The 288,358-nt window shown below is 37.0% G+C and overlaps 3 protein-coding genes across 5 annotated transcripts in view; 2 read left to right on the top strand and 1 right to left on the bottom strand.

Annotated features, from left to right (window-relative positions):
• The window catches only part of DNAH8 (dynein axonemal heavy chain 8), a 138,729-nt gene extending 30,198 nt beyond the window's left edge, over positions 1 to 108,531 (bottom strand). The window contains exons 1-73 of the mRNA XM_064448596.1: positions 108,347 to 108,531; positions 106,787 to 106,976; positions 105,754 to 105,917; positions 104,595 to 104,771; positions 104,146 to 104,259; positions 101,574 to 101,681; positions 99,780 to 99,881; positions 97,454 to 97,600; positions 96,282 to 96,479; positions 95,662 to 95,738; positions 95,098 to 95,197; positions 92,811 to 92,930; positions 91,657 to 91,792; positions 90,475 to 90,662; positions 89,488 to 89,568; positions 87,235 to 87,351; positions 85,909 to 86,028; positions 84,978 to 85,119; positions 83,765 to 83,874; positions 82,731 to 82,837; positions 81,227 to 81,287; positions 78,475 to 78,670; positions 76,267 to 76,463; positions 74,573 to 74,699; positions 72,682 to 72,917; positions 69,149 to 69,253; positions 68,007 to 68,120; positions 67,333 to 67,395; positions 66,078 to 66,178; positions 65,084 to 65,221; positions 61,285 to 61,525; positions 60,055 to 60,254; positions 58,401 to 58,554; positions 58,133 to 58,296; positions 57,891 to 57,993; positions 57,199 to 57,303; positions 56,839 to 57,000; positions 54,724 to 54,948; positions 53,458 to 53,630; positions 51,443 to 51,621; positions 49,327 to 49,514; positions 47,363 to 47,449; positions 47,158 to 47,265; positions 46,262 to 46,396; positions 45,471 to 45,632; positions 42,098 to 42,344; positions 40,525 to 40,766; positions 40,305 to 40,445; positions 36,007 to 36,244; positions 34,891 to 35,033; positions 30,214 to 30,348; positions 29,444 to 29,566; positions 27,461 to 27,674; positions 26,780 to 26,889; positions 26,066 to 26,229; positions 21,943 to 22,135; positions 21,406 to 21,528; positions 19,578 to 19,708; positions 19,131 to 19,284; positions 18,498 to 18,662; positions 17,710 to 17,936; positions 17,214 to 17,332; positions 13,383 to 13,486; positions 11,602 to 11,778; positions 10,073 to 10,240; positions 8,641 to 8,853; positions 7,475 to 7,612; positions 7,012 to 7,139; positions 5,745 to 5,916; positions 4,786 to 4,941; positions 2,502 to 2,657; positions 968 to 1,150; positions 530 to 635 (exon numbers count right to left, since the gene is read on the bottom strand). Coding sequence (XP_064304666.1) covers positions 530 to 635; positions 968 to 1,150; positions 2,502 to 2,657; positions 4,786 to 4,941; positions 5,745 to 5,916; positions 7,012 to 7,139; positions 7,475 to 7,612; positions 8,641 to 8,853; positions 10,073 to 10,240; positions 11,602 to 11,778; positions 13,383 to 13,486; positions 17,214 to 17,332; positions 17,710 to 17,936; positions 18,498 to 18,662; positions 19,131 to 19,284; positions 19,578 to 19,708; positions 21,406 to 21,528; positions 21,943 to 22,135; positions 26,066 to 26,229; positions 26,780 to 26,889; positions 27,461 to 27,674; positions 29,444 to 29,566; positions 30,214 to 30,348; positions 34,891 to 35,033; positions 36,007 to 36,244; positions 40,305 to 40,445; positions 40,525 to 40,766; positions 42,098 to 42,344; positions 45,471 to 45,632; positions 46,262 to 46,396; positions 47,158 to 47,265; positions 47,363 to 47,449; positions 49,327 to 49,514; positions 51,443 to 51,621; positions 53,458 to 53,630; positions 54,724 to 54,948; positions 56,839 to 57,000; positions 57,199 to 57,303; positions 57,891 to 57,993; positions 58,133 to 58,296; positions 58,401 to 58,554; positions 60,055 to 60,254; positions 61,285 to 61,525; positions 65,084 to 65,221; positions 66,078 to 66,178; positions 67,333 to 67,395; positions 68,007 to 68,120; positions 69,149 to 69,253; positions 72,682 to 72,917; positions 74,573 to 74,699; positions 76,267 to 76,463; positions 78,475 to 78,670; positions 81,227 to 81,287; positions 82,731 to 82,837; positions 83,765 to 83,874; positions 84,978 to 85,119; positions 85,909 to 86,028; positions 87,235 to 87,351; positions 89,488 to 89,568; positions 90,475 to 90,662; positions 91,657 to 91,792; positions 92,811 to 92,930; positions 95,098 to 95,197; positions 95,662 to 95,738; positions 96,282 to 96,479; positions 97,454 to 97,600; positions 99,780 to 99,881; positions 101,574 to 101,681; positions 104,146 to 104,259; positions 104,595 to 104,771; positions 105,754 to 105,917; positions 106,787 to 106,976; positions 108,347 to 108,511 — 10,957 coding nt within the window. The 5' untranslated portion in view covers positions 108,512 to 108,531. The remainder of the gene's footprint in view (positions 1 to 529; positions 636 to 967; positions 1,151 to 2,501; positions 2,658 to 4,785; positions 4,942 to 5,744; positions 5,917 to 7,011; positions 7,140 to 7,474; positions 7,613 to 8,640; positions 8,854 to 10,072; positions 10,241 to 11,601; positions 11,779 to 13,382; positions 13,487 to 17,213; positions 17,333 to 17,709; positions 17,937 to 18,497; positions 18,663 to 19,130; positions 19,285 to 19,577; positions 19,709 to 21,405; positions 21,529 to 21,942; positions 22,136 to 26,065; positions 26,230 to 26,779; positions 26,890 to 27,460; positions 27,675 to 29,443; positions 29,567 to 30,213; positions 30,349 to 34,890; positions 35,034 to 36,006; positions 36,245 to 40,304; positions 40,446 to 40,524; positions 40,767 to 42,097; positions 42,345 to 45,470; positions 45,633 to 46,261; positions 46,397 to 47,157; positions 47,266 to 47,362; positions 47,450 to 49,326; positions 49,515 to 51,442; positions 51,622 to 53,457; positions 53,631 to 54,723; positions 54,949 to 56,838; positions 57,001 to 57,198; positions 57,304 to 57,890; positions 57,994 to 58,132; positions 58,297 to 58,400; positions 58,555 to 60,054; positions 60,255 to 61,284; positions 61,526 to 65,083; positions 65,222 to 66,077; positions 66,179 to 67,332; positions 67,396 to 68,006; positions 68,121 to 69,148; positions 69,254 to 72,681; positions 72,918 to 74,572; positions 74,700 to 76,266; positions 76,464 to 78,474; positions 78,671 to 81,226; positions 81,288 to 82,730; positions 82,838 to 83,764; positions 83,875 to 84,977; positions 85,120 to 85,908; positions 86,029 to 87,234; positions 87,352 to 89,487; positions 89,569 to 90,474; positions 90,663 to 91,656; positions 91,793 to 92,810; positions 92,931 to 95,097; positions 95,198 to 95,661; positions 95,739 to 96,281; positions 96,480 to 97,453; positions 97,601 to 99,779; positions 99,882 to 101,573; positions 101,682 to 104,145; positions 104,260 to 104,594; positions 104,772 to 105,753; positions 105,918 to 106,786; positions 106,977 to 108,346) is intronic.
• A 7,956-nt stretch (positions 108,532 to 116,487) lies between these two features.
• On the top strand, positions 116,488 to 126,358 carry GLO1 (glyoxalase I). The gene is made up of 6 exons (XM_064446018.1): positions 116,488 to 116,645; positions 117,657 to 117,739; positions 119,119 to 119,259; positions 120,099 to 120,166; positions 121,280 to 121,369; positions 123,426 to 126,358. The coding sequence occupies exons 1-6, from the start codon at positions 116,565 to 116,567 to the stop codon at positions 123,512 to 123,514; spliced, it is 552 nt and encodes a 183-aa protein (XP_064302088.1). The 5' UTR covers positions 116,488 to 116,564; the 3' UTR covers positions 123,515 to 126,358.
• Positions 126,359 to 126,971: 613 nt separating this feature from the next.
• On the top strand, positions 126,972 to 269,852 carry BTBD9 (BTB domain containing 9). Of its 3 annotated transcripts, none has more exons than XM_064446015.1 (12): positions 126,974 to 127,440; positions 130,376 to 130,542; positions 137,068 to 137,278; positions 138,366 to 138,729; positions 140,362 to 140,626; positions 142,861 to 143,080; positions 146,923 to 147,042; positions 213,126 to 213,235; positions 224,028 to 224,217; positions 233,641 to 233,748; positions 255,835 to 255,913; positions 260,672 to 269,852. In XM_064446015.1, the coding sequence occupies exons 2-12, from the start codon at positions 130,461 to 130,463 to the stop codon at positions 260,864 to 260,866; spliced, it is 1,944 nt and encodes a 647-aa protein (XP_064302085.1). In that variant the 5' UTR covers positions 126,974 to 127,440; positions 130,376 to 130,460; the 3' UTR covers positions 260,867 to 269,852. The 3 variants fall into 3 exon arrangements, with proteins under 3 accessions (XP_064302087.1, XP_064302085.1, XP_064302086.1); XM_064446016.1 differs by lacking the exon at positions 126,974 to 127,440 and adding an exon at positions 128,827 to 128,969; XM_064446017.1 differs by lacking the exon at positions 130,376 to 130,542 and having other exon boundaries at positions 126,972 to 127,440.
• Positions 269,853 to 288,358: the final 18,506 nt, after the last annotated feature.

Here is a 288,358-nt window from a genome sequence, read left to right as displayed (position 1 = left end):
CAGAGTACTTCAATTATTTTAAAGCCTGTTGATTGGTACACTCAAAGTCCAAAAGACTTAGGGTCCTAAACGCAATGGTCACACAACAGTATTAATGCATCTCAAGTATTTACTAATCAATTTCCTGGAAGTTACCAGCTTCTTTTTCCACCAAAGAGACAGTAATTGATCATACACAGGCAAAAGACTTTCAACACCATTTAAGCTAAACCCATTGAAAATGCAAAGTACAATGGGGAAGCATTTGCTTATGATCAGATATCTCATTTGAGGGGCAGAAGAAATTGATTTGTTTCACAAAAATTGTCTAGGTGTCACAATACTTAGTGCCTAGGGTTGCATATAGTGGCATGCTATAGTACCAAATCCCTCATGTGCTGGTAAATCACCGTACTTCAAATTTCTACTGTTGGATGTTCTCTTATTGTATCTTGGATGGATAAAATTCTGTATGGAAAGGTTCTAATGTGAATCAGCTTAATCTGCCTAATCTGCTTAATCCTGGTTCTTTTACACTTCGATACAGAACCTCTGGTTGTACTTAGTTTGTACAAAAGATTGTCTTCCAGTTCTTTCATCTTCCTCTTATTAAAAGTTACATCTTCCATGAGTTTAACTCGTTCTGCCTCTAGTTCCTATTATTAAAAAACAAGAAAATGGCATGACACTTTATGGACTGTAGCCATGAATCATACTTAAAATTCAGTTGCTGTTTTTTCAAGTTCATGAAATGTGCATTTTACTTTTTCAGGTATCTAAAACGTGTTTTTATAACATTTTTTTTTAAGCAGAATTTTTTCAGTATCTTATGAAGTATTGTTATTTAGAAATTTCTATACTGCATCTGGACCACATTTTAGAAAATGGTTGATCTTGTTTTTCCATTTGTACATTTATTTTTCCTACACACTAAAAACAGTTAAAACAAATTAAGCATCACTATGGCTTGTAGGTACTGTCAGTTTACCTGTTTTTCAGTAAGAATTACTCTTCTCAGTAACTGATTCTCAAGTCCTTTCATTGTAACAGTAAAATCAATAATTGATGTTTTTGCATTAATTTCAGGGGTGAAAGCAGGATTGGGTAGCTTTGTAGTAATGTACAGTCTAAATGAACTCATGACATCTACTTCCTTATCACCAACTTTCACCTGTGGGGTACGTTAGAATAGTATTAAGCAGAGGAAAATGAGCTTTATTCGACTCAATAATATTGATCAGAAAAAAAATTACATTATTTAAAATGTCAAAGAGAGGAAGTTAATTTCACAATTCAAATTTGTCATGAAAATAACAATTGATGACCAAACATAGCAGTTGTGGTACATTATAAACGTAGCATTCCCCTCCAGGTAAGTAGCAGGATTACTTCCACCATACGTTCTAATTAATGGCTTCAGAATCATTTGGCTTAGGTTTTGTGCTTCTAATAACACCTCAGATGAGGATGGTAGAAACTACTGACTTTGGAAAAATCATTGTTCTTTTGTGTTCAAGGAAAAATATAAATTATTTGATCCAACAATGGAACACAAATTATTGGAAATTAATTCTATATTTATTAAGACTAAGTGGATCTTAAAGAACTTTCTAAAGGAACTATAAATTTATTCAGATTTCTTCATAGAAATCTTTGTAGAAGTTAAGATATGCCAAATCTGCAGTCAAACTTGAAAGTTGAATGTGCACAAGGAAATCTGAACACTCTGTATGACCCTCTAAGGCCACTTCAAATACCTGGCTGAAGAAGGACTAGGACCAAAAAACTCCCTTATTGTTTCCTCTGACATGCAAAATAAAATTACTACACAAAAATAGTAATAATTTTATTTTCATTATCGTCAACAATATGGTCTACCACCTCTCATATACCCCAGCCAGTTAATTAAGACTATTTGAAAAAAATACATATGGAAATACACAGCGTGTGCAGTCATTTTATTGCAGGGTGTTTGAAGGGGCATTGTTTTTAAAATTTGGAAGCAATTTTTTTTTATCTAATGAAGGTCAGAAAAACTCATGATTTTTCAAGGTTGGGAATATACTTAATATTATTAATAAAACTTCCTGCTTTTTGGATTGTTCCATCAGAAAGCAGATCTATTCCAGATTAAAGATTTTGCAGTTGCTACAATCGGTGGTCCACACTAGGAAAAGATAGACCTTTTCAATTCTGTTAATTCTTTTAAAGGGTGTAAAATGAAATTGCTTGAGAAATCAATAGAAACTATTGTAAGCATGCAACAGGATAAACATAACTGGTTCCGGTCAGTTTGGAATCTTCAGTAGTAACTTCAGTAGTTAAACTCAAATTTTAGACTCATGAACTTACTACTCAGCTGAGGCTCTGCCTCCTGTGTTTTATTAGTTCAGTTTGATTCTTCACACTACCCAGCTGAATACAAAGTTTACCTGATTCAGCAGCTGTTTGGAATAAAAGAGTAAAATATAGTTCATCACAAAGCTAACTACTTATTCCAGGTCTTTTGTTTTACTACTAACCTTAAAAGAAGTTCCAGATTTAATGAAATTCTTTTCTAATATATTATCAAGGACTGGATCCAGCTCTTCACCTATATCTTCAATCAGGAGTGATCGTCCCAGTGAAAGACTATCTTCTAGGTGTGTACGGAAATACTTGTCATTCAAAGTTGTTACCTCAAAAAGTAAATTATAAAATGATATAAGGACAAAAACATTTATTCAAAGTCATACATGAAAACTGCAGATCTAACTATGAAAGTTTTTCATTGGTTTTGCTAGTTGCATTTTACAGAAAGTAATAAATGTTGACCGTGCAGCAATTTATGCAGAAATACTTCTTGTGTCTACAATGAATAGTACCATAAAAAGATGAATGAAAAGATTGGCTGTAATGGAATCTGCAAAACTTCATTATGAGAGTAATAATGTACCAAGTAAAACTGGTATACCTTATTGAAGATGTTACACATATTTTTGAAACCACAGATGCCTAATTTCTAATTTTCTATTCTATGTCCTGAGGACTAGGTTTTCTAATCTTAGCTTTTCTTTCTGGAAACCTGAATTCAGTCTAACAGATGAATTGCTGTTACAATATTATGAAATCAGATTTTTGAATTATTATGAAATGGCATTCATAATATATGAAATCATTAAAAGACATGAATAAATAAATAAAACACTACTTTTGCATTGCTTTGTTGATTTTGACTCTCAGAAAGTTCTCATATTATTTTCAAGATTTTCTCTACAGGTATGAAATAGGACCATTCTTCTAGAAAACAGCTTTGTAGAAAAGAACCTTAGGGTCCTGGTGGACAGCAACTCAAACATAAGCCAGCAATCTGCCTTTGCAGCAAAGGCCAAAAGTGTTGAGGAAGGTGATCCTTCCTCTCTGCTCAATACTGGAGACACATATCTGGAGTCCTCTGTCTAGTTCTGGGCTCCCCAGTATAAGAGAGACACTGAAGTAAATCCAGCAAAAGACTGCTAAGGTTATTAAGGGATTGGAGCATTTGACATATAAGGAAAGCTGAGAGAGCTGGGATTATCTAGCCTCAATAATGTTCACAAGGGTATTTACCTATGTATATAAATATTTTGTGGGTGAGAATGAAGAATAGGGAGACAGACTCCCCTTAGTGGCACACAGTAACAGGATAAGATGCAATGGGCACAAGTTGAAGTATAGGTAATTCCATTTAAACGCAAGGAAAAAAAAACCCAAATCTAAATCTTTGTTGTGAGGGTAATTGAACACTAAAACAGGTTGCCCAGAGACGTGGTGAACTTTCCATCCTTGGAGGTATTCCAAACCTGACTGGGGACAGTCCTGGACAACCTGCTTTAGTAGACCCTGCTCTGAGCAAGGAGGCTGGATTAGAATATCTTCGGAGATCACTTCCAGCATCAACTCTTCTGTGGTTCTGACAACTTGCTTTATTAATGATAAAATGATATGCAAGAACTTCACATTCACTTCACTTCAAAACTTAAAACCTTCAAAATCTAGAGATCCTCAAATCCTGAAAATTTACTGAGATTCAAGAGGACATGTGAGGTTTTGCAACATTCAGGTTAAGGGTTTTAAAATGCAGGTTCATCTTCCTATGCTACTTCACTTGTGAAAAATTCATTTGTGATGCAAACTACAGGTGACATATGAATGTTTTTGTATTATATTTCATGTGCAGACATTTAACCCTATGGCTTAAGCTATAAAAGAGCTATTAAAACTGCAGTAGCATTAGGATACACAGATTTGTCTTGGGTTTGGTTTCAACTGGTTGTCCTCAATTTATTTTTGTAGCAGTAACTTCATGTACGAATTCCATCTCGGGTTGTAAAAAAATTCTGGACTGCATCAGTTTAAGTGCTTTGCTTATGTTTTCAAAGCTGTAAGTTAGCCTGCCTTTGACTGTAATCTTACTAAAATTGCCCAATTTACTCTCATTTAATAATTTCATATTATACTCTTTTGCTATACTTTTCACCACTTTCTCTGTATAGGGAACATACTCACCAATTTTGAATACAAGGCTACCTCCTTCTCTTTCATACTTCTTGCTAAATTTCATACCAGTATTTACTTACTATATAATCTTTTCCAATTCCTTGAATGGGATTTACAGCTCTTGCCAAGTTCCCTGCTGATGCATCTATATCATTGTCAGTCTCCATCAAGTTAAAGTTATCTCAGATATGTGTGTATGAGAGTTACGCTGATTCAAATGCAGACAATAATGCAAAAATGCTTGATGGAATATAATGCAGCACATTTTTCCTTTAAAACACTGTTCACCTGTAACTCATTATCCTGTTCTTTCTTTTTAATCCATGACTTTCCTTGAGTTTGTGGATCTACCAAAAGGGGGTATCTAGTTGCCTTAGCAACAATAATACCATTCTGAATTGAGAAATCATCTCCAGGCAGTCCTTGAAGATTCCACTCACTAATCTGGAGAATTAAAAAAAAAAACAAAACGTAGTAGTAGTTTGGAATAAAATCCCTCTGGAATCATCCTTCAACTGCAATTGTTCTAAGAAATAATGGGGACGTCAAGCCCAAGGGGACACATATCTGAACTGCTAAAAAGTGATTAATGCAGATGGAAAATATATTTCTAGGATTTTATTTTTATGGATGCTTTTAACTATATAGGTTGATAAAAAATGTATTTTTAAAGTGTAAGAAAGTCAAAAGGCAACTTGGCAGCAAAAGTAAACCTTGGGATCAATTAAGAGAAAACCAGGCTAAGAGAGCTTTTGGGGCTTAATATTTACTGAAGGAAACTTGAAGATTCTGGCATTGTCCTCTGTTTGGTTTCTCATACATTCACATTGAATGAAAAGACTTTATGCATTATTTTTTAAATGTTCTCTTTGATATAAAATTTATTTTTAAAACCAGACCCACATAATATTGACAGAACCAAAAGCAAACAACCAAACCCACTGTTTTAGTAGATGTGTGATCCATAGCTGTGTTGATGGGTTCTCAAAATAAGTGCACTGTCTTACTGGCAATTGCCTAATTATATACTATAAACAGGTGACATACAACTTGCTAATCTATCTAAACACTGCTCAGTACTCAGATGTTTAGTGGAATTTGCCAAGAACATTTGGAAACCACAGAACTATACTGCACAGCAATATTGGGGATTATTGTTCTGTTCTAAGCAAGGATAATGCTGGCTAACAGTCAAAGAGTATGTCAAATGAGATTAAAATGAAACCCACCAACCACCAAGAACTTACTGTTGGCGGATCCACCAACATAGAAATTAGGTTCAAGTTTTCAGAAAAGGGGATTTTATGGGCTGTCATCTCTGCTTCCCATAAATCTTTAAGCAAAAGCTTCCTGAATTTTTGATTAAAAGGTCCACAGTATGAAAGAAAACCTGTGCAGAGCAGCACATCTCCCACAAGTCTAGAAAAGGAAAAAAATCATAATTAAAAGGTGATGTATAATTTCAACTTCGATTTCTATTGTTTTAGACAACCAGGTTTTGAAACATAAGAAGATTTCTGTTTCAATTAAAGGAGAGAACTGTTGCTCTTTGAGAAAAACAAATAGTTTCTTTGTGTTTCCAAAATATTTTTGTGGCAAAACTTAAGGGTAGTATCGTATGACAACACTATCTTCACCCCTATAAAGTAATAAAGCCCTGATGACAACTATTCCTTCTTTTATAATGGAAGCAAGAAATCAGTTTATTTCTTAAAAATATGTCTGCAATACATTATTTATCAAAAGATACAAACTTAATTCTCTAAGAACGAGCAGACCTCTCCAGAAATGCCCAATTTCGCCATAGGAAATTTATGGAAACAGAAACATTCCACAGAAGCTGAGCCTAAACTTTCAGGCTTTTTACATTTAGCAACTATTTTGACAGGTTTCCCATTTTCTAGACAGCTAGGATCTCTGGCTCCTAGGCTGCTCAACGTTTTATCATTTGGTCAGAAACACAATGGGGACTCCCAAGTTTCCAGGTGTCTCAGAATAAGGCCTACTGTCCCACGTGTTTCAACACACAGACTATAGGAAAAGGTTTTACTGGCCAGTGTCTAGGCCTTCTTTTACTGAAATATGCCATAATTAATATCAAAAGGGATGCTTCTTTTCCTCTCCAGTATTAGGCTAGGAATCCTTCAATTTTCCTTCTCAGTGTCAGCCTTAGATCATCCTTACCTACTGCCAATTGCAGATATTGGACTGAGGTGCAGCGTTAGGGGGGCAGGAGAGGCAGCTGTAATACAGACACATAACTGCACTAGAAATAATCCCTTTGGAAACAAATTCCAAAATCAGAGGCATTGTTCTAAAGTGAAATGTGAGTACGCAGCACTCAGGTATTCACTTATGGGAGAAAAATTCAAATTTCAGGATAGTTCACTTCATTGTGTAACTATACTAAGATTTCCAGGAGGAAAATGAAGTACAACTTTTAAAGCTACTAAATTGCTTACTAGCTCTTCAGTTTTTATGCATTAATTTTTTTCCCTATGATGAATTTGATACCTGTTAATCTGAGATTTAAATTCTTTTCTTTGCTGAGTCCACCTAAGTTTCTCTCCACTCAGTCCATCTATAAGTGCAGAGGCTGCTTGCATCTTTCTTCTGCATGTTTCTGCATCGTTCAGTAACTCCTAAAATTGAAAAAATGTCCTACTTAATTTAATCATAAAATGCAAATACCGAAAGAGTTATTTTATGTATTTTTTCATGCTCTTATACTCATTATTACTATTTTATTTCATTAAAACTCATTCTTGAGAGCTCTAAGTGCATCTATTGTCTAATATTTTCCTACTTACAGAAGGAAGGAAATATGAGAGAACAGAGATTTAAATTTCTTTCTTTTACACCTGAACCTCACCCATGTCGTTTAAGGGAGCAGACCGTACAGGCGTGTTTGTATCAATTCCTGATTATATTACTGTATGCAAGCATTTTTCATAATACTAAAATACTTCTATCTCACCATTTTCTCCTTCATTGCTGCATCAAAGTTTGCCCGCACTTTATCCAGTTCAGCTTGCTTTTCATCTAATGCCTCCTGAGCCGTTGCTAATTCTGCATTAGCTATTTTCAGGTGGCCTTCCTGTTTTGCCAAGTTAGCCTGCAAAGAGAAGAAATATTAAGACAATAATCATACATTCATAATACGTATAACTTGAATGAATGTATGAATATGTACATTAAAATATTTTAATATACTTTGCTGAATTATTTTAAGTCTGCTTAGTTGGTAATCATGAGACAATAATACATCAAAATAACTTTTATATTAATAAAAATATAAATATTAAAATTAAATCTGAAAACTATGTCACATATATGCTGCAGATATTATTTTTCTGTTAAATAACAGTGGTTGTATCTCAAGGTCCTTACTATATCTTTTAAACTTTATTTCTTTTACAAAATTTACATTTAAAGAAGATGGTTACAGAAGTAAGGTTTCTGATCTGTACATATTGATTAGCGTAGAGGAAAAAAAAAATCACTCGATCTTCTTGTCTGATTATACGCTTTATTATTTCTTTTTCATTTGTATATTCTGCAACGATCAACAATCACAACAGCAGGAGATTGGTCCTTTATCAGCTAACAACATAGCTTTATACCCACTCGAAAACCATGGTCCTAAAGCAGTGAATCTTCCCATTATGCCAAACACAGGAAATTCATTAGAGAATTTTTTTGAATCATCCACCTGCATCACTGTTGCTTTTGTAAATAACACTTCTACCAGTGATAAAAAAAAGTGGAAAAAATTTAGCTGAAAATCTCTGTTTGCAAGACTCTTTAGAGATGGAATTAAGATCCTCTCCTGGTACAACTTTTTGAAAACAATTATAAAGTAATTATAACATAATAAAAACAAAGACTGAAAACAGCTTTCACTGTATGCAGTAAACCAGAGCACATTAATTTAATATAGGCTAATTTTTTGTTCTTTGTTCTGTCTAGAATCAAGACTAGCATATGGGGGTTTTCTGCTCTTATAATCCTTAGCCACTAAAGTCTACAGGCAATTATGTCTGAATAAAGTTATCTAAATATATTTTAAAACCCTATGACCATTAAAGTAAATGAAATTAAATTACATGAAAAGCAAACACAAAACAAGAGATGATATATTACCTTGAGAGGTAAGACGTCTCTGTTAACACCATAAAATACCGCCATGGCTTGTGTCCAAGAGAGGAGTCCTGCCACGTTACCGCACACCTTTTTACCATGCTCCATTGTATAGTCTTCCATGTCAAAGTAAGGCTGGAGTAATTCTACTGTCTCTTCATTGATTGAATCCTTAGGAAACTGCTGTAGACTCTGCAAGAACGGGCCACTCATAAGCTGCAAAAAAAAAACACCGGATATTTACAAACTATTTACACATTTTACATTCAAAAGCTTGTTCATAGATGAGCATGTTTAAAAAAAGTTCCTAAAATTCTTCTGCAAAAAGAGGTCATTTATAGTTAATATTATAAGTGTGCTATTCAGTTGTAACTCCTCCCACATGCCTTCAATTAAAGTTTTAAGCAGTTACACTCTAATAACTAGGCTTGAAAGTTATTGATACACCTTCCATCTTCCATGTTCCTGTGTTGCCATTTAAAAGGCATTTCAGAAGCAGCATTTCATAAAAAAATTGAACCAAAACAAAGCTTCAGAGATACATTTGTAACTTACCTAAAGGATGCCAAAAAGCTGCTTATGCATTTGTGAAATGTGATCTAAATTATTCTGGAAAGGGAAATCATTAGTCTTAACTCTTTTCTAACAAATGTTAAACATGTTAACACTGCATGCAATAACTGCTTGCCCCATTTCATTATGTCAGTGGGAAATAAGAAGTTTTGATGACTTCTTAATTCCTGGAAAAGCTTAAATAAAAAGCAAAAGCTCAAATAAAAAGCAAAAGCTCTATTGATATCCAAAATACATAAGTTTTCTTCATTTGAATGACAAAAAAAAAATGAGGCAGTGATATTGGCAAATTAATACACTAATAGGTGTAGAACAGAATTTAAAGAATGGCAGGGGAAGGCATGGAAATAAAACAGTATCCTGAGAGAAGGTCAAAGTCCAGAAGCAAGAAATGGCTGTCTGACCAAGGAATTTGGGCCAGGAGTATTGAAATGCAGTATGGGAAAACCTACTATCTCATAGTCTGTCAAATAATGTTTCAAAAAATCAAGGAACCTGGGAGGATCAGAAAAGACTGTTTAAATGTGAACCAACAATTCCCAAAGAGGGGTTTTCCAGAATGTCCTTAATCTCATGTATGGTTAACATTATAGGCATGATTTATTTATTTGCCATTAGGTCATATACCAGGAACAGGACAAGGAAAATCTAAAGCTCCTTCTGCAAAAGTATCTAAGCAATTCACCTACTACTTGCTACCAATTAAACTTTATCTATATACTATGCCTAAGTTAAATCCATATGTTTGCATTTTTGCTAAATTCTGTCCTGTTTTCAGTAAAGAGCATCATGTGATAAATTCTCTGACATGCAAATTGCTATTTCTGACATTTAAGAGACATTATTTGGAAACTCTACTTACTTTTAATGATTCTCCCCATGATGGCTTGCAGCAGGGCTTTTCTGGATCCAAGGTAACTGGATCTACTCGCTTTTGGAATAGTAGCAGACAACAGTCCATGACCCTCATAATTAGGTGGGGAGGTTTTGCAAGTTTTCTAACAGTAGCAATATCAACTGGTTTGATGGTCTATTTGAAGAAAAATGTAACAGAATCATGCATCAATACCATAATTCTGTTTTCCCAGTCAATATATTGATTTTAATGTTTATCATACTTTTCTCTGAGGCAAGTTTGCACTAAATACATATAAAAATAGTGAGAAACTGGGCTTACTTTAATAAATTTCACAGTTTCATGAAACTTTAATCATTTTAATAATATATATTAGACAAGAATATTTTCCAATGCTAAAGACATCACTCAAGAATCAAATTTAAATACATGGAACAGCAGTATTAATTTGTCAGTCTAAGTCACTGAAGAAAAGTGTATTGTAAAATTGCATAGGACTTAATTAAAAACAGTTTCCTTGGTAAAACAGTATTTTGGATTTTTAAGAGTTAAGTGTCATCACTTCTTCTGAGATGGATTTGGTTATTTTTTTTTCATATCTAAGTTATTATAGGTATGAGATGTTGCTTTTTTACTTCATTTTCTAGTAGCATTACTGACACTTTGCTTAGTTCAATAACTAATACAAAAATAATAAATGATTGCAAGCTTCAAAAGTCATATCAATTTGAGTCTACAAAATACATGCATGCCACTACCTGTCTAGGAGGAGTAGTTACAGACATATTATAGAAACCACAGGACAATGTATAAGCCCACATATTTTACAAGTGAATTTTGGGACCACTTTCGGAAGTTTCATTTATCTCATTATCTGAATGTCAGCGTAGAGCACGGAATGCTCTTTTTCTGTTTTTTTTTTTTTCCCACTCAGTATTTTTTGTAATGTAAATTCTGGTAACTGGAATGGACGACCTTAAAAATATGATGTATCATTTCTGATTCCAGAAAGTTCTTTAATTTTTAATTGTTCTGAGCAGAATAATGAAATTATGTTGCGCAGCAATGCCTACAGTTTCTCAACTGTGACTCTGATCGCCCTGAATCCCCTTTGCTTCCTCTTTCTCTCCAAATTAAAGGGGCTTTTTTTATGAAGGAAAAGTCAGCCTTTTATTCCTCTTAAAAGAAAGACACAGATAGTTAAGTATGAAGAAAAACCATTCTTTTAGCACAAGAAGTATTCTCCTGAATTCAGAATAACAGATATTCTAAAGGCATCTGTAACTTTCTGAAAGATTTACACCTCCATAATGGTCAAGTATTAGGGTGGAAGCATAACAAATGTTATAAAATAATCTCTATGTGTTTAAAGCAAAATGTGAGCTCCATAAATATTCATGAGAGACATGACCACCAACTGTGAAGAGCTGGTGACAGCAGTCAAAACTAAGTGACAACTGTATGTTGGTGGCTCTAGCCTTTCTTTCACAGGTGACTCAGTACTAAACTAATAAAAATGTAATAATTTTATTCACATTCAGTGCAGCTTCTGCTTCTTCTAATGCTGGTTTAGCTGCCTCCAGTTTACTCTCTGCTTTCACTTTTTCTAAGTCAATCTCATCTACAATTTTTTGTGCTTTATCTTTGACACCTTGGACTTCATTTTTTACTTTAGCTGCAGCTTCAGCACTTTCTGTGACTTCTGCTAGTACCTGGAATTGATAATAAACACATAAAATGTATAAATCAAAATGGTGGAACAAGTGATTAAGTTACCAGACACAAGAAAAAAGAGATATGTAAACGCTATTATACAGAAAAATATAAAGCTAACCCTAACTATATATGCCATTATATAATAATGGAATAAAAATAAATACAATTTACAGAATCCCCACAAAGAAATATCGTATGAGTCTCTCAGAAGGAGCTGGATAGTACAAAAGGAATTATTTTTATAATGGATAGAAGACCTTTCAGTGGCTTTTAAAGCCAGTTTTTTATCCTATGATGGATTTTTATCCTATCTGAACCTACATTTTTTCAATACAATAAGTATTTGCTTTTTTCACTATGATTCTACAGATAAAAACAAAAATAATATACGTAATAAAACTAATGGAAGATGGCAAACCATCTGCACCAATGGTCAGCCTCTTTCATTCTTTCAGTCTAAAAAGACTCACTTTTAATTAGTCTATTCAAAGAACTGCCCCATGTGAATTCACAGAATGAAGTTACCCATTTGTGTCAGGTTCTTCAGTACATATGTTTTTAATTCTCTTCTGCATGTGTGACATACAGTTAGTGTCAGAATGGTTTTTGACCAGTGTCAGCTATAGGGTCAAGGCTATTCTCTTTTCTATAGGTCTCAGTACTAAAGGAAAGAAAGAAATACATAGAACATGAACAATACTACACGTAGTTTAAATAAAAGTCTGGTCTTTTATTATTTGTCCATGTCCATATGCCTTCTACTTATGATGACTCATAAGTAGTGCTCTGTTGAAAAAGTTGACAATTAAGAGGCTATGTGAATGATTGCCAGAGAGCTATTTCAAAATGTATATCAGATGTAAATATCAAAGTGAACTCTACCAGCATATCTGTTGACTCCTGAAATGTGAGAACTGTAATTTCATCCCTTTCCGCCATAATTTTCTCTCTTATGAGATAAAAGGCCTTGAAGAATGCTGGCAGTCCTTTAACCATCATTGGCCAAAAGTTTGCTCTGCAGTGCATATTAAATATGCACCATCATAGCATTATGGTATCTTTCAGAAAACGTATTAATACATTCCCTAACATCCTTCCCAGAGAGTCATTCTGGAAACTAGATTTCTATGATTCTACCAGACCACCAATCACATGAACACACAGACATGTTGCTAATGTAAAAGACAAAATATGAAAATGAATGGTGATTAACTTTTTTCAAAGCAGTTTTGAAATAGTAAAGCCCCATTATCATCTGTTAACTTCTTATCTGCAAATAAGTACACATAAAACCTCAGACTTAATAAACATCAATCACACACTAAAAAAACCATGAAACAAAAAATGAAACCTGATGCTTATAGGAGTGGGTAAGAAATGGGAGGAGAACAAGAAAGGCACTCAACCTCTGTTGCAGTCACTTTCAGAAGCAAATGCTGAATCAACATGCTACAGAGAGAGGAGTGAAACCTCATTTTAAACCATAATGCACATTTTTTGGCACGTACAAATTATAAGAAAATTCTGCAATAGCACTTTACCCCACTATATATCCTGGTGCTATCTGCTACCTTTTGCTATTTAACACTCAAGTACTTACTTTATCTGCCTTAACAGATGCCAAAGCCAGTTCCTTCTCTTTAACAGCCAGCTCCTGAGAGAGTTTAGCAACAGATTCACTGGCCTCCATCAGCTTAGAGAGACCTATTAAGGAAAAGAAAAAATTCAGAAAAATGAGAACTATTTTTTTTGCTGTTAGATAATACAATCTAGCTCTAGATCCCAAATGCCATGTACCTTCTGCTCTCATTTACATTTGTGTAAATGAAAGAAAGTGGGTGTAAGCAGTCATACTGTCACAATTGCCCTTACTATTCACTTTTCATGGATAATTTCACAAGGTGCAAAATGATTATAAACAAGCTTGATTCTTCAAAAGAGGAATCCATACTTCTAGTTCGTTATAGCTGTAAACAGTACCTAAAAGTGTATAGCTGGGATATTACCTGCAATAAAATCTATCCTTACTCTCATTATATAGAGTATTATATATTATATAGATTGAAAAAAAAAAAGGGGGGGTGTGTGTATGTCAAGGATACGGTTTGTCATAAAGATCACAGGATAAACAGAAAATCAGACTGATACTGCATTTGTAGCACTGCATGAGGAAACTACATAAATATTGGGATCCATAACTGCCTTCCAATAGGGAGTTCTTTCTAAAAAGAAGTGGGAAGAAGTGGAGTCACCAAAAATGGACCCAAAGGCCACACCAAGATCACAATCTCCAGCTCCTGCACATCAACACTACTCTCTCTTGTCCTTGGTGACAGAGTGCAGAAAAGCACATAAAACATCTGCACCCACCTAACTTAGGGCCATTCTCATCATAGCTCTTACATGTGCCAAAGCAGCCATCCATAGAGGCCATTCAGCCTTACACTAACAGTTGCCCAGAAAGAGGTGAGTTTGCTCCTTCTGTAATTATTATACATTTAGTGTTTCCTGTGCATTCATGCACTCTTTTTTTCTCTCCTCTCTTGCTCATAGTTTTGAGCACAGAGTTTTGGCTATTCCTGAGCTCGACATTACATGCTGAAAGTTCAAAGGTATATTCACTGAAAGACACTGACTGGGAGACAAGAGAGATGTTTTAGAATGTTTCCTTTTCCCAGACTTACGCTACTTCCTAAAATATTCTGACAGATAGAGGTACATACACACCAACTTTCTACCCCCACCTCTGACAGTAATTTCCAAAATGGCTGTTACTTCACATCTCTTTAAATAAAAAAAGTTCTGAAAGAGAAGCTATGAAAGGGAAAGTGATATCGTTTGCTGCATTAGCTTTCCCTGCCACAATCCTAGAGTGAGAAGAAAGGAAGATGGACAAAGAATGGGAATACGCAGAGGAAGAATAATTGAAGAATTTCTGTTATAAACAAGAAAACTTTAAAGCTTCTTCAGGTCCCCTGCCTACTTCCAAACAAAAGAAACATTATAATAGTACCACACAATCAGAATGCTATTTTTCATGCTTGTAATCATAAATGAATGCCTGATTTAGGCATTAGAAACAGGAATAGTATTTTTCAGAGGGATCTGTAGAACTCCATGTAAGAACCTTACTGATATCAGCTACAAATTATCTAACCAAGTTAAGAAGTCTGCATATATCTTGAACCTATAGAGAGAATCAAAGTAATTTTTATCTCTTGTCAATGTATTTTGTAACTTGTCTGAATAATGACTGCAGAAAAGCAGCAAATATAGAAAAATTACAAAAATTATTAAAATCTTTGTTAAGATACCGAACCACAGTACTCTTAGCACCTCAAGAATGTATTATCTGTCACTTTTAATTAGCAGGAGATCTACGAACAAGTTGCTCAGATGGATGACATGCCCACTTTGTCAAAGCAAAACTGAGGTGGTCTTGTAGAACCACAGTACTATATCAAAAGGCATCATCTACACATGTGGTGCTCTACCAAGGATTCCCCAGATGGAGTCTGAGAGAAGACACAAGATATTAAGCATTCAGAAATAATTGTAATTGTCACTGGATCTCAGTTTTTTCCTCATCTTACAAGTCTTACAAGACTTTTTGTGCAAAGTGATAAAGCAGAAAAGAGACTTTCTAGCTTTCAAAATATGTTGCTTGTATAGATACTACAGTACTGACAAGCACACTTTCAGTGTGCCCATGCCAGGCACTTTTCTAGAAATCAGTATTGATCAAGGTATTTCTTGCAATTTTGCAGCTTTACAAGCATCTTGAATTGGCCCAGACATGATTACATATAGGAAAAATATTTCAACAAGGAGATGAAAAGAGCAACATCATCTCAGCTGAGTTTAATAACATAAAATTTAAATCCCACATCAGGATAACGTCCTAACAAACTGCAACAACTTTCAAGGCTATTCTTTTTAACCTTCTAAATCTTTTTTACATTAAGTGATGAAAGACTAGGGATGAAAGGATGGCTGTGTGAGATAGTAGCTAAATAATTCGTAACAAACTTTTTGAGAAAGTTCCTCAGGATGCAGTAAACAGTGGAGCATATCTGGAATCAGGGATGACCAACATTTTTGTTGTTTTGTAATACATCTTTTCTATGCAAGTGAAACTATTTAGAATATTTTCTAACTGGCATGAGTATTCACACAGAATCACAGGTGGGAAGGGTATTGCCCATACTCAGACATGATTTTCTGGTCATCAATGATACAAAGATGCTGCAGTAGAATATGCACATGTATATGGTCATTTTGTTTTGAAGACCATGTAAGGAAATAGTGATCATGTGAGAGGCTAGGAAAATGAATACGTGAAATTTTCTTGACAGTGCTGGAGCTACTTAGGTTATTTCTTTCAAATTATTTTTGAAAATAGAAGAACCAGGGAAAGAATAAAAAAGAAAAACCACCCCACCCCACCCTCAGAAACCTTCAAGGTTCTCAGAGATTGTCCGCATCTCAAGCAGGATTAATAATAAATTCTGATTTCTATAACTGGCAATGGATCTAAACAGGGAAATTTGCATAATGTGAAAATATTGAGGGTCACTTACCCCTTTACGGTCCACTCTAATTCAGCACATAGTTTGTAAATAAAATAAATATCTATATGTTATTTTATTCTTTTCTTTATGTGAAGTGTACCAGTTGCATTGTTAATCATTGTCTAAATGCTACATCCTTTTACCTTTGTATAGAAAATCTTGTCATGTAGAATTCTCTATTCTGTTAGACTGATATACAGTATCTTCTCCCATAAAGACCAATCAGTTGCCTTTGCAGTTTTACAAAAGCATGTCTAGATGCAAACTGGAGAAAACTGGAAATGTATTCTGAACCCATTAAATACTAATCTAATGCCAAATATTAGGTAATTGCAAACCGATATCCAAAATTAGAAGGACATTTAAATCATACTTCTCTGCATATCAGATGCCTAACTATAAATGACCACAAGTAACTGCTACTTATTCTACAGCAGAAATCTGAAATAAACTGTGAAGCACTCAGTCTACATAGCAAGAATTTCCATAGATAAGTCCAGAAGTAAATTAATAACTGTGTTTAGAGCTACCTCTCTATACACCAGTAAATCAGATGCTTTCTTTGGCCATTTTCATGTTCTACTTTCTATTACAAAAGCTAAATTGAAAATATTAAAGTTTATTATGATGCTGAGATGAATGATTAAGCTGGCAGCTTCTTTGAGGCATTTTTGTAAGAGAATAATTGTGAATTGGTGATAGCTGGAGTGCTTGGAAATGGTCCTCATACACTACCTGTTTTGAAATGTGATCCAACAGAACTGATTTTAAGTGATCACTGAATAAGTAGTCTAATATTAAAAAACACAGATCACTTGAGACCATACATGGAAATATATGTTTACCCCTATTTTGCTTACCAATTTGCATACGTTCAGCTTGTTCGTTAATACTCTCTAACTTTTCAGTATAAACTTCTTTGTAGCCATTGATGAAAGAGAGATAGGATTTAGGTGTTACATGAGTTCTTCTTCGATACCTAAAATATAGTATATTGTTACTGTCAACTTAGTACATATTTATGATATATACAGCCATTTGATTACTTCCAACAAAACAGATAATCTCTAACCCAGTCAAAATCAAATTTCTTCATAATGTAAACCCTTATTTCCAATTACATTGTTTTTATCCACATAACAATGTTAATGATTGTTAAATAGTGGGAATGAAGATAATGAATCTGCAGCGTAACAGTAATTACTTTTCATGGCCTTTGCATATACTGATACAGCAGATTTATTTTTGTATTAGCCTTAAAAGACACTTACTGATTCATATAACACAATGACTTCAAAAACCACTATCAGTAGCAGCAATTTTGAGATTAGTTATTGCATCTGGATAAAATATTACCTTTGGAAATAGTTCTCACAGCTGTCTGAAACTGTATCATGAAAGAGACCCATGGTTTCCACTACTTGTGTTTTAACTGAGGCAGAGCAGACCATATTAAATTCTGAAAGAAAGTAACTGGCTACAGCTACAAGAGCTTCCTTGGGCCATGGACTGAACCAATCCATGGTGCACCCTGATATGAGACCGGGAAATTTCAAAGAACGTGCACGGAACTTCTCACCCACCTAAAGAGAGTAACACTGTTAATTTACGGTATGATACTTAATCAGGTCAATCAAAATGCTTAATTCATAAACAGCTAGAGAGTCTTGCTAATTTTCTGCTTAGAACACCATACACAGATTTTTCTTCTATTTAAGTGTTTTCCTAAATTTCCAACTTTCAATATTTTATTAAATTTGAAGAAAGAACTTAATGAAAAATATGTATCTTAATATTTTAAAATTTCAATTAGCTTATTTTAATTTCCTTTGAATTATTGTTTTCAATTAACAAGCAAGAATTTCACAAAGATACATTCACTGATTTGTAGTAGGAAAGAATATGCCAGGGAGAAAAAAAAAACAACTACTTTAACATGTAAAGAGTGATTTAAGTATTTTGTTTTTAAGTTCTGACAACTGTACTATTACTTTTATTATCTCAGCAATTATAACCAGATTTCAGTAATCCTTTTACATGTCTTCAAATCTCCTTAAAAATATAAAGCTTGAATAATCCTGTTACACCTTATAGGATAGTTTTCTAGTGGAAGGAAGGAAGACACATATGAAGAAAAAACTTACCGGAGAAAAGCAGAGGACAACATGCAAGTTCTTCCTTGCCCGAGTTATAAAATATTCATAAAGATTATCAAAGGTTGGAGGACACCGAGGTATCTCTATTTTCATCACAGATACTAATCCTTGGGTGATTTCATCCAATTCATCCCGAGCAAATAAATTAGGAATCTTTTTATAAAATTAAAATTGATAAGAAAATAAATTGCATTAATGTAATTATTATAGAGTTTACAAATATTTGTCTGATTACACCTGTATCTCTCTCTCTCTGCATATATACAGTTTAGACAGATCAAAACCCAAATTTGTCCCTGACTTAGACTTCATGTAACTCCATTAAAAACTAGGAAGTTTAATGCAGGAAGAGTACAGATGTTGACTGGTCAGTGAATACTTATTTAATAAAGGCTACTGAAAATCCCATCACACCTCCTTATCTTTTGCTGGCTTACATTAAAATAGAGTATAGGAATTCCACACCAAGGTAACTCCTTACTTTAAAAGTTAGGATATTTTAGAGTTAATCATTATTGATTCTACAATATATTAGCAAAATAAACAGAAATAAACTAAAAGGAACAAATTCTGCAGTTTCCTGCTTCTGAAGTACATTGCCTGTCATGCTGAGACCCTTACCTCGCCTGAAGACAGCATATTATTAACATATTCCAAAAATGACTCCTCTTTTATTTCATTATCAGTGAAAATAAAAGTGATGCCTTGTCCTTCTACTCCAGCCATTCTATACAACAATTTTAAATCATCTGACAGGTTGCTTATATTATAGGATCTAGGAGGAATAAAAACCATTACCTGCTAATTCAAAACAACTCAGAATACTGCTATTTTCAGAATACAATGTTTTAGAAATGACAGAGCAAACATCCTTTGTCAACACACGTATGTTGGCTCAGGAATAGCTAACACATGGTCCAGCTCAAACTTAATGCAATGTTGTATACAAAGCATATTTTTAAATAGTGACAAAATGAAGAAAAAAAGGCTATTAAAACATAAGGTTATGACTGTGTAAAGAGAAGGCAATAGTGTAAATTGAATTTATATATTCCTTGCATTTCTTACCTGGTTAAAGTGATCTGAAACATTTTATAGCCAGCAATAAAGGAGGCCAACCTTGAAAGACTCTGTTTCCCAGAACCACCAACTCCCACAAGTAAAGCATTTCCATATGCTGTCCGAATTATCCGGGAAATCTATATAGGAAAAATGCAAGAAAAACTCATTTACAAATTTAAGTTAAAAGGTAACTTAGCAAAACTGAAAATCTGTTATACTCTACACTTTTTTCACTAGAGCACAGTGTAAAGATTATTAAAAGGATGCTTGCAGAAAATTTTTCCATTTAAAAAGAACACTTGTACATTCTTCAGGAATATTGTATAGCTAATGAAAAAGCTGCATGTAATACACAGGGTAGTTATAACTAGTTACATATAGATTTTAAATACATAAAGGGAGGCATTTTGAGCTCCATTTTATGTTTAAAGAATCATCCTGAATGTGTTTAAAAATATCAGCGAAAAAACTGCAGCTAGAAGAATAAACATACTACATTCTTAATTTTAAGAGTCTGAAAGAATTCGTCACCTTTAAACTACCATTTAGTGTTATCTTCTATTTTATTTACCTTCAACATTTCCTTTGAGATCGTTTTCTTAACAAGTCTCCAGATACAATGGCTGGATTACAAATTTACTGTTGCTTTTTCACACACCTTCTGTATATATATCACATCTTCCATGGTTTTATTATATGTTAATGCACTTTTACTTTTAAAATGCTACAGTTTGCTTTGCTCCTCATGAAAATTATGTACAAAATGCAAAAGATTGGCATCTACATCAAGCCTTCGAATTCTATTAATTTTTTCCTTCAAAGAAATTTTGGTTTTATGCACAGTTCCCTCTGAGCCTATCCAGACAACTATATTAAGACAGAAGTCTAAATGTGAAATTATGAGGGCGGCTAAATTTTTTGCCACCACAGTGACAGCAGGGCCCCTTTCTACTACCTAACTCTATATCCCAGATATTCTGGTTAAAACTTGCCAATGGAAATGGAGTATCAGAGATTTCCAAGGTCTTCTGGACTTCACCTAGCATCACATTAGCTGTATTTAAACATAAAATTATTTTCTTCTGTTTAAATGCAAAGCAAACAAAATTATTTACTGAACTTGAGGCCAGCTAGAGAAGAACCAAGCACCTCCTCCTGTTTTGGTTTCACTGTGGCTTCAGTAAACATGTCAAGTTAAAGTAATTCCTCAGATAACTAACACAACAACTTAAACCTGAGGCACAGTGCTTCAAACAAATCTCATGCTTAGCCTTGTTTTCCCCCACCGCCCTGTGAATCAGATTCTGACATCAGATTAATTCTTTCCTTATATCTTCCTTTCTGAATAGGGGTTCAACTGCGTGTAAACTGAGACTTTCCTCTACCCTAACACACTGATTCTACTGCATCCCTGATTTATATTTATTTTCATGTCTCTCATCCAATCAGATTCTACCGCATGTCGTTTAGGTCACCTGACAGGTACAGATACCTCTTCAGTGTTCTCTGAATTCTTAATGATTAAAAATCATTCTATATACAAAATAAAAATGTGCCTCTTTATGACCTCACTTTTTCTGTCAAGGAAAGTCTACGCACCTCTGAATACACAGAAGCTTAAACAAATATATAAAATAAGGTATTTATTACAAAACATGCAAACAGGTAAAATAATTGTAGCTCTCTCCTAGTTCTAGAAAATGACTAGGCAAAGATGGCAAGCAAGTTTGGCGATAAGAGCAGCTTTTCAGAATGTGCTCTCTAAGCATAACTGTAGCAAATCAGGAACACTGTTGCAATAGTTAAACTAAGAAAAAAGTAACAAACCCCAAACCTTAATAAGATGTGTCATTGCATCCTTAAAAAACACCAGATCAAGAAATGATCCTCTAATACATTCATTGTATTGTCTCTGATACATTTGCAATTTTTCACAAAGAAATTCAAAGCTTGGAATCTGAAAAAAAATAAAATATCAGTAACAATACTAGCACAGCCCTACAGAATTTAAAACTGCACTGACATTTTCACACAAAGTTGAGTTCACGTATTGGCCACACACAATGAGATTATCCTGTTAATTCCCTGTGTGATTGTAACTGTGTTTAAGCAGAAATTTTCTGCTAACAGTGGGGGAAAAAAGGACCAAGGAGAATAGGAATGAATAAACTACATTTATATGGCATTATTAACGTTAACATCACTAAAATGATTTATTGCATGCTAACCAGAAAAATCTAGGTATATCTTCACAAAAAATATGGTAGATGTTCAACAAAACTTTCTGCATTATATGAGTTCAGCAATATAACCTATTTAATAATTACAGGAAAACTTCAGTGCCTAGTATTTTAGGTGTAAAATGAAATACCTCCTCATAAATTTTTGGTGGTTCAAACACAAAATCTTCTGGTTCATCACCAGTTGGTTCAGGCATCTCCCGTAAAAAATCTGCAAAATATGGTTCAGCTTGGAGAACTTCTGTTAAGCTTGTATCCACATATTCCTCAATTGCTTTAGTAATAGTTTTATCAAACCAGGCTGTATCTTCATGAGTAATAAACCTAAAAATCATAGATGAGTACAATTTAACAAAAAAACCAACTGATTTCTAGTTATATAGGAAAAAAAACCAGATAATTAAATACATTTCAAAGAAAAATACATTTTAGGCAACGCATATTAGACAATAGTCACAGAAACAGATTAGGGAATATTCACAGAAATGAAATGCTTCCGTACTCTAAAGTATAATAGTCAATCACATAAAACATAAAACCAGAAACAACTTGACTTTCCAACTTTCACCTAGAACTAGGAAATGACAGACCATTTAATTTCTTGGATGAAAAAGGTTGAATTGTTTCCCAAATAACCAGGGCTAAGTGACCCTTATCATCTTTCAACCTGCAGCAGAATAGCATAATTTATGTTATTACAGTATGGCTTATGAAACTGGAGTGAGATGAGGAATAGTGAAAGGAAGATAGTATATGTCACTACAACCTGACTTGATGTTTAAACCCTCTTACACCAAAATGCATAATTAACAGATTGGGATATACACTCCGGGAATGGGGAGTAATGCAGGCTGAAATAAAACAAAGTCTGCAAACAAACACTAATGACTGCAATTCATTGTTAAACAACTGTACCTGATTCCATTGATAGGTTCAAGATGGTTTTAATACAGATCAAGATCTTTGACTACTGTGATTATCTGTGGCTGTGATAATCTAAGAAGCAATCAAGAATGATACTTAGTAGTAACTGGTAAACAGTTACCCCAGAAAAAGGGAATACCAACTGTGAATGTCAAACTACAGAAAAAAAAAAAATTCATCTTTACTTCTTTTCCTTTTTAGTGATACAACTGAGAAGAAAATAGGACAAATATGAAAAGGCTGTACACACTGCTCTGAGTTTTCAAATAAAAGAAAGAGTACTAAAGAACTGTGGTATACAGACAGCCTAAATATACATTATATACTTCATTATTATTAAAGATTCTTAGCGATGGCATTGTAATACTAACCACTGTGGAATTTAAAAGCGGCATGGAAGAATATGTTGTATGACTGCACCCTCTCCCTCTCTCTAATATATCACACATGTGCACAAATACATATCTACCATGTATTTTTAAATTCCCCACAAAAAGTTAGAAAAATTAATAACATTTCAGTAAATGTCAGTGATATTGCTCCTAACTTTAAAGCAGAAAATAATAACTCAAAGCTGCACAACACTTCTGCATCAGTGGGTATGATCCTATTTTCAATTTGAAATTAAACATTTTCCCCCTTTTTATATCAACAGCATTTTATTGCACATATAAATACATATACATAACTTTCAGGTAATTTGTATACTTGTATAATATTTGGTAGTGCAGGCACTTAGAAATATCAGCAATGTTATAGACTTCATACTGGATTTACACTGAGTAGGCTGTCTCAGATTACAGAGAAATAACTATTAAAGTCAGCAGAAAACTCTGGCCTTCATTTTTATATTCTTGACAATTGATAGATATGATTTCCTTTTACATTTCCTGCATGCATTTTCTGAACTCAGAATATGTATTTAAGGAGAGAGGAGAAAGTGAGCAGGATCTTCAAATGAGAGTTCTCCTCAGGTACTGGAACTGGTCATAATAGGAATCTTACTTCATTGGTTCTCAAATCAAGTTTGTTAATGCACCTTCCTGGGGAAATGAGAAGGCACCTGCCAGCTGATTCAGAGCTCCCATGGAAGAAATGAGGGATTCTAAAAGATACAGTTAGAGATGGTAAACAAATCTGGTTGACAATGCTCTGTGTTTTGTTTGGAACTGTTTCTAACATTAACTTGGAGGACAGTTGTTTCATCCACCAGTTTTGGCAACGTGTACTTCATCTCTAAGTTTTATATATATATCTTGTTTTGTTTCTGTTTCAACATGCTAAATTCCACATACCAATGTATACTTAGGAGGATTTCACTTTGTCGCTTCTATCTTCCACAGAGGTGGAATGCCTAATAATTCTTTTATAGCTTTGCTCTTTGCTTTCTTTTGACAAGTTACTAGAATAATAATATCAATTAAGCCTGATTGTGCTTGAATACAATGCAATAATTAGAAATACTAATTCAGTTTGTTGACGACACAAAACTGGGAGATGCTGCTGACACTCTCAAGGGCAGAGAGGCCCTGCAAAGAGATCTAGACAAACTAGACAGCTGGGCAATCACCAACCATATGAAGTTTAACAAGGGCAAGTGCTGGATTTTACACCTGGGGCACAATAACCCAGGATGTACATACGCACCGGGGAACGAGAGGCTGGAGAGCAGCTCTGCAGAGAGGGATCTGGGCGTTCTGGTTGACACCAAGTTGAACATGAGCCAACAGTGTGCCTTGGCAGCCAAGACGGCCAGCTGAGTCCTGGGGTGCATCAAGCACTGCATTGCAGCCCATCGAGGGAGGTGATTGTCCCATTTTACTCTGCACTGGTGCGGCCTCACCTCGAGTGCTGTGTGCAGTTTTGGGCACCACAGTCCATTAAGGATATGAAGCTACTGGAGAGTGTCCAGAGGAGGGCCACGAAGTTGGTGAAAGGTTTAGAGGAGAAACCGTAGGAGGAGCAGCTAAAGTCACTTGGTTTGTTCAGCCTAGAGAAGAGGAGACTGAGGGCAGACCTCATCGTGGTCTGCAGCTTCCTCAGAAGGGGAGGAAGAGGGGCAGGTGCTGATCCCTTCTCTCTGGAGACCAATGACAGGACCCGAGGGAATGGCAGAGAGATGTGCCAGGGGAGGTTTAGGTTGGCTATTAGGAGAAGGTTCTTCACCCAGAGGGTGGTGGAGCACTGGAACAGGCTCGCAAGGGAGGTAGTCACGGCACCAAACCTGACAATGTTCAAGAAGCATTTGGACAACACCCTCAGAGATACGGTGTGAGTTGTCCTGTGCAGGGAGAGGAGTTGGACTTGATGATCCTTGCAGGTCGCTTTCAATGGAGGACATTCTATGATTCAATTAATTACGTATACATCTTGCCTCATACCATACCAAATCATCTGTACCAACCCGCATCTTAAAATAGATAAATTCCATTTTAGACTTCTGCAACTACATTGAATATTGAAGAAATTCTGGTCAAGGTAGGTAACTCCTAAGCACTCGCCAGTTCAAGGCCTTTAGGTCTAATTAAAAGCAAAAGCAATATAATATGCCCTTTTGTGTCCATGGCAAAACAGTTTTCATTCCTTTCACTTTGTGATAGCTTCATTAAGTAAATGAAGTTTAATAAAATACACATACATATTTTAAGAGTCAATGTTTAACTTCAGTGCTTTAACTATAAAGCATTAATTTTATAAAAATTATGAAGACCCTTCCTTAGGCCATCAGAACAAGAAATAACTTTATGCACTAAAATCCACAGTAGTGGTGGGTACATGACAAGTTTTTACCAGCAGCTACAGTACTACACCTGGAATTTCACAAGAAATTGAAATAATGTAAACACAAAAATATTACTGGATCTTTAACACATATAGCTCATAACTGTATCTGTTTCATGAATATTTTAAAGGAGATTTAGAGGAGATAGGCCATATTTTAATCATAGGCATGTGAGACTTTTTCCTGTGATATCAAAGCAATTTTAAATTATTCTCTGTGTATAAATTTAGGAGACCATACAATTCTCATTTTTAGAGAGGAACTGGGTGAGTGTAGCCAAAGATAAGTCCAAAAAAAATGTAGGTTAGAACACAGAATATGTATATATTTTGGAGTTTTCCATCCAATTACTGGTCTGACCTATCAGTATGTAGCATGACATCTTTTTGGGAAAATACCCCAATGCAGACTGCATATAAAAAAAAAGGCAAAGTTTTTCATATTGTCCTAATAAGGTTTATCATATTAAGAAATTTTACAGATGTATGAGGATAAATTAAGTAAATGGCTAAACCTACAGTAAATATAAAATGCTATAGTTATTCTACCTGTCAGCAATTACTCTGGTACATTCATGTTTAAAAAGTGTTAGAAGAACAGTGCTGTTGTTGCATTCTTCTGCCTTTATAGTTAACATTCCTTGCCAAATTCTAGAAAGGTCTCGAAGGTTGAAGATATAGTGGAATTTAGATGGTGTAGGCAGCATCTTTGTCTAAAGAAAAATATTGTTAATATTCAAAATCAGTAACAATTAGAAGGAATCAAGAATAATATAAATTACACATTTATAATTAATAACACAAAATATAAAATAAAAAACCTACTACATTTCACAGATAATACTGTGGGCAAACTCTTTCTAAGAAGTCATGAAAAATATCTCATCTGTTTGGAAGCAGGATCTATGACTAAATGTAAAAACCCAACTCTGATAACATGTAATTATTTCATATGTTGCTCTGAACTTTATTAATTAAAAACTAAAATTTATGAGTTTCACTCCCTGTTGCTTAGCTATAGAGATTAAAGCTTTGGGTAACACGAATAAAACTATAGGAATTAATGGACTGATATTTCCATTCATCTGTCTTGTGTACTGCAATCTCATATTTTCCAGATTGTATCTCCAAAACTTTTTTTAGCCCATCTTTCTACTGTTTTTTTCTTGTTATGGATATGTTTTTAGGGAATATGTACCTAAATTACACTAATAGGCACTCTGTTCAGACTGATTGTGATAAAACTTTCCCTGTAATTTATACCTTTGTCCACTGCCACAATATTCTGCCCGTTGAGACCAATTTTTTCACCATATCACATACTTCAGGGCTGAATTGCCTACATGAATGAAAGTATCCGCAGCCAATAATACCTGAAAAGATAAAATGAAATATACAATTAATTTCAAGTTGTAGGATATAATAAGGTAGGTTGTGAGCAAGACATATGCATACTTATTTAAAAAAATTAACTTGCTCTTAGATTACAGATAAAATAATTTTGTTTTTCTTGCCCATGGCTTTGCTGAACAGGTGTAGAAACAACTGGCAGTAACTGCTGGCTTTTAACAATATAGCATACTGACAAAGTTAACAGCATTGAGAACTTTAGCAAGAGAGGGCATTTCAGACAGTGCAGAGGTAGAATGGTAACCTACATAGCGATAGGAGAATGGTAACCTACATAGTGATAGGAGAGCTCATATTCTTGCAGGAAATGCCATTACTTTCTCATTAATTATTTCGCTTGTCCAAAATTAGAAAGACAAGCATTTAAAGGGGCTAATTTCTCTTCCACGGCACAATTTTTGCTGTAATATGGCTTCAGTTGTTTCACTGGAAGTACTCTGAATTTGCATGATGAAAGTGGGAAAGAGAACATACTTCCATACATTTTAAGTAAATTATGAAAAAAAATTATACTAAAACAAGAGAAAGAACTACCAAAAATTTTGTCTATGGATGCATTGGATGGCAATGTACAATTGAATACACAAAACTGTCTTTTCAAACGCTGGGGAATATCATTACGGCCTCCTCCAGGATGTATCATTGCTGCTATGAATTGTACATCCACAATTGTAGTGAAGTCTCCAGGTTTATCCAAGCTGTACATTCCTTTCATTTCCATCATCTGACGAACAATTTCATTTGTTACCTGTAAGTTTATATAACTTGTACAAATTAGAAATTCAAACAAGAAAAAAAGAAAATATACCCTGATAATTTAATTTCTTCTTGTAACTCTACCACTAATCCCTAGAGAGAGGTTTTCACTTGCATCTCAACTCAGATTAAACTATCTTCCTTAGTCATATGGGAGATCTTGGTTTACGTTATTTTAAACTGCAGGAAAATTCTTTCAGAGCTGTACTACCATATAGTATCAACAAAATGTACTTGCATTCTTTTTGACTCAATAAAGTTAAGGCAAAGAACTGGAAGAAAAAAATCCATATTTTGCTTCTGGACATTCAGCTGCAGATGTTCAAACTATGTTTTTCCATTCTCCCTTTGGCCTCCTTTGAAGCAAAACAACTAATTCTTTTCTGAAACAGGAAACTGTTCATTCTGAAAAGGTTATTCACTCCACATCCCATTCTACAGCACCTGTATGGACCAAGGGGCACCATGGTTTGCCCCCATAGCAACTACTCCAAAGATATTCAGCAAGCCTTATGTGGTCACATACCCTAACAAAGCCACATGATATGCAGCAGGGCACCAATCACAAACCATCATGCTACTAAAATATTCCAGCAATGTCTTGGGACCGTAACGGAAGACCTAGTGGAGGTTCTTCCATAATGGAGATCTTTCCTATTACTGAACACTGCCTGGGATTGTGAGGGCTTTTCCTCAAACACAACCATCCATGTTCTAGACTATGGTCTCAAGGAGTTCAGTGTTGTAGGTTATTTAAGGCTATTTTCAACTTTTTTAAAAAAGTAAAGTTCTTTTAAATGAAAGCAAATGATGCAAACCAAAGAACTGATATATATCAGCATTTAGGTAGAAGGCCAGTTCCACTTCAGAGATACTAAAAACACATGCTTGGCTTGCTTTTTAAAAAAAAAAAAAACAACAAAACTTTCTGAAGTGAAGAACTATTTAGTCTACATAGACCCACTTATATCCATACTGCCATTTAAATATGCACCCAAGCCCACTCTCATGATCAGACCTACTACCCACACTAACAAACCAGCTCAATGCTATGAGCTGCCTTAACCCAAACTGTGAGCCTCACAGAAACCAGAGCGCCTGAGCATTCAAAAGTGCACAGAGACCCCAAGTTTCTAATTTGTTATTTACTCTGAGCAAACTGAAAAAAAGTAATGGTAAGAATACTTGGTCTTTATGTTAGAAGAGACATTCCAGAAGATCTAGCATGCTGGGCTGGAAATACTTCAGACCTACTATGGGAAGGAACTGTGAGTCACTTGTGCCTGATTTTGGGTCTGTATGGGCATATCAATGTTACATACCCAAGTTGTAGATGGGCTGATCAAAAGGCAAAAATCTTTAATGGTGTTTGCAAGCCAATCTGCTACCCTTGGATTTGGACACAGCCTTTATTACTTTATCCAAGGTATCACAGTTCTGTTTTGCAGAAAATTATTGGTGCTCTCAAATGATCATCAATCTTGAACATAATGATATGGTACTTTAGTACAGTGATGCTTTTTATTTAGTCTTACAAAAATACAATAAAGTAGAGATAATGTAAGATATGACACCGTTATCTGACATGTCTTGTCAGAAAATCTAATTTTCTCTCTCTTTTTCTTCATTACTGTACCATAATCAGAAACATTTCCAATAATTAACAGTTAATTAAAATACTGAGGGTCCACTGATTCCTATGTACATTAAAAAATTTGCAATAATCTAAGAATAAGTCGCCTTTGTTAAAAAACACTTTACCTGATCTCCCCATTCATTGATAGATGGCATATTGATATCATCAATAAATACAGTCATTTTTCTGCCTCCAAGTGGTCCATAAGTACTTCCAATGCGTTTGTCCACGTAACTCTCGATTGTCCTCTAAAAATTAAACAAAGTTCTTGTTTTGCATCTAAAGCAACAATATTTAAAATGTGAAAAAATTGTGTTACGTATTGCTTTCTGCTACAGCACTTATCCAGTGGTTTCTTCTTTTTGTTAGTAGTTTCACCTCTGATTCGTCATTCAGGAACCCTATTCTCCTGTTCATCACACTCATTCCTATGCAACTCCCCAGCCTTAGGACTATGTCCTGCAACACCCCTCTGGCTACCAGAGACGTGTTTAGAAAGTTTTCAAACTTGGAAATCGTTATTTCATTATCAGCAGTGAAGCCAATTACATAAATTAAAGAATAAGGAAAAAACTGAAGAAGTATAAGCAAAAATCTTCATTAATCTAAAATGAAAGGGAAAGGTCTTCAGCAAAAAATGGATTCTTAGAATTCTATAATGAAAAAGCACACAGCGATCATGAATATATATCTCTCTATGTGAGTAACTATATTTTATTCTGATCTGCAAAAGCTATTTTTTATGGAATTTTCTGAAGTGTTTAAGTGACTTAGAAATAAAGCCTAAAAGATCTTCTTCCTCTGAATCCCTTCTTTTATCATCAGAATTAAGTACACTTTAAATACTTAGCAAGGAAATGATACGCAAGAATTGCTTAAAAATCTGTATTTTTACCTGAAACATAAATGGTTCTGTGGCAGATGAAAAGTTTAAACATTTTGACAAATGCTCTTCTGGGTCATATTTCTTAACATATGCCTTAATCATGACAGTCTTTGCAGTCCCCTGTTCTCCTGTGAGCAAAACTGCCTGTAACAGATATTTAAATCACGTAAGTAGTAACAAAACTTATCATTAAATATGTGTAACAGACCTATTTTAGAGAAAGGGATACTGTCTGTGACTACTTCTGATATGATATATTATTCTGGTAGGTTCTTCCTGTGTCTCCATACGTGATGACACAGTATGTGTTTTTCATCCCACCCAGATTCTTTAAGACAAGTTATTGACAGAGCCAAAAGAGAAAGGATGAAGCGAGAATGTACTACAGGTTTTTCTTCCAGTTGCCTAACTTCTTCCACTTTCTAACGCATTCACTGCAGCAGTCTGTAGTAGTGGATGACCCTAAGAAGGCTTTCTTTATAATGGAAAGTAGTCTCTGACATCTAATTTGAATATAAAATTTCTACTATTTGCCTTTGCTATAGGTATTCTTTGTGACACATGCTTTTAATAGAAGGATAGTTCCCTCTTACTAGTATAGATTAGATTTAGCTATATCCCCTCTCTCAAGCTAAAAGAGATACTCTAAAGGTCTGTAGAGTCACAACATAATAATTACAAGTAAGAATAACAGATACTGAACTGTGTACAGAAGTCTTAGCTGACCCAGAAATACTTATGGCTTTGTGCTAACTGTCAGTTAAGGTAGGAAACAATAAGATGTGTAGAAGACTGTTGCTTTCCACCTCTGGAAATGTAGTCCTTTTGTAGCTCCTTTTGTATTTCCGTATATTGTCTAAAATACCTGATCCAATCTTTTTCTCTAAACTGAATGTGTGAGGAGACACATAAAATTGATTTGCAGTGAGTATTGTACTGCTCATGCCACCTGTTATACAGGCCAGTGAAACTGGTAGGAGAGGAAGGAATTTAACAGTGAGACTCTGAAATGTGTTTTATGTTCCACTCACAAAAGGAGCTGAGAACTACTCCTAATTAACAGCAACAAAGGAAAATTATGTGTTTTCAAAGCAGGCAATTATTCAACTTTCCTCAAGAGAACACCATCCTTTCTTTAAGGAACACTGGTTCCTATCTACTCCTTCTTTTCTTGTAAATTGGACTTTTAAGTTTGCTACCAGGTTCCCCAGACTAATTATGAACTGACTTAGTTCATATAAATTATAAACTGACTTAGCAAGAAAGGCCTTCTGGATCCTTAAAGACTCCATGTGTCACAGAATCACAGAATGGTAGGGGTTGGAAGGGACCTCTGGAGATCATCTCATTCAAACCCCCTGCTTCAGCAGGGACACCCAGAGCAGGGGCACAGGAACGCATCCAGGCAGGTTTTGAATATTTCCAGAGAAGGAGACTCCACAGCCTCTCTGGGCAGCCTGTTCCACTGCTCTGTCACCCTCACAGTGAAGAAGTTTTCTCTCATATTTAAGTGGAAATTCCTGTGTTCCAGCTTGTGCCCATTGCCCCTTGTCCTGTCATTGGGCACTGTTGAAAAGAGCCCAGTGCCATCATCCTGACACCTTCCCTTTAGATATTTATAGGTATTGATGAAATCCCCCCTCAGCCTTCTCTTCTCCAGGCTGAACAAACCCAAGTCTCTCAACCTTTCCTCATAAGGGAGATGCTCCAGTCCCCTGACCATCTTGGTACCTCTCCGCTGGACTTGCTCAAGCAGTTCCATGTCCTTCTTAAACTGGGGGGCCCAGAACTGAACACAGTACTCCAAATGTGGTCTCACTAGGGCAGAGTAGAGGGGGAGGATAACCTCTCTCGATCTGCTGGGCACACTCCTTTTAATGCAGCCCCAGATACTGGGGCCACAAGGGCACATTGCTGGCTCATGGTCAACTTCTTGTCCACCAGCGCTCCCAGGTCCTTCTCAAAAGAGCTTTCCAGTAGTTCAGCTCCCAGCCTTGTCTGGTGCATGGGGTTGTTCCTCCTCAGGTGCAGGACCTTGCACTTGCTCTTGTTGAATTTCATCAGGTTCCCCTCAGCCCAGCTCTCCAGCCTGTCCAGGACAGCAGTATGTTTTCCAGAATTGGAACCAAACTTGACCTGTGCTTTTCGACCTGAATTTCATCAACTGCCTCTCATGGACATGCTTGCTTCTTTCTCTAAACGTCCATGGAGGAATACGAAATGAATGCAGGTTTGGTTTTGTTTTTTTTTTTTGAATACTTCTAACAATAAGATTGCTGTTGCACAGGGCCTTTAAATCACTTAGGATATCAAGATTTGACAAAATAGATTTTGGCTAAGGATGTTCACAGAACAGTCAGGAAATATTAGAATTTCTCCCAAAATCTGTTTCTTCTTACTGATTATTTTATTATTGGAAACACACTCCCTTTTGATGAGAATAAATTCTGCTGTTGTAAATACTACAGTTATAAGGAGACAGAATTCACCTTAGATGATGCATCTAAGAAGCATCTCCCAGGGTACTTTTGGCTCTTACAACTCATACTATCTTGTTGTATGCCTCACTATATACATTTTTATTTTTCAAAGCATTTTTACTCCTCTCTGATGGCTTATTCAAATTAAAAGTGCAGAAACATCTGGTTTCAAGCTGATATTTTGATAGCAACTATTTTATTTCTGCTTTATCTTAGTATTGTATATTAATATATATAATATTATATAACTTATTTTCTGCTTAATCTGTACTAAGTATCATTTTCCTGGTGGGGCGAGGGGAGGGAAAGAAAAAAGAGTCTTTCCTGGTTCCCTTCTGATCTTGGTAAAATCTGAATCTAAATCAGAAAGTTGCTGAACCAAAGCACTAATAATTCTTTCCTTTTTCTTAAACCTTTTATAGAAATTTCCCATATCTAGCTCACTTTCATGAGATGAGAAGAACCCTGCTCTTTTATCAGACATGTAAGAATCCTCCATGGTTTTCTCCAGCTCAGATTTTCATCCTACTTATGTTTTTGAAAGATGGTATTATCTTCATTATTATATCTACTCCATGAAGGGAATTTAATCAGTTTGCAAAAGGGATTATGTGAAGTTGATCATGCAGGAGATTCCTACAGGAGATCTGAAATGCTCAAGTACTCCTGACTGACTTGTTCCTGTTGTAAATTAATGCTCTCCAACAGCGAGCCACAATGATACCACATGGTCTCATTCTTCACCTGTTTTTGAACATCCGAATGATCAATTAACCACGATAGCACAGATGATGGTAACAAACTCACAGAACCAACAAGTCAGACCTGTAAAACACCGCTTTGGTTTCAGCCAGTACATATAATTCAGGTGTAGCTGGAAAGAAAGTTCATGCTGCTGTGATCTGATCCAGGGGAGGAAGGGGAAAAAAAAAAAGATACTTGTCTACCACAGTTCAGTATGTAATTAACTCAAACCTTACCAAATTTAAAAAATGCTTGAAAACAAAGCAAGCTGACAGCTTCCATGGAGGGGAACATTCTGCTCAACAGAGAAGCATAGACAAGTCCCATTGCACACTGAATGCTGAAACTTCTCAGACAGAGAGAGGAAGGTATAAACTGTACACCACAAAAACACTGAACTGTGGGAAATGTCAGGTTTCAGAGACTCTTTTTGGAAGATTTCAATGTTTGTTACTTCTGTTGCAATGATGGCCAAAAGAAGGTACCTGGAAATGTAATCAATATCTCCCAGGGCATTAACGTACAAAGATTAATTATTTGTTTCCAAAGGTAAAGATTTTGCATGTATTCATAATTTGTGTTAGATACATCAAAGGCACAGCCACGTGATGGTCTCTGGAACAGTTTCAACAAAACCAATCAACAGGTTTTCTGTTCAAATCCCAGAAATTTACAGAAAAAACAGGTTCCAGTAATGGCTCATGCACTTGTGGTATTTCTGATACTGGCTCCAGCTGCTAAGAAGGGAGTACACTGACTTCTATTTCACAAGCTGACACAGATTTCCGCAAGAAGTTACTAGGGTTATTAAAAGCATTGTACTAAAGCAAAATATGTATTTTTTCAGATTTTTCTTTGTTTGGAAATAGGCCTATATATGTTTTAATAACTATTGTTTAATGTGGCCTGAGTCAAAAGCCATGATACCAGATTGGTCCCATTGGTTAAAGCTGTGTGAGGAGTTTTCTCTCCTTTTCTATAGTTGTGGCTACTGCTCTTAACTACAGCTTTCCTAATGAGAGACAAAAAAATAGACTAAAGGCTAGGAATTTCAGGGTTTTAGTGAACTGCCTTGTGAAATTTATTTTTCTTGCTTCCCTATTCAAGCAAGCACAGATCAAAAGAACGAATATGGTGTAAAGTCTAAAACCAAGGTTTTATGTCTTTATTTGAAAAAAATGATAGGTTGTTGAAGTTAAACTTTTATGATAAAATATTATTTTATAAAAAAATTATTTCATAAAATATTTATTCAACATTTTGTCCATGCACAGAAATAAGTACAGAGGATCCGTGTTAAGAAAATAAAAATAGAGCAATATGTAAATAATGATGCACCTGGAAAGCAATGACTAAAGACAGAGAATACGAAGAATAATTGCAACTCCCAGTTACTTTATAAGAACGTTTCTATTTACTTCATATAGCAGGCATATACTTAAATAAGTAATCCTGTACTTACTTTCTGTTGTTTTGCAATTGTGTTGATCAAAAACTGAGTTCTGGTGTTGTCAACGTTTGGAACCAGAATAGATGCGTAGTCTGGAACATTATCTGTTGGATAAACATATTCCTGAACTCTTTTACTCCAGTGTTCCCAGTCACCTGAAATGACAAAAAAAAAAGAGGAAAATCTCTCACAATATTTTGATCGCGTTCACTTTTTTATTAGTCCAAAGGCCAAAATAATCCTTGTAGTACTTCACCCATAACATCAAAGTATAAAAAGGGATAAATTTTCTCAACTCTAGCTAAAATGCATCTAAAAAAGGACATATTTAATCATGACCTCTAATTAGTTAACAATCCTACTAAAAATACACCTATATTTCTTAAATTTATATATAGCTTTCTAAAGATGAAACCCAAGAGAATGTTTACCTAGAAACTCATTCTTACACTGCTGGTGAAAAATTACAGAATGTGAGAATATAGATTGTGTATGGGTACACTAGATCAACATTGCTGGCAAAAAAAAAAAATCTGAATTTGGGTACAAGAGAAATAGATGTATTCGTGTGAGAATATACTCTGAAAAAACAGCAAGTTCTTTGTTAAATTGGTTGTGATTGTGTTTTTAAACTATAAATTCCCTGTGGAAAATATCACACTATTCAAAATATCAATATTAATAATATTCAAAATATGATACTAGTCTTACAGTTTTATCAACTGTAGGATTTATTATTGATTATCAGACATGGATATTTTGACAAAAAATACTAGCTGTGCTGAAATTAAATGTAATATTAACATTAATTTAGACTAAACCACCCTAAGCATAAGTTAACTAAAAATTGTAGGCTGGTTAAGTTAATAGAAAAGAAATCTGTAAGAATGACATTAAAAACTAAAGAAATAAGAAAATGTGACCAAGGAGCACTCTGTCCCTTGTTTCTGACTTCTCACCTCCACAGAGGTGTTGCGTACAGAATGTGTGTTACTGCTATATTGCCGTCAAAAATCTCTGCTCATATGACTGTATAATAAGGACTAAAGGAGTAATTTTAAATTTCAAAGAAGCTATGCTTAGTTTTAAAATGCCAGTATAAAAAAGAATGTCAGTGCTTTTCCTTACCTTGATCAGTAACATAAAACTCATACATCGTTTGACCAGTGCCAGGGGAGATTTCTGGTAAGTCTAATTTGTTGTCATGAGCTCTAATGAAGGCTTCAAGTTTATCTCTACTGTCCAACTCCAGAAGAGCACCTAAACTCCACATTATTGTAAAGCAGAACAATTTATGCAGATGAAATATAGTTGATAAACCACCTTCTTCCTTCGATGGAATCAAACCCTCCAGAAGATTAATAGACTGAAAATATTTAAAAATATCAGGCATTAAGAAAATATTACTTTAACTACTTTTTATTTTTAGAAATATATGCACATGCATTATTTATATCTACTTGAACTTTAAATCATAATTTGAAAAGCAATAGAGGTACCAAAGAATAACATAAAATTCAGAACTACAAACCCAATAAAATAGATTAAAGACATCTACATAAAACTGGATAAAATTTACAAAATTACTTAACTAATTTGACCATCAACTATCCTTTTAAATTATGCCTATATAATAAATGTCATTTAAGAGCTACAGTAACAGAACAGTTTTTTAAGCAGTTTTATACTGTTCAGTGGGATATTCAGAACTCCAAATGGAGTAGGGGCCTGGCCATTTCTTTACTCTTGAAGCACAGAAGAATTTTCAGCATCTGGCTAATGTATTTATCTTAATTATGGTCCATTAATGCATCTATCACGTTAACTTCTATTTTGTGTTAAAAATAGATTCAAATATCCTATTTTATGAATGTTTCACTCTGTTTCTAAGGAACTAGATTCCAGATTCCAGAAATCTTGCTATCTAGAGTTCTGTGATGCTGGTCATGAAGCCAGATGATTGACTTCCTTAGACCACATCACTCATATTCCCATTCTATACAAGGCAGCATCAAGCACATTGTTTCAAAATATGTCTTTTTAACTGTGAAGCTGATTTTCAATCAGCTCTTGGAATTAGCATTCTTTATGCTGCCTTGGATCTCATACTTAAAGTGGGAAGTAATGCAGCACTACATAGTTTTAATGCAGCCTAAAGGACCTTAATAGTTAGAATACTTTTGATTACTTTAAAATGCAGTTTAAAAAAAAATGATTAATCAGTATTGATTACACTTCATAACGTTAAAACAATGTCACTTCTTTTCCTTGGAAGACAATTGTTTTATCTAATTATATCCAGGGCAGGCTGTGTCCCAGTTTATCTGAACAAAATCTTTTTGTTCCCTCAAATACAAGCTTGAGTTCAAAATTCCCCATGATGCTCTGGGTCACAGTAATATTGTATAACAAGTTTTTAGAGAAAGAAAACAGAAAAAATTAAACTGACTTATAAGAACACACAAATGGTTGCAGCAAATCACATGAAAACTTCAGCTTGCCCAGCATCTCATCTGCAATAATGGCCAAAAGCAGACACTTAGAGAAGAGTAAAAACAAAGAAAAAACCCTCTTGGCTTGTGGTGGTAACTGGGGGTGGTATTTCCTGCTGGTATTCTCTCCTTCAGCTTGGGGCTTTCTGAACCAAATACATTTTTTTCTGGGTTTAGTAATCCTCTGTGGATTTTTCCACGCTGAAAATATCAAGACTGGTCTTGAACCTACATAAACTTTCATCATCTCTAACACCCTTTGGCAAAATGTTCCATAGGTCTGCTATTCATGGCATAGAACAGTTTGTTTTCTCCCTTCGTACTTATCTTCACTGAATGTCATTTGCCATTTTATTGCCTACTTATTCAGTCTCATAAAGTCTGTCTACAGTTCGTCATGGTTAGCTGTTTTGTCCTTACTACCCTGAATAATTTAGTATCATCAGTAAACTTCTCCTAAAACTTTTCCCGACTGTTTATGAACATTTTGAACAGCACTGGTCCCAGCAAAGGTGCCTCAGGATCAGTGGTAGCCTCTGTCCTTCCTAAGGACTGATACTCCAATCACATGTTTCCTATCTTCTGATCAGTTATTTATCTAGAAATGAACCTCCTATCTTCTGCTATGACTGCTTAGCTTCCATGTAAATCCCTGGTAAAGAACTTTGTTGAACACCATTGTTCCTTCATGCAGACCGTATCAATCGGATCTCCTTTAGCTACAAGTTTATTGACTTTTCCAATAGGCTTGCAAGGCAGGATAACCCTAAACAAAAACTGTGCTGAATCTTCTAAAACAAATTGTATTTGTCCACCTAACGAGGTGGGCCAGAGGATGGTAAACAGCAAAAAGAAAAACATGTAAGTAAAAGCAGCAGAAACAAATCATCCAGGAACAATACTAGAATATATGCAGTTAGAAAGTCAGTGGAAATTACAAGGAGGAAAGCAAAGGTGAGATAACTTTTTATGCAAAATAATTATGAAACTGTTGTACATTAAAAAACTGTGAATGCTAACAAATGGCAGATAATTTGGTCCATGTGCATGTGTGGGTGAACATCCAAAACTGAACTTTAAAACTCAAGTACAAGCCTACTATCTCCTAGGTGCAACTGGTTTGAGATGTAAATTTTTTAGAACACCTGACCTAAACAAAAGCAGCATGTCCTGAATCCCACAATTAATAAAGAGACATAAGACAGGACCACCAGTCATGAGGCTGGTAAGGTACAGTGCTTCTGCACAGAGACTATTTATGGCAAAACTGGAATTGTAAGGTGTTGGAAAGGAGAGGTGGTGAGGAAAAGAAGGGTCCCCAAAAGAAATGATCTTGGAAAAAAGGGGCCCAGAAAGAAGGAGGTGAAGATCCTGGTTAGAGGAAAGATCCTAGAAATGGGGGAAGATCCTGGAGACCAGAGATATGCGTGTAGACAAACACCTGATGATGCCAAGAAACCTTGTCAAGTAATGTCCAGTCCTGGTAGCTGCAAGCAGCTGCACAGCACAGCACACCAACACAACTTTTTTGCCCTACCTTCCCACGCCATGAGTGAAATCCTTGCTGGGAAGAGAAATCAAGACTAAGTGAACGTAACATTGGAGGGGGGAAGCAAGTGAGGAAGTGAATCTGTGAAATGATAAAGTAGGGTAAAAGCTCTGATCTCACTGGTCCTTAGATAAACCCCAGCATGGTGAAATAACCACTAAGGGTTATTTCACTCTGTCACACTGGTGACACAATCTTACTAGAGATTTTCACTTGCAGGAAGAAGTAGTCAATACAGGTTAAATCAGGGAAATACTTCCCTGACCAAGCAGTATGAGTAGAACACTGACTTGCTCACACTTCCTGACAAGCCCTAATCAAAAATAACATAGAAACTTCCAGTCCCAGGAAAAGTCTTCCAAGAAGACAACGTAAATTGAATCAGAGGTTTCACAGATAACAAATGTAGAAGAAAAAATATTATCTCTCTCAAAATTTTGTGCATAGCATGTCCATCTTGTTTATCATCATTAATTGGCAAGTCACATAGTTTCTACCTGTGGACTTCAATTCTATAGATATCCTAATTCCATTTGATACTGCACAGTTAATCTTCCAAGCATTTACTGTGGCCATTAATTTGCAGTAAAATACTTCAAACTATTGAAAATCTGAAGCTAAATCCCTGACAAACAGTAAAGAGACATTGGGTGCAAAATGACGAGTTTAATATTAAATTGAAGTGTTACCCAAAAGATTACCCTCTTATCCAAAGGCACTACTGAATTTGTTATGTCAATATAAAATTGAGATTACACAGACAAATGGGAAGTCTGGAGACTTAGAATCTGCAGATGACAACAGACTCATAAACAAATGAACTGGAGACATGCAGTTTAGGACTGACAGTCTTGCAAAATCTGCCAAACACATAATTTTATTATTAATAAATCACCTCTAAAGTTTGGACTCCACTCAAGGTAAAATTCCAACTGACAGGAAGGGACAGGCAAAAATTACTACATTGGCTTTGGAAGATCTGACTGACAGAATCACAGCTATTACATCTGGAGAGAAAAAGGTAATTAGAATTCTCTCTCTCTGTTGCCACTGCCAGTAGGGGTAGACTGACCCTTACCACCATTTGTTTGATATTAAAAGAACTGGCATGAGACCACATATGATTCTGAAAACCTACTGAAGCCTGCAAATTGCAGTCAACAGAAGACTAGCCTACCTATGAAGCAATAAAGAGAAGTAAAGTTTTCTTCTGCACATCTCTAACAGTTCCTCTTATATTGCCTAAGAAACAAACATTGAGTTTGAGGTTTTCTTTGTTAGGAAACAATCTTTTCAAATTAAATTTTACTGCTATGAAATGTTCTCTTTCCTATTTCTTACAACAGTCAGTCAATTCATACACACTTACACAGTATCTGCTTTACCTGCATAATGTAGTTACATTCCAGAAGCTCCATTTTTGGATTAAGGTTTAGTTTCATGTATGTATATGCTGGTTCAAAGATTCTATCATACAAGCTTTGTAAAACTTCAGCTTCTTGAGAAGAACGTTTTTTCAGCCATGCCTGAAAAACAGCACAATATTTTTCTGTATAAAATGTATAACAAGGTAAAGTTAGGAGTAGCCATCAATGATAATCTTACTTGCAATATTGGTCTCCAGCTGAGGGCAGAAGAACTGATATAGACCATACCCATTCGAGAAACTGTAGCCGGAGAGGCATTCTCAATGTTGTGGACCTCAAATAACAGTTTACATGTAGGAGACATAGGAATTCGATCTCCATTTGCTAGAGTGAGGGTCTTGTTATCATCCAAAACTGAATTTAGATTCTCAATCCAGATTGCATCTACAGGACCATCTAAGATCAGAAACACGTTTTCACCTGGAAAAATAATCAAGAGAGATATAGTTCATATCATCATGCTGAAAAAGCAAGAAAATAAGTTTACAGCAGATGGTCTAGAGCTTAAATAATGTATACAAATATATTTTATTTGTAATTTCTGCCATTTCCATGGATGCTCATTACTGTATAAACTGCACACTTTGTTAAGGAACTATTTTAGAAACAATTAGTAGCAAATGAGGGCACAAGTATATCTTTATAACGTTGAACATCTGTAGTGAGATTACCTGGGCTGGCAGTCAGACAGAAACTGCGCCACTCTCTCATTCAACAGGACAGAAGGAGAAAGTAAAGTGAAAATGCTTGTGTGTTGAGGTAAAGACAGGGAGATCACTGAACCAACTACTGTCACAGGCAAAACAGACTTGACTTGGGGAAAATTAATTTATTGCCAATTAACATAGACTTGGATGATGAGAAACAAAGACAAAAAACCAAAACACTTTCTCCCTACCCCCTTTTCTTTCTCCAGACTCAACTTCTTCCTTCCCAATGTACTCTCACTCCTCTCTCCTCCCCCTGCCCCTGTCCCTGAGCAGCACTGGGGGGATGGGGAGTTACCATTTGTTACTAAAATAAGGGTTCTTTGGGAAACTAAACAACAGGCTTTGAATATTCACAGATCCCATTTAAGTTAATGAAAACTAGCATCACTCATCAATTCTGAAAACCTATTTTTTTCTTTTATTTTGAAACATAAATATAGATGAAAATGCCTAAAGTCTGGCAATCAAATTTTAAAACTATGGCTTTGATTTGAATATAGAAAGTTTCCAGTAGAGAAAATATGGTCATTTCCAATATAGAAAATTCAACTTTTGTTTCAAACTAACCTCCTTCTAGGAAGGCTCCCTAGAAGAATTCCCTTTCTTTAATACAAATATTTTTATTTTTTCAGCTACAAATGAATCACTATGAAAAGGAATTTCAGATTCCAATCCCCAAATACTGAAATATAAATATGGGTAATCAACATATGAAAAACCACATTAAACCCCCATTATTTTAAAGCTAGTGCAATCAATACCAGTAAATCCAAATTACAATTTATCAGCTTCCAAATAACACATCTGCACTGTAAAACTGAAGTGGTAAGGAAATAAACAATTTTAAAATAAAGATTTACTACAGAAATAATAAATTTTTACACTGTTGCCCTTTCTTGAGAAGTGAACTGTTATCTCATCTACATTCTCTATAGTTTCTCTCAAGAAGGAACTTAATCACATTTGCAAATTCAGGATGGTTTTTTAAACATATGATTCAAAAGGTATTTTTATGATACCACACATAAAGTATTTACATACCCTTTTTAGCTTTCAGTGTTTTCCTCCACAGTGTAGAAAAAATTCCATCTGTCCAATCATTAGTTGCAGCATCTAGTTTTCCAAACATTTGAGGAGCAGTAATAGCTTTGGGGTTCATACGCATTTCTCTATGAGGTTGGCCACATTCTGTCAGTGCTCTCATTAATATAGTTATGACCATTGTTTTTCCAGATCCACTGGGTCCAAGCATCATCAACCCATGACGTACTAGAGAGGTTTCGTACAACTATTTTAAAAAAATAAAAATATTTTAGGAAATATATGCTTTTGGAAGATTTTTCCTTGCATTTAACACATTTGACAGCCAGTGATTATAAATGTATTCAACATACAAATTATAGCCCAGAACTGAAGTCAGCATACGTTTGCTGATTTTTAGTGTTTTGTGGAATAGTACATACCTTCATATCCTAACCTAAGCATTAAGCAAGTTTACTATAAAACAGTTTACAGAACTGAATCTTGCCTAAACTTTTCAAAGCAACTGAAAATAATTTTACCAGATTTTAAAAAGAATTTTATGTATTATTTAAAATGAAAAATGGATAGTAGCAAAACATCAATGCAGCAGAAGAATGGCTAATCACTACAGTGCTAAAATACATGAGTATGTGAAAGAAACATAGGGTTCACACTTCCTACAGGATTGCGGATAAGTTTAGGTTCAGGACAGTTCTTTATTGAATTTTCTATTTTTCTTTTAATTTTAGCTTTAGTCTTGCTATGGAAGTGGCAGGTCTGCCTTCACAAGTATTTCCTTTTGGAGCAACTGAAAGGAACAAAAAAAGTGGTAGTCGTCCTTGATGACAGAACCTTGTAAGGAGAAGCATATATAGCTGCTTCCTCTGCAAGCTGAATAAAGGCTTGTATCAGTCCAGAAGGAAACTCTACAGGCACCACATATTTGAACTAAGGGGAAGTCCACCATGAACGCGACAATTTCAAACTTCTTATTCCCAGTGGAAGATGGAATATGTTAAGGCACAAGCAATCTTCCTATGATCAGTTTGGCAACCAGAAATATTTTGTCATGAATAAAACAGCGAACATGACTTTAAGCAGGATGGTCAAAAGTGTTTTCTTCCTTGCAAAAATTCTGCGGATCATCAATGTGAAGCTGTGTAAAGGACAATATAGATCCAGCCTGCAGAATGTGGAGCAAAACCTTCTGTACGTTAGGTGGAGTCTGAGCGGAGCCATAAATACACTTGTGGTTTGATGACAGAGACGTGGTATTTCAGTTGCTGTGAAGTAACATAAGCTAGAATGTCGCATTTTGTGGAATAATGCGTTCTATCTTTTGCTCTCATTCAACAAATCACATGGCAGTTTTGTTTTTTAAGCTACATAAGTTTGGAAATTTTCAGAAATCTGGTAATAAGAACAAAGGTCGGAGTGCCTTTCTTGGTCTACATCTAGTTTCTTTTAAGATACTTTGTTTGTAAGAGCCAGTGATGTAGTTTCTAATTTAAGACAGTGCATCCAATGAACAGGCCTGTAGTTTCAGAAAGTCTATTCTGAGGTTGTATTTCAAAAAGATGCAAACCTATTTCCATAGGTAAAATGTTCTTAAGTGTCATTGTAGCTATACTCTCGTCTTGGCAATCAGCAAAATTACAAATAAATGCTTCTAGCATTTATTCTTCCATCATAGAAGGCTATCAGGTTGGTCAGGCATGACCTTCCCTTGGTGAATCCATATTGACTATTTCTGATAACCTTCTTGTCCTCTACATGCCTGGAGATGACCTCCAAGATTAACTGCTCCATCACCTTTCCAGGGATGGAGGTGAGGCTGACTGGCCTGTAGCTTCCCAGGTCCTCTTTCTTGCCCGTTTTGAAGATTGGAGTGACATTTGCTGTCCTCCAGTCCTCAGGCGCCTCTCCTGTCCTCCACAGCCTTTCAAAGATGATGGAGAGTGGCTCAGCAAGAACATCACCCAGCTCCCTCAGCACTTGCTGGTGCATCGCATCGGGGCCCATGGATTTGCGAGGATCCAGTTTGCCTAGATGATCTCTGACCCAATCCTTCTCAACCAATGCTAAGTCTTCCTTTCTCCAGACTTTTTCTCTGTCTTCTGGGGGCTGGGATACCTCAGGGCCAGCCTTAGCAGTAAAGACTGAGGCAAAGGCGGCATTCAGTAACTCCATCTTCTCTGCATCCTGCGTTACCAGGGCCCCTTCCTTGTTCAGCAGTGGGCCCACTGTATCCCCAGTCTTCCTTTTGCTGCTGATGTATTTAAAGAAGCCCTTCTTGTTATCTTTGACCTGCATTGCATGTTTGCAACAATTTTTTCCTACACAGTCTCTCATTCTGATTGTATTTTCTTACTCATTTTTACTAAAACTCTTGCAGGCAGGTAACAGAGGGATACATATTCCACTTAGTTGGGCCTTTCCATAGTATTCAGGTGGCTAACGCACTTCAGAGGGATGCTAGCTTTGAGCACTACAAATACAAATTGACAGTAGCTGGGCTTCTTCATATCCTCTGTAGTCCAGAAAGTCTCTAAATCTAATTATAGCTTTAAGATTTCAATCATGAGTGCCCTTGAGAGAAACAATTCCCTTTGTATGGCAGTACCATTCTTGTTACTGACACTATTTTTGGTTCTTTCATTTTATAGTATCTACATGCACGTTCACGTGCATGCTTAACCTTGTTATAGGTTTCTATAAGCTTGCCATAGTATATGCTAAGACACACTCTACACATCCTTATTCTTTAACTTTTTCAACTCAATACAGGTAAGCTGGGTGACTACCCAACCAGTGTATAGGTTCTCAAAACTTATGTGAGAAAAACCTTTGTTTACTACGTCTGCTCAAACTCATCATGAAGACTCTTCATTACAGAAACATATTAAAGTCAGCAATACATACCTCTTATATTTTTTCTTTGCCCTTATAAATGTCTTTCAGCTCTCTCCTCCTCCTTAGCAGGAGTTGTGCCCTGGCTATGTTTCTTCTCAGTCTTTAGATACTGCTTTGGCCATCAAAATGCCTCCTAGTCCTCCTTTTGCCCTATTGTTCCTACTCTAGTCTAAGAAACTCATGTTCAGAAACCCACATAGGTGCCTTATTGCTTCATTCAGATAACTTAGATGCACTACCATATCTGGGAAAGGCTGGGTTAATAGCATGCTTTAAGGTATTTCTTTCTTCTTCTGAATATTTTAAAGAAATAAAAACATAAGTCCCTTGGATTGGTCTTCCTTAGTGTGATGTACATAGAACCTTCGGTTTTGGCCATATTAGAAGCACAGGTGCTTGAGTGAGGCAGTGGCTTAGCTACTAACATGTTGTGTTCTGACTCGTGTGTGTTACAAATATTTTGGAAAAAATGTTTTACCTGAACAAGCTTAAGATTCCATGGAGGATGGTTAATCAATCCTGCCTCTTCAACCTGATTAGCTACTGCAGCCTGAAGCTCAGCATAGGTACTACTGTCCAACTGTAACCCCAGAAAGAGACCATTGATAAGACTGAGAAACAAAGGCTCATCTTCATCTACCTGAAACAAAAAAAAGTTACGTGCTTAATGCATGGTTATCCAAAGAATGTTCCCAAATCAAAATAAATCTCTATTTTAAAAGAAGGAACAGTAAGAATATATTTTCTAAATACATGTGCTTATGTTCATATACACAGCCAGACAACAGGACAGCTCCCTACAAAAATAGCATTTTGAAAATGTCACCCATATGTCATGTGAGAAATAAATTGAAAATTGAAAGAAATATCCCACTGAGTAGACACTGGAATCTATTTGTAAAATTGATTTGTAAAACACTTGCAGCATATATTGGGAAAAACATACTATCTGGAAATAAAACCTTAAAAGTCTAATTTAGTTGATACTAAAATTACTCAGTTTACTTATGGTACAGTAGTCAGTCTGAACACAAGTCAGTAGATTAAATGTCATACCTACAGCTAAGCCACTATTAACCTATTTGAGTCCTTGCACCCTGAGCACTGTTTCCAAGTAAATACTCTCATTGCTCTTTAATGATAACATGATGATTATCATGTTTCAATTTTTAAAAATGTTTGAGGTTTTTCTAATCTTCTGCAAAACCCCATGAAATATCCAGTAGATTTGCCTATACATGGTGCTAAAATATTAAATTAGATTCTTACCAGCTTAGAAAGATTCATATCTCTTAGCCCTCTCATAACAATACTTAATTCGCTTTCATTTGGCCTAGCCCTTTTCTGAGATCCGAGAGTCCTCAATACGGAAAGGATATTCCTCAGACCAAAGTCATAGTGGACCTAGAGAGTAGAAAAAGGCTTATGCATGAGTAACAAGTTCTCTAGCTTTATTTCATCAGTATATCAAAGCTTAGTTGCGTATTGTATAGTATAGTTGCATGGAAAAGGTACCTACAATGGGAATTGCTCCTGTTGTTTAGGAATTATTCTGTTAAAATAAATGAAGGATAATTAGGCTATTTTCAGGAGGGGAGGTTAAAAGGTTTTTCTTTTCTAATACAAATGTAATTGACTTCACCATTTATAATGCCATATAGCAATTATTTTGTAAATCCCTATAGCAGGGTTCTAAACAAAAAATAATAGTTCCACTCCAGACTGGGTCTTTCCAACCAAGGCAGCTTAAAGCCAAGACCTCCAAACAAAGCAGATTAAATAAAACTTGGGACGTTCCTCCTGTGGTTTCCAATTTCCAATTACTTCCTGTAGCCCGAGATAATTCTTACGGAGAAATTACACGACCAGGTTAATTATTACCGGGCTGCCATGTTCAGGCACAGAACCTCATGCACTTGCAACTTCAAACTATCATTCTTTAACAATTAAACAAATGTGTGTATGTGACTACATAAACATGAATTAACACAGTTATTTGTAAAAAAAAGTTTGTAGAGATATTTCTTTGAACTGTATTTAAACTACTTCAATATTTTGTAAAAAGCGTAAAAGTGATGCTTCAAAAACAATCTGCACAAACCAAAACCTAAGGGATTGTATTGTGTAAATATGAAGACAAAGAGGAAGGGGATACAAAACGCTACCTGCTTAGTGAGCTGCTCCTCGCAAAGTTTATAAAGAACAAAGAATTTCTGAGACAAGACCACATTATCAATAAATCCGTAACTTGCTAGCTTAACTCTTATAATTATCTGAAATGCAATTTTTTAATAAATTCCATTAGTTTTTCTGAGGATAGGTAAGCCAAGTAAAATACATTTTTTCTTTCAGTTCCATCAGTAATTGTACCTGTCTATCTGGAACCATCATTGCAACAGTTCTAAACTGAATTTTGAGATTTTCTGGTAGTTCTTGACGTCCAGCATATCCAGGATTCTATATAAGAAAACATACTGCATTATTATTAACAATAGTCAAAATATCATCCTTTTTACTGTTCAGTAAGAGTAAATTTATACATAAATACCTAGATCTGTTCAGGGTTAGAACTCTTGTCTACTAATGGTTAATATGTGAAGAAAAAAAACTTCAACCATAACTACAAATTTAATAACCTATGCATAATTGCCGGAGCAGTAACTGAATTTCTTTATTGTAACAAGTCAGCAATTGTAATTTTAAAATTTCATGGAATACAATCTACTTGGTTGATTTCTTCTAGTGTATTTTCAATGTAAATAAAGTCATCATTACCATTTTGCAGAAGAGGTAGGGGTTTTTTAACACATTAAAAATTCGGTGTCTAGCAAGAACCAAAATAATAGTAATAATAAGCAGTCTACAGTGAAGAAATATGAGGATGTCCTTTCCTATTTCTTGTGTCTAAAAGGCTAGCCTTAAAGTACAGAATCTCACTGAACATTTAATAGTCTGTGCGTGAAATCTAGACACTGAAGTAATAATCATATAAGAAACTGTAATTCTCTTTAGTGACAGAACTGGTTTTAAAAATGGCTCAGGAATACACAGAGAAGATTTTTTAATGACACAGTAAAAACAACACAGTCAACAAAATGAAAACATGAAAACTTTACAACAAAATCATATGACAGAATATTTTAATAACCAAGAAGGTTTTACTAATAGAAGATTTTTGGAAACTTGCTGCCAATATGAGGAATAACTCTGACACTTAAGAAATTAGAAGCAGTCAAAAGATACTTATGACCTCCTCAGTTATTATCCTGCACTCAAACAAGCAGGTGAAGATTTTAATTTCCCATAAAGTCACCTTGGATTGACATCTGCCTTGGCATTAGGAAACATGAGATTACAGGAATTAGTGCTATGAAGTCTCAGAAACCCTATGGCAACAAGACAACATACTTGGAATGTTAATATTCTAAATCGAGGAGTCTGTTTCTCCCTTGGGTAATGGTTGGTAACTGGTGTAAAATTATACGTACTGCCTTGCATACCTTTTTTGCACAGATTATCCATTCAGCTGTGGGACCTGACTTCAATCTATATACACTGCAAGTCTTTTTCACAAGTAGTCATTATAAGAAAGGCAACAATGTATCTCAGATACCACTCAAAAACTTCATGATACAAGAACCACAGCTCTGTCGTAACGCCTGCGCCCATTCCAGGATAGACATACAGAGCAGAATGGGCCCATTTACCACAGAAGGCCAAAAGTTTACATCCAGCATAGTATTTAGCAGTTTAGACGCATCCTGTACCAACAAATGAAAGGATCTGATAATTTTTAGCACAGGTTTTCAAAAGACCTGTTGTCACCACAGTACAAGGAGAGTGGTTTATTCCAGAATCATCATACTTGTCTTCTGTAAATAAGCTTGAAGAATTCTTTTCATATATACACATGTAAAGTACCCATTACATGAGACATACGACTTTGAAAAATGTCTTTCCTATATCTCATGCTTTAAGTGAGTGTTCTTTTTTTTTTTTCCTACAGTATCTTTCTCACTAATACTATTAAAGCATTTCAAGCTAAGGGTCCTCTCAGTGAGCACAGAGAATTCTAGAAGTTTGACCAAACTCTTAATCTACACAATGAATTGCAATTCAGTAATGAAGGGATGTAATTATAAACCTTTTCAATAATCTTAAAATAAAACTGAAAGCATGCAAGTCATGACAATCAGATTATTTATATGTTTCAGCAGTTTAGTCTAATTCCATAGCAAGTGTCAATTAATAAAATCAGTTATTTTCACCTTGCCATTTAATTAACATGTATATGGCATAATTTGTCACTTCTCTGGAATTATTACTACATTTACCATTGTTAGGAAAATCCCAAACTCTGGATTTAAATCTACACAGTCTCCATCAGAAAAAATGAACTGCTTTTTTCTTTCCTTTCTTGCTGTTAAAATAATATAGATTTGCTGTGCTGCTACTGACAAAACAGGCAACTCAATTCGGTTGAATTCGTCAAAACATCCCCAAGATCCAGACTGTGCAAGACCTAAAACAGGGACAGAAAAATGTATTATCTATTGTTCTTCATGCATATTTGAAATATCTTAACTAGATGACTTTTCCTTCAAATAATTAAATAAGATCAGGGGGGGTTTATTGCCTTGTGGCCAAGGCCTGTCTTCCTCCAATCCACCTGACTATTTCCATATCAATCCGAATTAATATTTCATTTATACAAAATGCTTAAAAGTGAATCAAAATCAGAAAAAAACCTTTTGATATCTTAGGGCATTTGGCAGATCTTTCTTCCAGATCCTTCTGTGAATGTAGCCATTTATTGTAAAGCAGCAATTCAATTTGCAAAAATTGTATTATTAATCTGAAAACAAAATGCCTTAGGTGTTACAACAAAAACCACCTCAAGTATTTTATTCTCATTTGGGTCTTCCAGCCTTCACAATGCTTTTAAATTACTTTAACTTGCCTCTTATAAATCAGAAAGGTTAAAATTAAAAATCGAAATTATTTTTGCACTAACTAGGAGTTTAAATAAAACTCTGAATCTCACAAGACAGAAAATACTGATCTTAGAGCATAGATCACCATGGATAAGCATTACCATTTTAAGTCCACACTAAACTACAAGTTTTTCATGTAAAGGTACAGGATATTAACAACATGCAAAGAGTGGACAATGCTCTGTGTGAGTTTGTCTAGGAAAGAAAGGAAGACAGAGAAAGAAAATGGAAAGATAAATCTAGTAGCACAATATTAATAACAATAACATTTTCATAAAGCATTAACTTTACAGGTGCCTAATTTCAGTTTGGAAAAGTAACATGTATTTAGTAGCAGCTAAGAGAATATTTGTTCCTGTAGCAGCTTTTTATGAGAAAATTTTTAGCAGCATTTTTTCCAAATGATATTGAAGTACCAGTAGGCAGTAGGTTTCTTTCATGTACACTGAAAGATAGATATTTAACAGTGAAAAACTTATCCAATGCATGCAGTATATATTATTATTACGCAGTTAAGACTAAATCACTTTAAAGGGATTCTGTCACATACTCAAGGATTGTTTAAAAATTTGAATAGCTTGACTTTCAAAGGGACAATATGTTTATAAACCCTCAGCTTCAGGCACTTTTATGCCACAATCATTTGCTTGCAAAAAAAAAAAGTTTCACCTTGCTTCTCAATACATACTATTACATATAATACAATAACTTTAAAATATGAGCTGACAGAAGCCCCATGTGGTTCTTGTTCCTTTATCTGGAACAGAACTCCATGCAGCAGTACGGGCTCGGTGCTGACCACCTGCAAAGCAGTTTTGCAGAAAATGACCTGGTGTCCTGCTTAACAACTAATGGAGCATGAATCAGAACTATGCTCTTGTAGCAAAGGAAGCCAGCTGCATATTGGGCAAGGGTATAGCAAGCAGACTGAGGAAAATAATTGTTTGCCTGTACTTTGCACTTGAGATAGCAGCTGGAGCACTGTATCCAGTTTGGGCCTTACCAGTAGAGGAGAGACATTGATATATTTGCATAAGTCCAGCAGATGGCTGCCATAATGGTCAGTGGCTGGAGGACGTGACACAGAGGGAGAGACTGAGAGAATATGATTTGTTGAGCCTGAAGAGCAAGCTAAGGGGAAAGCCTATTGCTGTTCATAACGAGCTAACAGGAGGCACTGAGAAATTGGAGCCAGGCTCTTCTCAGAGGTGCAGTGGAAGAAGAAAAGACAATGGACACAGGTTTCAACATGGGAAATTCCAAATCAATGGAAGTATAAAAATATGGTACCATGAGGATGGTCAAACACTTGAACAGGGCCACAGAGGTTTTGTGGGACGTCCATCCCTGCAGATACCTAAAGCCCAACATGAATAAGGTCCTGAGCAACCTGTTCTAACTGCATCTGCTAAATGACCCGTGGGGGTTTCTTCTATCCTACATGAAAAAGTCTTACCTTTGAAAATCCTACCCAAACCTCTGAAGTCCATTTGATCAGAGCAGTTAAAGACTACTACATATTTTCCCAGAGCCTTTCCCATGTCTTTCGTCGTTTCTGTTTTACCAGTTCCAGCTGGTCCTGCTGGAGCTCCTCCCATGTTCATTCCCAAAGCCTGCGCTAAAGTTATATAGCACCTATAAATGTTAATCCATATTAATTTATTAAGTCATATGAAAGATACATGAGCGTATATATAAGATAACAATGAGGTTTGCGATAGATTTTACACTCTTATGTTGAAACACTACTTCTTCATAAAGCAGTTCCATTGATTTCCGTAAGTGCAGGCAGTTCAGAGTGGTAAGAGTGACAAAATACAGCATTTAATTATTACTTATAAAAGAAAAAATTTTCATCCAGTATTAATCTAGTTTGTTACAAACTGTGAATATTAGAGGAGCTAAAAAATGAATGCACACCACATAAAGGAATTTGTCATTCACTCTTTTTGCAGCTATAAAGAGCAGATTCTGCTGTTGAATGCTGCCACCTCAACATATTCTGCAGTATCCTAACCTGTATACATTTCATTAGGTTAGGTTACCTTTGTCTAAATCCTCAAGTGTGAAAGACTAAGGATATATGGCCCCTTCCACAATTATGGGTAAAAAAATCATTACAGTTCTAAGAAAAAAAACCTAAGCTTTACCTTTTTTTTTACTTTTTATTAAAAAAAAAAAAAAGTCTTAAAAAGCTTAGGTGAGTGTTTTTGTTATATATGAGTCTTAGTTACAATTATCATTCATGAAAAAGTATGGAACACTAAAGGAATTAATTAGAAAGTTCCTATAAAAATGATGGGATATCTTCACTGTCAAATCAACTCAACATACTTGAGAAGCATTTCTAACTAAGGTACTTCTGGTTTTAATCCATAATTGAACAGAGTTTAATAACTAACTAGTTCCTACAGAACTAGAATCACTATAATATATTACGCCAAACTTGCACTGCAGGAACCTTGATGCTTTCCAACAGTAAGAAACTTTAAAGTGACAAAGGTTTTACTTGCATAGTTCTGTTGGGGTCAAGGCAAATTTTCAGGTAGAATCTAAATTTTGCATCAAAAATACTTGATTGTTGAGGGCAGTACAGTTCACTGCAGAAATGTACTGAACTTTCCATATTGTCACAGCAGTCCTACCTCTTTTGGAGAAATAAAGGTGTTCAAAAAGCCGTACAGTCACATACTCCACATAGGTAGCAAAGTGAATGGCTGTAGAATGGAAATTATTTTTGGTTCTCGAGGGGATGTTTTTGCAAGTGAAGTATCTTTTCGCCTACAATTTTCCCATTTGGTCAGAAGTGACTTCTCAAGAAAGGAATAAATGAAGGAAGAATTTTGACAAGAATTGTCAAAGAATGGCAAATAAATTTCTTTGGCCAAAAAATTCCCAAGAGGAAAAAAGAAAAATAGTTCTCATTGTTAAGCCATATTTGAAACAAAATTAACGGTCATTTGCTTGCCTGGCTACAAAAGAATGGCAAGCGAATGCATACAGCTGGGACTTTGTCAACATCTAGATTCTAACAGACAAGCCTAAATTGTTTCCTAGTACTAAAAAGACAACAGACACTGACTGGTTGTCTTAGACTTTTCAGGACACAAAATCTGTATAGGATCCCTTATTACAGAATTTTGAATATTTGACCTAATCTTTACTTCAGTATAGAAATACTGCTAAACTATACATTACTATATAACCTTAAAATTACTAATTTCTGTTACTAGATCTTTTTTTAAGACTGGGCAGTGATAAAACTTTTCTAGGAATTACTAAGTATACAAATCAGTGAGACACTTATTTTACCTTTTCTAAAAGAGTATGATTAAGCAAATGTACGAGAAGATTTTCATGAACAACCTATCCCACACAGGACATAATTCAGAATGCACCTCTCTGGAGATATATGTTTAATAAACACTATATATATTAAAATTATTCATTATGTATAATCAGTTTTCTAACCTGTCTGTTAGAGGTGTTATAACCAGACGATCAGTGCAACCCAGAAATTCATTTTGGTAGACAAAATCAACATCTGTAATGGATACCAAGACTTGATCCACATCCTCTTTAAAGTAGAATCTAGACTGCTTTAACCATTCAAAATCAGTTGGTGTTTTGATGTGCATTTTTACCTTAAAGGAAAGTAAATAAGTGTTTATGTTATAACTGAGAATCCATTCTTATTGTCTTTGATAACTGTGCTAAAATGCTTATTTGTATGAGAATAATGTGTGATTATTCAGGTTAAAGTTCCTAAGTAAGTAAACTGAAATACGTATAAGCATTACATAATATGTTCAGATATATGCTAAACTGATATTTAAAAAATGTCCTGATCACTTAACCTGATCTCTACAACATATGTGTTAATCAAATAAATCATAAATGGCTTTGGTGGTACAGCCCACCCTCCAAGTAAAATTGGCAAACAACACACTGCTAAATCCACCAAACACACTGGAACAAAGAGCATGATGAAAGAAGGATATGATTGAGGCATGGAAGGCAAATTTTGTAGAATCTAATAAGCTTGTGTCAGCAGCAGTAAAAATATGTGAGAGATGTAATGTTGAGGGATGGCATTCCTCAAAGAATGTAAACAATTTAAGAGAGTCTAAAATGTTCAAGGATAAGATTGGCATTATCTGTTGACTTTAGTAGGGTTTTTTGTTTGCTTGTCTTCCATGTATTCTCCTTCGAAACCAGAAAGAGAATCCCAGTAGCCTGCTCTCTGAGGGAGTAGGAGAGACAGAAAGAAGAAACGAGGAGATATGGAAGATGTTGCTATCATTGCTGTAACTCTAGAAGGGGTGGAGCTGAAGTGCGAACTACTGAGATTCTGTAACAAGCCATGAGGATGACGATAAAGCTACAACACCCTCAGCAGACTCAACTTTTTTAGTCATGCAAATAAGAGTAATACAACAGGTTTTCAAAGAAAGGACAGACTAAAAGGGTTTTGTCTATCAAAACAATTCCGTAGGAAGAAGTGGAAAATTGTAATATTCTAAGTGTAAAGCTTTGGAGTAAATATTTATACGACAGGACTGATGGATTTTATTCTAGTTCAAGAAAAAATGTACTGTTTTTACTACAATTAGATTATGGACATCTCTGTCTTACAAACACATGCGTATACATGTATAACTGTAGCTACCACTTGTAAGAAAAAATTTTTATGACAGAAATGCATTTAATTGTCAGAAATCAAAATCTGTACTTTACCAAATCATCAAAAATATCACGCTGATGCACATGAATGGTAATAAGCGTTTCAAATTTCACTCTGTCAAACTTTGAAAGGTCATGTGTGGTCTGGCTAATTAACATATTCAGAATCTCCAGAAATCTCTCATTGGTTACTTGCATGATTTTTCTGTCCTCTTTAGCATTTTGTAGAGCTTCTTCTGAATCACGTGTCCACAACATTTGAATTCCCAGTAATCCAACCTACAAATTTAATATGTGAAAAAAATACAAAAGAATCATATGCTGAACACTAGCCTTGTTTAGAAGCCTAAGGTATAACAGGAACAATAAATTATGGTGTTGAGAGTCCCAAATTATCACTACACCCAGCATGATGCCATCTCACCAGGATACTGTACCTGAGTTATTTGGTTCTGCTGTAGTACTAGAAACTCCTGAAAAAAACATCTTAAAACTTTTATGAAAATTTGTCACATACTGAGATACACACAAATTAAGGACGATTCTCAGTTTCACTTACAGTCGCTTAGTGTACTCCAGTATCACAAACATAAACAGGTCTTTAGTTGTGGGGAGAAGTTGTTCTGAAAATTTTCCATTGTCAATTTGTAGCTAATTAAAGAACATTTAAAAAAATGCTGTGCATTTCTACTGAACGTGGGATGGACTGCTATCTTTCTAACATGGTGTCATTACTGGAGAACAGCCTAGAGCACATTGAACTACAAGTTGGTTTGCTTCCAAATCCAAATCCAGTCTAGAGAGTTACAGAAAGTTGCATGTAAACTACAGTCTCAGATTAATTTTGATTTACAATATCAGGCACACCCGTGACAACACAGGATAGATGCGGACTGGATCAATACCTTTTCCCCCCACATTTCTACATTCACAAAGTACCAAGACCTAAAAATTTTACTAACCCACTCTTTCGACTTTTCTATTCCTCTATACCTGTAGTGAATTTATGGATACAGAGATTGTGTAGCACGAAATCTCACACCATTTTAGAATCATTAGGCTATCATCAGTAGGGTCTAAAACAAATTTATTTTAGAATGACTGATTAGTCAAAGGAAAAAAAGTCTTGTTGTGACTTTTTCATGCTACCTATAACCAAACCTTCTGAGACAGGAAAAAGGCAGTTTGAAGGAAACATTTCAAATATTTGTCAGTATTTTGCCCAATTTCTTCTCTGTCCTGTAACACAGCTTTTCTTTCTGTGTACTTTAAATTTGTTGGCCAAAATCTGTTTTGTTCTTCTCCCCAACCCCTGCCCCTTCTAACACAAATAATTCCTTGAACTTAAAAACATTTGTATTAGCAACATTTGGATAGGAAAGAAGATCTTTGCAGATGGTAATAAAGCCACTTCAAAATGTCTGACATGTAAACAAGACCGACGGTCCTTACTTATTTAAAGAAAAGTAGTAGACTTTAAAATAAATACTGCTAGATAATACACATTTATGTCATAAATACAGCTTTAAGATAATTCTATTAAATATTTAAGTGTACTGATTTTTTTTAATTAGCAACGTATTGGCCAGTTTTAATAATTGCAGGATTTCTGTCAAAAAAAAAAAAATCACACCCAGCACCATACTGATTAGCAAATTAGAGTTAGAATTTGTACAGGATGGGAAACAATTCATTACTTGCTAATGAAATTTATGAATTATCAGTAAGATGAAGGCGTATCTAGGCAAACCAGAATCCTTCAAGATAGGCTTCTACTAGGACTGCATTATCATAATGAGAAATATATTAACATGTATATATAATCATAGCCACAGCTCTTGTAATCTTAAATTATGAGAGAAAAATCAATCTGCACATGAAACTTTATTTGCAACTGAAAGGGGTTCAATATCCATCACAGAAAATATAAACTCTACTTTATATTCTCCAAGAGAAGAAAAAAAGTAATTTTAAAGTAGATTAAGAGAAAAATATTATGCTATATATAAGGTACCAAAATTGAAGTCATTAAGGATTGCCTTCTAATGAGTAGCTCCATACCCTTGTTTCCTCCATGAAAACTTCCTCATATAGACAACCCTGTATGCTATTTACATCTCACCTCCCCAACCCAGACTGCACACACAAATCTACATCCTGTAATCTCACCTGTGCTGGGAAGTGATTAAGAAAATTCAGCAACTGATATCCTGGGTCACTAATTTGGTAATATGCTGCCCTAATTATGCCATGCAATGATATCTGCTGCACATGCAATAAATCCTGCAACCAAATTTCTACTGGTCCTTTTGCAATCACTGGAGTGTCCAACTGAAAAATTAATAAAAGTAAAAGGTACAAAACAGAACCTAATTACCAATGTTCTGTTCAAGAACCTTAGTTACTAGTTACTAAATTTATATTCAAGACAACTACAGATTTAATTTCAATAAACACACATACGCTCAAGAATAGAATGATTTATCTATTAACAACATTGGGGGGGGGGGAAGAAATTAAAAGAATTACTGGAATTTTTTCTCCTTCTCTTGATATGACTGCCAATACACGATCATAATCCTTTGGGTGAAACTCTACTTCATTTATATTGTCAGATATGGAAGGCAGATGTGGCTGTAAGGATAATTCAGAAGTCATTCAATATAAATATATAAACTCAGCAAACAGAAAAGAAGTCTCAAGATCTCAATAAGGTTATCCTGCAAAGGTTCATCTGAACCTACAGATTAATTTCAGGGCATCTGTAGGTGATAATTACAGAAATGACTGTGTAGGATTTTATCCCCATTTGCTGTTTTTTTACAGTTTCCAGTGGTGATGTAGCAGAACAGACACCAGCTATTGTGTGAGATCAACTATTTTGTCTCAACCAACCCTCAGTAACAATCCAGACTAGTCGGACAAATTTTGCAATATGGAAAACAGGGAAGTCTCATAGCATCTGCTCTGTTAGTTTAGTTGTGAAAGGACCAAGCAGCAAATCACTTGATGGGACCATATTCTACTGTTACGAATTCTGAAGACTTTTTAAAATTACACAAATCCATTTCATATTTTGTTAAAAACTAAAGAGCAAGAAACAAAAATTTTTCTCAAAGTTTATAGGAGGAAAATGGTCACATTTTAATTAATTAAATGCTTTTCCATATTCTTTTTTTTTTTTTGTTATAAGCAGAAAAAAAATATCGCTAAGGTTCTACCTGAATTGTATGAGAATCACTTGCTTGTCCAAGAATTTCAAGGAGGGCAGGATCAGAAACAAAAAAGAATCTAGGAAACAGTAGTCTTTTCTTCTCTAAGTACCTTTAAAATTGAACAGGATTTTTATTAGAATTTTTTAGCACTTCAATTTTTTCTACATAAGAGTGAAAGTAAGACTGAAATACTATTAATATTTCATATTTTAAAATTAATAATGTATTAAAAATGAAACCATTCATACCCTGTAAGTGATTTCTGACATACTTCCAACTGTTCATGTAAATGAGGGAGAAGTTGCTCCATAGTTTCATCTCCGACACAGCAGTAAACTACATTTGGGTTTTCACGAGCACGTTGCATTATTCTTATCCATGATTTGTCAATATTCTGAAAACGCTTTGCTTCCTATACAGAGCAAAAACATAAGTAGTTTCACAGCATAATCTGTTGGAAATTATTACACAGATAGCTCTTAAAGCACAATAATAGGAAAGCACTGTAAATTTTACCTGGGGTAACTGTTTTGCAATATCTCCCCCTACGAAAACAGCTTCAAGATAAATCCAGAGGTTCTGCACAACCAGCCATTCTTCAATTATGTCTGTAGAGCTGCTTAGTTTATAAATCCAGCTCTGAATTTCTTTTTTAAATGGTGTACTGTATCTAAAAAAGGAGGAGAAGCAGAAATTATTTAATTCTAAATAAAACTATTTAAAAATAAATACTTACAATGGTGAAAAAAAAAACCCAGACAACACTTGTTTCACTGTATTGGGTTTGCATGGCAAGGTTTTGTTAGCAGTGGGGCTACAGGGGTGGCTTCTGTGAGAAGCTCCTAGAAGCTTTGCATGTGTCCAACAGAGCCAATGCCAGCTGGCTCCAAGACAGATCCACTGCTGGCCAAGGCCAAGCCCATCAGTGATGGTGATAGCACCTCTGGGATAACTTATTTAAGGAGAAACAACTACAAGGGCAGAACTGCAGCTGAAGAGAGGAGTGCGAATATGTGAGAGGAACAACTCTGCAGACACCAAGGTCAATGAATAAGGAGGGAGAGGAGATGCTCCAGGCACTGGAGCAGAGATTTGCCTGCTGCCCGTGGTGAAGACCATGGTGAGGCACACTGCTCCCCTGCAACCCATGGAGGTCCACGGTGGAGCAGACATCCACCTGCAGCCCTGGGAGGACCTCACACTGCATCAGGTGGATACCTGAAGGAGCATGTGTCCCTGTGAGAAGCCCACACTGAAGCAGGCTCCTGGCAAGACCTGTGGCCCCATGAAGAAAGGAGCCCACACTGGAGTGGGTTTGCTGGCAGGACTTGTGACCCCACAGGGGACCCACACTGGAGCAGTCTGCTCCTGAAGGACTGCACTCTGTGGAAGGGACCCACACTGGAGCAGTTCATGAAGAACTGCAGCCTGTGGGAAGGACTCACATTGGAAAAGTTTGTGGAGGACTGCCTCCTGCGGGAGGGACCCCATGCTGGAGTAGAAGAAGAGTGTGAGAAGGCCTCCTCCTGAGGAGGAAGGAGTGGCAGAGACAGCATGTGATTAACTGGCCACAATCCCCACTCTCCATCCCCCTGCACTGCTTGTGGGGGGGGAAGGAGGTAGAGAATTTGGTCATAAAGTTAAGCCCAGGAAGATGGGAGGAATGGGGGGAAGGTGTTTTAAGATTTGGTTTTACTTCTTGTTACCCTACCCTGATTTGACTGGTAATAAATTAAATTAATTTTACCCAACTTGAGGCTGTTTTGCCCATGACGGTAACTGTGGAGTGATTCCCCTGTCCTCATCTCAACCCTTGACCCTTTCACTGTATTTTTCTCTCCCCTGTGCAGCTGAGGCAGCGAGTGACGGAGTGTCTTTGGTGGGCACCTGGTGTCCAGCCAGGATCAACCCACTGTTTTCACTTGGAGCAAGAAGAATCTTGTGGAAAGTTTCTACCAGCTTGATTACACTCAAATATATTGAGACAACAGTTTGCTACTAATACATAAAAGTCTTCCACTTGATGAAGTTTTTCATTAGACATTGTAACATTCTTTTTCATTAAAAAATAATACTCCATTCAAATTTACTGCTGATTTAGTCTGATAACAGTACAGTTCCTATCTCAGTGAGTTTCTGAAAATACCATACACAGTCAATTTAGAAGTACCTATTGGTCAGTAAAGAGCCAAGAATCATTAAACTGTCCTCCATCAATGTTATAATTTCTGATGATTCAGTTCCCTTTAACAGTAACTCTCCTCTCCCTTTGAATGATGAAAAGCTCAGAATTTGGCATCCCCAAATGTCAGCTATCTGAGAAAGTTTGGCTTCGATATCCTTTTCCTTTGTAGCTGATATGCATATATCCTGCAAACAAAGAACGATTTTTTAGAATCTTCATTCTTCAGAAAATAAATCTTTCCTAATATTACTCATCTAGTAATAGAATATTTAAAAACAATATATGAAATTTTATAAAATAGTATAGAAATATGTCACACAAATGCAGATATCACACTACCAATTTTACTCACTCAAATTACATGTACGAATAACTGGAAAGTGCACACTTGGAAATGCATGGATATACCATTTCTGTAGCTTTACATTTTGTTATTTCTGCATAATAAGATTTCTGAATCATCATTTCTACAAGGTGTAGGATAATGATGTAGACTCATCACCAGATGAACTCTCAACCCTACCACATTTTAATTTATAGAATCACAAATCACAGAATAGTTTAAGTTGGAAAGGTCATAAAGTCTAACATTCTATTCAAATCAGAGCTTAATTCAAAATTAAGCAGATCACCTTGAATGCTTTCATATAAATCAAGTATGAATATAACAATAGCTTTTGCATGCATATTTGCCCTGTAAAACTTGCAAACTCCATTAAGAGTTTTTTCAGGTTATGTGGGGGCTTTTTTGAAATTGTATGGTTCAGAAGAAGCCCCAAAGATCTCAAAAGCATTCATATTAAATATTAGTAAGCATGAAGCCTTCCTCTAAAATTTCTGATTTATTTACAAATTAACTTACAAATTAACAAAGAGTTAAAAAATTAGGTGACCATGATCATTTGAAGTTTTGTCTGACTTTTTTCCTGTTTAAAAAGAGCTAAGAAAATCATAGAAAATAGGTCCAGAAAGAATGCGAAGAGATTATGTAGAAATAAGTGTCCAAAGATTCCAGCTGCTACCTCTGTCTTTGATCAAATGAATAAGAACTTCCAAACACAATATAAATTATTTTAAACTAGTGTGGTCTGACTGAGAGTCAAGGACTTTAACGAAGAAAAAAAAATTTAAAAAGGTGATCATTTTATAAGTAATCATATTATTTTTTGCGGAAAATATAAAATGAACAAGGAGAAAAGAAATGTAGGTACTTACCTCAATATCATCTTTAAATTTAAGAATTGGTGCGTCCATTATGTTTCGAAGGCAAAAGGAATCAGATTCTATATCAAATTGATGTCCTGTTGTTTCAGCAATACGATTCCAGTGTCTTCGCTTCATTGCTTTGTCAGTCATCATTTCCAACAAAGGACACGACTCACTAAAATCATCAATTTTTTTCTTGAGATCTAAAAATGCTTGCCAGTGTTGGAGTCCTTTAGGTAGTCTACGGCACCTGCAGTTGAGTTAAATTGATACAGTAGGAAATGCCTCTTTTGTCAGAATAGGAATTGTTTAAACATTTTAAAAACAGACAAATAGATATGAATTAGTTTGTACTGAGGTCAACATTTTCTATGTAAAATAACTAATGCAAATGCTCTATTAACAAATCATAATATTTAAGAGTTTTAACCACTGATTTGTTCTTTGCAAATATACAGAAATATTGCAGTTTGCATTGAAACATAGCTTACCTTCTACTTATCATCAAAGCTCTTTATTGGCAAAAGAAAACCAAGGCAAAACCAGTTAAATTTCACATATGTAATCATTGTACAAAGACAATATTTACTTCAGTTTACAATATCAGTAATACACATGGCACATATTAATACACCTCTCTGGAGAGAGATGGGAAAATTAGAAATATATGACCACCTTCTCTAATTTTGGTTAGTGTTGTTCCTGAAACTATCCACTAAGAAAAAGAAAGTTATGTACTTTTAATGTGGTAAAACCCCAGGAAAGCAGTTAAATGACTACTCACCTCTTTGACCACACTTTTACAGAGCCTACACACTAAGAATTAAGTTGTTGACCCACCACAGGAATGTCCTAATATAAATGATAAAGTATATCCTTAGCAGGAAAAGTAATAAAGCCTAGGTCATATCTCCCTTGGTTTTGCATCCTTTGTCAATTACCTCCCTACCTCCCACTGATATAATTTCATGTTTTCTGTAATCAGGTGGGATACAGCAGTCTGTGTCCGGTTTAGAGTGATGTTAGCGCTATGTGGTTGCCAGTACATTTATGTTGATTAGCTCCCCGGTTGCTGTCAAACAGAATGTTTAATACCTGCCTGCCTTTCCCTGAGTGGGAAAAGTAATTTGTGTCTCATTTTGGACTACTGTGAAGTTTTGACTTTTATAAAACTCATAGGCACTACAGGTTATTTTCTGAGAAATCTGCCTTGTTGAAATTTGAAACTATCCAATAGACTGAAAAAAAAAAGTATTCAAGAATGCTGAAAAAGAGGAGCACACGCATGGTTGGACAATGACATCACAGATCACCTCAAAATGGAGAATGGAAGGAAACGATGGGTAAATAGATGGGATGTGTACTTAACAGCCTAAGAAAGAACTATTTATACTGCAGGTTTTTCTCTTTGCTGCAGTTACAAAAGTAATTGCCCTTTCATACACTTCTACTTGACCTACCTTAAATGAATGTCAATTTCAGAGAGTAACATAATTTAGCTCTTGCAGAGCTCTGTATTTCAGCAATTAGATTTTAACATTATCTAAGATTGATTTAAAGCTGGTTTAATAGGCCTGCACTGCCCTATAACTGCAGTATAGATATCCTCTAAAATAACAAGTACAAATGTACATGAATTAGTCATGCCTTTATTTTGAGAGGTTAATAATGAAAGATTCTGGAATATTGTTCTAATAGGAGGACTAGGGGTGCAAAGCAAGTGCCAAGAAAGCTGGAGTTGGTTTAGGATGGAGCTTGCCAAGCTTATAAACAGGACTCTATTGGGTAGCAGGGGAGTTGAGGACTGCACTCAATGCAGTTATTCTGCTGTAAAATAATCCTTGCCCTATTCTTGTATATTATATTTCTTCTCAAAATAATAAAGTACTTTTGAAAATGTTAGAGTTAAATTAAAAGATTAGAAACTATGTCTGAATCAAGCTAATTACATCTAATCCTCTCAACAGTGTCAAAACCATTTTAAGCTTTCAGCATTACTGCAATATTTGTAACTTTTTTACAAACCCATAATATTTAAGACACTCAGCATTGTCAATGTATGTGAAATGGTAGAAATGTTTTAAAAAATTATAAGATATTCTAAAAGGCTCAGAAATTTTATTCTTGTATCCAGGACTTAAAAATCAAAGGGCTAATCCCCCTAGTTGAAGAACTTATATTTTACAAATAAACTTTCAGTTCTCCTAACCTCTTGGTTGATATAGCTAATGAGATTGACTCTTCAATGGCCTTTGATTATCAAAACTACAGGTAAAAGGCTGGTTAACTAAAAGTATAGTGTTATTCCACTCATATTTGGAGAATCTTATTACTTTATGATACACCTTATTCATGGAAGTGTTGTATTTAAATATATCAAATAGCTTTACTGAAGTCACCTAATTCTTACTGCATTTAGCATCAGTTATAATTAATGTTATCATAGAATCATAGAATGTCCTCCATTGAAAGCGACCTGCAAGGATCATCAAGTCCAACTCCTCTCCCTGCACAGGACAACCCCAAATTCACACCATATCTCTGAGGGCATTGTTCAAATGCTTCTTGAATATTGTCAGGCTTGGTGCTGTGACTGCCTCCCTGGGAAGCCTGTTCCAGTGCTCCACCACCCTCCGGGTGAAGAACCTTCTCTTAATATCCAACCTAAACCTCCCCTGGCACATCTCTCTGCCATTCCCTCGGGTCCTGTCATTGGTCTCCAGAGAGAAGGGATCAGCACCTGCCCCTCCTCCTCCCCTTCTGAGGAAGCTGCAGACCACGATGAGGTCTGCCCTCAGTCTCCTCTTCTCTAGGCTGAACAAACCAAGTGACTTTAGCTGCTCCTCCTACGGTTTCTCCTCTAAACCTTTCACCAACTTCGTGGCCCTCCTCTGGACACTCTCCAGTAGCTTCATATCCTTAATGGACTGTGGTGCCCAAAACTGCACACAGCACTCGAGGTGAGGCCGCACCAGTGCAGAGTAAAACGGGACAATCACCTCCCTCGACGGGCTGCAATGCAGTGCTTGATGCACCCCAGGACTCAGCTGGCCGTCTTGGCTGCCAAGGCACACTGTTGGCTCATGTTCAACTTGGTGTCAACCAGAACGCCCAGATCCCTCTCTGCAGAGCTGCTCTCCAGCCTCTCGTTCCCCGGTGTGTATGTACATCCTGGGTTACTGTGCCCCAGGTGTAAAATCCAGCACTTGCCCTTGTTAAACTTCATATGGTTGGTGATTGCCCAGCTGTCTAGTTTGTCTAGGGCCTCTCTGCCCTTGAGAGTGTCAGCAGCATCTCCCAGTTTTGTGTCATCAACAAACTGAACTAGTATTCCTTCCAGTCCTGCATCCAAGTCATTTTAAAAAAGATGAAAGAGTACTGGCCCCAAGATGGATCCCTGCGGAACCCTGCTAGTGACTGGCTGCCAGCCCAATGTAGACCCATTTACTATAACCCTTTGAGCCTGACCCATCAGCCAGTTGCTCACCCAATGCATTACATGTTTATCCAGCTGTGTGCTGGACATTTTGTGCAGGAGGATACTGTGAGAGACAGTATGGAGAGCTTTACTGAACTCCAAAATGATCACATCAACTGGCTTCCCTGGGTCAGCTGGGTGGGTAACCTTGTCATAAAAAGAAATCAAGTCTGTTAGGCAGGACTTTCCCCTTGTGAACCTGTGCTGGCTGGGACCAATGACTGCACTGTCTTTCAGGTGTTTTTCAATAACTCTCAGAATAACCTTCTCCATAATTTTACCAGGCACAGAAGTGAGACTGACAGGCCTATAGTCAGCCTATGAACATACCTGTTTTGAAAATCCAGAAGTTCAGCATTAATTTTTTCAATATCTACATCTGTCCAAAGTATCTCATAATAACCATTGATATTGTTTATTACAGTATCATACAATCCATACAGTTTCTGAAGCAAGCCTAACTCCTTCCTGGGGGGGAAAAAAATCATACCAATAATTTCAATCAGCTATTTGGATATCTCACAACAGTTAAATACATGGTATATGTAATATTACTACAAAAAATGAGGTAGATCAATTAGATTATGTTTCTTAATGTAGAAAAGAACACTTCATAAATGAAATCCACAAAAAAGAACAGACAGTTGATACTAAGGATGTAATATCCACACTAAACATATTTGGGGGAAATTTTGCTTTAGTCTAGGTTCTACAAAACTTCCATTCATTCAAAAGGAACCTAGCTTATGTATCCTGAGCTGGCTCTGCAGTGCAAAGCAGAGCATGGTAAGTGGGGACAATTACTCAATTTACTTTGGAAGCCTGAATCTGAACTAAAATGCTGATGTAAAAACAGCCAGAAAGGGTCAGATCCTCATCTGGTGTGAATCATCATCAAACCATTGAAATGGCTGGTGCAGAAACTTCAGAATCTGATTCTCATTCGTACACTGACCAAAAACTTCAGACTTTCATAAAAGCTCTAGTTATATTTTTCATATATGATGATACACTGACCTTTCCTTGCCTTTTCCTTGTTCATTCTTTGTACTATATCTTAATACATAAAACTGTGTTTACTCATCTACTTATATATGTGTATATATACTTCTAGGAGTTGGTATTCTGATCCTTTATAGTGTATTTACATGTAGTAAAATAGTCTGCTATGGTTTTGTTACCACAATAAATAAATACAATTAGGTTTTATTGGCAAGTTCATTAGACTTTTTTTTTTTTTTAATTTAAAGCAATGGAAACCTTCCATATTGTAATACTTCCCTCTTTGGTGTACACTAAGGCTGTCTAACATATTTAATATTACCTGACTTTATGCAAAACTTCATAGTCTGTGACAGGCAACCCAAACAACTGTTCACCAGATGAGTATGTGATATACTTTCTCCACAGCTCATCAAAGTTAGCCTGAAAAAATCAGGATTCATACAGACAAAATGAAAATATGTTCATAATATAAGTTTTAATTTAAAATTGTCTAGTAATAAAGCATTAAAACAGTTCTAAACTCGTCTTGAAATAATTCCATTAGAAGCATATTTAAATGCCTGAAAATATTTTTGATCTAAAGTTTTGAACAGTTCTCATGTAATCCAATACTCAAATCCATATATTGAACCCAAATAGTGAAAGTTTATATAAGAAGCAACAATTTGAAGAAGCATTTTCTAAAAATAGGATGTGAAACGCATTCCTCATAATTGAGGAAAGAAAAAAGAAGATATATCTATCAGATGGTAAAATATCCAGCTTGAAAAACAAAAAACCCACTGAAGAGTGCCAAAAAATACAATTACTGTCAAAGGATATGTATCACCATAGACAAATGTCAAGAAGAATGATTTTGGCAGTTACTCTCCATAAGTACAAAGCAGTCTCTTGGCAAAATAATACATACAGCCAATTCAACCAATATCACGCAATTTTAAAGTACATATTAGGTGCATTTGGAGGTTTAAGCACCTTCTGTTAGTCACTCAATGTTTTTCACAAACTTTGAATTTACATTTTACAGAGTTTATACAATATGTAAGAGACTGACAAAAGTCCTGTTGAAAAAAGTCTTCAAGTTACTATAACTTGCAGAGAAAGGAAGAAGGATTAAAAAAAAATAGATTAAAAACGGGTTATGGATCCATGAACTACAGTTCATGACAAACAAATATCAAGTTGAAAGACAACTATCTAATGGCAGATGTGATCTTTAAATGATTAAAAGATTGCCTTACATGACTGATATGTAACCTAAGTTATTTTCAGTCATTACAGAGTAGTTCTACTTGACTCTTCCCTCTTTTACTGCTTTTGTTACTTCTAGTCAATAATTTCTGCTCACAAAATGCGACGAGTGAAGCAAGGTTACACACCAATCAATCAACCCTTCCACATTAAGGAAAACATTGCCTGACAGAAACTATAATATAGTTCACATACTACTACACAGAGTATCCGCCAAGAGTATTTACCAAAGATTGTAAATGTCTCTTTTTCTAAACTTACTCTGATAAGCAATAGCAGACTTAATTTCAATTATGTGGAAACGCAACAGTTTATTTTCTTACCTGAAAGATCTGCAGCCTATTACTGGCTTCCTGAGGTGGAATACTTGGAACCATAGGTCCTTCCTTTCAAACAAGCAGTTAACGAAAATTGAATATTAATTCTCAAAGTGACTGAAGACCACTGTATATTTACAGGTCACCTCAAAATGCATATATTTGGTAGTCAAAATCCAACCAAATTATGTGTCTTGGTAATGCAATACTTACAATGGTAAATCTAAGAAAAGATAACTTATGAAATTTAATATTCTTTAGCTTAATTAAACTGAATAGGACTAGACTTTCCATTTTTCACATTTTGTTCTTTTGCTGAAAAAAAACCAAACCAACCCAAAACCCAGTGAGCAACCTGAGACCATCTTTTTTAATGTTAATGTGTGAGCAAAGAAGCCACCACATGTCCTGCAATCTTGAAATTAATTTCTAAATTAATTACTAAATTAAGATTTTATGGCAAGTTGTACCACCAGGGATTCTTTTCTTTCTTTACAGAGTTGTGTGCACTGCTATTTCTTCATACTAAAAAGCCTGACCCAAAATGGTGACTGCTTAACAACCGTGGCATCAAACACTCAGTAGCTCAGCAGAATAAAATTCTAGCATCCAACTGCTGCAAACCAAAAATATTTAAAAACTAAGTACAAGTCTTACAGGTAACTACTAAATTCATTTACCGTTTCATATGACATTTCAAAGTTTGACACATCCTCCCGAAAAACTGCAACTGATTCTAGCAAATTACTCTTAAATTTGGGCTGAACTTGAACCAACTCATCTTGAACTCTGGTCTGACACACAAAAGATTAAAATAAAAGTTATTTCTTTAAAAATCAGGAATTGATATTTGAGTTATATATAAACCAAAATTATAAATAAAAAGTATTAAAAGTCTGAACAAAATTCAATTATTTGAAGATAGATTTTTTTTCCTTTCATGGTGCTATATGTTCAATTTTTGAGGTGAAAATTTGAGAGAAAAAAACCCAACCAAAAACCACAGCAAAATCTCCCCTCCACCTTTAAGTGAACATGTTCCATTACAAAGGGGTGGGGGAACAAAAGGACACAGAAAGGGGGAAAAAAAGATCCTATTGTTTTCCTTCCTTCCTTCCCTCCAAAAGGACTCTCAAAACCCAAAGTGTAACGGTCCTCTTCCTCATGGATGGCTCAGACTTCTCTGTAAGAACTTTCTAGTTCTTTGTTCAAAAGCTTGACAGAAAGAAACAAGAGCTGCATGAAATGTAAATGTAAAATATTCTCTTGAGTCCTTTCCAAAGTTATTAATCTGTGGGACAGGACCTAACTTAATTGTACCAACAAAATGTCTACATGTTTCTCTAACCTTTTATACTACAGAAAATAGTCAATAAACATTGAGTCTCTGAGGGATATACGACTGTCCTAAGCAATAAAAGTAAATGTGCCATCATCACTTAGGGGTAAGGGAACAGGAAGAGTATGCACTTCTTAAAAACAGATAATCTAAGGGTAGTAATCTTACTGATCAGACAAGAATGACACAGAAACTGGAAATTAAGGAGAGCAGAGAGAGTAGAGACACATAATAAATTTATCATTTTCTTGCAGGTTTTAAGCATATATCTAAAAGCTACACTAATATTTAAATATTGAAGAACTCTACAAAAATAAAATGAGAATATTAACATACTAATCAAAGGTATACACACTAGTGTCCAACTGAGGGCAAGAGTGAGATGACAGAGTAGAGTGACAATTTGTCCCACAGTGTCATTTATATTCTGAAAAAAGCACCAGACAACAAATGGAAAATAATAACATAGTTTTATGTACTTACAGCTTTGGTCTTCAACTTATTAAAGGAATATCTGAGTGTATCAACTCCTTCTGATTCTTCTTTTGTAACCTCGATTTCAAATGTATTTAAAACGGCATAGGCTTCCTGGATGAAAAAAATAAAACCTTAGGAATGATGCATTCTAAGTTAATTTGCAGGAACATAGATCCAATTTGCAAGAAAGATTTCAAAGAAAATCTGTTTGTGTAATTTAGGCATAAAATATTTAGTTAGGGTTTTTTTTTTAAAAATAAGGATGATGAATGAGGAACTAGGGAACAACAGCAAAAAAATATTTCTTTAAAGACATCTTGGATTAAATACTAGAAAAAATATACAAACAATAAATTTAATAATAAAAATATATAGAATCTTATCATCTCAATGGTATTTTTATTCCACTGACCTACTTTCCACCTGAATGTAGATTTTGATGAATTTTTCCTAACTCTGAATAATTATGCACCCTAAACTACACATTTTTAAATGTTTTGCTATATCATCTATAAAATATTTATTATTATATGTTTGCCAAACTATCAGATGCCAGTATATGTATCTGTTACAGAATGAACCTTTCTTACAGCTTGTTCTCATTTGCAATTTGTTTGCATATCTTCTGCTTTATTATCCTCCTCTTATACACATGGCATTATTTAAAAATAAGATCATTTCCATATTTTAGAGTTTCCCAAGAGGTAGGCAAAAGATTTGCTAATGAAGACAAACAGCAGTGTGCATTATGTTAGCTGCCCCTTTGACCTACGACTCGTAACCTGTGCAGTTTGTGACTGTCGATAAACACAGTTGTTTACTCCATGCAGGTATCTACACATAGACTTCTCTCCTGTTCAGCTTCTGAGAGAGGTGTAGACTGAACCACTGAGGTTGAAAGGGGCCTCTGGAGACTGCCTAGTCCAACCCCCACCCCCACTCAGAGCAGGGCCACCTAAATCAGGTTGCCTAGGACCATGTCCAGGGAGGTTTTTAATATCTTCAAGGATGGAGAGTCCACAACCCTCCCTGGGCAATCTGTTCCAGTATTTGAGCACCCTCACAGTAAATTTTTCTTAGGTTTAAATGGAATTTACTGTGTTTCAATTAGTGCCCATTGCCTCTTGTCCTGTTACTGGCTGCCACTGAGCAAAGTCTGGTTCCCTCTTCCTTCCTAGCACCCATCAAGTACTTATACACATTGATAAAATGTCCCCTGCACCTTCCTCCTCCAGAATAAACATTCTCAGCTCTGCCAGGCTCTCCTCATATGTCAGATTCTCCCATTGCTTAATCAGCTTTTGCTGAACTCACTCCAGTACGCCCATGTCTCTCTTGTATTGGGAAGCCCAGAACAGGACACAGCACTCCAGCTAAGTCTCATATCCCAGAGTTGAGGGGATCATCTCCCTCAACCTGCTGGCAACACAACTCCTAATACAGCCCAGGATACCCTTAACCTTCTTTGCTGCAAGGGCAATTGCTGGCTTATGTTCAACATGATGTACAGCAAGAAACTCAGTTCTTTTTCTTCAAAGCTACTTTCTACCCAGCCTGTACTGGTGCCTAAGGTTATTCGTCTCTTGGAGCAGGACTTGACATCGCCCTTTGTTGAACTTCACGATGCTTCTGTCAGCCCATTTCTCCATAAAGGTCCCTCTGAAAGACAGCACAACCATCTGGTGTGTCAGCCACTCCTCCCAGTTTTGTGTCACCTGGAAACTTGCTGAGGGTGCAAGTTTCTCTGCCCTCATCCTCCAGGTACACAGTACTGGACCCAGCACAGACCCCTCGGATATACCACTACTTACTGGCCTTTAACTAGATTTTATGCCACTGATCACAACTCTTTGAGTCTGACAGTTTTCAGTCCAACTTGCTGCCTGCTCAGCTAGTCCACACTTCATCAGATTGCCAATGAGGATATTATGGGAGACAGTGTCAAAAACCTCACTACCATCACAATAAACCATATCCACTAGTCGACCCTTGTTCACTAGTCATCTGATTGTAGAAGGCTACCAAGTTGGTCAGGCATGATGTTCCCTTGATACTGACTATGCTCAATCCCCTTCCTGTCTTACTTTTCCTTACATCAAGCCCTCTTTCCTTCTTTCATGTTCTAGTAAGAAATATAGCACCTAATCACCTCATTAGATCCACCATGAAAACAAGACAAAACATTGAAATTACTGATCAGTTGCCATTGCTCTATAGCCACTTCTTGATTTTAGCAGCTTTATATTCTTTCATTATTTAAGAAAAGTTAATGAAAAAAGATCTAAGAGTGATGTGTTAACATGACTAGCCCTACTGATATTAATGAAATCATTACATTAATATAGAAAGGGAGTAAATGTTTGCAAGACATATAGAATATAAGTGGTTTGGGACAGAACCTTTACCCTAATATTCACCTCAAAGTACCAGAAGCAGGTCTAAATAAACAAGCAATGTTAATACTTCATAATTTTGTATACTTTTTATTTATTTATTTACAAATTTTGCCTCATTTCATGCACATGTAAAACCTCACAAATAGACAGTGCTGAACTCAGTTCTTCTTGCTTGTTTTATTTAACATCTCTGAGTATGATTACCATGTCCATATCTTCAGTCTGAGGACAGTCAGACTAAGAAATAATATTTAGTAGATATGAATGTTACTTTAAAACCTGAAATTATTGTTCAGGTTCTTCCTTTACTTGTTTAACCTCTGCCTCTTTTGGATCACAAAACTGGTTATATTGGCCTTCAAATAGTCTCTGTACCGTTTCTAGCTTACAAACCACTGCATGAACTGCTAAGACAAGACCCACTTTCTTAACATAAAACTAGTAAAAGTGACAATAATCCACTGAAAGTCCTTTCTGGTATCATGTTACTAGAACAGTCTTCAAGAAAGAAAATGTTACAATACAGCAATACAATTTCTTCTCCAAAAGGTAGACTAAAATGAAAAACAAATGTGCTCTATTAAGCTGACTGATTCAGAGTGTGATAATACATACCAAGTACATATAAAACTTAATTATTTCTTTTAGCTTCGTTCTTATAGGGAAAACTAGAAGAATGCTGCAAGTTTCTGACAGCATATAATGATGCGTGGCTCCATGAATATATACTAGTTATATTTACATGGGTTAGATGATCAAGATGTTTGTTTATAGATACAGAAAAGTTAGGAAGAGGATTAAGGCTAATGGAAAAGCACACAGCGAAAGGGAGAGTATTGCTCCTTTTTCTTGTGCTCTCATCTGCTTTTTCTGCATGTTGTCTCCTAGATTGTATTTACAGTATAATTTATCTGTGAGAGAATAATTTTCTTCTCTTCTGCATTCATACCATATCTAGCAGAGTACCTAATACTGATTCATAATCTATAATAAAAATAGCAACAGATATATTACTTTGTTTCCCATCTTCAGCCTAGACCCTTCAGGACAATAAAGTAATTGTTTGGGTTCTCAGTATATCTTATGATTCCTATTATATAATTATATATTTTAACCAAGATAAAAAATTAAAAGTCATCTTACTTCAATAGGTCCCAGAGTCATATCCATTTCTATTTCATTATCACGTATTATAGATAAAGCTTCCATTGCAAATCTGACATCATCTAAGTCACCCAAAGGTCGAGACAATTTCTTTAAATATTCAGTTATGAACGACATCATGTCTGTCATTTTCTTTTTATATTCCTCGTTTAAATAATGACAGAGGAGCATCTTCCAGGCTTTAGCTTCCATTGCTAAAGCTATTTTCAGTGGTCCTAATTTAAAAAAAAATAAAATTATTCAATGTACATCTTAATTTTTTCCTGTAAAAAACGCCCTCATCATCACATATGGCTCTTTAACAGCAATTAGGAAAAGCAGACAGGAAATCCAATTACTGCATTTTTGAAGTTTCAAAACAAATTCAGCTACACTTAAATATATTTCTATTGTTTTAGTGTATATTATGATATCTGTAAAACATATCGGTAAGATTATCTAATATAATACAGAGAAGATGAATAAAAAAGAAAAATGCCTACTTATTAATGCAGATTCTCAGAGGATACTTTTGATATATATTAACCAAATGTGTAAAGATCAGTGATATTTAAATTCTTTATACCCACTGAGGAAATAGTATCTTGGGACTTCAATATGGACGTTTGGAATACTTCAGAACTAAAATGCTAAGACGTCACATCATATCGTATGCAGTTAATATATAAACACAAACCAACACTGAAGAGGCAGAAAAGCCAATCACTGGCACTCTAGCTTATTACCAGAATAAATCAGGATTTTAATAGGCAACATTTTGCACTCTGGTGAAAGAAACCAAAAGATACTAACACCATATAACCCTTCTGCTCACAAAAAAAAAAAAAAAATTACAGGAGATAACATTTCCTCTTTAATAATGTGGATATTAGCATTAAAAATCTGATTCCTGAAGGCCAGGGGTAATTCAAGAAAAGTACTGTACCCTGTCCAGAAGCTAGAATATGTAAATGATAAATAAATCAATTCCCAAACCCAAATTGAGTCCAAGAAAAATACCTACTTCCCCAGATCATAAAGACATTTAATATCCTTGTTTCTGAACCTAGAGGACTTGGGTCCGTGTGATGTGGTCACAGATGAAGGAGTAGTGTGACCATCAACATAATCCATGTTCGTTCGGATACACTGCTTCTTATAACTCTTGGTCACTGAATAATAGACAGCAAGAGTTTTCCAGAGTGAATTCATTGTCTCCAGAGTGGCTCCATTAACAAGTTGCATCCAGGAACTGCGTGAGGATATGCAGTCAGCATATCCTGCTTCTTTGTCATAGCACAAACAGCTTAATTCTTCAACAAGCAGTTTTCTGAAGAGACTACATTTTACTTCAGAGTAACATGATCAATGAGTACCAAGTTGTCAGGGCCACAGTAGGCCAGGTGCTGAGGCACAGTGATGTATAGAACTCAGGGAATGGATGCTGTGTGAGGGAACACATTCCAACACCAGGTGTTGATGAGTTTCTCTATCTTTAAAGACACTAAAGGTGGACAGGAAAACACATGATATTCTGAGAACAACAGAAAATCAATACCAAATAAGGTGATTTATGCTACCAATGTTCTTTATAATAATGCCAGAGATGATCAAATCGGTGTCAATACGCATTCATTAACTCTTCAGCAAGCCTCCATGATAATTTCACAGCCATGACAGAATTTCATTTCACCACTCCAACAGGGAATGGAAGGTTTTTTTCAAATCAGATTTCTTAGAAGGGTCTGAGTGAGCCCTTGCTGATCATTCAGGGAGGTCTCTTCAGTAATTTCAATCCATATTGTAAGCATTTATTTCAGAGAATAAACCAAATACCATGGCTATTATATTCATTATTTGACTGTACATACAAAGATAACAAATGTCATACCTGTATGCAGTTCAACTGGACCAAGAAGAATAATGGGTTTTAAATCTTCCACCTCTTGCTCAAACATAGCATAGTGAAGTATTTCTTCTTTAATTTCAGTCAGAGATGGACAGCCAGCCAAAAATTGCTGTGTGTAGTTTAAAATGTCAGTCAACATTTTCATATTTTCATATTTTTGGTTACAAGTGGCAACAGTTATTCAGAAATTACTGAAAATGTACACCAATATTATACCTGGTTTTAGTCTTCTGTAGCCTTGCTAACATAGTAAAATGCATGTGATGAGGTGTTCATGTTTATCAGTTTCTCCGTCAATAAGTCTCAAGCTCGTTGGGAAATTCCAATCAAATTTAACAGAGAAACAGATATCCAAGACATTAAGTGCTTACTGGTTTTGTGAAAACAGGTGATGAAACAGAGATTAAAAAATACATGCTTGCACCTACAGAAAGACTACACCATTAGTCCAATTACGTATGAAACAATCACAGTAAAACACATTTTCTGCATAGTTCCATGAGCAGAACTCAAGTGTAGAAAAGTTTTGGGATTCTGAAAAGCTGCATTTCAGAAATGTTACACAAGAGCTGTATTTGATATGCCTACTTCGCATGGGCAAGTAATAAATGCTGAAAGTTGTTTCCTACTTCTATTCTTTTGTTTGAGAGCACCGAATGTAGAAACCAGGACGTGTGTGTATAAAACTTAACTGCATTATTATTGAACCTTTCTCTGTAGCAATATTTTTTCTTCAGTAGTAACTAGATCAAATTGATAATATTTATTTGATTAGACTCAGAATTTTAATTAGACTAACAGTAAATTCTCAGCTCTGCATATAAAGTGGGCTTTTTTAGCCCACAGTCTGCACAACTTGCATTGTGACACTCAAAAGCTACCACTGCCCCGCAGTAAAACAAGATGATGCAATAATTCACAGATCTATGTATATATAATGCAGTCTATTAAATAGGAAAGAATAGAAAATTAAGCCAAAGTTAAATAAAGTAGATGTAGAAGCCAACTTTCTTCCACCAAACCTCTAAATTCAAACTCTAAATTAAAACTCTATTGTAGAAGGACAGTGTGAAATATGCTGAAGCAGAAGTCCTAGAGACCTCCAATTCCTGAAAACTAACTTTTTCTTGCTGTAGCAGATGCTAAATTTTTCTACCATTCTTGAGGATTCAACTTAGAGTTCAAGATCCAAGAACTGAGTAGCAGAGTCTTCTTGGAATAGAGAATACAGAACTCATCTTCTAAAATAACTACAGGACGGGTGATGAATAAAAAAATATATATTAAACTCAATATAAACACTTTCCATAGCGAAAAGTGCACAATTATCAGCAGTGATGCTGTGGAAATTTCTATGGGTTATGGTATACATCATGTCAGACTGGGGTAATTTCCAGAGTTCCACAAACAAAAATTAAAGCAATAAACAAATTAGGACCAGTTTATCAGTATCCAGAACAGCACAGAAACATGAAAAGCCAAGTCCCAGCCCAAAAATTAGGTAGCATGTTATTACTTCTGCTTAGGAAATATACTGAAAGACAAAATAATAATAATTTCAGCTGTTAATGTGTTTTCTACATCTTTTTCCTTTATTTTTTTTCCTCAATGTTTTCTGATTTCAAAAGATAAGATTTATGAGGAACAGTCCTGTAGGTGATCATCATTAAACTCACCTGAATTTTGGCATCTCTATCTTCTGCCCACAGCACCTTATATTTCTGGAAGTCCTGCAGAACTTTACTAGCTAATTCTCTTATAGAATTCACAGAAGAAGAGAGGAGCACAACTAATTGAGAAATATCTTCATGTTCTGCAACACCTGAGTAAAAATTTCTTAGCTTTCTGACAAGCACAACATCTTCAACTCCTTCTGTAAAATAAAATTATATGTAAAAGAATGAACCATTAAAAGTCTGGTTAGAGTTCTCTTCTAAACCTACGCATGCAAAGTTAAGCAATGATGCTGTTCAGTAAGGCTGAATATCCTCCTTCAAATGTGTGTCTGACTACTTAAAATGAAAGTACCAAGTGCTAGTTCAGGCCAGGCTCTATACAGCTACAGCATATTCAATCTAGAGTGAATGTTTCCAAATAGAAAGAAAATAGTCTTAATTCACAAATTTCATTTTTCCACTGTAATTTCATTGTAACTAGAACACAACAAGGCCTCATAAACATTCTATGTTATTTTATATTTTTAAAAAATTCATATAATTGAAATTTTTTAATTGTATAAACCCTTTAAAATAGCGTAGGTTTCTTGAACTCTAACATGCTTCAAACAAATAACTTCCTGTTATTCTATTTAGTGGTTTCAAAAAACATGCTAAACTTTCCCAAGTCACATATTAATGAGGGCACAAATAGTTTGTAATGTTTTGGAGCTGCACTTGTCTTACAAATTGCTAATATCAGTCTTTTGAGACTTGTCTGAAAGAGGTTAGAACGGAATGAAGGTAAAAAAAAGAAAAAAGAGAAAAAATTAAAAATAAAGAAAAGAAAGGAAAATCTAGAGATTTTCTTAAACCTCTTGTCTCCAAATCTGCTTTCAAAGCAGTTTGGACACTGGTAGCTACTGCTCCAGTTACACTGTTGAACTCCAGTTGATGCTGAAACAGGAGCCCTGCCTCCTTTAAGAACTACAAGTAAGCTTAAATAGAAGGAAAATAAAATGCAATTTATCATGTCCCTCCTTCATCTTTGATGAATTGCTGAGATAATCATGGTCAATATAGACACTGACATCCCTGAGATCCCTGAGCATTTTGAAGCAGATTTAAGAGAAGGGAGGAGAAAAATCCACTTTTCCCACCCCACACATTGTTTCATGGGGGGATTTAATGCAATTCTGAGTTCTCTTTTACTCTTAAGACCTTACTGGAAGCAAAGTCTCAGACTGATCTATCCTTGCCAGCGTACTCCATAGGTCTCATTGGCCAAATATTAACATATGCCCCCATGTATTGCTCATGAGTAGTTTAAAGGTGATGAAAATAGGTACTTGATGTTGTATTTTGACACAGCAGAGGAAAAGCCTATGACTGCCTGATGAGGATAGCCCCCTGCCACGCTGCTTGAAGTCCTTTAAAGAGGTTAAAATCATACATTGCACATTAGTAGAAGAATAAAGTCCCAGCTCCGGACTATCAAAAAGAAAAACTTTCCAAGATGTTAAAGATTTTCCAAAGGAATCACAACAACGATACCACTGTATTGCAGATCACTGGCTCAGCCAAGCAGCTAAGAGAACCAGATGGTAAAAATATATTTGGACTTTTATGGATGCTTGCAAATCATACAGACAGATGCTTAGAAATAATATTAAGGAAAAAAGTATCAGACTGAAATGGATGCAGGTCTATCTACAGTCTGAATATTCACATGAACAAACACTTGAAGTGTTTTATAATCCATTCGAAGAATACAGACATCAATTAAAATCTTTACTGAAATCTAATTATTAAACTAGCTCTTGTTCTATCTCAATATTCCAGTGACAGCTAGTCTACAATCATTGTTTATGGTTTCAACTATATCGTTATGACTACATTCCATACTAAGTAGGTAAAAAGATAAATTAAAAGCTTACTTGGCCTCCAATAACAGAGGAAATTCAGAATCTAGCCATTTTTCTAAGACTTTTTTGCTTATTGTTTCTCAGAGTTCTAACATTTATGTAAGCCTGAAAAGCTATTTCTGAAAAATACAGCTAATTGAATCAAAATAAACCCAACAAATTGATTCAATATAATCCACAGTTGGCCTCTTTGAAGAAAAGTGAGCTTATTCACAAATATTTATATAAGGCATTTTTATTTAACTAACAAGTTGAAATAAGGGGAAAAAACAACAAAACAAACACAAACAAAAAAATTACTTACTTTCCCCTCTTTTGGCTCTTTTTCCTGGTGATCCAAAGCCTGCTGAAGATACTTGCTGTGTGCCTGTTTCTGCTCTTAAACTAGATTTTTGAAAATGTCTTTGTCCCCACTGAGCAACTCCACGACTTACTTCCAATATTAGCTGAATCATGCGATTGATGCCTTGCTGTATATCTTCTAAACTAGGAACCATTACCTATTTGAAACAGTTGAAATATTGGTGAAATAAATGCAACCGATGGTCATAATTTCATAAGACCTCAGTTTTGCTCCACTCATAGTGAATTGCAGAAGTTGCCCCAGAAGAGAAGAAGGAAAATATAACTTTAAGAGATTGCCTGGCTCAGAATTGCCTCTAAAGAAATGAAACTTACTGTGCTGACCTACTATCTATTTGTACAGTCATACTGTGGGAAAAATGACAAGCAAGTGTATATGTAGACAGATTTATTGGGTTTTTTAAATTATTTCTACAATTCCTACATCATCTTAAACAGTATTTCTATAATGATTTTTTTAATAGTGCATGGGAATACATCACAAACTGTTTCCTGCATTCTAGAATCACAAAGCATTAAAAATTACAGGCCAAGATCCTCCTCTCTGTTGCTCTTAACCACTGGATCTAAATTCCATCAGAGAGAACTGTAAGAGGGATGGTCATAGAAATACATATGGACAGCTTATTTTAAAGAAGATTTACAGCTATATAAGCTCTCCTCCTAAGTGCTTATCTATATGTATATTCACACTGTGAGTAATTCCAGGCAAACAAAATCATCTGGATCAAAGTGTCAAAGGACCTAGTTGAATAAATACTGAATGTTGAGGGGTTTTTTTTATCCCAAAGGTTACATTACCTCAAACACTTTTGCAAGAGCACAGTGTTTAGCAGACCAAAGGAACTCCATGCAGTAGCCCTGGAGATTTCAACTTATATATATGGCATGGATTTTGTATCATAATTCTGGAAGCAATCTACTATGCAAGTCAGAAGAGGACGAGAACTCATATTCAATTACCAGAGTACATGATAAAAAGAACTGGAATGAAAACAAGGATTCTTGATCTGAATCAAGAACAACTAGCAAACACAATAGGGTCAAAACACAGGCTCTGGTCTGCCATCACCCACACTGTAAATGCCAGTATGCTCCCTTGGCCTAGTTTGGGATGATGCAAAAAAGCACTCTCCCAGAAAAAATTTCAGGCAGTTTGCCACATAAACCATGACAGGGGCTGTCCCTAACACACAGGTTGAATGTAAACTCCTGGATTCAGGAAGAAAAGCATTTACTGCTGTAGATTCACACCATTTCAGGTCAGCACACTTTGAGGTCAAAGAACAGCCTCTGGTCTGTTTTATTTAGCAGTACACAAACAGCCATAAAGTCCCGAACCCAAAAACTTTTCACACTGTAGTGGCAGTAATAATGTGACTTTGTCCTGTTCTTGTTTGAAAATAGTTCCATGTAGGATAAGGTGGAGTAAAGGCACACATCAGTTTCTCCAAAATACTGAGCAGAAAGAAAGAACCTTCCTGAGAGTGATCCAGGAAAGAATAGAAAAACAGCATTTCTTGTTAAACTTCAGAAGAAAGAATTCTCTTGGGATATGCTCAATGCTCAAATATAGTCCTTAGAACATCATCTTATAGCTTTCATTATTTTGAAATTATGAAATCATCCAGAGTGTTTAGAACTGGGATATAAATTACTTAAAAGTGACTCTGATGTTTTATAAATCGATTTCACAGATTGAGCAGCTGTATGCATAAAAGCAAGGATCTTGCAAAATCCTATTAGCATTAGCAAAGTGGTAATTTATCCTGGATCAACCAAGCATTTCAGAGGACTTGAAAAAGGATAGATGTACTTCCCTTTGCAGTGGGTGGAGCTTGGGCTTTATGCTTACACAAATATCCACAAGGTAAAAAATCTACACTTTGACAGACCTTATCTATCACATGTACAGTGTGAATGTACAACAAACGCCAATATAAACACAGGTTCAAAATCAAGGGAATATCACCTTAGAAAAGAACTTTTCTTTCATTACAATCTCATTAATATAAAACTTTCTAGAAGACAATGGCTAATATTAAGTTACCTTCTCATATATAAAATAAAATACCATACATATTGCTGACAGAGTTATCTTACTCTATAAAAGCAAAACAAATGCATTTATTAGCTTTTTGCAATCCAGCTGCCTTTTTGTTCTCCACACACAGGAATCTACAGCTCTTTTCTTGGTTTTGAATATTTTCATTTTTGCTCAGTGTTCCTCCTTCTGGTCATCTTACATCCTACTGAGATGACTAAAGCCAAACTGAGCAAATGTCATGTTCATTATTTTTAGTCGACAAAGGATTTAAATCACAGAAGGAACAAAACAGTTAAAATAAAAAAACAAACATGAAAAATCTACTCCAGCATTGCAACTGCTACACATGAAGGAGAACCATAATCATTCTCCAAAGAACACTGATGAACAGATTGCAAGGTAATTGCTGAAACACAGAAGAACAATAAAAGACCAAGTTGTGCAAGTACCACTAAGAGAGAAACCAGGAACGCTGGGACTGTGAGCACATTTCATCATTGTTCTCAGCACACCAAAAGGCCTGAGCAGCTGTTCTTTGGAATGGATGCTGGTTCAGTAGACGTCTGTCCACATCCTGTGCTTGGGCAAATGCAGAGATAGCTATAAAAGACTGTATTTTACCTTCCCTATATAACACATAACTTACCACATTGGGAATAGCAAGGTGCACTTCTGCTTTTAGAAAAGAAGGTACCTCTTCAGATTTGCTTGGACAAACAGAAAATTCTGTTCTCCCAAATGCAGTTTTGCTGAAAATAATTTTGAAACATGTCAGAAATATTTCACCATGAAACCTCCCCCAAATTATCTTAGAAATATAATTTCAAGCTACCTTTTCTGGTCAAACCCTCACGGAGAATTTTCACATTAAGTTATGAACTACTTGACAAAATTTACAGAAGCTTCGTGTTTAAAGGGTAGAGATAGTAGCCAGAGCTCATCAGTCAGAGAAAGGTTACCTTGGATCTAGCCATTGCTTTCAGAATTTTTTATCCAGAATATTTTCTGATTCTGGATATTAATGTCCCAATTTAAGAATTATGGAACTCTGCCAGTGCTTTGAGTAAGGCATAAAGTTTTACTGCCCATTTCACGCAAAAACCTATCAAGAGTAGAAGTTACCTCGTTACATCTTAAATAAATATTGAACAGAACAGAAAAATGAGTTTCAAAGATGACAAGCTAGTGCAAAATTATAAATACATGACCTAACCCACTCAAAACTAAAATTAAAAACAAAGTGCAAAGTACAATTTCTAAATGTTCTGGCATGACACAGTGACCAAGTGAGGGAAGATTCAATGATACAATACCATAGACAAATGTAGAGGACACACCCAAATAAATTCCCATTCACTTCAATAAGATCACGATTTCAATATATTTTCTACGAAAGAAGTCCTCATAAAAAGAAAAATCTCAAGATTCAACACACATTAATGACAAAACACCAACAACCCTACCTGCTTAAAATAAATTATCTTAATAGAATTTTAAGCAGGCTTTTCAATATACAATATATTACACTGAAGCAATTCTGTCTCTGAACTGTATGCCTGTTCGAGCAGAGAAGAATCTATAGAAATTGTACTGAATATAGGAGAATGATATGGATATTGCCATTATCATATAGAATTCATAAAGAGTGCACAGGTAACCTTTAACCCATGGGAAACAATTCTGAGTCCATAGCCATGCTTGCATAAATATTCTGAAATGAGATGAACATATGGGCATCCTGCCATGTATGACTTAGAATGGTCATTTAAGCTCTAGTCGTTTGTGTTGGACAATAAATTGTACTAACAGCATCTTGAAAGAAAAACATGGGAATAAAAATAGGGTGCAGGCAGAGGAGAAACAATAGCAGAAATAAACTTCATTTTCTGCACAAAACAAAGTGCGTATAACTATAACAACATAAAGAATTAAAGCATAAAAGTGTGGGCCCAAAGCATCACTGCAACAAAAAGTGAATGCTCTCCAACTTTTGCTTGATCTAAAAGGACCAACAGGTCTGGAACTGTTTCACTAATGATACATGTGCATGTATCATTACACATGTGAATGTATATTTGTATTATTATATTAACACAGAAATAACTTTGTTGTGATAGTACTATTGAAGGAATCTTTCATTTGCAACTTACTTTGAAACAAATATTCTCTTTTTAAGGCTATCCAAAGACAGTCGGGTGGCTTTCTGGAGGCTGTCTAGCAGCTGGTGACTGAAACAGGCAACCATCTCTTTAGATTTCTGTAATAAATAAAACACACATTGTTTAGTGTTGTATTCAGACAGGAACCTGAATATTATTTCAAAAGGTTTTAAGTCAAACACATTAGTTCTTGTCTGAAGGAATTTATGCTTTAAGCTACATGAGAAACACATGGGGAGAAGTTGGGGGAAAACCAGCTTCTAAGTAAGTAAATCAGTAAAAGTTGCATGAAGAAGAGAATATAGCATCTGAGAAAACTCAATTTGTCTTATTCAGAGACACAATACTGAGATCTGGCTGAAATCTCATACTCCTTCAGAAAAGCTCTCCATATTAAAAAACAAACACCATGAATTATCCAAGAATATTGGTGCATATGTACCCTTGTCAAATAAGAGACAAATGCAGTGAAGTCTGACTGTACTGTGTTAAAAACAAAAATACAGCAACATGACAGGATCACTAGCACAAAACAACAGATTGCAACCTTGTAACATTACTGCATTTGTGCTTGCAAGTTTGTGAGGCTTTTTCTCTACTTCCACTTCCCTTCTCTGGTGAATATGAAGAGATTGTATTCTTCAAGGAAAAAGTACAAAGGAAGGTGATCTTTCTTGGTGTGGTTGGAAGAGGAGAATAGAAAGGATACATGTTTATGCCCATCCGAGAAGCAAAGCCTATGTTACATCTTGGGCACAATATTCTCTCCAAACTTTTACACTTACCACTCACACATATTGAGAATTTGTTTAGTAAAGGTGATAACTGAAATACCAAGGAATATACTTTTGAAAGCTAAAATACATCTTAAACTCACTTTGTAGGGAAGCTATTTCATCATTTTTACATGACTTTTCATATTGTCTATGTGATGTCTTTCTGTAACACAGATATCCAGCTACCAAACTCAAAACACTGTTTACTAATCTGGTCAGTCTGAAAAAAAATCCCTTATCACAAAATACCTTTTTAAACTCATCTTCTTTATCACCGCCCTTGGTATTATCACCATGAAGAGCTGCAGAAGTATTCTTTTCTCTCTCCTCTTCATTATTTCCAAACACTATATGTTTTTCTTTCACTGTAAATTTAAAAAATACATTTTCTTTTGTTAACAGAACATTGTGTTCTACTTTGAAGCATGCCATCCCTGCTCTTTACAGGCAAAGCAATATTGCTTTTTATTTTAGTAGTACCTGGATCAGCTAATTGGTTTTATTTCACACCATTTTTTTAACACCAGGAAGCTGATTAAGAGTCCAGTCTATAAGCTTCAGCCCAACAAACACCATGCACTATAAATATGTTATTATAGATACGTAGGCAGACATAGATATATGAGAGGGAAATGGCCAAAAAAAACCCCAAACCCCAAATCAATATAAACAATTTAACAAAATACAGAGAAGTATCCTTTCATCAGGATGTTCTGGTTGCATTGTATTGAACGACGTGGTCTATTGACTCTGACCATGCCTCTATATCTGGAGGAAACTGAACCCAGAAGGAAAAAATCCTGTGTAAGAAAAGGAGCTCCATTACCGATTAAGCCTGAAAATACATTTTTCCTTAAAACAGAGTATTTTCCTCCAGCTATACACTATTTCTCCTACAATGGTACAGAACCTCCTAAATTCTAACACACCCTGGTGCAGTGGGAACCAGCCATACTGATCAGCTGTGAGCCTCGTACATTAGCAGTTGATAGTCAATTAACTGTACTAATTTAAAGCGGCCAGCCAGTAAAGCACTAGTGTTTGACATACAATTCTACTGTAGCTAAAAAGTCACAAAGAGAGGGACCGTACCAAATATCTGACACAGCTGAGAAGAGAGGAACACTGTATTTCACTTATGGAGGAAAAAAAAAAGTTATGAGAGACTAAGAGAAATGAAACCATAACATTCTTCCTCTAGAGAAAAATCCCTTGGTAATCTAAACAGAAGGACAGAGTTTAATTCTAGAAACTCCACCAATACTGAATTGCCTCTGTATTTCACAGGCTAGTGGTTTAGTTTAACAGTAGAAAATGACGGGAAAACTGTGACACAGATGAAACTGTAGAGGGAGGGAGAAGTCTGAAGGAAATAAGCTAAAACAATTCAATTTTGATAGTACAAGCTAAATATACAAAACTAGGGAGAGAAATTTGTATTTAAATAATCAAAATTATCTACCTGGCAATAAATGTTTTTCTGAGGTTTTCTTAGAATATTTAATTTCATAATTCTTTTCAAATACTGATATTAGTTCTTGAACAGCATCTTCAATCTGCATGCTTTTGCGGTTCAATAACTCAGCACATTCTTTAGTGTAAGTCTGTTAAATAAAAATATCAATGAATTATCATAGTATCACTGATTATCTTACCACTGTTCCTCTCCATGGAGAGCCAAAACATTTGCCTGAATATTGCATTCTTTAGCCTGAGACTATTTCAATGAAACGACAACATTTTTAAAAGAAAACTGAGAAACCAAACCCAAAATCTTTATTCAACATTATAAAAATCTTTTGTTGTATTATCACTATATTTGTAATGATTTTTTTACAATTTCCACTTTTGAAATACAATGGAATTTTTAAGGACCAGAAGAAAATTCTGAATATTTAAGGGAGGTCACAGAGTGAATCTGAAATTACCCAAATGCTCTTTCAACTGTTCTTAACAACCTTATTTACTTGCATTAATTAACTAACTAAATACATTGTTATCCTCATTTGGAATCACAAAAACTTTCAAATTCTCAAATATACTTATTGAAAGTACTTTTTGCCTTCTCCTTTAAAAAAACTCATTGGAAAAAATAGGGGAGGAAAAAAAAAGGCTGCGTATGTCTGGGTAACTTCATACAAAAAATTAAAATCTCACCTCATTGTGAAGCAGTTAAATAAATAAAAATATCTATGAAATACTACAGCTTAAGCATCTCAAATACCTAAGAACCAATTTACCTTCATATAAAATATTTTAACAAGAATATTGTCATTAAAAAAATCCTGATTTTTACAGTGGAATAATTCTTTTCCAGTTTGATATTAATTTACTAAGGCATTGTTTCTAACATACACAGGAATTCAAGTTTGAAGATGTAAAGTGGCACATACCTCATTGCAGGTCAACATACTCTCTACTTTGATAGCACCATCTACTGGTAAGACAATTAAAAGAGTATTTGATATTTCTTCTAATATTAAATCAATCCGCACATCACTTAAATCTTTTACCTAAAAAGAGAACATTGTATTAATACTGTAGATAGAATATGTTATGCTTTAAAGATAAATTTTGGAGAGTTCTAACAGGTACAAAATGTTTTACAGAAAAATAAAAATTGTATCTCTCTACCCAGTGAAAATGCAAGAAACCTTACATAGTAGAAAAATTCTCTAAGAAAGTGAATCATAAGAGAAAAACCCCTGGGGTAAAAGCATGAACACAGAAGACCTCCAGATGAGCGAAGCAGAGAAAAAGGAAGCACAGCGATGCCTCATGAGTTATGGTGACTTAGGGGATATTTACAGTGTCTAAATATAGTCACACAACCTTCATATTTAAGGAAAATAGAGTGTATCTACAAAAGACATCATTATTTCAGATATACTCAGGCTCAGAGAACTGTTAATTTCTTACACAGCCAACCTTTTTTGCAGCTTTGTCTTTCAGCAGCAAACAGAGCACTCGATCATAATTATGTTTTTCTGCCAGAGAAAAAGTAGTTGATATACTCATCAGTGACTAAAAAACTCCTACCACAGGAGGCACAATTTATGACATTGGTAGGAGAGAGCACTGCCATACTGTTCAACTGTTACGCCAGACGGATGATCTAACTATCAAGGTAAAGTCTTGAGAAGAAAAAGAACGAATACAGGTCCTCAGGCATGTTAATGGAATCAAAAGAATTCAGAAATTACGTGGCAAACACTAAGAGAAGAAAAAAGCAGACTCAGCATGCAGAGAACTGTGAGGGAAAAGCATGTTCCCCTTCATTATTTTATGGACTGCACAAAGAGGAAACAGTTTCACAGCATGCCTGCTACGAACACAGTTAATGCTAAAATGTTCTTCACTGGACAGTGTTTACATGGAGGTATTTTCTGTGCAGCTGCATTCATGGACAAGCACTCAAAGAGACGCAGAGGTTGACTGTGAAAATCAGAGTGGTAGTCACAGAATCTGAGGACAACAAGTGGAAATACCTGCTACTGCAAGAACGGAAGCAAAGATCAAACATTTGAGGGCAATAATAGGAGAGAATCATTGAATATAACATTCTTCAAAAAAGAACATACTTGAAATATATAAAAATTTTGTTTGCTTATTAAAGTGGTACAAAAATAAAGTACAGATTAATTTGCAATATGAAGAGCAGTGTACTGGAAATAATTTCTCTAAACTGTCATTCATTCATATAGTGATCAAGTGTATACCTTTTTCAAAAACTGTTTAAATATACACAGAACTTGATCAGCTTCTTGAAAGAAATTTTCCAGTGTCACAGATGACCAAGTCAACATGCTAAGTCCTTGCCTCAACACAGCTTCCATCTAAGCATAAAAATATAATTTCATAGATTAAAAAAAACATAATTTAAAACAAATGCCACTATTATTAGAATCACTAATGTTACTGATGAAAGAAAGAGTTCTGTCTAAGTTTTACAAGGAAGGTTATAAGTTTTTGAGGAAAAGAGCAAATAAATTTATGCAATATTGGCAAAAAGGACGGTAGTGCATACTATAGCCTCTGTCCACAACTATCAAGTGTACATGCTCAACAAAATCTTCCCCCTCTTGTTCTCCTGGATAGTGTCTTTTAGTGGTTCCCAGTACTTCCTGAAATTAAAATCAAGTCCACTATTGATCTTATCATTTGTCCTTTAACATATATCTTGACCACCCTGAACAGCATAATTACTTGTCTTTCAACCTCATGTATCTGTCTCATGACATTTTTCAATCGTCCCTTTTTGAATCACGCTGATCCTCTCCAAATTTTATTACATCCTCAATGCTAATTTTAAAAATCCTCTCTTCCCTACTCTTTCCCTTACTGAATTCTTGGTTCTTCATGTTCTGTTTCATCTGGATTTGTCACCAGCAAGACACTCAGCATATAGCTGAAATCAGCTTGTTTCCCTCTCACTGTATAATCCTTCCTTCAAGGTCCCTCCACTGCAGACCCTGGACCTTCAAAGAAGATGAGACTCTGAGGAAAACGATATCTAATACTATGACCAGGCTAGGAAAATCAACCTGTCCAGACTCTCACAGAGCTCCTCTGAAATTTTTGCCTAGCACTCCAAAACTTCTCAATGATTTCCCAGTATACAGCCATGACAATTTAAAATTTTGCCATCCCCATCATCCTTGAAGTGACAGAAATTTAATTTTGCTTAATTGCTGAGAAACTTTGAACTGATTCCACTCGTATTTAATTTTAAATGGCCATCTATTGTATCTGCTCTTTCTTCTTAACATTTACCACGTCACCACCTGGATGCACTTCACCTACTCTCTTCATCCTAATGCTTCTTTTTCTATGTCTATATCACAGTTAAAGCAATGAATTCAGCTCGAATAGCCACACAGCTATTTGCAAATACAGCCATTACTATCACCTTAATATATATGTTTTTGAGGAATATGTTTAAGTCCACAATGTGGGGATGGGACTGTTACTGGTAACCAACACAGCCAATCTAGAAAGAGTTTAAGGCTCTGCATAAGTTGCTGTCAAATTATGGCACCAACGTAGCCATAGGTTAGACTTGCTCATTCCATCTTTGGATTTGTGCTTTCCTCTCTTCTTCCTACACACTGAAGACTTCTCTCCCTTCTTCAAAAAACATTTTCATGTTCTGTTGTTTGTACAATACTCATCCTTCCCTTTTGCCAGTTGTCTCCTCTAAAATACAGAGGTTTAGGATTCCCTCTACAATATAATCATATTTACAGTAGTATCACTGAAGTGGAGATTAGCATCACTATCTTTTGTCTTTCATTATTTAACTCTTAAGAGCAAGGACAAGGTTTTTGTTTCTCGCACTTTGGCACATGCCAACTACATAGTTACACAAACTTATGTAAAATCTGCAATCTTCTGATATTATTTACAATCAAAAAGGGAGGAGTTACTTAGAACAAACACATACATGCCCTTGCAAGTGTCTGGCAAAACAATATGGCTTGTAGGATAGACATTCTGCATCTCCAGTAAAACTGTACCTTTAGTGTAGTATTTAACATTTCTACATCACTGAAGAGACTTACTCAATTCACAAGGCTAATATTTCTCTCCAGGCAAAGACAAGGATCATGACATTTAATATTTCAGCTAAATGAAAAAGCAAAACTTCCCATGAAAACCTCTAAAACGGCAATAAGTTATAATTTACTTCCATGTCAAAGCCAGAGATTTGTGTAGATACATAGACCCACAGAATCCATATTTGTCGTTCTACTGGGTTTACAACTCTCAGGCAAAGATTATTCTACTCTAATACATGTTATTTGAGCCCTGTATGAGGGATGCAAAGAGCAAATTTTTGGTCTTAAAGGTTTTAGTAAAATTCTTTAAGTTCACAACATGCAGATCCATCTAAATATTTTAAAATTATAAACTATTATTGAGTTATTCTAACTTCTTCTGAAGTATACTGAAGTGCATTTAGCAACACCAACCTTTTTCATTTTTGGTGCCATTAGATTTACAAAAATCATTGGTGTTTCTTGACACAAATCTTCATAACATTGGAGAAGACCCTGTTGATTATTAGAAAGGGTAGGATCAAGAAGAATATTTTAAGTGCTTTCTTTCCTGAAGCAAACAACATGTTATACAATCAAATCATTAGAAAAAACATGGAGAGAAGTAAAAGACTACATCTGAAAACACGTGTGGAATTTTACGCAGATGTTACGTAGCTATGTACAATGTAACAAAATCATATCATGCTAGGTGAGGAAGAATGGAAGTGGCTTTTATGCAACACATTCCTAGTCTTTATGCACAAAGCCAAAGTATGATCTTTCTCTAGAGCTAAAGACAGCTTGAGCTTTAGTGACTGTAACTTGCAATACCCTCTTGAAACTGAGTATCACTTTAGATAATTAAAATCACATATAAGCTCAGTTTTAATATACCCTTTTGTCTCGTGCCTTACACACAAGACTGGTATGGTGCACCTCATGCTGACGATAAAAGCTTCTCTAAATGCTAAAACAATAGCAAATACTGCAAGGAGTATGAGAAATCTGACTTCTCTTGGAGGTAACCTGCAAAATTCTTGATGTTTCTGTGGCTCACCATATCTTCCAATACAGAAAAAAATCCAATCTTTGCTTCTCAAAAACTCTGAAACTGCATTTTACTGATTTTTAGAGAGTGAAGACATTTTGGATAGCTCCAATTATTTCACCACCAGGATATATTTAACATGCCACAGGGTATGAGAAACACATATGCTTATATTTAAGTATATACTAGCCCATACAGCAGTTAGTGGAGTTTTTTCAAATGAGATCATCTATATCCACCTCTGCATTCCACAGATTTAAACTACCTCATACCCAGCTTTAATTTTTATTTAACCATAGCAAAATTTCTATGGTTAATCAGATGTTCTTTTTTATTGTGTAAACAGCAATCATTATAATTTTTAAGTTTACCTCTAAACGCAACTTGTTTGACTTCAGCTTATTTTCTCTTTTTACTATCTTTTTTGCTTCCTCTGGTACTTCCAGACCCAGCTTGATCATACATTTGGTCTCTCGGACAATCTCTGGAATTTGTGGGTCAAAATTAACCAGGAACTTCCCAGTTTTAGGATGACGCACAAATATTGTGTTTTGTAAGGCTGTAAAGACATTTTTGTGTCAGTTTCTAAGACAATTGTTCTGTTACATAAATTATGATGGAACACAGATTTCTAATATTACTATATAGTGATTAAATGTGTATGGTTACTTGTGAAATAGCTTCATGTTTCCATTAAAGAAGATATAGACTCATTCAGTTAAAGAAAATACACAAAATAGAAAATTACTTTCACCATATTAGCATTCTGCTATACAACCTTTCTCTTCATAAGCTAAAAAAGCATCAGATCCAGTCATTTGTGCAATATTTTTTCTTACTTCCAGTTAGAAAAATATCAAATTCATGTTCTAAGGACACTTATATGAGGTGCTCAGCATCTTACAAGGAATTTGTTAACCCAGAGGATGAATGCATGCATAGGGATATTGCAAAAACCCAAACCAAAATAAAAGCCCACACAGCAACTCAGAAACCTGTTGACTGTGTGATGACAAGATTTTATTCTTGTAGATCTACTCCTAGTTTTGAAGCCCACAGAATGCCTACAATTTACACAAAATATCTACCAAAAAATTTTTTTTAAACTTCAACACTTGTTTGATCTTAAAATGATAAAGCTTGATTATCAAAAATCACTTTTCTAGGCATAAAGTAGTATTTGTCCTGAGAGGGACTGGGGTAATACAAATCTAGAAATTGTTATAGTAGAAAGAAACCAGGATGAATTATTAAATGGTATACGTAAAGAATTTGAGTAAAAAAAAATGAACACCTGTGTGCCTTCCATTTGTTTCACTACTGTTTCCAGTCATCTGTTAAACAGCATACCAAATCTGCAATCCTGTGCATCAAAACCAAGTTTCAAGGTCAGTAAGGGACAAAGATTTGTATTACTGGGCCTGCTTATTGAATCATGATTATTCTGCATATTTTAAGGGTAAATGAGGCTTAAAAATTATCTGATTTGATTTGTGTCAACTTAGCATTCAATAAAAGTTTTAAAAAAGCCAATCACATATTTAGTTACTTACAGTATTGTAATTGTGAAATTTCCTTCATCCATGCATTATGATAGACTACTTCAAATTCCACCAATACATAGGCAATTCTGTTGTATAATTGAATAACTGCTTTACCTTCTGGACTTGCCAAGATATTTGACTCCTTCTATTGAAACACAGCACATTCAAATTAAAACCATATCAAAAGAAAATCATACTATTTGGGTTTTTTTCTATTTAACTATTGACTATACATTACATAAGTTAATATTACAAATTATACTTACGGAGTTCTGTATAAAGTATTGATGATTCAATTTTATAGGGCAATGAAGTCAGTAAGCACTTGTAAGTAATAAATAGTAGTTATTTAATGCATGTAAGAGCAATTACTTTATTATATTATGATAAACACCTGTAATTCTCAGTAAAAAGGATGCTCAGTTCTACTCAAAATTGAACAGTAACAAAAAATTGATTTTTAAAAAAATCTCCTTTTTTAATCAGTATTGATATTTATGTCCTGTTTCTTCGGAGCAGATTTAGGTGATCATTATTCCTATCTGAGGGAAACAGGAAAGTGAAAACCTCTGTCACACAGAAGTTAACTTCGCAAGAGACCTGTACTGCTGTGTGGGTCCTTATAATGAACTTGCTTGCTTCTTTAGTGGTACCAGAACACACACAGCAATTTCAGGATGTCAGGCAGTCCACATTTATGCCTTCAGCTACTCCTAGCAGCTGCTTGGTAGAGAGACATGATTCTCCATAGAGGACCCTATGGTGCTAGAAGAACAGAATATGTGGGTACTCAGTCAAAATACAGGACGAGAGTCTTATGTCCAAACCCTATTCTGCTCCATTACAAAAAGAAGAAAAACACCACTGGATGGAACGGCAAAGTATTTCTCTGGGCAATATGTAGACAGACATATTAACAATTCAGTGTGTATTTCCAGCTTGGGGTACTAATTCAGTGGTAAATCAAAGAAAAACTATGTCTCGGATCTAAAACAGTGGTTACTGCAGAGCCTTTTTTTAACTAGATATTCATATACAAATGAACAGGTTGCCTAGCATATGAGAAGTGACATCATCATAGTCAGAAACATTACGGTCACCCTACAGAAGTAGGACAGTTCACTGTTACACAAAACACCTAATTTTTCCTCACATCAGCTTACATGGAAATAATTAATTGGTCCATTTATCCTCCTGAATAGCTGTCTCGCCCAGAGTATCCTTCCTGCAACAGGTGGCATGTTTCGAGCAAGAGGAGGGTCATCTTTCTCAATTTCATAAAGCTGTGATAAGAACAATATCATTAAACACATGGATTAAAAAATTCTGTTGAAATGTTAAACTGTTCTTCCTCTGATACCACAATTTCTTCCTCCTCCCAAAGAGACTAAATTTCTGTGGAGTCACACAACAGTGCATTGAGAGAAAAATGTATTGCTTCCCCCACTTGCTGCTCTCCTGAGATGCACACGTTGATATTGCTGTTAGTACGCCTCCTGTCTTCATTATGTCATACTGCTTCTTAGCTCTGCTTACTTATGACAGAACCCTGAGTACACCAAAAGGCATTGCAAACCTAGGAGCTGAGCAGCCAGTATTCCAGGCCAAGCCTGACAGATGCAGCTGTGTTACTTTAGAGCCACCTGCTGTGACAGCAAGCTGCGTAAGTAAGTGTTGTGAGAACTCTTCTTGGGGCTTTTCTTTCTTTGCTTGGGAACTGCCCTCAGGGAAGGCCTAAACTATATTGTTAACTCAGGGGTTTTAGCTGAATAGAAATGTCAACATTGCTCTTCAGACATATACACCTAACTAACAGCTAACATTTCAGGAGTTGGCCTCGATGATTCTTGTGGGTCGCTTCCAACTCAGGATAATCCATGATATATACTTTCCTTTCTACTAACTTCTCATCAGTATGCATGTAGACACTCCTGGGTGTGCAGCCCATGCTTTTACCTGTGCCCAAGCTGAGAAAAAAAGGGGCCCTGCTCACCAAATAGCTGCACTAGAGTCAAGAAAATTTTGGCCTAAAATTATCAATACCAGATTTGCACTGGCAAATTATTCAAACACTTTAGGACCAGTATTGCAGTGGCAGCAACTTCTATTAGAAATAACTTGCTTGGTAAAATTAAAAGCAGTCCAATAATATCTAATAAATAGAATTAGCCAGTATATTGGCAACATACTCTTCAACAGAAAAAAGAGGAATAGATACTCCTCCCAAATATCCACCCAGTGTTAGGCATGCAGACTCATGATGTGATAACACAAACAGCTGTACTGCTTAAGCAGACACCACTCTTCACTTACTGGCATGTCTTCTTATCGCTATACTGTCTCCTGCACAGTGCCAACAAAAGAAACCCAAGTAGCTTCATGATGAACTTAAAAGGGAAGCTGACATGGATCAAACCCTCTCAGAAAATGCACCTATTATTTTGGCTTGGAAAAAGTAGCCAGGGGTATGGTCAGTGATTTCTCAAGCAGGCAGTGCTGCTGAAAATACGTGCATCAAATTAAGCCAGTAATTAGAGGTTTGGGAAGTGTTATCTACAATTAGTAGGTAGGAAAAGGACACTGTAAAGAGTGGTTCAGAGCAGCTATGCTAGGCTACAGTTTTAAGTCACTATTTGAAGGAATCATTTTCTATTAAGTCCAGAGTTTACAGATAATTTGGCTCCTCATGTAAACATGTTGTCATTCATCTGACAAAATGTAAAAATCTATTTAAAAAAATAATATTTGCATCGGTCTGACTTTCCGGGTTCCGTTTATACTCATGGAAGAAAAATGGCCATTTCAAGGGAATTATTTGAATCTTTGGGTTAACATTTAAAATAGATCAGATGAACTGACTCTAGAATAGTTGTTTCTTTCTTGAGTACAAAGGTAGTATGGATATCTAGCTCTGATACAGAAGTTTATTTTGCACTCATATAAAGTCAGGTAAGATGAAATCCTCTATAAATGTTTAAAGTCAAGTGACAATTCTCTTTTACGCTACAGACAGAGTACACTACACAAATAATGGAAAATTACTTTATAATGAACATAAATGCAATTTACCAACATTTTATATCTACTTTATAGTATCACAACATTAGACAATAGCCATGTATAAATGCAAATTAACTATAGAGGCCTCATATAGTAAAACACCCCCAAAAGGTATATGCAAGTGATAAACATGATTTTTTTTCTTTAATTGATGAAGGAATAACAGAAAATATTTAAAAAGTAAAATTGTGATGACACTGTTGCAAACAAGAGCACATATATCTTATTTGCCTACATACTTGTGTCTGTTTTCTCTAACAGGGAAATAGAAGTATGGTAAATTGAGCAGTCAGTTAGTGAAATAGGCAGAATAAATAAAAATTATTTATATAAAATATTTGCTCTTATTTTAATATGATGCTTAAAATTCATTGCAAAGAAATAAAATACCTTTTTAATAGCTTCAAGTTCTGCTACATAATGTTGAAGAATACAAACAACTGTATGTACTGTTTCTTCTTGAAGGCATGGCATTCTCAGATTTTGAAACCTGTATTAAAAATGAGTACCCAAAATTATATTTCTCAAACACAAATAATGTTTTTCTTTTTATTTCGGGGTACATGAACATTACATAAAAGGAGAGAGGCATAAATCCAGGAAATGCTTCTGGATCTGGGAATTTTTTTGCTTCGAGCAACTTTAAGCAAGCTGAAAAGTTCTGCCCTGCTAGGATTTTTTTGTTGTTGTTGTTGCTGTTGTGTTTGTTAAGATTTTTCTTTTAGTATCCTCTTGTATATATGAAATACACTAATGAAATTAAGAAACAGGAGCATATATTGATTCCTGTAAGAAAGATAAAATACATCTTTTATGATAATTACATGATTCAGAACACCAATAATGAAAAATTCTTGATTAGACCCTTTGTTCTAAAATTAGGTATTTTATTTAAATTGTGCTAATTAATAATTTGAAGTTACTTTAAAATATTTTTAAAATAATTGCCAATACCTTTGAAGTAACTGAAGTGCATGCTGTGAAGACAGAATTCTCCCAAAACAGGTACGCATAAATGTCTGTATCTGTATCTAAAGAATAGATAATTTAGTATAGTTTTTCTAGCCATATAATAGTATTTTAAGTAACAATCTGAAACTGGTACTGCTTAAAGCACAAAGCAGCAGCCTTCACCAGCCTAAGCTTAATACAATCAATAAATAGCTAGTATCAGTCAAGTAATCTCTTAAAATGCCAGACAATTTTAGCAAAGAATCAAATCATGTACTGAAAATAGTTGCATCTTTGTTCTGCCCAAAATCTAACCAAGTGTCTCCAGGTCAATAAACCACCTCCATGTAGATGTTTCTCTCAGGTTGCATAATTTTTGTCATTTTGGAGGCAGAGTGACTGATCTTCAGTGAGGATTGTATGATATATTTTACAGCTTCTGTTGGAAGGAGAGGAAAGAATGGAAAAAGCCTCCCTCCAGGCAAACACACACTCTGTGCTCTTTGGAAGAAGAACAATGTAGCCTATTCACAGTCCAATGTCTCACTGACATTCAGGGAGATAGTGAGTAAGTAGTGATGAGATTCTTCCCCGAGGAAGCTATAGGTAGCAATATTACTTACCTCTAAACCTTCAATTTTTGCCATGAAGTTCCCAAAATCCATATCAAATTCTGTTTTTCGTGGATCAAGTATGTCATATTGTTTCTTTTGAACACTTTGGTAGATATTTTTGAATTTTACTGCCATAATATCTATCCCTTCAATGGTAGACAGACTCAGTGCAGAAAAGGTTTGTACTACAGTTATCATCTCTGTAATCTGAAATAGAAACATTATATTCATGTTCATAACAAACTATTTGTTACTTCCTCTATAAGCTAAAACCTGAGTAAAATAAAATAAGCAACAGCTACTTCTCTAACTACTGCATTCAGAAGTGTGTTGCTTCTGAGCTCTAAGTCAAGTGTCTTCAACAGAGCATGGTTAATTCTCACCACAGCCCAACACAAAGTAAAACAGTCTTCATTTTTCTTGATGTTAATGGAGTTTTGGTTTGGGGAGGTTTTTTTTTTTTGCTGTTGGGTTTTTAAAAATATATTTAACTTAGATTCAATAGGGTAATATGGAAAAAGAGTTAAAACATGGCACACACATGCTGATGACACAAAGAGATTTCAAAGACTAAAAGAAAAAAACATAGAGATTAATATATATACTGCATGATAAGAAAAAACATCAAAGACTCACAGAACTACTTCCTACTCTGTGATGACTGCCCCATTATCCTCTTATCCCTTGCCTGACCTTATTCAGCACCAAGGAGCACCTGTTATCTTTTCCATGCAAACTCTACGAATGCTAGTTTAAGATCCTTTCATCGGGTTAGCAAGCTAAAATTTAAGACCACACCGAGCAGCAGAATCATCTGAAGAACCATGTTTGGCAGTAACATAAATTTTTAATGCCTTAGGATACAATTCAAAAAAGCAAAGGTGTGTTATTTTTCGCATATTTTTAAACCTCTTAAAATAACAATCCAAGTCTAGATCAATTAGGTTATTTCTCTCCACACTAACAGAGATAAATTGACAAATTCAGAAGGACATTGTGAGGTAACTGCCTAACGTACTGGGATGACTTACGCTGTGGAAGTGCCTAATTTCTCTCAATAGAGAGGTACAAACTCCATCACAGGATGATTAAGAGCAGGTATGCGGCCAAGTGTCCACCCTGTAAACTGTTCTTCAGTGAAGCCCTTATTTACCAATAATAAAAGCACACAGTATACTCACTTTTTCTAATCTCCTACAAAAAGCTTCAGATTTTCCAAAAATATACATTTCTGATACTTCAAAAGTCTTTTCTCCTTGAGCTTCCAAAATCTCTTGCTTTGTTTCATGAAAGCATTTCTGATATTCTTGGAATAGAAACATGCAGTCCTAAAAAGTGAAGGAATAAAAACCATAGTCATTATGCTATGCTTATGGGTGAGAGACTGGAGAACTCAAACCTACGGTCATTCTGAAGTGGTTAATTACCACCAAATCTAGTTTCAGTCAACAGGCAGTAATGACTTATATACAGTGGTTTTCTTTCAGTATGTGTAGCAAATATTTGCAACATATCAACATAGAACAGTACAGGACAGTGAAAGACGAGCTTGGGAAACGAGTCACCAAAAAAAGAAAGGAAAGTCTTAGTTCTTGTTAAAGTAAAGAGTGGTTTAGAGGCCAGTGAAGAGCAGGTGATGACTCCTGCTCTAAGGGAGACGTTTGAATATTAAGAAAAGCCATTAGCTTAATTAAGAATGGTCAGACTCTCCTCTGGATAAGGACGGAATTTGGCATAACAGGGTAGCCCATTTGGAACTCCCAGGGGACTTAAAGGAAATCGTTTATACAAATTAATGTACGTTGACAAGTCTGAATTAAAGTGAATTTGAAGAATAATCCATCTTTCTCAGTCAATTATTTACTTAAAATACTAAGACCTTACCAGATGTAAAAATACTGACTGGTGAGAAATGTAAAGTCTATAATCCCTGGAATACAACATCTTCTGTCAGTTCTTGGAAAACAGAAAGCAGATTTTATCACGATATATTGGTGGTCACCAGACTGAATGTATAGGTATATGTAACAATTGGCTATGAATTACAGGAAATGAAAAAAAGGTTCTCACTGAAAGGAATGTGTAGATCTTCAAGAATATGGTTGTGCTTTAGCCCCAGTCACCAACTAAACACCATGCAGCTGCTCACTCACTCCTCCCACTCCTGTGGGATGGGGGAGAGAATCAGAAGGGCCAATGTAAGAGAACTCGTGGGTTGAGATAAGAACAGTTTAATAATTAAAGTAAAACAGTAATAATTATAATATAATGGAAAGGAAAATAATGAGAGAGAGAGAGAGATGAAACCTCAGGAGGAGGGGGAAAAAACCAAACAACAAGTGATGCAACAGCTCCCCACCTGCCAACTGATGCTGCTGGTCCCTGAGCCACAATTGCTGCTGCCCCCGGACAACCCCCCTGAGTTAATATACTAGGCATGACATCATATGATATGGAATATCCCTTTGGTCAGTTTGGATCAGCTACCTTGGCTGTGCCCCCTCCCCTCACAGCTTCTTGTGCACCTGGCAGAGCATGAGGGGCTGGAAAAGTCCTTGACTGGTACAAGAACTACCCAGCAACAACTAAATCAGCGTGTTATCAATATTATTCTCATACTAAGTCCAAAACACAGCTCTATACCAGCTGCAGTGAAGAAAATTAACTCTATCCCAGCTAAAACCATGACAAATATACATATACTAGAATGAAGACTGAAGAATGAAGAATGAACACCATAATTAGGAACTGGGTTTATATTTCTCTCATAGAATAATGAGCGCTTGCCAGTTGTAGAACAGCCACAGGATTACCTCAATGAAATGGATGAATTATTAGAATCATATCATCCTGTCAAGTCAGGAGACACACACATCCAATACATTCTCTTTTGTACCTCTGGACCTAATTTTTAAAGGACTATGAAATCTTATGCCTTTCTGGGTAAGATAGGAAGTCAGTATCTGAGGTCTGATAAAGGAGAAGTTGGAAATGAAGTCAGTGTTGGCATCCAATAACATCACAGCTGGATGTATTTTGCCATGGCATATTGCATGTGCTTAATTTGTTCTTAATACGTCACCATCATCTGAAGTAGAGGAAGACTCTCTTAGCACTGAACTTTCATGGTATGCCAAGGAAATCTGGTATTGGAAGGAGCTACTGTAGCAAAGTGGGGGGTCTCTTCAAATACCAGGTTGCCCATGGTAGAGGAAAATTGGACCATATCAGATATCCTTCCAGAGGGAAAAATGTGGATTATGCAGGATGACAAAATTTCTTGATATGGCACATATGGTCAGTGATGGACCACCCTGATAAAGACGAGGCCATTCTAATTTCAACAAATACCAGTGAGCTAGGAAATGGAAAACCACTCAAAGCATCATGAAATAAAACAGTAGAGGTGTGAAGTACTTCATACATATTGATATGGACTTCCTTGTGCATCTCAATAAATAAATCAATAGGTTCAATAGGTAAATAATAAAATACCAAAATACAAACCTTAATTTTTCCAATGACTGTTGATGTCTCCTGCTCCCAGACACAAGACAAGCCACCATCTGTAATATAGGCTCTACATGTTGTGACCATTTGATTTGTAACCTAGTGCAGACAAATGAAAACTAGTAGGTCTCAAGCTTAGAAGTAAATTTGCCTGTTTTGCAAAATCTAACAAAATTCCCAAAAGCACGTATTAGTACTATCAGAGTTTGGATAAATTTCACCTGTGGGAATAATAGTGGCTACATAATATATGTCATATGCATGACAGACACCCTATAAAAAGTCTTAAAACACTCCCAGAAGTGTATTAAAGTCCCAGGAAGTATTTGTGAGTAATACAAGTCCAGCAATATATACACATAAATACAGAATGTCACCAACCATAACTCAAAAACAAAAAGAAGTTATTTAACTCTAATTATTCTTCACTTACATTGTCATCTTTACACACTTTGTAGTGTATGCATCCTTATTTAAAAACTGCCATTGAAGAATTTTCTATCCTAGCACTATGTCTTTACCTTGGTCTCCCATGGCTATGAAAAGGAGAGAACATTCTCCTACTTCTCAACCACAAAAATCCAAATTTTGTAATGACAGAAAGAGAGAGGAGTACAGGGATTAATACAGATATAGAGAACACATATCAGAGAACACCTACAGGCAGATAATAATCTTCTGTCTATTTAATAATGTGAACAATTCAAAACAGTTCTCCTGACACATGAGAGTACTGTAAGCAGGTCTTAAGAATCCCTAAGTGAATAAAGACTGAAAACTGCTGCAAAATAGGCAGCATCACACTGTAACACAGTGACTGGTGAAGTTGTAGATAGGACCTCCAGTGTCATCTCTGGCAATCCTTAAATAGAAGCGAACAGTAAGGGAGACCTTAAGCCACTGGATTAAAAGAGAGCTTTTTCTTTGCTGTTTCTTAACACAGCTTCATGGAACCAGTTTGTTACTAGTCTCTGCAGTGAAATGCTCCATCCCTTAGACCATTAAATAATATACGCTAGCAAGTGTCCTTACACAAACATATAAAAACCAATTACATAACAGGCTATATAAACATTGCTGAATAATTGATACCTTACATCTGATGTATGGAAAACAGCCCCAGCTGTGGATAAATACAGCCTCAAAAAAGCACATTTCTTAATATCCTAGTTCAAATCAAATTGTAACAAAACTTCACACTAAAACCTGGGGTGTTCTAAATACATGCTTACTGGATGGGCTTATGAAGGACTTCTTTGTTCTAAAACCGTTACACAAGCTGTCTTTTCCTGCAGTGAACACCTAGGTTCCACTACAGACATTTGTATAATTGCCCAGCTGGTCTTAATTTTCTATTTAAGGTGACAAAGTTTATGACCTGAGATTCAATTAACTTTTCAAGTATGACTTGCTTCTGAAAACAGGAACCTTTTGCCTTTCATACCTTTCGGAGGAATAGCCTAGTTGGACTGATGGCCACCTGCTCCATGAGGTCTTCAACGCTGATAATAAAAGCAACTTTGTGGATTCAGTGATTTAGCCAGCAACTGAACAGATTAATTCGGATCAGGAGATTGATCAGGAAGATAAGAAAAAAGTTAATTTTGCTGAACCAAGAATCACAACAAAGTTCCTTCCAGAAGACAAGGGACTTCTCTCTTCCTTTCCTGTGCAGACACCCACTATTTGTTACCATTTTTTAACAAATGTCCTACTGATTTAAACAAAATGAGTGTTTTTTCTTAAAAGTCACATGATTTTTATAATTAATATTATACTTAATATATTTACCTTTATAAACAATGATGTCATTCTCTCAGAAGTATTGTAATACCGTGAAACACGGTGAATCATTCGTATAGTGTTTATCAAGTTTGGTATTCCATGTGTCATTGATACCTTAGAGCAGAGTTTTGAAAAAAAATTTTACTTCCTATTCTTAGCAACTATATTTTTATTCTATTGACAACTTCTACATTACATTTCTCCGTAGATAACATGAACTAGTCTTCAAAATGGCATGGCATCTTACCAAGAGGTTTCTTGGTTTTTTTTTAAAAAAAAGCTAATCACGCTCAATAATTTTTTAAACCTCAACCAGTAAAAACAATAAAACTCTTAGATTATTTGGTAAGAAATCAGATTGAAGATATTAATATGAATACTTTAATATGTTATTTTGACTCTTAAAATCGAATGCTAATTCAAAAAGTACAGGTTGCATTATTTTGAACAAAAGGAAGTATTCTGGCAGCTGACAGTGGTTGTCTGTGATTAATGTTTTCGTTTTCCTTCAAGTATGGCTGTTCAGTATACCTTATGCAATTATGTTGTGATAACAATCATAATATAAAATGTTTAATTCAGATATTTCCCAAAACTCATTAAATTGTCACAATGTTAATTTCATTAATGAGTGCCTAATTAATTCAATCATCATATGAAATATCTAAATCTTTCACACACATAATGAAATAATGGTTCACAGAATTAAAATCAATCCATGCTATTACAAGTATTCTGTAATTCAATCACTGCTAAAGTATTTTGGAAGAAAGAGGAAAAAAAAGGTAAAACATGATAATTCTCTAACATTATCAGGGACTTATCAGAGTAGCAATTCAGAATATCAAGAAAAAGTAATTTTGACTGTTATCCCTCTACAGAGAAGCCAAGCTCATGGAATTAACTTTGGGCTGCAAATTCAAAGCAAAGACACTAATACTGTGGATAGACATAACAGGAATTTGCATTTGGCAGAAGGGTGTGAAAGAAGGGCTATATGGTATAAAAACAACCCTCAGTGTTCCCATGTTGTTCATCATCACCACCCCACCCCCAGAATGTAATCAGGAAATCTGAGTCTACTGGCTTTCTTTTTTAATCCTTGACAAAAAATAAAGCTCCAAAGAGTGGACTGCATAGAGATTTCCCTGATTCAAAGCCCCGAGCTAAACATTCAGTCTAAATTTTTATATAGTAACACACTTCAGCTACAAATGTGACTATGTGTGATACTGCATAAATGCCATATTTGATGGACACACTAAATATATTCAATCTGCATGTACTCCATTCCTGATCTACTAATATTGAAAATACTTTTCAATATCAGATATTAAATTCAACTCAATCCAGAATGCAGTTCTTTTTAAAACAGGATATATTTAACTTGGATGTCCTTATTTTTAAGTGGAATACCACAGAAAATCCTACCTAAATTATCATGATATCCGGAACAATGTTCAAGAGATGAAACAGAAATTCAGATGTATTCAAATTTTTCCAGATTAAAGAAAGAAGTATAGTTAACTATCCTGTATTAGGAAAATTATGAACTCGTTAGTGGGTTTCCACCCATAAATGTCTGTCTGTGCTCTAAGATAATTTTATCTTAATAACTCCTATGAAGCAGCTCATCCTTATGGCCTGGTACCTGGCACCCTCTAGCGATACTCTGAAGAGCTGAAGATAAACAGCTTCTTAGTAATACTGTTTATCATATTCCTCTCTTCTACTATTCCATGCAGTATCAGCTCTATGTCATATATTATCACAGTCTTTTTGCTTTGTCTCAGTTAAAACTTTGAAGTAGGATCCTAAGCTGCTGGAAATTCAACAGAAATGCAACACTTCCTGACAGAGGTCAGGAGGCAGGTAGGACCAAAAGAAGGAGGACTAAAAACCAAAGCAGAACAAGTGATTTTTCCTAGGGCATTTCCTCCTTCCATCATATTCTGCAACACTTACTAGAAACATAGACCTGCTATAATAATTAATAGTTAATATACCCAATTACTGATCCCTTGAACTAGGGCTGACTCGTGTACATGGACAACCAATCATTTAAATTCTGACTAGCTGGTACTTCTGCAGATAGAAGCAGATAATACTGCTTTCAATATCAAAATATTATTTTACCCATTTAGGACCTCATTAGGTTTCATTATTCTCTATATAACTGAAATTTTGGGCCTTTGGTTACAGCTGCGCGATTATTCATTGATGCATTTGGAATGTTCAGTGAAAGACATATTTTGAGATTCTTGTATTATAAAATATGTGCCTGTTTTAGCTTATTGTAAAAATAATATTGGCAGCAGGACTGCCTTACTAGGTGATCAGATGTATTTACATGTATTGATAAAATACATATTCTAAAATATTATATTTTATGTCATATATAATAAACTAATGCTTTAACATGTAGCTTGACAGGCATTTAGGAAATATCAGAAAAATCAGAAAAACAGAAAAGTAAATTAGAAAAATGTACTTTTAAGCAAACAAAGATTTCTTTTGCTCTGGGAATTCTATGTAAATACCTAAACTATGCTTAAAGAATGATGAAAAGCATACTTACAATATCATAATTATAAAGTGGCTGACAAACTTTTTCAAGTGTGCGTAAGTATTTCACATTATCTTTTGATTCGTTTGCTGCATCTGTGATTCTGGCATCTAACTCTTGCCACATCTAGAGGTAAAACACTACTGTAAAAAACTTCATACATAGTGAACTATTTCTTTAACTCACGCTGATTTGTCAGAAGTAAGCCTTGGTAAATTAATTTTTAAAAGGCAGTGCCAAAGGAGGCAATACAAGTTATTTTCATTTACGATAATTTTTGCCTGTATCTCTAAAAATGTCTTGTTCTTTTGTTAATATATTAAGCACACTAGCACCATACCTAAATTTTCCTCTCTTAATTCTCCTCAGGAAATCTCTCTTAGATGCAATGAAACAAAATAAATATCACAAACTTTGTCTACTATAGTAAAAAACAATGTAAAGAAAAGAAAAAAAATTACCTTTAGTAATTTAGAATGTCCAACTTTCAGTACATTAATGACAGCTTTGCAGTTTGGTCCTTTGATCTGCTCAATAATAAAACTAAATTTAGCAGACATACACTTCCAGTGCTCTAGTTCAGTCAGTGGACCTGAATCATCAGCTTCTTTCCTCATCTGCTTACTCTCAATCAGAACCTGCAATCAATTTGAAAAAAACCAAATGTCTACTACAGAGAATAGACAAATCATTATAAAGGATAGAAGAAACACGCTGAGGATACTAACTCAAAAAGGAACAAGCTTGCAGTTATTGACACATGAAAATGTTTCTGATTTGGAAAAGCATCCTAAGTGTGAATTGCACTTAATCATATTCTTAAACTGAAATGAAGGCAACTAATACATCTGTTCACCTGCTGTCATAAACTGGGTGACTCTCAGCATATATCCATACTTTTTTCTTTAATCAGAATTTAGGGATTGAAATGCACCAAATGTAACTTCACGTGTTAAAAAATTGAAGAGCTATTTTAATAAAAACACTAATTATCAGACATAAAGCCATAAATGTACTCATTCATAAGTCGATAGAAGTGCAGTCAGCTCTTTTCACGTCTTTTACATATTTATTCTTGTGAGCTAAATACACTGAAGATAGTATGCCCTTATAAGCAGAGTATGTCCCACTCTACACAGAATCTGTATTTTGTCAAAGGGTTCTGTGCTTTATCACAGAAGTCTCAGACACTAATTTCTTGGATAACTGAGACCTTACCATGCAACACTTACACAGGATAAAAAAATGCTCTAATGGCCTTAGTCAAAGACCTTTCTAAGAGTAGTATCTCATACCATGACTGGCAGCAGAATCTTAACAGGTATGTATAGAGAATACCTAACTGTATATATATGTGGTACTTGCCAGTGTTATTACTCCTGCATGCTTTTGTCTTCTCCTTCTTACTATTTGTGTAATAACTGTTCAGAAACCCTTTTTCTTACTAGACCGTAAGTTCCTTTGGATAAGGACTACCTACTTCACTTGTGACTAAGCACTTGTCTCACTCAGGTGGAGATGCAGCTGAAGCCTTCAACTCACTTCAGGCAAACCTTGTATATAATTTATAAATATCTATCCACATTCATCCTTGACTGATGTATTAAAGCAACAACTTACCCGTTCAATTTGTCTATACCATATCATAAGTACTTCCTCTAGCTGGTGAACCATGTCAAGATTATCAGCTGCTGCAGTTACTTGCTCAAAGGACTGGAGTTTAGAAAAATCAATGTAATCTATTTTTTTCAACTCAACAGTCCCTTCAATGCTTATTATAGCCCCTGAAAAAAACCCAAATACAATACAGAAACAATTAAGACTCTAAAATTAATTTCTAGCAGTGTAAGCAATTTACATTTGGGAATTTAAACACCGTCTGCAGTCAGTGTTGTTTCAACACAATAGCCATTTAACTACACTCACATAAACTAGAAAATTCTTACTTTAAATCCAGTGTTCACAGAATCACAGAATGGTAGGGGTTGGAAGGGACCTCTGGAGATCACCTCGTTCAAACCCCCTGCTTCAGCAGGGACACCCAGAGCAGGGGCACAGGAACGCATCCAGGCAGGTTTTGAATATTTCCAGAGGAGACTCCACAGCCTCTCTGGGCAGCCTGTTCCACTGCTCTGTCACCCTCACAGTGAAGAAGTTTTCTCTCATATTTAAGTGGAAATTCCTGTGTTCCAGCTTGTGCCCATTGCCCCTTGTCCTGTCATCGGGCACTGTTGAAAAGAACCCAGTGCCATCATCCTGACACCTTCCCTTTAGATATTTATAGGTATTGATGAAATTCCCCCTCAACCTTCTCTTCTCCAGGCTGAACAAACCCAAGTCTCTCAGCCTTTCCTCATAAGGGAGATGCTCCAGTCCCCTGATCATCTTGGTAGCTCTCCGCTGGACTTGCTCAAGCAGTTTTCTGTCCTCCTTAAACTGGGGGGCCCAAAACTGTTCCTCCTTAAAAGAAACATATCACTAGAGAATTTTCTTAAGTAACTAACCTACCCATGCATTTATTATGCAAGTAATTGATTATTTTATTTTTCCTTGCACAACAGGAGAAGTTCCTTACCTTTGTGCTACTGCCTTTAAGTGGAAATTCTTAAATAGAATTCCTCTACTTTGACTGTTTTCTAAATGCAATGCTTACCTTCTAAAAATGAAATGTATCTGTTAATTGTTTCCACAAAGTTCTGTTTGTCTTTTGTATCTTGTTTGGTCTGACTTAAAACACCCCAATTATTTGTTGCGCGGATAGCAGGGAGAAAAATCTTTTCTATCATATTCCTAACACCACGTAGGAGTCCATCAGTGGCATCCAAAACACCAAAGAATATATCCTGCATTGTAACAGAATGATTGTTAGTAATGCAGTAACTTAGACTGGAAACAGTATTATAAAGTCAGTGTATTTTTTTTAATAAAGGCACTCTAATTTGCCCATGAAAACTTTAAGGAGACAAAATATTTACAAAATACTGATACCTACAATGTGACCATAAGATACTGTTTTCAGTAAAAAAGGGAAATCAATAATGATTTAATACAGTTGTAGAAGGCCGCCAGGTTATATTTCTTTAATTTTAGTTATTTCCCTATCATACAGAAAATTTGGAAATTTTTTAAGTAGCACATAGCAATTAAAAATATTCTAAGTGTTCCTCATCTACAATTAGGTACTAAGTAATGAAATGCAAGTAACAAAAATGCCTCAATGTCCACATCTGAAATTATATTAGAAGCAATTATCTGACTGAACGTTATATTACTTTGGATCAGATTAATTTTTTGTCTACTCTCCAAAACTAAACTTTACAAGTTTTGACTATTTTTAATATTCTACTATTTTAAATGCCCTTCAAATCAGCAAATATTAACATAGTTCAAGTAACAAACTTCCTAGAACATAAATTCCCTTTTTTCATCACTTCAGTAAGGAATCTGATGCAAAAGTAATATTTATGACCAATAGTGAGACTCCTGATAAGACAGATCTTGTTTTTTACTTCTAATAGTGCTTTTGCCCCTTCACATTCTCAGCTCTCAAAGGAAATAAAACACTTTTATTATTTAATATAAATATATACATTAATAATGGATTTTCTGTCCAAAGAGTTTGAAATCATATCGATTAGAAAATACACATATAGGCCTGATTCTTATCAATTTACTGCCCCTTGAGCATTGCCCAAGTATTAACATGTGTAGTTATAAATAAGAATGAAACCCACAGTTATCTAATAATAAATTTCTTATATAGTTGCAAAGCAGGAAAACTCCCACTACATAATTTACATAGGATAAACATGCATTTCACACATTCAAAGATACATAAGAGGGAGAGGTACAAGTAAACTTTTCCCCTCCTGGTATTCGCAATATAATCTTCTCAGTGAGTCCTTCTAGTTTAGAGATTTCCTAAAATGTACTTAGTGGCTTTAACCTCTTCAAAAACAGCAAGGAGAATGAGAAATTAATCTCAATTCCGACTTCATTAACAAGAGTCCTGTAAGACACTGAATTCACAAGATATCCTGAGTATTTGCTGAGGTAATACAGCTATTTATTGTCTATGCAAAGATCATGATATAGCTTAACATTCAAAAAACGCAGTTACCGGTAACTTTAGTTATATAACAATAGTGAAACAAATAATGAAACAAAAATATCTACTTTTAAATTTTTTAGTTTTTAAAATATGAGAGAATACCTCATGTATAGTTTTTGAACTTATAGGGGTGTCATTCTTACAACGAATGAAAAATAAGCATAATCCCACGAATTTGTCTGGTGTATTGTCCACATAAAATCGCATCATTTTACTTCCTTTTACAACTCCTGGAATTATCCGACCACATTCTGAAAAGAATTTCATAGGTGTCACTATTTTTAAAAATAAAGGTATTATAAAATGCTTTAAATTAATATAGTGAATAAAATTCAACATATAAATAATTTAGTTTCTTCTTTTGTGTGTAAAAGCAAAAATGGCAGAATCCATGGCTGTAATTAACCACACAATTAAAAATCTACACAAAACATAGAACATATGTCTTACAAAGCAATTTTGGCATATTGCACTGCACTGAAAAGAAAATTTGCTGAGGCCCATTGTTGCGGGTTAATTTGCTTGTGACTGAGGTACTTGTTTTATTTGCATTCACCCTATCAAACAAAATGTCATGCCTAAGTGAGAAAATAGATAATACGAGACACCCTCAGGTCCTCTGTGGATATAACCCTATGCAATTTGACTGTTTCATATAAATAGGTAAGGGAACAGCATGTTCAGTGTTTAGAGAATCATTAGAGATTTCAGACATTAAATTCTAACCCTACCAAGCATGTGAAAACTAAAAAATTCCAAATATTTATAATAAATGCAAATTCAGACAGGTTTTATAAAAGTAGATTCTAATGAACTGTGGGCCTAATTCCTGTAAGAAAAAAAAGTTGCAACCACTTTAAGATTTCAGAAGAACTTATCTTTTTATAGCCTTCCTTCCAAGAATGGCTGAAATTGACTAAAATTTTTCTAAACAGTTTGACTTGAAGCGAGCATTTGAAGTGTGAATTTTCAGCCCTTATAGCAAAAGACTACAAAATTATGAACAAGTGAAAACAAATTTTATTCTGGGAAATATTAAACAAAATTAACAATAGAAGGCACTATTACATCTGCCTATATTAATCTTGCTAAAAGTTTACCTATTCCTGGCGCATTTCCTTCTTGATAGAAAACTTTCAATGTTTTACTTCCTCCCTTGGCAAAAAAAGAATCAAAGGCTTCCAACTGTTAAATCAAAAGGTGAATATTTGTTACTCAAAATACTAAAATTTTATGTGCCTTTAAGACATTCAAAAATAATCTGACCATGCCACTGTTTAAGGTTTTGGTGGCATGTAATGTTTATCCTCAGATATTGTGAGGAGTTACAAAACAACATAAGAGATATTTCAGATATTGCCTTCAAGTACTGAACCTGCACACACACATAGCCTAGCTCCTGACAACTGTATATCCAATGTTTATGGTCTTGTCCAGTAATGCATAGACAATGGAGGATATTGTGTCACTCACAGAGATCTGAAAGTCTAAAGCATCCACTAAAGTAACTGGTCATAAAAGACTTAGGGACAGACACAGCAGATCTCCATGACTTGACATACTCCTGCTATTGCTGCTCTACCCATTAATTGGCCACATTGGCTCCAAAACCTTTTCATGTTGATGAACATTTTGTTGGCCTCCGGAAGGACACATGAGATCACATCTGAGGGAAATCATGCTGCCCCATAATTAGCTTGCTGTATCCATCCATAAACTACCCACCCTAAAACACTTCGGGTCTCTAGGTGGCCATTTTTATTTTGTCATGTTATACAAAGTGCTTTGGATAGTAAGGATGCAAAGCTTTGAAAAAAACACTGTTTGTGTATGGATTATCGTTCTGAAGAACTTGCAAGAAATTATAGCTAGGGTTTCCAATACCTGAATTTTCAAACTGCCCTAGGCAATTTGTGTGTCCTGGTAAAACCAGCATATGTGATTTAGCAGGAAGTGAACAAAGCTTTGAAAAGCACCAAAAGGAGGTTTGGAGGAGAACAGAAGGTACTGATCTGGTCAAAATCCAGCTTCTTTCACAGTCTCTGTAGTTATCCACAAGGATGACTACCTCAACACGATGTGACCAGGCATTCAAACTGTCCAACTGAAGGGCTCAACTGTAGTAGTGAAACCTCCTGTTTCCTCCCCATCAAAAAAAGTCAGAAATTTAGCTATCAGATATGTCTGGAGATGCACCACCTGTTCAAGTTCAAAGCATACACCTCTAGATGTGATATATTTCTTATAAGCATGATTTTTTCCCCAAAATAAATAAATATAAAATCTGAATCAGAATGGTGATAGGATAACGAGTGACATCCAGGTGGACAGAATTTAAACCCACTCTTTTGAGAAGACAATACTGTAAAAAAATAAAGGAAGTAAAAGCAAGCCAGCTCTAGAACTGCATGTTGCGCATTCCCCTTGGTTAACAGGCACTAGTGTATAACAGGGTTAAAACGGAGAAAAGTACAGAAAATTTCCCCCAAAAAAGAGTGAAAGAAAAGAAAAATTGGTAAAGTGCTGAAAGGGCAATAACAAAAATCAGAAAAAGATTCTATACTGCAAAAAGCACTCCAACTTGAGAGGAAGATAAAGGCAAACAGTAACTATTGGGGCTTGTATGATTTTACACAGGAGGTAAGACATGAGCTGTCCCTGTGGCTATTGCTTCTGCAGAAAGCTTCTGCTTCAATTCCACGTGGTACTAACACTCACTGCGTGAATATGCATACAAGCTAATACTTTAAAGGGTAAAACTTCACTCATGGATGTCAAAGACATGATATGATTATGGGAATTTACTAACTGACAATTTGTGAAACGACAATGTTATCACAGCACCAGCAGCCTAAACTGTTTATGAATAAACTAAAACTGGAAACTGGAAAATTTCCAACCATAAAATGTTTTCAGATGGTCCTGGTGGCAGTACCCCCCCGAATCCAAAACAAAACTATACCAAAAATGCCTTAAGAACCCAAAGGTTCTCAAGTGTAGGAATTAATCTAGCTCACTGCAGAACAGCAGTTTTACATGAAGTCAGGATGATCTAAAACTATATATACCATTTAGCAATCATACATATATGATTGCTAAATATACATACGACATATAAATACCAGTAAACAATCAATAAACAACAAATTTGTACTGGGACTAAATTTGGCTTGTAACTGAACAGCTGAAGGTCTAACAATTGATTTGTTTGCTCAAAGGAGATAATATCTGGCTGAGTTTTGAATGCTAAGTCAAATATCTCTAACAGACATAAATAACATCATGCAATTGGAGAAGGCATAGAGCCACATATCTTTTCACATATCTTTTCACATATCTTTTCACATATCTTTTCACATATCTTTTCACATATCTTTTCACATAGAGCCATGCTCAGTTTTGATACTCTACTGAAGTTTAGCTGTTTGCTCCTGGTTGTTCAAGCACTTTGAAACACTATGAAAGACACAAGACCAAAGACACACAAAGAATGACTGAGCTTTCAGAAGTTCCACAGGTTTGGGGTCTACTCACACACTTTACCTCATCTATTAAACATTCAAAACTGAAAAAAGTGCTCAAAACTGGAAACTATTTAATGGATCACTGCAAATGTAATTACATTAATTAAACAGTGCAGGATTAATCATCCCTCTTATTACTAAAGAACACACTTCATTTTCAAAATGTTTCTCTGAAGTTACATGTATTTCTGCAGGATCTTTGGCATTTCAGTGAGGACTAGCTTAACAAATAAAGACCATTATCTTTAGAACATAAGAATGTGAGGCTAAGATGGATAACACTAGTTGGAACTGGTGGATGTGACAAGAATCTCTTGGGTCAAAATAGCAGCAGTAATAAGATTTTCCTTGAGATAAGAAAGATGAAAAAGCCACCGTCAAAAATCCTGGGAATATTTGCAAATGTGCTAGGAAACTAAGTTGAGTGGTTTAGTCAGGTATCATTTCAGAAAAGTTGTGTGCCTTATTAATCACATTTTTTGGCAGAAACAATCTAAATGATGAATAACACTTCATATTAAAGGAGCAATCTGCTACATATTTTGATTAAAAATTGAAATAACAAACATACAGAACAGACTCACCGAAGGGGCATCCAAAATGATTTCTTCCACAGTTGTTAAGTCTAAACCTAGCCAGATACTGAGAACTTCAAATATGTATTTATATGAAGCATCAACTTTTGCTCTTCGATATTCTCTTAGTTCTTTGTATCGAGCCTAAAATATTAAACATGTCTTTCAAACTAAAAATACACAAAGTGATAGCAATAAACACCTGCGACTTGCAACTAATGCTGAAATCTACTGTCTTGTATTATAAGACTACACAACTGCCCTACTCTGAAAAAATCTACATTTTCAGAGGCTAGCAGAAGAGGAGACTATTAAGAATTATTACAAAATGTAAAGTCAACTATGAGGATATGTCAAGGAAAAGTAAAAATTAAATATACTACAGTTAGATTTTCAGATATTTCTATACCACATTAACTGGTTTCATTGTGAAAAATAAATATTCAATTTTATTATATTAATGCAGAAAGGACACAAATTAATTTAAAACTAAGAATCTAGAGTGGGTAAATATTTGCAGGAACTAAGCTGGGTACAGCTTTGCTTCAGTGTAAATTATTCAGGTAATATCTCCCGCCTCCTTCCTCTATTACTTTAAAGTAAAATTTAGTAAAACTGAATTTAATCAGCTGAGAAAAGAACCAGAAATCTATTTCAAGACCTAAGGTTGAATACTAAACCTGTTTCTCTTTGAAAACTTCTTGCAAGGACAGAACTCCACTAGTGCTCCGGCAAAACCTAGATAGCCTTCGGCTTGCAAGAGTAAAAGACTCTTGGGAAGAGGAAGAGCTTGCTACGTGTCGAGTATGGTGAACAGATCTGGCTACAGCATCTTCTGGCATAGCAGGAGCAGGCATGGAACTCCTGGCAGTGAGATTAGGCCCAGCACTATTAGTGGTAGCAAGACTGGGCCCAGCATCTTCTCCAGTGTTTGAACTTTCCTTATTATTTTTTCCTATCCCCTCCATTCTGAAATTTGAAAAATAAAAAAAAATTTGCATTTATAACAATCCAGATTTTTCAAGTTGACCTTTTCAAGAAGACCAGAAAACCAGACCCTACCAGCAAGGTAGGGAGTAAACCCACATAAAATAAAAGCATCTCAAAAGTGACTTCCCATGTATATAAATTTAATAGTCTTACCAAGCCCTCTTCAAGTTCCTAAGATAACAGATATTTATATACATTTTATGACAGGTCACAAACGTCAAGCTGAAGATGATTACAGAAAGATTCTTAAGAATAATTTACCATACATTTCTATTTTGTGGACTGAATGTCTTTCTATATAATAATTTTTTAAAATATTAACTTTCACTGACTATCCTATTACTGAGAAATAAAAAAGGTTTAGAATATAAATTCTTTGTTTAAATTTTAGTTTGCAAAATATACACACACATTCAGCTACTGAGCTTACAAAAAGACTTGCATACACTTCCATACCAGGTCTTAAAGCACTGCTCACATAAGCACTTAAACATGATTTTTATAAAAATACCCCACCATGCGTAACATTTTTAACATGTGTAATTGTTCGGAGAAGTAACACAAGATGGAGGTAGTTGGGCAGTATTTTTTCAGTGGAAAAAAATTAATTTAGCATCAGATACCTTCAGCATAATGTAACAGAGTCAGACTTTCTCTTAATTCTGTGCCTAAACCCTGGAACACTGCTGTTCATAGAGAACAGATACCATTCTTCAACAGGGGAAAAGAATTTCTCAGTCCATCTCCTGGTGGCCAGGGACTAGGTTAATAGTCCTAGCTGAGGATATTTGTGGCTGACTACTAAGCAGTAAGCTGTTACGCAAAGGTGGCTCATTCCATTTTATTTCTCTTTCTACTCCACAAGCACATAAGCTTAGGAAAGGTTTGGTTGGTGAATCCCAAGCCCCTAATTTAGGGCTACAAAGAAGCATCTAAATCCTCTCTTTCCATGTTTCCTGCTATGGGGCCTATTCATCCACTTGCATGTGCTGGCTGCCATCAGTTGCATTTGGCAGATCTTAACACTCAAATATATACAGAAAATTAAATGTTTAATTCAACCTGCTCAAATCAACACATAGATTGAGCAACTAGCTTTAAGGCACTGTAATGATCAGCAGAGCCACACTTGAAGTCTTTACCTTGTGTCTAATTTTTCCTCTAAAAAATAGCTTGTTCAGTTTCACAGCGATGTGATAACAGAGAAACAGAGAAGTATTTTACAAAGCAAATGTTAAGATGTGCCACTAAGGTCTTACCTAGGGTAACAGATAAAAACAAAAGCACAGAAATTGTTATTCTACTCAGACTAATAAGAATTAAAATAATGATCAAGAATTACCTAGCAGCTCTTAAAAAGCCTTAGGGCAGCCAATCACATGTGCAACTATTTTACCTACTCTTTTAGACACTATTGCCTGATTCAAGTAACAGAAAATCAGAAGTGAGGCTGACAGGAAAAGCAACACCTGATGCTACATTGCTAGGTCCTTATTTTTGCCCATGATTAGCACAGTGTCCACTGTCCAACAAACTTTGGCATACCATCACCTGTTAAAACATTTGTCTTTTTCTCAAAGTAAAAATACTAAGAAAAAAAACAACTTAAGAAAGTCACAAAAGAAAAGGTAAAATTTAAATTAATTGAATAATTTCCTTCACGTTTATCTGACTGGACTGGTCATCTCTAAGGTTAGCCATGGTACTTTCCTCCTCAACACTCGGGTGAAATAGGCTGGTCGTTAATTTCCTTGCCTTTTAATTGGTCCTCACGGACAGTGAAATTTATACCCTTCCCTAAAGCTCAAGATGAGAGGTGGGATTCTTATAGCTTGCTTTAAAAACAAAGACCACATGCATACTGGCATGCTCCCTGACTCTCCAAACATCTGTACTCAAGATGTTTGGTGGCTCAGCTGAGGTTTCACACTTTTCAACAAACGGCATGAACTCCAGCTGGCTGCCTATCCTAGTTGTAACACCTGATGTGCTTTTACATAAATTTCCTCCCCTCCAGGGTGCCCTAAACCTTGTCTACAAAAACTGTTCATGTAAGAAAAAAAATGAGTCTGGCTTCCAGCACACGCCTTAGAAGGCAGGAGGATGAGGTGAGGAAGGGAAGGAAAAATGGAGGATTTGCGAGGGATAATGATTTCTAGCTTTCTTCTGAAAACCTGAGGTGCCTTCACGGCACTTCAGCTTTGGCAGAGAGGAGGAGCCTCACCGAGCTGCCCGACGCCGCCCCTCACAGCTCGGGCAGCGGCCCCTCGGCGGCGTAGCCGCCCCCCGTTGCCAACGCTCGTTGCAAAAGCTCGTTGCCAACGCCTTGCGCCAGCAGGTTCCTCCGCGCCAGACCCTCCTGCCTCGGTGCCGCGGCTACCTAGGGCGGCGGAGGGAGACGGTGGGCAACACGGGGCGGGGCAACGGGTGAGAGAGAGGGGCGGGGGTTGTTGATGGCGCCTCCTTCCCGCACCTCGCGGCGGGGCTGGTCAAAATTCGACACCCAGAAGCTGAACCGTAATTCCGCCGTACAGACCGTGCTGGGCACCGGGAAGCGCCCCGCGCAGGGTCTCACCGCAGAGCCCCTTGCTCAGGGTTTGGCCTTAAACGTACCCGTGGAAGTTACTTCAGTAACCCGGAGAGAGTGCTGCACCGCTGAAGTGCTTTGCTTTCAGTCATTAACGGTGTATTTTTTTTTTTCCAGAGTACTCAATTCTGTTTTTCATGCCGAGTTTTTGAAAGAAAGATTATTCTTTGCTTTTAGACCTGAAATAACCCAGCGCCTGCCGGCAAAGGCAGCCGCCAATACCCCTCAGCACCAGGAGGGGCGCACGGCGGGGCTGAGGGCGCCAGCCCAGGTTTCCCAACCACCCTGAGATGCGTCCAGTCGGAAGGACTTACAAAAAAAAAAAAAAAAGGCGGAGGGGGAAGGGGCACCGTTCCCTTGGAGTCGGGTACCTCCGCCTGCTTTCGGCGTTTGCATGGCACCCCCCGCCTGCGAGCAGCAGCCGGAGGGATGCAGAGGAGCCGTGGTTTCATCCCTCCCCACAGCTAATTAAGTCCGCGTTGGTGCTTCAGGCAGCACCGGACCCCAGCGGGGACCCTCGCAGCACCCGCGGCGTTGCCCCCGAGCAGCCGCCCGGCTGCAGGGCAGGGCGGAGCGGAGTGGAGCACCGCCTTCCCGCGGCCGCCGCCGCCTCTTTCTCCTCCTCCTCCTCCTTCTCTCCCGACATGGCGGCCCCAGCAGAAGTCAGCGGCCTTAGCGATGAAGCAGCCTACGGCGCCTGCTCGGAGCCGGACGCCAGCACGAAGGTGGGGGCTCGCGGCGGCGCTGGTGCTTCCCTGGCCGTGGGAAGGGTCCCGGCCTGGGGGAGCGGGGGGCGGCCGGGCCGGGTTGGGTCGGGTCGGCAGGGACGGCCCAGCGCTCGGGGTGCGCCGCCCCACCTGGTGTGGGGAGACCGGCCCGGCGCGGTTTCACGTTTCGTGGTGAAGGGCGGACCTGCTGGGCCGGTGGTTGGGAGCCCCCGGCCGCCCCAGCCCGGCGCAGGCCATCCCCAGGCGGGTCACCGGGTGCCCCGGGGGCTCCGCAGCCACCACACGCCAGGGCTGAAAAAAAAAAATCCTCCAAAACACCCCAAACATTTTTATTTATTATTAGGAGAACTTTGTCATTGCATTTCAGTTGTTATGCATGTGTCTTCTTTTTTTTTTTTTATCATCTGTCAAGACTATCCTACTGTTCAGTTTTCATCCACTTAACTGTTTGTTAGCCTATGGTATATAAAGTTTAACCCATGGTCTATAAAGTTACCCTGTGTCTTGAGGAAAATGCCCTTACAGAATTGCAGGCTGGTTGTGCTGCCAAGATATCATCAAGCTTGAGAGAAATTCAACACCCATGCAAGGAAATGATAAATATAATGAATTCAGAAGTTTAGCTTTATTTAAATTTTGGGTCTGCAGTGAGACCCAGTATTGCATATTCACGCATCTAGTGTGCTTGCATGAAAAGAACGGCTCCATAAAAGAATGATAAAGATAAGGATGATACCCTTTTTTGATACCACTGATAAAATATATTGAATGATACCGGTGGTGGTATTTTTTATTTGTTTTAAACATTATGTTACAAAGGTATACTTGTTTAACGCAATTCTGTATGTATGGGATTGGGACAAAAGGTTTTATTTGCACTTAATGTAGTACTCTATTTGTTACTCTTAAACCTACTAGTTTTAGACTTGTTACTAACCAGCATCTTTGTTAATACCCATAATTAAATTCTGGTTGATGTATAAATAATAAACCTTTTCCCCTCCCCAGGATTTTATATTGCAGCAGACAATGTTAAGAGTAAAGGATCCTAAGAAGTCCTTGGATTTTTATACAAGAGTTCTTGGAATGACGTAAGTAGAAGTTGTATGGCACAATAAGTTTGGGTTTTTTTCCTACTGTTCTTCTGAAAAGTTTTTGTTCTTTTGATGTAATTATACTAATTGGTCTAACTACACAAAAAGTGCTGGCCTGTCAGACAATGCCCAGCTGGACAGTCTGGCAGTCTCTGAGAACTCCCACAGCACAGTTAATGCCAAAGTTGCAAATGAATTAATATTGGCCTTGACTAGAGATGTCATTTTTTTCTTAAACAGGTCATTAATTATCAGTGTACAACTTGCTTACTTCCTCCCCATTGAGCCTGCAGCTAACTGGTCACTTTTATGACAGTGCTTATAATCAGGAGTCATCGCTATAAATCTTGAAATAAAGTTTTATACTAGTTCTCAGAGGTGGCTTATGACCACCTCCAGTCATAGGAGACCAAGGCAACAGAAGCTGGAGACAAGGTCCAAACTCAGTCGTTTGGAGAAGGCTGTTGGGAGGTGGATGCCCTGCAGTAGCCTAACATGTTTGTGCTAAGGCTCTGTTTATGCTCTTGAAGTTTGAAAGGAGTTATTTCAAAAAAAATTCTAGCATATTTTTAAACAGCTTGAAATGAGTCAAGACCAAAGTCACATAAACTACTTCTAATTCAATGAAAATGTGGGTGTGACAAAATAAAAAATTAAATATCTAGTGAGATGAAAAGGAATTTAGATTTGTTTTGCACGCCTACTTGTGTTCGTTAAACTTCCTATATAAAAATGGTTCGACGTATGCCACACTATCTCTGGAAATTAGGTGAAAATAGAGATGTATCAAATATTTCACAGGAAAGTGGGTGACTTCTTGTATCTAGTAAAGAGATGAATTTTATAAGTAGCTTTTTCTCACTGGAGTTCTTTCTTAATTAGTTAAATTGTCACTTCTGAAATGGATATTACCTAGTTATTGAAATAAAAATATTTTGTCTAACGGTATATTTGTTTTTTAATCCTGATGTGTTCTTAAACTTTGGTGCTGGTGTGCTCCCCAGAGCAAGTAAGTTTCAAAGTAAATCTCTTTATTCCTTGGCGATATTTTAAAGTGGATAAAGGTAAAGATCTTCCTGAGGAAATATGGACAAATAACAGACTGGCAGCCTCAAGACTTGAGCCTTTGTACTGGCTTTGCTATTCTGTTACTGAGAGTTTGGCATTTCAGCATGAGATTCTTCTCACTTTTGTAGGTTTGTAATGTGTTCTGGAATGTTTCTATGTGATAGTCCAAAATGTAGCTATTTTAAGGCATGGATTACAGTCAGAAAATCACAGCAATACGTCTTCCATGGGGGAAGCATCTTGGTTTATTTGCGAGCTACCTGATGACCTTTTTAAGTTACTATTTCAAAATATTTGTTGCTGTTTAGACTGCTTCAAAAATTTGACTTTCCTACTATGAAGTTCTCGCTCTATTTCCTGGCATATGAAGACAAAAATCATATTCCAAAAGATAAAACTGAGAGAACAGCTTGGACCTTCTCTAGAAAAGCTACACTTGAACTGACACAGTGAGTATTAATGTAATGAGATTTACATTACACTTAACAGTGATTAAACAGAAGTGGATGAGTGTAAACTGTGTTGGACTGAATAAAAAAAAAGTAATCATTACTGTGGAAACATCTTCACTGCAATATAGCCATAAAATACAGCTGAGATCTTGGATACTTGGCAAGCTTAATCTTTCTCTTTCCAGAAGAGCTCTTTCAAACTGTTAGGTGAACAGTGGAACACAAACATGAAATAATGCTTGCTGTATTTGGAGTATGCATGCCATCTGGCAAGGGAAGCCAAAGAACTTAGGAAAAATTAATGTGGTTAGAACTTCCTTTGGATCCCCAGAGCATCCTAATAATGGGCAACTATTGCTTTTGGAATCTAATCAAAAGTCAAAGATTAAGTCAAAACATACACTTCCCACAAACAGGACCATTTGGTTAATGGTACTAGGTATTGTAACTGTGCAGAAAGAATCTCCCAAATACCCTACTGTCTTGCTTGGCTTCAGGATCTGCTACCCTCCCTCACTGTTTGTTCCCCAGTGATAGGCAGATAAACTGATTTAGGCAGCGCAACCTTCTCTCTAATCTGAATTAGGCAGGAGTGTCTCTGACTCATGCAGATGTAGAACCTGAATGCTACTGAAGGGCTGTAAACATGATAGGATTAGCCCGGAGACTATCCCTAGAACCTGTGATTGGGGAAAATCTTGATAGTTTAATGAATGCAGGCAAGAGCTGAAAATCTCTGGTTTCTTAGGAAAAGCAACTTATACTCCTGAGGAAATGGAATATTTAGGATTTGTTAATTTCAGTGCTCTTCAATAAGTAATAATTGTTTCCTACAGCAACTGGGGCACTGAAAATGATGAAAATCAATCTTATCACAATGGCAATTCAGATCCACGAGGTTTTGGTAAGTCTTTAGTTTTGTGTTCGTAGTTTTTAAGCTTTGGTTTATTGCGATTACCTTTTTTTTCTCTCGAGTATTGAGGAAAAATGGCATTTTCAATGTTTTAGCAAACATCTCTGTAAATTCCATGCAAAGGTTATTGGGTAAGTATATACCATAGGCTTTATTTTTAGGAGAATTAGCAGAGGAAATATTTTAAACTTGTGTGGATGAAAAGGCTTTTTTAGTAGGTCACTTTGAAGAAAATCTACTACCACTAAGAAAGAAGGGAACTTGCATCTCATCCTGTATCTCTCTCCTTCCAGCATATACACTGTGAAAGGTCATGAAAGTAGGTGAACAGATGTGTTTCAGAGTAATGAGCCACAGTTACGCTTTATAAAGAATTTAATACTTTGGCGAGCAAGCATAGGGTAATAGTAACTACTGAATGAAGAACAGTAATTGCTTTTGCGTATCAGATTATCATGGTGTTTGGACTGATTTATACTGGGATTTCTATTTTTATAATTCACTGGTTATCCATTTTAAGCTAGAAGGAGAACTCTGTAGCACTGAGAATAGAGTTTGTGTGGCTCAATTTGATATTTTGGGTGCTTGAAAGGTCACTGGCTTGTGAAGTAAGTTTCACAGTCAGTCTAGCCACTTGACATTTAAAGCTTCTGAACTGATTTGTAAGCTTAGGCCTTGCATAGTGCTAGTGTTAGTCTCTACAAACACAACATTAATGATAAACTCATTGTACTGTTGAACTGAGGAAATGCAACAAGATCCTGTTACGTGGACATGGTTCAAGAAAGGAAATACAGATAGAAGAGTTTGAAAATTGTATTTTTCTCCTACTCTAGATAATGTTCTTATCTAAACAATGACATATTTTAACTCTAAAGTTCCTATTTTAAAAGGCGTTATCAAAAAGCCAGCTTTCTGAAGGAGGATAATGTTAATACCCAAAATGCCTTTCTTTCTGGAAGCAATATTTTTCTTGTATGCAATCATATCTTATGTGAACTGCAGCACACAAAATTTTTGCACAAGATGAAATGGTGAGCAAACTTTTTCCTAGAACACCCAGCAATAATTAGTGTACTTCATTCTTTTTACATTGTTGCACAGGACACATTGGAATTGCTGTCCCTGATGTCAATAAAGCTTGTAAGAGGTTTGAAGAACTAGGAGTGAAATTTGTGAAGAAACCAGATGATGGTAAGTAAATTTTTTTCCTTGTTTTTAATATTTTCTGCCTAGTAGAGCTTCCTGGAAACCTGGGTAATACGTTTCTAGTGGTTGTCACTGCTTAGAAGGTGCTAGAACCAGTTACCCCTGCATCTTCTTGCAGTGGGCAAAACGGACAACAGATCCATCTCGGTAACAACAGTCAATTGGTCTAGCTGCGTGCCTTAGGTATGTTGTCTGATCTTCACCAAAATTCATGTGCTCCACTGATGTCATAGTTTACTATTTATACTACTGCCTACAGTTATTACAGAATTTACTTTAACATGGTTCAAATTCCCACACTTCATATCAGTTTGATTCTTACCATATGAAAGTGACCAGAAGACGTAATTATTGGGTGGGAGTAAAACTGAGTAATTCTTCACTTTTCTGGCTATTTTTATTTAAATTCACCTAACGCCACCTACTGGCTGTGATTTTAACTGTTGTCAGCTTTAGTAGAAATAGCCTCATTAATCTGTAAGTTTGACTTCTGTAACTTATACTAAAATTGCATAATGTGTAGCTCAGATGTCTCGAGAGTACATAAACAAAGAATGTCTGTGTCCAAATAGCCTAAAATGCACAAATCAGTGGTAAGTCTTGCATTTTTTGACTGGATTCTCTTTCATGAGGAGACCTCATGAGAGTTTTAGGGCTGATGCATTCCAAAATGGACATCTAATACTCAGCAGCATGCACAAATCTGTGGTACTACTACTTCTGTCTGGCTATAGAACTTAGCCTGTTGCCTGGACTAACAGTGGGATTTTTCTGTAGTTTGAGAGTAACTTTAGTACACGAAGCTTCAGCTTACGCATATTGGAGTTGATCTTCTAGATTCCTCGCTAGAGGGAAAAGTAATTGAAAGGAGACTTGAGTGATTTTCATCTTATTCACTGTGCTCTCAGCTGAGGCAAATGTAAGAAGTACAGCGAAAACTTAGCTTGAACACAGATGTTTTGGTTTAAGAGTTGCACTTAATATTTCTAGCATTTAAGAGTTTCTGAGCCCTTTTTAATTTGTTCAGCATCTGGTGAACCTTGAGAGAGTTGAAGTGAGAGCTACTTTGATTCTGCATCACTGCATAGCTCTAAGTTTGTAGGAGGGGAGGGAAGCTTAGACTACAAATGGAATAAGTCACAGGAAACAACTCTCGAAGTTGAGGGCAAGGGGTGGAGAGCAAAGGCTGGCTTTTACGTTAAGAAATAAAATTGATGCAGCAAATGCTAAGAAGGAGGAAGTAGTTCTGGACTTCACATTCATTGTTTGTGGAGCAGGCTGAGACACCTAATTTTTTTTTCCCCTCTACATTACTGAATCAAATATCTAGTACTCTCTCAGAAGGTTTTTTAACTAGACTATATTAAGAATTAGGTTGGTTCTGTTACAGTAAAAAGCAAGTATAATTACAAGTGTGTGGTTAACACTTTCAGATAACATATTAAGCTGTGCTATCCTAATTTACTGTTGGAGACAACTTTTGGGGACCCTGTTTTAATGAGTAATACTTTTTTCCGACAGTAAAGTTGAAAACATTCCTGCCCTGCATTTCTCTGTTTTATGAAGTGATGCAAATGTGTACTGTAAGCCACATCGGGGAGGGGAAACAAACAAAAACCATTAATATAAAACTTCAGTGTGGGGGCAGGAATGAGGGGATGTCAACAGGGCAGCAGAGGAAAGGATTTCGTACTGGAAAAGCCAGATGAACAAAATATGTGAAAACATCTTGGAGCACAAAAATATTTTTCTGAATTTAGAGGGTGAACCCTTACAGGGGCATATACAGAAAACTTACTTAAATCAACAAAAGAGAATTCCGAAGTGGCCTTAAACTGCAGCTCCTTTGAGAGTAAAATTCTCAATTTAGCACACAAAGCTCTAATGCTGATTAAAAACTAATCTGGATGTTTTCAGAATTAGCTGTCTAAATTTGAACTAATTCTCATGCAAAAGGAAAAATTACTTTTCAAAGTAGTTATATTTGACATTAAGTAGTAGTCATGTAGTCTTAACTTTATCTTCTCTATTTTTTTAATAGGTAAAATGAAAGGACTTGCATTTGTTCAGGATCCTGATGGCTACTGGATTGAAATTTTGAATCCTAACCACATGGTGACTCTCACTTAGTTCTGATGAAGTATATTCTATAGGAGATGCACACTTTCAGTCCACTGGAGAAAATCTGTAACAGTGTGTGTGAAATTATCACTTAATGGAGAGGAATCAGTTGTGTTCAGAGTCTCCTCTAAACTCCTCTCCTCTAAAACTCTTCCCTGGGACCTCAATGTACTTGAATTCCTTTCTGCTGTCCTGCAATGCCACTGCAGTTTGCTTCCAATTAGGAATACTCAACTATCTTTTGGAAGAGCGCTTACACAGAATCTCCTCTTGAACACCGATTATATTAATATTTCAAAAAACACTCTCAAAAGATATGTGGCCATAAATTCACTGCATCTCACACTGCTTAGACTTAAACTAACAACAACAAAAAAATCCTGTGTTACTACCAGTGAATTTCAACAAGGAGAAAAAAACCCAAACCTTCAGAATATTTCTTATATGAAGTCAAAAGATCCTGAAGGCTTCATGCCGTATTTTGTGTATTAGAAAATAAAATGTCAGACTAACTTTGACTTGAGTAGTAGCATGTTTAGGGAAGTCCTAATCTTACTTACATTATGCCAGGCAAAACTCTTTAAGGAGCAGCCTTAAACAGCCTTGCCTGGAACAAGAAACTTTGTGGAGGCAATAAATCAGTTCAGCAGAAAGAATTCAGTCTTTCAGCTTCTGGCTGCTGATTAACAGCCAAGATAAGAGGTCTCATAGTTGCTAATTCACGGTGATCCTTCTTGTCTCTTCCAACACTAGAAAGAACTTGCTCATAATTTTTGTTGCAATGAAAATCTGGGGCTATGTTTAACTTAAATGCTCTGTATGTTCTGCATTAGGAATTTTATGAAAAAGAGTATCTGAAACAACAGTTTCCTACTAGTAGAAGTTTTGATCTGCCCTGTCAAGACCAGTGAGGGTTACTGAAATAGTACCTGTAAGTGCATACGTTACATAAATTATTTGATTTTACACTGTTTGACCTGTTACGAACAGTGTAAATAAAACATGTCAAGTTTTGAAATCCTGTTGTTCCTTCCAACAAGGGAAAAATCCTCTGCTGTCTCTTACTGTGATTCAAGTAGCACTTAACTCCTACTAAGTCTCCAGTTACGTGACTATTGAGTAGCGTAATGGCATTGCAGTTCACTTCCAAATAAAGCATTGGTGCAGACTACAAAATAATCTTAAAGCAGTGTGACCTGTTGCTTTGCTAATTGTTGAATCATAGGTCATTGAAAGGCATTTTGTTTTGGTTCGCTGATTCTTTTTTGGGAAGAAATCTGGGGATAAAAGAATATGAATTGGGAGTGCAGCAGTGAAGAAGATAACTGTGACTTAATTAGCAGAATGTTCTAGTAATTTAATGTGCAGAGTTGATAATATCCATCAATAACTCCCTGGGTTATAGGTTAAAACAGAAATGCAAGGTATTGCATTGGATTTCTACTATTCTAATGTAGATGTTAATGACTAAAATGCTAAGTGTTACTGCCCTATTTCCTTATCTGAAAAATCCTTAATTCTGCCTGCCTCACCTTAAGAAGATAGCATATACAAACCAGTACTTTTACAGAGCTCTACATAAAAAATAATTCATAAAACTCAGTCTAAGGTATTTTGTTTACCTTTGGATACGAGTAAAATCGATTATAGGCTTCATCTGAGCCTGAAGTGTTGGAAAAAGGAATGTGAAAAGTATTGATCTTTTTAATATTGCCTACAGATGTGCAAACAATCAAAAATGGGAAGGTAGACACAGTAACTCAAGAGATAATATTTTTTCAGTTCTGTATTTGTTATATGAAGCAACCCTGATATCTTAAATTGTCATTTGTATGATATTTTGTGGCTGGTCTTGCCAGTATCTACAGATACTGTGCTTTAGGTGGTGCCTTAGTGCCATTCATATACAATAGTACATCCCTTCTGCTGCTGCTGAAATAGGAACTTAAAATGAAGTAAAGCTCTTGTGAAGCAGAATTGCTAGCTGCAGTTCCTTACCATTCAGAATCTCACATTAGATTGTGTGGGTAGAAAAATTATTTAGCCTAGTAGTTAAGTGAGGTTGTCTAAAACAAGTTTTATTTCAGTAAGTACAGATCTGTCGTGTAAAGCTTTACGACCAAGGTGTTGGCAAGGAAAATCTCAATATTTTACAAGGATGGAACTTGGTTTGTATTTTATCAACATAAGAGTGTTTCATTCAGACTTGCTTCACTACACTTCAAAGTACAGGTGTGGCTGGAAAACCTATTGACCCAATTGTTTGGAATCCAGTAATTAAAACTGGGATAGTTTGTACCTAAAGTGAGTAAGTCAAAGGGTGTGCACAGGTAGGCCAGTGGGATAACTACATGAGGAGGAGCAGGGTATGTTGAAGTTTCTCTGCTTAGTACTCAAAAGTTACTCTAAGCACATCTGCTAATCCTGCAATGACCCTTGGGTTTTATTTATGTGCTTGACAAAGCATAGACAATGTGATAGATGATGAAGTTAAAGAGGAAACTAGTAAAAAACCACTGGCATCTACAAACTAGGTATAGTAATATAATGAAGGGGGCAAGGTGTGCTTGGTTGTTGGGGAGTTTTGTTGTTTTTGTTGTTTTTTTTTTTAAGTTACTGCTTCTTGCCATACTGACAGCTGATTAAAACCAGTACTCTCAGTTACAAAATCCAATAAGCTAGTAAAAACAAACATTTAATGATTCTTTCAGCCTGCAAAAGATGTTGAAGATTTTAGATGTAAAAATTTTTGAAATTAATGTTCTCGCTGATTACGGACTATTATTTTTATTTCTTTGAAGGTAACACTTCTGTTAAATATAAGTAATAAATAAATTTAAATAAAGCACTGCATTGAAGCTGGTCGAGGGAGGTGATTGTCCTGCTCTGCTCCGCACTGGTGCGGCCTCACCTCGAGTGCTGTGTGCAGTTTTGGGCACCACAGTCCATTAAGGATATGAAGCTACTGGGGAGTGTCCAGAGGAGGACCACGAAGTTGGTGAAAGGTTTAGAGGAGAAACCGTAGGAGGAGCAGCTAAAGTCACTTGGTTTGTTCAGCCTGGTGCCATCACGGTCTGCAGCTTCCTCAGAAGGGGAGGAGGAGGGGCAGGCGCTGATCTCACTGGAGACTAATGACAGGACCCAAGGGAACGGCAGGGAGATGTGCCAGGGGAGGTTTAGGTTGGATATTAGGAAAAGATCCTTCACCCAGAGGGTGGTGGAGCACTGGAACAGGCTCCCCAGGGAGGCAGTCATGGCGCCAAGCCTGGCGATATTCAAGAAGCACTAGGACCATGCCCTCAGAGATATGGTGTGAGTTGTCCTGTGCAGGGAGAGGAGTTGGACTTGATGATCCTTGTGGGTCCTTTCCAGCTCAGGACATGCTATGATTCTATGATAAATAAAGCACAGCACTGAATAGCATGTAGCACCTTGCCATTTGGAGGGGTTGAGCTTAATGCAGAACAGTAAAAATTAACCAAACGGTTCTCCTTAGGCAGGCAGAGGTTCTCATCACTCAGGACAGAACACGCGCGGACCGGCGAGTGACTGGCCAGCACAACGTCACGCTTAAGCAAAGGACTCGTCTATTTTGAACGAGGCCGAGTGCCCCCGCAGAGGAGCGCGGCGGGGAAGCTTCAACACTCTTACACCGGCCGGGCGTTCCGGCGCCCCGGCTCCCTGAACGCGTGCCCGCTTCTGCCCCGCCCCGGCCCCGCGGGGGCCGCCTCGCTCTGCGGCCGGAAGAGGAACCCCGCCGCCGCGCGAACGGAACGACGGGGGCCGAGGCGAGCCGTTCCCGCGACGTTCCCGCCAGTGGTCGCTCACGTCAGCGCGCGGGAGGACGGCTGCTGTTGCTAAGTGACATCAGCGCGCCGGTTGACGTAGCGACAGCGGCGGGTCAGGGGGTGGAGGCCTTGTCGGCGGCGGGGCCGGTGAGTCCCGGGGGAGGGTCGCGGTGGGTGCGCGGCGGCCGCGCCCCCCTCTGCGGGCGCGGCTCGTGACGACCGGGCGGCGGCCGGGGCCTCCCCTGCGGTGGGTCCGCCGCTCCTGGGCGGGCCGGCGTGCTGCCGCCGGCGGTGGCTCCCAGCGGGCGCGGGCAGGTCCTCCCAGGAGCGGGCCGGGGGAGCGCCGCCTGCCCGCGGGGAGCAGCCGGCCTCGCGGGGCGGCGGGGACGGAGGGGTTCACCTGAGGCGCCGTTTCGTGGCAGGGGAGGGGTCGGCCCCCAGCGCGCCGGCCTCCCCGGCGCCTCCAGGCTCTGAGGGCGGCGGCCCGGCCTCCCCGGGTGCGACCTTGGGCGGACCGCCGGCTCTCGGCCTCCCCTCCTCCGCGGGGCGCCGCGCCGCCCCCCCCTGTCGCCCCCTTCGCCTGCGCTTTGCGAGACCCTCTTGGGGCCTTTTTTTTTTCTTTTAAATATTAGTTCAATGTTTTGACCCTTCGATAGCACACGCAGTGTTTTCACGGGTTCTTCTGACGTCTTAGTGCTTAACTACTCTCGCAAGTTATGCACTGCCGTGTTTCACTGAAGATACTTTTGACTTAGAAGAAGCTGTCACGTTATCAGACTTTAAAACAAACAAACAAATCACTTGATGGTAACTTGTTAGCAATGTGCCTGTCATCTTGCTTGCCCAGCAATGCTCTTTGCTCACGTTACTTTTAAAGCACAGCCCGCAGACTTCTCCCGAAGCCCTGTGCTGGGGTCACTTAATTTCTTATGTGTTTTAAAATTTAATTTGAGCCTACTCACGATGCAGGTGTATTTGGGATGTCTTTTGTTACAAATCTGTAAAGCAGGTGCTTGAAGTGTAGTGTTCTGTTGGGGTCTGTTCACTCATGTTTAAAAAAAATGCGTTTTCATAAATGGTTTTTGAATACACTTAGATAATACAAGCCAATGTGATAACATGGTACTTGCAGGTTTTGTAATTATGTAAATGTTTACCTAATAGATGTTATTCTCTAAACCCAGGAGATCTTTGTCAAATACCTATTTTCAGTTTGCTGGGTGGAGGTGTGGTTACTTTCCAGTTCATAAGACTGCCTAAAAATATTTTTTCTTCCTTCTCCTCCCTTGCTCCCTTAAACATATACTTTAAAGAGGTGAGAGTGTTTCTTATGGGAGAATTCATAGATCAAGGTCTCATCTGTTTAGCAAATTAAATACAGTTTATTTTTCCTGCTGGCAGGTATGATGGGAAGAATAACAATAATTTATACTTGTTGAGAGAGGCTCATTACGTTGGTTATGTATTTAAATAAATGAAGCCTCTATATTTCTGTATTTCTTCACCCTACTGTTTGTTTTGTTTTCCTGTTTGTAAAACTAAAGGCTTGCACAGGAGGAAGATCTGCAACTGCCTGAAGTATTGTAAGAAAAAAAGAGCCCAAATGAAAAAAAAAAAACCAAAAACCAAAAAACCTCCAACACCTTTAGCTAGCAAAGACACTTAGAGAACTTTGGGTGTGTTTTGGATTTGTGGGGACTAAAATGTGTGTGATGCAGTTTGTACAGAGCTGGTTTAATTAGGACGCTTCTGGGAAGACGGTGTTCTCAGGGACATTGATGCTGAAGCAAAAATGTCAGGATGAAATTTTTGTGGCTTGTAATGAACAAATGAATGGCAATATATTACCATCAGCTAAATCCAGTTGGCGGCCAGTCACAGGTGGTGTTCCCCAGGGCTCAGTTTTGGGGCCAGTTCAGTTTAATATCTTTATCAATGATCTGGATGAGAGGATCGAGTGCGCCCTCGGTAAGTTTGCAGATGACATTAAATTGGGCAGGAGTGTGGATCTGCTAAAGGGTAGGAAGGCTCTGCAGAGGGACCTGGACAGGCTGGATCAATGGGCTGAGGCCAATTGCATGAGGTTTAACAAGGCCAAGTGCCGGGTCCTGCACTTGAGTCAGAACAACACTACAGGCTTGGGGAAGAGTGGCTGGAAAGCTGAGCAGCGAAGAAGGACCTGGGAGTGCTGGTTGACAGCCGGCTGAACATGAGCCGGCTGTGTGCCCAGGTGGCCAAGAAGGCCAACGGCATCCTGGCTTGTATCAGGAATAGTGTGGCCAGCAGGAGCAGGGAGGTGACAGTGCCCCTGTACTCGGCACTGGTGAGGCTTCACCTCAAGTACTGTGTGCAGTTTTGGGCCCCTCACTACAAGAAGGACATTGAGGTGCTGGAGCGTGTCCAGAGAAGGGCAACAAAGTTGGTGAAGGGTCAACAGAACAAGTCTTATGAGGAGTAGCTGAGGGAGCTGGGGTTGTTTAGCCTGGAGAGGAGGAGGCTGAGGGGAGACCTTATTGCTCTCTACAACTACCTGAAAGGAGGTTGCAGTGAGGTGGGTGTTGGTCTCTTCTCCTAAGTCAGTAGTGATAGAACAAGAGGAAGCGGCTTCAAGCTGTGTCAGGGGAGGTTTAGCTTGGATATTAGGAAGAATTTCTTCACTGAAAGAGTAGTCAGGAACTGGAACAGGCTGCCCAGAGAGGTGGTGGAGTCGCCATCTGTGGAGGTATTTAAAAGATGTGTAGGTATGGCACCTCAGAGTATGGTTTAGGAAGCATGGTAGTGTGGGTTGACGGTTGGACTTGATGATCCTAGAGGTGTTTTCCAACCTTAATAATTCTATGATTCTATGATCTTTTTTTGATGGTTAAAAAAAATGAATGGTCAAAATGAAATTGATGGCTCAAAACCAATAAATTCTAATGCTATGTTCTAACTTTGTTAGAAGTTTTCCCATAGAATGGAGGGATTTTTCAAAACTTAATTTCCACAAAAATTTTAACTGAGAAATATGCATCTCTCTCACTTTTGCTATAGACTACGTGTCCCCCGTTTCTGATGATGTATATTTCATGCATTGTTTCAGGAAATGGTACAGGTGTTGCTGTGCAGCTGGATGTTGCTGAATAGCATTTCTATGAGCTTGGTGTTCAATCTGTCCATTGTTCAGAATGGCAAAGAACCCTAATTTTCAGGAAGTTGGCCATCTGCCTACAGGCTACGTCCAGTGTAGATCTTCAGACAGCTTTACTGGTGAGTGGACCAATGTATGTTCTTGAGATTTTAACTTAAGGGTTGAATTGTATGCCAGTTCAACCAGGTTGTATCAAGTTCATTAATACCTATTTTATTTGTGTGTTATTATATAATCTGCACTTAGTCTGTTGTTGTAGCTAAATTTATTCCTGCTCTTCTATCTGAGGAATAAGTCTCTCAGCAGAACTCAAAACGTTAGCACTACAGCGCTGTTGTGCTTTAGCCCCAGCCAGCAACTAAGCAACACACAGCGGCTTGCTCACTTCCCCCCAGTGAGATGGGGGAGAGAGTTAGAAGAGCAAAAGTGAGGAAACTCATGGGTTGAGATAAGAACAATTTAGGAGGGAAAGCAAAAGCCACATGTGCAAGAAAGGCAAAACAAGGAATTCATTTGCTACTTCCCATGGGCAGGCAGGTGTTCAGCCATCTGCAGGAAAGCAGGGCTCCATCACACATAACAGTTACTTGGGAAGACAAATGCCATAATTCTGAAGGTCCCCTCTTTCTGGTCTGGAATATCCCTTTGGTCAGGTGGAGCCAGCTGTCCCAGCTGTGCTCCCTCCCAGCTTCTTGTGCCCAACCCAGCCTACTCACTGGTGGGGTGGGGTGAGAAGCAGAAAGGGCCTTGACTCTGTAAGCACTGCTCAGCAGGATTTAAAGCATCCCTGTGTTATCAAAACTATTTCCAGCACAAATCCAAAACACAGTCCCACACTAGCTTCTATGAAGAATATTAACTCTATACCAGCCAAAACCAGCTCAAGTACTTAAGTAACGGCAGAGTATTTGCAGATGAGCAGTGCATAATTTTCCATATGCTCTAAGTCAAAACTTTTTTGTTACTAAATTGCTTAGAATGCTGTCACTGAATGGTGTGGTTATTTACTGTTAATCGGAGTTAACATCTGCTTTTCTTTCTCAGTGGCTATAAATTCATACTGCATCGATTATATTATTATTGAATACTAAGTAGGACCAGTCAGTTCCTTGGGCATGCAGATATTAATACGGTGTCAAGAAAATTTTTTTCTCAGTGTTACTAAGTAGGTACAAGTGGGATTGTTCATATGAAAATCAATGTGATTTACATCTTTTATGTATTTCAGATTTGTAGTTTTTGTGTAGTGTCATGGATAATTTTTTTTCTTTCTGTAATATTATGACTTAGATATGAGAGAATTTCTGTGAAATAGCATGAAGCTATGTTAATGAAATGCTTAATCAGGAAAGTTAAGGACACTTGAGAATTAGTGGATTGATGGTGTTGAAAAATACAGGATGACCTTATGCTTAAGGATTATCTTGAGCAAAATGTTGTTTTCTTCTGAGTGCTTTTCTTAAGCTAGAGAGGCATTCATATAAGTGCAGTATCTTTTTCTCTTAAAGCATTTCAAGGCCATTTCAACACTTTTTCTCTCTGGTGCCTCAGATTACAGAGAGTAGCTTCATTCTTCTGGGTGTGATTACGGAAAACCTCAGGACTGTATAGAACAAAGATTTTTTTACATTATTAGATATCTTTTATGGGAGTAAAAGGGTGAAAAGTATAGGAAATTAATGTTGGAAAACAAGTATTTCATTCTTTGGAGCATTATTTGGCTTGTGCTTCAGTGCTGAATTGCATTTTTTCTGGTACTGCTGGAACAGAGTAAATAAATGATATTTGTAACTAAATTCTAAATATTAATGCTTCTAGCGGGTTTTTTTAGCCTTGATTTAAAATAAAAAACAATAAGAATGCCCCCAAACAGTTTTGTTTAAACATTATTGCATGGGTAAATCCTCTCAACTGTTGTGAGATTGAAAGAAACCATGACCAAAAATTTATATACAGCTCTAGTTTTTTAGATTTGTGTCAAACTACAGAACTGCTTCTTTTACTGTTAGTGCTTGTGAGTGCTTTACATGAGTAAACATAAAATCCTTCACAAACTTAAGTAACTTCAGTCTGAACAGTTGTATTATTAGAACACGTATTTTTTTCCCTTTCTGTTACAATTTTCACTCATAGTCAACTTTGTGATTGTTATTTTGAAGTACAAAGGAGCTTCTGCAGTGAGGGTTCTGACAGAATCGAAGTATTTACTTGGGCTATGATCTGTGTATGTTGAAATAGTTACTAAAAATTCCTGTTTCCTGAGATATTAGCTTATTGTACCAGAATTTATGAGAAAAAAGATATTTTAGTACAGAAAGACATGTATATACATTTAAAAAATCCAAACAATATGATTTGAAACAATGGCATGTTTGTACAGTAGTGTTTCTGTCACACCTACCACGTTTTGTGAGTCTATGGTAATAGAAATTGTAATTAAATAAATTCCAGCAAAATATTATTTTAAAGCATAGCAAAATATTTTATGAAGTAATGAATTACAAAAAATGGAAATACTACTCAAATCCTTTCCAATCGACTGAGAACCGATTCCTATTTCTATAGAAAATAGCAGTGTAAGAGAATTATATTTAGAAAATTCCATTTTTGTAATTCTGACAAAATCTGTATTATCTTTATAGGTACAAACTAGATGATGGAGGAATTCAGTGTTTCAAGGGTATGAAATTGTTCGCTCAGTGTTTATAATCCAGACTTATTTAAGAAAATTTTTAATTCTGGTAGTAGTCTGTTTACTTGCATTTATTCCTAAAGTCTCAATAGGGTTATCAGTTACATAACCATTTTTCACTTATTTTATATTTAAAAAAATTTCCAAATTATTAATGAACGATTTCTTAGATTCCTTTTTCTGTGCCTGGTGTAAAAACATTTATTCCGTGTTTAATTGGAACAACACTGCTTTTTCAGAGGACTCTCTAGTGATAGCCCAAATGAGGGGGGAAGTGACCTAGTACCCATCTTTATTGCAGCTCTGGTCTGAGAGTTGTTTAGTAAAGATGTCATTGGGATTTTGCTGTTGTTGCTGCATTTTCTAGATCACATTTTTGTATGCCGTAATACAGATTACTTACTAAACAGAAATCTAGTAAGCTGAAAACTGGGGGGGGTTGTGTTGTTGTTTTTCTAGCCGTGACACATTGTGTAATAGTGCATATTGCCTTCGGTAGTAAATACTAGGCCGTGTTTTTCACATGCTCACAGTTGAAGATGGCCACCAAGAAGCCTGTCTTCTGGTGGGGTCTTGGACAGAAGTAATCTGTAGGCCTTCTGACTTAACAGATGCCTTCTGAGATTGTTTCAGTTTTAATGGCACCTCAAACTCACTGAGGAGACTGTTTTACTTTATTTCTACGGCATAAGCAAAGCTGCAGCAGCTGATTCCTGCAGCGGTTAATTAGCTCTGAATACCTCCTGGAAATAGGTTATGGTGCTAGCAAGATGTTTGTAAATGGCTTTTGATCTGAAATTTGTTAAATGCTCTTCTTTGACCGCCAGGAAGAGTAAAACCAATATTCTCTGAAAGGGGTGACATAGTTTGATGACAGAAGATACCAGAGGGATCTTCAAGAAGGTTTTGCCAAGCTCCTGGCAGCATTTGTCTTTTTTTTTTTTTTTATCATGGCTAATGCTTTGAGTTGCAACTAGAAGAATACATGTTTAGCTGTATAGGGAAGTTGTGAGCTCATAGCAACTTGCCACAATGAAAGCAGTATATTACTTCCTTAAATGAGGAACATGCAGATTGCTTCAAGGGTTGCCTGAATTTGTACCATTAATTAATCCAGTCTGGGAAGATCAGAAGTCATGCATCGTTTGGTTCTATGTTTTGAAGGCAGGACTGCTATCACGGGGCTGCTGTATATGGAAAATCCACAATACACATGAAATTTGCGTTGGAAATACATAGTAGTAAACAAATAAATGAGTTTGCTTCTTCCATATACTAGCATTACCCACAGAAAGCATGTAAGGCATGTATGTAGTTTTCATAAGGTTACCAGTTTCCAGCACTTCATGTCATTCCAGCATCTGAAAGGCTCCTCAGCCAGAGGCTTATAGCCACCATTTGAGTCCTGTATTCCCCATGATCAGCATGCACTTGTTTGGAACTGGCAATTTAGAATAGTACGTTGTACCAACAATTTGGAGAGCGTTAAACGTCAAAACGAGTTTGTCTTGCAGCTTACACAGAGGGATTTCTAAATTTCTACTTCCATCGCTTGCTGTAGTTCAGAGTCTTGATGTTTATAAGGACTGGCATCACTGGCTTGTTAGCAAGCCTCCCCAGTTCAGACTTTGCCCCATTCTGTACGCTGATTGTTGTTTAGAGAGAGGTTTATGTCCCTTTGAGAGGAAAGTGTGCTTTTGATTTTGTTTTTTTAACCTGAAATGGAAACAATTTTCCCTTGAACTTTTCACCCTATTGGCACATGATAACATCAGCAGCTACTGGAAGCAAAGTTAGTGTGTACTGATGGCTTTCCCTTATCTTCACCACTTCTATAGTTTCTCAGACCTGTTCTTAGTTTTTAGAGATAAGAGTGGATGGAGGTAACAACTAAGTGGAATGTAGAAAAAATGGAATTAAAAGCAGATTTTAAAACCAAAATGTGCCCGTACTAGTACATGTGTGAAGTATCATAAATGAACTTCCTTAATCAATCAAAATCAGAACTAGCAGAAGAGAGATAGTACAGAGTTGCTTGGTGATGTGCAGGTAACTTGTATGTAATTGGGTTGCCTGACTATTGTGAATGAAGATCAACATCAGCAATTATAGACTTGTGAGGTGCAGAAGTCTGGAAGGAGCATCAAGGCTTCAGATTTGCAGCTGAGTAACAAATACATCCTTTTGTCTGCTCCTTTGGTGCAATAAAAGTTTTTATATTTTGAGGACATTTCAATTTTACTACTCTCTATAAACTCTCAAAAATTATGTTGTGATTAATGATATTGCTAGTATAAATAGATGCAACTGGACTGATGGGAGTTAAGTTAATCTTGTTTCTTACAAAGTAAACGTTACTGGAAGTGTATGTGGCATAAATTTGTTCAGTACAGAGTTGTCTTAGCTACTTGGAAATTAACTAGTGCCAATGGAAGAAACAGTCTGTTGTTATGAAAACCCATACATATTAATTTACTCTTGTGTCAGGATGGAAGAATGACTGTACAGTCTTCTGTGTTCCCATGGTTAGGCTGCTTCCAGTATCTCGGCTAGTATTGTTGGTTCCACGCTGTAACGGCTACATGGGCACACAGCTTCTAATTCAAGTAGCAGAGACAGCCTGAGGAGCGCTGGGTTTTTGTTCCCATTTGTGCTGTGATCTGTATTATCAGTTAGGTATGCTGTATACTTCTCAAATCTGATTTTCCCTTTCTGTCATTTCTTCTAGTTTATTTTAAAGTTCTTTGGGATCACGTTTCTACAGCATCTTGATTTTGGGTTAAGCGCTTACAGTTGTTACAGAGGTGCAAATAATACTTAATGCCCTGTGCATGTGTTTTTCTTTTCTTTGCTGGGGTAGGAGTGAGTGGAAACAGACACGTATTTTCTCATAATACTTTTAAAATATAGCTTAAAAATGCAATCATGTCAGGAATATTTCACTTGAGAGATTAATGTGTTAGCTGTGTGCAGGGTGTGGCTTCATAATTTTCCTGCTTCTTGTGGTACATCATCTTTCTTCAGCACTAAGTATGTGCCCATTTTGAAAAGCGGCTAGTCATTAGAGCACGGGAAGTGTCTCTGAAAACATGGATGGTTATTATCTGAAATAGGCAACCTCTCTTTATTTAAAAGTAAACTGGAGTGTCACAATAGAAGCTGATTTAAGACCTGAATTGTCCTGTGGATGCTCTTGCCACTGAAACTACAGAAAGCCTCTGTTGCTGAAATAAACCAAAACCAGCAAAACTAAAACCTCTTGTGAATTCAGAAGTAACAAAATAATGCCACAGAAGATATGACTAATGCATTAATCTATATTATACATTAGTGGAAAGTCTCCTGCTTTTATGACTGAGTAGTATTAGGGGGGTTATTTCCTTAAATATATGGGCGAAAAAAAGGCACCAAGAAAACTGAGTGGAAAGGGTAGGAAAATTGAATTGTACATTGTAAAGTTTTGGTCTTGACAGACCTTGTTATTTGTTAAAGGTTATCCTGATTGTTTATTTTCTCCCAGTTCTGGAAAGTTGATCAGAATTCTCCAAAAACACTGGCGTTTTTACTCGTCACTGATTTTAATAGAGACTTGGGAGTTAAGACTATGCGTCATCGGTCACATTATTATGTCTTTATAATTTATGTGCATTTTAATTAATGTAAAATTGCTTTCTAATGGTAATTTTGTTTAAAATTGTGTAATTTATAATTCATTTCATTGGAAACTTTTATTTTAAGTAAATAGATTGACAGAACAGCAAGGCTAGAATTGTTGATGCAAGCTGCATCAAGTCCTTTTGTAAATGAACTTGAATAGAAAACCTTGGTTTCATTTTTCTTGTAATATATGGTAACTTACACCGGTCGCTTTTTTTGTAATTACAGCTTGATCTTTGGTGCTTTTTAATATTTGTGCCCTTTACAATACTGGTTGTTTTCTTTTTCCCTTTAGGCTACCAATATCACCATTCCTCCAAGATGAGTAACAGCCATCCGCTTCGTCCTTACGCGGCTGTGGGTGAGATCGACCACGTTCACATTCTGTCAGAGCATATTGGTGCTCTAATGAATGGGGAAGAATATAGTGACGTTACCTTTATTGTAGAAAAGAAACGTTTTCCGGCACACAGAGTGATCCTGGCTGCTAGGTGCCATTATTTCAGGTGAAGTATAGCTTTTTGTCAGGCTCACAGGAAATTTTCATGCAGATAAGATAAACATTGTTTTCCTATGAACTTTTCAGGGTATAATCATCTGTCCATTGAGCGTGACCTTTTCTGTGTGAATGTTTCCCAGCACATCAAATCGTTGTGTCCAAATATAAAAAGATAAATACCATGTCATGATGTTATTCTTTTGACCTTCATTAAATTGGGTTTTGAAGGTAGTTTCACAAATTCAAGAGAAAGATAACTTCAGAACAGAAAAGCTCTGCTGTAAAATTGTTTTGATTTCTCAGAGTATGGGTGGTGTGCTTCTATGGAATATGCTCAGAAAGTTTAATTTTGACATGTTGGAACTGAGTATTTAAAGAGGTCGACTGATACAGGTTAGAATACACATATTTTAAAACTAGGAGTAATACTACTCCAGCTCTTTTAAGAGCTGGGCATTTTTCACTCTAAATGTAATTAATAGAACTTCCTGATAATCTTCTTCCTGTTAATTTTGTCAGAGGGATAAGCTAATAACTAAAGTAATGTGTGAATGCAAATTGTGTTCAAACTGTCTATCATATTTTGAAAAATAATTGTGAGTACTTTCATTTTTCTCAAGATTCAGGATTTCATTGGAGGTGCCGTGTGCTGGGTTTAGAGGAAGGAATAGAGGATCCAAGAACACTGCAGTTAGCTAATCTGCCACTCATATTGGCAAACTATTTGTTTCACTTCTTCACTTTCTGAAAATTTTTCATTATTTATTTTTCTTACTGTTGGCACTATATTTAAAAAAAAAAAGGGTATGAGAATCATATCTCAATTTCTGCTTTGCAAGGTATTGTTCAAAGTAGAGATGGAACAACTGTGTAGGATAAAACCATGATGCATTAGAATATTATTCTTGTGCAGGTGCTTTCAGAGCAGAGCTGTACTTTAAATGCGAAGTATAAAGGTTTTTCTTTTGTGGATTCTTAAACCATATCCCATTTGTATTCCCCTTGCTGTAAATAGTCCTTTATTAGTTTCTCTTTCTACTTTTTGCCTGGTTTTTGTCAGGGTATAAATTTCTCAAATTTTGTCTTCCTTATAGAGCATTATTGTATGGTGGAATGAGAGAATCTCAGCCTGAAGCAGAAATTCCTCTTCAGGACACCACTGTAGAAGCATTTACCATGCTGCTGAAATATATTTACACTGGTCGTGCTACACTACGAGATGAGAAAGAGGAGGTTCTCCTAGACTTCCTAAGCCTAGCACATAAATACGGCTTCCCAGAACTGGAGGATTCAACGTCTGAGTATCTTTGCACAATACTTAATATTCAGAATGTCTGTATGACATTTGATGTTGCCAGTCTTTATTCCCTTCCCAAATTAACTTGTATGTGCTGTATGTTCATGGATAGAAATGCCCAAGAGGTGCTCTCCAGCGAAGGCTTCCTATCACTTTCTAAGGTATACATTCTGTTTGCCCTTTTTTCCCCCGGAATGTTAATTTTAATCTGTATTCAACTTCATGATAAAATACTAATGGGGGCACCAAATAAAAGTTTATAGGTTAGTTAACAGGTATAATTTTATACTAGTGAAACTGTGACAGTTGGAAACGATCAAGCCAAGCTGAACCGAAAATCCCAGTGATCTGTTCTGAATTAGGTATTTAATTTTGATCAGTCAGTATAGCTAAATATAGTAAATCTGATGGAGTATTCTAAAAGGTGGGAGCAGGCAATCTAATCTTAATTTTGTTTTTAATCTGTTCTTGAAATAATATCATTTGGCTTCTGACTGCTGCTCAGGGGATATAAAGTAAAGATTTGAAAATAGCAGAAGATACTCCATTCTATTAATTTCTTGATATACACTGCCTCATTTTTCTGCTGCATAAGCTAAAGCATTCTGGAGGTTGCTGTGATTTATATTGCTGACTGTCATCGTGTTCTGAAATTGCATAATAGGGTGGTGGTGTAGGGTCATTTGGGTTTTTTGCGTGTTGGTTTTGATGTTGTTGTTAGATGCATAAATGTGCCCAAGTCAGGCTGCTCTGCGACATTGAACTTTTCCACTTATTCTGGAGTGGTCTTTGAGCTGGTCATGATAGTGATAGAGTGTTTTCAAGTGGTGTTCACATGAAGCATTTTGAATGAATGATGGTTTTGTTATTTTTTTTTAAAGTGTTCTTAGTGGGAAAGCTCTGATGGGTCTATTCTTTGAGCACATTCTGCTCCACTGACCAACTTACTAGTTGTGTAGGGGGAAAAGAAAAAGTTTTTTTCCCTCTTCTGTACTCTCTAACATGCAGTTCATTAAATCTGAGCTCTGAGAGCACGTTATCAATAACAAAACTGGCAAATACTGTTCATCAGGCAGTGCATACTTTATGATATCTCCAGCATAGCCAGTCCTGCTATATATGAGAGACTTATCCTTTTCTTAGGCGAACTCCTAATTATTCTGCTAGCTAAGTGAAAATCAAAAAGCTGTTAAATTCTTTTTGTTCTCATTTTGCCATCAGTGGGTTTTCTTCATGAATAAGAGCCACTGAACTTTTTACATGCTAATTCTAAGTTGGTACCAAAAGTGAGAGAGAAATGGCAGGGGGTGAGTGGGGGAACCCCAAATAGATAGAAGTGGTTTAAAAAGGTGGTTCCAAGCCACACTTCATTTTTCTTATTGGCATTCTTACACCAGCCTAGCTTTAAAGGAATGCTTTGAACTATACTACTAAATCCCCAAACTACTTCTTATATTGCAAAGGAAATTCGAAGTAGTAACTGGAATTAAATTTATTTGAATAATTCTCTACATTTCAGTTCTGACTTATTTCTACTAGTGTGTGTAATATCACCTATTATTTACACAATGGATTCTATAATTCTTGCATAAGTAACTAAAACAAGATGCAGTTTCACGTAGTCATTCCTTTGGAGATTATTTTTGATAATGACAAGTTAAAATAACTATTAATTTTTGTCTTAATTTCCTTTTTTCCCCCTTTTTTTAAAAAAAAACCAACACCCACAAACATTTAATTTTATTTCTATTTATTGGGGTTTTGTGTTGTGTTTTTTTTTTCTCCTCTTCCAGGCTGCTCTTCTAAGTATTGTACTGAGGGACTCATTTGCAGCTCCTGAGAAGGACATTTTCCAAGCTTTGATGAATTGGTGTAAACATAACCCCAAGGAAAACCATGCTGAAATCATGCAAGCAGTACGTTTGCCACTAATGAGTCTAACAGAGCTACTAAATGTTGTAAGACCTTCTGGATTGTTGTCACCTGATGCCATCCTCGATGCCATTAAGATTCGTTCCGAGAGTCGGGACATGGACCTCAACTACAGGGGCATGTTAAGTAAGTATCAGGTTTATTGGGTTTTTTTCCCCATTTAGTGACTGTAGTTGTCTGGAGGATGTGGTTAATTTGTGTTTTGAGCTTTTATCTATTATTATGTATTTTAGAAGGCTTACATAATGAAGTATCTTGTTATGTACTGTTCTTGCCACTTCTATTTCTCCAGTAATATTAGTCAGTGTATTTTCTTGCTTTGGATCTCAGATATTGGTCAAACACAAATGCTGTAATAGAAGTGCATTTTCTTAGGGGAAGTATTTTAATAGAAAAAACTTCGCAAAACCCATTAAAAATCAAAATGCACTGGCTGTGGGATATATGACATGTAAATGCTTTTATGTTGATGGTGACTTTTCTACTTCTTGAAGGTTTTAATCTTTTATCCACTGCTTTTGATTTTTCTCTTACTCTTTACATGCTTGCCCAAATACTATAAACAAATCTTCCAAAATTTTATTAATGGAAGCCTAAAAAGTGAGAGAACCCTTTTGTTTGACTTTAGCCTGTGCTCTCTGTTAATTCAACAAGAATATCTAACACTGAGCCTTAGAAAGATATTATTTTGCTGATGTGTGATTTATAGAGTATTTGCCCCACAGCAAAGAACAGTTAAATGTTCTTTGAGAGCCTTCACTGTAGTCTGTCAGTCATGTATGATGAGCCCTGAAAATAACTACTTTCTCAGAACTGCATCTCCCCTTTGTTCTCTCTTAGTAGTTACGGATATTAATATTTAAACATATAAGTTTAATATTATGATATTGTAAAAGTCTAATGCAAGACATTCTGTTGACAGCGCAGTAGATAAATTTGAAAAAGTGAAAAGGTGTTTTCTGAGTTCTCTTTTGCATGTTTATGTCTCAATAATAATATGCTCCTAATCTCAAATTTTCTAGCTTTGTCAAAATCACAGCTTTTTAGGGAACTGAATTTCTGTGTTGTTTTAGTACTAGGTCAGGCTCTTGAGACTTTTTATGTTTGTTGAAACATTGATGACTGCTTGCAATTTTATAGTTGTGCATTTGATGTTTTTATGCAGTAGTACTACGATACAGTTAAAATTTTACCACTTCAAATCCTGTTCTTTAAATGTGAAACTTAACATCCTGTTAAAATTCATACTTCTCTTGCCAACCTGCCTGAGAATTTCAGGGGCAGCTTTTAATCAGTTAGCTTTCAGATCATGTTTTACAGAGTGTCTCCTCAAACAAGACTGCTAAAAATGTCTTTTTTACAGGGTGGTTTGTCAAGGTATTGTTTTGTAGCTGGAGTTAGGGATTGTTATCCCCAGTTATCTTGACGGAAGATCTGTTCCTAGGACATAACAGCTTTATTAACATGAAATGGTGGCATAAAAAACTTACTTTACCAAGTTGGTTCAAAGCCCAAGTAGCCAAAAGTTTCCCATTTCACTCTGGTTCATTTAGCTTTGCAGAGTACTGGAAGCTTGTATAGCTATCAAAATAGCTTGTATAGCTGTACCACTGTATATACTACTCTGCAAATTAATGATGCATCCACATCTTGAATATTTTATGTGATTTTTAGTTTCCTTCCACTTTAAACAAAAAACCCCAGTTAAAATTAGAATAAAAAATGGGAAAGAAAGGGTAAAAAAAATATTAAAGATATAGTTGAGAGGTTGATCACAAGGAGACACTAAATAGACCAAAACTTTAAAACCAGAGGAAGGTGATGATTGAATGAGGAAGGTGCCATAGAATTCTGTAAAATCATGATGGGGACTGAGAATATAGATACTACATACTAGGAAATTATCACTACTTGTTATTACCATAAAGACCTAGGGGGCATCAAATGAAATGGAAGAAGCCAAATTTCTAAAATGCCTCTCTGTACTTTTGTTCTTCCTTGAGCGTGTGTTTGTGGCCAAGAAAGGATACTGGCAATATGTCTTTGTTCTGCCCTAGTCATAGAATCATAGAATGCTTTGGGTTGGAAGGGACCCTTAGAGGTCATCTAGTCCAGCCCCCCTGCAGTGAGCGGGGACATCTTCAACTAGACCAGGTTGCTCAGTGCCCCATCCAACCTGGCCTTGAACGTTTCTAGGGATGGCGCATCTACCACTTCTCTGGTCAACCTGCTCCAGTGTTTCACCACCCACATTGTAAAAAATTTCTTCCTTACATCCAGTCTGAAATCTAATACAGTTGATGTTCCTTATTTGCAGTATGAGCATGTAAAAATTAGCAGTTATTTCTTTTTCTTCTTAGTACCAGGGGAAAATATTGCAACAATGAAGTATGGAGCGCAGGTTGTAAAAGGGGAGCTGAAGTCTGCTTTGTTAGATGGGGACACTCAGAACTATGACTTGGATCATGGCTTCTCTCGACACCCGATCGATGATGACTGCCGTTCCGGAATTGAAATTAAACTAGGCCAGCCATCAATAATCAACCACATACGAATACTCCTGTGGGACAGAGATAGTCGGTAGGTGCCAAGTTGACACAAAAAGGGAAGGTAATGCATTTTGTATTGGTTGTAATACATCAATGCAAAACATTCATTAAATATTTTACAGAAACGGCATGATACAGTGTTGGAGATGACAATGACAAGTTTTATTTGAAAAAACCCAGTTTTTTAAATGTACTCTGGTTGTTTACACACCAGACCCTATTTTGTGATACTAAACTACCTCATAGTATTTCAGTGTGTCTTCATGAAATAATTTATATTACTAAAGAAAGTTTACATCATTTAAATGGTTTTGTTTTCTATTTGCCACTTAGTCCTCAACTGCTTTTCTGTTTGAAAAACAATATTCTAGTTTTTTGCATAAAGCATATTTTTACATAATTACGTTCCAAACGTTGAAAGAATGTTCAGATTCTTTGAATATATCAAAATTGTTAAGAAATAACTCACTTTGACAATAATTCAGAGACAGTAAATTTTATTTAGAGTGTGAATTACTGACTAACTACAGTAGTTATTAGAAGCTACTTCACGGTGAGACTGGTGAAGTATGAACTATCATGGATGCCTTAGCCAATTTATGCTCAGCTACTTTAGATTGTTATGGAATGCATGAAAGATCAATTTATGCATATTTGAACAATTGAGTGGCTGCTTAAGTAGGAAAATTGCACGGTTCTTTTTATCTGACAAATTGAAAATATTAATCTTAACTTGCCATGACAAGGATTTTACAATTTAGTAGACAGCTCCTGCAGGTATTCATAAGCAATTTTCTATTAAAAATAATAAACCAAGCTACTTATACTTTTAACACATTATTACCTTTCTGATAAAAGATTAATTTTCTATTACTTCCAGAATAACAGTTTAGAGATGCAAAACAGTTGCATTTTGTTTTCTTAACTAAGCTGTGTTATTTTAGAACAGGGTGTACTAATGTCATATTGTTTTTTAATTTTTGTAAATTAAATTATATTAAAAACATGAGTTACAGGTATTAATAGTTCAAAACAAACTGCATGCATTCTTAGCTATGTAATTGTTTCAAGTAAGTTCACCTGATTTCAGTTCAACGGAAATTTATGCTTCTCCTCTATTCCTTTTGGAAAAATTGAAAAGTAAAACTTTGAAGGTACAAGAAACTACTTCATACAATATTATACTACTTGCCCCAGAAGATCAACTAAATTTATAAACCAATTACCAACCAATTTTCTAAAATTTGAAAAAGTATTAGACGCATATTAATAAGGAGTTCTCTAGCAATGTTTAGAGAGCTTGTAACTGGTAAAATGCCCCTCCTCCAGCTGCATAAATCAGCAGCTCCTGAAACTCAGGGAAAAACCCTTCTCCTTGGGACAACTTATTAAAAAATTACCTGTTGCTTGGTGTCCTATGCCCTTCCTCTGAAATTTGTAGAACAAACCATTGCTGATGACAGAGTATCAGACAAGGTGAACCTCTACTCTAGAGTGTTTTGTCCTCATAAAATACTGAGGGTACAGTGGTTTAGGATCTAGTTTCTCTGCATCCTGACTTTTTTGTTTTTCTGTGGGAAGTTTGCTATTGGACTTTCTTTTGTTTCTTATCAGGTACAGCACCTGAATTGTCAGGTTTTTTCCCCCCAGTAGCTCAACTGTCTAGGATAAATGGAAAAGGAAGCATTTGGAGTACTTTGTCCAGCTGTGGGCTCCTCAGTATAAGATACTGACATACTGGAGTGTGTTCAGCAGGACACCAAGATGATGAGAGCTTGAGCACATGATGTACGAGGAGAGGCTGAGAGAACTTGCTGTTTTAAGAGGAGAAAGCTTAGAAGGGGGAACTTACTGATGTCTTTGCTGTTTAACGAAAGAATATAAAGAATACAGGGCCAGACTTCTCTTACATGTGTGTGCTGAGAGGCAAAGAGCAGTGTACACAAGCAACAAGATAAGTTCCTATTCAATATTAGGAAAAGAATTTATAATGGAGTAGTTGAACTTTGGAAGAGTTTGCCCACAGAGGTTATGGATATCAGTCCTTGAAGGTGTGCAGAACTTTACCAGCCAAGAACTTAAGGAATGTCTTCTAAGATTGTCCTCGCTTTTTTAAGAGATCCTTTCCAACCTATATACTCTTTTAGTCTAAGAATTTCCAGCCACTTATCTGCATCTTTCTCGTGGGATACATAATGATGTCTTTTGGAGTCATTATTCTAGCAACTGTACGAGCGCACAGTGGCTTCTTGTTGAACATCTTTTTAAACGACTAGTTCATTTTAACTGTCTCTGTGAAGCTGTGGTCTATTGGATATATTTATATAGATAATGTAAATACAAACTAACAGGTGTGTTTTGCACCTCTACTTTACGGGTGTTATTAACAGATGAATCTTAGATGTAAAAGTGCTAAGGAGACTAGCTGTCCAGATTAAGTCTGCAAAATAGATGCTCTCCTTAAGAAAAATGAAAGGCATAATGTCATCTATGATAATGGAACTGTATTTTTAAGATAATTTTTCTTTACTTGGTACCTTCAGAAACAAATAAAAAAATAGCACCTTGCATATTGGTTACACATTTACATTAGTCTAGCGACGGGGATGTGAGAATCCCTAAATTCTCACCACATGGAGGACAGACAGTCAGTAACTTTTGGTTCCAAACTGTTCAAACTCTAAAATGCTGGAGCTTATTTCAGTCAAATATGCATAAGTCTGGTAATAATATTGTTGCTAAAGCACAGTGTATTTCTATGGGTTGTGAATATTACACTTGCGGTTGGTGTGGATGTGAAAGATGATTATACAATTGACATCTTAAAGACTCTGCATTACCTAAGTGCATAAATTGGTATTAATAGTGTTATCTAACATTTTAAGAATTTTTAAACAATACCACTTTAGACATCTACCCTTCTCAGTCCTTGGCGAAAAATTGGAAATATTAACAAAGGCATTAATGTTTAAGAAAAGATGTCTCTGTAGAACTCTGGAAAAGCAACTCTTCTTTTAGAAATCAGTGTGAAAGGAGGATAATTGCTAAAATGGTGCTGTTGAAATGGCTGGGAATGTTGCAGACTAGTATGTTAAGAGAGAGAAAATATTCTGAAACATGTATTTCATGTTGTGCTGATCCCCAAGTGGAGTTTCTAAGTATCACGTTTGTAGGTATAATATGGAAATAGCTGTGGCTTTTCAGTCTTAGTTTGGGTTTGCTTTCTTCTAACAGCAAACTATAAGCTAAATGTACTTGATAAGTAAGAAAAAGACAAGGATTATGTTGGTGATTTTTTTTATTTTTGATGAGGTAATTTTGGGGTGTGTAAGTAATGACAGGCTCAACAATGTATCATAAACAACTGAGAGGGTCAGAAGTGAAGATCAACATCAGTGGGAAAATGAGCATAAAGTAAATTTGCTTTGTTCAAGTCAAGGGTTTGAATTTGCATTTTTGATTTGCTAACTTTTTAATTTTTTTTGTTGATATAGTGATAGAAATAATAATTGTATCACTGGTGTTTCAGATTTATTCCACATGGAAGAAATACAAGTGATTATTTCTAATACTGAGTTGAAAGTCTCCATTGCATTATTTGAGGGACAATGGTCTCACCTAATTACTGCAGATTGTGAGTGTTAGGATGTTTTAAGTCATTCTGAAAACGTGTCTTAACATAACTGCATGTGAATTTATTTTCAAAGCTAGTTTGAAAATAGGTATCTCTTTTAGATATCTTAGATACATGTCTGTGGGGAGGGACAAATCGCCTTCTTTTCAGCACAACTGAAAATCCAGAAAAAAGTGTAAAATTTAATACCTAAGGTGTGGCTGCTTGTATTCTAACCAGTGGTTTTTGGCAATCCATAGGTCTTATTCCTACTACATTGAGGTGTCCATGGATGAGTTAGACTGGATTCGGGTTATCGATCACTCTAAATACCTTTGTCGGTCCTGGCAGAACCTGTATTTTCCTGCCCGTGTCTGCAGGTTAGTTCATCAATGTAATGTTGCGTGGCTATCATTAAATAACGTAGAGATCAGAATACTTTGCTGGATTTTGCTACTGCATTATGTATTTCTGATAATATATGATATATACAACCTTCATCAACTATCTTAAAAAATTTGTCTATCTTGGTGGATGCTTTTTTAATATAAATATAGGTGATAAATTGCAGGCATTGTTTTGAAAACTGGTGATTTCATCTCTAGCTGTGTATCTCTTCTTTCTGTCTCTCTTTTTTCTTTTTTTTTTGCGTCATACTCCCTTTTCCTCTTGCAGCTGATGTGGGTTTTTCACTCAGTAGTAAATAACATTCCTTGACTGCCAAAATATTTAAAATGTGTTTACATATTTGCTGTAAAACTTGGAAATGTATTTTTATGTATTTTCTGCTCTTGCATTGAAAGAGTGTTTTAAACAGTTGTGAAAGAACGAAGGGGGGAGTTAGGACTAAGGAGGTTTGAGCAATGCTCAAGTGTGTAAACCGAAGCAGCTAGGTGGGTTTAATCATGATTAAGCTGACGATGTCTTTTTACTGAAGGTGCTGGGAATTCTGGAAAAAGTGTATCACCACACCGAATCTCTCTTATCCAAAAAGTGACTTGAGCTCATTGATAGAGAGGCCACAGTCTGTAGATTCTAGAGATGTTATCATGAGGTTTTGGGTCATAGGTCCCAAAGAGGAAATGACCTGTATTGTAATAATTATTCTGTAGACACAAACTTTTTAATCAGCACAGCAACTCTTGGAATCCCCAGGGAGAGGAGGTGCATTTTCCCCCAAAAAATGACCTCTGTGTTCTTTACTGCTCTGCAGCTTGGGATTGCTGGCAAACAGTTGCAGTCTATGGGGAAAGGGTCTGGAGGGTCACTTGTGTGTCTCTCGTCAGATAAGTCTTTCTCAGCCTTCCTGTCCATTTAGTAAGTTCATACTGAATGTAACTGACTTGCAATTAATTTTTCCTGTTACAAACGAATGCATTCTCACCTTTTCCCTTTTACTGTTTCTCCTTTTACTGTTTTCTCTTTAGGAAATGGTTGGCAGTGTCCCCTAATTTGTGTGTGTATCTGATAAATTTTTGCCTAAAGGTGTCTCTGATAAATCATATAGCAATGATGAAATGCCTCGTGGAGTTTATAGGCATTTTACTTTTCCTGGGGATATTTTTGTGTGTGTGTGTGACCTTAAGTTGGTACAAATTGGACAAATTGTTAGTAAGCACAGCTTTTTTTGCTTCCATCATGTTAGCAAGAAGATTTGAAGAGATCTAGGGTGTTACAGCGGGACCGTCCCTCATCTTCTTTCAAAAGGGCAGCTGTTCTTTGGCTTCATCCAAAGACTTGTCCAGAAGTGATTTTTTATATCAACATTGTTTATCTGTTTGTCATTCTCCAACCCCCTACCCCAGCTGTCTTCATCTCTGCGTGTCCGTGTCCTGTGTTTTGAAAGCATCATTGTTCTGTTTTGGTGAAGGCTTTTTGTAGCCTTGCTTGAATGTGCATGATGGGACAGTAGAGGGTAGAACGTTATTCCAGAGTTTTAGGTGGTACCTTACTCATTTTTTGGAACAAAAGGACCTCTTACATATTCTAGCTCTTTGATCTCTTAATCCTCTGGAAGTGACTTGCCCTCTATTGGAAGAGCAGGTTATCAGGAGGGAGTTCACTTCATGTGGTGTTTTTGTATGCGTAGCTATATATTACCTACTTAAATGCATGTACAACCACACCTGGAAACCTCCCCCTTGCAGTTTTATTTTAGCAGATATTTGAAGTATACAGTTGCTCAGGTAACTATAGCAAAGGTTTCCTTATCTCATAGTCCTCATGCCTCTCATTTTTCCTGTTCTGCACCATGATCCTTAGTAAACCTGTTATTTTCTATAAATCTCTGTTCCTCATTATCATACCCACAAAGAGGTGGGGAATTCCCTGGAGGTGCAGCTACACTGAGGAGCAAGTGAAAGAGCTAGAGAGAAAGTCATGTAGCAGCATAAATTTATGAATTCTTATTATTAAGGAGCAGTAACCTTAAGGCAATATGAGTTCTCAGTTGTGAGTCAACATGATAAGGCTGTTCTGTAATCTCTCTTTACGTCAGTGAATGGAAGCCTATGTTATAAGTGCTAGTTAAAAGTAAAAGTACTGTGACTGTAATTTAGTGTACTTTTTATGTATTTTCCCCTGTAAATAAGAAGAAAAGGCTGTTTTGAATGTGATTAGAAACCTAAAATTGCTGATGATTTTTTGAGGAGTTCCACTTTAAGAACTTTGTATTTATTTATTCGTATTGATATAAATAGGTCCAACTCGAAGGTTGGCTCTACTTTAATCAGGGGTTTGGACCAGCTGACCTCCAGAAGAGAGGCTTTGAGTGGGGGAGGCTACATACACATAGATATTAGTATTTGAGACTTTTATTTATCTAATCTTTAATTAATATTCTGTATAGAATGGAGTAAGCAAGCAGGACTAGGGGTTTTTTCTGTCTCTGATTTCAGGCTTTTGTGGTTATGTATTTAAAAACAGTTTTGTTTACTTAAATTAATTAAACTAGTTCTCTATAGCATACTAACATACACAAAACAGAAATCCTAAAATACACAGCAGTTTTTGTCATCTAAAAAAAGAGATGATCTCCAATGTTGTGAGCACAAATTTAAAATATGAGCTACTATGAGATTTTCAGAGTGATTCTTTTAATATTTGATACTGTTTTTACAGATAAGTTATGTGTGCTTATCAAAGGGCGGATATGTTTAAAGTGTGTTATATGCTTTGTTTAGAAAGAAATTGTTATCTGATTATCAATAGATAATGAAAAAACCCCATTAATTTCATGTGAATATGTAAATGCCTGCCCCATTTTTAAAGGAAGACTGTAATGCAACTCAGCAAATCACTCACGTTCATTAGCACTAGTTTAATCAGTACGTTCTTTATGTCCAAAGCTAGTTATGTTTTCATATTACTCAACACTGCTTCTGCTCTGTACTCTTGAGTCAGCATGACAAGTCCCTCTGCCAAAATTTTCCTGTCCATGGACAAAAGTACTGAGGAGTGCATTGCAAGTATCATGCTTTGCTCTGTCTTCTTGCCGTTAGTTTTAACATTTATCGCCCTTTTGTTTTAGTAATGCAGATAATAATCTCTTTGCAAGCAACCACTTAGGGAACCATGGAGCAATTTTTTTAAAGGTTTGTATGTATTGTCAGTGGAAGAAGCTGCTCTAAGTATCTTCACAGTGCAGTTTCTTACCAGTATAGATTCGAGATAAGTGTGTTTTGGTTTGGTGTTGGGGTTTTTTTGTTGGTTTGGTTTTGGTTGTTTGTTGTTTTTTTTTTAAGTTGATTTTAGCTCAAAGGGCTTTTGTGGCATCACTGTATAGGATGACTTCTTGAGTAGTAATGGAGAATTGGAGACTGGGGTTATTGGCTGTGGCTTTTATTTACACACCATTTTTCAAAGCAAGGGAGTAGAACATACCAGATTCTGTACAGGTTGTTGAAGAACATCCTGGTTGTGTCTGATACACCAGAGCAATTGGCCAAACATAGATTATAAAGAGAATATGAGCCCTGTAATATTAGGGAAGGTTAGTTGCCTTTTTGAGTTACCTTTCACATAAATATTAGTTATGCAAGGTGAGTGCTGTCAAGGGCTGAATTAATGTGTTCACCTGAGTTTTAAGAAGCTATTCAAACATTTCCATGGGCATAAAAATTGATGGAGTGTAGCTTCTATTTGCATGTGTGCAGGTTGGCTTTTATTGTTTGTTTTTTGAAAACTTTTCATTTGTGTCTTAAGTGAATCTTTATCTTTTCAGAACTACAATCAATGCCTCTTACATAGGAGCTGAATGAAAAAAATGCAACCTTCTGGCAGTTATTTGTTAAATATTATAAATATGTTAAATAATTAATCTATACCACAATGTACCACAAAATAAGTAATTTAAACCACAAAGGTCAGTCTCCTTAAGAAGTAGCTTATTGTATTATGTGTGTCATAGTCTCTATTGTGACTTTGAATTTATTTTTATATATATATACAGAGCATTGTGGAATGTTCACAATACTGTTAGAGTTAGGGGCATTATTGTGCTTCCCATGGAAGATAATTTGTACTTGGCAAAGCAAGTACCAAGCCATCCAAACTGATTAGGCAGAATCAAGTAAGTAACGTGATAAGGTTATTTACATTCTTATCTTCTTCCTGTTACTTACTTGTCCTTACTTATAAATAAGAATATTTACTTGTGATCTCCAGTCTATATTTTAATAGGTTCAGGATAGCTTTTGCCAGCCGTAACCTTTGTCTAGGTTAATAGACGGAAAATGGAAGGGCAGTGACCGAAGACTTTGAAACGCTATAATGAGAAGGAGACGAGAAGATTGTTTATGCTTTCTCACATACGGAAGGTGATTTATTTGTGATGTATAGGACGTACTCCTTGATTTAGATACACAAGCTAATTTGTACCAGAAAGATTATTTCTTAGGCATCGAAGTTTAGTAAAACAGATGAGAGGATGTTGCTATATTTTGAGGTATATGCTAGGTATAGTACCTGGATTTTTTATTGACATAATTATATTTTAGAAAGACACTTAATTTTTGCTTTAAAGACTTCTAGAAGACATTATTCCACTACCTTTAAGAATTGAACAGCAATATATAAGAGAACAGAATTACAGCGTAACTTTTTCTTTTTTATTATGGTACTGGGTTTTTTTTTTTATAATTTCTTTTGGTCCTAGTTTCATTGTTTGCCCTTAAATACCAATGTTCATGTAGAGCTGAAGACTTTAGAGGGAAGACAGGAAACAGAAGAGAGTCATGTAAGCAGGTTCCTGTCAGAATTGGGAACAGGCGTCAGGGTCATAGTTATTCCAGCTTCCTCTTTTAAGAGTTAAGCAGTGTAGAAGAGAATGCTTGTGTCCTTTTTATCCTTGTGTGGTTTGTTAGTGATTTTTTTTTAAGTGACTGTTTTTGTTTCATATTTCCAAGTATTTTTAATATGTACCTTTTAATTATGCCAACTGTTTACCCTGTCATTTACCTGAAAAAATGAATACTGTCTCTCTGATTATGTTAAAAAGAACTCTTTCTTATATAGCACTGATTCAGTCCATAGTCCTGACAAGGTTGAATTGTGTTGTGTTTCAAGAAATCAGTGATTAAAAATTATAAAAGAGCTGCTTGTAGCATATTTTTCATAACCCATGTGGACATCAGTTTGAATATGGATAGGTAACACCCTTTTTTTTAAAAAAAAAAAAAAAAAAAAGAGGCAGTTTTTCAAATTGAGATAGCAGTCAGAGTTGTGATTCTAAGCCATAGCAATTTTTTGGGGATAAAAAGGTGCAAATACATTAAGTCAATATTAATGCCTCTGAAGATCTTTTAAAAGGCACTGCTGTTTTTTGTTTTATCCTTCTCACTTTTCATCCTTTCACTTTTGTTTTGTGGCTTCATATTTTTGCTTCATTATAGACCGCAGATTTTGAAGAAGTTCATTAAAGCAATTACAAGCAAATGTAAAATTTTGAGAGGTCTCAAAATAAGTCAAATGTAGCCACAAGGTGTCACTGTAATAAAAGTTTAAAAGACTTAATTTCTTTCTGTTTAAACTCCTGTAGAGAAGCTGTTATTCCTTGTGTATGTCGTGCTTGTGTACTGAACTTCCCAGATTTATGGAATCATTCTGGTTTGCTATTTTTGCTATAGAGAGAGCAAATGCAGAGATGGTACATTAAATCAGAAGGGAACGCAATTCATTTTCCATGTTCCATTTGACATTGAATGATGCTGTTTTAATTGAGGAAGTATTTGCCTAACCAGACCAATTCATGCTTTGAAAAGTAATGCTTTTTTTGTCAGTAGTACCAGAATTTGAAAAAGATAATGAAAGGGGGAAAAGGTCAATTTTTATCTGCATTTGCTACTATTTTATTGTCTTGTCTCTTCTTGAGATACTATAATGTGACTAATCAAAGGGAAATATTAATTGGTTATTACTGCATAAATTTCTGGTTCTAAAGCATGTTTCTATTGAAAAAACTGATAGATGTCTGTAGAATAATGCTGTAAATGTGGGAAATTACTGACACATATTATTTTTCCTCTTTTTAATTTGTTTTCAGTTGAAAAATGTTGAGGTTTTCTAATACTAGTAGGTTGAATTAATAGTGGTATAATATGGCTAAATGCTCTGTGTTTCCCTTTAAGTACTTGGCTGCTGTAGAAAGCATGGTGTGGAGTTATTTTTACTTCAGAAGGTGTATTGGTGTATTAAATGTATTTGTCAGTGCAGAGAGAATTTCTTGCCTTTGCTTTGATTAAGCATTGATGATATTGGGTGGTTTTTTTTATTCAGTGCTTCAATAGTTTTTGCTCCTAATGATTACACCATTTATAATCCTCTGCCTGAGTGATGACGAATTAAATTTTAGACCCTGTCTCCTGGGCATTGAAAAAGCAAAACAGAAAAAGAGTAAAGGCTTCGGTACTAATGCAGTTCTAAACTAAGAAATGTTGGTAGTCGTGCACAATTATTTTACAGGTGGTAACATGCAAAGAGATGGGATTTTCAAGTATAATCTAGACAAAATTTTTTTCCTTAATTTTCTTTTTGGTCAGGCAGCCTCAGATACCTGTGCTTTATACTGGTGATGGTGCAGGTATTTTATTTTTCTTTCCATTTGGGAGTCACTCATTTAAATTAGTTACTGATTAGGCAGCTATGTCTCACTTTCAGCTTTACCAGTAGGGGTCTGACATCCTTATCTGTCGTAGATACCCATTTTACAGTTTTCCTGTGCTTGGTGGAAACTTAGTGATAATAATTTGCCAAAAGGTGTTCCAAATATGGATCAATTTATGATGACATTGAAACAAGTGAGGAATTAACTCCTGAGGAAAAAGCAGTTGAAGCACTGTCCCAGGTACTTGAAATAAATCGAGAAAAAAGCAGTGGCTGCAGATCTAATTTAGCACTAGCGTTTTGTAAGCAAGTAATTCTGCTTTCTCCCCCAGTGGAGAACTGTGGTGTTCAGAAGCAGCACATAGATATCCAAAAGAGACTTTTAAATATTGTTTTAACTTAAAATGCAACTCCACTACATCGCTGACCTAATTGAAATACAGAGACTAAATCACAGAATCACAGAATGGCAGGGGTTGGAAGGGACCTCTGGAGATCATCTGTCCAACCCCCCTGCTTGAGCAGGGACACCTAGAGCAGGGGCACAGGAACGTGCCCAGGTGGGTTTTGAATGTCTGCAGGGAAAGAGGCTCCACAACCTCCCTGGAGGTTGTCCCTGTTCCACTGCTCTGTCACCCTCAAAATGGTGCTGGCAGGAGCTCTGGTAAGGCCTTTGGTCAGTCTGAAAAGCCTTTGAAAATTTTTTCATCACTAAGTCATTAATATCCTTGTAAAAGAGCTTCTTGTAAATGGAATGATTAAACTTGGGCAACTGGATCCATCTTTACCTTAGTTACCGCACTTGAGAAATAAAATGGTTGCATAGGCAACATGTTGATTAGCTATTTTATTTGTACTGTGCTTTGGGAAGCATTGACTGTTGTGTAAATATTTTATTTCTAACTGTGCAGATATGCTAATGTTTCAGAGTTTAGGGAAAAAAAAAACACCTTGCTGCACAATACAAATAAGCTTCTGTTAATTTCTGGATAACTGAAATCTTAAAATGTTTTCCTAATTCTAATACTGTATGTAATACAGTGATAATGTAATGTCCAGAGATAAGTAAAAATTATCTTGGTTTGTGTTACCAGAAACATATTAAAAGAAAGCAGTTTTGACCTCTAGACCTTTGAGGGTTTTCACTGATGTTGTTCTCACAAATCAGTTTTCAATGCAGGCATGCAGGGTTTGTTGGTTGGTTGGTTGGTTGGGGTTTTTTTGGGGGGGTGGGGTGGGTAGAAGAGCTAATCACTCTTTCTGGTAGAAGGTGATTATATCGAGGGATCTTTATTGGCATGTTTCCAATACCTTGCTTTTTAACTTTGTGAAATACAAGAAAATTATTTCCTGAAGTCTCCATTTTAGTGGCTAGGTGCTGCTTGATTATCTTTCTATCTTTCAGTGTTTAAACATCTTTTTTTGCAGTATGTGTTCAATCTGGCATTTTTTTCTTTTCCTAAGATAAGGTGATAGTCTCAGATTTTTCAAACAATGTAGATGATCTACACAGGATCAAGAAAGCTATTGCCTTGTCTGGGACAGAGTGTTCATTGATCTAAAAGATCCCTTTCTTCATTTTAGGTTATGTATACTTTAGATCTTAAGCTTGCACTTGTAATTTCAGCTCCAAATGGGTCCTAGTGATGTAGAAGCTCATTTCTCTACAGGCGTAATCAATAACGTTTTTCAACAAGAACTTTATCAAGGCAGCTTTTTTCTTCTCAAATTTCTTCCCTCTCTCTGCCATAGCAATTTTAGTTATCCTGACCTAAACAGCCCGACTCAGCATTGAGAAAAAACAAAAAAACTAGTGTGCATTTAAGCTGTCCATGACAACCTGCCAGACAGCTCATACTCTGAAAATGAGTATTTGTCTGAAAAAGTGTGTGTAGAGGGGTCAGTATGGCTTGTATAGAAATACCTGAGAAATGTGAGAGAGAGCCTGCCAATCCAGTTTGTTGGATATGAATTATAATGAAAGTATAGTATATTCTTATCTTTTGGTTTATAGTTTAGAAGAAATAATTCACTTTTTAAGAGATCTACATTACATATTTGTCAGGTTGGATGTAATTTTTTTGTAGTATGGTTAGAATTTCTGTGTATTCTGAATTTTGATGTATTCATTGTGAGTTTCTTAAACTGTAAAGTGTTTCCAGGTCCATTTTCAGGCTGTTTCACCTCATAACACAGATCTGGCATAGGTGAAAACTATCAGTAGTTACTCAGCTTGACAGTGATACATAGAGATATGCCTAAACACAAAATTACCAAATTGTTCATAATAATTCTACAGCAAGTGGTATTTTGAAGTTGATGTTGCATAAGACAAATCTGTGTTTAAAAGGCATCTTCAACAGTTTTTCTCTAAATCCACTTGTGTGATTTCTGTTACACTCCAAGAGCCAGAATTAACTGTGAAAACTTGCCATATACCTATTTACAAAGACAAGCTTTTACAAAAGGAAATATTGTTTTGCCAGATTTGTAAGACTTCTGGTTTATTTTAGTTTGTTGATCAGTGGTGGCCATCTGTTGAAGCTGTTTGATGCCATTCTATGAAGCATTTATCTTTTTCCCCGTTTCTCAGTGGATAGTGGGCATGGTTTGTTGATGTGTATCTGAAACACTGTACCACACTTAAAATTACATATTATGAATATTCAAATTATATACATAAAACCAAATAATACGCTTACATGGATTCACTTTTCAGTTTCTAAGTTTATAAAGCCATCTGTCAACCAAGACTAGGCCAATCTTAGTTGTAGAATAATTTGCATGACGTTAAAAATTTTATAGCAAAGCAAATTTGCCTGTAGTTAAACTTGATTCTTTGTTCACAAACCTCAAGTTATCATCTGTGTAGCACTTTTTAAAGGTATAAATCAGTGTATGCATGAGAAAGCCATAAAGTAACCTGCTTTATTCAGTGTCCTTTTTCTCCTCAAAGGAAGCTTGTAGAACTGGTGGTGAACTTAAGCTTTCTGAGCTTAGACTGTACTTGCTCTTTCTCATCTCAGTTTCAATTGGGAGGATTAGGCTGATGGTTCCATTTGATGCAGCTTTTAAACACTTTTCTGTTTCACGAAAGGAATATTCCCTCCCTAGTATGGAAGAAGATAAGACACAAACAGTTGAAAATGAAAAATCAATCTGAAAAGACCAATAAATAAAAAAGAACAAATTAGGTGCTATAGAGAATCAAATGTATAGGAAATAAGATGTGAAAGCATACATAAGCATCTTCAACTGACAGAAATGAGTGAGTGAAGGAAAGAAAGCAATGGAGGAGTGAGATCAGATGGAGAAAATGCAGCATGTTTGGGAAAAAAAATCCATGCAAGTGAAAAATGTGTTTTTTACAGTAGGGATAATTATAGGAAAATAATGTGTGATTTACCATTTTCAGGCCGCTAACTGGAAGCAGTTATTTTATTTATTTGTAATGTCTTCTAAAAGAGAGAAAGCGTGATCTTTGTAAAACGCCAGATTCTGCATTTGGGCTTTGATTTTTACCATGAAGCAATTTTTACAGCTTTATACATTCATGCTTGTTTTTCATTTGTGAGATTGGGACAAATATTTCCATGCTTCACTGGAGATGTAATATAGGTCTTGGAAATGTAGGTGCTGTAAGTAACTTCATTAGTGATCAGTAAAGTAGTGTCTTCATTACTTTTCTTCATACCATTTCCTTTGTTGTTTGTAATGGGGAATAACAGCAGTGATGGAAGGTGTATTAAATATTGATTTCTAAATCTGTATTCTGTTCAGTTCAATTATCCTGTCTCTTTTAATGGCAAATTGCGAAGTTGGCTAATCAGGCTGCATTCTCATTAACAATTAAGTGCCCTGTTGAGTCAGACCAACTGGCACCTCACCCTGTGTTCTGTCTCTGACCCAGAGAGCTGGAGGTGCTGGTTAGCGAGAGCCTGTGAGCCCAGCCGTCCTCTGTGTTCCGTTCTCCTTATACTCTTTCCAATCCCTTTAGTATATGTTCATAGATTTGTTGTCCATTCACTTGTCTTCGGTCCTTCTCTGACTGGGCTGTTACCACCTGCTTTCACAGCTTCTGGTGGCAGCAAATTCCAAAAGCTCAGTAGCCCCTGCAGAATGAAAGTAGTTTTATCTGTTTAGACAATTCTTTTACTGGTTTCAGTGTTTTCTAATTCCAGTATTGTGGGATTTGGTGAATAACAACACTGCATTCACCTTTTCCACTCCGGCTATGATTTTCTGAATGTCAAACATAGCCCCATCAACCATCTCCTTTTTGGTTGCAATCTGCTCTGTTGCTTTTATGATGTTAGGCAATCTTTGTGCCTTCTGTGACTCTGCTGTGCTCTCCCTGAAGTGTGGAGACCAGAACTACACACAAGCACTTGAGGTACGGGTACACCAAGCTATTACAATGACAGAACGACACTCACTTTTGTTCTCAGCACCACGCACAATGATGTGCAGTATTTCAGTGATTTTTCCCACCATCCCCTGGCATTTGACTACCCAAAAAAGCTTACTTTTACCTGCAGACTAGGAGACTGCACTAAGGAGAACTTTCCTGGGCTGCCTAGAACCAAGATGATAGCTTTCATGGCTCTTTCCTTGATACTGCCGGTGTTTTGCAAATGAAAAAATCTTTGGCTTTCACAATTCTTTGACCATGTGACTTGCATGAGTTGTTTTTATTCAACTCGTGTTAGAACTTGAAAAAGTAGGATTTGACAGTATTGCTTTGCGTTGAAGTTGATACAGTGTTTACAAAGATTAATTCTGTGATATACTCTAGAAGCTAAAACTGAATGTGGTGGTTTTGTTTGTTTTTCTTTTTCCAAAAATAGCTCTAAACTTATCTGTGAAGTTTCTTAAGTTATGTGATACCTATTTTGGGGGGGGAGGATGGACATGCAGGATTTTTATTTGTTTTTTTGTTTTTAATTATTATTATTTTGAGTGAATGACTAGAATTATGGTCTTTTAAAATGAGTGAAACATTCTGAAGTTTAATTATTTTCTATTGAGTCCTCCTACATAGAGTTGAGGGGGGGAAATTTGGTTGTTTTGCAGATTTATTTTTAAGTGGTTGCAATTAAATTGCATTCGAAAAATCCTGAAAAGCCCTTATGAATTTGAAGAAATTGAGTTTTTCTGACACACTTGATTTGTCAAATGTGCAGGATTTGTGTGTGCAGAATTTATATTTACTTCCCATGTGATTTGACGTTACATGTTCGTTTTCACATTAACTTACCAGGTGCCCTCGTTCTTTTTATGCCATCAAAATTTGGGTAATGGAGTTTAAAAATAACTTTATTTAAAAGAGCAATTAATTAAAAAGAGAGTTGTGCATTATTGTTTCTGTAACAAGCTTTTTAGAGTTGAAAAATTAAGAGTTTATATGTTTGGACATTTGAAAAAATTAGGAGTAAATTATGAGTAAATAGTATTAAGGCATACAATCAATCTTAATTGTGCCTTTGGGTGTTTCCACACAGCAGTTTTGTTCTTCAGTGCATATTAATAAGTTCGTTATCTGATAAAATTCACTTCTAAGACCTACTGAGATTGGCTTTTTGAAATTACTATTATTGTTTTTTTTATTACAGTATCAGTAGCAGGACAATTTTCTGTGTACAGTTAGTATTTATGAAGACTTCCATTGACATAAGACAGTATTTTTTCAGTTTAGCTAGTGATGTTAATGTTTTGTTTGGAGGTGAGAGTTATTTTTGGTTTTTCGTTTGGTTTTGGTTTTGCTTTTTTTTGTGAGAGTATTCTTGATTCTGATTTAATGGGTAGGAAATCTAAGGATGGGTGGAACACTGTGTAGATGAGTATGCATAGACACTCTTCCCATTGAGGTTGTAGTTCATCCCCCTTTTTAAGGGAAGGATTTAATATATATTTAGATGAAAACTTATTTTAAAACTTCAGTAGATCAAAATAGGGTGAAGGGCTGGAAGACATTATTGCTGATGATTCTATTTGTAGTAAATTACAAGGCATATGTAACAGCTGTAAAGAGTGATGACTTCCTGTGTCATATTTCATCTTGACTTCATAGATAAATGTGTAAATGAAAGGGAAACAAATTGTTTCAATGTGGCAAATCTATATTATTTCTTTGGAGTGAAAATGAATGAAATCGAAATAATTCACTCTTGGGTGAAACTAGAAACTATAAATGTATTTTATCCTTTTGCTGTGGATTGACATACTGCGGATTAGTAACAAGAGAATGTTCCTCGTATCATCAACAGTAGCCAGACACGTTCACAAATACTGAATTACAGTCAAGAAACGGGTTCACTGTACTCTCATGTAATTTACACAGAAGAGCATGGAATTCATCATTTTAACAGCAGCTGCTGTTCATTGTTAGAAAATTTATTCTTTCAGGCTTCTAAAGCCCTTTTTATTGGATATATTATCGAAAATTTGTAGTTACCTGTGCTTCATCTGCATCATCTGTGCATTACCTGAGTTCTGGGAGGATACTGAAGGCTCTTCACCATCGTCTGTTATGTGGGCCCGTGTTGGCACCATCGTATCTAGCACCTAACTGTCTTCCCCACAGGTGCCTGGAAATGAAAATACTAAGAAGGTTTGGGGTCAACAGCATATTTAGAATACTCTGTTTCCACAACTGACTGACATGCTTATTATGTAGAGAGCGAGAGATCCTTGAAAGTTTCACAGTGCCATATGCAAGTTGAGTTTGTGGGGTTTGTAGCAATCATACACAAGCAAACTAGTCAGAAAAGTATCTACAGCCACCAAAACTCTTCTTCTCCTATCACCTATACGAATGCAAAAAGAATCAAAGCCAAACTGTCGTCATAATTCAGAAAAGACATCTTTGTGTCCTGCTGCTGGGCATGGCAAAGTAGCTAGAAAATCACTGTTGTATACTTAAAATTTCTGTAAGTGTTTCTTGATTCTGACTTGCATGTTTTGGTTTACAGAGGAGTAGTATGGCAAAGTACATGCCAATAATTCATTCTTCTTTGACAAATTTTGGTTCCTTTATGTTCTTCATAACTGGCTAATTATTAAGAATTCTTCTGTTACTACAACTTCAAGGAAAAAATTTAGGACATTCTTCTCTAGCTGACTTTTCTTGTATATCAGTTTGTTTCTTAACATCTCTGTGAATGCTGGAGAAGCACAGATACTCGCATGTGAGATGTTTTGCTGAAAAATATGCTGATAGGTATTTACTTTTCTAGTACTTAAGAATTGTTTGGAGGCCACTACTATCAAGTTTGTTACAGCATGGAGCTATATAATGTTTCACAGAAATAGTCTGACAAGGATAAAGTTTGGCTGACTTCACAGCAACATAATTGTAGAGGCCAGTGTAAGGTAACACAAATTTCCAGAGGAGGCTAATCTTGCTAGGTTGTGCATATATTTAACAGAGAGCAGGGAGCCTCTTCCAGGGCTTGACAGAGAGCATGAACCTAAAATGTGGTACTTTGAATGCCTTTTAGAGGAGATTTTTTATATTCCCTGATAGTGCTGCGGAACCTCCAGTCACCCTCCTGGTGACTGTTCCCACAACATAGCTCAAGTTGAATGCCTGCAGCTAAATTATGTGAATAATTTCTCTTTACTTTGGGAATTGTTTCGTGTTAGGAGTGGTCATGTTATGAACTGGAGATAAGCATGCGCTGGAAGAGATTCCTACTTCTTTGGAGGAATGTTAATAAAGGGCAGGGTGCAGGTAAGGCCTATGCTCAGGAAACGACTATTTGGTACTGGGGAAAAAACCTGCTGTTGGAAGGTATTTTCAGAAACAGTGCTCTGAGTTTAATTAGATGTGCTTTACCTACACTTTTGAGGGGGAAGAAATGGCACTAATGAAGTAGAGAGGATGTTGATAGGACACAGAGGCGATGGGATGGCTTGTCTGCTCAGATAACTTCCTAGGATTTTGGTACATCAAACACCTACACGTGGTAAGGCAAGTGTGAAAGAGAAAACATGAGTGCTTTGACAGAGGAGCACTTATGTTTGTATTTGGTAAACTGGGGAGACGATGAGATTCTGGAATTCATCTTCTAAACACTGACAAGTCTAGACTTACTCATGTGGCAAAGGACAGTCTGCATTTTACTGCTGTTTGTTTCTGTATTGTGGTTGGTTTGTATTTGTTATTATCAGAAATAAGGTCACTGAGATGAGGTACTTGAATTTTGGAGAGAATCAGGTTTTTGTGGTTTTTTTTTTTATGAAAGTCTGCCAAATTGTCACACTTTTTAAATAAAATATTTGGACTTCTTAAGTTAGATAAAAAATTCTAAGCTGGAATTCTCAAAAGATGCATTTTTGACACAATATTAGTTTGTGTCTAATACAATCTCAAAGGCGTTTAGCAACTGGGGAGTTGACTGAACCATTTTTGTCTGTACTATAAGCTTGTTTAGTGTGCATTTCTTCCAAAAATTGTTGTTAAAGAATCCTCCAAATAATTTCCTGAGGAAAATTGCTTAAAGCAATGCATGAAGTGCAAACTGAGTGTCTGTCCAGGTTGGCTTGTTTCCTCTATTAGCTTTGGCAACTATTGGACCTCAGTTAAAAATGTCTCAGAGTGATGCATTGCTCTGTGTGTTTTGGGATGATGGCAAACATCTTTTTATGGGAGGTGGGGACAATGAGAGAAAGTACTGTTCTTAACCAGCCTGTTGAGTGTTTGGAGGACTTCGCTAGTGTATCATTTATAAAATCTTTAAAGACTAACCACTTTTAAAACATATCTTCTATGAATATTTATTCTGAACTTACTTGACACTGTTCCTCATTTTGTACTGTGAATGACCAGTGTTTGAGCTGTTCAGAACCAAACCACCAGATTTATTTAGTGTGTAACATTTACAATGTTACAGTGGTTACCTTCTTCCCCCATGCAATGTAACTGTATCTACGCACTGAGGAACATCGGTTATTAATTTTATTTTAAAGCTCAGTGGTACATTATTTAAAATTGTCTTTTTGGTGACTTTCATAATCTAATTTTTATTATGTAGCTTCATGGCTTACATTGTGTGCAACTGCTGTGGTGCAGTTGAACAAGTTGAATATATTTGTTCTCTATTGCTTAAAAAGGAAAAGTTTCACTATGAAAATGTAATGGTCATTATATCAATTTCCTAAGTGCAGGGGGGAGGACTTCCTATTGATCTAATAGATTTAATAGTTCATATTCAAAATCTGTGGAATAGAAGTAATATTTTGCAGCTGAGCAACCTCCGAGTGTAATCCTTCAGGCAGAATTCTGAAAGCAGCTGTAAAACTGGAAAATTACGTTCTTTTCTTTTTCAGGCATAACTGGACTTGAATATCTTTGTTCCTTTTAGCTTCTGGTGAATTATATCTGCATAAGGAGCTAAATTATGTATTTTATTTCAGTTGTTCAGGTAGGAATTTGTTTCAGGTATTAGAAATAGGAACTGTATGCGGTTACCGTGGAAATTACTTGAAGTAGTTGCAGTACTTAAAAGAAAACGGAGGTCACCACAGGAGTCACAAACAATGGAAAGAGCTTTTATAGAAGGTGCTTTGGATCAGGCTGATAGGAAGGCACTAAGCCTTTAGTTCTTTCTGCGGTGTTTTTCCTATTTCTAGTGGCCTTTTTGAAGGAGGGAAGAGTGTTTTCTGGGGTCTTCTGAATGTCTTTTGTTTTGCTTCCTCCCACAACTTGCTTCTTCTTGCAGCTTCTGGCTTTCAGAAAGGGTCAGTGCTACTTCAAGTGTTGGCTGGAAAAAATAACTTGGCAGTACTATGGAGCTTTCCTACACACCTAGTCTGTTAAGGACAACTTCTGTGTTGACTTTGTAGTTACCTTGATTTACAGGTCAAGAGGTTATGTACAAAAATGTCAGTTCTTTAGTTATTAATAAGCTCCAGCCTGTTTAATACAGTGGTTTCATCAAAATTGGCTAAAATACTCTTACACTGAGTGAGCAAAAGTTCCATGAAGATGGAATAGACTAATGTGTCACAATTTAACGAGGCAAGGCTTTTGTCGTGAAGGAGGAATATTTACAAATTAGTATCACTGTAGGGAAAGAAAAATATTTGTGGCTTTCATTTCCTTGTGCATGATGTTTCAGGTGTTCAGACCTGACGCTTTAGAGTGGACTTCTTCCATAATAATTGTGGGTAAATATTTTCAAAGTTCTACATAAGAGTTAATAAACATGGAAGTTACAGTGGGTAACTAAAATAAAGCAATAACCACCAATATCAAGAATAAAAAATGGGGAATTCTTATCCAGATATTCTGAAATACACTTGTGCTTTTTCACTTTGAGTAGCAATTTTTTTTATTTTAAGATGTAGGAGGGAAATAGGCAGGAAATTCACTGAGCTTAATTGCCATCATCTAATTAGAATATGCTGTGCAATACTTGGAGGCATAGGGGGAGGGTGGTCTTAAAAATAAAGTAGAGAATTTTATTCTTGATAGAATTATGGCCACACTTTAGTGTTAGAAGAATTGTCATAGCTACTGTAACATTAAAGCTTTAACGAATAATAATTTACTCAGGGTCACTGGAGTAATTTTTGCAGCCTGTTTTCTAGAACACAGTTTCTGGCAACTTCCAAAAGCACAAATGGAACAAGTGCCTGCTCTCTGGCATGCTTAATCATCGGCAGCTAAAAGATGTTTTCCTTTTTGACTCTGCTTTCCTCTTTGCAATTTCTGTTGAGCAAGTTAAATATAGCGGTTCACTTGCACATTATCAATGTCTTGATGCTCACATTTCTCCTCTGTCTTTTTTGAGATCTTTATAGTTTGAAAAACTATTAATTCCTTATTTAATGTTTTATATTCCTTTCCAGGCCAGGGGGCTGAATTGTAGGTGATTCATTCTGGTTCAGAAAACCAAGTGTTAAGACAGGTGGTTTCTTGGACTAGTGACTCACGTGCAACTCCTGTACGCCATGGTCACTACTTCATCTTCCTTCAGACGGCCTTATTTGGCATGGACGGGTGGTTCCTGCTGGTCCTCCTCTGCCCTGAGCTCAAGGTTAGCACTGAAGGGGGTATTTTTGAGGCTGAGACTCTCACCTTCCTCTCTTAACCTCTTATGCTTGGACTGGGAGGTGGCACTTCCATGCTGAGTGTGTGGGAGACTCTGCCAGCCTCCCACTGAAAGAAAAGCAATTCTCATGGTAGAGGCACGTGGTACAGTCATCAAATCTTTTGGGTTGCTCTTAGGTATCTGCTGGGTGTGTATGCTTGACAGCAGTATCATACCCAGTTTGTGAGTGAAAAATAGTTCTCATTCATATGCACAGTAACTAACTGAGAAAAACATGCTCTTGGACTAAACACGAATATGCTCCTCACCCTCAGTGCAGTCCCCTTGTGACTGCGTGTAGGCCAGTCATCAGTCAAGCAGGAAAGTGCTGGTCTTGTCAGTCCCTGGAGCAGGCTGAGCCTTCATTCTGCTGAGCTGCTGTCTTCCTTCTCTCTGCTGCTTCTCGTAGGGTTTCTGTATCTTGTTACATCAATCTTTTTTCTTCTGTGTTTTTGATGTTCTCAATTCTCTGCTGAGCTGATGCCAGATAGTAACAGTTTCAAGCAGTCTCGAGTTTGTTCTTTTCTTTTGTTTTTAATTTACCCTGCATGGCTTAATAGCCGAAACATGCTCTTACATATACACAGAGGTGGTACAGACAACCAGAGCTCATGGTTAATTTCTCTCAGTAAAACTGAAACCTGGGTCATACTGCAGGGAGGAGGGAGGGGAAAATGAAGAGCAAAAGTTTCATACTTGTCCCAGGACAGGTCTTAATCCTTCCCTGGAGCTGGCTGTTGTTATTCTGGCAGATATTGCTGTCCTGAGTTGGAAGACACACAGAAAAATTTTGACAGCTAGGTGAATTCTGTGGTCAACCATCATACAACAGCTTGTAGGTATTGGGTTAACCTAAGGTAAAATGGATCAAATGGTGTCAACAGAATTAGGAAGGATGTTTTTTGATGTGGAAATGATGTGATATTTGTGCTACCTAGAATTTGGAACTGTTTAAGGAATTAAAAAGGTAGATATATGTGGCAGGTAGTCAAGACTATTTGTAAAGCACTTCTGTGCATCTTTGGATAATATAATTGGATTAATACATAAATGCAGGATAATGTAGTTCTTGTCAATGTCACTCTGATTTCCTTGCACAGTTACTATCAGATAATCAGCCTGATAATTACTGTATTTAAAGGGAAAAATGTGCTGCACTATTTACTTTCTTGATCCCAATTTTATGGCTCTTACTTGAAATAACAAAATAGTTATTTCATCGTACATAAAAGGCAGCTGGCTTTCTCCAGACTTTCCTCAAAAACAGAGTATTAGTCTGATCAGGGGGATTAAATAAAATCTTAAGAGTTGTGTACCTTGTGAGTCTCAGAGGACATTGGAGAGGTTTAGAAAGCCTGGACAGAAGAGGGGAATAGGAGGATAAGCTTTTAAAGTAAAGAATGCCTTTTAAACTGAGGGCATTAGCCAAAGGGCAAAGTAAGCTGTACACGGAAGATAGGATTTGGAGCAAATGTCATGTGTAAAACGTAGAAATGTGGCTGTGCGAGACAAGCCTAGAGAATGCTTAGGAATGCTGAAAAAACTTACAGAATTTATCATTCTGCCTAAAGAGTGTGTTTGTTTCTAATACTATAATAAACTTTTGAAACGTTTTTCAAGTAATCTACAACTGCATCTAAAAATTAACAAACTAAATAGTCTCAATGTCCATTCTTCAGTCCTGTAATGAATTGTCACAGTTTGGCCACATCCATCCTATTAAACTCCGTTCAGCTTCCCGAATGGATTGACCATCCTCATTGCCCATGGGGCGAATAGCTTCTTGCCTGAGTGGACCCTCACTCAAGCAGTGCTTGAGAATGGAGGGCCAGTTGGGCTAGGCTGGAATCGTGCCAGGGACAGGTCTTAACACTTTAACAGGGTAGACAGTCTGTTTCCATTTTCAGATTACCTTAAAAATGGAGAATGTAGCCAGAATAATCTCAGCACTGAATTCTGGAAGAGTTTTTCCCATGCTTTTGTGCACAATCATTGCTGTGCAGAACAGGGGAACAGCTTGGAGGTTGTGGACCTAAGATGGGGGCCATCAGGTCCATTAAAGGCATGGCTTCAGTTTGCTTGAACAGAGTGTTTTAGAGTGTGTGAAAGCTCTTTGCATGAGATTTGACTTGTTAAATGATTGATTTGAGAGCTTTGGTAGTCATTTTTCTGACGTGCCGAAAGCATCTCAGTGTAAGCTGTTCAATGAGACAATAGGATATATGTGTGAGCTGTATAGATATTTTTGTTTTCTATTATGATACAGAGTGAAGTAATAAAGGATGTCACTGATTTCTTTAGGTTTTGTAGAGTGCATGGATAACTTCTTTTTAATATAGGTGGTCTTAAAAATTCCTCTGGCTCATAGTTATTATCCTTTTGCAGATAAGAAAAATAAAGCTAAAAGTATTGGCTAATCTGCTTTTGTTTGGAGAACAAGCTAAAATTGCAAAGTTTATTTTTAGTGCTTAAATGAAGGGTTTGGATGCTGTGTATTAAATAGATGCAATGAATATTAGTTGCTGGATTTTTAATAGGATATAAGATGCATAAGTGAGTGAAGCAAAACATGTATTCAGCAATTGCCAAATCCAGAATCACTTCATTTCTGTGGCATGTAGGGAGTAACAAGTGCAGTGTGAGTTACTCTTAACTAGAAAGTTTATCCTCTGGCCAAAGTTGAGATTTAATATTTTAAAATCTTTTCTGTTTTGATCTTTGATGCTATTTTTTTAATCCCAAATTGTCTAGAATCTCTGGACTACTTTTAGGATGATGGAATGAGTGATGAACCTGCAGAGATCAAATACCCTCTCAGGGGGATGATGAAGCATGAGAGTTACTTCCTTTACAGAATGAGAAACCTTGTGGTAGCATATTGCAGTGATAGAGTTAATATTCAGTTAAATAAAAGTGGAAGAGGAGCAACAGTACAAGGGGAGGAGTGAGAAATTAAGTGGTATCTTTTTAGAAGTCTGCCTTATTGCTGCCTGCATTGCTCCCCTGGGATTTTTCTATTGAGTGCAAGAAAAACAGCAAGCTCTTCTTGAAAAACCCAAGATGAAATTACTGCCATAAATTTTTTTTTTCTGCAGTGTAAAACCTTAATTTAGATGGGGAGGGTTTATTACTAGTGTTTTCCTGGCACAGCTAAGTTCAATTAATTTCAGATTACAAGCTCCAGGGTTTTCTTCCTCACCTCCTTCACAGCCCCCACTTCCCAATGTGTGGAAAGTACAATTTGTTATTGGTTTGCCTTGGGCTCTGGAGACCTCATTAAGGGCCCAAAAAGGGGTTTCTGTCTCTGCTGGTGGATGTTTTTCTGTTTTCTGTTGAACTGGGGCCATTTGCATTCTCACATGGAAAGGAGTACAAGGGCTAGAGGATGAATACTGTTAGGTTTATATTGCTTGCCTGTTGATAAAAATTATGATACCAGACTAAAAATCTGCTGTTCTTTAGGCTCTAGTGCTATAGTAAAATTTGCAATGCAGAGGCAGATCGGCTTTGAGATGGGAATGTAGGCAGGAAATCTCAGGTCATTTTTATTCTGACAGTTTATATGCAGAATGTCCATATGTTTGATGGTAAGGAAAGATGCCAGCAAAATAATACATTTAGTCACAGTTCTGAGAAACGATGCTAATACTTCAAATTCCTGTTTCTATCAAAATACTGTAAGAGCATCTCTTGGAAGCAAGAGACTGGGCCTTTTAGTCTGCGCAGTAGTTCAAGACACTATTTTGGAGCAGTAAGTGTATAAGAACTATCATACATGCATAGTGCATTTTCACAGCAAAACCCAGTATGCCTGTGAGAAACTATTTATTCCATCCTTACAGTAATTTAAGGTTTAACATGGAATGTACACAGTCACATCCTACTTTGCCTAGCAAACAAAACTGTGTGTCTTACATATTTAACCACACATAGGGTACTGAATTCTAATTTAAAGCCTTCTTCCTGATGTAAAATAAAGTAGTTCAGTAAAACTGATTTTCTTATATAAGCATTTGATTCCCTCACTCTTTTTTCTGGTGTTGCCTTGTAATAAAATTATGTGTAGCAAATATAGAATTGATTGTGCCTTTAATATTTTCACCGTATTTCACAGTGTCTTCAGTGGCAGGATAAAGCACCTGAACATATGTGCACACACACATTTATGTATCTATATATACATGAAGACACACACATAAACCTATATAGAAGGATTTTAAGACTACTCTCAGGAAGATTAAATAAAGGTCCTTTATAAATATAATCAATAATTGTTTTAAATTCACATTGTATGCTAGTGTAATAGCTTATATGTGTAATACAACATATAATTCAAAAAGTTGCTTACAGTTAAGATCAGACTGGGAATACTGAATGTCTAGTTAGCTAGACACCATATGTAATAATCTTTTAAAACAAATGCTTTTCTAATACAAGACTTGAAATTGTTCTTTCTATCTATAAGGCTATATATCTAAGAACTAAGAATTTGTTCATTAAATAAAATGTAATAAGAAATTCAGACTAAAGTACTGATAAATTTCCTTTTTTAGATCCTCACTTCTGAAAACAACTGCATGACCATTGTTACATACTCCTTAAAATTAATTCCAAAATCAAAAATGCTTCAGAAAAATCTTTTCATTTAGAATAAATGTATGACAGCCTGAAATATGAATATTTTCTGTAAAGTTTTAAAAAAGGGTTAACATGGATTTTTATGGCATTAACAAGCTCACTTTCTTCTTTTTGAAGTAGGATCCTCCAGCATGTAGTTGTTACTCTGTTAAAAAAGAGAACTCAATGGTACAAACTGTTCTGTCAGAGACTAGATAGTAGGAAAAGTTCTTTATGGGGAAGCAGTTCATGTTTTAAACTTACATGTTGACAATGATTAGTGCTTTATGTTATTGTGGAATTAAGGGGTTTCTATTTGATTCCAAGAATACTACAATTTTAAACCATCAGAACGTTTGTAATATAACTCTTGTTAATGGAATAAGCTGTACTTCCGAAGCTGTCATGAGCAATGAGTTCATAAAGAAACCCTGATGCTTTGGTCAAGGTAGTTCTCTGGCATTCTGGATATCTGTTAGAAACTGGTATGCTCCAGGGCTGGTTTTGTATTTGTGTTGTTTTCCAGAAGTTGTGAAATATGATACTAATGTGCCAGAAATATATGTTTGCTGCTAGGATAGCTTTTCAAAACAAAATCGATGAGAGCCTTTGGAAGGGTGTTCAAAGAGCCTTCCCAACAGGAGTTGCTTACTTCTAGCTAACGTAAAAAGCTTAAAAAAAAATATCTGGGCTAGCTCTGGGTCATAACATCAGCTGGAGAGAGGTATCAGAAGTCAGTAATGCTTCAGAGCTTGTACTTGTAAGTTCTAGGCATGCAAAGAAACTAACCCAACTGAGGGGTTTCCAGTGAGTTGTACATTCCTCCAACACTAGGTGATTCCTTGGATGCATGCCTTTTGGATTGCTTTCTTGAAGCAAGATCAATTTTGAGATACATAAGTTCTTTTTACATGCCAGAGGCTTTGTTTCTATGGCTCTTGCATTTGCTTTGATCAGAGCCTACTCAGCCCTTGCTGTCAGCAGTTGCAATACACTGCTCCTAGATGATGGAAAGCCTGGTGTGCCTATCGAGGCACATGCCATGCCAGATGAGTGGAGCTCTAGTTTTCTGTTTGGAGGTTTGGGTATGAGATAGAAAGTGGGCCCAAGTATACTTAAATAATTAAAATGTTACAAAACTTGTTTTATTGTGTAAAAATCTTTACAAAGCATAATTTTGCATGTGATAATTAATGATAAAGAATAGGCCCTTAAAACAACAAGGAGCTAACAAATGTGGTAAGTTGCTACAGCCCTTAGACTCTGACTATAATTCTAATAATTTCTAATCTAATCCTTACAGGTTGTTTAAAAAAAAGAAAAAAACGCAAACCAAAAGAGAAAAAGAATCCTTGTCTGTCTGCAGGTTTTTAATCTTGCTTTCCACTTTCTTTTATAACAAAGTGTATTGGAAGTCAGGTGCTCATAATATTTAGATTTTTAATTTTTTTATACGATACTACTTCCCTTTTAATGGCTCAGAATTACTACAGACAGTTATTAACTGAACGTTTACAATTTTGTCATGAAAACTGACTAGCCAGTCTTTTCTGCGCTTGTTCTATTGCTAGGAAGAAGCTAGTATTTTACTAATCTGCCAAAGATGCTTGTCCTCAGAAAGTAAAGCTAAAATAGGTTTGAGTTCTAGCATAAAATAAGAGTTTAGGAACCAGCATGTCATGTCCTGAATCATGAAATAATAAGGCATGATTTGTTCCATATCAAACACAGTGGAGCTTCAGGTTAGTTTATTTAATGAACATGGAGATGAGTTGGTCTTGCATTTGAAAAATAATATAAAAGTTTCAATAATCCCTACCCACCTTCTCATCCTTTAATAGGATATACAGATTTTCATTTATTATTCCCCTAGTCTATGGACCACCCCTGTAAAATACCTGTGAAATGTCCATTGAGTTCATTTAGTCCATGACTTTGGGTCTCATCTATTGTAAGAGTCTTTCAGAGAGGTGCTGTGTGTGGTGTTGGATTGTTGCATGCTGAAGTCCGTCCTCATTCCATCACCGCTGCACTGGTAGTTCTTGTTCTCTCACTGCTGCACTTTGCTTGGTTCAGTTGAAAGTTCATTTTTTATTATTGTTAATTGGGAGATTCCTACCATGATACCATTGATATGGCATATAGCAACCATAGTAGTGATGACATACAACATTATATAGCATTTAACAGCATATTATTCAGTTCATTGGCTGTTTTCACCCAAAATCAAATCCCCTTGAGGTACACACTGGAATCCTCCATCCTCCCGCATCACCCGCCAAGTGCACCCAGGTCCTCAAGCAAACACAATCCCACAAGTGGGTTTGCCTTTGCCTGAGGCAGGAATAACCCAGACTGTTTTGCCCAGCATATTTTTTATGTGCACTACAGGGACTCTATCCCCTTCCACAGTACGTAAGGATTCTGACTGAGCAGGGCCAGCTCACCTGGCAGATCCCTTCGTGTTGACTAACCAGGTGACTTTTGCTAAATGTGTATCCCAATGTTTAAATGTTCCACCCCCCATTGCTCTCAGTGTCATCTTTCATAGTCCATTGTATCTTTCGATTTTCCCAGAGGCTGGTGCATGATAGGGGATGTGATACACCCACTCAATAACATGCTCTTTGGCTCAGGTGTCTATGAGGTTATTTCGGAAATGAGTCCCGTTTTCTGACTCAGTTCTCTCTGGGGTGCCATGTCGCCACAGGACTTGTTTTTCGAGACCCAGGATAGTGTTCCGGGCAGTGGCGTGGGGGACAGAATAAGTTTCCAGCCAGCCGGTGGTTGCTTCTACCATGGTGAGCACATGGCGCTTGCCTTGGTGGGTTTGTGGGAGTGTGATATAGTCAATTTGCCAGGCCTCCCCATATTTATATTTCAGCCATAGTCCCCCATACCACAGAGGCTTTACCCGCTTCGCTTGCTTGATTGCAGCGCACGTTTCACATTCGTGGATAACCTGCGCAATAGCGTCCATGGTCAAGGCCAGTGTTTTGATAACAAATCTCCCAGGCAAAACATCTCTAATCACTGCAGAGCACAGCAAACTGCAAAAACCAACAGCAATTTTTAACATGTACTTTACAATCAGCATGGTAAAGACTGGACAAACTAATATTGAGCGCAGATGAAAAAATGCTACGACCAGCAACTGTTATTATCTCAAACCCTTCGGGCCCCACATTGGGCGCCAAAATGGACTGTCGTGGTTCAGCCTCAGCTGGCAACTGAACACCACGCAGCCGCTCGCTCACTCCCCCCCCACCCTGTGGGATGGGGAAGAGAATCGGAAGAGAAAAAGAACTTGTGGGTTGAGATAAGCACAGTTTAATAATTACAATAAAATAATAATAATAATGATAATAATGACGATAATGTTAATATAACAAAAGGGAAAAGGAAGGGAAAGAAAAAAAAGGGAAAAAACCCCACAGAAACACAAACGATACAACCGCTCACCACCCACCAACCGATGCTGCCCGTCCCCGAGCCGCGATTGCTGCCTCCCTCCCCTGGCCAGCCCCTCCCAGGTAACATACTGGGCATGACATTACATGTTATGGAATATCCCTTTGGCCAGTTTGAATCTGCTCTCTTAGCTGTGCCCCCTCCCCTCCCGGCTTCTTGTGCACCCGGCAGAGCATGGGAAGCTGGAAGTCCTTGACTAGTACAAGCGCTACCCAGCAACAGCCAAAACACCGGTGTGTTATCTCAACATTTTTTTCCATGCTAAGTTCAAATCACAGCACTATACCAGCTAGACTGAAGAAAATTAACTCTATCCCAGCTAAAACCATGACACCTATATCACAAATATAATGGGAAATCTGCACTGTTGAGCATAAGGATCGCACTGACAATTGGCTGTTAGAAGAAGAGGTAGGGAGTGAGCTGGTTGGAAGACCAGTAAAGTCCTCTGCACTTCTTGCAGGAAACCAACCTTGTGACTTTTTTCCCAGGTGACAGATGAGTAGATTTGTGTTGACATGTGCAAAACTAATATTTATCTTCAAATAAAATTACTTGTGTTTAAAAACATAACAAAAACATAGCTCACGTCATTTTTGTACAGGTTAATGGAAGTAGACAATTTTTGTCTTTACATGCATTTACAATTTATTGTATATAAAATGCAATTTGGTTAAATGTGCGAGTATCCAAATTTGCATTCTTTACCTTTGTGTCATCAACCTCCTGGAAATATACTTCAGAAAGAAGTATACATGCAGACTGTAGAAACTGTTTTCAAGCAGTTCAAAGTGTTTTGTACTTGTGGGAATGTAAATGGAGAGTAATACTAATGTTTTCTGTTTTGTTCTTTGTGCAATATCCTACAATGATATGAATTAGAAGACATAATTTAAAGTTTGAAATGTTATTAGATTCAGCATCATCAGTCTTCACCAAGATGATATTTGAAACATTGCCATGAGAAAAGTTGCATGCGACAGATTGTAAAGTAGTTAAAAAAACCACAACACAAACTAATAAACACTACAAACTCAAGCGCTTTTTCCAAATAACCATATTTTTCCTCCAAAGTGAGAAACATAGATATATATTAGGTCATATGAAATTCTATTATCATTTAAATTATATGTTCTGTAGTCAGAATTCTTCCAAAGACTTAGTTGGCTTGAACACCTTTTGCCACTAGAGTGCGCTATGCAATAACTAAAATTTTTTCTCTCCAGAAAAAATTCTCCAATCGAGTCTTTCCTTCCTCACATAAAACAGACAAATGATTGATATTCTTCAAATGGCAAATTAATTTGCACGTAACATGCAGACTTGAACATTAGAAACTTGTTTGAATGACAATAATGGTTTCAATGCAAGTTATTTAAATTTTTAAAGCTATCATTTACTCAAATTCATGTAATTCTGTATTTGACTACATCCAAACAAAATGCTGCTTACATTGTTTTTAGCGTTAATTTAATTACATGGGGAAAACAAACAAACAAACAAACAAAAATCCCAAGAAAGAAGCAGTAAAAAACCCTACTCCAAACCCCTAAAATAATACTTTTTAATTCTTATTTTGTAGTCAGGTTCATGAGAAGTTACTCAGAAAAAAAGTTTGAAGGTAAGTGTAGTTTTGAAGATTTTCTGTTTTTAAATTAGTATTTTCTCAATGGATCTATTGTTTTCTTCCTTCTTTTCAGTTTTATAGCTCTTCATAATTCTTCCTGTGTTTCTTTTTACTAGACTTACAGACAAGATTTTAAACAAGTGTTGTTTCAAGGTAGATGCTGTTTCTACAAAGTCTTGATTTTGCAGACCAGTTGTATAGGCTTCTTTAATCTATATGATTCCTCTCTTGAGCAGAAGTGAATGTTGTGTTTGCTGAAATAACCAAGTCAGAGTAATTGCCAAACAAGGGACTAAAATGTTGGCTTACCTGACAATAGTAGTACTTAAATTCCTATCTCCCATTGCTGAAGTTAAAACCTCAGCATTCAAGCCCAGAGGTCTCACCAGGAATGATTTTGCTGTTTGGTATAGATTCAGCTAATAAAGGTGTGCAAAAGTACTTTACTGTGCAGTTTTTAAAGGTTTGAATTTACTGAAATTAGACAACTGCTAGAATGCTGTGAGTGTCTTGGCTGTTTTTCTCATTTGGGACTCAATAGCTTACATTGTGTGAGTACTCACTAGTCCAGTATTTTGTTATCAGGAGTCCATAGCTATAGCAGTTGAAAAAAAAAAAAAATGTTCCCCAACCTCCTTATTGACAATGAAGTACAGCCAGAAAAAATTTGGTGATTTATTTTCTTGGGGAAGGGTGGGGGGGGAAGTCATGGCATGTTTATTCACTACAGTTTGGGTAGCCTTAGAATGCCTTATCTGGAGGTGCCCATGAATAAAAATGAAAACTAGTTACCCGGTTTACCGAAGTGAGAGTTTGATATGTGTTTTTAATACTACAATATGTCAGCCAAAATCCCCTCCATTCTCCCCAGTTCAGGTATTTCCCTTAGTGATCAAATGCTTGTGTATGTCTTTTCAATTTTCTAGCCTCTTCAACCATATCATCAAACCCAACTTAATCGTTGTTATTCTGTTTTGTTTGCCATTTTTAAAATGGTTGGCGTAAGCCTTTGCATGAGGTCTATTATTTTGGTTTTAATTACCTTCAAAGTTGTGGTAATCATGATTCTTTCAAATTCCCCTTTACTGAAGCTCCCTTTAGAGTCATCAGTACTAATCTTTAGTCTAGGTGAGGAACAGCAGTGATGGTACAGCCACCTGACCCAATTTTCCAGGTGCTCAGGGCACTTCAACATGCCTCTGTTTTTCTGGTCGCATACAGAAAAAATATTTAAGAAAGCTCAAGACAGAGTGAGCAATGAAAGTAAGAGCGGATGTTGCCATATGTCTTCCCATAAACAGGTACATGATACAAAGCTCAGTACAACCTATTATGTTATGATTATGTATTGAATGCATTTCTTACTGAACCATGGGCTTTCTTAATTTTACTATCATCTCTGACGACTGTGAAGTTATTTTAGGGTGAGTTTGCATACATAGTAATAGATGACATATAGGTTGTTTGATAAGAAATACAGTGTTATCACAGTTTGACAGATAAGCTGTAAATTGTGGTGTAATATAGTCTTCAACATTTCCTAAAAAGCTTTTATATTTTAATCAGACCTGAAATGGCATAGCATGAATAAGAACAGTTTTGTCTTGGGGAAAGAACTAAGGACTGTTGCTACTAAATTTTTGGCAAAGGATAATTTTCTTAGTTAAGCATCTCTTTAGTAATATATTTTAATGTTTTTTATGTGTTTCATTGCTTCAGATACACTTATGTTGCAATTTGTCTTACACTCACATTTTAGCAGTTTTGGAAGGAAATGCACTTTGTTCCCTTTTTAAAGAAAAGGAGAAGGACATAAAATATATCTGAAAAGCAATGCTTGTGCCCAGGATTCTGTTGCTTACTTGGATTTTACAAAGTTGTAAATAATTTTATTAAATTTCATTAGTTAGGATTATGTGGGTTCAACTTTATAGGGGTGCATAGAAATAGCTAGGGTAGCTCAAATACTAGAAAGCATGTAACATGCATGTAGTGCTCCATCTAGGTCAGTTGCTCTGCAGCTTAGGATGACCTGGTGGCTTGTGGAAGGTTGGTTTGGAAGTACAGCTGCCTGGCTTCCGACAGCCATGTCACTGCATCTGTCATATCTTGGCTGATGACCCTTTGCCTTCATATTCATTAGGAAGATGGCAGGTTATTCTGCTTAAAGTACTAACATGGGAGTTAAGTGTTTTGTGTAGTTCTCTACTCTGCTTTAGGTGCCTTGTGTGATTTCAAGTATGTCACGTATCATTCAGGAACCTCAGTACACCAGCTTCACCATATGAATTCTGCTCATTCCCTGCTTCAAAGCAATGCTGTGAGAATCAAAGTTGGTAATATGAATAGTGTCCCCTCACTTAATCTTCCGAGATGCTCACTGTTAGAGTAATTCTTCTCAGTAGCGAGGAAGTGTTTGTTTCCCACTACTTTGAAGCTATTTAGGACACTAATTGGCTCATAAGAGGTTAACTGTATGTGCAAGTACAATCCTTAGCTGGATATTGGGAAGGCTAAAATGGATGGGAGATCTTTTCCCTCATTCTTGGGTGAACATAGTTGGCTCTCTCCATTGTGCTGGCTCTGGGGCGTGTCTAGTCTCTCCATGAGCAGCTTCACTCGCTGGTCCATGACAGGGTAGTTTTCTACTTCCTAATGATTTGAGCTGAGTGATTAAGTGAATAGGCACTTTCTGATAAGCACCAGAAGTGTTGCAAGGAAAGATGTGGAACTCCTTGGCATCAAGTAGAGAGAGTGGTGAGAAGCTTGAAATAATAAAACTGGAAAAGGAGCGAGACCTTCCCTTTCAGACTGTAGAGGGGTTGTTAGATCAGCTCAATGTTTTTAATAATTTTATTTTGAGGCTAGCAGATAAGAATTGATGATGGGCATGACTAGGTTAATTCAGAACGACAGCTGTAGAAAGTTGTGTTCCCTGATTAGGAAATAGTCACCTTATGATAATTTGAATGTAAGGAAAAGAAGATATCTATGAATCTATCATGCTTGGTTCAAAGGGTATTTGGCCTTCAGCAAGGTCAAATGAAGTCTTTTTCTGTGAAATGTTTTCATAACACTATTCTGTAAATAAGTGTATTTTGACAGTACGCTCATCTGTGGTCAGTAGAACTGAATCCACGCTGCAACTATTGGTCCCTATCACTATACTCCATATCAAATTACTTTATTCTGACTTTGTTTGTCAGATTATTCGGTTGCTGTATTAATCCTGTCTTTGAATTGGATTTATTTCGCCAAGCTGAAGGGTAGAACTCTTTGTTCTTAATTTTAACAGTTGAATACCAAGAGACTTGGAAAAATGCTGGGTTTTGCTGTTTCTGCACTATGTGTATTATAGAAGTAGCTGAAAAGCAAAGAGTAGCCATAGTTGAAATTTCATTTTCAAGGAACTGTACCTTAATGAAATTAACTTTTTTCTTTTGCTGGTCAGGGAAACATGAATTGACCATTAGTTGTTGAAGCATTCATTTCTGTGTGGGATTTTTGTTTGTTTTGTTTTTAATTGAAACATTAAATATATGTCATTGTGGGAAATTGTCTAGTGTTCTGTTTTCTCTGCTTTAAACTAAAAATTTATATTTTGAAATTCCTGATTGCATCGCACAACTTTGCAGTATTGTTGGAAATAAGCTAGAAGAGATGAGCACATTTATGTTTTCATTGCTGCCTTTCTCTTCTCTCCCTTGGTGTTTGAGGGCATGTAGTTTCCCAAACTTTGAAGGAAAAATATTAACCGGCTTTATGTAGAGGGAATTAGAGGAAGAGAAAGGAGGAGGTTTGGAAGGAGGAATCTAGGTTCCCAGGATTGTCTTAAAGAGGGAGTCAGAAAAAAATCGTAGTATGTACATTTTAGGATTGAAGTAAAAAAGAAACCCCTGAGTCATGTGAATTATTTAAGAGAAGCTCTGTCAAGTTGTTTTACGTGGTCCTGGAAAACACCAAACCCTCTGAATTTAAGGGCCTCCCACCCTAAACACCTGGCAGCTCTAATTCACATACATTTTCTTTCTCCTTTTTCATTAAGTGATTTGCAAGAACTACAGAAGTGTTACATACAGGTTTTTAGAAGTTAAGCTTCCAGTGCGCATCCAGAAGATGTTTCCCTGGACCAGTTTTGTGCGTTTGACTCCACCTGAGAGCCTACCATTAGAACCCTTTTTTAATAAAGTAGCAATTCTGCTGATTAGCTTCCATGTAATATTGCAAGTTGAGAAGCTGATGGAGGACTTTTCATTAACCATACTCTCCTCCTTATTTATCTGCTTTCTCATCTTGCAATACATTATGACTTCATAAGAAGTAATAAAATATTTTCTCTAGGAGAAGCTTCTGAAGCATTCAGTGTAGGCGAGTCACAGGTACTTCCATCCTGCTCATCTGTTTTTACATTTGCTGTGCTGTTTGTAAGTGAAGTGCAGCTGCTTTTGCTTTGTATAGTCTGAGTTTGTCTCATGAGCCTGCTTTACGACAACAGCATAACTATCTTCTGAGCTTGGCATTATTGTAGGTGCATTCATACACTTACATAAAAAGGTAAGGGTTAACGTTGCACGTGCATTGCCAAGGGAAAAATTGAGTCACTTGCTGCATAATGTAATGGAAATAGTTTATGTGGGAAGTCAGCCAAAATAGAGTTTTTCTTTATGTATACTACAAGTGCTGGTACTTTGGTTGTATATTGCATCCTTGAACCCCTTGAAATAAGGGGGAAAACATTTTGGATTCTTCTGACTTGAGTGATTGATAACAAGGGAAATTCTGCTTACTCTGTATTACTTGGTTCAACCTGAAACTTGCTTTTCTTTCTTCATCTCCCTTCCCTCATGGTTTTTGTTGTTGTGACTAATGCCCTAAATAATTAATAGTTGCCTGACTTCTTGTTCATCTCAAAACATTACGGCAGTAGAGGGTCTACTTTCTTTTTCCCAGGATGTGTTGACATATTTTCATGGATGATAGAAGGGAAGGGATGAAGGAAAAGGTTTGGAAACATATTTTCCCTAGAATCTTGGTTTTAGGAACAAACCTTTCCAATCAAAATGCTGTCAAACTGTGTAGCCTGTAGTGCCTGTAGGCACTTTACAGCAGTGATCCCTTTTTGCCCTCCCTTTCTCTGCTCTTTTGGCAAAGCTGTGAGGAAGGAGATATTTGACTTTCACAGGGTTTTTATAGTTGCCTTTGCAGAACAACCTGAATAGCCAGGCAATATCCTGTCTCTGAGTGGTGGGTTGGAAATTATGATTCAGGAGGTAACATAGAAATTAGCCTGTATTTAGCTGTGCAATAATCTACTGATGGTTTGGGGTTTTTTTTCTGTCATCACTTAGAGATCAGGATAAGCATCAATCTGTGAACAGCACTTAAACTTTTACCTATTTTAATCAATATTATTTAAAAGGGTATTTTATTAAGGTTTCTAGAAATTGTTATATCTTGTATTGGTAGTATGAACAAATCTACCATCTTTCATTTTTACTTGTCTTAAAATATTTTACTTTCCAACTGTACTGACTCCCATCTTTTGTTTCCAGATGAAGGTGCACCTTTAATTACAATTGGTCCTACCATTCATTATCATTCGCTGTTTCATTTTGCTTCTTAGTAGTTCATAGGCCTAATAACAGAATGGGCAGATATAATGAGTTAAAATATCAGTAAGTTAAGTATGAAGTTCAGGTATTTGGATTTCAGGGGTGGTGGTCTTTTTCTACCTTTATTCTGCCGTTTAAAATTAGCAACATGGATAATGCATATCTTAATTGGTTTAATGGTAAATATCTTGATGATACCCTCACAAGCATGTATATTCATTTAAAATACAGGAGTATTTTCAACACAAAGGAAACCGAAAAAAAATCAAATTAAAGAAAAACCTTACCTTTCCAAAACTGAAGTGTGTATGAGCATAAGTAAATGAAGTAGAAGCAAAATCAAAACCAGCACTTCTAATTGCGTCACATTTCTGTTTGTAGCTAATAGCACCTTTGGATATCTTGAACTTTAACAATCAAGTAAGGTGCTGGTTTGGAAAAGGTTGGGTAGGAGTAGATCCAGGAGGCAACTGATTGACTTGCTCTCTGTCTCCCTCATCCAGTTGATTTTAAAATAGCACCAAGAATTCTTGAATGTTGGCTTTTCTCTGTTGGCAGGAAATGTCTGCGAAATGGGCTGAGAGAGTCCCGTTCACCTGTACTGCTGATTGGGGTGGAGAATGAGGACCTGCTGCTGTTCTTAGTTGCTCATAGTTTACTTTAGTTAACAAGCCTGCATGGCGAATCTGTATGTTGTTGTCATTTGCCTGGATCAAAGTGTTATACCATATGATAGACAGACGTATTGGGTTTAAAATTCAGAAATCACTTTTGAATTTTCTGTGTGACTTTTCAGTGTAAATTTTCTCTGCAAAGTTGCAAATCCAGTAATTGAATGTTTAGAAATGCCAAAATCAAGATGATATATAGAACCTTACGTGTGCTCCGTAATTTTTGTTTTATAATACAGTAATGTATTTACTGCAGTTGCCATTTCATGTTCTTCTCTTGATCTCAGTTTACAAATCTGAATGTAAAGTGAAGCCACAGGCTTCAAATATTGGGGAGCCCTAATTGATGGGCACTTGAGAAAAACCTGTTTTACTTGAGGTTTTGAGCATCACATCAGACCTCTGCAGCCTGTGAAAGGACTGTGCCCAGTTCAACAGTGCAGCATTCAAACGCCTGAATCATGCAACTTTCCTCTCTTATCTCCGTTATGCTTGTTCATCTTACTGTGTAGTTTCATCCTCAGCAATAATGGAGCTGGTGTCCTGCAGTCAGTCTTACACTTTTTTAATGTACCAGCCTGATTTCTCAGCTGCAATTGTATGCATACGTCATTTGCTGACTTTTATGATATTTTACTTTGAGGAACCAGGGAGTGCATATCATATTTTGTCAAGTGAATGGCCCTCTTCCTGGGATAAACTTTAAACTCAGCTAACCTAGCAGGCTCAAAATCACCCTGCAAGCATCAAATTATCCCTTCTAGCTAGGGAAAACTCCTGCTTTTTGTAATATTAAATACATTGGAGTCTTATCTGGTTTTTAAAGATGGTTCAATGTTTAAAGCATAGTTGAGAATGTGATATCTACTGATTTTTGCGTGCCTGTGTATGTCTAATGTTATGACTCCCCACAGCTTTATGGAATACCTTGATAAATTAAATTAATAGTACATATAAAGGAAATCAGTTACTGTTACTAAGAGGATTCTAAATTAAACATTCCAGGCTTCATTTGGTTAAAACAACAACTTTAACATTTTGTTAGTACTTTAGGTATTTTGTTAGGTATTTTATGCAGATGCTATAGAAGTATCTAAACCCTAAAACTGATGTGTGATTGCCTTTTTACCCCACAAGGCACTTAGTAAAAGGGATAAAACCATGGTGTAAATGTTTTGCAATTTTAAGTAGGACTAAAAGGTTTCTTTCTAATTGTTGTAAAGCTTCTCTAAAAAAATTAGCAGAACAAACTGTAGACACGTTTTCCAGTTTACTGCCTTGTTCATTGCATATTGAAACAACAGCAATGAATCATATAACTAAATGTGACTTTAATGTCTTTTCACTGTGGATTTCAAACTGTTGCCCACTGACATTTTAGCTGGTCTTGTTGAGCTGAAGCTTTTCAGAAGAGCTATAAATACTTTTAAAAAGTGAAATAAGTGAGGGAGAATCATTCTGGCACAGTTTGATACTAATATTAGCTTAGCTTTGGCTATGCTACTGGCGTTTTTTTTCTGGATTTTGAATCAGTCATATTTCCATCTTTTTCTGTGAAAAACTGTACACAAGTTAAAACAACAGTTAACACCCGATCCTCTAGGTGATAGTCTAGAACATTCCTACTGTCTAGCTTATACATCGAAGAGCCTAAGTTCATATATATCTGGAGAGACACACACAGTCTCCTTCTGTTTCTAGAGAAGAACAAACATCCATAAATGTAGGGGAAAAGATGGGGATGAACTCAGAGCTCTGCCCTTTGGAGTACTGCATTACCTGTCTTAGCATAGAAGCAAATGGCTGAAGCACATGGATCACCTGTCTTAAGAAGAAGAGGGGCACTGAGAAGAAGTGGAAGCACTTGAGGCTCCATGGAAGAAGGTGAATGAGTAACTCTGTAGGGCAGGAGTGCGGAACTGGGGTGTACATAGCCCCTGGAATGCAGGGAAGGGTTTTAGTTGAATATGCTGAGGTGTGTGGGGATCAGGTGCACAGGACTCTTTCAGGTAAGGATGCAGGACTTGCAGGATTTTAATGCGCAATGCAAGGATTTAACGCTTCTGTTCACCTTTATTTGCAGACTGAGGTGGTACTAAGGATAGCAGAAGTTACTTTTTCACAGCTTTAGACCAGGCCTATACACAATTTGCACAATAAAAATGCTAAGTGATAATTTGTTATGGCTTAGGCTAACTTTCATAAAACATGGCGTATTGGAAGAGCCCATTGTGCATCTGCTGAGCCAGAAGAAACCGCAAATAATATGACATAACATTGCTAATACACCTAGTCTTCATTATTTAATTCTCAACATGAATGACAGGCAAATATAAGCAGTATATTAGACATAGAGGGTTTCATTATTGCCAACACTTCTGTGCAAAAGAAGAGGAAAAGAGAGTGTAGGTCAGCTGGAAAATTATCAGAATTTGAGTTACGTGACAGGTAGCCATTAAATATAACAGGGAAAAAAACCATCTGCTTTCAGGAATCTAGCCAAATTTCTACAGCTCGCTTCCTCCCCCTCCCCCTTCTTCCCCTGGTAGAAGTTCAGCAGTACCAGTTGACTGTGGTGTGTGTCTTGTAAGCAGCATTTTTTCTTTCTGGCACAGATTTTATGTGCTGTAACTCAGTATACTTTGTGGGATGTGGCATAGTAAAGTAACCTTTATGAGGGGTGTAAAAATCTCCTGCTCAGGCTGTACAGACATGGGAATGGCCCAGGATGACTGCATAGTGCATCAACTTAAGTGTGAGAGTAGCATATATTAGTTAAGGATCTTAAATCACCATGATATTCTGTCATGCAGAAATCAAGTAGCCTTTGATTGCTTTTGCTTAACCTACAAGTAAATTTTAGTGGCTTGTTTGGGTATTTAACAGTGTGCAATATAAATATACCACCATCAAACCTTCTATATTGTTTTCCTGCTATATGTTATACTAATTTCCCAACAATATTTTGCTGGTGCATTTACACCCATTCTACAGTTCTTCCCTGGTATAGACATGTTGGTCAGAGGTGTAGTTTGGGTTTGGTTTTATTTTTTCTGTATGTACATGGCTGTACAAAAGCTTGGTTCTCAAGTATTATTGGGCTGGTTGGGTTAATGTGGTAGAAAATGAAGGATACTCCATTCCCTTTCAGAAGATAAAGTTTAATTTTCTTAAATTCCTTGTAAATGGAAAACTTCTGCTGTACAGTTTCATAGAAGTATTTTTCATTAGAACTTTTGTTAGCAATGTGAATAAGAATGTATTTTTAACACATTTTTAAGATTTACACTTGGAATAATAAGAGTTTGCTTTATTGTATAGCTGATATTAAGAGAGGAAAAACATGAATATGTATAAAATAATATGTAGTGAATTTGGGTAAATTTTCATGTATTGCACACAATTGCTATATCTGCTGGAGTATCCAATTCCTTCAGAAAAATAAAAATTTATTTAACAAAGTCCTATCTTTTTGATGAAAGATAGGTTTAAGGGGTTTTCTTTTGGGTTTTTAATTGGCATCCATACTTTCAGAATCAAATGTATTCTGTGAAAAATATTCTTTCCTGATATTCCTGGTTCAGAAACAGTGTGGTGAATAGAGAATTTAATTGAAAATAGGCTTTGTGTCTATCTCCTGCTAGAAGGTATCCATTTGAGCTTAAAAATAAAACTGATTTAAATATATTTGCAGAGTGGGCATTTACACTTGGTCTGCAAGCTTTGCAGCTATCTTGCTTCTCTGAGCCTGGTAGTGGTGCTGGTGTGTACTTTGCATCTTGGTTTTTAACCTTTACCATCTTTCTCTAAGAGACCAGTGTATTTGAGTCATTGCCATTCCTGCCAAGTCAACAGTGTCTGAGGCTGTTATAGCATCGACTTTTATGTCATCACCAAAACTGACCCACAACCGAGGAGAGTATGATAATGAAAGTGACGTATTTGAGGTGATTGCTCTGGGTCCTTATCTTTCTGAGATAAAATAAACCTATTGAAAGTCAGAATAATAACGTGCCGTTGAATGAGTTTGGAAACCATGTTTTATTGGGTCTGGAAGTAAAAGTATCGAGTGTCTTAATACTGAAGGACAAGTTTGATTGGAAAATTTTGCCTGCCTACCTGCTTCTTTCCCATTGTCTCAGGAAGAAAAAATATACTAATTGGGAATGGTATTTGTGGAGATGAAATACTGTGAGTGGAAGCTGTGGAATGAGTTTTGTTAGCTCTGATTTTATTCTTGCATTCATATTATCAGTAAGATAGAATTGTAATGAGCAGAATAGATTAATCTTTGAGATAGACAAAGGTTGAACTGATTAATTGTTACATGGTCTCTTATCGTATCAAAACCAGAGTCTGTGTTACAAGCAAAAGGGCAGTATTGTAACCAGTAAAAATATTGAACCTGCTGATGATGTCTTTTCTACCACCCTTTGAAGGTGGTGGGTGATGGGAGCAGCAGCAGAGAAAGTCTTAGAAATATACTCAATAGCATGATAAAATAAATATAACTAATTCTCATTTTGTGGACTTATAATATTTTTTCAAAAGTGAAATTTGTTGATGTTACTTGAAATTACAAAGTGTCAAAGCTACAGATCTAGTGTTCTTGAAGCTTCTTTTTGTCAACAGCTTATACGAAAATAGCTCTCAGGTGTTAATTTGTTGTTCAATATTTTTTCTTTCCAAATATGCTTTACTTGGTGTATTTGGCATGTTTTGAATGAGATATTAGGTGAAAAGGAGCTAATGCTGACTTTGAAATGAAAGATGTTTTTTTGAAAATTGAAAGTGTTTGTTGGATTGCCATCTCTTTCATCTATAAAACAAAGCTGTCAATGAAGTAGAAAAAGGAACAAATTACAGCTGACTATTCACAGCATATTTTATTCTTATAATTTTTGTAATGTTAGCTTTTTGTTGGTGTCTTTTTTTTTTTTTCCTCCCCTTTCTGTCTGTCTGTCTTGTCAGCAATGAAGGTAGTGTCACTGAAGCTTTGATGGTTGGGACCCTTCTGTAATGTCCAGAGTGCATTGAATATCTCAAAGTTTGACGACTTTAGACAGTCTTTTGCATTTTAGCTCTGGCTGGATTGTCAATTAGCAAACTGTGATCAAAGGCAAGAGCTCATCTTTATTTCACAGGGAAACAGCAAGCTAGTAGCAGAAAAATGTATACCTATGTATTAAAAACAGAGAATGAAGTATTAGCAGAACAGTAAGATAAGTAGATGCATGTTACTCTTTTAGTTAAATTCATAGTGAAGAGAATTCCTACAAGAGAAAGTATGATCCCAGGGTAAAAATTAACTATGGAACAGTGTCTTGACTTTCATTTCAGTGTTCTCCATAATGACATGAAAAATAGATCCCATAAACTACTCAAGGGGATACAGCTATTTTCAGTCTTTGAAATTCTAGTATTAAACTTTATCAACAGTCTGTGAAATGAAGGAAGATGAAGCCTTGAAGCTAGAAAACTGTTACTGTAACTTTACAGTTTGAAGAGCCTGTTGGCAAAGGAAAGGTGTTACGTTAAACAATGTGCAGACTTCATTTCTTACAGTGAAGTAAAGTATACTAGCACAGAGCAAGAGAGAGATATCGGGTTTTGCTTTGGGAGTTCAAATATACCTTTACATTGGCTTAAAATTACAGTGCAGTTATCAATTAGGAAAATGGGAGGGGCAGTAGTACAATAGGTAATATTCTTTAGTGCCTGGTTTTTAATCTCCTTTTGCTGCAAAGTTCAATGGAAACATCTCCAAGATGTATATTTTAGAGCTGCTTAGGGGTAGGGTGGGTTATTACGCACCATCTCAGCCCCTGTGCAAGCTGAACTTGCTTTCTGCAGACCTGCCTGGAAGCCTCTGCCCTCTGTTCCTTCCTACTCTGGATGACCAGGTAGAGAGCAATGCCCACTCCTGCTGGGCAGTCACTGTCCTCTTTCTGTTTTGCTTTGTTTAAAATAAGTGTACCAGTGTTGTGCTTGTTCCAGTACAATAAGCCTGGGCAGGAAACAGTTGTTCAGCCCTGCAGAAGTTAGCCTGCATGTGGGCTGGACAGTCTTCATGGGCTTGAGTTAAATCCATATGGAAGTACTGCTCTTCCCACACTGTAGTTTCTCCTGGTCACGATTGCAGAATTGCAGTGCCCAGACACTGGAGTGCAGAGCTCGGTTTGGGACTTCTATTTGGGATTCAGTATCAGGAAGATGAAAGTATATGCAAGTGGTACAGTAGCATTTCTGTGATGGGGTACTTGAGCTGAACAGTGTTAGGCTCAATACGCTGCACACAGAAGTGGATTAGTAGTGTTTAAGTCTGTAGTACGGCTAATCTGTTTGGTGGAAGAGGGGGAACAGAAGTTACTGAGAGTTGAGTACTACTTCTGATTTTTCATCTTTTTACTTCATTTGTTTAAAATCAAATTTGTGTCATTCTTTTAGCAATAATATTATTCAGTGTGGTTCTTGATCCAGTAGTAGTATTGGGTTTTGGGACAGGTTTTGCAAACAGTTGTTCTTTAGTGCCTGGGCTAGGCCCCAGAATATCTGTTGATAGTTATCCACTATGGTGTTCTTTGGAGTGCAGTATATACTGCTGCTTCTGATTACAGTAGGTACATTTGGAATCTTGGCTTGGGATACAATAGGTGCCTTTAAATTAGAAACAGCAAATAGCTGCTACAAGCAAAATTTTCAAGGGGTGATCGCCTTAAAAATAGAATCGGAGTGAATTTAATAAAAGATACTGGTATCCTTCCTTCCTTATCTTTTTACACTGAAAAATAAATAAATTATACAACTACTTAAAGAATGATTCTTTTATCTATAGTAAGGATACCACTGGTCTTTCAATAAAGAAAACCATGGTTTCCAAACACTGCTTTCAAATTCTGTTCCCTAATTAGAAACACTTGTTTGCATGCTGGTTAAAGTTTTGTCTGGGAGTTTTCCTGATCCTTCTTGACCATGTTTCCCAAGTTACTGGAAGAATAGTTGGAGAGCAAAATGTGTATACATAGGTTGGTATTCCCTATAATTAGATCATAGAATATGTATTTGTTGATTTTATCTAAGCCACGGTTTGCTGTAGTGCAATTTAGTAATAAGAGAGAAAATGTTTAGTGTTTCGTTATTTTTTTGATACATGGGCATTGATAGAAACTCCTATGTATGACTGCTTTTGTGGGATGTAATATTCAAAAAGTAAGAACTTCTGTGCTTAACTTTTTTTTAAGACTTAGCTTAATTCTTGTTCAGTATGATGCACAGTAATTGTTACATAATTCCATTTATATACAATAGTTATTGAAATTTGAGATGGTGCACTTCATTTGAGTGGAATTGGAAACTATTCCTCTTTCTCCTGTCATCTTCGAAAACTTATGCTCTCATTCTGTTACTGTGTCTCACCTTACATCCTTCCTCATTAGGAGGACTGAAATACCTTAAAGAAAATAATATCTGACCAACGTGTCTGTGGCAGACCCATCACTCAGTGGCAAGAGGAAAACTTGAGGTATCTTTGAGGTCTTGAGATCAGGAGATAGAAGTCCTCTCCCCACAATTCTAACTTCATCTATTTTTACTTTCTATTTTTTCAGACTGACAATTTTTGAAATAAAATTTTTAAATCATGGTATGTTTTGTTGGTTTCCTCTAAGATTTATGTATCACTTATAGGAAAATGGAATGTAAAATAACTGAGTTTTAAAAAAGAAGAGCTGGTTATTAATCTCTGTTGTGGAATGCTGCTCATTCTTCTGATACATGATAATAGTCATCGAAGGATGATACAATAATTTTGAAAATCGAACTTATTAAAGCACTCAGCTTTTTTTCTGAGGTGTATTACTGTATTTTATCTAGGCTGTTGCGATTCGTGAGGCTATTCTTGTCAGGAAATGTGTAGTATGTCTAAAGGGCAAAAATAGTTTTTTTTTACTTTACACTTGTACACACATTTGTTTAATATATATTATCATCTCAATCTTATCTAACTACCTCTTGTGGTAAATCTCTGAGTATTTTGTTATTTACTGTGTCCCCTGGTAGAGGGTTGGTGTCTGCTGAGATGCAGTGATGGGTACTGCATCTCTGCAGAGGAAATGGCTTCATACGAAGAGCCTGTAACTTCTGTTTGAGGAGCAGTAACTTCAGCTGTCCCAGCAGGATTGTAAGTATCTCTCTAATCAGAGCAGAAATTTTCAGTGACGCTAGGGGTAAGAATTTGTCTCACAGGTTTCTGAGTTTTGTACTTGTACTCAAAGATTCCTGCATCTAAATAATCTAGGAAAGCCAACATGAAATACACTGATCTGTTACCAACACCACAAGCTGGTGTTACTGAAGTGTAAACCAGGCAACCACTTTTTTCAAGTGGGAAGGCAGCTCCCCCTTCTTTGTCGCGAAGCATATAAGGAGTTGTTGTTGACACAGCTGAATTTCTATTTACTCACTCACCTTGGGCCCCTGAATTTTGAAACAACAGTATAAATAACATGCAGGTATTTACATGAAACAAACAAATGCAATAGATTATCCCTCTTTCCTTCCCATTTAGCCATGTTATAAAACAGTTATTTCAAATAAATAAAAACAAACTCCACATCATTTTACTTCAATATTATTTTTTTTTAATGTGCAGTGGAAGAAGAAGACAGACCTAATTACCTTCCTTTTGTTGTTACACCTTCCACCAACCATTTTACATTTAGAAAAAAATTATTTTTTAAATATTTCCCCTCTTAATTTTATTTTATTTTAACCTCCCTATATGGTATGATGAGACAGACTTTGAAAGACAGTTTTTATAGCGTTTAGACAAAGTTTTTGGTAGAAAACAATGGATAATCCTTAGGGATACTTTGCAGGTACCAGCAGATCAGACAACACATTTTTAGTGACTTCAGTCACTAAACTAAGCCCACTAAAATAAGCTCACTAAGGTAGGCTTGTTTTTCAGAGGTTTAAAACTTCTATGATGGTGTGTGTTGAACCGTAGTTTCTGTGCTTTTCTGGTAAGATGAGCTCTCACCTATAGAGGTTTTTCTGTTGAGTGGAATCTTTCCAAGAAGTCAGAAAGCTGTGGGATTTCTTCTTCTTGTTTCTTTCAAAGTGTAAATAGCGGGGAGACCTATATCTTTTGGTTAGGGGGGAGGGAGAAGGAGAAGAAAGGTATTGAAGTTCTTTCTGTAGGAATGTTAGATTAGAATATGACAGTCTCTCACTTAAGGTCTTTCGTCCTCCCCTGCCTTCCAGTGGAGGTCTCTGAAAGACCCTCAGGGGTGTATCATTTAGGACACTATTGCATCATGTTAAATTAGAGAATGCAGCTATTGGCATCTATGGCTTAGGTTCACTTTTCACCACTAGAGCCAAATATTCTCACTGAAAGGCTTTCTTTAAGACTTTCCAAATTATCTTCAAAGAAACAGAAGAAAGCATAAAAAGGCATGTCATTGTTTACCTCTTTTTGTATATGTCCTGGATTTGAGCCCCTTAGAGAATATTATTTAGTAAGGCATAATTTTCTCTTCCATTGTGAAGTTTCTTTGCTTTTATACTATATGTAATTTCATCATGTGCAAAAGTTAATTCCAAGATTTCATCTTTATTTCACCATGAAGGTGTAAGCAATAATCCTGGTAAGGAAGGGGAAGTACTTGTTCTGTCATTCATAAGATTTTATGCAGATTGGAAAATATGACTAATAAGCTGAACTTTAACTATCAGATAATGTTGTTGAAAATCTACAATTAGTAAGCCCCCAGTTTCTTGGCACTAATCGTTGCAGTTAACAATTAGTAGTTGTAGAACCAGAAATAAAGTTGTTCCACTGGTACCTATAATTTGTGTTTTAATTCCTATTTTATTTTATTTATATAAACGTAGAACTTGCTTTCTAATCACCAGAAAACAACTTTTGAACTAGTAGTTTGATAGAGTATGCAGAGGTCTGAGAAACTTGGAGGATTGCCACTGTCATCTTGCCACAGAATTTGGGAACCTTTGATTTAACTGATATTTAAAATGCCAAAGGAAAAACGGTCCTGCAATTTTTTTCTGCAGTAATATGTCAAATTTAAATTTTCTTTTAAAATAGGATTGTCACAAATCTACTGGGATATATTTGTACCATTAGAATAAAATTTGTGACTGTTTATGGGAAAGATCAGTTAAGCTCCCTCATCACAGAGTCTTTAAAATAGTTGTTGAGCATGCTTATACTTCCCTTTCGACATCGGTATGACTATTTATGTGTTGCCGAATAATCACAGCAAGTGTAATCATCCAATTTCTGTCCAGGTTAGATACCTACTCATGAATGTGTGTGTGTGTGATTCAATGACAAGGGATAACCCAGACAGACTTGGGGAGCTCGAGTCATCCTCTGGAGCTCAGGAGGAGTCCACATTGCTAACATAGGTCATGTGAATAGCCCTTTATGTAGTGTACTCTATTGGTAAATTGATATGCTTCACAGGAGACTCTGTTCCTGAATAGCAATGTCATCTTTTCAGAAATTATGGCCTTTGAGAAGTACATAGGATGGTTGCTTCAAAGGTTTAAAAAGGGTGGGGTGGGTGGGAAGAGGGTTAAAACCAGTCAATTAATTTCCATGGATTTGTTCAAAATAACAATCTAAAAGTTTTCTTTTAATTTGGACATAACTGGGAGAGAAAAGGCTCTTATGATAATTTGCAAATAAAAGGGTTACACCTCTCTGTTCTCCTGCCCTCTTAAATTTTCCTCCCATTCAGTGTACCATAAAGTGACACATTAGTTCTCTGTTTCTCTCTTCTGGCTTTTTTAGTAGAAGTAAGTAAAATTTCTTATGCGTTATCTTTCAGTGGCATTTCCTTTTCCTAGTTAAAGCAGTGCCACTGTCCTTTGTTTCTTTGCCCAGTTTGTTTGTTTTCTGCGGCCTCTTCCCTGTGTTCATTTCTTGTTCCCTTATGCTGTGTTTAGTTCTCTTCTTGAGGGGTTTTGTTTGTGGCTTTTTTCCCTTTCTAATATCTGGATCCCTGCTTATGTATTTATTACGGTATCTCTTTGATTTCTTCTCCTTAATTGCCTCGGTGGCAGCATTCTGAGCTGCTAATAATGTGAAATTACAAACCTGTTTTAGTGAACAAACCGTAACGACAAGGCATATTCTGCAGAGTTTACAATCAGAGAAGAAACAACATGAATAACTGACTAGAGTCAGAACTAATCAGTACAGATAACTTTTCAAGAAAGAAAAATTTCTAAGAGTAATTTGAATAGTTAGTAATTTTTGGCAAATGAAATAAGGGGGTTTTGTTGCAATTGTATGGGCAAATGTAGTGTGGAGCTTGATAGGAAAGGCACTGTTAGGAAAAAGTGGAGTGAAATGGTTGGAAATACAAGAAATGTTTAGATATTTACACACCATTTCTACTTCTGCCCTTTTAAAGCTTTAGGGTGAACATTCACTAGTGTGTTGAATTTGTTCAACTAAAGAGCATGGAAGTGCAGAAGAGAATGAGTGGGGAGTGGGGCCACCTGTGCACTGTCTTCCAGCTGTGGTCTTTCTCCCTATCCATCAAAGTTCTTCACAATAAAGAATGTTTAAGATTAGGTACCCTCCATCACAGATTCGTGTCTTGGGCAAATAACTAACAGATTTTGGATTCAAGGTTTAGACTAAAACTATACAAGTGTGTAATGTTTCGATTTTCCTTTCTCTTGGACATCGGTTTAAAAACAGTATGTGCTCTAAATGCTCTAAAGATAGATACCTCAAATATTCTTTACTTTAGTGACCTGGTAAAACCATTCCATGTCAGAAGTGATGAATAGTTTTTGTGGGTTCTGAGCAGGTTCCTGATCGATTGGTTGCTAGTTAATGAGGGAGAAGAAGGGCAAGAGAAGCTGAAGTCCAGCTGGCTGTGTGAGAGCACACCTGCCTTTCTCTTTACTTCATTTTCTCTGTAATGAAGGAACCAATTGGTTTAGAGCGATCAATGCTGACCTATTAGGATCAGGCAATATTCTGGCATTGCCAAGGCAATTAAATTCAGCAGAGCAAGGATTATAAAGGAAAAAAAGAAAGGGCCTGAGACTTAGAATTGCATAAGAGCTACATTGCTATTTTAAGGTTGGTAAAAAAACTCAACCTAATACAGTTAAAAAGAATTAAATCATTATCATGTTCTCTTTTGTGTGAGACTGGGAGTGACGAGATCATTGTAATTTGTTCTTTAAATTTGATAATCTCTGGTCCTGCTTCTGTGACTGGGGATTTCTGCACAACATAATTTATGTATTTGGAGGAGGCAGTTTGCTTTGAAATTTCATATTGGTACTTGAAAACTTCCCCCTTTGTTGTCTATTGTATTCTGTGCTATTTAATTCATAGGCTGTGTACCTTCATAGAATGATTCATTCCAATCGAGGGGGATAAAAAAAGTCCAAACCCTTAGTAAATAATTGTAATATATAGTTCTTGTCAAGTGGTAGATCTAGAAAGTTTGCCATATATTTTAAGATTTAAGTAAGATGAAGTTTTTATGATTCTGGCAAATCTTTTGTTGCCTTATGTGGATGTCCTTAAAAGGGAATGAGTTTGTTTATTCTAAGAGTTATGGCCTTGTCAAAACCAATATATTTGGCAAATTGGAATTAACTTACATCAAACGTTAGATAGTTACCTGCTCTGTATTTTAACTTAGAAATTTATTGAATGTGGGCATTAACTGGCAATAATATTGATATTAAATGAAATGCCAGAATGTCCCTTCTACCCCTTTTCCTGCTTGGAAGAGGCTAATGCATTGTTTATTAAGATTCCTCCATTCTGAATGAAGACATATCTATTAAGAAAAAAACAAAAAACCAGAACAAATGAACGAAAACCATGCTGCAGGCAAACCAAAAATCTTGGAAGAATATTTTAGAAGTTGTTGCATTAATAGTAGGAGTCTGAGGAGTGGCTAGCGGGAGACCCTGCCATTGAGTCACAAGGTTCAGACAGGACCCCCTTGCTTTCTAAACTCCTTCCCCAAGAGGAATCTAGGTGCGGCTAAGCCCAGTCTTACTCTCAGACTTGGTCAACGGTTTATTTTCTAAGGGTTGTAGAAATAACCACTCATTAGAGTATTTGTTGTTAGTAAATAATTTGGCAGATGCCCAGGCTGGTTGCATTCAGTGAGAATGATCATGGCTAGATTAAAGAATAGTGCATTTTATTAAAGCAACAGATACACAGGTTCTTTGGATTACCGGTGATGAGATTGCTGGTTACAAGACACACGTAAATACTAAGAAAATGAGTAACACTGCTAGGCTACAAACGTGCTAAACAAATACGAAGCGACTCTAATATGAAGCAAAGCAACTCTAATATGTTAGGGATTTAAAGTGACAAGTGACTCCATAGAGGTTTCCAATCTTACTCAAAGGTGTCCCAATGGGGGGGAAGAGAGGCTTCGCCCATCGACTGGTCCCAGAAGTCAGAGTGGAACGAGATGGTATCTTCCCTAACACCCTCTTTCTCTTCACATGTTTTATACTATTTTTTTATCTTTCAGGTGACTCTATCTTGAGTGACTCTAGTCATACATACGTTTATTATTATGATTGGTGTAAAATTTCCTCGCTTTACTTTTAAAGGTGCAGACTAGAAGAAATTCAAAGTGCATGCCCAGTGAGGGGTGGTCACACCTTAGAGCTGGATAACTTTTGGGACGGAGGTGTGTTTTGGTATTATAATGATATTATAATGAGCAAAGTTCACCAAAAGGACAGCATTTTGTCAAAATATGACAGACTGTTGGCCCAGGGTGGCAAATGTTCAGTGTATCAGGTCCATGGTACCTCAAGTTCCCATTTCTCACAGAGCCTGGCCATGATGTCTCCACACTGCTCCATCCTCCGGACAACTCCTTTTAGAGTCAGTACGCCAAGTTCTCCTGGCATTACTGATGTCTAAGATCACTAGGGAACTTTGGTGGAATGGATTCTTCACATATCAGCTGTACTTCACCCTGAAAGCTTCTTCAATGCTGTACCTTTTCTAAAAATATAAGGTTAATTTCTAAGTCACCTCCAGCGATTATTCCACAGAAGTATAATATCAAACCAACAACAAGTATCCAAGTATAATACATCTTTGTATCTGATATTCTCAGTTTTATGTGACTGACCCACGTTTCTGTGTGAATTCACCTTCCTTTCTTTCCACCTCAAAAACATCAGAGAGCCTGATAAATATATGCAAAGTTCCTTTAATCATCAATTGCATGTTGTCATTTTAACCTTCATCACATAAGCGTCGTAAGTTTATGCTTGCCCTTGCGAGAATAAGGTGCATAATCCTATTCTTTCAAGCTTTTAAAGCATTTTCATTGGGTCTTTGTAACTGAGTGCTATGTTAAATAAACTTCTTATTTTGAAATCTGAAGCTCGTCACCTAATATGCCAAGTCCATTCTAGCTCTTAACTATGGCATTGTGCTGACTTCTTTAGTGATTTTTAGATGTCCACATATGTATGTACATATATGTATGTATATACATATATATATACACACACACACCCCCCCATCTAATTTTCATTAGGGAACCCCAGTGAATACGATCATATATTCTATAATGGGTGGGAGGAGTGGAAGTTTTTATGATGTCGGGTTTTGGTGCGCAACTTTTTTGACAGAATTTTTCCCCCTTCAGGAGTCTCTACCAGTTAGTTTTCAGATACAGTTGTTGAAACTTTTTCTCTTCATGTTTGAATGTGTTGACCATGAAGTGAATGTTCTGCTTCAAAGTATCAAGTGTGGAGACTTCAAAGGTAGTTCTTAGACTTGGTGCATTTCTGCCCTCTGCATAGGCAGCATGCTAATGATGGCTAGTGCTAATAACTTCTGTCCTGAACGTATCCACTTTTAGGATGTATCATCATTCTAATCTCCACTGATACAGAAAGGTTTTTTGGTTTGGTTTGGGGGGTTTTTTTGCTAACAACGTGCTCATACAGCACGGGATAGTTTTAATGTTAATTTTCAGACTGAATTTATTATAGAGTAAGAACATAAGTGTAAGCCTATATTGTTATCAATAATGTAGTGAATTCTCTATACTGTGGAGAATACTGATGTTAAACAGGTCTTGAGCAGACAGTTCTTAAAAAAGAAGAGCCAGAGAGTATTAATCCATTGACAAGTAAGGGAAATCAGGCTCGCTTATCCTGATCCACTGGTGCAGAGCTTAATTGTGATCCTGCAGCACTAACAGTAATATGTATATAAATATAGGAGAAAATTGGTAACACAGTATTTGAAGTAATTTCTGAGTAGTTTAAACTGCATGTTTCTTGCAGAAGCAAGGCTGCTTTTTCCAAGCCAAAGGGATAACCTGGTTTTCAGTCTCAGACTTCTATTTGATCGAAGTTCAGTCTATAGTCCAAACCTTTTATTGAAGTGCAGGTCTGGAATGTGTCTTTCTGGAAAGGCACATCACAGCATAAAAATTATGTAATACCTCTAAAAATGTATTTTTGATGATGATGGTTTAATATTTCAGAAGTCATGGAGGTTTAACTGAGTTCTAATTTAGAAGTGGCTTGGGCCTTTAGCATTAGTATTTATGAGAATATGAGTAATTTTGAGGTTGAATTTTTTTGGTGTAGAATAGACTTGTTCATAGACTTCACTAATGCAAAACAAACATGGCTAGAGTCATAGTAGAGGTGCAGCTACAGTGCTTTCCATTTGCAGTGTAATAAAACATACTCTTGCATTTTATTTATTTATTGTAAATGTCCTTTTCTGTTCATGTACGTGCAACATTATTGCTTTGAAACAAAGGTGGAAAATGAAAGCTTTAAGTGTGGAACTAAAAGTGTATGCACAGGGTTTACCTTTTTGAATACTGACACTCTACAACAGCAGTGTATTATTTATAATAAAAATCGTTGCATTCTTACAAATTCACATTGGCAATGCACACCTGATGAGATGTATTCAAAACTGTGCTGCACTTGTGCAGGAGAACAAAGTTTTTCATAATGAGAAACAAAAGAAGTGTCGTAATGCCCCTTTATGCTTTCCATAATGGCCCAATGGGGCACAGGTGGGTTCCAGCCCAGTAAACTCAAACATGAGGTCATTGTGCTAAGGGGGATAACCAATTCTGCTGAAAGGTCTGTTGGCTGCTTGGTTTTCTCCCCCCTTGACAAAACATGGTAATGTGAATATTTTAAGGACTGAAACTAAATATGCTAAGAGGTATCTCAGTAAAATCAGATCTCATTTTTATGAGGAAAGAAATTTTTTTTGTTACTTTTTGCTTTGAGGTTAAATATTACTTTTAAAGCAAGCTCCTTTAAAAAGATGTGTCTGGATGTGATAAGTATAGAATAACATGGAACTACCTGTGTATTAATTTTAACGGCATTTTCTCTCTCTCTCTCTCTCTTTTTCTTTTAACTTCCTCTTCCTACTATTTCTCCTCTTTCCTTAGTTATAGTCATGCTTCAGGTTGTTTGGTAGATCTTCACTTAGCATTCCACATTTTATGTTTGTTGCCAAAATTGCTTATCATGTACAGACATGCATCATTAAATAGTATCTAATTGTAATGTTTTCACACAGTGGTTAATATATGGACTTGATCATTGCATACAGAAAATGGAATCAGACATTGGACAAATGATTTTTAGAATTCCAGCTATATAAAAATTATTAGAGCTGAAATTTGTTCATGTCCAACCGCTATAATTTTGTTTTACTTATTTATTTGTGAAAAATCAGCAAATATGGTAGAGTATAAGAGATAATTTTAAATGCAGTTTGATCACATAGAAATCCTATTTCTATGGCATGTATGTATAACAAAAAATGTGATCCTAACATGAGTTAGGCATGCACACATGTTACCTTTAATCTGGCTACCGTAGATGATAATAGCAGGTGAGTTGTAGGGATGCAGGTTTCAGCTACCAAGATTCTGAGGATTATTTGTAAGACTTATATGTGCTTTAATCCACAATGTGGGGTGTAAAACCAATCGTACTGTGGCATTAAAATTACCATGACTTTGTTTCCCTGTGCTTCAGTCACTTTTGCTAAGTGAGCATGCTCCTGGACTCCTTTCCCTGAAACAAACTCAATAGGTTTCTATAAACCAATGTCTCACTAACATTTTGGCACTATTAACTTATTTTGGCTTATCCATCCTTTTCCTGAGTTGATGTTAAGAATCTGAAAGTGAGATATTGAGAGTCAGCTGTGTGTATTTAGGTAGAAATGCTGACCAGCCTTCTCTGGAGTAATATTAAAAAACGCAATATAAAGTAATATAAAAAAAAAATTATCAGGAAGTTTGAGTTTGGGTTTGATATAGTTGAGCCATTGGGAGTTGTAGGAAGTCAAGAAAGCCCTACGATCAGATATGAAATAGATGGATAGGGTATACATGAAAGGACATACATTATATAAATCAATACCATGCTTACCTGCTAAATATGGAGGCAGTAGGGTTCTTAAATATTTTATGGTGAAAAGTACACAGGTTAGGTATTGATTTCAACTAAAATTTGGAGGCTGTTTTCTAGGTATATCATGATTCATTCTGAACATATCAAATATATCATCTATTTCAGGATATGTGCCCTAGTAGGGAAATGGGAAACACTAATGCTGAGTGATCTGCCAAGGTGAAGGAAAGCAGGCATGAGCTGAGAGCGGCAGGTGTAGTAAGAGATATGAAAATGTGACTTTGGGCATAGGTAAGGAAAGCCAGGAGGGCATGGGATGGTGGGACCTTAGTTCTGAAGTTCAGAGGTTCCATTCCACGAAGGACAGAAATAAGTCACAGTCCTGTATTCCTTGTAAATTTCTAGTTAATGAAAAAAACAGCAATAAATAATATTGACTGCTTCTATTTCCAAACAGAGATTTATTTCATTGTGCTGAGAATAGTAATATTATGGAGGAAAAGATAGCATTAGCATGATAATAGCCTCCTACTTATAACTGACATCAATTACAGCTAGGAATAAAGCACTGAAGTATAATGAAGAGCTGCCTCCTGAAACATGTTTTCACTACATTAATATATAAGAATAAAATACATAAACTTCTTTTTTAGCTGCATATCAAAATAATGCAATACTGAGTTCAAATTATCAGCTTAATAAAGTGAAGTAGATGGTTTAAAAGGTAATAGAGCACATTCAGGTAAATTGAATTGATATGCTAATGAAGGTTATGTCTACAAAATTGAGATTTGCATAACTGTATGGTAAGATTCCTTTAAAAGATACTGTTTACCACAGAGCATTGCTGTTGCTTCTGAGGCAAGAATCATATTATTTACAGGAAAAAGTGTTATTGAAAAAGACACGGTACAAGCTAATGCGTTTTGGTGGCAGTTGTTCCAATGCAATGCTGTAATGATCTAATTGGATTTCAAATATGAGAGTTGTGTATGCTCGTAGCCAGTTTGGGAAGGCCAGATACAAGGTAATAATGATGGAGAGCTATGAGACATCCTGAGGGCGGGTGTGGTGAAAGAAGCATGTGAACACACCAGCTCAGCAGTTTTTTTTTCCAACACAAATGTGTAACTGCAGGTTTCTGATAGGCTGTACAATTGTTAAAGCTAATATCCTAAATCACTAATTTCATTCTCACTGTCTCACCTGCTGTGCAGGATAGGAACTATTGAAAAGACTTTTTTTTTTCTTTGCCTCCCCCCACTTTTTTTTTTTTTGTTAACCTTTTGACCTTTTAGTTCAAGATAGTGGTTTACCTCTTCATTGAAGAGTCTCATTTTAAAGTGTTAGCTAAGTAAATTCAGCAATACCCCAAAGCAGACGGAAGTGAAAGAAAACAACTTCCCATTAAACCGAACATTGTGGTTTTGTTTTGGGAGCACTGGTTTGTCAGTGCTAAAGATGTGCTGTGTGGGCAGAATTCTTCTTCCAGCTGCTATTGAGGTGAAAACAGGTATGGGACCCAAGTCTATAAAGTGGTATCAGGGATATTGTGGTAAGGGTTTAGATAGATCAGAAGCCTTAAAAAAATCTCTTTCACCTTTTACTTTTATAGAGGGAGAAAAAATTGTTATTCAGAGCTACATTTGAGTGGTTTTCATCTTGAACATAGTACCAAATTTAATGATAGACAAAAAAATTTCAAGATTTACCTGAACTGGGGCCTAATACAGTACTGTCATGAGTAATGGAAATACTTCAGTGACAGCATTAGGCTGGGAAAAGAAGGCTTATCCTTTCTGAGTACTACATGTCTTTTGGGCTGAAAAAGGAAGAGGTTTATGGAGAAGAAATAATTTTGTTTTGTTAGAGGATCATTAAAAATTATTTAAGGAGTCTTTATTTTGTCATAACTAATAAACTGACAAACTCGTATGAGTTTGCAACGTTCAACATTTTCAGTACAATTTTTATATGCAGTGAGTTTATGTTACTTTTTTGAAACAGTTGATGAAACCTCTCTCTGGCACTCCTTAATATATGGATAGCTAAAAGGATGATAGCTTAATGCATTCTGTCTTTAAGTAGGTATCCAGACAAAGCTCTGTTTGATTCCCAAATAAAAGATTCTTTGTTCATAGTGAAGGAAGTTATTACTCTAGGGTTTTTTTCCATAGCCATAAAACTTACTTCACTGCAGAAGTAGTCATCCTGGAACTGTTAGAAATATTTGTGCACAGGCAAGTACTGACTTTTTCATGTCCTTTCAGTGCTCTGTGGGATTTCTTATTAACTGTTTGAAAGGTATTCAAAGGAAGATCAAGGCAGATTTGTTGTTGTTATTGATACAAATATGCAATATGATCCTCTGTATCAGTGCTCGGTTACTTTCATAAAATTCTCTCCGTAGAGGCGTTCGCAATGGTAATGCCCTTGACTGCAATGCAGTCTGAGCGTACTGGGTTGTTAGCGTCCTGTTACGTTAAGCTGTGGTGGCCTGAAGGTGTTGTATGAATGACAAATTTCTGCATTCACCCCTGTGAGATATTTCTTCTTCCACTGATGTAGGTGATAACGTGTGACAACCTGTAACTCTGTTTTTCCTGGAAAAAATCCAATAACTGTGGTGAAACATTGTTTCAACATAAACCCATCCTAACTTCTTAGTTTTTCAGTGGAAATACGTTGTTTGATGTTTTGAGACAAAATAAAAGGTAATTCCTTTATTCAGCTCTCTCTTCTAGGTACTTCTGGTACCAGCTTGTCTTATATGGCTTGTGCTGCATATATTGACAGGAATAGTGGAAGCTTTTTCATGTATGGTTGAAGGAGTTAGATTAATATAGAATTACATGCAAAAGTTTGATTTATTGCACCTTGGCTTTACTCCATGTATTGGTAAAGGTGTTCAGTCTTTCACTTGAGTTGGAATCATCAGCATCAGCTGGAATCATCCTTCCAGTGCAGATTAGGGCTAGTTTAAAGGTAAGGTGTGACCCAAAGAGTACACAAAACCGAACTGATTTTCAGAAATGTAATGTTTTTTATCATTTGTGAAAAGCACAGCAACTTCAGTTGTTAGAATTAGTGTTTCAGCAGAATGAAACTTCATGGCTAATTTTCAATTGCTTATTTATTATGTTGGGTAAGTGTCTCCTAGAAGGAACCTATCTGCAGCTCACTCAGTGTTGAGCAAATTTTGGACAGGTGAGAACTTTGTTTTCTATTACACTTAAAATAAAAGAAATAAGGTTTGAAAGAAAAGTCTTACTTTATTTTTCTCGTTACCATTTATTCTGTTCTTCCATTGCCTCCAAATTGATTTTATGATTTATGATATTAGATGTAAAACAGCTTATTATTCTTAGGTGTTTTACTATATGAAGGGAACTGTACGACTGGTTATTAAATCAAATTGTCCTTTGGTTAAGGAACCAGCTGAAGAGACCTGAATTCAGTAGCCCAGTAAATATATTTCTGTCTTCTGCAGGTCTGCTCACCTGCTCACAAGTTTTAGTGGCGTAGTTCAGAGGCGTGTCAAACATAAATTATTTTCATATCATAGGAGATCAAGAACTATATTTTAACAAAATGATAACATTTTCTTGAGGCTATGGCACCCAGTGTACCGCTGCAGCCAGATGGTAGTGTTTCAGTGAGCTAATATCCATTGTAATCAGTTGAGTTGGTGCAATGTTGCGAAGTACTGGTCTGAATTAATCAAACTGTTCTTCTGATTGCTTATTAAATCAGCAAGAGAAATAAGGCAAATTGAAGATTATAAATGTGGTTCCTGTCTACAGCTAAAAAAAATTACAAAAAAAAAAAAGTGGAAAAAGAGAACAGCAAGAACAAGAAATACTTACGTTCAAGTAGTTGTCTGCCTTAACTGCTCTGTCTTTAAAATAACCATAATTCAACTCTTCTCACAGGAACTTGAGTTTCTGGAGATTTTATTATCTGTATTCAGGTACTAGAAGTCACTGTCCTCTTCTGCCATGCCACTGCTGCTGAGCTGTGTAGGAGTGTTTGTGCAGGTTAAGGTAGACCTACTTGTAATCCAAATTTATGATCTTCTTTCTCCATGTTATCTATTATTTCCAGTAAAATACAATTTGATTTAAAAATAACTAGACCTATTAAGCTTATGAGATTGAATCTGCTGCACTGTCCATGTCTGATGAACAGTCCCATAAATAATATTTCTTTTGTCGTTTATTTTATAGCACAGTCCAGGCCTGCAGTAGTTAGGAGCTAGGTCTTGACTATGCTGGAAAGTGAAAGCAATACATATTAGAGTCACTGATTGACTGAGGTAGCAACCATATATATGTGTAGCAGGTGATACTGCTAATTGGTACTGTGTCAGATTTTCCTCATAAAATGCAGAACTTATAATTGCTTGATACTTCCACTGATCTGTCTCACCTCATACATTTGATTCACCATTCTGAAAAACGTGTCTGATAGTTTCCAGTGATGCTTCATTTCCATTTTGTAGTGTCTGATATATATTTCCATGTTAATTTGAGTCTTCACTAAATATTTTCTAAAATAGATCTAAAGAATGGTCATAGTTAGGGGTTAGGTTAAGCTGTTTGTTGTCAGGAGCAGAACAGGTGTTGCACACTTCAATTATGTTAGAAAGGAACACCAAAGCAATCAGAGCTGACATTGCTCCTACTGCTGAAGAATTTAAGTTGATGTTTCTTGTGACATAGCTGCTGATAGCATGGCATCTGTAAATCACTGGATAGTACAAGGGGTTTAATAACTGTATGATGACATCTTTAGTTAAGGAACCAATTAACCAAGCCATCCTTGCCTCAGACCTAAACCACTTGAATATTAACACTAAATACTTTACCATGTTTAAATGTGTAAGTCAGACTCAACTTAATGAACTATCCTACATTTCAGCATTCCAAAATTGCTTGTGCAGCAAATTACAAACTAAGCCAGCAATACTTTGCATCAATTTTCTAACTACATCCAACTACCAGGACTTGTGTCCATAGGTACATATTTTCCAATCATAAAAATATTGAAAAAAAAGATGTATCCAGTCATTTTTATGTTACCAGTACTTAGCTGGTTCCACTAGAGTATTGCTTAGCATCTTTCTGGTATAATTTTAACATAAAAAATGGTAGGGTTCCTTGCATATATCCTTGGATATATTTCTCAGTAAGTAAAAGGCTGTACTGTTGGGGGAGCGGGGGTGTTGGGTTGTTTGCTTGGGTTTTATTTTTAATTCATTTATTTTAACATTTCATTCTTAACGTGTATTTATGATCCCCTTTTGAGAGCCCTGGAGGTCTGGTCTTATTCTCTTCTGCTTATGTACTCAAATACCTAGAGTTGCTGTTCTTCTGATTTGTAGTGATTTATCCAAACAAACCTTATGTAAAAAGGGTTCTTTCAGTGATCGCCATCTTTTTTTAATAATTTTCGTTCTCTTTTAAAAATATCTGCTCTTCCTTACAACTGACTGTCAAATGTTGAAACACCAGAGCTATATCCGATTTTCTGTACATATCTTCACTACAGTTTTATAGGAAGAATTTCTAAATTCCATGCTTTTTTAAACACAATAATTTCTTTGTTGAGCTACCTTGATGCAGGTTGATATCTCTTTTTTTTTTCTTTGTCTACTTGCTTCTAAATCACTTTGTTGTACTAGTTTTCGAGTGTTTCTTTGTTGTATTGTATATAGTCTGATTCCAGTCTAGATCTAGACAGCTCTTACTGAGGTGTCCTTGGAGCAATAAATAATTATTGCAATGTTAAATTCACAGCCTGGGGGAACGTGAGAAGCTGGGGAAAATGGAAAGTTTTTCAGATTTCATTGAGCAGAACTTTTCTGTATTTTCTTCTGGTTTATGCAACATGTTTAAAAATGTGGACGCTACAATGTATCTATATAATGAAGCCTAAGCTAAATTGACTCAAAGCCATGAAATCACGTCAGGATACACTGTGATTCAAAAAAAACAAGTCCTGTTGAAGGTTATGTGCATTTTGGAAAGAATCTGGCTCCATGTCACAGCAGCCTGGAGGGTGTGCAGAGCAAGCTCATGTCTGCTCTCTAAATCCTATGTCCTCTTTGTGATAGAACCAGACTGTCTAAGAAACAATGCTTTCTTCTGTGTTTAAAATAAACGATTTTTTTTCTGTGAAATTTAATTTATTAGGGTTCCATTTTATTTATTCAACAAAGGTGGCATAAAGATACACAAAGGTGAGATTTAAGTTGGGTTTGGCTGCAAAGTCAAATCAGGGATAGGGTTTAAATACAGATTTCATGGCATCAAAATCTTACTATCTTCTTCTACTATATTTTGTATTTGTGTGTTGGAAGTCCATTATGAGATCAGGTGAAATTACAGATTCCTGCCCCTATCTAGACAGGTTCTGGGTAATAGAACTGGTTTGGGTTGAGATCTGACCTGAAACAAAACCTGCAGAGCCAAGTTCAGATTTGAGAAACTGAATGTGCAAACAATGTGAAGATTCAGATTCAAGCAGGTTTACCTAAAATTTGGGGTTTTCTGTTTTAAAGAAAAAAATATTGGAAACCAGTAATGAAAAAATTACTAATTGTAAGCGCATTATTCTTACATACGGAACACAAAATGTATTATCACATCATGCAAATGTTATTTATGTTTCCATGCACATCAGTGTTCATTTGGTTAAATAAGTTCAGAAACACTGGTTTCTTGGTTGATATGGTGCATATATATAGTGCACAAACAGTTACATATCCTGTGAAATTATTGTATATCAATATTTTTATCCACTTGAATGCCGCAGCATAAAATATCTGGATACACATTTTAGCAAATTGCAAAGAGAAAAATGTGTTGTGCTTTCAAACGTCTACACTGTTGCCTGTATTTGCATCAATTGCAAAGGTGAGAATGTTACAGTACAGGCTTTGCAGGCTTTATGTATGCTTTTCCTACTGGAGTTCAATGATTTTTGTCTTGTGTTTTATTTGATTTGTCACTGTTGTTTCCTGTATTTGCAACAGGGATTTCCTTTGGTATAAAGTAGACTTTGTTAGACTTTCTCATCTAAGGGCAGGAAAATTGTCTGCTGTCAAAAGACAGAAATGCTTTCCATGTTTTTTCTGACTTAATTCTTTATTTTAGACATTTATTTATGTCCACTGTTTCTCCACATGATTTAATTCTGGCAATAGATTTTTCCTCTTTACTTTTTTTATCCTCCTGCCATGACTGTTGATTCAGCTGTGTGAGTCTGAAGGATTATACATTTTACAGAGTTGTCAATAAATGGAGTTTAGATGGCAGTGATTCCTTTTCCACTAAAGGACAACAGAATGTCTTCTAATGCCCTTGTGTGCTGGGCTGTATCTCATGCATCTCTGTGGCAGTGATCAGAATGTGAATGTTAGCGGTTTCTAAGCAGTTAAAGGAAATATGAAGTGTGTAGGACTAGCACTGGTGTCTCACATGCAATGCTCCACGAAGGAAAATGAAATGCCAAGTTCTTAAGAGTTTGTTTTGTACTTATTGGATTTAGTTCTTTATATTACTTCACAGTTGCTGTTCTGGGTTGCTTTGATGGTAACTTAGAGTAGATATCAGTGTGAAATACCAGTTAATTTCCTTTACCTCTCTTTACTTATTCTTCTGTCTCAATATTCTCAAGAGATTGGAATCTGTGCTTAATCTATTCCAGAGTTTGTCTGTATCTTACTGGTGTCATTACAATGAAGGATTAATTGGATCCTGGAGTATGCATATCTTTATGCTTTGACACATATGTCCTAAGTACTGTTCTGATGCATGCAGCTCAGCTTTGGTATTAGTAGTCCTCCCAGGTATCCACAGCTGAATTAGTGGTGTGCTCAGCAGCAGCAGCTGTTATCCGAATTAAATGTGTCAGCTGTACAAATGTAAAGAGCAGAAGTAAAACATAATGTAGTTGTTCAAAAATGTGAGTATTTGTAGTCACAACAGATTGCCCAAGTCATAGTTTCATGTAAAAGTGAAGAATGGCTCTGGGAAAAATAGGGGATGTATGAGGGCATTATCATATGGCTGCCTAATTAATTAGCCCAGGTAGTTCATTCAAATTTTAGTAGTTTAAGATTCTGCCAAGATCCAGTAGAACATATTGGTTCCCTCTAGTTAAAATAATTGTCTTGTTAGTGGTGGGGGGCCAGAAATACAATTTTTTTTGGTATCCCTGCTGTGGGAGTCTCAGGGCCAAGTGTAGCATGACTAACTGTGATGTGGATGAAATGCTTAAAGCACTTAAATACTATCGATATCCATTATTCTCAAATAGGGCCAGAAACCAAAATAAAATGTCTTCTAAAGGCACAAAATCCTCGTGCTGCAGTCCTGTTCACCTTCCAGGGAGGTACTTTTAAATGTCCCAAAGTGATCAAGGTTTTTTCTTCAAAGAATGATTCAGGGTTCTTTTTATTTCCTCCCACTCTATTAGTTGAGTCTAAAGTCCATTGACAAAGGAGCCAGTCTAGCCCTTGAATTGTGGTTCTCTTACCCTCCTATCACACAAAGATTTATAGGTAACACTGTGTTGTATAAGGCTGCTTTGTTCCTGAGAGGAAAGTGAAAAATTTCTAATTTCACTGGGAAAAATGCCTGTAGTGGTTTTAATGTCTGTCCTCCTTGTTTTTGTCTGCCTTGTCTCTTCCTCAGTGAGCAATATGATTAAAATTCATAGTTTGGCACCAGGATTTTGATTATACAGTTAATCCTTCATCATTCTTATGCTTAATCAGGTTTGCCTAAGTTTGTGTCACCCACTAACAGAGTTTTTGTTTCATTTAGGGTTTGGGCTTTCTACTGGTTTGTTGTGTTTTTGTGGGTTTTTTTTTACCTTCCACTTTGTGTTAATCAAAGCTTTTAAATTATCTTGTAATTCAGCATACACAAGTAAGTCTGGTCAGTGGTCCTTTTTAATTAATGACATGCTTGTAAGCACTTGTAGAAAAATTACTCCATGTGGCTATGAAAAATAGTATACACATTTATGTCAATTTAATCAGCATGAAGGATACCTGTATTGTATTTTAGAAGATCCATCTGTAAAAATATGATCTTTAGTTTGTTTCCTCTGTTTTTTCTGATTCAGAGCACTATAATAATTGCAAGCATGTGGTGTTGGAGGTGGGAGAATGCCAGTCATCATAAAGAGATGACCATGTTTGTTCTTGCTACTTGAACAGGTGAAAAGTAATTGCAAAACTGTGTGAAGTTTGACCTTATTCTGAAGTATCTAAAAGAATCAAGATCAAATAAAATGTTTTATTATGCAGTTAAAAGTATATTTTATTTGTATATGGGTTGATTTGTTGCTTGTAGCATACAGAGGGTACAGGGAGTGGAGAAGTTACTCACTCTAGCACTTCCAGTTCTGCATCTGCTTGTTTGTTGTTCCCTTAGCTGCAAGAAAGAAAATACTAAGTTAACCAAAACTAATTTGTTTTCTTATGGGATGTATTTTTTGTATGAATACGTAAATAGAAAGCAAGTGTTAGGGCAGTTAAACTTCCAAAGTTGGACTCCAGTAGATGAAGAGTTACTGAAATTGTTCACTCCTGCAGTCTTAAGTATCCTTTGATCTCATTATGATGTCTTATAGTCATTATAACGGCAACCTGTGGAGGGAGGAGGGTGTTCAACCTATTACTTTTTCAATATATAGGATGTGAACTATGGTTGCTGAGTGAGGATCTGTTGGATACTTTTCTCTGATTCACTGCGTGGCCTCACACCTTGTCTGCCATGTGTAGCCCAGCAGCAGAGAAGGCCACGTCACAGTCTAGCCTGGCTCCCTGTGGGGAGGGACCTCTCCTTTGGTTTGAAGTCCTATTTAAAAAAGGAGTTGATCTTCGTCTCTTCCTGAGCAAGTGCCTTAAAGAACAGATCATTATATGAAGAGGGATTATCAGCACCAGTATTCACAGCAGTTCTTCAGAAAATGGTCCCAGCTTTGGAGTCCAAGTTCACAGAATGAGCTCCCTATGGTTGATGGAGAGAAGGATAGATTTGCAGACATATATCTGGCCTGAGCACTTTCTTCCTAGCTTACTGTAGACAGTTGTACACGGAGTCTGCTCGCTGATCTCATCTCGGTCGATGTTACCCAATTACCTCCAGATACAATACTCTTGCCACTTGATGCAGATTTGCTTGTGGGAGCCAGAAGGCTGTTAGCTTTTATCATGCTTAATTCTCAGTTGCCTGTACCTTAGGCCTGTTAGCAAAGTTGGAGAGCCTTACCTGTTGCTGCACTGCCATTCAGAGCCAAAAGCAGTATCATGGTGGTGTGGGCTGACCCTGGTGGGCAGCTCAGCCCCACACCTCCTCTCGCTTACTCCCCCACAGTGGGATAGGAGGGAGAATCAGAAGGGTAAAAGTGAGGAAACTCATGGGTTGAGAGAAAACAGTTTAATAGATAAAGCAAAAGCCACATGTGCAAGCAAAGCAAAACAAGAAATTCATTCGCTACTTCCCATGGGCAGGCAGGTGTTCAGCATCTCCAGGAAAGCAGGGCTCCATTATGCATAATGGTTACTTGGGAAGACAAACACCATAACTCTGAAGGTCCCCTCTTCCTGGTCTCGAATATCTCTCTGGTCAGTTGGAGCCAGCTGTCCCAGCTGTGCCCCCTCCCAGCTTCTTGTGCCCCCCCACCCGCACCCACAGCACACTTGCTGGTGGGGTGAGAAGCTGAAGAGGCCTTGACTCTGTGTAAGCACTGCTTAGTGATGATGAAAACATCCCTAGATTATCAACAGTATTTTGGTCACAAATCCAAAACATAGACCCCTGCTAGCTACCATGAAGAAAATTATCTCTATCCCAGCCAAAACCACTACAGTATGTTTTAAAAACTCAGTGAGTGATCATATAAAACATTCCATGCATTTTAAGCATTTGACAAAGTTGCATGTCTGAAAAATTGTTGATGTTATTTTAGTTACCTGTACAGCTAGATTCCAGTTAATAAGTCACTGCAGGAAAATGATGAGATGGTACACATAGTCTGATTACCTGAAGGATACTTTTATTTTCAATCATGACTCAGTTGTAATTCTGTCTGGCCAAAATCTGCTTAGGAAAATACACAAATTTTCAAGCATGTCATGAGCTATAATAGGCATTTTAAATTTCTGAAATCTGTATGCTTTGAATTAAGATGTCATTGCTCTTGCTGAAGTTGTCCACATTGCAGTTTTTCCTCACAATCGTATTTATGAGCCGACTCTGTGTTCAGCCTGTTGTTTAGTGTTCTTCTCATTATGATGAACTACTTCAGTATTTAAGATGTCTTCATCTGACTCTTCTGAAACAGGTCATGTACCTTCAGTATTGCTCTTCATTGGTGATATTTGAAAATCAGGTACACCTTGTTTACCTAGCGGTACTGGCCATTTCTAATAAATTCTGCCTTATTTGAAGGAAGATTTTCTTTACAGTCTCAGGCTTATGGCGGCTTTACTATCTCACATCAAGTGGAATGATAAGCTACAATTTTCATGCAGAATCTGAGAATGTGATTTTAGAAGTTAGGGTGTTTAAAGTAACTTTAAAGATTGCATTATTTTAATTTCCACTGGGCAGAAGAACACAAGATTCAGGCAGGAAATCATGCTGATCATTCACCTTGAGATACATAAGGAAAGAATAAAATATATGAATTGTATTGGGGAGAAAAGATGGGGTTTGTCATATCATTATGCTCCACCTTGCAACAACATTACAACATCAAAATAATATACTTTAGAAGATTAATGTATACATGATTATTTCAATGGGTGGGATTTTGTTTTAAATTACCACAAGATTTCAGCTTTCCAGCAGTGTGAAACACTGTCACTTATTATTCAAAATAACTGATAGGCTATTTAGCATACCAGAATAAGCTTTCCTCCTTTCTACCTGTTGGCAGAGAACTTTGCTAACCAGTGAGTGATACATTATTTAACCTATGTGTGCAGTATGATAAAGATGCTTTTCCCATGGGAAACTAGTCAAGTCCTGTGTGTCTTTCACCCTCTTGACATATTAAAAAAAAAAAAACCACAAACAAATAACAGCAACAACAAAAACCCCCAAAAAGCGCCAAAGCCTAAAAGTCAAAATCAATCCAGAAGTTTGCTCTAGTGTTACAATTTCATAACACAAAAAATCTAAATAAATTAGCCTTTAAAGGTAATTATGAAGCAGTTTCCAGTGTCCTATTGTTACTTTGCTTATTCTCTAAACTCTTTAAAGAAAGGAAGCGTAACTGAAGTGTGTCAAAGTATCTCCATTAGCAACACTCTGTTGGTTAGCCTAGAGCATGTTTTATCCAAGCAGCACAACTCAATCAATACCTTTCTTGCCTGAGAGAGACACGAGGGAGTCTCTATAACGAGTCAGCCTCTGCATGCGCTTATAAATGTTCCAAGATTGTTCCCATCTTTAGTTAAATTCTGCGCTTCTGGTGCTGGGTAGAACAAGAACGTTTGCTGTTGTCAGATCCTGGTCATTGCCTGTGTATTTAGGGTTCATGCTGTGCTTGTGAATTGACAAAAAGAAAATAATTTTAAGAGTGGATCAAATACATCTGTGCCTGTAACTTCACGGAGGAGGCATACCCTTAGCTGAAGATGTCTACCAGGCCTCCTGAAATGGAAAAATTATTTCAAATTTCAGGTTAACTTTCTCTGAACAGCAAGCTGTTAGTTTGCTGCACAATTTGATTTTAATTTCTTCAGTGGATCTTCAGTGTCAGTTTTGCAGGTCAGCTTTGTGAGTAGAAACCTTGGGGTCTTGCCTCTTTGTGTCTACCATACTTTTGCTATGGCTCTACCTAACTGTGTGTCACTTGCAAAAGCACTGCAAATTATCCTTGGTGTGTTAAGAAAAAACTGAGGATCACATGGTTTTGCCTTCATAATGTGAATCCCAAAATAGGCTTTTCATCAATTTCCTTGCAGCAACTGACTGGTTCCCATGGGCAAATATGGGGGAAGAACTGCTGTTTCCCTGACTCTTAACCAAGATTCCTGTGATGCTCTTTGCAGGCACTTGTCACAATTACATAGTGAGGGCTACATTCTCGTTTACTCTAAAATACAGGTTCACCTTCTTTATGAAAGATAAATATGTTCTCCAGTTTTGCAACTCTTACTTTTTCTACATACAATGACTTGCAGGAAATTTGCTACTGTGATAATTACTTGTTCTGCAAGTTAATGTTAATTAGGGAATATCATATCATTCTTTTTGTTTCAAGTCATAATAATAATTAAAATATTTTAAAGTTAAAATTTGAGCATATTCTATATCAGTTTTGTAATTTTAATCAAAATATATAATAGTAGTTTTTTTAAAATGAAACTCATATAAGAGAAAAGAGCAGAGGTCAAAAATTGGCAATTTTAGCGATGTGATATTCAGGTAACTTAGTTGTCTCACGGTCATTTGCATGTAATAGGTGGAATTTTTTATTTTTCTAGATTTTTTTCTGTGCATGGTAAAGACAAACGAATATCAGTAATAACAGTCATTGAGGCTTGCTTATAAGAGCTCTTTCATAAGGCACTCAAGTCTTGAAGTGTAGGAGGAAGTTGAACATTAGTATGGTAAAGAGCTATGAGGTTTTTTATTGTTTAAAAAAATCTCAGAACTGAAACCTGTGTATCATTTCAACTTGGTACGATGAAGAACACAAGCCAAAATGATGCTGTTGGTGAACAGCCATTATGTTGGAGCTATAATTATACTAGGTAAGCGAAAGGTTGTTTTGAACCACAGACCGAGGATATTGTCTAAGATCCGTATATTCTGATACTTCTAAACTGAAATGAGTTAATTTAATACAAAGCTTTCTGCAGTGTGGGTAAGCCATTTTGTGGTGTAATGGCATTTGTTTCAGGTAGTTTTCTGTGTCGCTTGTTCAACATTTATTGAGATAGAGTACAATATTCCGTTTAGGATTTTTAGAAATTTATAGTAAAAACTGTTGGATCTCTTAAGAAAATGTGAGAATCAGACTCAGTCAAGGTTAATAGCTGTTTGTAGAAGGTGAAGCCTCCGGGGTAAAACAGAAGGTGAATAGGTCACATTGTTCAAGAGCAGCTCTGTTTGATTTTCAATTAGAGTCTAGAGGTATAAGTTATACAACCAGGAATGAAACCCAAGGCTAGCTTTGTTTCATAACACTTGACTGTTCAGATTTTTTTTTTGTTATTAATAAAACGTACACCGGACATTGATATCCTGTACATCCTATGTTAGAATTAAAACAGCCATATTAAAGTGGAATTAATCTTTGACTTCTGCAGAGGAGTCTCACTGATTTCCTTGGGTTTGTCCTGACTGAGTAAAATCTTTCATTGTGGTGAAAAGTAGTTGGCAAAAGGATTTATTATTATTATCATTATTATTATTAGTGGTATTATTATTATTATCATTCATGAGCACACATTTGCACTTAAAGGCCATTTCTGAACCAGAAGGTCCCTCATTTTGCTTTTCTTGGCAAATTAGTCCAGAAAGATTTTTGATATATTTCACAGCTCTCTAAATTTTTTTTTCTTAATTGTACCGGAGCCAGCATCCTGAGGAGATGCAAGTTTGCCATGAAATTTATATTCTTTTCACTCCTTATTTTACGTTATTTTTTTTAACAGTTACTGAGCTCTTACGGATCTGCACAATATAGCCCTACTGAATAATTTATATTTTAGTGCATAGATTTTTGTCATGTTTAACTTGTGCTACTGATCTTTTTTTTTCTCCCCTGTAGGTATATTCGAATTGTTGGGACCCACAACACAGTCAACAAAGTTTTCCATATTGTGGCATTTGAATGCATGTTCACGAACAAAACCTTTACTCTTGAGAAAGGTCTGATAGGTAAGAGATAAAACTGTTTTCCTTTTACATGAACTGTTGCAAACACTTGCCTTTTAAGACTGGCTGTCACTACACACTTACTCTACTTCTGTTTCCACACAGAAATCTCTAACTTGAGTTAAATGATGGTGTAAGCATAGAATTAGTTGGCTGGTCCTTTCAACTTCTTTGAAATTCCAGATCTGTGTATTAGTTAGTGATGCTGCAGGAATGCTAAAGTTCAAATTTAATCAACTGCTGCTGCCAAAGCCACTGGTAATTGAGTCACTCTGTGCTGCTAATCCAATTTTCCTTTGCATGTCATAGTATGATTGCTCTTGCCTCCTGCTAGGTTAGCCTGAATTCTGTAACGAGGATGGAGTAACCAGAGCTATTTATTGCCGTGACGGTGGATGTGGGCATTTAGGGCCTCTTATACACCTTAGTTTCAGCTACTGAAACCAAACTCTCATGTGTTGATTTTCCCCTAAAGAGTCATAGACACACTTAGCCATGGCAGAACGTTATATTGTCTACCCTTATTCTCAGAACAATACGCTGATAGAGCTCTGTTACCTCTGGAGCTCCGGACAGCTTATATACTGAATTAAGTACCTCTACATAGTACTGCATTACTTACGGTAGAAATCCCCAACAGACCAATAATGCTGAATGACAGACTATGTCAAACTAAGATTTAATATCAGCTTTTTTTAATAGTCCAAACAGGGTGATTTCTGAACTTTCTTCCATATAAACTCACACAGGTGAGATCCTGAAATTCATTGGGAAGTGTTTTGTGCACCTTTTAGTAGTTGTCTAGGTGGAATTTCCCACAGTTTGTTATTTCTGGCATGAAATTGAGAATTCCAGCAAAATTCTTAATAGTTCATGCTGGTTTTAAACATATATTTAAATTTTAAGTGCACACCTACAGTAGATAGAAGGGAAAACGGTTTTCAAAAAAAGAATGAGAGTGAAGATTTTAGTAAGATGTATTTCTTTTAACTTTTTTTCTGAGAAAACTATAATGTTTAGCTGTGAAAAATTGGGACTCCATTCCTTCAGCCTGCTCCCCGTGTGTTACACAAAGGCATTGCATGCCTGATCGCATGAGGTTTGCTGTGTCATTTCATGTTTTTAGAAGCATTGAATAAGCAGCCTGACAAATCACACATACTAATTTTCATGTTATATAGCCCCAAAGTGTTCTAGCTGTCCCATAATGCAAATAGAAAGTTTTCTCTTTGTTTTAGGGAGTTTGAAAGTAGCATTGCAATTGCTGTTCTCAAGAAAATAGAATAAAGAGTAAGGAAGAACTGTGTTTAAGGAAAACATCTACCTTCAGTAAGCTAGCTAGGGGAACAAGATATTTCAAGTTTTTTGATAAAACCTTTGAACTAAGTTTTATATTTAGCACTGCCAGCTATGAACTTTTAAAAACTTCATACAAAATCAGAGTTACTGTGTGCAAATAAGTGATGCATATCTCTCTATATATTTGATTTAAGATTATCAGTCTTATTTAGCAAATACTTCATTTAGGACTCACACAGCATATTTGCTCTACTTTTTCCTGTGTGTGTTAACGCAAAGATTGTTTAGTTGTAACAGTAGGCAAGGTAATGAATCCATGAATGTTTGTGGAAGTGTACTTGTACTGTAACTGACTTGTCTTTCAGATACTTTATGAGGTTTTGTGGTTTAGTGAGCATTTTGGTGAGACGAACTGTTTGATCTGTTTCAGCATTTCATGAGTTTTAAAGATAATCTAGGGGATGGAGACTTTATGTGGCTATATTAAAATGTATCCACTTGTGAAAATATTTTTTTTGTACTTACAGAACCTTACAGGTAAATAGGGTTTGGACTGCATAATACTAAGCATCCATTGTTGTTCATTGTGATCACTGGAACTATGCTGTAATTTAGTGTAGGTTTATCAAGCTGTTGTAAGTCATTTGAAGTGATCTGCAATAAGCAGAGAGAGGCCTGTAGAGCTTTTTATATTGAAGGGATGGTAGTCAGTGCAATTAATAGAAAATTGAAAGAGTTAAGAATTCAGTGAGTAGTTAATTGAAAGAGGGATCTGGAACAACTTCCACATTGTAAATAAGGCAGCAACAGTTGGATGCATGATCTTGCAGAATTTATGGTGAGAAAGGGACAAATGGGAAGATGTGGGTACTAGTTGAGGGCATCCCATTGTGAAATGGTGCTGGGGCACAGAGGCTCTTCCACCAGAATTCATGACCATTAAGATTACCTACTCAAAAATACTCTCAACAGCACTGATCGTGCAAAGTGACCTTATATCCATTTAGTGCTTTGTTCTACATATTTGTGATGGTTACTGTAAGGTGGAACGTTATCTGGCTCTGTTGATCAAGCAGACTGTCCCAGTTCCACTTCTGTAAAGAATCTGTGTGACTACCAGTGGGATAGTTGGCACAGATTTATTTTATTGCTCTAATGAGGATTTGTAATGTTTGTTTCTCTTTCTGCAGTGACTGGATAGGGTAAAGTGAACTGAAAGCAGTTAGGAAAGCTCCACAAAATCTATGAAAGTGCAGTAATCAGATTAGGTTGCTTTTAAGCTTGACTGAGTAGAGAAGCTTTCATCCTCTGCCCTTGAAAAGCAGTATTAGGTAATACTATTGGGTTCATTGTTTATGCAGTATGGTATTAAATATGGTATTAAATTAGGTTAGAACAAACACAGCTGCTGTTTCAATAACCTGTTTTATTAGGAAAATATGTTGGTCAGTCCTTGAAGGCCATATGGTTCTTTCAGAAAGACTTTGACCCTTACTTCTACCAAAACAACATTCAAGATAATATGTAAAAGGTTTGTCATTTGAAACCTCATTCCAAAGAAATAAGGCCACTGAGGTATTTGTTTAGAGATCTTATGTGGAGATTTAAGGCTAATTATTTATTTAATTTTCATGAAACCTATTCAACTTGATCAGAAAGCTGTATATACGAAGAGAGTAATCTATCAGATATATTACTACTGATAAGTAGTATCTATGTAATGGCTGTAAGTGTAAAGTGAAGATTAGAAAGCCAGTAAATAAATGATAAGTATGAAGGACTGTTTTATGATGACAGCAATTTTATCTTGCTGTGTTTCTGCGTACAGTGTTTTCATGACAAATTATTAACTCGACATACTACATTTAAAAGTTAATACGGAAGATGATTTATACAGTTATTTTATACAATACTGGATGAGGTACTGACACCACCCATTGGTAGATGAGTAGCAGTTTTGAAATGAAAGTAGCAGGAAATTATCTTTTTAGCACTGTCTGGTGTTTTAGTGTTGGTTTATCCTTCCTTGCCATGTGAAATGAGGTAAGTGACAGAAATTAATTTAATCATATGAAATTATTCCCTAATGCAGATGTTAGGGTTGAGATGTAGGTTTCCTTTTGGTATAGTATCATCTCTAAATGGGTAAGAAAGGTAACAGTTCTACATATTAGAATTACGAGATTGACACAACTGTTTCATTAACAGAGATGTAAATATTTTTTAAAATCTCAAAAGCATAGTGTTTGCTTTTAATGAACCTCTGCTGCTGAAATTTTTAATGGTCTTTAGTCATTAATATTTAATCTAGAATCCAAAACAAATGGAAATTTTCACAAGCAAAAGATGCGCTCCTTTGGAGGCAGAAGCAGTACCCGGTGTGATGTGATGTTGTGTAAAATCTGCCCAGTGGCAAGAAGCTGCAACAGCAGCCCCTTAGGGCTGCTTCTGTGCAATGCCTCTTCTGGTTTGGGGTTTTTTCCCCACCTGAATATAGGAAGCAATTTTTCTTTTCTACCTCAAAGGGGAAGAAAATAGATAACCTCACTTAGTCCTTTAATCAGTACTCAGTGCTGAGGGACAGTCAAGGACTATGCAGACGTGTGGGTTTGGCCAGCCTAGCATCCTATTTTGAACCTGGTTAAGGTCATAGGGAGCGCAGTGTGGAAGGCTTTTATATGAAGTTGTATTTATCTGTAGTCTGTCTCAGTCTATCAGACTATCTTGTAACTTGTATGTTACACAAGAAAGGGAGAAGAGTGAATAATGACTGAAGAGCTGGAGATGGATATAAAACACTGGAATGTCCTCAGTCACCCTCTGGGGAATGCTGTTCAGTACTTACGAATCATTGTGAACCTTCATTCCTGTGCTGCTCAGTGCCTTAGGAGAACTTGTTTTAAAAGGGAAAAAACCGAAATGGATAAATAATCATTCCCTTGTCTTTTACTCACTGACAGTATTGGGAAAAAAATTAAATGTATAACAGAGAGGAACCAGTCATATCAATTTCCTAGTGTGTGATTCAGCTTTGTAAAAGATTGCTCTATCTCTCTCCAAGCAGTGACAGATGCTATTTTTGCGTCTAATGTTGACTGCACACAAAGCTATCCTTTTTTTGTTTCGTCTCCTTTTTAAAGGTTAGCCTTCTTTCAAAACCATGCAGGTTTACCCAGCAATTTAAGTCAGCTCTGCTGCAACAAGCATAGCCTTCGGAAATTATGAAAATTTGAAGATGATCAAAATAGTGCAGGGATTTTTTTCCCCCCCTCTTTCTGTAGGAAAAGACAGCCACATGGTTGTTTTAGTTTGTTTTAGTTACCGCTACCCATTCTTCAGCAGAGATCTGTTCATATGGTTCCAGTTACATTTTTTTCCCTTTTCTTTTCTTCCTATTTCCAGTCCTGCAATAAAGGATGCATACTTCCTAGGGCTCTTCTGAAACAAGTGCTATTTCTGAAAGCCTTCTTCAGGCAGAATGTTAGAGCCCTGTAGCCAGCCAATTGGTTAGCAATTAAAAGTATGGCCAGTTCTAGTGACTTGAATGCCTTTGTTCTAATTTATTGGATCAGAAATCACAAGCTCTAGCAGACATCAACTGAAAAATAGTCTTTCTCTGAAGTTATTCTAATCCAAACAGACAGTTGGACATTGAGAAATATTAGTGGGGTTTTCTTCTTCAGCTAAATATGGCTCGCAGAAAGCTTTTCACTGAAACAGGCAGAAATACTGTTGGTACTTTTTGAAGCTGATATTTCTTGAGTTTTGATTGATTTCTTGATTGAAGATTCAAATTAAATGTAGCAATGTCATCAGCAATTTCAGCTCAAGAAAACAAAGTATGTGGAAAGGGAGACAGGAGTTTGTACTTTTAATTAACTGAAAAGTGTAGACTTAATATTTTCTACCATATAGCAAATAAACAAGTGCTAATTCGTATACTGAATAAAGACTAGCCTTAACAAATCTTTTCGCATGTGGAAGATAATGAAAGCAAAAAGCCCAACATCCTTTTATTTAGTTAATAATAAACAATAAAATCAATCCCTAGAATAATAGTGACATCCCTAATTCTACTTTTTTTTCTTTGCTGTCAGCTTTCTTTTTTCTAACTGTCACCTTCTAGTGAGGAAACTTGTCAGCTCAGTAGATGTTCAGGTAGAGGAGGAGTGCAATTTTACCATTAAAAACGGAAAGATTGAAAGCTGAGCATTAAACAGCTGTCAGCATGAGAGCAAAATCACTTCATATTAACTAAAACAAAAATTTGTTTCTTCCAGTATCATTTCTTGTTTATAGTTTCTTTACAAAGTGTCTTAAGAGAATTCACTAAAATGAACAACTGTGTTGCAGTGATGACACTTTAGCTGAGAACCTTTGACTGACTGTTGCCTAGATTGCAATATAAATTAAAGCAATATGGACTGTTGAATATAATTACTGCCTTCCTTTAAAACAACACTACTTAGTAGAGCTGCTCTCTCCCTGTATGTTTACTTTAATAATTGTATTAAGGTTCATTCACGGCTGGTTTTGTGAGCTGTTGCAGGAACCCACTCCATTCTGTTCCATCTGTGTTGCAAGGAGTTGTTTGAGGGCTTTCTGTGATTTCTCCTCCCCCATGTTGGCCTATTGATTTCAGGGAGGTTACAGTGGATGGACAGAAAGCAAAATATGTCCTGTCCAGACTGGGAGATGAATGGAAGTACTTTACACTAAGATATGGAAGCCAGTTGACAATGGCTGCATTAATTTTTTTCTGAGTACTGCAGGGGAAAAAAACCTATGGAAATCAAATAAAGGAAAAAAAGCCTAAGGAATGATAAACGAATATGACTGAGGCTACCACACAGTCCTGGTACATTTTTCTCCTGGGGGATCTCTTAAGGGCAGTTGAATAACATATCTGTCTTATCTTTAAATGTAGCCATTATAGGTGGCCCTATGGCCATGCCTTGAGAATTAAAATCCTTTATAAAAATAGTATTACTAGAATTAAATATATTGCCAAGCTGTTCATCGCTCCATACTGCAGCATAGGATCAGGATACAAGAAAGGAAGTTTTAATAAATGTTCTGATGCTGCTGGCCTGTAACCTCAATCATCTCCTTTTATTTGCTTACAGAATGTGTATGCTCTGCTAATGCACATCTTTTCTGTTCCATAAAAGCAAATCAGATTTGTCAGAGCAAAACTGCTGTATGAACAGTGGAAACAAGAATTTCCAGATTTATAATCCCCTCTTTTGTTTTCTCTTACACCATTGGTTACTGTAAAAGCTGGATAGCTGGTGGATTAAAAAAAAAAGAAACAAAAATAGAAACAAGACTTGGTTTTGGTAGTATGTTTTTGTAAACAAGTGACCTAAATTGAAGCAGAAATTCTAACTGGAAAAAGGAAGACAACTGGAAGACAACCAGACGACTTGAAAGTACAGCACAGAGCAGAGTCCCCACCAGATGGTATTTTTAATAAATTTATCAAGCGGATGTAAAAGATGATAATGAACATTCAAAATAGGGAGTGGCAGACCCCCCTAGAGAGAGGAGCAGTATGGCACCTTCTGCACACTGCAATTAGTTAGAATCGCTTTTTAATTAACCATTGTAGGGAAGACTACAGCACTGTATTAAAAACACACTAAGACAGTTTCTGTGCAGTTGTTAAGGAGTGTGACAAATCACAGTAACATCTTGTTAGGAGTTCACAGATTAGTGCAGAAATCTAAATATGTGAAGGAGCAGGGTGATGCTCAGAGGGCATGCCTGTAAAATATTGGATGAACTGAGCTGTATTGTGTTCAGTTAATGCCTTACATAGCTCAGAGGGTGTCTGGAATAAGCCATAGAGTCCCAACGAGAACACAGATTTTAACACTTCATCTTATACTTGGTTTTTTAACCTAGATTTCAGTAGCTTCTGCTTCCTACAAAAAGCAGCAATATATAGAAGATGCCTATATAGAATAGATACTCAAAGAAGTTCCCCTGCTGCCAGGGAAGAGGGGAAGAAGAGGAATCCAAGGCAAACTTAATTTTGATGACAGTACTCTTAGTTTCATTGTTAGTCTTTGCCTGATTCAGATTGTTCCCAGTGAAGTACTTCCAATGTCTATCACCTGCTGCCCCATAAGAATCTGGGAATTTCTGAATGTCTCTTTTCAGTAATAGGGAATCAAGAAGCTTCTAGAATAACAGTATGGTGATTTTAGTAAATTTTTTTTTTTATGAACAGAGGTGATCATACATTTGATAGTGCAGTAGATCTTTCAGAAACAGTTGCCTTTCCACTGCCTGGGATTGTTACTTGGCAATGAGCTTGTGCTTTCTTCCCTTGTGTGTTTTATAGTGTGTTGGTTAGTTGGTGTTTTTCTTAAGATCATGCTCCTGACACTGCTGGCACACTTAAAACACAGAATCCTAGCTCTTCATGGAAAATTATCTCTTTGGGTGCTGGAGACTCTTATACAATTAGCTTTTAAATTTTACATAGCTGTATTTCAGCTATTGTAGCATTTTAAATACCTATTTTACAGACAACTGTTAAAAGTTTGTCATTAAGTTATCAGTGTGCTGGTGCATTTGCATCTGTACTATACATCTGTTATGAAAATTCAAGTAGTGCTGGTTGTACATCTTTTGTATTTCGAACTTTTTTTGGTGCTGTTCTTGTTTTGATTTGTTTGTTCTTTTTCTGTTTTTTTTTAAAGATGTTTGATATGAGATATTGTGAATTTGGGTATTTTTTAAATTTATCATTATCATTCAGATAATTTTTGATACCTTATTTCCTCCTGTGCTGGTTTTGGCTGAGAAGGGGTTAATTCTCCTCACTGTGGGGGTCAGCTACCTTTCCAGCTTCCCGCGCTCTGCCGCGTGGCGGGGGGGACTGGGAGGGGCAGGGCCATGGTGGGGACGGCTGACCCCGACTGGCCAATGGCAGGTTCATTCCATACCATGTGACACCATGACCAATATATTGAGGTGGGGGCAGCTGCAGCGCCAGCGCAGAGGTGGCGCGGCGTCGGGTCGGCGGGCGGCGCGCGGCTGTGGCGCGGGCAGTTTGTTCCGGCGGTTCGTTCCCCCTCTCCCCTCCCTTCCCCTCCGCCCCCCCCCCCCGGGGCTTTGCGCCTCTCGTTGTTCTCCTTTACATTGCATTTCTACTGTTGTTTTCTTTTAATTTTAATTATTAAACTGTTCTTATCCCAACCCACGAGCGTTACCCTCCTGATTCTCTTCCCCATCTACCGGTGGGGAGTGAGCGAGCGACTGTGTGGGGCTGAGCTGCCGCTAAACCACAACACCTCCCCTCTCTTAAATTGCATTACCACACAGAATTGTTGTCCTTCATCAGAGTTGACACACAATCAGTGCTTTTAATAATCTACACACACACACACACATCCACCCCAAAAAAAAAAAAAAAGTCTTGACAGGCAACCTTGAGTTTTAAATGTTCAGCGAGCATCATTTTTCACCCTTGTTGATACTAATTTTTTCATTGACAGAATAGAGAGAGACGTATATGTTTGAAAAGTTGAGGAGGTTAGCTAAAAGCTGAGCTTTTTAGGAAAGTGCTGGACCTGACTAGGGTGTCTTAAATAGATGATTTTTTTGTGTGTGTGTGTGTTCATCTGTCATCTTGCTGGAAGGTGATGTTCAAAAAGCTTGGGATTATCTCTGAATTACAAACAGAAAGTACTGTACTTGATTAAATCTTAACAAAGGGAAATAATAGATAATTCCAAAAGTAAGTGTTGAACCAACTGTAAAACAGTGCTGGAAAAGCACTCTGTGTGTAGGAAAATACACCTCCTTCTTACAGCGTGCTCCCAGAGGAGCTGCTGTTGTCTTGATCTTTGATGAAACTGCTGAAATTATTTCAAGATCTAACTACACTTTGATTTGAAAGGAAGGGGGAAACTGCTTGGTGCAGCAATAAATCAGATTGAGCAGGTCTAAGTAAGTACAAGAAGAGCATTCCTCTCCATGGCAAGTTTTCTAGAAACCAACACTAAAGTTACGTCCTTCACTAAAGAATAGCTCCCAATACTGCACGTTTTTTATTGACAAGTATGCAGTATTCCCCTGCTTCTAAAAATGACTAGTAAAGAGCGACATTATTCTTTATCTAATTTGGTTTCTAACAGCAGCTTCCAAGCTAGAGCATTCAATTTTGGATGTACCAGGGAGAAAGAAGAACTGAAGTTGGATGATGCCGACACATGGACCTCAGTGTTGGATATGTACGCTGATTGCAAGAAGGGTTGTAGGGGTGAAAGAAAGAGTTCATTATAGATGTTGCAGAACAGTGTAGCAGTTAGCACTGCTCTGTGCAATTAGGATTGTAGTCTTTTTTTTTTTTTTTTTAACAAAACTCCCTTCCTCTTGTCATGGTTCTCCCAGGAATGCTTTTAATAATTTGAAAATTCTTTGAGTTCTCCAACTTGCTCTTTTTCCCTGTAATATTCAAACAGCTGCACATAAGGTGAATGAAAGAGGGCAAATTTGATATTCTGCAGTAATACCTTTGACTTTGTATGACATAGGAGGCTACTGGATGCTTGCATTCTTTATGACTGCATATAGGATAGAAGAAAGAATTATCCAGCAAAGTTCTAGGATGAAATTAACATAGGGGGTGGGGGGAAGGTACTGTATAATTCCATCACTGTCTCCTGGTGGAAGATGATTATCCTGTGTTTTGGTCGCCTTTTATTCAAGAGGATGGGCTCTAAGTAGTTTCTTTTCTTTGGCTGTTGGAATATCATAATTACTTTTTTGTGGCATTCAGTCATGATCTTTTCCTGACTCTTGACTGAATGAGAAATACTTCTGCACTCCCTGTTCCATTTGTGTGGCAAACCCATAGGTTTCTCCTTCCCTCTTGTAGTTCAATGCTTATATTAAAGGATTTTGTAAGCATTTTAATTTTCTAAATTCTGGGTTGCAATTTGTAATCACAGTCGAAGATACTGTCAGAAGTAACAAGTATGTGTTGAGAATAGTCTCCTGACCTGTGAGCCTTCAAGCCCTGATTTCAAAGACTTTTGAGTCCTGACTTCCCAAAGTCCACATCAGTGCTTTAAACTATCTTCCAATTATTTTGCTCTCTCTCTCTCTCTCTTTTTTTTTTTTTTTTTTTGAGGGGGGGAGGGTTCGTCATGAAAACAGGAAAAAATTGTTTGGAAATCTCAGAAGTTTTACTGGACAAGACTTTTTTCCCAGTTGTATTGGAATAATGCTTTCTTATCACCATGACAGAAATCCATCTGTTAATCTACCAAGTTGTTCCAGGATCAATGCTATAAAAATTGTGTACTACTTGATTCTGCTTCATAGTTCATGTTAAATAAGAGTTACATTTCCTTGTGTTGGTCATACTTTCATCCTTTTTGTTTTTTTCCTTTTTCTAATTCTTTGGCAGAAATAAAGATCGTTGGTATCTGAACTGTTTTCTGACTATATATCTATCATCTTTTGTTTTAATTCACAGTTCCCACTGAAAATGTTGCAACAATTGCAGACTGTGCCAGTGTGATTGAGGGTGTAAGTCGCAGTCGCAATGCCTTGTTGAATGGAGACACAAAAAATTATGATTGGGATTCTGGGTACACATGCCATCAGCTTGGGAGCGGAGCTATTGTAGTACAGCTCGCACAGCCCTACATGATCGGATCAATACGGTAAGAGGGTTTATTTTTCTCTAAATTAAGGACAACATTGAAACTTTTGCTGAAAACAGTTATTTTCTTTATAATATATGGCATTTAGAGATGACGATTATTAGGGGACTAGTTTAGTGGTTGTCACTTGGCTTCTTACTTCAGTATAATGGATGGGCATGTTAAAATTTAAATGTGTGAATTACATGTCAAGATGCAGCAGTGCAATTCCAGAAAATATTACATTTCAGAGGCATAATAATAGTAATAGTCAAATTGTAAGATTATAGGTACATACTTATATTAAAAGAGAAATTAAATTGTAGCCTCACTTGTCAAAGTAAGCGCAGTTCCGCATATACACCTCATTGTGAAAACAAGAACATTGTTGAAGAAAGCGATTATCTCAAGTCAGCCAGGTTTCCTCTTCACCATGCAATTAGTACTAGTTCTTACTTGAACATGGAGTGTACAATAAGGGTACAGTAACCTGAATATTGCTTTACACTGTTGGATTAATAAATGTGTTTAGATCTGGATTGAAGTTCTTTGGGCTATTTCCACAGTGAATGTCTGTGTACATATGAAGAACAAACTTTTGGCTAATGCAGAAACTGGAAATAGATTGGAGGGTGGGATTGTTCACAGGTGAAGACAAAATTACCCTTGCCAACTTCAGATGCTCTGACTGTAAATGGGAGGGGGGGTTGTTTCATCATATCAGACATACAAAACCTAGTCTTTTAATGGCTTTCCTGTTCTTTGTAAATTTAGAATATGTTGCCAGGGGCTTAATTTGTGTTCTTTGTGGCAAGAAAAAAAGAAAGATTTCTGGAGCACTAGTGAGCAAAGGTTTAAAACCCCAGGTGATGTACTGGCTCACAACAGACCATGCACATAGGTACATATTGCTAGGAACTAGCTCAGTGCCCTCCACCTCTTAGAGTTGCCTCTTCAAATTTGAGTGATGAGCAAGTGAGACTTAAAAGCTCTTTTATAACTGTCAATTTCTGTTTTGTGTGTTTTGGTTTTTGCTTGTGGCATTGTTATGATGGTTATAAAACTTGGAAGATGAAGTTTAAAATCAGACATCCAGGCAAATCTCTAACCTAACAGAGCTCTGTTTTGTCTGTATACTAGCTATAGATATTATCTGTAGTGCAAGTCCAGCATTGTTCTCACTCTGCAAAACAGGTTGTGCAAGTATAGTTGGCAGCTTTCCACACTCAATGTTTTATGTTTTTGAGTTTGGTGTTTTTAATGTTCAGTTATGAACTGCATCTCAAGTAGAAAACTAGGAAGACACGATACTCAGATTTCTTAAAAGAGGTAATTGAAAATGTAATTACATCATTTTCATGGCACTCTAAACTTAAATCTAAGTAGCAGCAGAAGCTCTGGCCACCTGAAGGAGTAAGAGAAGAATATATTAACTAAAATGCAGAGTTTCTCAGTTCATAGTCTCTGTCTTCCTATCTTACTGTTTTCTGCTGTCTTTCAATCGGTGAATCATACCATCTTTTCAAGTCAGTGCAAAAAAAATTACTTTCCCATATTAAATACTATGCTAGTGTTTATTCTTGAGCAGATGATTTTCAATAAGTCTCATTATTAAATAGCACGTTAGGTGAACTAGACTTGATTGTCAAGAAATGGTAATGGTATAATCAGCAAGTGTGTAGAGCAAATGAAAAAACCCTAGAAAAGTTACATAATTTAAAATAACAGGCATTTAGTGATTTACGTGGTATTGAAATGTACGGATTACAGGGTCAGTATCTCTCTTCCGTTGTTACCTTTCCTGCATTTATAGTACAAAAAAAAAAAAAGCTTGCCTTAAAGAAAATAATAATCGTCATCTAGGGTATCTTCCGACAGAGACTACCTGTCTAGCACTATATCATCTTTTCCTTTTCATGTTCTGCCCAGAAGTTCAAGTGATTTGAGTTGCAGCCATGTCTGTTGCAGATCGTAGGCAGCCAAGGGAAAGAAGCTCCTTGAGTGGGGAAGCAAGGTTTAACTATGTGGTAGCTACAGCTTTGGCAAGGGTCTAGAACATGTCCTGTACTGTGCAATGCTAAAGATGGTGACAATGGTGTCTTTCTTTAGCACCAGGAAATCTGTGACTGGGTACAGAAATCAAATTACATGTAAACATAGACTGGAGCAAAAAGTCTTAATATTTCATTTTAATGAAAGCAATAGATTTTTTTTAACAGAACAACTTCCACAACTGATTGAATGGTATTCATTGCCTGTGTTCCTGCTGTTTGCTTGCTTGAAAACTCCCTTGATCTCATTCTCCCACCTAATGGAAAAAAATTGCCAGGAGCGTTTTCTTCAGGCTGGCTGTGTACCATGCAGGGTGATATTAATTGCTCTGCCCCCAGAAACTGAGTCATTAGACTTGTGGGTTTGGATTCTAAATGAATAATTAGGAATTGTAGTGCATATCTCTTAAGTTCAGAGACATGAATGTGCCATTGAACTTGTTTGTATCAGAGTAAATACATGAGCCTTTGAAAAAAGGGTAGTAGTTGCTTGTAGGCTATAGAAATCGGAATACCATTGGAGAGAGCCTCCAAGTCAGAACGTGTTACCATAGCAACTAAATTCTGAGTATGAAAAAAGCAGAGCTCTTGGTACTCAAATATGCGCTAAAAATGCATAGAGAGCTTAATGTTTCAGCAGTATATCTTGTATGAGTGCTTTATGCATAAGTCATCCCATTGTCTTAGAATCTCAGAACCATTCAGGTTGGAAGGGACTTGAGGAAGACAGCTAGCCCAGCCTATTCCTCAAAGGAGGGTCAGCTATGAAGAAAGACCATCCTACTCAAGCCTTTATGTACTCAGGTCTTGAAAACCTCCAAGGAAGGAGGTTCTACACCTTCTCTGGGTAGCCTTTCCAATGTTTGATTATCCTCACAGTGTACTTACCCACCCCTCCATGCAGTTCCTGTTTTCCTATGCCTCTGGTCCACCTGGAACGGCCTGTATCAATTTTTGACCGTTATCTTTTGTTTTTCCTGCTGTGCACCTCAGTGAAGAGCCTAGCTCAGTCTTTTGCTGACCTGCTCTCAGGTATTGAAAAGTGCTGTTAGGTTCCTCCCTGACCCCAAGCCTGCTTAGGCTAAACAAGCAAATTTCCTCAGCTTTTAACAGTGCATGTATTCCAACCTCCTGACCATTTTGATGGTCCTCTGCTGGACTTGCTCAGACCTATCAATGTTGTATTTGGGTCCAAAGTGGGATGCAGTATGCCAACTGTGATCTAATAAGTGTCAAGTAAAGGAGAATAATCTCTTTCCCTTTTTCTGCTGGCTCAGTTCCTGTTACTACAGCTCTGTAAGCTGCTAGCCTTCATCGCGGAGAAGGCACGCAGGCAACTAATGGCATTTTCTGTTCAATATAATTCCCATGTCCTTTTTAGCACAGCCAGTCAGACTGTAGCATTTACTACTGCAATGGTTAGTCTCTATGAAGTACAGGATTTTGCTTCTCATCTTATTGAATTTCATTAGATTTTCTTTTGCCCAAGCCCGTAGTCTTCCCAGAGGCTGGCAATCGGTCCTCCTGAACGGCAGCCATACTCTTGAATGTATCTATTGCACCCCACTGTTTGCTGTCATCTGCAAGCTTGATGAGGACTCATTCCATCTCTTTGTCAGAGGTTGCTGATAAAGATATTAAACAGGGTAGGTTGCAGACAAGACTGGAGAAACTCCTCTTGCATCCAGTCTCCATGTGGATGATGAACTGTTAACCACTACCTGCTGAATTAAACACTCTAGCTAATTTTCACCCATGTTGTAGCCTACCCAAGCTGTAACATCCCAGCTTGGATACAGGGATGCTATGAGAGACCATGTTGAAGCCTTGTTAATATCAAGTACTTCTTCAGGTATTTGCATATCACTTTGGAGCTCTGGACTTCCACATCAAAATTTACTCAGAAATTCTGAAACAGATGTAATGATAGTTTGTGCTGAATATATTTTGTAATAGAAAAGGCTTTGGAGAACATGGGGTTGGACTAGATTACCTTTAAAGTTCCCTTCCAACCCAAACTGTTCTATGGTTCTATGATTTTATTTTAAAATAATTGTAACAAAATATTGTCTTTTAGATTACAAAAATCAAAACATTTTTTTATTTGAGAGGTTTATTCTTTTATTAAGACTCATAGTTAGAACAGCGTATAAGATAATTGGAACAGTTAACAGAGGAAATGTTACTTTAGGTAGTTTTTCCACATTTATTTGCTGTCCAGCCAGGCAACACCTTGCTATTTTTCCACACTGAAAAGGCCCTTATCAATGACGGAAAAACTACTATATTTAACCAGGAACAGAAAGACAGCAATTGGTGTGTTTAACGTAGTAAACATAATTTAACTTTTAAATGGCTAAAACTTTAATATTGAAAAGGTTACCATATCACAATAGCTCTCTGTCTATCTTTCCCTGCATTTATCAGGAATAGAAATGTAGTAGTGTTATGCTACAGTCTTTGGCTGATACCTAACAGGGGTTTTTTCCCCTATAAATTTCAAAAAAAAAAGAAAGGAAAAAAAAAATCCAAAGGGGAAAAAAAAAATAGAACAGGATTTGTTATATTGTATGTGGCGGAGGGAGACAGAATTCTTCTGCACCATAGTGGTTTTCACGTTAAAATAACTAGAAATATTTTTCATCTTCATAAAAGTAGATTAACCACTTGTCCTGGTTCAGTCTATTTGAAGACTTCATTACTAATATGAATATGTTGTAGCCAACTGTTTTGCATTTCATATTCAGAGTAATTCTTAAATTAACAAACTATATCAATTAGCTTTAATATGTTTTCTGTTTGCTTATACCATCATCATATACATCTCTTATGCTTTGTAATTTTCCATACCACTTCTGCTTATTAAGTTTTTCTTTCTTTGCTGCTCATTTTCAGTGCTTGCCTGACCTGGGAGTGAAATAGTAACTCATAATAAATGATCATATAAGCACATAGCAAATATGGAGGGATTTTGTCTCCGTTGTAGGATCCTGAAAAAAGATTGGTTTCCTGCAAGATAACTACTGAAACATAAATATCAGCAGAAAATGAATGGGGTTTATAGACAACCAGAAGCAAAAATGCAAAGACGATGTATAAAAAAACCTCTCTCCCTATGGTTTTGGGTTTTCTTTCTTTTTCCCCATCAATATGTATGGCTACCTCATGTTTTGATTTCTGTCTTTTGGATTTCTGTAAGTATGCAAGCAGTTTATGAACATAGTACTATCAAATATTTATACTGATTGTGGTAACTACTGACTTAGAGTATTCAGGAAGCAGGTATCATCCTGACAGGTGCACAACTATTACTGTTTGGTATTCTGCTAACACTTTGAGTATATGTAGTTATACAGCAGTCTGAACAGTGACAGTCTTTTTTTTTTAAGAAATCTGGAAATAAAAAGGAGGCAGAGGCAGCACAAAATGCTTGTATAAATGCAGAACAATCAATCATAGGGAAACACATGACATTTGGAGAAATACTGCTAAAAAAAAGTACTGCAGCATCTTTTGATGTAACAGGTAGCCAATATAATCAGTTTCCCATACCTGTAATCTGAAAAAATTGTTTATATTTTAAAAGCTTTTATTTTATAAAATGATGGATTTTCAACATGTGATGTAAATAACAGTGCCATATTCAATGATTAACCCAAAGAAGTGGCATATGAGAAACATGTTTAAATCTCATGATGATGCAGGGAGTGAGTGTTCTGCTTTTCCTTCTCAAGCCTGAAGGCAAGATTTACAAAGAAGAGCTAATTTAGCTTTTTATTCTAATATGGAGAGTCCTAGGAACATGGGCAATTTTGCTATTAACAAATGCATTTCCAGTGAGTATAGTTCTGACTTTGGAAGTGGAATCTGCTCCTTCTTGTCATTTAATATCCATCTTAGCAAAACAGCTTCTCTGCAAAAGTTTAGCCTGGTAGTTTGCCTGGAATATGTTTCAAAGATTACTGTCCCTGACATAAATAGTGGCCTGTGTGCCCAGTGTGCACTGGTGAATATTCATGTAATCACTGGGAAGTTTTTTGCTGCTTATCCTGAAAGGTATTTAATGCAGAATAAATTTCAAATACGTTCTGTCATCAGTCTCCCTCCCAAGTGTCTCCTAAAAAAGCTACTGCAGGGAGGTGAAGAAAGAACTTATTTATTTTCTTTCACAAGTCCCAAAGAAACAAAAACCTACATTTAGCATTCATGCTAAGTCACTTTGTGAAAGATTCTGCCAACTTTAATTCACTCATTGTTTGGTTTGTAAGAATTCTAAGCCATATGCTTTTTTTAAAACCTATTTAACTTAGCCTAGGTTGTTTTGGGAGAGAGCAATTTTACACATTCTCAAAAGGAACGCATCTGTCCTGTTAGCCTTTTACGCTAAAGCTGAGCCAGTTGTTTTAATTACTGTATTGTTAGTTGAAATCATAGTCACTAGTGTGCGTCCAATATTGAAACTCTTGATCATAGCTTTGAAAACATGGATCAAGGAAATAACATGGAGCCCCCATGATGAAAAGGATCCTATTGAAAAGCATAATTAGCTACATTTTAATAGCCTTTTTAAAAGAAAACAAATTTATGTTTTTGCTTTTCCCTCTTTTTATAATTTAGGGGTTGCTGTTAAATCAATTCAGGCTCTGTTGATTATTAGTAGTTAGCAAATGCAAGATTTTAATCCATAAACTCTTTATGAATTTATTTTTTTTTTAAACAGAAAATGCACTTCATTCAGTCTCTTCAGTATTTGGAGACCTTCACGCTATTGAAAAGCAGAATGGGGAGGATCTGATGAAGCAGGGGGAGAGGGATTGGAGTTAGGTGGTTTTGTTTTTGGTGGGGGGAGTGTTAAGTCTTTCATGATGCCACAGGCAACTATTTTTATTTTTTACTGTCAGCTCTGAATTTTTTAACTTGCAAGTAGACAGTATTAATATGTGCTAAAAGGCTCCTGTTAAAAGTGTTGTTTTTTTTTTAATTTTAGCTTCTGAAAGCTAATTCTGATAGCGTATTATTTTTGATAATATTAATGAGCTGGGTTCAGTTTAGGCCATCTAGGGAGTTTATTTCAAATCTGCTTGTCCAGTAGACACAATTCCACTTTGAATGCTGGGATTCCAAAACTAAAAAAAAAAAAAAGAAGCTACACCAGATTGTTTTGAAAAGATGGTAATAGCATTGGTTTTTAGGGCAAAGATAGAGACACGCGTATCCTTAATAACCCAATTCCAAAGACAGTCCAGCGTCTGCTTGGGACAACCTCTCTCTTTAAGAGCAAGGATTCTGTGTTCGGCAATTGGCTAGGTCATTTTCCCCCTCTAGCAGTATTGGGGTTTAAATGTTAAAAGCGAGCAATAATTTTTGCAGTAATGTTCCTCCCAGCAGCTGAAAGCAAGAAAGGCTCTTTCAACTGGAAGAAAGGAATTAATAATATAAAACTTGGGCACTCTTCTGAAAGGCAATTATAGAGAGCCAGTTCCTGGGAAAGGCTGTAGTGTGGCACAAGTTGCTTTTATTTTTATGTATGTCTCAGCTATATTCATTGACAATCAATGGATCCTTATCTATTGCACTTTGAAAAATGTGGATCTGTGGAAGTTCTTCCTCACAGCTGGAGGAAGAACCCAGGTTAGCTGTATTACCTGGCTTTCGCACTTATCTGTTTGTGCGTGGGGCTGTATTCTCATTTAGGTCATCAGTGCAGTTATAGCTACTTTGGGTAGCGAGCTGTGCTTTGGTTATTTGACTACAGCAGGTTCATTTCTTTCTGTAAGAAAGCCAGATTTAATCAGTAATCCTAGTAATCGTTACCTAACTTTGACGAGGACCTGAGGATCAAGAGACAGCAGCAGTTGGTAACAGCCACTCTGTTGCAGTAGAGAATTATTTTCCATTGGTGTATTGAGTATGGGTTCAGAGATTGAGAGTTTTAAACAAAATCAGCAAAGCATAGTTTTCCATGACAGACATCCTGTGGATTCTTCACTTAGAATATTGCAATTCAAAAACTTTGGGTAGGATGACAAGAGATAATTATTTGAGAGAATGGTAAATGTAGCATGCTGGTTTTGCCTCCAGTCACCTTTAACTCAAATGGATGAGATTTTTGAAGTTTTGGCTTCAATATTACATTTGCCATTGAGTTTATATGAAAACAGTAAGAACAGCATTTAGTTTTTCTAAACTGCATGCTGCGAGTGGAATGACACCACCCAAGGGTTTTATGTAAAATGTAGGCAAACGCATCTATTAATCAAAATATGGACAACATTTAACTGCTGCTGAAGAAGCTGCAGAAGTGTCTGCCTCGGTTCTGACCCTTTAAGTTGTGTAGATACCCTCTTGTCATTTATGGATGCTTCATTGGAAGAAAGGATGCTCCATATTGTTTCTCAAACAATTTTTCATGGCTTTTGCTAAAGAAGGCATTCTGTGCTGGATATTTTTCCTAAGTGCACATCTATTAATCCTATCCACTGAGGAGGAGAGGAAGGAAGATTCTTGTGTTTGCTTTAATCCATAGCCTTAGAAATAAAATTAAATTGAGGAATTATGCTGAGGTTTCAAATATCTCTTACACCAGGGAAATAATCCCCATGTATAGACAAGGAGTACAAAGGATACAACATTTGCCAGATGTGTTTTTTGAGAATGATATGCTTAAGTTAAACCACATCCCTGATGCTTTAGGTCTTCCTCTCTGTGAGACAAGTATGGAAATTGGAGGCTGTCAATATGCCATTTAGTGCCCTGCCTGAAGAGCTGCGTGTTTGTTAGAATGAGTACGGAATGAATCCCTGACACCTTTTTTTTTTTTTTTTTTCTTTTCTCCTTTCTCCTTTTTTCTAGTAATTTGGTCAACAATTCAGTGCATTTTTCCTCATTTTATGATGAACCAGGACTGGGAATTCCCATTTTCCTACTTTTTTATATATATATATATTTCTGATGTATTTGCAAAAAAAGAGAATACAGTTAAGACAATGTAATCTTTTTAGTCACCAGAATCTTTTTTTTTTCCTTCCTCTGACCTTTCCAAACAGATCTTTGATTCAGGTTTATAGCAGGCAATGTCACATGCCAAATAAATTAGTTCATTTATTGACCTTCAAATAAATGAAAAGTATTTGGATTAATATAATAGATTAATGTTAGTAAGATGGTTATTACAAGCTTGTAAGTCTATTACTGGCCCTAGGATAATAAGAATAGAGACACTGGAGTTTGAGATGACAGAAACAGTAAAGAGCTTGTTAAGTGCTAGAGTCCCATTCCAAAAGACGCAGCTAACTCATAAAGGATTAAGAGGAGGAAATAGAGGACTGGAAAACTTTAGCAGCTTGGTTTAATGTTTATTTTACTTATCACTCAACAACTTCTTCATACTTAGGTTGCTACTTTGGGACTGTGATGATCGGAGCTACAGCTACTACATTGAGGTTTCAACAAATCAGCAGCAGTGGACTATGGTGGCTGATCGCACAAAAATTTCCTGCAAGTGAGTTTGATTTTTTTTTTCCCCACTTATTTGCATGAAGTCCAAACTGGAAAGCTGGTGGGGGGAAGGGGACATTATCCTCTTCTTCAGTACTTACATAGACAACTTCTTGACTGTGAAAGAATGATCATTACATAACTCATCAATTTCTAACTCTAGACCCTTGTAAATACAACTTCAGGAGGTAACAGTTTCTAGTGTGGCTGAATATCTAGACTTTCAAACCAGAATCAAGTTCTGAAGATCCACATCAGTACTGGATCTTCTAACAGTCAGTTTGGTTGTTCATTCTCAGAAACAGCCTGCCTACCCCTACCCTTGGTCTTGTGATCACTGGCCGTTAAACCATGTTTCTCTGGAGTTCACCTGTTTATGGTGACCCTGGTGTCAAATCATCCCTCCTTTAGAAACATGGTAGGAGAGGAAAAGAGAGCGTGCTTGGTAAAGGATTTTCTTAATCAAATGCATTTCTCGCTATCAAAGCACATAAATGTATTGAATGATATTTGAAGGGGTTAGAGGCCAAACCATAACAGATCAACCAGTTACCTAAGCTTGACCTTGTCTCTGTTCAAAAGCAGAGTACCTGACCCATATGCAATGACCATTCTGCTTTTGAACAGGACCCTTCCATAAAAAAAACATGTCTTAAAAAGAGATTAAAAAAAAGATAGGAAAACACTTTCATTTTTATACTAAGATCAGGAGAAATTGAGCATGAATACCCTCAACATGTATACTCTTCATTGGCTTTTCTGTACTTATTGGGTCTGCTGATAAAACCCATTCTTCTAGTGTAGAAGAGTAATTCAGTGTTGATAGCCTTTTTAAACCATTTGATAGTTCTAATTCCAAGTAAAGCATGACCCAGATACTTGTCATGGGTCTGAAAAGATAGGCTGCAAATTTATACGTTGCATATCCTGAAGCCAGGTATGCTCAGCATTCAGTGAATGTTGATAGGGTATGATCTTGTGGCTGGTCGCCAGGGAAGCTCAGACTTACAAAAGTCTTATGTCTCTCGTTTTCCCCAAGTCAGTTTTCCATAAGATGTACTTTCTTTCCTGGGGCAAAATTGAAGTCACCAGCTCACATGGGGACAGTCCCCAACCATCCTGTATTTGTATCAACCAAAAAAAAAAAAAAAAAAGGATTTTACAAATTCAGAGATGTATCTCAGGTTGTCACATTGGGCAAGAGAGTTATTCAGTCCTTTCTAGCAACACTGCTGATACACGTTGTCTAAAGTTTTTATTTCATCTCATAACAAATAGTGCAATTGAAACGTGTTACAGTGTGGTCTAGACATGTTGGTGAAGGAGAACTTGACACGTGCTTTCACTGTCTGTGAAGGGCAGGGTGTTGATGAGCAGAAAACCTGGGTTCTGCCTGCAGGTCTGGAAAAAGTAATGGAGATTTAATCGTTCTCAAAGGCATCTCAGTGTAATAGATAAAATTCATCTTTTTGCCTGTCTCCAGCAGCAGGAACACTAAAAGGCTGAAACCAGAAAAGTGAGAGGGAGAGTCAGAATGAGAATCTTTTTGCACTTTTTCCTTGTACATTTTGATACTAACAGTCTATAACAGTCAAAAGGAGCAGTATGTGCAGTGCAAGTGGAATTGCTGGTTGACTGCCCAGTTCAAGTATTTACTCACAGTGTTCAAACCACATGTTTTTTTTTAAAGCCTTAACCTTGGACAAGTACAGGTGCATCCCTGAAATAAAGATAGCTGCCTCCTCATGGTATACTTCAAGATCTTGATTCAAAACATAGGTGCTCTGGAAGTTCTCAAAGGTGTGGCTGCAGGAATTATTTTCATGTGGATTAGAGAATTGTGTTTTGCCTAACTTCTTGCTCTGACAGACGTGCATCCAGCTAGCAAAATGCCAGTCTTTAAATCTACACACTTACAGTGTCCTAGCACTGTCTGCAACTCTCAGTTCTAAACAAAGACCTGCTCCTAAAACTTAAAATTACAAAAGCTTAGGGGACTCCAGAACAATTCCATTTAACAAGGACTAGAAAATTTTAAAGGAAAAGGATCAACTTGAAAAAGCTTACTTCTCTCTGAAAGCTTTCTATCCTCTGCAGTTACATTTAATTACTATGTCATCTGTAACTGAGATAAGTTGAAAGTTTTGTGGCCCCCCACATAACCTTGTAAATTTTCAGGTGATTTCTTTGCATTTGACAGCATTTTTTCATATTCAGTTTAAATCTCTTGCCCTTTATGATCAGCAAATTCAACTTTCTTTACAGTCACCCCATCACAGAAAAGAATACCCCTTAAATATGTTTAATTTCCCTTTCAAGTAGGATTTGCAGATATGCTGAAGTGACTTAAGCTGAAAAATTACTTTGATTGTAGTGGCAGGTTGATAACTCCAAATACTATATAAATAAGTATATGTATAATAGAGAAGATAAAGATATTTAATGTTATATGTATGTGTATATATTTATGAATTATATAATCATCTGTTTATATAAAACATATAAACCAAATATATAAAATACTATATAAATGCCAAATGCTATAAATGTTAGGACTGTTTTGTAAAGTAGGGAGTATTATCACTGCATGCAGTCAGAGCTGCACCACATTCATTTTACTGAGGAATACTGAAATGTGGTACTATGACCGTAAAAAGCCATATTCTTAGTGCTCAAATATAGTGAAGAATATAGTGAAGAACTGACTTTTTGATTTAATTTCTGTAAATTTAAAAAATTAAAAATTAAAAAAAGAGGTATCTTGAACCAAATTGAAAATGTGAAATTTTTTTTTGCCCCAAGAAAAACAAACAAGTTATTTTTAACTTCATGTCATTTTAACAACAAAAACAGAGGAGGTAAAGAGTTGGATTTTAACCAAAATTAACAGATGCTGTACTAGGGAAGAGGTGGTGCAGTTTACCTGGTTTACCATCGTAGTGTAAGGGTAAAGACACTCCTGCTGGATGCAAGAGATTTTTTTTTTCCTGTCTCTGACCTTCCCCTTACCGTGAATACCTTGGTATTTTATACAACCAGCACAGCTCCAACAGAGAGAAATCTGCCTCTAAATACCTTTAGTCAAATGATTCAGGCAATCCCCAAGGAAAAGCAAGAGCCAAATTCATGCACTGTGCCTGGGTTTGAGTCACTGTCAGGTTCAGGCAGACAGTTAAAGATTCCCACATTCAGCAATTTACCTTAACAAGATTGCAGCGTAACGGGGTGGAAGCAACAGAACCCTCATCTCTTAGTTCTCCGTATGTTTGTAAGTTCCACACCCCACTCTCAAATGGAAGAAACAAAATTAATCCTTTGCTAATGTGGTCAAAGTTTGCAGCTGTTTTTTTGTTTCTCAGGCAAATCCTAAGTGTTTTTGATGAATACTTGGGATGTCCCAGCCTGAAAAGGACTAATCCTACCTTGGTATAAAAATTGTCATCAGTTAGGCTTATGTGCCTTTGTTTAAAGAAAATGAGAAATGTGTACATCTTTGCCTGGGTCTATGATTACCTGTTTGACTACAAGTACCTCTCAGAGCAACAGTCAGCGAAGAATCTTTATACATGTATTTGTGTGAAGCTGAAATATAAATTCTTTCCAAAAAGTATACTACAAATCATGCCTGTTTCTCTTACAAATTTTAGAGATGTGAGTTCAATCTAGGTGGTTGATAAGGTCTCAAACTAGCAGATTTACCCTTTCTGCTATTAGTTCTGTGTTTAATATACTGCAGTAGACCCAAAAAAAACCAACTTGCTTGATGTTCTGTGTAGGATATGCTGCAGTAGCAAATGAAAGTGGATGGAGTTAAAACTTGAGAGAATTTCACAGGGTCCCAAATTTGAAGAGGCAGAATACTTGCAATAAGTAAATTTACTTTACTAGTAATATTTTCTATTCACTTCCCTGTCTTCAAAGGTATGGATAAGAGTTGTTTCCTTTGCTGCTTGCTGCCTGGCTTTCTGTCTACCCGGTCTTTCAGTGGAGTTACAATCCTTTGTGAAAGTCATTAGTGTGCAGTCTCGCAAGTGTCCTATGAGGTCTCCAAACCATTTTGCTGCATCTCTGGCAAAAAGGGTAGGATGAACCATAAAGGTAGCAAACACAAACCTCAACAGACACCTTTGATGATCACTAAGTGGGAAACAAAATGATGAGAAAGAAAATTAAATTATGTTTAAATAGCTTATATTAGTTTTGGCAGTCTACTGAAGCATGAACTTCCCCTTTAAACTATCAGTATGCTGCTTTGGGTTGTTTTAATGGTATTTTTAATTTAGCATTTTGTGTAAAGTAATAATTCAGTACTCAAAGCCAGGAACCAACAGGCTACTCCTAACCTCCTCTTCTCCCAGTTTTAAAAGGCTGAAGGCAGAAACTGTGTGTCTGTTATCTTCACAGGGAAGCTTGCTTACCTTCCTTAAGTGAGAGCCAATTAATGTATACCGCATGTGTAATTGTCAATTTTCAAACGCTCTGTTGAGGCTATTTTTTTGTCGTTTCCACAATAAGCTGCTTTTCTCTACACAGTATGACAGTAATGAAAAACAGTCATGTTCCATCCTGTTTTTTAAAACATTTATGGTAAGTGGGCTTGAGTGTGTTAGTGTCGAAAAGTAGAGACCTGCGCTTGTTAGATGAATTTGCTGACAAAGAGTCTGAAAGTCAAATGAGAAACACAAGATACCAAAGGCCAGTAGGAGTCAGACCTCAGAATTAATGACACTTCTCATAAAATAAGCCCTGTAAAGACAAATATGAAACAGTCTCTCCTGATGGTTATTGACTCAGTATTGTTCTTTAAAGTTCTGCAGTTATTGTGAAATGGATCTAATCCATTGGCAGTGGACATAGCACGTTCAATTCCCCATTAGGCAAAAAAGAGTCTGATACTCTTATAGAATGTGGGAGACAATGAATATTGTTTATTGATGGGCAGTTCTAAGGCGGTTGGTGTCAACTATCTACATGGTTCGTTTGGGTCAGTATTATGATTTTCTTCTGGCAGCCATGACTTCATTTTCAGAAGGTTTATAACATATTGCATTATAACTGGTTTTTTCTCTCCTGCTGGACTCATTGTTTGTTATTCAGAGTATACAGCTGTTATGGTAAATGTTTCAAAACTTCCAAACTTTCCCATTGCTTATTATCTTTTTATTATACAATAGCTATTTCAAATCCTAAATTCTCAGCTCAGTTCCCCTCAATTTTTTTCTATACTTTTTTTATGAATGTGATCAGTACTTTCACATGAAAAGCCCTTTGGGATGTGCATTTGAGATTCATTATCAAAATTTATTATCAGTCTTATGATTGATTTTTCAAGAATAATTTTCAACTTTGAGGTTTACTGCTCTTGTTTCATATTTCTTGTTTCATATTCCTATGCTGTGATGTACCATGTACATTTCCATTTTTCAGGCACTGCTGTATTTCCTTTCATAGTAAATCACAGGTAAAGAACACCTAGAGAGATCTAGGTCATGCACGTAACAGTTCTAAACCACTTTCAGATGTACAAACGAATATTCTCCATGTTGTCTAAGGACTTCAAGTGAGAAACTACTTCTGCTTTATACAATGTTAGTGACAAGCTCAATTTTGGATTTTTTTTTTCTGGGTATACTTTTGTGAAATCAAGCTAATTTCTGTCATGATGTAATTGTTAATTTTGCTATAGAGATAATATTTGAAGTGTGTGAATACCTTTCCTTTTAACTGCATGTGGTGCATTACATACGTCTGTAGTTCTTTATACTTAGCCTCAAACATAGCAGCTTGTTCCTCCTGTCCTCCTCTAGTTCCTCCAGTTCACTATGATCCCATCTCTAGAATTCCCTCACATCCATTTTCATCCATCATTCTTCTCCTTAACCACTTTTACAGGACTGTTTTCTCTCATAATAAAACATCTTGAACATTTCTTAGCCCTCTTGCCTTTCCAACTGCCTGTATGCTCACATCTTTTTCTGCCACTTCCCATCAGTATTGCATGCATCTACTGTCCTGCCATATCTAGGATGACAAAAATAACATTTTTCCTCACCTTTGTATAATTCCTTAAGTGTGTCTCATGCTTGAGCTCCCAAGTGGTGAGTGGAACAGGATAAAAGGAACTCCTATTGTACCTGTGATATCAGACAGGGTATTTTGACCACACTTCATCCTGGTTTACATGAAGTTAATTTCACAGCAAAACTGTTCTTGTACCGCTTGTGAAACAGAGTATATTTCAACCACGGTTCATCCTATTTTATGTGAAGCAAATTTCACAGCAACTCTGGGAAATACAAATGCCTCCTCCAGGGTTGGCGAGCTCAGTGTAGCCAGTTTCATACAATACCAAGATGAAATGTGTTCAAGCAAGTTGTCTGGGAAATTGCTACATTGTTAAGCTCAATTTCAAGTCTCACTTCACAAAAATAAACTGAGGGTTCTCATTAATCTGTTCATTATGCCACTAGTAATGCCTACTGGAGCAAGTCAAACAGATATAAAGGGTCATTTTGTGTAATTATTGAGCTTAAAAGCCCTGAACAATAGAGGCATTGAAGTACATATGTTTCCTTGTGTTTATATGCTCAGATTTTGAAATATTGTAGTATGGGAAAAGAGGCTCCAGCTTCACAGACCTGACTTACTAAGCACGAAGAATTAAGATTTCACAGAGAGAAAGCAGAGTTGTATTCCATTTCAGAGTGTTAGGAGCCTCTCAGAAGTGTGGAAACTCTGCGTCTAACATTTCATTTGCTAGCTTTTATTTTAGCTGAGTCTAGTTTGACTGAAGAAAGATCTAGCTTCTTTCAAGTTATTTTTCTTAATGGTGATTCAGGATCACAAGGAGGTTTTCAAGTCATTAATTTGTCTTTTCTTTTTTCTACTTCTGTCTTCGTTTCCTTGTGCTTGCTTTTCAGCCACAAATATGCATGGATCTTTGAACAAGCCTTGAATAGACTAGCAAGGAGTTGTGAACTGCAGTGTCTTAGTCTCCCTTGAATGTTTTGCCATATTTCACTGCAGCTCTGCGTGTGCCATATGCATTGAGGTTTTGCTTTGCTCCATTTTGCCGTGTGGCTGGCATGTTCTGAGCTCCTCTTCATGCACATTGCTGTGAGAAGAGTGAAGAAAGCATCACAGTAACTCTGACATCAATTTGGATGTTAGCTCAGTTCTGCCTCAGAGAAAATAAGGCACGAAGGCAAAAGCGCTGGGGGAGTGAGGGTAGCACAGTGCAGCCCTGCCGGAGCAGGGCAAGGTAAGCTCCTGATGGGCGGCACCTCTGACTCAGCGTGAGCGGGGACAAGTGTGTAGGTGGCAAAACCCCCACATGTACAAAAGGAGCCCCCAGGGAGTGCGAGCAACCAGGGTGTTGCATGGTTAGGGTGCAGTCCCCTTCCTCGCTCTAAAGGCTCTAATGAGTAGCTCAACTAGTGGTCACCGGCCCCCCTCGGAAGAGGGCCCAGCCATGGTCTCCGCTCACCTGAGAACCACTGACAGAAGGAATGTGGTGACTCGGGCAGAGCCCCCACATAAACACACAGCTGTCCAGGTCTCTGGCTGCAGGCAGTGCCTGAGCCTGGCACTCACGTCAAAGGGAAACAGAGACAGCAGCTGCTTGCGGTGTGACCAGGGGGGTGATCTGCTCAGCCTGGTGGCAGAGCTGAGGGAGGAAGTGGAAAGGTTAAGGATCATCAGAGAGTGTGAGAGGGAGATAGATTGGTGGAGATGCACTTTATCATCCCCGGGGCCAAGGCAGCAGATGGAGGCTCCACAAGAAGCAGAGAATCCCCTACCCTCTTGCCATCAAGCAGAATGAGGGAACCAAAGAGATAAGGGGAAATGGAAACAGGTCCCTGCTCAGGGAGGCAGACGAAGCCTCTCCCGGCCTCCCTCACCTTCCCAGCTGCCCTTACGCAACAGATACGGGGCTCTGGAACTTGAGGGCCAGGCAAATGAGGATGTAGGTGAAGGTCCATCCAGGGGGTTACCTAGAGAGAGTTGGTCAGCCCAGCATTACGACTACCTCTGTTAAGAAAAGGAGGGCAACTGTTGTAGGCAGTTCTCTTCTGAGGAGGACAGAGGGCCCAGCATGCCAACCAGACCCATCCCACAGGGAAGTCTGCTGCCTCCCTGGGGCCTGGGTCAGAGATGTTCCTAAGAAACTCCCTGGTCTGGTGCAGCCCTCTGATTACTACTGACTATTGGTTGTGTAGGTGGGCAGTGATGAGATTGTGGAAAGAAGCCCAAGAACAATCAAAAGGGACTTCAGGGCACTGCGGCAACTGGTCAAAGGAGCAGGAGCACAGGTAGCGTTTTCCTCAATCCCATCAGTGGCAGAGAAGAATAATACTGAAAGGAACAGGAAAACTCATCTGATTAACACGTGGCTCAGAGGCTGGTGCCATCAGTGTAATCTTCTTTTTTTTGATCATGGGGAGGTTTACATGGCACCGGGCCTGCTTGCGGCAGATGGAGTTCACCTATCTCAAAGGAGGGAAAGGATTCTTGCACATGAGTTGGAGGGACTCATCGAGAGGGCTTTAAACTAGGTTCAAAAGGGGAAAGGGGATGTAGCCCGGCCCACCAGACAGGAGCCTAGGGGTGGCATGCCAGGGTTGGCAGTGAAACCAATAGCCCAGCTCAAGTGCATCTTCACCAACGCACACAGCATGGGAAACAAACAGGAGGAGCTGGAAGCCATTGTACAACGGGATAGCTATGACTTAGCTGCCATCACAGAGACATGGTGGGATGCCTCTTACAACTGGAATGCTGCAATGGGTGGCTATAAGCTCTTCAGAAGGGATAGGCAAGGAGGGAGAGGTGGTGGGGTGGCTCTATATGTTAGGGAGTGCTTCGATTGTGTAGAGCGTAACGATTTTGATGATAAGGTCGAGTGTTTATGGGTAATGATGAGGAGGAAGGCCAAGAAGGCACATATCCTGCTGGGGGTCTGTTAAAGACCACCCAACCAGGATGAAGAGGTATATGAAGTGTTCTACAAGCAGCTGCAGGAAGTATCACAATCAGTTGCCCTTGTTCTAGTGGGGGACTTCAATCTACCAGATGTCTGCTGGAGATACAACACAGCAGAGAAGAAACAGTCTAGGAGGTTCCTGGAGTGTGTGGAAGATAACTTCCTCACGCAGCTGGTAAGTGAACCTACCAGGGGAGGTGCCTCATTTGACCTGCTGTTCACAAACAGAGAAGGGCTGGTGGGAGATGTGGTGTTCGGAGGCCATCTTAGGCTTAGGGACCATGATATGAGTTCTCAATCCTTGGTGAAGTAAGGAGAGGGGTTACCTTCTTTGCTGGGTAAAAAAATGACTGGATGGCCGAGCCCAGAGAGTTGTGGTGAATGGAGTTAAGTCCAGTTGGTGGCCAGTCACGAGCAGGGTTCCCCAGGGCTCAGTTTTGGGGCCAGTTCAGTTTAATATCTTTATCAATGATCTGGATGAGAGGATTGAGTGCACCCTCAGTAAGTATGCAGATATCAAATTGGGTGAGAGTGTGGATCTGCTAAAGGGTAGGAAGGCTCTGCAGAGGGACCTGGACAGGCTGGATCAATGGGCTGAGGCCAATTGCATGAGGTTTAACAAGGCCAAGTGCCGGGTCCTGCACTTGAGTCAGAACAACCCCATGCAATGCTACAAGCTTGGGGAAGAGTGGCTGGAAAGCTGAGCAGCAAAGAAGGACCTGGGGTGCTGGTTGACAGCCAGCTGAACATGAGCCGGCTGTGTGCCCAGGTGGCCAAGGCGGCCAATGGCATCCTGGCTTGTATCAGGAATAGTGTGGCCAGCAGGAGCAGGGAGGTGACAGTGCCCCTGTACTCGGCACTGGTGAGGCTGCACCTTGAGTACTGTGTGCAGTTTTGGGCCCCTCACTACAAGGACATTGAGGTCCTGGAGGAGCCTGTCCAGAGGAGGGCAATGAAGCTGGTGAAGGGTCTGGAGAACAAGTCTTATGAGGAGTAGCTGAGGGAGCTGGGGTTGTTCAGCCTGGAGAAGAGGAGGCTGAGGGGAGACCTTATTGCTCTCTACAACTACCTGAAAGGAGGTTGCAGTGAGGTGGGTGTTGGTCTCTTCTCCCAAGTCAGTAGTGATAGAACGAGAGGAAGCGGCTTCAAGCTGTGTCAGGGGAGGTTTAGGTTGGATATTAGGAAGAATTTCTTCACTGAAAGAGTGGTCAGGAACTGGAACAGGCTGCCCAGAGAGGTGGTGGAGTCGCCATCTGTGGAGGTATTTAAAAGATGTGTAGGCATGGCACCTCAGGGCATGGTTTAGGAAGCATGGTAGTGTGGGTTGACGGTTGGACTTGATGATCCTAGAGGTGTTTTCCAACCTTAATGATTCTATGAATCTATGATTCAGCAGAAATTAGATTTCCCAAGGGCTTTTCCTTTTGATTCTTGCCAGATCACTTTCTAAAGCTTCTGTGATAAAATAGCAATTTTTGAAGTTATTACAGGAGATAACATTTTAAGTATAAACTAGTTCTCACCCTTTACAGATAACCACTGCTTCTACTGTAAACGCTAGAAACAGGAAGGGTTTTCAGTAAATATATTTTCATTCTGATTTAAAGAGTGAAAAGACAGTAATAAAGGAGAGAGAGGCTGCCGTAATTGTTTTATCAACCCACAAACAGGTTTCTAATATTCAGACATTATTTATGTATTTATTTATTCATTCTTTTTCTGATTGACTTACTTCCTGGGTCAATATTCATAAAGCATCTTTGGTTTGACCAGGAAGGGATTTGTTTTCCATATTGTGAAAGTGGATAGGATTTGGTCTATCTGGTTTCTGGCTGCTACACTCATTCTTGCATATGCTGCACTAGCCATTCGTGCATCTGTATATTCTTCGTTGCAACTGCTTGTCCCAACTGAACCTGAGCAAGTCCAGCTGCTGACAGAATCACTGATTTGGTGCTACCTTGTAAGTTGTGTAAATCACCATGATGATGTGCCATGGTGCTTTCATCAAAAGTTGTTGATGTCGTTTATCTGTCTGAGACATGGCCTTCCTGTAGATTTCTTGCCTCCTGTTTTGACGCCTGGGACTTTTTTAAAAACATATTAACCTAACATGGTTACAGTTGACTTGTCAAATTTGCATTCATGACCCACATTTAGTTGAGAAGTTATCAGTGCAAAGTCATGGGTTGGATAACGAGACTTGTGCTCAAGGCAGAAGCACAGCATTGACTTCCCTTCTGGCACAGCAACTTTTCTCACTCACTGTCCACTGAGCAGCAGAGTGAAGACTTCCTTACACACGTTTGTTTGAGATCTTCTTTGAGCACCCAGTTTCTAGAGCTTTCAATAGGACTTTTTGTTGTAGTTTTACTTCTTTTTCTTAAAGACAATATGAATTTACTTTAAACTATTTCCCAATTACTTTACATGCACTTTGATGTTTTTTGGTAAATCTGCTCTTCTGAGACATCAACCATTTCATAGGCTTTTTGTTGCATATTTCACATATGCATTGAGTAGATTCAGACATACTTCAATGTCCATTGACTTTCTCAGCCTGTTTGGTTTTTTGGTTTGTCTGTGGGGTTTGTTGGTTGGTTGGTTTGTTTGTTTTAACATGCCAGAGACACAGCATTGCTTACTCAGCAGAATATTTGTTGAGGGGGTGGGAGGGAAGAACATACCAGAATCCAAGATAGTATTACTTATACTAATGTTATCTTTAGTCCTTATTGTTAGGATAGATTTATAAAAACATTGACATTCAAAACAGAATTGTGTTTCCCTGAGCCAAGGGACAGATTATAGATGCATTCAGACTTCTTGGTTTTGAGAACACATTTACTGTGTTCCATTTTAAAACTTCCTTATTCTCAACTTAATTTTATTATCTTCTGCATTTACTTGAACGTGGTACCATGCCTGTTTTCAACACATGCCACCAAAACAGCTAAAAATACTTCACCAGTGTTAATGAATTAGGTTTTATAGAACCAATATTAAGTTGATAAATATGGTGTCTATATTGTGGGTAGGGGACACTCCTGGATACTGAAGCTCCAGGACCTGGCCTACATATTCTTATTCCTGAGATTAATCATAAAACTTTGTCCTCTCCTCTTTGTACCCTTTCTTCTTGACTTAATCTGTGATCTCTGCCAGGCTAAAAAGTAAACCAGACTATGTAAACACTGTGGTTTTTAGTGAAAGGTGAAACCTTTATGCCTTTTGAAAGGTTTAAGGGTGTGGAAAAAAATTCTGAAAAGATAATTAACTATAAGGAAATGGTTGCTGAGATTGAAGACTATAAGATTTTGAGACTCAGATGGGTACCTGAGCAGCCCATTTCTGCAACAACATACTGAGTCTGTAATTGTTCCTTGTAATGTAGAGGTGCAAGAAATGCATGTATTCCTTGAGAGTTATAGCGTGACTACATTGCTGTATTTTGCTTGACTGTACTATGGTCACTTTTAATACTAAAGAAGATCAGTAAGGTGGTGAGTTACACCTTGCATATTTTATCACTGCATAACCCTACTTCGGAAATGCAGGCTAAATGTGAGGATGATCGGATATGATCACTGTGTCTTTTAAACAGTACAGATAACGCCTTGACAGAGTTAAGTTTTTGCTCTGTGAGTAAACATTAATTTTGTCTTATAAAACAAATTGTAGTCAGAATATTGGCTGTTGCTTTGTCTTACAACAAACAGCATTCTTTTCAGTTATCAGCCTCACTTAAATATATGACCTGTTCAACCTTCTATTACTTGCCACAGAGAAGCTCTTTGATAGTGTAAGAAAACTTGCTCTTAGTAGGTTTATTCCTCTTTTAAGTGTATTCTGTTGTTCAGCTTCACCTCAGTGTATTTTGCCCCTCTCAGATATTTGTAATTTCTATCATCCTTCTTCTGTGATTGATTGCTTATACAGGCTAAGAATACTTAAATATTTCCCCCCATAAACAGTTGGGTCCCAGTTTGACCTACAACATTAAGCAATTCTGGAAAAGCCTGTCATCTTCAGAGGTCTTTGGCAACTATTGCCAACTCTGCTCAATGTGACAGAAATTCTAATTTTCCTGCTGGAGGAGAATACTACCGCTGTCTTGCATCCTGTTAAACAAAGCGTTTTGTTCCAGTCAGCACAGGGAAGAAATTTGCAGCTTCTGGGTAAGGACTTCAACAGTGGGATTACTGCTTTTACATTATGGAATGATCTATGGCAGTACATTGGATTGCCTTCACCGAGTTGTGATATTCTCTTTTTTGAAAATGTCTGTGCATACATGCACATACCCACATGCGTGCAGGCACCCACACACATGCACACTCTCAGCACCTTGATAAATAAATCATACTACAAAAATGTTATCCATATTGTAGATGTGTCCAGTGAACTGGCTCATTTATCTGCCTGAGATAATAAAGGAATACCTAATACTTGAACTATTGTTTTGCTGTTATGTTTGTTTACTTTGAAATGTATTGTTGCATAAGATCACCTAATAACCCAATGAATAGGAGATGTCCAAATGTTCATGAGCTAGACGGTAAAGTTACTATTTTGTCTGTAACCCTTTCATGCAGGCAAAGCCATTAAATATAGCAACTATTTACATCCCTTTGTAAAGTCAGGAGGCCAGTCAGATGTTAATGCACCAAATCTAGAGATGTGCCCTAATTAGATTGTTGATATTGAGGATCTAATTTCATTGAAACTCTGAAAAGTGCACGTTTGCTTAAACTGGCCAAAACAGGTATGCTCCTTAGTGTTACAAATACTCTGCATTGAGATATATGCAGTATTAAGCCGTTGATTTATTCACAGAAAAATTTTTACCAGGACAGATTATATCCATGAATCACAAAAATGGAAGAATTATTGTATCTTTCAGTTCATCCTCTGGGGATTTCTACACTATGTGGTATGTGGTATTTTCTTAGAATAATGCTCCCTCGGTTTGTTTCATATACTTGAAGGGATGGTGCTTCTGTTCTCCTCTTTGCCTATCACTCTGAGTTCCCACAGTAACAATTTTTTTTTCGCAGTACTAGTACTGAACACCATGTTACCTAATTTCATTCCATTATTTTTCTTGTATACCTGTAAACCAATTTTACTTTCTTAATAGATTCCATACACTTCAACTACATATTTATAGTCATTCTGCCTTTCCCTGTTACCTTGGTTGCTACTCAAACAAGTTCTGTCTGACTTTATTTTGTGCTCTTTCATGGTGAGTCAAGTTTTCTCAGTTTTTTTAAATTATATTTGTGAATTTTACCCAGCTCTTTGTCTATAATATTTTATGGTACAGAGTTACAAATTAAATACCAAAATTTAGTTTCTCAGAAACTGTTGGGAGGGGAGCTACATTTCTTCTGTACTGTAACAAGGTAACAGAAACAAAGGTTATATTTGGTATTCTTGTCTGTCTTAGTTCACTTTAGTCTCTTGTCTAAAATTACTGCAGTCATGGATGCGGGTTCAGGTTTTTTTTCTAGGCAAGTTTCAGTCTTGAGGTCACCAGGCTTTGTGTTCTGACCTTGAGGTTAATAGATAATTCAGTGTGGTAGCAGAAAGGGTTACAGTTTTTCTTCCTTCCATTAGCAAACCTCGGTATGCTTGTACTGCTGTTACGAGGAGGCACATGCTGATCTACTTTCTTTACTGTTTTATTCTTCTTAGAGGCTCTGGTTCAATTTACTGCATTCCTTGGGGGTTTGACATGTCAATTAGATGTTATCGACAGTAATAGAAGGGCAGTTGTTGTAAATGTGAAGTTTTTACGAGTGGGCCATGAAATCACACCCAAGAGAATGTAAGAGAGAAGTGCAATAAATACAGTGTTAGCCTACACACTACAAAGGAACTGATTTAATAGGGAGCATGATTTTGTCTCATATCTCTAAAAATATTGTTTATATATTTGCTGTTAATCAACTATTGCATTGGTATGAAAAGTTATATAATAAAAATAGCTTTCAATCTATTGTGGGACTACGGGGGAGAGAAGTCTTCAAAGTTAAAAACACCCCACTAGTTGTCTTACTGGGTATGTTAACATGTTGGATGGCTTTTCATATCTTTGCTATCTATGTGAACATCAGGAGCAATAACTATTGGTAATGAGTACTCACAACAAAGCCAATTCAGCCTTTAGGATTGTGGAAGCTTGTCTTCTGCGTGTGTGCTCTGGTATACACGAAAGTATGTAACACGAACTAGTAAGTCAAGTTACTCAACTACACAGCCTTTGTCCGCCACCACTGCTGACCCTCAAGGATATATGTGTAGATACTACACGCACAGTTCTTGCTATGGCATAAAAATTTGGCTCATGGCATTCTGCCAGACAGTTGCCAGCAAATTGCTAATAATTTCATTTTGTGTAAAATTTTTAAATATAAACTATATTTGTGGAATTACAGAAAGACAACCTGCTGAAATTGAAAAAAATGTGTGAGCAAGCTAGGTTATATGAGTACACAGCTTGTGCAGTACAAAAATGCTGCTGGTTGCCTACATTGGCACGTGGATATATTTGAAAATCAGTTACTACATTTAGTTTTACCATTGCTCAATTTGACTACATTTTAACATTTTTTTAACGTAATATTTTTTCTAAAACAGCAAAGATGTCAGCACTGAAGCTGTGAAAGCAGGGGTTACTATTAGGAGTCTTTTACACTAGAAGCTTTATAAAGATGTCAGAAAGTCAGTATAGACTTCATTAAATCTATTTTATGTCAGAATTTTTATTCTAATAGGTCTGCTTTATCAATCCCACATTATGCTTCTACAATAAATCATATGCAATAAAATGTTTATAGCAGTTTAGTAAAGTGTTCTTATAGAGGGCAGATATTTTGTTTGGATTGGTGGGAGCATCAATTATAGGGCAGAAATAGCTACAAATTTTGTTCAGATGCTTTCAGAATTACGTTTTCCTTGTGGGAAGTGTATTTAGAATAAAAACCTTGGAGGGGTGTTTTCCCAAAAGGTGGTAATGCCTATTTTTACCTGTCAATATATAAAGCCATTATGTAAGAATACTGCGACAGGTGATTTTTAGTATTTACTTTTCTCATATTTACTCTAGACTCTCATTGTATTTCTCTTAACCATTTTTATTACCTCTGCCATTAGTACTTCAAGTCTTTTTTGTTTTTTTTTTTTCCTTATTAGACTGGATAAAGTATATTTGCTCTCTCATCAATGGAGTATAGCATAAATATAACCAAGATGCATTGTTTGGTGAGTTTTGCCTCTCGGAGCTGCTAAGAGAAAGCTGTTACTTCTAGCGTGCACCTTCCTTGATTCCTTGGAAGTCCCAAGTTTGACAGGCCACCTTTTGCAAGAGTGATGTCATGGTGACAGCAGAATAGGTGGAAACTCAGTTTTAGGTCTGTTTTTAGTTGAGGTAGACCAGGGGTAGAACTGCACTTAATCTTACTCTCTAAGAACCAAAAAGTAGTTGACTTTTGACTCCTCACAGTATTTTCTTTCTCATGCTTTTGTCCTCCCCCTCAGTGGCTGGGGTGGCTGAGGCAACCACCCAGTTTGACTTCTGTGCTTTATGAGTCTGACTCTCTGAATTAGTACGGTAAAATACAGCTTTAACTGGAGAGGGAGTATTGCTTCACTTTATTGTTTAGTACTGTTCTGGTGGAAAACATGTTTTTTTAATAGGTCATTTTTAAGGTAGCTGTAGACCTTTTTGGTATTTTATAAAGAAAAATGTCTGTATAACAATAATTGTTACAGCATTTTTAGTGCATGCTTTTGTGTTTGTTTCGTAGGTACTCCAAGGTAGAGGTTAGTATGGTATTCATTACTAAAGCAAGGCGTGTAAGCACATCATGCAGAACATACTGTGGTACTTCTCGAGTCTCAGTTTGCCTGCCTGTGTGTGCATGCAGTTTTTTATCTGGCAGCATAACATGCTAGTTACTCGCTGTCTTATTTACATCAGTACAGTCATCAGACTGATGTGTAGAAAGACAACACAGCTCTTCTTTCCTTTTCCTGTCATGTGCTTTTTACAAATATCTCCTCACTATTCCATCATAATGGATGCTGCATTTCATTAAAAAATATGTAGTCACAGTATAAGAAGTCCACATCCAAATAAGATAAGATGTGTTTTGTCACTTACTATAGAACAAGGCATACGTGGACAAGCATTAGAAAGCAAAATGGAGGTTACTTGCTGGTAACTGACATTTTTCAGGGTGTGTTGTTCATTTCCACATTTGATTCCAACTCTGCTTTTCTTACTGGAGTGAGAAAGAATGGAGGTTGTATGTCGCCTTGGAAAGTGAGGAGACACAAAGTGCGTGCACAAAATGTACATGCTTAGCCTAAAGCAAGCCATGATGTGAATATAATAGGGTTATTACAGCTTGATGAATGTTAGTTACATGTAACAGCTTTCTCCTTCATCTTACGTCTTTGGCCTGAACTTGGTTTCAGCTATAATCAGTGCTGCTCTGGTGATCCCACAGTGTGGTATTATTCTGTAGTGCCAGTGGCTCATTAGAAAACCTCAATAAAAGATAAGCTTCCACTTCTTTCTTAATTTGCTCTTTCTGGAAGAGAAGGAAATAACAGGGAAGGGTGACTATTTATATCCTATTATATGTAATAAATCTTCAGAAAGATAGCAGTTTTTCATAGAAATAACTAGACAAGGATTCCAAATGCTGATAAAAGCCATTAAATTCTTTAAGAGGTGAATTGTTATTTTGGAACTATAGATAGCTTAAGCAATAGCAAGCTATTGTTGTAATTTACCTGGACACCAATATTTCTTGCATTCTTCTTGCAATAGCCTCATAAAGAAAAAGACAGGAAGAAATATGAAAGTGGAGAGGTTTCTAATGATTTTCTTCTTCCTCTGAATAGAATATGGTGAAGAGATTGTGGGATGCACAAAGCTATTGAGTTTTCAGTGACAGCTGTTGCTGTTGGAGAGATGAAAGCACTTGGCCCAAGAGTCTGTTTATATGTTTGAGCAGAAAAAGTGATTTTCATTGCAAGGAGCTCTAAGTGAGACAGGCAGAGTCAGAGAATAAGAGAGCAAAAGATAATTATCTAAATTATGTTCAGGCTATTATAGAAGACGAGTGTAGTTAAAATGCAATTAAATATGACAGGCTCACAGGATGCAAGCATGGCTTTGGAATGCTAATCATCAATTACTGCATCTCCTTAGGGGAGTCGGGCAGAACAAGAGTTAGAAGTTGGGTGGCTGAGGTGAGATGTAGAGTCTCATAATAAAACACCATAGGATGGTAACAAAGCTAATGTCTTGGAAAATGGAGCTGTGGTATCAGGGCACCTTTGCCAGCCAAACAACTTGTAGTGCTGCATTTCAGCTTGAGGACCCTGGTATAAATCTGAGTAGGCTGCTAGTCCTGAGTCTCCTCTTAGAGATGTAAACCTCAGCTTGAAGTAGTGATTATTTCTGTCGTGACAGTGATGACCAGGACTGCCGCGGATTTAGCAGCAAATCTCAAATGAATCAACCAGCAAGACAGGTGTGAAAGCAGAAAAAAAAAAGATCAATGCTTCCTGAATATTTAAAAAAGCTAAACCCTGAAAAATCAATTTGTTATAGGGTCACTAATAAGGAGTACGGAGACACCGAAAGTCCAAAGGCAACAATGTCAGTTTATGGGAAAGTTCTGATAGCTTCTTTATGACTGTGTCCTAGGTAAAGAAGGTGAAAGTATTGCCACCAGCTTGAAAGATTTATTTGCTTGGCATATGGGGAGTAAAAGTGAAGAAATGGCATCTGTTATACTGAAGTGTCTAATCCAAGACCAAAACGAGGTGCTTTTGATATGTTTTAATGCTGCTGTTCCTGGAATACAGTGACTTATGTAAGAGTCAATACCAGAGCTTGGAGTTTGGAGGAATTTTTTTAAAGACCATCAAAAGTGATTTTGAGGATAAAAAGACTAGCTCTTGTGAGGAAAATATAAAATAAGCACATATGCATGGCATGACTGCAAAATAATTTGCAAAACAAAAATTTTACACAGAAACTGAAATTACTACAGTAGTACCAGAAGAGATAACTAGTAGTGAAAGAAAATTATTTAAAAGAAACTTAAGGCTTACCTATGATGTCTTTAATTTAATTGAGGAACACTACTGAACAATTGTTATGGCTTAATACATGAATAGAAGTCTTACTGAATTTGTTATATCAGCAAAAAATGCAAAAAGAGGGCAGATCTGCCCTGGTAATGTTCTGTCAGTAATCTCTCTTCCCTTCCCATATGGATATAGTTACACTGCATAAATTATCTCTTTGCTGCATAATTACATCTGTACTGGAGAGGTATTGCTTTGTATATATCGATGTTCTCAAATGTACCATTACAGTCAAAATCAGTGCAACCTTCTAGTGAAGAAGGTTTGCCTTGCTTATTTCAAAAGTGACTTTTTCCAAATCCACTTGGGTTGTTTTTCTACTTTGTTTTTTCCTTTTTGCTAAGGAAATAAACCGAGACACCTAATTTTCTCATTATTGCATCAAGTACTAATTCTCTAGTGGCAATATTATTGAATTTCAATAACTCTTCTACAAATTGTCTATAATTTTTACTTTCTTTTTCCAAGGGGAAAGGAATAAAATGGACACACACCAAAACAGTAAATATTGTTAGGACCAAATTTATTGAAAACCCAATCTCCCTTCAAGTCTCACATCCTCAAGAATTTTTTTACTATTTTCTATCATGTTTTAATACTATTAGAAGGGTATTTATAATCCAGTCCTAACATCAGCATTGTAGCAGAAAGTAAGGACTTGTGATGCAGTGGGAAGTGGAGGAATGTAGGAGCTTCCTGGAGGAGCTGACCCAGAAGTGTGGTGTCGAAAGGATCTTCAGAAGCCTTTTTCTCAGACTCTCTTAATATCTGTCGTGCTTTTCAGCTGTATTCCCTGTATTCAGCTGTATTCACTTTGTACAACAGACAATGGCATTTACTGCCAGTTTTGGAAAACCTGCACAGAACTCTTGCAGTGTGTATTTGACCACTGCTCAGAAGTACTATAAGTAAATACAGACCCATTTATATTCTATTCTATGATCCCTAATTAACATATTTTCTTGTCACAGAACACAAACTCTACCTTAGAGGCTAGGAAGGCATAGGCTGTTCTTAATAGCTTCTTTAGGATTTGAAACTTTTATTTAGAATAGCTTTAGAATATTTTCCAAATCACTAGACAAGTTTACATCATCACTCTCCTTGCATAAAGTGCACGCGTGTAAATATGAAAGCATATACATAATGCAAACTATAGCAATAGTTTGTTATGAGAAGTAGTGTTGCAATCTTCTGATTGTCCCAGCCACTCATCTTTGTGACTCTATACTTCAAGGTAACAAGTTACCTTTGGCCATGAAGATTAACTGGCTGTAAAGAGTAATATAAGAAGTAAATTCAAGAAGAGTTGTTCTCCTGTTCAGGGAAAGAAATGCTTAAATCATAGCAATCTTTCAGATCTTGAGACAGTCAACAAAATAGTCCATTCTCATTTTATATTTTATTTAGAGCCTAAAGAAACCACCTGAGCTTTAAATTAGGAGGACATAGCCACATAAGGGATATAAATAAACCACACGGTTAGATAACAGCTGTACCTCTGAGGCCTGACACAGACCACACCTATCTATTATGATGAGTAATTCTAATTATATCCTTTAGTTCTTGAGTAATACCAGTAAACTACTTGAAATTAGGTCTTGATTGGGCTCATAATCTTCTTTAAGCAAATATAACCTGACAGCAGCGATAGAAGTAATAGTCGACTAAATTTAACCCAGAAACGCGATGTTTGTGGCAAAGAGGTTTTCCTACTAAGGGAAGATTCAGGTGCCTGACAAATAGTCAGCAGCCAAGCTGTTTGTACTGCCAGGCTTTGGGGTAGCCTACTGGTGATGAGTGGTGTTTTATTCCAGTTCTGCTTTGGTCCCTTATTGCTTATATGAACACTCGTGAAGGTCTGAACACATCCAGGAAAACTATCCAATGTTCTTCTGTAGTGAGTTAATCAAATTATACTTAACTACATTTTATCTCTGAAGTCTTCTGTGATAGTCTACTTTTGCTAAAAAGTCAAATTCTGTAGCTAGCCTTCATGTTTTATGAATATAAAATAATTTAAATTCTAATGTGTTCAAGTACTAATCTAGTGTAGTGGAAGGCTGGCATCAAACCAAATCCTCTAGTTCCTCTTATTCTTTTTGTTTCTTCTCTTTTACTGTCAGTGTGTTCTGTAAGCCCAAATGTATGGTAGGAATTGGTGTCCTTTTCCTGCTGTGTATTAGTCTTTTTGAGGTGTTGTACCTCACCCAGACCAGAAGAGTATGAATGAGGAAGGAATATTACAGTTGTCCCAATCTACCTCAAGTGTTCTCAGTCTAACCCAAAAAGTAATACTCCAGCTCCGGGGGGTGGTGTGTTCTCCCCGCTGCCTCTGTGTCAGGATGGGGAAATCCTCACAACCTGAACTGCGAAGAATGCTTTATGTCATTCGTCGTTTCCTGGAAGGACCTTGGCCCACACAAGCTTGACTCCTCTGCTTCCTCTGTTCCACTTGGAGTGGCAGGAGTTTATTTCAGTTTTTGGGTGGTTTTTTTTCCTTAGAGCTGTAATTTTCTTTACCCAAGCTGATGATTTCTCATGAGTAGTTAACAGATGGATGCATTTACCTTTATTTATCTGATCTTTTGTTTATCTAATACAGTCAATATTAGTCAAGGATTTTAGACATTGATTGTTTTGTTTTTTTCTTTTACCATTTTCTCAACTTTCAGCAATAGTATGAGTATTATTCCTGCATACATATTGTAGTAGGAGAAGGTATGTATGAAAGCACGTAAGCAGAGTCAAGCCACTTTAAAATAAAAATTAACAGGAAGGCTGAAATTCAGGTTATGAAAAGTGTTTCTCTGTTTGCCCTATTAAGTGATAATAGTACGTACTATTATCACTTGAATGGATTTGCTGTATATGTTAATGCCAGCTGTTGTGGCCATGTTTAACATTTGTGTGTCTTTCTGGAACTTTTTTTAGATCCTGGCAAACAATCACTTTTGATAAACAGCCTGCATCTTTTATCAGAATAGTCGGAACTCACAACACAGCTAATGAGGTAAGGAACTTTTAAGAAAACCTATATTCTTCATTAACATATAACAGTACAGTTTTTCATATCTTGCAATGAAATTGATAATCCCTTCTAAAATGTACTTGGGGTTTTTTTTTATTTTGCTCTGGCAGTCTAGCAAAGTAAGAATGAACGCTTTTCTTATTTGAGTGTTTGTGAATTGTGCTATTGTCTTCCCTGCAGAGGTGAAAGGCTGTTGCCAGTCTGGAGGGTATTTTGAGGGGTTTTACCGACAAAGTACAGTAAAGTGTTTCTGGTTTTGACCTTTCCACAGTGCCATCAAACATTGCTGTCGGGTTTGGTTTTGAATTGATCCTTATTTTGATGAATGATGAAAATACCATTTTAGCGCACTAGAGGAGCGTGCATAGTCTCTGATTATTTGGTTTTATCACCTTTATATTATGTTTTTAATAAAAAAAAAAGAAAAATCGCAATCTTCATAAGAAAATCTTATTTGAGTAAGATTCTCGTATAATTAATTTTCATACCTGATAAATCAATTAATAGTGGCCAAAGATATTTTTTTCAAATCACTTTATACAGAAAAAGTATAATTTGCCCTAATTGACCAAGTGCAATATCATCCTCTTTTTGTCTACTTGTGCTTCTGTCTTTTGTAATTGTTGCGTATTGTCTCAGGTGAAGCCCAGATTTTACAATTTACTTCAGTGAAACAATTTATAATATGTGAATTTAAGAATATATGTAAGTCTTTGTGAGATTAAGACCTTAGATGACGAGATTGTAGGAGGCGCCAAAAGCTGCTGCTTCGGTGTGTATGCATGCATGTCTACGTTCCACACGTACTCATCGCAAAACATTGCCCTTTCACACTTTGCAAGGAACTTTGGATAGCACTATTACATTTGTAGCAATTAGAGTTTGTCAATTCTAGGTGTCAGGATTTCTGCCCATGTTTAGCATATGGGGTTGCTGGTTCTTAAGCACTGGAAAAATTGTCAGATAGCATTGTTTATGTCCAATTTTAGAGCAATTATTGCAAACATATGCACCACCAGATGTCAACATTGGTTCTCAGCAGACAGTTGGAATGAAGCTGACCAATCAGCTGAACTGGGAATACTAATTTTTATTTTTTTTTTCTAAGCACGGTCTCTTGCAGCGTACAGCTCAGTCTTAATCAGTGAGTTATTAGAAATACAGAGTCAGAAGCTGCCTCCAGGGTGGTTGTACATGCACGAAGAAGGCCTTTTCCATTACTAATCCATATAGACAGTCTTGTTTGCACTCATGCCAGTCTCTCTATGTTCTCATCTCTTTATAAACTTATAAGCTTCTTATAAACTTGCATAAACTTAGCAAATCAGCCTAAAAGAAACATTACCTCCAACTTTTAATTCTTAAAGGTAGCTTTAAGCCCTGAAGAGTAAATCGCCTTTTAAACATAATTCTAATTTCAAATTGGTTGCTGTTTCCAAGGAATTTAATATCCTCTGTAGTTACTTACATGGAGCACTGCAGTAACGATAGTGAAGATCAATATGTGGAAACTGAGGTTACAGCTATTCATATAGTGGCTCAGTGGAACTATAAACACATGCTGCTATTCTAGGTCTTTTCCTATTTTGTCTTTAAAATCTGTACCCAACACTAATTTTCTAAAATTCTTTCTCCTCAAACTCATAGAGGAGGAACATTATCAGCACGCACATATTACTAAATTACTTCTTTTTGATATATGTTAAACAGATGGTCTGTAACATTTTGTCATAAATTTTCATTTTCCAAAGAAGGCAGCAAGATACTTTTCATACTTTCAATTTAAATAATAACAGCGTAGCCAAAGTCTTGGTTTGTTCTGGAGTCTATAGTCTTGGTAATCTCTTCAGTAATAACACAAACGGTTTCCAGAATTACTTGCCCAGAGCTGGCTGTCAAACCATTCTCATTTTAAACAAAAGATAGTAACAGCAGCATATTCTCATCAAGTAGTTTTACTGTAATAGGTACTTGTTCTGCCAACACATCCCTTTGAACTTTGAAGCACAATCTACACTTTCCAAAGGGAAGAGTTGATTTTTGGAATTGCAAAAAAGTCTCATAGAAGTTCTCCATTTTGTGAATGATTTAATCTTCTAAACTCACCTTTTCCTTTGCCGTGTTTTCCAATTTAGAAAGACATGATGTTCACAGGTTTTTTGACCTGGCATTTGAATATTTTTTGTTATGTTAGAACATGATAGAAGTGTACCTTTTGTTTTCGTGAGCTTGCAGGCATCCTACTTTTATAATCAAAAGGATAATTTTCCTTAGTCCTTGTCATCATTTTATTTGTCAGACAGGTCACCTGAGGCTTTGGCTGAGTAAGTTTTATCTTGTTATTCCTCTCCAGTATTACTAACCTGGAAAGGACACCTCGTTGCTAATGTGAGAGCTTTCTCTTACAAATGACTGCACCGGTGTATATGTATTTGGCCTTCCTGCTTTGGATGGCAGATCTTTCTTAAAATATCGATGAGAAGTGTAACATGCTGTTGATCAGAGGATAATACTGAACTGTCATCTCTGCCTTTTGAGAGAAGTACGTGCAGGATTGTTTGTTTTAGTAATACTGGTCTGAAATATATAGTTCTGATTTTTGGATTAAGCAGATGAGCTTCATTGTACTTCTCTGTCCTCTGCTTCTTTCACAAGCTGTGCTCTCTATATGTGAAGTGGCAGAGTAACTGAAAATAATGTTGTAAATTCACGGGCTTGATAATGTGCCAGATGCTGGGGTGAGCATTAAGGATTTAGTATGAAAGAAGCGGTAAAAATGAAAGTTACTATTTAAGAATTGGGTACTTCAGATTTCATAGACTAGTATTAGATACATTTCAGTGGTATCTATACTATATTTAAAAAGCATGCATCACTATGTAAGGTGAAGTTTTAAATTAGAAACTCTATTGGTGTGGGACACAGTAGAAATATGGAATCTTCTGACTTGGAGACCTCCATCCCATTCATTAGACTGTACTGCCTTTCAAGGAAAGCAGTGTCTTACAGAGGTGTACTGATGAGATTATGTTCTTTTCTGCAATTCCTGATGCTGATAAGTACAGCTGGAAAAATGACAGTAACTGTTCCTTTAAAAACGTGGGAGCAGGACGAGTATAAAACGGGCTTCTCAAGAAGTGTAGCTGAATGCAAAAATTGTCTTCTCAAGAACTGTAACAGATGGAGAGAATTCATGCCACTGTAGAAATTAGTTCAGCTAAAGAAAAGAAACTCACAAGAAGAAATGTAGAGAAAAACCATTTTGTGCACATGTGTGCACATGGGTGTAGATCTGTAATCTCTTCATATCTGTATATATAAAGACAAAGCGATACATCTTTATGTGAGTATACGTATATATAGAAATATAAACATACATCACTATGTTTCTGTATAAAAAACTGCAAGAATTCTTAAACTCAGAGGCACAAGAAATAAAATGGGGATTAAAAAAAACCAGTGACTGAATATTTAGGGTTTTGTAATTTCATGTATGCTATCAGAATTTGAATTAACTAAATAGCTCTTCAGAAAAGACCTAGGGGCTATTGCAGACATGTCATTGCAGATGTCTGCTCAGTGTGTGCTTGAGCAGGAATGGTCAAAAAGAACAATAAGATTTTCAGTTGTACTGAAGAAAGGATAGAAAATACAATATTCTGTAGTCTTGTATGAATGTGGAGTGTACACGTCTTGTTTATGATATTTGATTTTGCCCACATTAACTTGAAAGGGCAGTTAAGATTATAAGAGATTGCCTTTGTGAGAAGACCTTTAAAGACATGATCTACTTGCAAGAAGAATGATAGATGATGTCATAAAAGCGTAAAAAATTAAGTTAAAACAATAATTTTAAAATTCAGTTTTTAATATTCATCAAGCTTTAGTTCTAAAACTACAGTGCATGAGAAAATAACAAATTTTAAATCAGTTTAAGAAAAGATTTATTTGTTTAGTGTGTGGCAAAGCCATGCAATTCTAGCAATGAGAAATCTCATGGAAAGAAGTTTTGTAACTATTTTAAAGAGTTCCTCCCCTTCTCCTCCCAGGCACTTCAAGAACCAGTAGAAGTAAGAGTAAGTAAAGTAGAAAATAAATTGGAAAAAATGCTTTAAACAAATGGTCCTCTTACTCAGACACAGTCACCTGTACAGTGTTCCCAGGTATTGTTTGAAACATCAGATGATGAACACTGTTTGAAATGGAATATTTCAGCTGATGGAGCCAAATACCTTTCTACATACTCCAGGATATGTCTATAGAGCTACCATTGCTATTACAGCAGAGGGCAATCTTGAAATAGAAACATATTGGTAATGATTTAAATTTATTTCTAGTGCATATGAACATTCGGCGTTTTGAGGAAGCAATTAGATCATAAGATATGTTTAAGACAATGTTATTGTTGTTGTCATCTGATAGCATGTAGTAGATATTTATGCTACTTGGCAAAGAAAAAAACCCTTTACAAATATCTCTATCCACTTTGGAATCATCTTTATGATTTTTAGTGCCATACGTAAAGGTTGTTATAACTTGAAGGCCTTCTCTTGCTCCACTTATATCACTTTATAATGTTTATGGCCCAGGGACAGATGTTCTTGCCTCGTGGCAAAATGGTCTAATTTGACTAAGTACTTTGGCACTGATCTGGCCAGCATATAGATTTCATCTCACTTTGATCATGCTTTTGCCAGCATGTAATTGTTTTGTTTTATCTTCATTTTTCGTTCTCTCCAGGTGTTTCACTGTGTGCATTTTGAGTGCCCAGCACAAAACAGTACCCACAAGGATGAGAGTAGTAAGGAAGTGGCAACAACAGATGTGGGGACTGGTGGACAACAGCTTGTTTCTCGTCCTGTCCGAGCTGCAAGTACTAGTTCCCTGCATTCCCCTCCTGGATCCACCTCGCGTTCACATGCTCACCAACCGTAAAGAAGATTGAAAGGGAGCTTTTGCAACCCTGCTGACATTATATTAAATTATTCAGAACCTTCTTGTGCTGGCACCTTTTCTTTCTTTTTCTCTGTGAACAAAGGGGACCATGTCTGAAAGCTGGAAATGCTGAAATGGAAAAGGCTTTTCCCAAGGACATGAAGAGACTGCTTCACTCTCCTCAATTTGTTCAAATCAGGCTGGTCTTTGAGGGGGGAGAAAATAGGTCTTCAATCTTCATCAAGTACCCCATTAACACCCTACCTCTGAATCTAACCAAGGCAAGGAGAACAGAAGGAAATAAAAGGCAGAGCTACAGTGGAAAAATCTAAAGTGACTCGAGCAGAATGGAAGGCATATGAAATAAGTATTTGTTCCCTGCAGGCTTCCATTAGGAAAGAAAATGTTTATGGAACACATCGGTCCAGAATATATGTTATTTTTAAAAGTTATTCTTAATTCATATTCCTTCGTAACTCGTAATCTTCTGTTTGCTGAATTGTTTTGGCTCTGTATTCCACTTTGCCTCTTATTTTTGGCTGTAGCAAATACTGTGCAATAGATGAAGGAAGTGTCAAACGTTTACCTGCTGAGACGCAAATTCCCTTATTCATCAGTGGGATGACAAGAAAAGCCTTCATGGTATCAACAAACTACTTAATGGATGCTATATTAATCTTGACCTTAGCTGACTTTTCAAAGTACAAAACTGTAATTTTCTTACACTCAGAAAGGAAATTCCTAAATCAAGCATCCGTCCTGAAGAAAAACGTATTTTTCATTCCTGTGGATGATTACTTAAATTTTACCTGTATTTCTAAGAAAACTTGCAACAGATCATCAAAAAGTGTTTGGTTTAGAAAAGTGGAGCTGTAGCTGGTTGCTGACAAGCAGTTGTTCAGAATACAAAAAGAAGAATTTGCAGATACTTATTCTTTTCCAGGAAAAAAAAAAATTACAGTCTGGAGCTAAAAATTCAAAGGCTGCATGTGCATAAACTTTTCTCATAATCATCATAAAATATGATGCTTTTACACTGTCTTGTAAAAGATCTGGCTCTTACTTTACAGTCACAGAATTCGTTATCCATCTATGTCTGTCTGGATCGCATTGCCTGCTACTTTGATTATTCTAAGTGTTTCTACACTGACGATGATGCAGTCTCTCTACTCTTCAGATCTACGTGACTTTTACGAAGAGCTCCTTGTTGGTCTTTCAGTATGGGATAAAGTGATTTTGTGTTAAGACAAACGCTGATGTAATTGGCAAAATTGATTTGGAGGGTTGTTACTTCTTACAAAGTATATTATATTGGAAATGTCAGCTATCCAGTTTTATGAACCTGGAATTCCCTGTGGTGACAAATAGCCTTGTCAGAAAAAAACAAACCTGTTGTAGGATAAATATGGTTTTCCTTTGCATAACCATAGTGATAAAATGAGTTATATCAAGATAGCAAATAGCATGCTAATTTATCACACTACTTAATTTGAAAGAATTTCCCCGTTGGATACTGGTTGTGCTAAAACCAGGAAGAAATATAACAAGCGATAGCAATGAATCAGTAGAAACTTCGAAGGAGAAAAACTTCCTTTCTCTTGTTTCAAATAAAATTGATCAGGCTTTATCAGCAATATTACAGTATTTTTCATTGCCAAATTGCAGCTGAGTTTTCACGTTTGCATACAGCCCCCTCCCTTCCCACTGCTGTCTTCTGACTTGTGAATGCCTGTGGGTGAAGATGCATGCCCGTTGTGCTATATATGGCTTATCATATGTGCCACAGCTGCCTCAGACGGCTTGGAGTTCTGAGGCAGGATACTGCTCGTGCCAGCCAGCACCTAGTCTGGGGTGCTGATGACCTTACAGCTTAACAGCCTCTGGAGCATGAAAGAATTGAGATCAGCTACCGAGGGCACAACTCTCTTGTTTAAGTATAGGTCCAGAAAGTTGGAATTTTTTTTGCCTTTGACAAGTAAAACCAGAAAACCTTTTTCTTCTGGTTGTAATCCGTGCTGGAACTACTGAGATGCATGGCGCATGTCTTTGGTAGATAAGTCCTTCCGTGTCAGTGGTGGTATTTCTTTTCAGTTTGATCAAACAGGTTTGCTTTTCTCAAGCTGTGGATAAGCAAAGGGCATAACTTCCTAGCTGTTAGACTTCAGTAGTCATCATTGTAGAGAATGTTTTAAAACAAAATTTTTTAAAGTTTCTGCCAGCTGTTCTGAGTCTAGCCTCTCAGAGAACAGGATTTTCAGTTTGTAATCTTTGATGTTCACAATTAATTTTTGTGATACAAATAAGCCTTGTAGCCTATACCCACTGCAGATCTTTTTATCTTGTCCTGTGACTCACTGTTGAACAGAAATGTCTGTCAATTTCCCATCACATTTGCTGTCTGCCAAGAATCTGAATGAACAGATCTGAGGGATTCCCAAAGCAAAATCTATCAGGTCCTATAGACCCTCCAGTTCCTCAACCCCAAAAATCATTCAGAACAAAACCCAACTTCGCTTTGTCCCTGCATACAGGTGAATAGAAATTTTTAATATTGGACTGATTCTCAGTCACACATGGCCTTTCTCACAGTCTTTCTGTTACTCTTTGAACCTGTCACTGAGGTGAGTCCAATGTGATCACAGAGTTCCCAGGCTTTTGAGACAAACCCTGCCGCAGCTTCACATTTTCTATTCAAAGAAATAATGTTGAAATATTTAAGGGGCCTAAACTCTTCTTGGTTGTCTAAGGGTACCTGCCAGCAAACACACCTGATACCTGTATCGCCTAGTATAGGCCTCTGTCTTAAACATGGTGTCAGCAGCATATTACTAGTGACAAAGGAAAATACCAGGCTGATTTGTGGTTTGGTGTGAATGATCTCATTCTTTCTAACTGTTGTCTTTATTTATTGACTCCCAATTTCAGGTGTATTTCATGTACATTCTTCTGAAATACTTTTTTCTTTTATTTCTTTTTTTTCCTTTCATTAGAAGTAAGTTGTGCTGTTACAGGTTAATATCAGGGTTTATCAGAGTGATGAAATACTATAATTATTCAGAACTATGTTATCACTTACTCATATTTTAATTTCAACAGGGGCAGAGCAGAACTGACCAGGTATTCATTGCTTTCCTGTCAGAAACTATAAAATAGACCTCTTGTTAGATGTCTACATAATGGAACTAACTATATTGTCACTATTGAGCCATTATTTCTATTTAGTTCTTTAGTATCTTTAAATTCCACAGGCCTCATTTTCTCAGTTTTCCTTCCATAGGTTGAATTCAGGCTTAGGCTCTACTCATATGGAGCTCAACAAAGCTCTTTCTAAAGTCTCTTTATTTAATTACTTTTTTTCTAAGTGTATTTAACAGATTTTTATTCACAGAAATGTACGGCCAAATATCAACTCCTTAAAACTGATTTATCCAGGAAAATTAATTTCTGAAGTGAGTAAAAATTGTGCCGCTGTTTTCAAGCCATTGCCAGTCAGCTCTAAAAGAAGTTCAAATGGCATGTTAAGTAGAATTACAATGAGAGAAGTTAATCCAAGTCTAACATAAAAGATAACACAGAGAAGGAATTGCCAGTTTCACTAGAGAGGGAACTGTTCTTTGCTGCAGTTTCCTTCCTTTTCTTTCTTTTTACTCCATGAAGATCAGTTTTTCTTGTTCGTTATGACAACTCATGAAAGAGCTCAGTGCTTTTCAGCATTGCTGAAAGATTCAAATGAATTTAATGCATCTTTACTAATGATAACATTAAATTAGAGAATTTTCAGTTTAGTATCTGACTTGATGAGAATTGGTTGCCATGAAAGAAAGCAAAAGAATTGCTATAATTGTTCCACTCTGAGTAAATGAAGTTTTCCAACCAAATGTGTGCGAGCATCTACTCATTATTCAGCGATGTTTTGTACATCTAGAGTCAGTGTGAAAATTAGAAGACAAAGTTAATGCCATTCTTATCTGATTGTTGTGTGTTAGTAGTTCTGGTTGTACAGTGACGCCCACTCAGAGACATTCAATAAGGAATTAGATGTGATTTTACAGAAAGTAGATGTGCTGTACATTGCACTTATCCTTGAAAATGTTAATTGGCTTATATTTTGACAGGTATTAATACGCTGTCAGATGGACAAGTGAACGCATTGGCAATTTTGTTGTTGAGGCTGGAGTAGTCAGCAAATAATCAGAGCCAGTAAGAATTAATATATGTAAGAGTAAATGTTTAGGCTTGTGTGTTATGATATCAGTTGCCAGAGGATTAAACCATACTTCAGAAATAATAATTTGTAGATCCCAGAGGATGCTTGAGGCCTGGATCCCATCCCCATCTCTCAGTTAATGCTGTATTTAGGTTAGAATCCTTGTTTCTCTCTGAACTGATTGTTGTTGTCAGTTGTACTAGTTAACACAGGGATGTAGATGATTTGGTGTTTTTTTTGAAGCTCCACAAAGCTTTGTTCAGGATACAGAAATGAAAGTCCTGGGTCAAATTTCAGGAGTACCTAAATATTCATACAGGTATGTTAAATTGAGCTAGTATTTAATTATTTAGCTTGACTTTAGAACAAGTTTTAAAGCTTCAAAACTAAAACAAATTTCTTTGCAGGGAGGTGTGAAATGCTACCACTGGTGTGTGGCAGGATGCTTCCTCTACTTTATGGTGCTTAAAAGGAGCAAATGTCTAAACAAGGTATAGGTGAGCGGGTCCAAAGCTGGTTCTTGCCCAGTTGTTAAGTATTGGCAATTTGGCTGTAGTGAGGTGCATAAAATAAAGCAAGTTAAATGCTTATCTCAAAGACAGGTACAGTCCAAAGAACACACCTGTATTCCTCATAGCTACCTTGTGTGCTATGAGGTGCAATGTTTACAGAGTAAGTCTTCATATGACTTTTGTTAGCTGTTCATAAAAACCGTGCAGACTTCTCTTTGGCCCCTCACAAGCTTTCATTGCAAAGGTTTGGCTGAGATAATGTGAAAGTCCGACCCATATTCCATGATAGAATCTGGTCTGTGTATGATTTTGAAAATGCTTACTAGAATAATAGTTTTAAAGTCACCCTGCCACTTTTTTTAGATAAAGAAAACCCAAATTAAAAACTCCAGTATAATACAAGGAAACTGCATGTATCTGTCATTTACCAATAGACTGACTACCAGTACAACTACATACCAGTTTTATAATACCGTATGTGTTTAATTACTGCAATATATACAAGCGTTAGAAGTGAAGAAGCATCTCTGCACACCCTTGGCATTAGGCATTATCACCAACCAGGTATCAGAGAATTACCTCTTTTCCTGTTCCTTCCAGCCTGATAGAATAATACAACTCAGTGTTCTGAAAAAAATATATAATTGATTCATTAAGTGAACATCATGGGAATTGAAGTTCAGATAACTTTGGCTAAAAATCTGAATGCATGGTGACTTCACCCTGCACAGGAATAAACATGCCTCTCAAGTGCCTCCTGCCACTTTAGGCCCTGGGCAGTCATAGAGGAGGAGAGCTGCAGTGGTGCTGCAATGTAAGTACTTTTCCTCGTTGGAACTCTTACTCATCTATTTAGTATTTATCGTCTTGGCACATCTGTTCTCATTGTGCAGATACTCATTCCTCGGTTAAAAGAAGGTGACCTACTTTCTCATGATGATTTTCAGACTTATCCAGTGACTCCTGAAAACTGGCAGATATACATCAACAGCCTCAGTCTATATTAAGTAGTCTGAGGAATTTACAAAACTGACCTGTATGGTCTTTTACAGCAAATGCTGTGTCCAAAAATATCAGGTGACTCCTGAAATACCAAGTGAGTTGGGCAGTATTACTGTTCAGATGAGAGTTTGTGCATCTAAAACTACGTGCCATGTAATCCGAGTGAACAGGAGTTACCGCAGCCTCTTTCTGTAGAGGCAGCAGGGAACTTGCATGCCTACCAAAAATCACTCATTTCTTTTGCATCAAATTTGGTCTACATCACCTATCTGTTGTTTCCGTACTCCTGAGCTATACTTGCTGGGTGATTTATGGTTAGTACCTAGAATCCAGTAAATGTGTTTAACAATGGATGTTAGAAAGTTTCTGGTTTTACATAAAAATTTTAGATTGTGCTTTTGAAGCATGGTCAGGCCACTGAATTGGTTTTTTGGCATCTTCTGTAGCTGTCTTTTGGGTTTTTTTAGTTATTTTCAGCTGCTAAAAGACAGTAAAACTCTTCACAGGCGTTTCTCAGAGATTTGTCACGCTGAGAAACAGCTTTCGAAACAGTCATGGCAGGTTCATTGCTGGAGAACAGGGACAGGTTTCTTCTGCGTTTTGCAGGCCAGGATCCTGTTTGGGTCATTCTGTAAGTTTGTTTATGCCATTTTTAATAACAAAGGCATTGGTGTTGCATGATTTGGATCTGTTTCAGGAATTATGTCACTTATTCATTTTGAGAGGTAAATACTTTGTTTTTATGCAAAGTTCGTGGGACTTAAATGATTAGATTAGAAACATATCACTTAGAGCAAGAGCTGGAGTTGCAAGGAGCAGTTTTGGGGAAAGACTGGTATGGACTTACACCTGTGCATCTGTGCATATATAGGTAAGAAATGTATGCGTTACCTAAGCTGAAGTCACTGTTTGCAAAGATGTGTTTCTACATGCTCTTTTTTTTTTTTTAATATAGGGAATTTTGTTAAGGAATCTATCATCTGAATGTGAGCACTTAAAAAAAAAAGAGGAAGACAACTTAGGGAGCAAGGGTTTAGCAGGTTTTATGGGAAGAGCAATACAAAGATATGACTCTTGTGGTCTGAGCTAGTTCAGTTTGCCTCCAGTCCTCACGGCTCTTACTTTTTCCTACATGCTTCCCCCAGTCTCCTTGTTATTCCTTTTCTTTTTCTCCCTACCTAGCATCATATCACTGTTGCTGTGGTGTTCCCTGGAACTTTCCTCCAAGTAGTGATATATTAAGGATTTTTTAAAATATATTTCTTTTTATCTCTTTGACATACTGGATAAAGTATGCTGGATAAAGTATCCTGGTCCCCATTCATTCACATCAGACTTTAAAGGCAACTACTACTAGGCTGTCTGGTGCCAGTGAGCAAAATTTAAATTTGGCTGTTGGTGGATATGGGAAATACTAGCCCTTCTGCAGCTTCTACTTCCATAATCTGTTTGCAATCTGTTTGTTACCCTTAAGAGAAAAAAGTAATCAATTTTTCAGTGATTTAAGTAGCAGGTCAGGCTTTGTGCAGGCTTATCTAATTTAATTTTAAATATAAATTTAAGTATTTCTCTCTCGCCATGACGCACCAGATATACTCTCAATTTGTTAGCTGTGCATTGCTCAGCGTGTCAGTTGTACATAAGTGTTGTTTTTCTAAATAAACTGCATCATCAGAAGTGAGCCTCAAAAGAATTCTTAACTCCTCAGCGTTCCTGTGTGAAGGTATTTCCACTGTCTGGAGACTCGCACATCACACTGAGCACATAGACTCATTTTGAGAAGTATAGCATTACTTCACCATTCAGTGCCCATGTCTACTAACCTTGTCCAGTGTCTTGTAGAATTTTCTTTCCTTCCTACTCTGCTCAATTTCATTGTTATCATTGGTTTTCTTTGTGAAGCAGATGTTAATGTTGTTCCTTCAAAGATCATAAATTAAATATAAGGAGCCAGGCTGAATAGAAGTTCAGCTTTTAAGGAACTTTTTCACTCATTTCTGTCAGCGCTCCTCTTTCCTGACAGTCAGTAGTTTAAAACTGTATGGTTACACTCCCCTTCTCTGTAGCAATTTTCATTGTATCTTGAGAGTTTTGTGCATTAAATCCCTTTCCTTCTTTCTCATATTTCCTAAACGTAGAGTGGTTCTAAACTACCTCAGACCTTGTTGTGAACAGGTACGAGTCTCAGCTAAAGTTTTCAGACTTTATCCTAGTCTTTGAATGTTCTTTAAGTGTGTATACATGTAGTGAAATCTGCCTGCCAGACCCCGATTACATTTTCAGGAATACTGTCTTGAGCGAGACACGCAACTGGGATGAATTCACATTCAGGCTCATATTGCTCATACCTCTTTCAAGAAAAACTTTTCAGGAGCACAACTTCTGGTATGGGAAGTGCTTCAACTTTCTGGTCTCAGCTCTTTGAAGGAACATGATATTCCCTGCACTGGTCTACCTTCACCTCTCTTACTGTGACAACAGTCATAAAAATTGCATCGTCAGATCTCCATTTCTCTTAGCAGGAGCTGTGCTATTGCATTGGACTGTGCTCATCATATGAGAATAAACCCCCCATGGCATGTTCTGATGACCTTGGTAACGTTTTATACCACAATGGATATGCATTGTGAACCATTCAGGCTACGTAGGTTTCAGGTAAAATGATGGTTGCAGATTGCGCTGCAGTGATCCAGTCAAAAACTTTGGGAATTGTCTGGTTTTGTAAGTTATCCATTGAACAACCCGGCAAACCTTGTTAGTACTGATTCCCTTTTCACCAGCAGACGTGCACATCATCAAACAAATATTTTGTAACATGGAATTTTCTATGAGCATCTAGGAAAAAAAGCATCACAATTATATCCTTAGTAACAATGTGTGTATTTGTAATGAAAGTTACAGAATTACTAAACTGGTATAAGCTATTCTGTGCATGCTCTAGCGTTGTATTAACAGTTCGTATTAACAGCTGATAAGCAGAGGGTTCTGGAGAGGAAGGAAGGCTGGCTCCTGGATTTCTTTCTTAAGAGTTTCAAAGAGCAGCAAAACTTGCCAGAGTGGATGCAGGATCAGACAATGCTCAAAGCAAATCATAAAGTGGAACTGTTGTGCTTTGTATTTATTTCTCGGGGGGGAGGCGGTTCTTTAAAGTATTTAACTTCACAGGAAAACATAGAATATATTTAAAATAGTGACAGTTAGAAATGCACCTTTTCAAGAATGAGAGGGGTGTGATTTGAGAAATAAAGTGATCTTTTGTGTTTAACTACCTTGTCTGTAGTTTTGTTAAAATAATGGTGGAGCCTGCCTAGTGCTGCTCACATATTGCATGTGTGAAAAGAAGAGTTTTGGCAGAACTGGATTGATTTCCCAGCATGGCAAGGAAGTAAGTATCATTATCATTGATTTATTAACTTGTAATGATGCGGTTTTAGTATCAACATAGAAAATGCTGGTGATTTTCGCAGTGACTTTCAGGCCAGCAGGCATCCATGAAGCTACTGCCAAAGTTGAGAGGAACAGCTGCTGGAGGTTGCTGCCGGGATGTGCCGCTGTACCCTCTGGAAGTAGTGTATGAATGAGTATTTCACTTTACTTCACAAAAAGGGGGCAAATACTTTGAGACTTGGGAATCTGTTTTCAAACCAAAAAAGGCTTGATTTTTCAAAGTATTTAGCATGTGATTTCCTTTGGACTACCATGCAAGGTGGGAGCACTGAGGGTTTGATTGATGAATATTAGGCCTTTATCTGCCTGGCTTATCAACCTCACATATTGAACAGAATTTCTGTAAGCCTTGCCTGGATTTCAGAGCTTCATGCCCTAAAGCAGCGGCTCTTCTCTGGTAACAACACCACATTCCTCTATCATGTAATCTTTTAAGCAGTTGTAGGTGTGTCATGCTACTCCTTTCATAAATGTATATGACCTTTGTAACCGAGGAAGTAGAGAGGTTGAACTCAAAAGATGGAAGTACGATACCAGGTTGTGAGATCAAGCTGAGGAACCACAGGAAACCATACAATGCCATAATATAATTAGATCTAATTTCTTTTGCGTGTCAGTCAGCCATACAACAGGTAAGAAGTTTGACAGTTATTATTAGATTTTAGAAGTCAAAATGGGATTTTAAGTGTCAGATACTGCTATTTGTTTTAAAGAATGGGATGCATGGATTTTGGAGCGTAAGCTGCCACTCACCTCAGTTACTAAATTGTGACACTTACAAGAATGCTGATGTGGGGAAGCCTTACTTTTGAAATGCTGTTTGCCTAACAGAGTACAGGCTGAATGTAAACCAGAAAGTTGTATAATCCGGTCAACAAGAAGCTGTGTGTGCTGAAGCCGTCTGCATTCCCAGGCCATGTGTCCAAGTTAAAAAGAAGGTAAATGCCTTTTTTGCTGTCTTGACAAATCAGAGGCCTCTTGAGGGCTTTGGGCAATTTTGTTGCAGCCCGCTGGCAACAATTTGTGTTCAAGATAATGCAGTTTGTAGCAAGTGTTGGATATGTTATACTAGAAGAAAAAATACACTTACAAAGCATAGAGAGGATGAAAAAAAAGTTGGATGAGAGCAAAGCTAAGAAGAAATAGTATTCTTCCTTGCTCTGGTAAGGGTCCAGTTTACCTTTGTGCTTAGGCTTGTAAAATCGTCATCACCAGGTAGGGACGATGAAGAGAGGGCAGACTGAAGCAGAAATGCAGCTACCTTTCCAAACAGTAGCAGAGTGCAGATTGAGTTTGGATGCTACACCCTGGGGAGTTATTTCAGAGTTGCTTCTAAGTGGTGGCATCGCTTGTTAATGAGCACTGGCAATTGAAGCTTAAAACACCGTGATACATTGTTCTGAGTATGAGTTGGGAAGACCAGACACATACCAAATCGCAATCATTTTATCTTCACAATATGGAGCAAAATGCACATAAATGGGACATTTTTGTTACTTACTCTTTTTGTAATTTATCCTCTGTTAACTGCTGCTTAAATATCCTTGTGGGCTCTGCTAAGTGAATTAAACCTCCTAGAAAGTAGGCAGTTGTTGCCTTATAGCTCAAGACAAAAAAGAAATAATCATATGAGATCCTATTTGAGTCTCTGTATTTCTATGTTTTGCCATTCTTTCCCTTTTTCTCCCCCACTAATAAGCCAACATTCTGTAGCTGGAAACGTGTGTGGCGCTTGTCTCAAAAGCACCAGAAGAACAAGCTGTACAGAAAAAAGCATATCCCATTTAATAAGAGTGGATGCATCACAAAAATACCCCTTAATGCAGCTGAGTCGTCGGGAAGTTGCATGCGTCTAATCTATGCAGCGACAACATCAGTCCCATTTACAAATTGTTTTTTGTTGTCTGTTTTTTAAGATGTATTTGAAGGTTGACATTTAAATTGTTACACTTTTTTCTTGAAGACTGCATGACTCGGAGAAACTGAAATATTTGCAGATCTTTGCTCCTCTCAGCAATAAACTGTGACCACTGCGCGGGTTCCCTTCTGGCTTGCAGAGGGGATGCAGCCCAGTTGTTACCGATGTGTTCACGGAAATGCTTGCTTCTGTGGCTCTGTTTGATCAAACACCTCCCTGTGTTTTTTTTTGTGAAGATTCAGAGCGTGTGCATACAGGAGACAGTGGTATTAGCACTGAAATATCATTGTGTCCAGGATAAAATCAAATTGGCAAGAGGAGGTATTATTAGAATATAAAAGGTATATTTGGTTTCCTACTTTTGAACAGTTATTTCTTTATGAAAGGACATCCTATATTCTCTGACAGGTCAGTTTCTTGGAGCCTTTGGCAAGCAATACAGTCTCCCTGCTCTGGTATCCTGTCTCTGATGGTGGCCCGTAGTGGAGTGAGATTCTGTGAAGAACCTTTTTGAGAACCTAAGAAGCTTTTTGGGAACCTAGATATAATATACCAACTAGATTGCTGGTATCCTTGTGCTCATTGACTTTTTCAAGGCACTGAATGTATTTGTGAGGTAATTATTTTCTCTACAAAGGCCATCCTGAGTTTTCCCATTGTGTGTTTACTGAGGAGGAAACTGAGATCGCCTGTGCTTCTCTGTGCTGTGGAATAGTTTATACATTTTCAGCTCTGTCGGATCATGTGTATGCTGAGACTTGCTCATCTCTCTCCAGTGTCATTCATGGGCCTTCACTATTGCTTCTGGTGTGGTTTTTAGAAGACAGGAGCTGCTGCTTGGGGCCTGCATGTGCTGTATGCAGGTAGTCAACCTGCCCCCCAGCACAGCTATGGATTAGCCAAGGGGTTTGGTCATGCCCATGGAGAGATAACTGCTCTCCAGTGTGTCTGCTTCCCTGTCTGCCCTTAGCTACTGCCTCGTGCCTCGGTTATTCCAAATTGTGCAACCTACTGCGTGGAGCTCACACACAGGGCAACAACGTAGGTTGAGACACATCTGTGCTTAGTTAATATAAAGACTTTTTTGCCTGTAGGCCATGCATACTTGCACATATTTCTGCATACCTGATGTATGCAAACAGCTACAAGCAAATCAGCTGTGTGCATACACACGCTTGGCCAATGAGAGATCCCCAATTTGATACAGAGAATTCGTGAGCTTTGAAAATGTACGCTGTCGTATTCTTAGGTAGTAAGCTTTGTTGCAGAATCTAGGATTGCTGCTTGAAAACCGTATGAAAAAAATAAAAGTGACTCTAGCAACAACTACTCCTAATTGCCCCTGCCTTGGAGACTGTACGAGACCAAGTCTGAGCTCTATTCAGAGGTATTGTTGACAAATAGCCATTTTGCAGCTATTTCATGGTTTCATTAGGCACAACGTGTATGAAGAGATCATGCACAAACGAATTTATCAGTGAGGGGCACAGTAAGAGTATTAGAAATGTGCTTAGGGCATGCCCGAGGCTCCTGGTGCAGTTCTACAAGTCCATTCTGTTTAACAAGGAAACTTACTATTAATCCATCATTGCAAAGTATTAAACTGACGCCACTATAAGGATCTCCAAAGGTCTTGCTTTCTAACAGTCTAATGAAATGAACCTGTAAGATGTGTATTTCTAAGAAATGAGAATGAGGTACAAATAGGTGCATTTCTGGCAGGTGTGTTCTTCATGCTGCGTGCTCTGTTTACCATTACCATTACATAAATATCCTTGTTGTTTTAATTCAGACATGACACTCTCCACTCTCTATAATCTTTGAGAAGTCATGGAGAACGAGGGATGTCCCAGAGGACTGGAGGAAGGCAAATGTTACCTCTATCTACAAGAAGGGCTCGAGGGAGGATCTGGGTAACTATAGGCCCATTAGCCTTACTTGAATCCCTGGGAAAGTTATGGAATGAATCCTCCTGAGGGCCATCACAAGTCAATTGAAGCACATGATTGGGAAAAGCCAACATGGCTTCACTAAGGGCAGATCGTGCTTGACAAACCTGGTGGCCTTCTATGACAAAGTGACTTGCCTGGTTGACAGGGGGCGGGCAGTGGACATTGTTTACCTGGACTTCTCCAAGGCCTTTGATACGGTCCCCCACAGTCTCCTCCTGGAGAAATTGATGTGTTATGGCCTAGACAAGTGGTCTGTGAAGTGGGTGGGGAACTGGCTGACAGGCCGCACCCAGAGGGTGGTGGTAAATAGCTCTTTCTCAAACTGTCAACCTGTCACAAGTGGAGTCCCCCAGGGATCAATACTGGGCCCAATGTTATTCAATATCTTCATAAGTGATCTGGATACCGGCATCAAGTGTAGCCTGATGAAGTTTGCTGATGACACCAAGTTGAGTGGGGAAGTAGGCACTCCAGAAGGGAGAGCTGCTCTGCAGGGAGATCTGGATAGGCTGGAGGAGTGGGCCAGCAGGAACCTTATGAAGTTCAACAAGGACAAGTGTAAGGTCATGCACCTGGGAAAACATAATGCGGGAGTGCAGCACAGCGTGGGATCCACCTGGCTGGAGAGCAGCCCTGTGGAAAGGGACCTGGGGGTCCTGGTGGACAGAAAGCTCAACATGAGTGAACAGTGTGCTGCTGCAGCCAAGAAGGCCAACAGGATGCTGGGTTGCATCAAAAAGGGCATCACCAGCAGAGAGAAAGAAGTCATTATCCCACTCTACTCAGCGCTTCTCAGTCCACACCAGGAGTACTGGGTACAGTTCTGGTCCCCGCTCTACAAAAAAGATGTGGACAGGCTGGAAGGGGTCCAGGGAAGGGCCACCAAGATGATCAAAGGACTGGGAAGCCTGCCGTACGAGGATAGGCTGGGAGAGCTGGGTTTGTTCAGCCTTGAGAAAAGGAGGCTCAGAGGGGATCTCATCACCGTGTACCAGTACTTAAGGGGTAGCTACAAAGAAGATGGAGACTCCCTTTTTACACAGAGTCACATGGAGAGGACAAGGGGGAATGGACACAAGTTGCTCTTGGGGAGATTCTGACTGGACACAAGAGGGAAATTTTTCACAGTGAGGACAGTCAACCACTGGAATAATCTCCCCAGGGAAGGGGTTGACTCGGCCACGTAGGACACTTTCAAGAGTCGTCTGGACAGGGCGCTGGGCCATCTTGTCTAGACCGTGCTCTTCTCAGAAAGGTTGGACTAGATGATCCCTGAGGTCCCTTCCAACCTGGGATTCTGTGATTATCATGTTCTGTTATCAGGCGCTGGGTGAAAAGATATTTTTGCTAAGGTGCTGACATACTTTAGTTTTATTGCCACTTGCACTGTTCTGACTTCAGCATCGCATAATGGAGGTGACTCTTGCTTTTACAGAAGTATTTTTAACTAATAGTTTCACTATTAATAAGCAGGTAAATGAGGTTTTATTAATATAAATGGAAAATATGTCATGATCCTCTTTTAGCCACGTTCTAAGCTGTATAGCATCAGAAGAAGTTTGCTGCCAATATGTAAGCTTACATTGTAGTTACATTTTTATTTCTCTGGTTATTAATGATAATATCAGACAGAAACAACTACCCTTGGAAGTGATTGGAATGAGGAAAGGAATTACCTATGCTTTGGATTCGTCATAGTATTGTCTAGGTTAAAACCTTCCAGGAGGATAAAAAAGCACTGCCTTTGCATTTGAGGCTGTGAGAAGAAATGTGCTTTTCAGCAAAAACACAGGAGATAACAGTAGGAGCATACAAATATTCCAGTCAACAGCTTTCCAGTTGATATGTACACTTAACTCTTTCCCATGTGTTTAATGGTGCTGCTTTTTTGTCCCATTCCCGGCAGCTTTCCTCCTCTTTGTGCTGGTTTACCTCCAGCGTGGAGGGCTTCCTACCGGTGACAGTTCTGTTCTCTGACCCTCAAGTTCAATCTACTGAAAGGGAAATAAAGCATGTCATTACTGCACAAACATTTTCATTGTCCATGTTCTCATATAGGACAGGTGAAAAGGTATTTTTTAAATGGAAGGAAATATAGATAGCTCCCTTGTCAAAAGCATTGCTCCCAACTGCAGACCTGTAGAATTATTTGGGCAGAGAAAAATGCATATGAAGCTGGTCATTTCAAAGTCTTAAAAATGAACTGGGAAAAGTTTGGGCACAATTGTGCTTTAGTATTAGGCCCTGACTAGAACAGCCAGCAAGCTCCAATATTTTGTCCATTTTTCTGGAATTGGGAGCAGTAGTATAAGCATACATACATTATCCTGCATATTTTATGAGATCTGAATTCCCCATTAAACTGTCCTTTCTTTTTATTCCAGGGTAGACTAGGACACATGACTTACAGCAAGAAATCCTGTTATCTTCTGGCATTTGGCGGATTCAGGTTCGACTGTTGGTGTGTTTAAGAACTTCTGCTGTCCCTCACACCTGCACATAATCTGTTTGGGTGATGGGCCAACATTTGGGGTTTCTAGTACATGACTAGGGTGATTAAAACATTTGCTCAAAGAGGGTGCTGTTATTCCCATCAGTCCTTGTTAATACTGGCAACCACAGAAACACAAACTGCAAATTTACTAATACTCCAGGCATTAATTCTGAACAGCTCCCAGCAGTAGCTGTTTAGGCAAATGACTGTCCCAGTAACTTAAATGCAATGATTTCTAAGCTTAACTATTACACATTTCAGATATTCTCTCAGCGGGATAAGGAAAAAGGAAGATGTAAAATGATTCATTGGCCAGACTTACATGTACAAAGGAGCTCGTGAAAGGGCCTGGCAATTCCCTTCAGGCTATCAAGATCCATAGTCAAGGAGATGCTCTTGTAATGATTGCAAGGTTTTTTACCTGTGTAAAGGAGATGAGACAGAAAGGAGCTGATGAAACATGAATATTCAGAGCCACGTCAACCAACTGACCTACAAGTAAGGATTATTTCTATAACAGTTTCTAAGATCAGGAGACCAGAAAATAGATTAGATCACCTGCCTTCCAAGGCTGCCAAATCCTGGCTCACTGTGTAGTCAGTGGGAAGTAGGCTGAACACTGAAGTTGGTCAGTATCTATATCATGTGTATTGAATATGACCTCTAATTCTCTCCGCTGACTGCAGTAACAGGCAGGCCAAATCAACTATGCAGTCATGGGCTGAGCCATAGCAGTAGGCATATAAATCTAAGATGCCTTAGAGAATGCCCATGGTTGCCTGTAGCAGTCCTACATCAAATGTAATGGTTAACTTTTGTTCGGTTCAGATGCTTGTGTAATATCTAAATCCAAAATACCAAATGTTTTCGACCTGATTATAAGTTTGCATCAAGATAGCTACAGTACAGCCTCCATCCACAAATGTCACTTGCAACACCTCCCTGTTTTTAATAAATATTAAGGGTGACAAGATTGCAGTATCACTGGTGGTCTAACTGAAGACAATATTCTCTGCTAGGTGCTATGTAAAGGTGTAGTTCAGGTGTAGTCTGGAAGTGTTGGCTGCTCCATTTTATGGGAAGGAAGGTACTACCATATTCTGTTCCCTGACAATATTGTAGAAACTATTAGGTAACAGCTGTTGTGTAGATTTTACTTCTGAGAATGTGAAGTAGCAAGTTGCTTTATCATTTTCTTTCTTAAGTAAGAACAAAATTGCCCATTGCTTTTTGAGTGATTTTAATCTTAAGGTTGATGGGCAGATCGCAGTCTTATTTTTCTCAAGACTAATGGGTTTCCCTAGCTGTCTTTCTCCCCACGCTGGTTTTTCTTTTCCCTTCTCCTTCAGAGCCAAATTACTAAAACATAGCAGATGCTGACACAAAAAAAAGGAACCCTTTATGCATTTTATTTACCATGAAAGTGCTAAAATTTTAGCTTTTTAGCTCACTTAATCATTTTGACAAGATGACAATACAATGTATCATCACCAGACAGATGACACTAGACAGATGACAATACTAATCCTGCAGCAGGTTCTCAAGGGAGATTTTTATTGTGAAAATTGACATATATTGTATCAAGGTGAACATAATATATCTAGGAAAACAGCAACTTGCTACTTTGTGCAGTTCAGTATATCTCTGGGTCTTTATCACTGTTGAGTCAGAGTTTTTGCTAATCTTAGCTGCCTCAGAATTCAGTGTCTGGTAAAGCTGGCAGGTCCTTCATGTCAGCCCCCACTTCTGAAGCTGTTGAGATGCTGACAGATAGGAAGTACACAGATGTTTGCTTAATGGTTATTTCCCCAAGGGCTCCTGTCAGAACTATTGTCAGGGAAATAGGGGAATTACCTTGGAAGTTGCTAACTCACTTTCACTGAATGATAGACTGGTGCATTACAAAACAAATCTGACCAGTTTGTGAGAGTAAGAACTGCCTCCAGGAAGAGGGGAAGCTATTCCTAGCATAGATGTTGTCACCCATCTGTAGCTCTGTCAAATCTGTTACATTGCTGTTGTCAGGGGCTAGTGTCCGATGCTTCAGTTGAAGGGAAGCATTCTCCAAAAAATACATGACCTGTTGAGCGGTCCTGGACAGAAGAAGATAGAGTCAGGAAGCAATTTGTTAGAGATGGGGGGAGAAAAAACCACCAGTTTCATTTTTGTTTAAAGTGCATTTTCAGAAAACATGGTGATGAGTATGGTATCAGATTTAGTCAAAGAGCAATTCTAATTATCCCTTCATGTGATGACTGACTGTCCTGCAACATGAGGTCTGATTACTCTTTTCTTCATGATGTGAATACTGGTGGTCAGACAACCAGGCTGCAGGCTGGGGGAATTGAGGTGCCTGTACCCCTGTGGCTGCAATCACATGCTAGAGGCATCAGCGTGCAATGTATTATGCTGCTCATTTTGCTCCCTGGATTACTTACTGTGCCCACATGTTGAGGTGCTTTTAACTCATGTGCAGACTTTATCTTTCATATGTTTTTTCCTGGCATTAGCACTTTTTCTGTGACCTGCGTAAGAAACACACAGCCCAAGCTGGGAATGTCTAAGCCTTGCTAATGCCTGACATATGTTGATTCATCCTGAGATATATTTTTCTTGATTCCTCTGATACATTCAACATCACAATCCCCATATGGTTACTGCTTCTTCGTGTATTCCAGTGGGAGTTTATCTGCTTTTCAAAGGTTTGCCACAGAGACTACCCTTAGTGGAACATCATTGTGTGCCTGGTTCATCTAACTATCCTCCCTAGGTAGAGATGCATCAGGGGCTCTGTGTTAAATTGGGGAAGGCTTTTAAAGTTGAATATCTGAATACTGAAAGCTGTAGAAACACCAAAGAATGAACAGAAGGCATCAAATATTGAACAGGAGCGTTCAAAGATGGGAGCTATTGCAAGCAGGCAGCTTTGACTTCCTACTACCTACAGCTGACTATGCCTTGATTTCCAGAGCAAAACCTGGGGAATCCCAGTAAAGAGACCTTCCCTCCCCACCCTCTGAAGTGACCAGAAACACTTTCTTCCATTGCAGCAAATTTACAACATGCTACATGCTCAAGGATCTTTGCTGAGCTATTGCAGTAATATAGTACTGCCTTACAGTTCACCCATGCAACATCAAAATATGAGAGTTTCTCTAATACTGGCAAGTCAAATCTGGGTGCTCGGAAGGTTTTTTTGAATAAAAAAAAAACCATATTTTTCATAATAAAGCACTTGTCCTGCTGTCTCACATTTCCTGAAGATCATAAGTTTTCACAGCATCATACTGAGGGAGTGTCCGTGTTAGTGATGTAGTGATTCTAGTTGAAGGGAACAAGTGCGTCGGTCTGCTTAAGGCTCATCTTGCAGAGGGCAACAGGAGTCAGTGAAGCCAGGAAGTCACACTGACAACAAATCCTAAAACAGAGTCCAAAGAAATGCAAACTTGTTGGGACTCTTTGGGACAGGAGCAACACACTGCCTCTATGCAGTGGTTTCCAGTGCTGAAAAAGAACCAGTTCAGGCCACAGCTGAAAAAAAACCCAAACCAAAGTAGATGCTGCTTTTAGTAGTTCCTAGTAGACATGTGGCAGCACAGCATAGTACAGTTCGTTGCATTAAATGTTTGTCATTCAGACATCTACTAGAATTTTCTATTCTTAGCCATAGTAATGAAGGAGTTTCATATGTCTTATTACAATGGTATCAGATGTTGGAAAGCAACATGTGAAAGATGTCACCATGATTTTGAGAGGTACAGCATATGTGCATCATCAACAAAGATGGATTAATGGTAACAAACATAAGTGTGAGAAATGTGTTACCTTAACTGCCTTTGGAGTACCTTCCGTGTGGTTTCAAAACATAAGATACATAAACAGATGTCATGTTCTGCCCCTCAACCCTCAGATCCGCTCTTCTTCCTTTCTCCCTCCTCCTGTTAGTCAAAATCAGGCAGATGGTGGGTACCCAAAGGTTTGTGAATCAGGAAAGGGTACATTCTAAGGTCAGTGGCATATGCAGTATTTATAGTTATTTCCTATATTCTATTAGTGCTTCACACTTCTAAAGCATCAGACATACAGTAGCATTAAGATAACAAAAATAGGACTAGCAGGGTAATAAAAACAATTAGAAAAAAACTCTGAGTTTCTTCTGTGAATAATCAACTGGTTATAGATATTGATTGTGCCACTACTACTGCATAAGCTTGTTTAATTCTTCACCCACTTTTCAAGACAAAAAGGGCTACAGATGTATGAATATATGCACAGGTATGTATGAAAAAAATGCAGACACTCACACACATGAGAGTCCTATCTTTCATCCAGCTCCCCAAGCCTCAGCTAACTGGCAAGTACTCTAACGAAGTAGCTAAAACAAGCAAAGACCATGTAGTATATTTACCCACGGTTTCTGCTCTTCCAGTTCCACCTCGCACAAATCACAGCGTTTGGCAATGTTCTCGCACAGTATGAGCCACTGTAAATCCTGGAATTCTGTTTGAAAGTTACGTAGTAAGCACCACTGTATTCCACACTAAATCACAGAGTTTTACCAAAGAAGTTGCAATATCAGCGGCTTTCCTGCACTGTTTGTGTTTATGGGGATTGTTCATCAGTGACAGATAAGGTCAGTTTGTGCTGCTGTTGTCACTGCCCAGAGACTGAGAATGCAGTGATTTCTCAGAAATTCTTTCTGCTTCTCGCTGTCCCATGTCACCTGGGAAATGAACTCTGGCAAAAGCAATCAAAAGAGTGGCACAGCCTGTGTGGATTCTAGGCATATTTGAGAGAGATTTGTGATGTCTTAACTGCACAATTGTCTGGTTACTGCTCTATCTACTCTTAATGAAAACTGGGAATTTTCTGCCTGGGCACTTGGGTACCACAGGAATGAGCACTGCCTGTGCCTAGCTAGATTAGATAGGCACGGTGAGTTAAGAGTGTGATGTTAAACTCTATGGCTGAATCAACATTAGTTTCTATAATGTAGAATTACAGAAAATGCTTCGAATAAAACCATGTGTAAAATCAGAAGGAACTACCAGTGTCCCAGCAATGGCAAAATTGCGTATCTGAGGAAGATAGAAACAGTGGAACATGTATGGCTGGAAGGCAACCTCTTTCCCAAAGAAGACGGTATTTTCACAAGACAAAGGGATCTTTAAATAGTCAAGAAATTGAAGTATAACACTCAAAATCCCATACTATATTCACATATTATGGCTGACACCAAGGTATTCTTTTCTGCTTGAAAGTAGAAGACATTTTAGAGGTGCAAGGCTTTTCATGCAAAGCATGGCTAAGTGGGAACTCCTGGAGGATTAAGGAGGAGAACAGGAGTTTTGCTCTACAGTGGAGAGAAGCTGGAAAGAAAGAGGAAATGAAAGGTGGCTGGAGGGTGGGGAAGTGAGGAAGAACAGGAGTGAAAAAAGAGACGTGGAGAACTAGAATAAATAAGAAGGGCAGTACAGATCCTTAACAAAGAGGTGGAAGAGGCATTAAAAAGGAAAACAGCCAACAGATCTTTCCTGATGAAAACTGAGTTATTTTCTGGTTCTTTCAAAAAGTTGAACCTCAATAGCAAAGTTGCTCAGAATCTCAGATTTTGTATCTCAGCCAAAACAAATAGAAAACTGAGAAGCTGTGGCAAAAAGCAGATACAGGAAGCCAAAAATCCCAAAGAAGCTTAGTTTTGGAGAAACTGAAGTGAAACGAAATGTGCATGTAAATATGCTTTCTATTAAATCAGTTTGAAGGAAGTCACACAAATAGAGCTAAAATGACAGCCAAGGACTTGAGATTAGAGCTAGAAGTGGAGAAATGGTAGTCGTGATCAGCTAGTTCAAAAAATTATTTACTGTTATTTCCCTCCGAAGTATTGTTTTTCCTGAACTTGAAAGGCCCAAAGCATATCAAATATATTACAAACTATGGTTAATTAATTTAGCACCCCTGCTAGAGAAACCAGTCCATTTTTGTCTATGTCAGATGGCTGCCCTAGTAGCATCCTCAGTCTTGGCACTTTGCCTGCCCATTCCCCAGCCTCTTGAAAATGTAAGGCAGGTGCTACTCCAGGTTGAATCTGTCTCTTCTCTGTGTGTAAACAAAGCGTCAGAGGCAACAAAGGAGCCAAGAATGAACCTGTGTTTGATAAAGTCATACCTGGGCAGTTTTTCAGCTTTAGAATCTCTTGCAAAATGCATTCAACTAAGAATGGAAACATGTGCTGAGATGCTGCAGTTGCACTGTTTGGCAAATCTGCAGATCTCAGCTGCCATATTTGTTCCTCGACATCAGCTCAGCTCGGATCCAGCTTGCACAGACCTGCTGTGCACAGCTGTTCTTCATCTTACTTCTTGTGGCTCTGGAAGTTGTCCCTGCACACCATTACTGACAGCCCACCTGGTCCTGCCCGTGTGGCACAAGCACTGAGATGTTTTGAATCTGCCAAGGCTTATATCTGGGTCTCCATGCAACACAGAACAGCTCTGTGATTTCCAAGCCTGTAAGTGGTATGTCCGTATTCTCCACCACTGCACCTAAGCTATAATATAAATGTATCAGAGCCAACTACCTCTGCAGCCATACTAGAGATAAACCACAATTTGGATAATCCAATCCCAGAAAACAGAAAGGTGATTATATAGTAATGTCCATGGTATTAATTTCTGCAAATTACAGCTCTGCAAGGCTAGGATGACTATGAAATGGAGGTGCAGGAGAAGAAGATGGATTGCAAAGGTGTCTTGAGCTGAACATGGAAAAATGCTTGTCTTCTACACTGTCATGGTAAAGCAGATACATGACTGACAGTATTTTCAGCAGAAAAATAGGGTGAGCTTCTTAGATCAACAGAAATGTATATGCAGGAGAGGCAGCTAAATGAAAAGTCCTTGAAGGGAATCCTGGGTACTCAAATATTTAGAGACAACCAAAGCAGGTTTCATTTGCCTCCTGGATACATTCACCTCCCTCAGAGAACACAGAAAGCTGTGGGAGACAGTAGTGATCTGAAACATTCCTCTTCTTGGCTAATGAGGGAGGAAGGAAAATTCCATTAAAATGAATATGTTACCAACCACTAAAATCAAATCCTTTGTCATTCTAAAGACTGTGAATGAGAGCTGTGTTGTCACTACAACAGCACTAATAGACTATCCTGATTCTCTAATGGGTAAAGAAAAAGTGAACACCAGCATCCCTCCCCCGAGAATTACTTAGATTTTTTCATCCCTTTGATATATCCTTGAGAAAGGACCCAAAGAAGATTTTAGTGGGTGATGAGTTCAAACAAGTAGCTCTCAGACAAAGCAAACAATCCAAAATATTATGTATTTCAAGTTCTAGATGTTCTACAGAACACAGAAGCTGAAGTTGTGTGGGGGGTGAAAAGTGTGGGAGTTTTTCCCTAATAAAGGGCTAATTACTCTGGTTTATCAGAGCTTAAATGTAGAGTACATTTTCCTTCCCTCCTTTGGAATCAGGATGAACTAGTGCAAAAGACTTTTAGGTGTCCAACTTCAGGCACTTCAGTCCAACATTACAGTTGCAGAAAACAAAACCGAAACCAGCCCCCTTTTCCAATCCCTGTCCAATCCTGGTAACACAAAAATCCACTGGAAGACCTGATTTTATCCTTTCTTTAAAGACTATCCAGAATTATAATGCCCAGCATGATGAAAAAGGAACCAGACACAAAAGGTGTAAGGTGCCATCTAGAAGGTATCAAGGATAGATACCTAAGTCAGAGAAACAGCTCTGAGTTCAGCACAGAGCACTGCAGCCATGAATTCATTAAAATGTTGTGGTTGTGGTGGTGCCTCTAATTTTTAGAAATAAACAGTTGTCTAGAAACCTGGAGAGCAGAGCTCTAGCTTCTCCATCTAAAGGACCCTCACATTTATCTTCCAGGAGGGTGCCATAAAATGACATAAAGCAAGCTGTAGGAAGAAAGCACCTTTCTCTGGCCTGTTAAAGCTTGGCTGCTGTACAGCCAATAACGTAAGGTACACGCAGTAAGTAAGCAAGATGAAGACAGAGCTCTTTATAAAAGTGATTAGTGTATGCCCTGGGAATGATGGCATTTTATGCCCCAGATTTTATACCTTCCTCTGATTTATCTGGTGGTGGCAACTGCCCATGTGTGACCAACACCATTAAGTTAATTGTGTCAGTTTCCTCATATTTAAAAATGAAAATAATGGCTTTAAAAATGAAAATAATGGCCCCAGCCTATTTCACTGGGGTTTCTGAAGCTGAATTAGTAATTATGAACTGATATAAGATCTCTGGAGAGCTGGCAGAGCACAGTATTATAGTCCATTTTCTGCTGTCTTAAATACTGGATTTGGGTAACTTGGTCTGTCTATGTTCTGTTGCCCTGCTTCAGAGAGATAAAGGGAGAAAAGCAAGTCAGGTACAGAATCAGAAATGCTTCTTCATTACTATATAATGAAGGGCAAAGGTACATTGATTCTTCTGACATATTCTTCTGGTACCTACATGCTAACACAGTTGTGGGTTAGAGACAAGGATTTTGACTGATACCTCTGTGCCAGTACATTTCTTCCATGAAGAATCAATTGTTTTACTTAACATGAAGGAATAAACAACATGAACCCAGCATTCCACCTTTGTGGATAAGGGTTCAGAATTAATGTTAATAGAAAGGTCCTGGTTAAGAGTCCCCACCTTCGGTGAATACCCACTTACTCTGTTATGCCTGTGATGACAAAAAGATAATTCAGGAGCTGGTAGAAAAATACGAGTCTTCCTTGGAGGATGTAAAAGCCAAGTGTGCTCTGAGGGCTGGCAGGAATGGATCAGAGATACCAGTGGCAAGATTCCTACTGCTCAGTAGCTACTTAGTCTTGCTGCCAAGGCTGGTGGAGGCTTCAGGGTTTCTGCAGAGGTCAGATAAAGAAGTTATTTTCCTCTTCTGGGTGAGGGTGATGGGGGGAAGTAACTAATCATGCCTCCTGGGTAGCCAACTGCCTTCACAGCAAGGTGCTGTGCACTGGGATCATAGCCAGGCATGGTCAGCATGACAGGTATCAAATCGCTGAGGTTAGGAAGTACAGTAAGCAGTAGGCTAATCATGTTTCTTTAATAAGAAAGCACTGTGTCTTAGCCAGTCCCATAGCAGTTCTCTCTCCAGCCTGCCTGTAAGCTTCAACTTCTTGTAAAAGCTCTAGAAGAGTAAATCTTATCTTGGTCACTATCTAATGTGACAGTGACACGGACATAGATGTAGACTAGGTTGTCCATCTGCAGCTTCTCAGATTTATACATATTCTCCTTTTCCCCATATCCTTCTCAAGCCCCTTCCTCAGAGTGAAACCAAGTCATGTTACACCTCCCTCAAGCACACAACCTTCATTGTTGGCCAGCTTATGGCCAGCAGTGAGGGCGTTCTTATGTGTCAGTCCATGATACTCATATTACTGTGTCTTACAGCAAATACTTCAGAATCCCAAGTCACCCTGGGTTTTAAGGAGCCATATTTAAGCAACTCACTAGCATCAAAATCCCTGTTATTATTTCAGCTGTGCCTCTGAGATAAGGCAGGTGGTAAACAAATCCAGCCGGAGAGCAGGTTTGCCTGGAAAATGTGTGCTTGTCCTTTTGGAAATTTTAGAGAGCGCTTGCTTGACTTGCCCTTTAGAAAAAATTAGTTCTGTTAGAGCTTCCTATTTCCTGCCCACGGTTTCATGTTGTCAACTGGGAGCAGCTGACAAAAGCACCATGTTCACTGTTTCCATAAAGAAAATGCTTGATATCCTGCTTGTCCTTCGTGTTGATCTGCAGCATGTACCCTTACAAGTGTTTTTTGTGGGTACAGAGGAGAAAAGCGACAGTATGCCCAGCCTGCCACTGTCGATCTACCCGAGCTATCTGCAACAAATTATTTACCCACTGAGTTTGAATTTTATTTCTGAGCAGATAACAGTTTCTGTAAGTGGATCTCGCACTCAGAGCTACTCACTGAGTATTTTGTGTGAAGAAATTTTAGCAGAGGGACTGTACTCATAGCCATCACTGTTTGGCACTGTAATGTTTGCAGTCTAAAACCAGATTGATATGGGCTTGTTCCATGAGTTCATATAGCTGTTGGAAAATAGCTAGTATCTAGTATAATCGGCTCTCACAAACTAATCATTAGCAAATACCATAAGCATGATTTAACTGTCTATCCCAAGTGCAGAATGCTCGTTGCTCCTCAGATGTGTAGTTAGGTTAAAACAGCCACATTCCCTGTCAGCTGCCATCTGTCAGTTTGTTTTGTAATGTGGAGTTTTGAAAACAATTATTTTTCTACACTTTTCTTTTAAAATGGCTGTTCTGTGGTGAGAGATGACAGACACTGATCTAATTCCTTATTAGCAGACCTTGCATGGTAGAAAGACCTTTGTGAGTGGTTACACCCCAATACCACTCAGCAGAGATTAAGCTGCTCCTCTTCTGCCAGCTTCTTTGCTAATGCCTCTCCTGACATGGTGGGAGGCTTGAGGTGGTGGTGTTTGCAAAGCTGCTTTTCCTACCATGAGAGCAATGCCTCAGAAAATACACATTACTGTTATGCTTGTAATGCTCTTTCTTGTTGGGAAAGGTGTTGAAAGCAGCAGGAGATTTCGTTTTCTGATTCAGTCTCTAACTAGAGTCATTTCTTGGCAAAGAAAGGCTTCCAACATTGATATTTGGAAAGAGATTTCTGAAAGATGGAACTGCTTGTAAATAGACAGACTCCCATTTTTCTGCTATTGCGAAGTATTTTGAATGTTTTTGGCGCATTTCAAACATTCTCTGTTCTTGTTCTCTATTTAGCACTGGTGCTCTCATAACCCTCTGCATAGTATTAATCACGATTATCAGATTCAACAATACAGTACTATATAGCCAGAAAAGGTTTGGGGGGTGTTCATCTTCTTGTATAGAGCTTAACCCCAGAAAGCAGGATGACTAAAGCACAGCAAAGCTTGCCGTTCACCTGAAAACTGCAGTATGAAAGCGTGTCCCAGAACTCCTTGTAGATGTGAGTCCAGGTATAGTATCAATTCAGGATGGTTCGAGAATAAATTCATAAGGGGCTAGGCTGCTTTAAGGGGTAGTTTATTGGGCTTCACCTGTGCATTTTACTACAGAAGTCTTGACGGGCAGGGTCTTTCTTCTCCCTCATGCTGATCCTGCTGTGGTGGGATGAGTTGGCATTAGGGGCTGGTTTATCACCTGGGGTTTCCACTGAGCCAGTAAAACCACAACCACCACAAACTGTTCAGGAGCCAGCAGTAGTCTGTTCCTCAGAAACATCTGTATTTGAAAAATGAATGAGTTTTAGATAAAAGAGAGGTTGTTACCTCTTCTAAGTAAATTATTTAAACTTGCAAGCTGTTTCTATCTTTTCTATATGAAAAATTAATATACCACAGGCCCTTTTGCATTTTCATGGTAAAACAAATCTTTATATAGGTTTTCCCCTCTTAAGGAACAGAGAAAAGGGTGATCCACAGACAATGTCAGAAATTTTAGCTATCAATCCTCCTGCCTCCCCACCCCCTCCCCACCCCCTCCCCCACCCCAAAGGGGACAACTCTATTAATGGGCATCTAAGTATTAACATAACAGAGCAGGCCCGTTAATCTCCAGAGCACCATGAGCTACTGAGAAAGAAAAGCTGAGTCAAAATTGCTGCTCTTAACATTTTTGCAGAACAAAATGAGGATTTTTTTTTCCGTGTGCCACACAGATCTTGCACTTGGCCTTAGACTGAAGCTTGATAAAAATCATGGTCAAAATCTTCAACCTGACTGTGTAAACTAGGCTTTTCCTTTCATATTGATGCACTGCCTGAGCCAAACCACCCTAATTTTCAGCAGTGCTGAGCAAATGCCCCTCCAATTCATTTCACCAGCAGTTAAGAAATCTCAGCACCTCTGAAAATCAAATAGTGCTTAAAT

This window comes from Phalacrocorax carbo, chromosome 3 (assembly GCF_963921805.1).
Source record: "Phalacrocorax carbo chromosome 3, bPhaCar2.1, whole genome shotgun sequence".
Taxonomy (NCBI): domain Eukaryota; kingdom Metazoa; phylum Chordata; class Aves; order Suliformes; family Phalacrocoracidae; genus Phalacrocorax; species Phalacrocorax carbo.
Note: the sequence above shows the minus strand (reverse complement) of the source record. Positions and strands in the feature narration are given on the sequence as shown.

Coding starts and splice junctions, on each gene's coding strand:
- GLO1 (XM_064446018.1), top strand. CDS start 116,565: ATGGCGGCCCCAGCAGAAGTCAGCGGCCTTAGCGATGAAGCAGCCTAC. Junction 116,646..117,656: donor AGCCGGACGCCAGCACGAAG/GTGGGGGCTCGC, acceptor TCCCCTCCCCAG/GATTTTATATTGCAGCAGAC. Junction 121,370..123,425: donor TGTGAAGAAACCAGATGATG/GTAAGTAAATTT, acceptor TTTTTTTAATAG/GTAAAATGAAAGGACTTGCA.
- BTBD9 (XM_064446015.1), top strand. CDS start 130,461: ATGGCAAAGAACCCTAATTTTCAGGAAGTTGGCCATCTGCCTACAGGC. Junction 138,730..140,361: donor GCTTCCTATCACTTTCTAAG/GTATACATTCTG, acceptor CTCCTCTTCCAG/GCTGCTCTTCTAAGTATTGT. Junction 213,236..224,027: donor TCTTGAGAAAGGTCTGATAG/GTAAGAGATAAA, acceptor TTTAATTCACAG/TTCCCACTGAAAATGTTGCA.